Below are 263,959 nucleotides of genomic sequence, written 5' to 3'. Positions count from 1 at the left end.
TCTGAGAAAAGTAAAAAGGGTCACAGTATTCTTGTCAAAAAGCCTCATTTGTTGTAATAAAGAGATTTATTTGAACAAGGACTGCAGGAACTAAGCCAGGATAGGACAACTTTTCTTACCAGAGGTCACTGCAACTTACTTTTACTTTGTTCATTTATGTCAGTAAGAACACTTAGAATCATCTGGTGAAAAAAAAAAGAAATTTCCACTTCTAATACAGCTTCAGATACAGCTTTTAGTGACATATATCAGTTATTCATTTGTTGTAACACAGGAACAAGATCTGTCCTCTGCCAAGCTTCTGCAGAGACAGTCCTGCTACTGACAGTTTGACACAATGAAAGAAACACCAAAACATAGGGGGTAAGTCTCAGGAACTTAAGCAGGTATATGGGATACTTCTTTTTTCCATACTGGAAACTTCTGGTTCCTGTAAGCAATACATCCAGGGAGAGAGGGAAGAAGAGCAGGAGGGTGGCTGTCACAGTCATGACTGCTGCAACTGAGAGCGCTGTCCACAAGGGCTTCTCATCTGGCATTTTGATCATAGTGTCACAGTATGTCAGGAACTCTTTGCAAGACTCAGAGCTCTCTGGCTGTGCAACTTTGCATGGTTTTGACAAATATTTCTTGCTCTACGCCTGCATATGATCATCAGAGAAGTTGTTTACAACAGTAAGACATCCTCTTAGTCAGCCCCAATGACACAACATTGTCACTGATGTAATACCATCTTCACCTCTTATCTCTGAGAACAGAGGTGTGAAAAACATACCACCTGTTCTCCTTGCAGAGTGATTAATTGAGAAATGCTTTTGTGAACATGGCACCATGTACTCATCAGAGCTAAATGCTTCAATATTGATTTTGATTGTTTGAGATTCCTTAATCAGCAAGTGGGTTTGATGTTTGCGTTCATGTGTTATGGGAAGCAACAGAAAAATCCCAGCCTGCCTGAAGGTGAAAGTACACTAGAAGATGTGTGTTGCAGAATCAGCAGTTCTCCAAAAAGCCAGACCCACAGTGAAGATGTCCAGCTGCTTTGAGACTGAGCACAGGTCTCAAAATAAAAGCCCACAAATACAAGCCGACCTTGGCAGCAGTTTTTGAGAGTGAATAAAGGAAAATACAGCAGCTACTGCACTTCCAGGTTTCACTTTCTTTGGTCAGGTAAAACTGCCTAGATAGAGGAAAATGGGAAAAGTCTTTGGAGTGGTGCAACGCCTGGTCCCTGAAGGAAAGAAGCCTTTTGGGACAGACACCTTGTCCTCTGGACTGACAAATGGCAATTTGGAAAGTCTCAGATGACACAACTGTCAGCATCGGGACTCAAGGAAGATGGCAGGCTAAGTGACATTAACTTCTTTCATCTCACAGAAAACTGGAAACTGACCTTGAACAGCAGCTGCTGCCTTCAGGAGGAGCAGTGATGGGTTTGATGCAGAAGCAACTAAGGTGATAGTGATAAGACATGGTGATAGCTGCTGATGAACTGAAATACTTTGACTGTTGCAGGAGTCTTTTCAACCCTGATTTCCCCATCAGGTTTTTTCACCGTGCCATGTAGTCTGAGGAATTGTAACCCTGCAGAACAGTTATATTGTCCAGCTCCGTTCCCTCTACTTTTGACCCTTGTGTCAGTTTGCCAGCTGTGGTGGGTTGGTTCTGGCTGGACACCAGGTGCCCACTAAAGGTGCTCTATCTCTCCCCTCCTCAGCTGGGCAGTGGAAAGAAAACAGAACAAAAAGCTCATGGATCAAGAGAGGGCCAAGAAAGGATCATCGGCAATTACCATCACAGGCAAAACAGACTCAGTTTGGGGAAATCAGTTTAATTTAGTTAAGTACTTTTCCCAAAGTACTTTTCCCTTAGCTTCACTCCAAATTCTCCATCTCCTCCCCTGCAGTGGCACAGGGGGACAGGGAATGGGGTTATTGAATCATATGTCTCTGCTGCTCCCTCCACCCCAGCAAGATGAATTCTCACAGTCTTCTCCTGCTCCAGTTAGTGGTCCCACCCATGAGAGACAGTCCTCCATTAACTTGTCCTAAACAGATCCTTTCCACTGGCTGCAGCTCTGTGAGAGCTGCTCCTGTTGTATCCCTTCCAGAGGGTGCAGTGCTTCAGGAGCAGATTGCTTCGGTGTAGTCCCCCATGGGGCCAAATGTCCTGACAAGACCCTGCTTCTGCATGGGCTTTCCACAGAGTTACAGCATCCTTTGGGCTGCTCTAGCATGGGATCTTTCACAAGCTGCAGTCAACACCTGCTCCATTATGGACATCCTTTAGGGGACAGCCTGCCTTATCATATTCTTCGCCAGCGGCAGTAGGGCAGCAGTATCTCTGCTCTAATGCCTGCAGCATCTCATTCCCTTCCTTCTTTACTGACCCTGCTGTCTGCAGAGTTTTTTCACTCACATATTTTTATTCCTCTCTCCCAGCTGCTGTTGCACAGTGGAGTTTTTTTTACTCTTTCCAAATTATGCACCTAATTATGTCACGTAGTTGCTACCAGTGTTCCTGATGGACTCAGCTTTGGCCAGCAGTGGGTGCATCTGAGGGCCAGCTGGAACTGGCACTGTCTGTTGGGAGCAGCTTCTGGCATCACCTCACAGAAGCCATCCCTGCAGTTCTCCCTTCTATCAAAACCTTGCTGCATAAACGAAACAACCCCAATACACCCCTGTTATTAAGGTCTCCTTTATACCTGAGAGTTTCTTTGAAAAATATGGTGGGCTGACATTATCCGCTTTTGGACAAGGTGAACTGGTGAGTGCTAAGCTTCATTTTCTTCACAACATTGCATGGAACAGGCGGTGTAAGATGTCTGCTACCAAAATTCATATTAACAGGTGACCTACCTCTGAGAGTACGTATAAAGGTGATTTTAACTGGTGCACAACCTCAAGGTCCTTTGGCATACTGAAGTGGTGGGAGGCACCATGTAAGTCTCTGGAGTGCTGCTGCCCTTGGTCCTCTGCATGTCCCTCTGGAAGAAGGCACCGTGAACAGGTGAGAAGCACACTGACTTTGTTGGTATATAGGTTTCTCATTCCAAGAAAATAATAGAAACACATGGATCAAGACCAGGATAATAAAACCCTATATGCTTTTTTTCTGCCCCTTGACTTCACTTTCTTGCCATTGCAGAACACTCTGCAGATTCACAGAGACTTGTCTCACACAGGGCAACCCCATTTATCACTGAGCATGTGGTTGTCTGTCTTAAGACGGTCTAAATCCCTGAAAAATCATGTAAATTAAGAAAAAAAAAAACAGTGTGACATTATCCAGTAGATCCCAAACACTTGATAAGCTTTTGCTACAAATCAGCTTACAGTGGGTGGTTCAGCTGAGCTGTGTGAGACTGGGACTCCTGCCATGTGCCCGTCTGCAATGTGAGCCCCTCTTCCTCTGGGCTGTGCCTTTCAGCAGCGCAGGCAGAGTTTAGCACCCGCTATGATTAGCTTTGCAATGACATTCAGGGAACCCTCAGCTCAACAGAGAGGCAAAAAAGGCAACAAAGTTCCCTTCTAAAAGGTAGAACAGAGTTTCTTGTTTGACACAGTGCCGTGTGAACCGTATTGCTATCGGCTCTAATCTTTTGCTTCAGCTAAAGCTGAAAATCCTACCTGGCACTGCCAGTGGCTTTCTACTAGCAGTCCTATCTCCTGTTGCACTGTCTCTCTTTACTCTAGCTATGAGCCTTGCTCCCAGGCATTTTAGTACCAGTTCCACCCAGAGACTACCCATTTCACACCAGACACACTGAAAAGAAACATTTTACTGCCCTAATTTATTTCCCACCTCAGAAATACAAAAGCTTCTCTGCATGTCCCTTAAGACTGTCCCAAACCTCTGAGGATCAAACCAAAGAAATAACTAGTGACAATGCTTTTTCCTCCTTCCCCTACAGCAAGAGACAAATAAGTTCTAATAAATATGTGCATGACCAAGAAAAGTGTTACACATTTTCTGCTGCATTTGGCTCTCAGAAATAAGCCCTAGTTAGTACAAAAATGTGGATGAGGCAGAAGAAAATGCATTATTCAAACTATGATACTATGATTTTCCAACAAGACTGGCTGAATTCTTGATCTCTTGTCCCATCTTAAACCTGGCAAGCAGCTGACCTGGCAAACACTATTGAAACCATTGTTGGTTTTTGAAATCTTTCATCTCCATTACTTCCCTATAGATAAATGCAAAGAGCTGTTTGTGCAACCACCTTTATTCTGTCTAGGTGGAATAAAGGCAATTCTGAACTAGATAGGAAATACACTGTTTTTGAAACATGCTGTACAAGAGTGTACACAGGACAAAGCAGTACAGGCATAAGCATGCCTGGTTCTCAGGTCATGCTACAGCCTAGTATTGGCTTCCAAAGCTTCATTGGCTCTAAACTGCTTGTGAGAGCCGTGGCATAAGTTGTTACTAAGTAGTAAAAGAGCACAACTAGCCTTTGTGCCTCAACTCAGATCTTCCTACAGTGCTTTGTTCTCACATCCCACTCCATCTTTCCTGTTCCAAAGCTGATCTAGCAATGTAGGATATGCAGGACTAACGTGCATGAACAGCATAAAGCATAAGGAATGAGCCACACAGATAGCACATCATATCTGCAGTAATCCCAAGGGGCCTCATGCTGCTCCGATACTGCCATTTCCCTTGGGAAGGCTCCAGTCTCTCTCCACTAGGGAATGGCAGAGTGACTGAGTGTTCCCCACTCTGGGCCTCTAGATTTGCTGCGCCTTGAAATGATGCTCCATGAGGACAAGCTCGTTTCTAGCACCAGATGTAGAAGTTCCCTACCCACACCAGGAAAAGAAAGTTCCCCATCCTTCAGCCCTGGGAATATACGCTTTGTGCAACAGCAAAGGTCATAAGCATGCTTCTCCAAATTGTCACTTAGGATAAGAAACCAGCTCTGCAGACACATGAAGTATTTTGAGAGCAGATATCAAAGCTACCTAGGTGATCTACAGAGCATTGTTGCAACTCTTGATGAAGCCATTTACATTGAAGGTATTGTTCTGTTCAGCTACAAAGGGAATAGTTGCTCTGTGCTTCATGCAGCTCTGCTATCTTGGCTGTTTCCTGCACACTGAAAATGGTGGCAGCATGACTGCTGGGTACATTGCTCCAACAATTTACATAGCCCAATTTTCCCCTCGCTTCACTCCATTTGTCTGCACATCTTGGATTGTTAGAAGGTGTCAGATACATGTATCACACAGATAGGGCCTATCCTCCACGCAGTAAAGAAAAAGTAAAGTTAGCATTCTGTAATATAATAACCAGAGCAAGGTACGCTGCAAGTATAGGGCATGAAAATTGTCACACATGCACTTAATTTGCCTGTAGAACCCATTGTCTTGTGCCCATCTGTAGCATGAAAATCTTCAAGATATTTGTGCAGCAATTGCTTTCTCCCCCAGCCTTCTACTTGCTCCCAGACTCCTCATACACTGTACTTTTTTCACCCTCATGCTTTTCATGGTGATTCTCTGTTTGTTCTCTTTTTGCCCTATTTTATTCTGGTGTTGTTGCAGAACCTTGTGGTGTGTGTCTCTTTTTCTAGTTCCTCTATGCATGACCACAAAAGGACAGTGCAAAGCACAACGCTATTTTCTCAACCTTTGACATAGAAAAAAAAGAGGAAAAAAATTATCAGGGGAGAGGAGAAGATTAGTAAATGAGTATATGAACAACACATCTGGAACTACAATAACAGTACACTGTCCCATAAGTGTGATAAGCTACCAGCAACTACATACTCTAGCAACTCTTGAGCTCATATAATTAAGGTTCTTCATTATAGCAATGAAGCATTTGGCAAAAGCTGCTGTACAGAGAAATATTTCAACTACTAGAACACTTCAATCTTTGGTGAAATGTGTCTTCACCTCTGATGCTTTTGTTATTTCCACAAATCATTATCTCCTGTGAGTAAGCCTCTCTTGGGTCCCATCTACTGTAAGGGAGCATCCTCAGGCTGGCAGGTCTCAGGAAGTGGTGTATATTGGGGTGGAAACTTAAGGGTGCCTTGATTACCCATACTCAACCTATGAGCTTTTCCTGAGTAGTTAAGACATGGTTATACACTTGAGGAAAGATGCAAGGAAGTTTTAATGTTATGAGTTCCCAAGTCCATGGCAGAGCACAGGGCCTGACACAGCAATAGCACTGTAGATAGTGCGTTTGCACTTGTACGTCAAGTATGCTCTGCAAAGTATGGTGATTTCCTCAACTGCTGCTGACCTCTTCTGCAGGCAGTAGTGAAGGGAATGAGCCTGTTAGAAAACAGCCTCCTAAGTATACAGTCAATTCTTTCTTGTGTTTTCTTTTTGTGGTTTGATTCCTTAGGTAAGAGTTTTACTAGGGATGAGGAAACAGTGCCCCAGCAGCACATCTCATAAGAAGGAATAAATGAGGCACAATGTAGCAAGATCACGGGACAGGTGTGAGCTCAGCTGTGAGGCTGAGGGTTGTGTGGGGATAAGAGAAAATAGGGACTAAATGCAGCCTGTAGCTACTAACAACAAAAATTTCCAAACTTCACAATGAAAACCTATATGTAAGGACTCAAACAAAAGGAAGTAACAATGGGCAAATGCCATCAGGGATAGTCAGGTTTCTCTCATTTCTTTTCTGTCATTCATATATGGGTGAACTGTTTTGAAATAGTTTTGTCATGGCAAGCCAGGATTGAACAGCTTGGTGAAAAGTATATACTCATTGGCCAGTAGCTGATGAGACACACAAGGCACCTATATTTGGTATTCCTCCATTTGGGCTCTCTGTCTTTAAAAAAATATTCTCCCTTTGCATTTAAGTAGATCAAAATTAATCTGTCTATGTACAATATGCATATGTAGGCAAGCAATTGCTACCAAAAGGAACTTGGCTGCTGCAGTTTTGGAAAACATGCATTGGATGTTTTCCAATGGATCACCCATTCATTTCTTTTCCATGACTCATAGGAGTAAAGGCAGTAAGAAAGAAATGTGTGTGATCCACATACCCTCTCAGTTGTTGGTGCTCCCCTAAACAGTGAATCCTAATTACAGGCACTTCTGAAAGTGTTGCACGCCTTTTGTGATGTTTTTGCAAGAATATGCTGACAAAAAAGTTGAGCTATGTCAAAATAGGAGCCAGAGGGTCAGAAAAATAAGTGCCTCCCAAGAATGTGAAAAGTGTAATTTTGGTTTGCTTTTTCCTTTCCTTAGTAGCTGTTAGGTTTGGGGTTTTTTTTCATTTTCAGTACCAGGCTACATATCTGTTTTAACAAATATCTATAAAGATAGTTGTCATTCTTGCTAAATTAAGTAAATCACTACCATGTGCAAGTATGAATACTGTAATGTTGGCTTTAAATTAACAGCAGGTTGAGAAGGGACAGTTATTTTGAAATGAAACTTGGAGAGTGTTTCTTGTTGACATTTTTGGGGACTGTGGAGGAAGAAGTGTAGGACTAAGATTGAGAGGAACTGAGGTCAGGTCATTCTGACCTCTTCTGTGTTTTTCCACTCTTCCTTTCTACTTAGAAGCAAACCCAAAATACAAGAGCATAGTGTCCCCAGCTAATAATGGAGTTGGTACATTTCTGAAGTCTCTGCTCAACTATAAATCTTTATTAACTGCTCAAGCCAACTAAACATTCAAACAATGTCAGTAGGCTGATATCCTGACTTACAAGCATGAATAGTGCATGCATTCCCTCAAGGACAGGTAGCAACCAATGGGACAGAGAAGTGTATTAGCAGCAGTCTTCAGACTACATCTGCAATGTCATGCTTGCTAAATAGTTAATACACTTAAGATAACTCTCAAGGGACAACAAGGGCCTTAGGATATCAAATTCATTTATGTAGTGAATTTGGATTTTTTTTAAATATTTTTTAAATTAGAATCATGCGTAGAGGCTCCAGCTCTGCCTGAGAACACCATTTTCAATAGGCTCTGGATAGTCAGTTTAGTCAGTGTAAGCTCTCCAGGGAAATCTGAACCAACAAAACAAGAGATAAAACATCGTTTTTGGGAGCGAGATCAAAAATACAAGGAATTTCCCTTTTTCAGCCCCAAAAATTTAGTGCCTTTAGGTTGTGGCATAATTTCATTAAGGAGATAGCAGGCCAAATTGGGAAGTATTCATGCAGAAATAGTTTGTGATTTTCTTTCACCAGTCCTAAAAACATGTAAAATATAAAGCCTTTGTGCTCCTTTTCCATTCTATTAAAAAATATAACTGATGCCCACAGTGAACAATAATTGCTGGATTAATAACTTTAACATCACCATAGCTTTTTCTCTAGGTGATAGGTGTGCCAGTCCAAGCTTTGAACTGACGTTAATCTAGTGCTCTTTTTTCCATAAGCCAACTTACAGTAATGAAAGAAATACAAGCCAGATGGCTTAGTACATTGTAGGTGGCATCTGATGTAATTAAATGCTAGTTTAAAGGAAAACCACAATGGTTTCTCTATCATTTCTCCTAGAAATAGCTCTTGGGAATCCTTCCCAATGAAAAAACATTCCTTAGAAGAAAACTACTAAAAAAGTAGGAGTTAGATGAGGGAATGTTCATTCCAATGCACTTTCTCATCTGAAAATAATCTGCCTTCTTCAAAAGTGTGTTATCTGCTCATATCTGGTAGATCTGATGTACATTCCACTCATAATTTCCTTATGTTTTATTTCCTTATTTTACTACACAATGGTGTTGGAATAACCTCATAGCAAACAAGCCAAATCTATTTTTTCTTATTCCTTGTCCTCTTACATCAAGAGATCCAGTGTGTCACGTTTCTCTTGTTCAGAGGCATCAAAGCATTTCTGCCCTTCCAATCCCTTTGCTAAAGAAAAAAATGATTTTTGTCTAGCTCAGGCAGAGCCATCCATGCACAAATGGTATCAGTAAGGACTTTCTTCTAGAAGAAGACTTAATGAGGGAAAGTGATATTTCATGATCCCCAGTCCTAAGGCTGAAGAAAGGCTCAATAAACAGTCATATGTAGCTTTTACTCAAATAATGGAGTATATGTACAGAAAGGCAGAAAAACATTCACTTAGTAAAGGTATTATTTGTTTAGTACCTTAAGTCAGCTGTTCTGTTGGCTGGCAAGTTATTCACAGGCTGAAGCAAGCCTGCCTGATGCTAGACCTCTCAGTCAGCAAAAAAAAATGCTACCGCAAACAAGAGATTTAATTACTCTCATGCGTGCAAAGAGATATTTTTCATGCCTGTAAAAAATGCTAGATGAAAGCACACTTGTTGCTGCAACACAAGTTTCTCCATATTTTCAAATATGTGTCTGACAATACACAAATACGTGCAGAAATGTACTCATTTCAGATTTGTCAGGAAAATCTTCAGCAAATTCTCAAAGGAGAAAAGGTCATGAATGTCAAAATAATTTGTTCCAAAACATTATATTAGGTAATTCACAAGTGTTGCATATTCAGTATAGCTGTTTTCTTTCAAATCTGTAAGATTAGAAAAGAAAAAGCAAAAACAAACAAATAAAAGACCTTAAATGAAACCAAAACAAAACACCCCAAGCCAAACAATTTGTTCTCGAATTTTATTAGACAAAATTCAGAATCTATTGAAAAATGTGCATTTTATGAACACCAAGACAACAGTTATAAATCTGGAAATAAATTAGATCATGAGATTCATTGCATTCTTTGCAATTGACCCTGTGGCATTTGATGAAGAAAGAAAATTTGTTCCTATGTTGCAGTAAAATATTTAAAGGATACAGATCAGAGAATCCAAGCAATAAAGGAGTTGTTTATCTTGATGGACAAAGATATCAACATTCTGGGCTAAGATCATGCTCACAAGTGATGGAATAATGACATTGTCCCACCAAAATGTGTCCTTTCTTACTGTGAATTCCCAGCAGAACTGTTAAAAACTGTTCTGCTGGGAATTCACAGTAAGACTAAAAAACTAAATTTTAGCATGGAAGATTAAAATGGGGAAATTAAATGTTTCATCCAACAGCCATTCACTCTTGTTACCCACATTTATTGTCTTCCAAGAAATGAGATATGATTTTTGACAATAAATTTTTTAATTGCTCTGAGCAGAAATATCTGATAGTGAAGGCAGCAGATCCTTTTTTTTTCTCCATACACAGACCATATCCAAGGAAATCTTATACAACAGAATTAAATTTGTTTTCTTTTTTGCTAACCAAACATGACACATCTAAGAACTAGCAGTAGCTGATGACTTAACAGAGTATTGAGGAGGGGACAGGAAATTGGTTTACTCCAAACAGCCTAAAGCTACAGCAGGTGACAAGAACTACCTCTTCTATGTAGAGTTATTGGAAAATAAGGCACGTCACAGCATGGAACACATACTGGAAACAATTTCTCATGTAACTATTGCTCCAAAGCAGAGAAATTCTACAGACAGAAAATTGGGTAAGTCTCTGAAGGAAGGGTAAATGCAGATTATAAAAGCATCTGACTCAAAGTATCAGTTTGTCTTTGGATGGACCACAAGGGGTTCTTTTACTTCTTTGCATTTCTTGATTAAAGAATCTGGCCTGGTGTGAGGCAGGAAGCTCAGAAACAAAGAGGGGAACTTTTCATCTCAACATGAATACATTTAGTCCCTAAAAATTTATGGTATCTGCCTCAATATGGATTATTATTATCTGCCTCAATATGGATTATTAACTTTGGTTAATAATTATCATCCTCGTTTTGTATGGATTATTAACTTTGGTTAATAATCCATACAGAAGGAGGATGATAAATTTGAAGAAAAAGGCTTAAACTATATTCTCAGTTTTGAAAAAGAACATCCCGGAATCTTATAAAAGAAATCACAATATAATTCTTTAATGAAAGAGATAAGAAATTTTGAAAGCATTACTGTGTTCTGTGATGTATAGTAAAAGGACAAAATGTGGACTGGGTATTAGTCACACTGTCCTTTTTTTGCCTGAAGCTACCATCAAGAGGCTGCCTGGGCCATCATTATACATGCCTTCCTGAAAGCATACACATTTCAAACATTCCACTAGAGACTGAGACACTGACAGGGTGACAGGAAGGCTCTTGCCAAGCAACAGCTGGAAAAGATATGCCAGAAACAATGGGAGAGCTACAGGAGCAGCAAATCACTGTGCAGAAGGAGCATATTGCTTTGCATGGGAAAAGAGTAGCAGCCAGAGAAAGAAGCAGAATGAGATGTCTGCCTAAGGAAACCCCTTTATGTTCAGTTCCCTTTTTGACACAGACCACTCACTCTCATTTGGCTTCTGAACATCTCTACTACTCAAATACCCTCTCCTAAATCATTCTGAGGAAGTAAACCTCACAGAATTGCAGTTTGTCAGCCTCAGGCATCAGAGCAATAAAAGCTACAAAATATATTGTTACACTGTTTAGAATTATACAGTCACAAGCCCCAGGGGTTTTTGCATTAGAGGTTTCCTGCTGGCAGTAAATCTCAAAATACTGAATAGTAAGAGTGCTCTGCTGACACAGGAATTGAAAAAATTTGGGGATGCTTCTGTAAGGCCTTTGACTTACTGACCTCAACATACTTGTGTCTTACAAATACAAACCTGTGAGATGTTCCTCTAGTTTTCCTGGATTGTCAAACCAGTCACAAATTTCCAATTAACCTGCTGACCTAGCACTTGCAGATAGGTTTGAAATGCTGATCAGATAGAGGCTTTGTCCCAAAGAGTAAAGACTTCTCCTGGGGGACCACATATAGTGTTAGGGCTAACACATATAACACTCATTCCTTGTAGAGATAAATCAAAACTCTGGGCAGCGCTGTGAGTTAGGAAGGCCTGTTATCTAGCTATTGTATCTTAAACTGCACATCCTGGTTAATTTTTGTGGTACTTCCACATGACAAGATTCTTTCCTGCCCACAAATGTGAAGCACTATTCTATCCTAAATAGCCACCAGCAAAATAAATTGACAATATACTAACTTAGCCTGGCAATGGTTTGCTTAGCAGGTGTAAAATCCTCCTCTTCCCCTGACTCACCTGTAACCCATTTTTTGATAATTTAATGGTTAGCTGTTTTTAGGTGATGCAGAAATGGGATTTTTCTCATGAGTATTTGCATAGAACGTGGCACGTTCATCACCTATAAAATGTGAAGCAGCAATTTAAAAAGCCAATGTGTCTAGTTAACATATATGCAAAGTCAGGAATTGTCTGTGTTTATTCCTCAATTATATATAAGCACAATGTATTACGCCCTGCTCTGCAGGCCAGATAACAAGTCCCCAGGGAAAGAGCATCTCTCTGTAAAAGCACCTCAGCTTTGACATAACAGACAAACTTCACAGATACACAGGTTATAGGAATCTGGCAGAGGACAGTGTAGTTCTTTATTGACCAGGGCTCAAGGTCTCAGGAATAAAGTCAACTTTCTTAAGAAAATTAACAGTCATTCCATCATTACAACCAACTTCTAAAAATAAACGTGCTCTTTTTTCTCTCTTTTTTTTTTAAATTAGAATACAGTTACATGATTTTTCAGTGTGGTAGGGTTTTTTTCATCTATATATTTAGGTCAGTGCAGATTTACGTGCTGATGATGAAGAGTCTAACACTGAAATCCTAATGATGATGCTCAAATACACAGTTTCTGAATTTAATATTCTAGTTTAACACCTAGAAGGCTCTTGTGAATGGGGCTAGGAAGATTACCAAGGTATTCTGCAGAACAGCTGACTAGTGACACAAATTGCTATACACTGCTGGGACAGTTTATCCTTGAAACAAATTATGGAGTTCACATGCTGTCTAGACAGACATTATTAAACTGTATTTGCAGTAGGCTCAGCTGCAGGCACAGAAGACCTCCTGTTTCCACAATCAGCATTGTCCCTTGCTCTGCTGCTGGCTATGGTGACAGAGCTAAGTTTTGCTCTGTCACAGCTTTGCAAAGTTTTGCTTCCTGGCAAAAGTAAAGCCAACAGTTCCTGCCTCCCTGTCCCCCAGCATCTCCCCCCTGTCATGTCCTCCCTCAGTTTTGGTGGTTATGAGGTTGGTGAGACTGCTTCTAAAGCCACAATTGATAAAACCAAGGAACTGACTAAGGTTAAAATTAACTCTTAAACAAGCAAATTTTAAAAAGTAGCTTTGCTCTGCAGTCAGCTATCCATGGACCCATCACCTCTACAGTGAGGATGGCATACTCTTTACAGTCCTACCACTGCTTCCAGCCTGACATGTATAAACTGTTGATGACCTTAGTTTATATTATGAACTGAGGAGAATAGGGCAAAGATATATATGTTTGCACTGCATGCTCCTGCAGTGCTGGGGTCACCAATCTGTGGGGAAGGCTTGAGGAAGGAAGAGAAATCAACCACTGGTGTTGAAGTTCCTTGTGATGGTGAGTCAGCATTCTTGAGCTTCAAGTAGCAGTGTGCCTCTGGTTCCATTTCTTATGTGTTTATTTTTTCTTTTCAGAACTAGCAGTATTAAAATGAAATTTCAAATTCTGGAGTGCAGTTTTGTGGTAAGGGCTTGCCTAGAAGGCCAAGGAGAGTTGCTCAGAAAATTGAGTAGGAGTCTGTAGTTGGTTGTTTCTGCAAATATTTTATTTCCTATCACTTCAGAATAATTCTAACTTGGCACTGTGTAGTTTTTTCCAGACTTTTCCTTTAGAACAATGAGATCAAATTTATCCTAAGCCACTCAGTTGTGGTTCTATTCTAGTTTCAATACATTTAATAATAATCAAGTAATTATTCTTTCTCACTCTCATGACTAATCAGGAGGCTTTTTTTTTCTCATGATTACCTTTACATTAGAGACTTTGGTCACTTATACATTTTTCAGGCATCAGAAGTTCCTGTTACTGTCCACCATAGGTAAGTCAGCAGAATTCCCTTTTGGAGATACTATTATATTTTCTCTTGTTTCTGCAGGAGATGAAAACTTGAGAGAGAAAAGAAAGGAAAAAAAACATCTTTTTGCCCACAATATAACTTTCTATTAAGCACCAGAAGATTTTTCATTAAGTAATATACATCCCTTTCTATAAAACCTTTTAAAATATTAAAGCATAACTTTATTTTTTGTGAAGAACTGCTATCTACTTTTGGCACATGTAAAATACATAAAGAAGAAGGAAAAAAAAAATCCCAAATACTATATCACACTTCTATCAATAACTTAGTAGTTTGAATAACTTACAAAAGCAGATATAATTTTTATAGGAAGTCAAGTGATACCACTAATGAATTTAAGGTTCCAGATACTACTATTGGGAGTGCAGCTTAAAAACGAATATTTCTTAATGCATACTAAGCAATAACATCAGCTACTCATTTTCTGTAGTCATATAATTGAAAAGGAAGGCATTCACTGGCTAATTCTGGTATATTTATGACATTGAGCTGCTTTCACTTCTGTAAAACTGAATCTGCTTTGACAATGTCTCCAGATTTCCCTCTGCTGGGATAATGAGATCATTGCTTGCGACTAATAAACCATAGAAATAAACTACTGTGATCTGTTTGTGATACTTTTTGTAGGGAACACCCTTGGAAAACTTATAAATGTAGAAAGACAGTACAGCTTTCCTTACGTATATGCAGAGAACTGCAAATAATCAGACTGATCAGGTATCACAGTCCTGTCTCTGCTGACAGCTTAGATGGAATCAATCACTTTAGTCTTCCTGCATGTACATGGCTGTTTAGGAACTGAGAGCAGATGTAACAGATGAGGTGCTGGGAGAGACATCTTAATTCTGCTGCTTCTTTGAAAATTTTAGCTTTATATATTCATGCAGGTGTAGAGTTGGCTGCTACCCAGTAAAACATTAAATCCTTGCTGTCATGACCTTAGCCTCCAGCCTTCCCTATTTCCTGACCGCCCATGGGTAAACACTTGCTCTGAAGGCCTCTTATTCATATCTATGCCAGCAGAACTGGCATCAGCAGCTCTGTCTTTCCTCCCCATTAAAGAAATTCACTACTGGTACCAGAAGGTAACACTATGCATCAAAAGATTGATTGATCTGAAAAACAACCTTAACAGGCTAGGCCCTGTTCTGCTTACTGGGGTTAAAGAGAGTAGGGTAAAAAGACGTAGTGTACATCTTTGAAACATGCATTTGTTTTCTGTGTTGGCACACAGGGTGGTTGATGAATTCAGACAAGTGAGACTTTGAAACTTTTTCAGCTCAGCATGATAGTGGAGGGTCTCATGTTTGAGAATATAACTGCGTGGGATAAGGAGTAGCTAACAGAGTTCATTAAGGCTTGTTTGACAGCTCCCAGTGAGAAAAATTCTCACTTAAAATTCTTTGCGCTGTCATAAGAGATCAAAATGAGTATGCTTTAGACACAAGATAAGAAGCTGCTATTAAATTTAAATATTAAATTGGGACCTCTACATATATTCTTCAGGTTACAAAATATTTTTTCACAATAATTTGCAGGCTATTTCAGACACATTTTTTTTACACATACTCCAGCATTTTCTACAGGAAAACATGTAGATCACTGACAATTCCAAAGAAATCAGCATTTTTTAGCTTGACCTCACTCATGCACCAGCTGGAAAGTTCCTCTACAGCTCTAGGTCCCCAGTGCATACTGTGGTCCTAGTTTGCTGAATGCAGACTGCATTTGCATTTCTTGGGGACTATTTCAGTGTTCATGCATATGGACAGTATTAAGTTTGTACAGCTAGATAGTAATTTGGTCCAGATAGCACCACATTAAACAACATTTCTTTAGTTGCTCACCACAATAATTTTCCCATGTTCTTGGAGCTACTCTCAAACAAATAACAGAGCTCACTTGGTTACAGCGTGGTACATTTGACTCCAGGATATGGATCTACTCGTTCTTCCCTACACTTGCAGCCTGTTACAGAGTTATACTACTCCAAATAACATATGTAGAAAACACTATTTACAGCTAATTTCTCTCACCTTTAAGGGTGTATTCATTTTATAGGCTTACATAAATTTTTGGATTTTCTAGGAATCTAATTTGTCTGAACTGCCAGGGAGATTTACTCTTTCACAAGGCTACGAGAATGGAAACTGAACCAAAACTAGTTCAAGCAAAACTTCCACCACTGACTCACTGTGGTATCATGTCCAGCTTGTGTATTGGGCCTGTAGAGGGTAGACTTAATTTTCTCTGTAGCAGTCCTGATAATGCAGTACTTTTTATTTGGAGCTAGAAGTGTGTTGATGACATACCAGTGTTTTGACTACAGGGCTCCCACAGCAATCACGGATGCCCTTCACTCAAGGCTGCCCTTTGCTCAAGGATGTCCTTCAACAAGGACAGCTGAGACAATCTGACCCAGGAATAATCCATAAACTAATATATCTGTTCAGCAATAAGAGATAAGAGAAATAGGTGGGAAGCATTAGTTCTTTAGATGTTTGTCATTTGGACCAAGTGCTATGTGTTCTGAAGCCCTGCTTGACTGGACATAGCCTGCTGATGAGATGGAGAGAATATATATTTTGTTCTCCTATGCTACCATGCATAGCCTTTGCTCCATCTTTATTAAACTGCCTTTGTCTTGATCCACAAGGCTTTTTTCATCTGTTTTTCTGTCCCACCATCCTGCTGAGGAGGGGAAGTGATAGAGCAGATTCCTGGGCAACTTCCTGGGTTATCTTAATTTTCCTGACTTACTCATTCTTTCATCATTCTTCTTGGGTCATTCAGGAGATTTTACAGCTCAGGTGTCTTGCTCAGGAGAACTGAGTTTGCTCAACCTATTCAATTCATGTTGGTTGCAGGATTACCCAATATCACTGGTTACACAACATCAACACCTACCCACCATAAACTCAGCCAGATATATCCACAAAATCCTCAGAAGTGGCACTACATGGTCTGCTCTGGATTTTTTACACTGGTTCACAGTTCTGTGCTCAAGCAGACTAAGAAATATATTCCCTGTTTCCCAAAAACTCATTCTCTACAGACAAAGACTCACTATAGTCCAACAAAATGTCTTTCAAATTGTGTTGAAGTGTTTATTTAAAAGAATCCATACCACTGGAGTAGTCAATTAATTTCTGGTTGTAAGGCCTAAATGCATTCAAGAGAGTCTGAAGCTCTGTACTCCATCACACTAAGTGGATGTGCTTTGCCAAGAATGGAAATGTGCCACATTTTTTGTCATTGTATATCATATACAACATGAGATACAAAATCCCTGGTCTGATTCCCACCTATGTTGCTTAAATGTCACTACAGGTCTAAGGTGAACAGGATTTTTATGTATAGGAAACCCAATTTTCCCCATTTAAAATGTATGTACAAAGAACTACCTCTGCCATCATTCATGTGAGACTGCCTAGTTTGTATAAGTATGGCTTACAAGTGCTTGTAGTAACAAGTCACTCCTTGTAAAGAATCCTTTTGCCCCTGATCAGACTGAGGAACAGGGAAAGAGAGCTATTTTTTTACCCTGCAGTGCTAAGAGATTTCCTGTAGCACAACATCACCATGTGTGATCCTGAGAACTGAATCTGAAGAAAAAACATTTGGCCATGGCTATAAAAATTCAGCATTGTGTTGTAATTTTTTCTCCTTCATTATTTGAAAAATCCCAAATGGCAGTCTAATTCACTGGCATTAGAAAGGAAGTTTATAATATTAATTTAAAAATTACAACAAACCACTGTAAATGTCCAGCTTTTCATACAGATGCTTGCACCCAAGAGTTGCCTGGTATTTGATGGAAAATTAGTATTTTGAGAGAGAAGTGGGCGGGCTGGAGTTTGGGTTTTCTGGTTGTTTTTTTTTTGTTTTTTTTTTTTTTTTGTTTTTTTTTTTTTTTTTTTTTTGTTTTTGTTTTTTTTTGCAAATGCACCTGAAATATACAATTCTTCCTGCCTGTAGGGGGTGCATCAGGTTTAGCATAAGATTGGTACTCCACATAACATATAGCAGTGCATAGAAAATCTGTAGTGCTACACAAGCACTCTTTGAAGCTTTTAGACTGATACTAACAATCAACAAATCTCTTATCTGAGCATCAATGGGAATGGCATGGGGCAGGGACAGAGGAGGCCACCATTTCACACTGGGATTTTCTTGCCACCAATAGATTCAGAAAAAAGGCATTTCTTACCTACTGGTTTCATTATTTAGTTACTTTAAAATGGTTTTAGTTCAAGGGCTTCCTATTTGTTCTTCCCATTTTCTATTCCTCAGGCTTCTTTTTGGTCTTCCTTCTGTGCACCTGTGAGATGACTAAAGAATGCAAGTATTAGAGTGCTTTCCAAACTGGGCAATGCCAGGCTTCAGAACTTAATGTCCAGTAAGGGAAAGCTGGAGACAGTAAAGGACTCAGTAAAAATATGTAGTATCAAAGAATATTCTGAGTTGGAAGGGACTCACAAGTCCAACCTTTCCCTGATATCCAGCTTAAACCTCCCCTGGCACATCTTCAAGACATTTCCTCGAGCCCTGACACTGTTTCTCACAGAAAAGAGATCAGTGCCTGCCCCTCCACCTACCCACATGAGAATGTAGAAGACCACAATAAGGTCTCCCCTCAGTCTTCTCTTCTTCAGGCTGAACAAACCAGGTAACCTCAACCATTCCTCATATTGCTTCCCCTTGAAGCCCTTCACCATCCTTGTAGCCCACCTTTGCCCCTAATTACTTCTTTATGTTTTGGTACCCAAAACTGCCAAAATAGAAAGCCCCAGCACTTGAGGTGAGGCAGCCCCTGTGAAGTGCAGAACAGGACAATCCCCTCCATCACCCTGGCTGGCAATGCTATGGCTGATGCACCCCAGGACAGGACAGGGTTACCCCCCAAGGCTGCCAGGGCACTGCTTACTCTTGTTCAACTTGCCCTTGACCAGGGCCCCAATGTCCATTTCTGCAGTGTTGCTCTCCATCATGTCATTCCCCTTTCTGCCAGTTCATCCAGGGTTGCCCCCTCCCAGATGCAGAATCCAGAACTGGCCCTTGTTGAACTTCCAACAGCTGATCATTGTCAAGCCCTCTGATTTGTCAAGGCCTCTCTGCCTTCCACCTGCAGACTTACTTAGCATTCCTTCAAATCCACATGTATTTTATGTATTAAGAAGTATCTGAAGATAAGGAGCACACAATTGTAACCAACAGGTGTTATTGTCTTCATTTTCATTAAGAAAGAACATTTGTAGATTTTAACAGACACCTGTTCCTGGTTTATGTGACTAGTGGGGAAAAACACCACATGCTATGAATAATGAAGCAGGACATGAATGCAGCAACTAAAATTGCTCTGTGTAACACATTGTGAGCTACAGAGCTTGAGAAGACAGTAGAAATTGCCTAGATTTATTCTAGGAAAGCCAAAAGACGCTTGTAAAAAAAAGCACAGTGCTGTAAAAAAAAAAAAAAAAAAAAAAAAAAAAAAAAAAAAAAAAAAAAAAGTAAAATCAATGCACTTAAATCTGCTGCAAAACAGTGAAGACTGAAGAGCTGAGGGTGACAAGTTGCAGGACTCCCAGGCTTACATGTTGCAAAGCGGCCTTTGAGGGGAACAGCATGGCGGTTGGGAATGCCTTGATGCTCCAAGCACAGCAAATATACTGTAAAATGCAGCTTCAAGATGTACATAAAATACTGGGAGTATCTGCTCTAAACTAGACAGATACCTTGAAAGTCTATGTGAACATATGTGTGTTGATACCTTTCTTGCCAGGAAAGGAAGAAATATATAAATTTAAGGATCAATCATTTTTATCTGACCAAATAAAGTCCTTAAGTAAAATATCTTTTTGGAAGAAAGTAATTAGCATATTCTGTGATTAATTCTGTTGTCTTCCTGCATCAGGACATTGAGGTGCTGCAACTGAGGTAAAAAATGGGTCCTGTTACTTACCTCCTTTATATATTTGTACTAGGCAACTGAGTAAACTCTTCTCCTTGGACAAGAATTCTCTCATTTTCTCTTTCCACTTTCCAAAAATACTATAGTAAAAGGAATTAGTAAGCAGGCCAGATTCCAATCTATTAAAACATGGTTTACCTGGAATGGCTCCATTGCGGCTGACAAAATCCATCTGGGTTTGCACTTGTCACCAAGATCAGTAGCTGACTGTTGACCTCAGAGTTTTTGAGAAGATGGAGCCTGAAGTCAGTGGAGTGAGGTTTGCACACTGGCAGCTAAGTACGTGGTGTTTAGCTGAACAGAAACATCTTAGGAGACTGCCAAAACCAACCAAATAAAAAACCAGGGAGAAATCTAGAGAAGAAAAACAGTTGCATCACTTCTCTTGCCTTCTGCCTTCCTCTGCAATTTCTGGGCAATCTATGTGACGTTCTACAGCTATGTTTCAATTTAGGAAATTACTTCACCACCAAAGAACTGAGTCATTTTTGCTGAGACGAGTCTGTAACAAAATGGTGACATAATTTAGGGATATCTTGAGTCAGCATTTTAATCCATTCTTTTATGTGGTTTGCCTAGAATAAATAAGGTATAGAGAGGCAGCCTTGTTCCTTGCAGTACCTTGTGCTGTGGATTATGCATTAAACAGTACTTACAGTACTGTGCCTGGTGTGAAAGGACATGTGTAGTTTAGCCAATAATCCTGACTTCAGAAAAAGAGCTTGAGTCATCAGTAGAAGCTGAACACACAATGTGAGATGGTTATATTTTTTTTATCAGTTACTGCCTCTACAGGCTTACTAGTACCAAAGAGCTCCTCACAGATTGCTACCAAAATTGACAGTGATCTGATGGAGTATTTTGTCAGCTCAATTTAGCAATTACCTGTGAAAACTGAGATAGATAACAGACTTACTGACAGTTTTTAATCTCCATCTCAGAGGGACAAAGTTAATTAAATACTGCTGCAAGACAAAATTAAATTTCAGCCAAATACACTTTCAAAACCTGCTTAGGATGGAAGGCTGCCAAAAAACCCCACGTGTATTTGGAACTGAAGAAAGAAGATGGGCCTCCAGGTCTGCAATTCAATAAAATCATACTTTTGAAAATTTCTCAAAGGAGAAGACCAGAGGATGCAAGGATGATCCCATAGCTTTTTTCTGTAATAGCTGAAAAACTACTAAAAAGTAGGATTTCAACTAAAACTCTTCTCATTTCTTAGCTCCTCTGGAACAGATGAAGACTCTAGCATGTCTTCAAGCTTACTTTGTCCTTCATAGAACAATTTTACATTAAAATTTGATTTTTAACTAAATACTTCTAAAAGCAAAATTAAAAGCAAACAAATAAGCAAAAAAATACAAAATATACTCCCGCCCTGGCCCCAAAAACGAAACCAACAAACCAAGAAAAATCTCAGTCAAACCAAGTAAAAAAATTCCCAGAGGTTGGAAACTGGAGCCCTAATCCACAGCTTTTCACAATCAGGATTAGACAATCACCCATGATCGTTCTAGTGTTTTCTTATGGCAGTAGAACTTTCCTCCTTGCTTAGTGGCAGCACCAGACAAGGTGGAAGAAGAATGCCCTGAATTCAGTTTGTCATGATTATTTTGATCTTTCAGTATCTCCAGAAATTGATTTGGTCCTGTATCTCTTGCTTCTTGATGACAATATTCACCAGCCCCCATTACAAAAAGAGCAAGCAGCAACAACAACCCATACAGGTACACTGCTTTTGTGCTGGCAGAATCCTCTTCCCCACTGATGCCTGTGATGTATATACTGGTTTGGTGTGTATTTCAGGGTGTATTGCTATGCTGCACTTCACTCATTTGCTCTCTATGCTTATCAGAGGAGGTAAATAGGACTAAGAAGATTTTTTGGTACCATTCTAAAGTTCAGGACTTGGGAACAGTGGGGGGATGTGAAGGTGGACCTCCCTATCACAAAAAGTTTCAGAAGAACTGACCCTGTATTTTGCCATGATCCCCAAATACTTCATTCAACAGCCTTAACCAACCAGGCTTCCCAGTTCATTTCAACACACCAGCTGAGCCACTGGCACTCCAGTGTTCCTTGAATGCACATTCTACTTTCAAAGTATTTGTGAAAACATCCCGGTGAGGTCAGCTTTTCACTTACACAACATTCAGAATAAAGAAGGCACTGGATTTTCATGCTGATTACATATGTCTTATTTTAAATGCAATGAAAAGCTAAAGCATAGACCTGTGGGTTCTCCAAAGTGCTAAAACATTTGAGATCTCTGGTTAAAGTGAGCTCAATGGTAACAGAATAAGCATTTATCATCTCTTTCCTGGGTTTGCATAAAGAAATTATGATAATGAATTATTCACAATGCACAAATGTAAACCATTTCATTAGTAAAGGACATTTAAGCCCATGAGGACTTTTTAAATTTTTTTTTGTTTTTTTGTTTTTTTGTTTTGTTTTGTTGTTTTTTTTTGTTTTTTTTTTTTAATTTAGACGCCTAAGCACAAGTTTTTAGTGACTTTCCCACAACTACCCAAGTAGAGATTTGCCCTTCCTCCTCTTCCAGAAGAAGTCAACTGAGCAAGACAAAGCAGAACTGATTCTGTGACACAGATATTTTGAGAGGTGTCTAAACGAAGAAAATTTTTTTCAACTTCTGTTCTGGTTATGAATGAACCTCAAGAGGCAGAGAGTCTTTTATTTTATGCAATCACTTTCAGAAATCTAATGCATTTCTTCAAAAGCAGCATTGCACAATAACAACTATTGTAAATCATGTGTCTTTAACAAGTGATAAAAAGAACAGAATAGTTATATGGACAAATTAAACTGGAATAATTTGAAAGGAAGTTCAGAGTGCTTTTTAATTATGTTACTGGTTTAAAAATAACTATTCCACTATCTTCAAAGGAAAAAGACCTTCACATCTGAGTTTTTTATCTCTACATAAAGAACCAAATAACTTCAAAACTGTGCAACGGTTTAAGTCTAAGACACAGGGCAAAACAATGGTGTTGATTCTCTTTTCAGAAGAAAATGTATATAATTTAAACTTACATAAATAAGTTAATAAAAGCAAATAAACCATGAATTCAAAGAAGTGGGCTAGCAATGCAAAAAAAGATGACTGCTTGTAGTGGGAGAAAACACTACTTATTTATTTGAAATTTTCCCAGGACAGAAATATTTCAGAAATACTGCTGCTAATATTTGAAAACATTGTGAAAATATACTGGTATGTCCAATAAACAAAACTATAATTTTCTTTTTGTATGCTATGAATACTAAGAAACCTTGTAGGAAATATATTATGTGTGGGTCTTTTTCTTCTCACATTAATATAGAAGGCTTATTTCACATCCTTGAACATCTGCAAGGTAAAGAAAGTTAATGATCTTCTGCTAGCTCTTCTGTGCAAATATTAAAATTTTGCATTCAATATTAAATATTTTTTCTGCTTCTTTCGCCTGTGAGTACCTCAAAATTCCATGATGTATCATACTAGAGAAATAACATTTCTTGCACTTCTCTGAAAGCGAAGTAAGATTGAGACACTTAGAAATACTCATTTGTGCTGAGAATTCAACATCATTCTCCTGAGTTCCAGGCTAATGCTGCACAGTAATGAAAAGCAGTACCACATACACAACAAACCTTTTATCTAACATCAACCTAAGGTTTAAAAAAGTCATCAGCACTGTAAGAAGGTACTGCACTAAATAAACTTATTTACTATGCTTGAAGTCTGAAGGCCTTTAGAGAGGAGCAAAAATGGCTGGAATCCTTACTTAAGTTTCTGCTGGAGTCTTCCCTAGTTTAAGAAATGAACATACACAACAATCTTCAACCAGCTTAAATAATCTGCATAAATCTTATTAACTAAAATTTATCTACACCACTTTAATTTGAACATCTACAACATATTTATTTATTACACTCCAATATTTATATATCATTGCATTTCACTGCCAGTCTATCTTTGCAGTTTGGCACCTTAACACTAGAAATACATCAAGATGTCTTGGTTTGAATATTTAATATTAGCCACTGTTTGAAGGTACTCTTGACAAGCACTACTCCATGAAAAAAGAGTTATAATTTTTAAGTGCTGTTATTCAGAGGTTGTTTCACATACTCTCTCACATTGTGAAACCATATGTCCTTGAGAGAAGCGAAAAGTCAATGCTATGACATAGTCCTAGATATTTCTGGCACATAGAAAGCAGGGATTTATTAGAAAGAATCTGAAATACTTTGATACTGTTCTCAGTTGGAACTAGGTACTGGATGGTAGCTTTTGATTAATATTACAACATTTAAAATAGTCCCTGCTATTTTCCCCCTGAATCTCAAAGATCATTCTGGCACAGCAGGAGTTGGCACTACAGGAAGAAATCACACTTCCCTGCAATAAGGAGAAGCTTCTGACTAGTTACAGATCTATTTTTCAAAAATCTGTGGGAGTATGAGCTTGGCATTTCCATGCTAAACAGGAGGAATACTGTACTAAGGAGGATAAAAAAGTTGCATATGGAGTTGAAGGAAGAGATGTAAGAACTCCATCCAACTTCAAAACTTTGTGCGTAAGCTGGTCCACTCTCCATGATCCACTGCGTCTCAGTGCTTAATTTCACCCTATGCATCAACCTATTTGTCTAAGCTGTAAATTTGAATATCTAAATAGTCTACTAATCTAGCCTGAATTTTTTTTTTCAATTGATGGTAGAAGATATATTCTGACTTCTACCAGTCTTTAAAAAATTCCTGTACTCTGTCAGCGGAACTAAAATATAAGGCTTAGCATATTAGCTTCTGCAAAACTGCAAATATTGGGAAATTCAGTTGGACAGACTAAGGACGAAGTTGTGTTTTGCTTCATTTTTTTCCTATCTGTGATTGCCACGGCAATCTATATACAGTCACGAACGGAGACAGGGCAATCCGAACCAGGATCGTGAGCTGTTTATTTAGCACATCAGTCTCAGGACAATGGAAACAGGATGTTAACAGCTCTCTGATCCAAATGGAATGCCAAGGAGATGTTGCATTACAGCATAGCATAAAGCCATCTCAGCCTAGGTTTCAGCCAATCACACACAGAGCAAAACATATTGACAAAAATTCTATCCAATCATATGAAACACACGTAATGGTAGTTAACACAATGGCACAGAGACTCATTCATACTAACCTTCTAAAGATATACATTAAATAACCTTGTTGCAATCCATGGGGACAGATTACAGAAGTCTATTGTGCTATTTCTCACGTCTGCTCTACTGCTTAAAAAACTTTTCGCTGTATTAGCAATGTTCACAAATCTGCTGTCTGAGGCCTGCCTTTTTAACCACCTTCTCAAAACCCTCTAATTTTATGAATCCCAGCAATTCCCCCTCTCTGTTGACTCAGAAAGAAACTTTCATTTTCTTGTCCTTTACTACTTGCGTTTCATAGCTCTATTGTAAAATTTCTGCTTACTATCTGCTGGAGGCCTGTTGCTATGTTACAGCACAGCAACTTAATGCTGTGAAGGCCCAGTCCTTGAAAGAGATATGAGTCACGTTTGACAATAGTTACAAATCATTGTTCAAAAAACTCTGGTTGCTTCCAGGGTCTTAATTCAAAACCTTCCTCCATGTCTACACCTTCGTCTACTGCCTCCGTGAGATTTCGAACACTCTCTGTTCTTCTACTTCCTAATTCTCTCTCTTGCATGACAAAAACTTCTCAGACCATTTTGTTCATCATTCGCTGTACACACTGAAGTATGCAGGGTACTACTGTCAATATCAATACCAGAACACCCAATACATGAAGATCTGTCTTGCAAAGTTGCCTTAGCCAAGGTGCAAAGGTGATATGAAAAATCAGATTTTCCCATTGTGTTGATGGCAGTAAATAAAATTGCGATTATAAAACCACTGATCTGGGAACACTTCCTCTTGGTCCCACTTTCTTGTCATTAATGATAAAGTGGGGAAGAAATGGTAGTTGCACATACTGTAATTATAATTAAGCCCAGTAATACACTGCCTACTCAGCGCTATAAATCTGACTTCATTAGTGCCCGAAGAAATACTGCTTTGACTCACACCTAACACACTTTCCTACTGTGATAAGTATTTCAGGGCAACAGTTGCTTTCTGATCAGCTCGTTTCTGATGAGTTGGCTATGCTTAAGACCAACCTCTGCTTCCTTGTAGTTGGGCTGAATGCATGGCAACTAACCAAAGGGAAAATACTTAAACCATACCATGTACATCCTGTTGAGAGTCCTAGCATAGCTAAGTTGGATGTAGTAGCAGGCACAAATTCTGCTGAAGCTTCTCTCCTTACTTAATGTTTATAATAATGTAGCTGCCTTAAAGGAATATAAGCAGCCATGACCCAAGTTGCTGAGCTGGATTCTGCCAGCAGCTGTTGAGGTGTCCATTTCTTATCTCAGTGAACTCTAGGGGACATTGTCAAGGTGACATCAGCAAAAGTTATGGTTGTGGTGCTGGTTGTGGAATTCTCAGATCCTCATCATGGATGGAGAAATTACTAGACAAGGAGAGGGACATCTCCTACCATATTTGAGTCTCTAGGGAGATCTAGAGAAATAAACCACATGGAATGACAAAGGGAACATATTCTTTAATTATTTAGGAAGAAAGCAAATGAGACATTGCACATTATATGACAAGACTGAGCCATAGCTCATCATTCTCATATCTCCTTTCTGAAACACTGAAGAGAACTGGATTTCACTTCTTCTCTTTTACTCATAGGAACCTTCAACCCTGCTTAAATTATATTAGGTTTTCATTAAATGCTAGTATTTAAAAAACAATTACATAATTTCTATGTACAGCACAGCAGCCAAGAAGTTGTACCTGTTGGGGTAGTAGAGAGATATGTTTTCTGCTTCCCATCATCTTGTTCTCCAGTAGCAAGTAGATATCACAAAGGCAAAAATAGTGAGACTATAGTTGGGAGAACAAATTCAGTGCAGAAGCATTTTAGAATATCTGAGTAACATGAGATTTTATGGTTGAAGTTTTCTGAGGACATGCACTTGAATTTCTTTTCCTAGTCATGTTTTACACATCTCAGTTTAATTTGTTTTTCCACAGTCAGTTCACCCAAAACAGAGAACAAGCATATGGTAAAAATGTCCAAGAATATATTCATCAATTTTTTGAGTATAACAAGATTAAGTGAAATAAATGTTTCTCTAAATCCCCTCACAGAAGGGATCTGTCACATAACTCAGAGGTGATTAAAATTTAATTTGAAATTGTTGTGGTTCTTAACATTCAAGCCACACCTCACAAGAGATACACAACTGTTATATAGGCTAGATTTTCTGTACTTAGAACCTATAATGTAATCTTAAATGAGATCATGGGACACTTAAAACACTCTCTGCTTCTGATATAGGTATTTTTTTCAATTCTTTAGAGCTATAATACTGCCTTTTATGACCAGTACATGGATTCGAGTGGACAGGACACAACAAAGAAAATTGAGTAGAAGAAGAATTAACTGTTGAAGTTCTTCAAGCATCCTGCAGTCACAGGATATTGTATGTTTGGCTTCTAACTCAGCTTGCAAACTGCATGTGTAGAATATGTACTACCTAATATACCAGTATGTACTGCCAGAATAATGTATGGGATAAACCACTGTTGGCCCATGAATCTTGGTTGTCACACCGACCCTGTCAGTTTGTAAGCTTGTTCAGCAGCACTTTTTCTCCATGGTGTGCTAGTGAAGCAATAAAAACATCTTGAAGTGTTTAAAAATAAACATTGTTAAAAAAATATGTATCAAAATATATATCAAAATAGTATCTCTAAATATATACAAATTATATGTATTAAGTGTCCTCAGTTGAAGGATGCAACATGTGTAAGGGTATTTGCCTGACTATATATCTTAGGTTTACACCTATTTTATCAAAGAATTAGCACAACTACTGATTTTAACAAACTAAGAATTACCCCCTGAATATTACAGTTCTGTGACGTGTTTGGACACACAACAGGGTTTCTGAGCTTTTCCTCCTTTTGACAAGTCCTTGCTTCTTTCAGATGGTCAGAAAACAGAATGTGAAAGCCCTGCCCTGCCCCAGCACAGGTACTTTGCAATACCTCAATAGCAAAAAGGTACAAGTTGCTCCTAGATAAACCTTAATAGAAAGTCCAGATAAAGGAAAGGTGAGTTAAGAGAGTGAATAATTTAAGAATTAGACATAAACTAATTTGAGTTAATTATCTTCTATCAGTTCATACAACATCTACCAGGGTAGTATACTTGAAATACAGTATAATTCATGTTTTATTCCTTCCTGAATTTTAGGTTAATGTGAAGAGAATTGTAGAATTTTATTGAAGTGCTCAAACACATGCAACTTTAAACCACTATAGTTTCTGAGAGAAACAATTTATAATAATTAGTAAAGAATCTAAAGTAGCTTTCAGAAGAAGATATTAATATATGCATATTACCAAGTTCTATTCACAGGATGCTGTTCCCAGCCTTGACATCTCAGATGAGCGTGCATTACTCTTTACAGTGCAAATCTGCTCTCTAGTGGCCAAAATTACCACAACAATTTTATAGAAAAATTCTTAGTTAATCCTGAGGTAATTCAGTAAATTCATTGTTGTTTTGCAGAGTGGGTAAAAGAAAAAAAATTAATGAAATAGATATTTGAGTGATTGAACTTGAGAGTACGTAATTCTGATCAGATCTGATCATTCCAGTTAATTTTTCTATCAGTGTTAGATCAATCTCTTTTATTATAGCTTAAAATACAATTGAGGTATAGTGGAAAATCATAAGAAGAAATACAACAAATTAAAAAAAAAAAAAAGGGAAAGCTAATGTACTACTGGCATGAATGGTAATTGAGTTTAACAGATTTGAATCAGCAAGCTTAAAAGCTTGTAAGATAGGAATGTCAATTGCCAACGCGCATGGAGGTTATTACCTGTCAGTAACATTTCTTCCTCTTCAAACTATGAAGTAACCATAGAAATAGCAGATAACAATGTCATTAGATCGTTTCAATAATTTCCTAATTACATCTTTCCTTGCAGAAGTTTCCAAGGGAGACTTTTTGAAGAAAGACTGTGAATACAACTGAATTTAAAGTCTGCCCATTTCACTATGAAGACTCTTACACCTTGTTATTAGCTCCTGACATCATGACTGTGTTTAGATTAGACTGGGTAGCACAACCCTTTCCAGCTTGTCAGCTACTTCATTCTTCATTTTAGTAATTCACACATGGATGTGTGCTTACTTATGAACACTGGTAGATTAAACTGCAGCAGAGTAACTAAATTTACCACAATTTCCACAGGTGAGTACCTGGCTGAAATAGATACATGGGTGAGGAATGAACCACTAGTTTCCAGTCCAGAAAGTAAATGTTACCCAACACCGGCCATTTTAATATGCAGAAATTCAGCAGCAGCCAAGTGTGCATTTTGACTGGCAGAGAAAAGTAGGTGATGACCAATTCTGCCACTGCCATAGCCTCCAAGGCATCTGATATTTGAGAGCATATTGGCAGAATAAAATTGAGAATATTGGTAGGATAAAATGGAATTTTATAAACAGTTAAGAGGATTTAACTGTTCTAAGAAATATTTGGAGTTCTCCTTGTATCAATGAAGTTGTATTGATATTTGGGTTTCTCAGATGTTCAGTAAAAGGAAAATAAAAAAGAGTGAGAAAAAAGTGGGTGAATACAAAACATGAGGTTGTGCTTCATAACAATCAGAGATTTCATAGAGCATGCTGACTTTCTTAATTGCCAGCCCTTACATTTGGGAAGGAAGACCAACAGCTTTTTGAAGTTATCTTTTTAGGCACTGCAGTAAAAGGTTTATATAATCTGAAGTCCTGAGTCTTGTTTTGCAAAAGAGAAACTAATTTCTCATTTACATGTTTAAAGGCACACAGATGCCTAACCTGTGCAACTGTCTACCAAGAACAGCTATAAATAGCTGATCCTTTAGCCCCTTCCCCTTGATATATTCTGCACTGTAGTACTGCACATAGTCCTTTGCTGCACACTCCTTATAAAATAGTTAGAGAAGACCCCCAGATAAAGCCAGCTGATCCCTGTCCCAAACAGGTAGCAATCTAAGGCACCAAAGTGTCAATTGCTGAACATAATTACCAGGGTGAGAGAGACAGACAGAATGGTCCCTATAACCAAAATCGTAACAGAGCAGCAGCTGCCTAACTAGCAAAAACATGCTATGGTGGCACAGTGTAGAAGATGCTCTCCCTGGAGAGTTAAAGGGGGCAATAAAATTGCTTCATGCTTGCATAAAACTCTTTGCATTTTGCAGTACTTGCAGATTTCTGCTATGACAAGGCTGCTGTACAAAGCTAATCAAAGTCCTGTGTGAAGTAGACACAGGTATTTTGTTTTGTGTAATGAAAACAATGTAGTTACGGCAAACTAGCTCCTGGGGAAGCAAGCTGTTCAACTGTGTAAGAACCAGACATCTTGCTGTTATCTTCCAGATATATCTTAGATGGCCATTGTCCAAGTGTCTATTGCTATTTCCCACAATATTATATTCCAGTATGAAAAAAAAAAAAAACCCAGCAGCACTAAATTTAAACTTATCATGGCTCAAAGTTATACTGTAATATCAAAGAATACCAATGAAACTTAAATACACAAATATTTACATCAGGATGCATGTCAAATTCTAAGACAAAAACTTTTAATACAGTTTGAGACTTGAAATTTAAAAAAAAAATCTGGAGATTATTTCCTGTGGAATCACCGCTACAAAACAGTTCAGAAAAGTTACCTTAATTTTCTGATTGGACTACCCAGGACAGTTGAGTGGTAAGGAAACATATGTATCTGCAGTTCCCTGGCTGATCTGTGTATGTACACATGGTAAGTGTACAAGGAAACCTCATGCTCTGCATTCATAAGGTGACAGTGTACCTTAGATTTGAGTTATGCACATCACCTTTTGTAATTAATCAAGGATTTCCACTTCTACTCACACTCTCTGACAATGGGATATTACCACTTTGTAATTTTTCTTTTGCACAGTATTCTTTAAAAGCACTTGCACAACAATAAAAGATTTGCATTAAGTATAAAAGGCTGTCCATAGCTAGCCAGTTCAAAGCTAATACATTTGTAAGTCACTGCTTGCATATGTAATATCCTGTAACTGTAAGGTTAGTACTAATATAACTTGATGTTTTCAGGAAGCATTGGGTCAGACATACTTGTAGTGCTTCTAAAGGAATTGAAAAAATTGAGTCACAGCACTGTTCTCACAGCATAATTGAATACAGAAATTGCTATCATCCTGGGATAATGTTTTGCAGGAGATCAAAGAGAAGGAAGATGGAAGACATACATATATGCAAACTAAGATTTTCATGTGGGGATCAAGCTGTATTAAGACATTTTTTATTAAACCTGTGAGAGTGAGTGGTGATCACAAAAAATAAAAACATTGAACATCGAACAGTGGAGAAGCGAGGGAAGACCTCATGGTTCTTCACAGGAAGGACAGTCAGGAATAAGTGACTAGCCACAGAAAGAATTTAAGATCACAGAATCACAGAATCACAGAATTTCAAGACTGGAAGAGACCTATAAGATCATCTAGTCCAGCCGATGTTCTAACTGTTCAACTAGATCATGGCAGCAAGGGTCACATCCAGTCTTTTTTTGAATTCTTCAAGGGATGATGCCTCTACCACCTCACTGGGTAAATGATTCCAGTATCTGACCACTCTTTCTGTGAAGTATTTCCTTCTTACTTCTAACTTACATCTAGCTTGACGCAACTTGAGACTGTATCCTCTTGTTCTATCCATTGTCGCCCGGAGAAAGAGGCCGACCCCCAGCTCACCACAGCCACCCTTCAAGGAGTTGTAGAGAGCGATGAGGTCGCCCCTTAGTCTCCTTTTCTCCACTCTGAACAACCCCAGCTCCCTCAGTCGCTCTTCATATGGCTTGTGCTCCAAGCCCCTTATTAGTTTTGTTGCCCTCCTCTGGACACGCTCAAGTAACTCGATGTCCCTCCTAAAGTGAGGGGCCCAGAACTGGATGCAATACTCCAAGTGAGGCCTCACCAGTGCCAGTACAGGGGAAGAATGACCTCCCTGCTCCTGCTGGCCACTGCATTTCTGATACTGGCCAGGATTGGCCCTCTTGGCTACCTGGGCACACTGCTGGCTCATATTCAATCGACTGTCAACCAGCACCCCCAGGTCCCTTTCCACCTGGGCACTATCCAGCCACTCCGTCCCCAGCTTGTATCGGTACAGGGGATTATTATGGCCGAAGTGCAATACTCGGCACTTGGACTTATTGAACTTCATCCCGTTTGATTCTGTCCATACGTCCAGCCGTTCCAAGTCTCTCTGGAGAGCCCTACAGCCCTCTAGTAGATCTACACTCATTCCCAATTTAGTATCATCAGCGAATTTACTAATAAAAGACTCTAAGCCCTCATCCATGTCGTCAATAAAAATATTGAACAAAGCTGGTCCCAACACAGACCCCTGAGGGACACCCCTGGTGACTGGTCGCCAGCTGGATGTGACACCATTCACCAGCACTCTCTGGGCCCGGCCATCCAGCCAGTTCTGAACCCAGCAAAGGGTATTCCTATCCAGACCACGGCCAGCTAGCTTGTGTAGGAGTATGCTATGGGAAACAGTGTCGAAGGCCTTGCTGAAATCCAGAAAAACAACATCTACAGCCTTCCCTGCGTCCACTAGCCGGGTTACCTTGTCATAAAAGGTGATCAGGTTAGTTAGACATGATCTACCCCTCCTAAATCCGTGCTGGCTGGGTCTGATACCCTGGCCATCCTGCAAATTTTGCATGATGGCACATAATATAAACTGTTCCATTATTTTGCCAGGTATAGAGGTCAGACTGACTGGTCTATAATTGCCAGGATCATCCTTTGCATCCTTTTTTATGATAGTGTATGATATACAGGAATTATATTTTTTCCAGTGAAACCTTTCTGGTTTGATATTTTTCCACAAATTAGTTGATTTCTGTTTTTAAACTCTGATAGAAAAATTGCTCAACAGCATAATTTAATTGGCAGTTTGAGCAATAACAAGAGATAATCCTTTGAGGGATATTCATTGCTTTAGGACTTGCATGTTTACTGACTTATAATAAAATATAAAACATGTTTCATATGAATGGAAAACTGTCTAACAGCCCAAAATGGGGCCCAGAATTATATTTTGGTTTTCCTTCTGGTGTCCACTCAATATTAGAAATGAATTTTGACAACTGCAATCTTTTCCTCACCAGCTAAAATATTTACTAATCCCTTGACTTGAACATAGATCAATAACGCTAAAAGCAAAAACATCAAGCCTCTTCTGTTCCTGCAAAAACTCACAAACTTCTCCCTCAAAAGGCCCAGCAATGAAAACCAAGAAAAATGTTTCACTTGTATTAAATATAAGTGCATTAAATGGCTAATAAATGTTTGAGGGCCAACTGCTGTAACTTGAATAATAAAAACCAGGTAATGGATTATTCACCACATGTTAAGCTTCCCCTTCAACAGTCTATTTCCTTATAATCCTAGCAAAAATGTTTTCTGCAACATAAGTGTGTCTTTCCTTTCAGCACTTGCAATCTCCCTCAGAAATTACCTAAAGACCACTTTTCTACTGCTTGTGCGTTCTCACTCAGCACCTATTCCCATGCTGTCTGAGCTTCTGCTGGGGCTTAAAACAGCATGGCTAACATCAACCATATGTTGTTTGTACTTTCATCCTTCCCCCAGGGAGGCAATGTATGTAAAGAGCTCTGTTTTCAAGGTGGTTTGCTTTTATTGTTATTGTGTGTTTTTTGTGGCCCAGGTAAAAAATGTTTTTATCTGAGATTTGGTCCAAAACATGGAAATTTTTTCAGACTCATCCTGACAAACTGAGTCAGCAGTGTTCCCTTGGCGGGTGGCAGAGCACACTCAAGGGTGTTCCATGTGCAGCTACAGTATTACCTTCTGGGTGGGAGATGGTCTTACCCCAGTCACAGCAGTGTCAGGGTCAGAGATAAAGCTCCAATAGCCAGAGTTTCTGGTGGAAACCAGAGACAGAACTACTTATGAACTTGGTGCAAGGCACCAAGCAGGGAAATATTAAATTTCTGAGCACTATTAAGGCTAAGATCTATGTACAGTGAGTATGGTATCCTAAATCTGTGGTGTATGCATATTTTTTCTGTCATTAATACACTAAATCATAGATGTAGTCTAGAAAATAGGGGATGCATGCTATTCTGAGCCTTTTTCTGCACACCTTTGTGTTTTGTGGGTTTTCTGTAAGGTTGGTTGGTTTTTTTGTTGGTTTTTGTTTTGTTGGATTTCTTTAAACAGAGCCAGTCCATATAGTTCAGAGCTCTGATATGTTTTTCACATTTTTTTCTGATCTCCATGATTATTTTGATTTGTCTTCTCTGAAATTGCTCTAACTAGCTGAGCTTGAGCAGCTCCTGACTTCTACAATATTTTCATCAACAAAGCACATGAGATAATGTTTATAGTTGTTTCTAGTGAATGCACTGACAATGTCCTGCTCTTGGAAGTCAAAAAATATTTGAAAATCCCCTTATGACAGATATAAGCAACACAATTGTATTTAATATTTCAGTTTTGTCTTTACAATGCATTGTCTGTTTCTTAACTTTTAGGCTAAAGGGCCCAAATTATTAGAAATACTCTTACTGATCAGAAATGCATTTTATTAGTCTCCTAAAGAATAAAACACCATAAATACAGAGAAATATATGTTTGAAAGAAGCTTCAGCAGCTGTCTAATGTGTGCTACAGATTTTCCAAAAGGAAAACTAACATAGCAGTTTTTCATTAAAATTACACAACTAAAAATAGACACGATATCAAGAATAAATAGTACATTTTTTTCCAGTGAAACATCACTGTGCCCCAATCTAAAATTCCCCTAACAATTGCTCTGACACACTTTACATATTGAACAGATTTTAAAGAAGTATGTTAGTATTACTCTTGCCTTTTGTCCACTGATGTAGTTACTAGGTATTGGATCAAGTCTGCTAACCAATCCCACACAAGTTCCATATACTTTAAAAATAATTTAGTTGCAATGATTGATGACATCTGTAACTTTTACTTTCCTTCAACATTGTTGCATGAACTCAATGTTCAGTGCCTTCAGTGCACTGCCTCTTGCTGGCAGCAGATGTCCCTGTGTGCGCAACATTTTGCATTTGTAAAAAAGCCTATTTGCAAAATGGCATGTTTTCATCTGCTGAGCAACATAATGTTTTTACTTCACTGATTTCTACAAAGGTCTGAGAATAGGTAAAATGTGTTGGTTCTATGTTTGTGTAAATGTAAGACTGAAGGATCAGGAGAAAATACTACAATTCTGTAAATCTTAATTCAGTTTTCACTTTATGCTTTCAAACAAACATACAAAAAAACCAAAAAAGGAGGAGGATTATTCTTAGGTAACTTTTCCAATTTGCCACAAAAATAATGAGTCAATCTTCTTCCCTGGGATTCCTTGGTTGGTATATTTCATCTCTAACACAGAACCTGAATTTTTGTAGTTGATCCCCTAGAAACCCATCCTCACATCCTGGTTTTGGCAGTTTAAGGATCCAAATCAGCAAGCAAGTACAAAAATTGGAGAAGTTTGGATTTTATGTCTTTTACTTAACCCTGCATTTTTGAGAGTAGCTAAATTTCCAAGTGTGCACTACTTAAGTAAGGAAAGTTTTCCACTTTGGATACCAGGATGCTACCAGGCTCTTCTAAGATAGTGAGAGCAAGAGTAATCCTCCTGAGTCAGTGATTGCAGACAACTGACTGCTAGAGCTATTTCAGTGAGGTTATAGAAGTCTACAGCACTCATCAAGAATTGCTTTTTTGTTGAGACCTCAGGATCTACCCAACAATGATATTCTTTCAAACCCTGCTTATTCTTTCAAACTCTTAAACATTTGTGTGGTTAAGGGCAGGGAAGAGGGGCAGTGACTAGCCTTGTTTCTGTAGCTAGCTACATGTGTCCGATTTTGGTCAAAATATTTAACAGAAAAATCACTTGGAAAATGTACTGTAATTTTGCAAATGTTTTTAAGCATCTTTTTCTCCATATGGAATAAAGAAGTGTCTGGGAATGCTGGTGCCACAATTCCAAATTCTTATTGTCTCACTCACTTCCTGATGAGATCCATATACAAAAAGCCTTGAAATGTGAAATGACTATAAAAGCTCCTATTGTAAAAGCCACTCATTTCACGATAAGACTATTGACAATTAAACAATGTGTTATTCTTCTTCCACCAGCTGTGCTTGGAGCAGAAAGAAACATGGGCAATGTTACAGCATCACAAAACTGAACATGAAATCTTCAGGCACTACTTAAATGCCACAGAATTTACCAAGTGGCTTTCTTCTCTTTCTACATAACTACAAACATATTCCAATGAATAATGCCAAGACTTTTTACCTACCAGGGACAGAAGGAACTAAGATTTGCCTATAAGTACCTCTAAATGTTATCAATTGTTTTCTGACTTTGATGAAATGTGAATGTTTTATAATTGGAAAAATGTGGCAAGCTTAGGAAGACAGAAAGTGATTGAGTTACTTTACTTCCTGGTTTTGATAGCAATTAACAGAGCTGGTAGAGCTGATCAGCTTCTTTGTATGGAAATTCAGCAAAAAGTAAATTTTCCAAGGGCAAATAATTTACCAGACATTTCTCCAAATTTTTTGCCTCCCACAAAGGATCAACTATTTGCATTTGGATCAGTCAGTGATCCCTGTTACAGACACAAGCTGAAGAAAGTAATCTCTCATCTCACGCTCTTTTCCAGTTGTGAACAGCCCTGAGAGTGAACACGTTTGTCCTTTCCTGTCTTCTGGAAAAATCAATCATTATATCTGGAGTTGTTCCATTTACTATGTTTAAGCAAATACAAACTGCTTATAAGATGCTTTTTCATCTTACATATTAATTAAGACTACCGTTGTCTTTTTAAATAATAACTCAGAATCTAATTCAGCAGTATAGAAATAAAATTTGCAAAGAAGAATTAGCAACTGAAAATCAGCTTGCTTGTTTTCAAAACACGAGCTAGGTGAGCTCCAGCCCACTGTGTTCCTCAGAAACCTATTCTAAGACATCAGCGGTCCTATTTTTAATGTGAATATTTAAGTGAAAAAATGGTATAAATGGGAACTTACATTGAAAATATCCTACCATTAGAACAAAAAAATTGAAGCCATTTTATTCAAGAAAAGGGGGAAAAAATCTGTCAGGGTAATTCAGGAATAATTAGGAGAATATTCAGATGGAGCACAAGCTATGTTGTGACAATTTTTTCACTTGAAACTGTTTACTAGCTTCAGCTACTAGAGCTGAAGCAAACTGTTACAGCAAACTGTTTTCCAAATATCTTACAGAAGTGAAGCTGTAAACCCATTGTTTTGTGATACACTTTGAAATTCTGAAAAGCTTCAAAAACAAGTTATTCTTCTTTGATTTCAGCAGACTTAGGTTTTCAGAGGTGTCAGAAAGGTAAGATTCTGTCTTATAAGGGCAACAACCACCCATTTACAAGGACTTCATTGTTCTCTCAATACCCTGTTCAGGTCTCTCTGAAAGCTACATTTCAACAATTACCCTACGTTTTGAAAGTCTTTGGAGGGGTTCTCAGTCACTTTATTCCCCAACATTATCATTTTCTCTAGTTTTATTTTATCTTTTAGATGTTGACAGCTTACAATTACTTTGTTTTGTGAAATACCTGGGGTGACTATGGAGAACAGAGATTGTATTCCACAAATTTGCTATGAAACAGTAGTTGAATGCAGAACTGCGCTTTTACTCAGGCCTTGCTCAGGTAAAATCATATGATTTAAAAGCCAGGTAAAAATTTAAATGCTCGAAAGGGCATTGGTTTATCAATTAAAAAATGTTTTTAGCCACATCTGGTCTGAATTTGTAGATGTGGCAACTCTCTGAGTTACAAATATATGCAAGGTATTGCCTGTCAGACTAGACTAACTCTGCCAACACATGCACACACATTTTACCTATAACCACAAAGAATTTCAACTAGTGCTCTGGTATGCATTACACGGACCTGCAAACAATACAGTGCTTTTCTGTGCTTCAGTATATTGGCAAGAATGATGATCTGGCAAAGGAATACTTTGTATTTTTATGGATGAAATTTAGTTGCCTCTTCCACAGGCATTTTTACATATGTACCTTCAGGGAAGCAAACTCCATGGTGAACACTGTGCATTAAAAAGTTGAAGTTTCCATGACTTTTCAAACTTCTCTCTACTCTGATAACATCACCTGAATGCTGTTGTTTCTAAAATCAAGTATGCTAGTAAGACACACTGCAGACAGCAATTTCCCCATTAAAATACAGAGCCACCTAAACAGCAAAGGAGCTGAACTGAAGACGACACAAAGACAGAAGTCCCACCATTTGTAGAAGGTGTCAGGGGATGCATTAGTAATCAATGCTTGCTTTAATCAGCACAATGGTGTTACTAAGAACATGTTATTCTGCCTACCTCAGTGGCAAAACCCAGTCAATTATGGAGAAAAAGATTGTGTCATCACAGACAGCTTTATCTACTCTCAAAGCTCCTGGAAAGAGTTTGTGAAGATCTACAGTTTGCTTAAATTCTTAAGACAAACATTTAGACTGAGGTGGTTAAGAGAGAATAGGATTCTAAAATGCTTCAATGCCCTGCAGTGTTACATGGATGTAAGAATCTATCAGATATTGAGCCATGTGAGCCACAATGAAGGTAAGACCAAAAGCTGTTTTTGCTTTTAGCAAAATCTGCAACTATCTGCCATCTTTCTATTTTTTCCCATGGCAGACAAAAATAGTCACTGGACAAAGCACAATTTCATCCTGGTTTTAATCTGAGTTCTGCAATATTGGAGGCCTCAAGAAGTTCAATAGTTCTTTATCTATTTTTCATCACAAAGATTTCCTGTCAACTAACTGTGGCAGAATGAGACAGCTAAATCTGTTGTTAATATTCAAATATGATCAGCTTACTGAATGAATTTAACATTCATATCTGTGGCTCCTGAGCCAAACCAATTCACTAAGACTGGTTCTGGAAGATAGGAATCTATTGCATTTCTGTGTATCAAGAGGACAAAATCACCACTTTAATCTTAAAAATTCAGCTTTAAATCTACACATGGTTCCCATGAGATTTGCTACATCTGAACCACACTCAAAAGCTAATTTTAGGGAACACTTACAATCTTGCAATCACAGTCCAGTACAGGAAAGAGCTTGTCTTTGATATGGATACCACTTTCACAGACTCTGTAAGTCCTCTTGTAATTGTAGTAGGATGTAGCCACTACCTATAATAATATGATTGTGCGGTCGACTATTCATCTTCCTATTATTTGCAAACAAAATCTACAACAAACACTGCAGAATTTTTGAAAAAAAAAAATCTTGCTTCAAAAGACACCTGTATCTGACAACAACAACCAAATTCTCACTTCATCTCACCTTATTTTTAGTGTTTATTTATTTTTATCCTTCTCCAAGGCATCTAGCTGCAACTATGTGAAGACTGCATGCATCACATTTTCATGTTTCTGAGTACAGAGATTACAGGCCCTATGCCTCATAAAAACCTTCAAGTAAGGGTTCCAGTGTTTGTTGTTGCAGAAGAAGTCATTAGAGACCCCACTTTTATACAAGACAACAAGTGGATAGCAGTGCTGTAAAAGTAGAGGGGTTTGTACAAACCAGTGTGACCTTCATGTAAACACACAGAGGCTAAAGGTCTATTTGGGTTCCATTAGCACATGGCTTTTACCTAGTCAGAGCACCAGCAGATGAAATACTCCTTTGAAATTTCTACATCAAAACAGTAAGTATGGAAAACACTGACGGCAAGAGAGTTTCTAAGACACTTTGTATGAGGCTGGAGTCAAATTCTTCAGGTAAATAAATGTAATTGATGCAGGATTGATATCCCTTTGCTTCTCTTCCAGTTTCATTCTTACGAGAAGGGGCCTGCATGATAATGGCTAAAAGATATGTAGAATACGAACCTTTGGAGCCAAACCTCATGAACTTCTGTTGGACACCCTTCTGACAGAATTTATGCCAACTGTGGTTTCATTTCTCATCTTGGAGGTCTCAAGCTCTACCTTCCCTACAGTGCATCTTGCATGTGTTACCCAAAATTCCTATCTGATTAGTCCATTATACCACTTAGAAACAGCATATGAAAATTACTTTTCAGCCTAGAAAAACCCAGTCTCATGCAGACACATGATGTTATTACTTATCACTCTGCATATTGAATCTAATAATTTTGGACATTTTGTATGTGATGAGATTGACAGGATTTCAAAACATGCTGCATTACTTATTTTGGCTGAATTACTCTTCCTGTGGTGATCTTGACTTCATTATGGTCAATCTGTTTTAACTCCATCAAAATGATTTTGAGTACAAGTCTGCTTATAATGTCTGCTATGTTTCTAATTCAAATGTGCTAAGAAAAACAGCAATTAGTCAATTCACTATAAGCAAAAGTGGGACAAGAAGAAGAGAACACAAATTTCAAATGTTCTGTTAATGCAATGCTTATGTTGCTAAAATAGAAGAGATTAGACTGCACAATTTGGAGTAAAAAATGTGCTGTTTGGACTAAGGTTTTGAAGTAGAGAGTGGACAGCAGTTCAGTTGCATATTGAGATGAGAGAGAGAAACAAACGAGTCACACATCTAGTGTGTTCTGCAGCAGGGACAACCAACCCAGGTGGAAGTTCTGGCTGCAAATACCAATCTGAATAAATCTGAAGTTTTGAATGAGAGATATGTGAGATCTAACCACACAGGATACAAAATCTAATTCTGCAACAGAAATACTGCAACACCACATAAGGTAACTGGTTCTCTGCAAGGCAAACACTCTCATTTAAATTGCATGTGTTCTGTCAATGGTCCCCACAGCTCTTACAAATTCCTAATACAAGTTTTCTTTAGTTATCACAGAACTAGGCCTACCTAGTGTAAATTCCATTTTAAGATGGTTAGTTCAACCATGTACTGGAAATTTCAATGCTTAGTCCAGTGCTGCCAAGCCCACATGGAGAACAAGCATTGAGAAGACGTGTAGACAGGAGGCAGACTGCTATGCCTATATCCATCTCTCTGACAAGTGAACTTTTCATTGCAAAGGCCCACCTTTGGCTGAAAATACCTTAAAAGGAAGATTCTGGTCATTCTTACATGGTTCCAGTAGTCATTAAGTCCAAACAGTTGAGGCTAAGTTTGGTCCTTATGGTATGTCAGGAAAACATTACAGCAGTTCCACTTTATGCCACTTAGTCACTACAGTTGTTCAAGGTGCCATGAAAGACTTGAGAGCAGCTAAAATCCACCAGTGCTTTGACCATTATGTGCTCTTATTCTTACACAAATCTTGTGTTAAAGGTTGAGATCTCCAGATGTTTTCCATGCAGACCTGAGACAGGTTTCTGCTTTCTAATTTAATAATTAATTCAGAGCTAATTCACTATAGAACTTGGATTAAGCACATTTCCAAGATGCAATAGATTTAGATAACACAAAGTTTATCCTGTGCTCTGCTAGCCTTGTGCACAATTGCTCCTCCACATATTGGGTAAACGACAGAACCTGATATTCCAGTTTTTCTTGGCACTTGCACAGTACTCTTGCAACATCTTTGGGCTTCCCATTAGGAGTTGGGACACAGCTTCTGGCTTAACCAACAGCTTTCAACTGACTTAGAAAGTTTTCTGTGTGCTTGCTGCCAGCATCATCTCAGTGGAGCATCAAATTACAAAGACTAAAAAAGACTAACTAGTATTATCCTGCTATTCCCCTTGCCATTTTCAGATTGCTTTCCCAATACTTTCTTTTTATTGTTTTTTTATAATTTTTTCAGGGTAGTCACAAAGCCAACATGTTACAACTAAGCACACTAAAACCACAATAATCTAAACTAAGCTTTCATCACCTAGAATGTGTCAGAATAGCAGCAAACACTCCCTTTATATCCTTAATCTCTGACACCATCATCCGCCTTCTGTGTGTGTGGTTGGAGAAGGCAGGGGAGAAGTAAATGACCCTCAGGAACTTCTTCCACCTGTTCCCACATTTCTCTGCCTACCATACACATATCTCCGACACAGCAACACAATTAAGATGGCAGCAAGTACCACCATCCCTTCACAGTTATGTGCCACTTCCCAATGCCATTCTCCTCTTCTCAGTTGATACCAGACCAATAGAAGCTCTGACTGTGTATGTCATACTTGACAAAGCAAAAATGAAGAAGCCAGAGGAAGAACTATTAGAGCAAAGAGGACAGAAAAATAACTGGCACTGGCTACATCTGTGATCGGAAAAAAAAAATCCTTAGCCATACTAAGTCCTATTTTTCAGTTTCTGGAGTGACCAGAGGACTACAGCAGATAGCTGGAATTCCAGTGTTGACCCAGGGGAACTGAGCTGGGGATTCAAAGCAGCGTGTGAGAAATGAGTGGGTTGGTGAGGAAGATCCAGGATAAGAGTGGTTTAGAAATACTGTGCAAATGGACAATATGGAGGGGATACAGAATTTGAAACACACAGACTAGGAGTTCTTATGGGGCACTATCTCAATAGCTTTCATCAGGTCTTTAATTTCAGAGATATTTTTCCTCTCCCCTTTCTTTCTGTCATAAACTGCCATTGTGAAGGACTTATCCCTTTACCTCCCTCACTTTATTACTGTCAGAACTAAAGCAGCCTAAAGCAATTAGCAGCAGAGGCACTGTGTTGAAACAATGAAACTGCTGAGCAATAGGGATAGGCTCACTATTATGAGGGACCCAGCGCTATGATAATCCCGACCAGGACCTCTGAATCCACTGCCAGAAGAATTACTGGTTAGTATGTTACTAACATCACTGCATTTCATGCTGGAAACAATTTATCCAGTGTTTCACATACCAGTTTCTTAGTCTCCCAATGGTACATATATATGTCAAATACTGAAAGTCAGAATCTGATCAGAACAGAGATGTGACTCAATCTGCTGCCCACCAAGACAACTCATGCGGCCCACTCTTCTGGGGGCAATTTGGGACTGCATACCAGACATATTTTTTGAGGCTGGTAGCAGCAGCCATCTCCCAAGAGACCAAGACTCCAGCATGACACAATGGCCACAGAAGTATTAAACAGTGAAGGCAAGTCTTCATGCAGCTAAAAGCCAAAAGACATATTTATTGTCTCCCTTGAGTTTTCAGATAGATTTAAACCATTCTATTTCTCTTTATTGTGCAGAGATTGGAATTTGACAAGTATATAATTAAGTTCAGAAACTCAGGGAGATTAACTACTATGCATTTCAAGTAGTATGAAAGTGAAGCCCACTGATTTTAACTATCCACTACTGTAAAATCGAAAGCTACTGCTTGCCTGTACTTAGCAACAGCCACAAGGTTTTTGCTATCAACTGTTTCATTAACTGTTGCCCCAGGTTTCTCTCACCCAACCACGGTGAAGACTTGTGAGTGAAAATCCAAGGGGTGTGCTTCTATTGTGTTGTCCAAGATGACCATCAGAGACACTCCACAGTTGTATAGCTCCACAGAAACCATTCTCAAACATTGCCTTTAACAGCTACCTCACTTCCTAAGCAGTCTTTTTTCCAGTTGCCCCTCTTCTCCACTGACTTTTAGCCAGTTGCTCAGGTCCTGCACAGCTACGCACAGTGACTTACTCATCTTCCCACACCCAGGTGCATCTGTGGGGAGAGTTCAACACTACTCTTTTCTTCACATGGCATTTAACTCTCCCCAGCAGTCTTTGGCTTTTAGGGCCACTCACTTTGGCAAGACTCTTAATGCACTGATTTCTGCTCTTATTTGAACTTACCCATTATTTCCACTACACTCATGTTTTACTTTTGCTGCTCCTTTCATTAACCAAGTATCTGAGCAATTGTTCCTTCCAGCAATGAATTCACCAGTTACAGATATGGAGGTGTCAAGCGTAATATTTGTGGATGAGACACAAAAGCACAAGATGTGCCCCTTGCCCCATTGCAAGGCAGTGCCCCATTGCAAGCACCTAGGGCAGCGTGGGGCTGAGGAAGCCTGTGTGCGTGGAGGAAGCAGCACCAAGCTAACTCCAGCAAGTTCAACCAGGCTTGAAATGTGGTGAGGAAGTACATATTAATATATCCATGTTCATCTTCTTAGGCAAGTCCAATTTGTAGCTAATTTCGTTTAGTCAACACTGAAGGGTGCATCTATGTATATAAGTGTTTAAAGAGGGTGACGGAAAGGGAATGGAGTCAGGCTGTTCTCAGAGGCGCTGAGCAACAGGACAGGAGGCAATGGGTGGAAACTGTAACACAGGAATTTCCACCTGGACGTGAAAACTTCACTGTGCACTGGAACAGGCTGCACAAAGAAGTTGTGGAGCCGCCCTTATTGGAGAGATCCAAGACCTGTCTGGACACAATCCCACGCTCTGGGATGGCTCAGCTTGAACAGGGAGGTTGTTCCAGATGACCGGCTGTGGTCCCTTCCAATGTGACCGATTCTGAGAGCTAGTGATTCTCTGATGCAGCCTCGCTCCCTGACGAAGCTCTCCACAGGACACAGCAGGTTGGAGCGGTGTGGGGGCAATATCCCGCGGCCCGGGACGCGCAGGGGAAGGCCGCGCACGGAGCCCACAGGCGCCGCTCCCCTGAGGGCAGCGGGGGCCGCGCCGCCCGCAAGGGGGCGCTCTGCGCCTCGCCGGGCCCGCCCCGGCGCGCGTGGGCGCAGAGGCGGAAGCGGCGGCGCGGCCATGGCGGCGGCGGGCGTGGGGCAGCAGTGGGTGCTGGTGGAGATGGTCCAGGCTTTTTACGAGGTGCGGCCGGGCAGGCGCCCGGAGCGGGGCGGCCTGAGGATGGCTTGGGGCGCAGGGAGCGGGGGGGTGCCGCCGGAGCTGCCCCGGGAACGGCGGCGGTGGGCGGGAGCTGGGTGCGGGTCGGTGCTGCGGGGTCGGGCTGCGCTCGCTGAATCGTGGGTATGTGTGAGTGCGCCACGGCTGTATATTGGAAATATACACGCACGTCTTGTTTCTAGTTTTAGTTTCTAGTTTTATGAAACGACATTTAGGGCGTGTAGCAGAGCATGAAGCCTTAAGGTTCCCAGGATTTTACTGGGGTCAAGGTTTGTAACTTAGAAATGTCGTTTGCAAAGGAAGAAAGGGCGTTTAAATGTTTGGGCTTGAGTTCCCTCCTGGAAAACATCAGCTGTGCGTGTTTGTACCCAGGCTTTGTTTCGTGATGTTAAAAAGGATGTCCTGATGATAGGCGGTGTTTTTGTGTCCCTTCCTTTTTTTAAAGGGTGGTAACTTTTAAAGAATGTATGCAAGATTTGCAGTCCAAATATAGAAGTGCTTGGCTAATGGAGCAGGTAGCATGCTCTAGTGCACTGAATCTAGGATAATTGTAGGCACTGAAAAGCACAGAGACTTCAGTGGGAGTATAATGTGTGTTCTTTAGATGTCCTGTCATACGTGTTATGTACGTATTCTTAATATGTTTAGTAAACAGAAACGTACTCTGCAATAGGTAGCATTTGTTATTTGCTGTTTAATATGCCATAGGACTCTTTACTGGTTTTAAAAGCTTGCATCCAATTTACTTTAGTTTCTGGATGTATGGTGAGTTCTGCTTTGTTGGCAGGTCAGATACCTCCAAAAATGTTGATGTGTGGGAGCAATTCCCCTGACTTGAAGAATAAGTGTGCTCATTTGTGTGCACTTTTAGTGTCTTAAAAATAATAGACAGGAGCCTTTCTGAAATGGAATAACTAAACTCATCATTAATCTTCACATCTACTTCAAACTAGCTGTGCCGCTAGAGCACACTGGTTTTTGTCCCCCAAGCATTGAAAGAGGATAACTTTAACTTGCATCAACTCTGGTTTACTTTGTGTGTTCCCAGACTTTGTGTCCACACAAGAGAGTAAAGGACATAAGGACAAAACTGTTTGAGCTCAGTTGTTTTAAACCTGATCAAAGTGCCTGGAAAACTGACTGAAGCTGCCTATAAGAACAGAATTGTCTTTCCTTGTAAATACTGGCTGTCCCTGCTGATGGACTGTAGGTTACAGAAATGGAGATTTGTAGTGGCTTTGTATGGATCACACAGACTTTCAGGCTCTCAGGATACTTCTGCTTGTTTTGCAGGCTGCCTGTCTTCACAGGTGCTGGCTGGTGCAACCTGTATGATGTAATGGCCTTGAACAACAGACTAAATCCATTCAAACTTGAATTAATAGCTACAAGTAATAGCTGAAAAACATTCCACTTTCATATAGTTAAAATTTTTACTGATTTAGAAATATATCAGCTGATGATCAGCTTTGGGTTTTATCTGGGTCTGCTAGTAGGGTCAAAATGGTTGTATTGTGTCTGCTTCAAATAGAATTCTCTCTAGACTAATTTTTATACTTTTGTTTTCAGGCTCCAGCTTACCATCTCATTTTAGAAGGCATTCTAATACTATGGATAATCAGACTTCTTTTCTCCAAGACATATAAACTTCAAGAGCGATCTGATCTAACACTTAAGGTATGATGAAAAAGTATTTCTCTTTAGAGAAACAGTTTGTAGCAATTGATGTATTAGGTGTTGAACCAATGCTGCCTTATAAATGGTCCTGCTTTTTTTTCTTAACTTCCAAGGGTAAGCTTACTTTGGACTTGGGAACTGCTTGTTGCTTAAACATGTCAGTTTGTGCTTTTAAAGTAGCACTGTGTTTGAGAGTCCGAGAAATAGGAAAACTGATATGACAATGACTGTTAAGCTGTGAAAAGCTGTCATTAGCTCTACTGAATGGAGGGCTTTATTTTAAAAATGAAAGAGCTATGTTAAAGATACCCACCAAGCAAAATGAACTGTAAAATTGTAGATGGTAGGAAAATGCTCAAGCTGTATATGTGGTGTCTATGAGTAATAACTCTGAGAGTTTACAGTGGGTTCCACAAATTTTGTAGTTTAGCAGCAGTTTTCTTCTTTTGCAATGTCATCCTGAGAAAATAAAAAGGCCATTCTTGTGAAGACTGGAATTTCTTCTTGACTTCTGGCTGTAGACTATCACAAATGAATAAAGTTTGTTTTGAAGATGTCCCTGGACTAGTTTCAGAGTAGTGATATCCCTTATAAATAGGATAAAATACTGAAATTTCTTCATGATACTACAGAAAGTTTGTGAAAGATGTTTATGGATATATGCAATTCCTATCTATATCATGTGTTTGCATGCTTTTTGATCTTATTCTCACTAATGATGCACATTAAGGATTTGCAGGATGATGCAAGGACTGTAGGCACAAGTCTATAATTGTGAGCAAAACTGCAGGCAGCATCCTCATTTGGAGAGCACTTATTAAACAAGGTTAGAGTGTTCTGAAGAACACTTCACCAGGTATTTATTGAGACAGCCGGCATGGCTTCACCCAGGGCAAGTCCTGCCTGACCAACCTAGTAGCCTTTCTGTGATGGAGTGAGTCCATTGGTGAACAACGGAAGGTGGACAGGTGTCATTTACCTGGATTTGTGTAAAGCCTTTGACGTGGTCCCCCTTGACATCCTTCTCTCTAAATTGGAGAGAAATGGATGTGACGGCTGGTGGATATGAAAGGGTTCAACTGTCTCACCCAAAGGGTAGCGGCCGTTGTCTCTGAGTCCCAATGGACATCAGTGACAGGTGGTGTCCCTCAGGAATCTGTACTGGCATCACTGTTATTTAATATCTCAATTAATATCTTAATTAATGGCTTAGATGATGGGATCAAGTGCACTCTCAGCAATTTTGCACGTGACACCAAGCTGAGTGCTGTGGCTGACACACTCGCGGGAACAAGACAAAAAGTGGGTCCATGGGAGTTTCATGAGGTTTAATAAGGCAAAGTGCAAGGTGCTGCACCTGGGTCAGAGCAACCTCTGCTATCAGCACAGGCTGGGGATGAACAGATGCAGAGCAGCCCTGCCCAGAAGGGCTTGGGGGTGCTGGTGGGTGAGAGGCTGGACATGACCCAGCCATGGGCACTCCCAGCCCAGAGAGCCAAACGTGCCCTGGGCTGCATCCAGAGCAGCGTGGGCAGCAGGGGAGGGAGGGGATTCTGCCCCTCTGCTCTGCTCTGCTCTGGGGAGAGCCCACCTGGAACCTGCATCCAGCTCTGGGCTCCCAGCACAGGGAGGACATGGAACTGTGGGAGTTGGTCCAGAGGAGGCCACCAAGATGATGAGAGGGATGAAGCACCTCTATTACGAGAAAATGCTGAGAGAATTATTTGGGATTGATAGCCTGCAAAAGAGAAGGCTTAGGGATGACCTAAGTGCAGCCTTCCAGCTCCTGAAGGGACCTACAGGAAAGACAGATGGACACCATTTACAGGAGTATGTAGTGACAGTACAAGGGGGAATGACTTCAAAGTGGCAGGTTTAGATTAGATACTAGGAAGGAATTCTTTACTGTGGACATGGTGAGGCACTGGCACAGATTGCCCAAATAAGTGTTGGGTGCCCCCTATCCTTGGAAGGTGCTTAAAGCTGAATTGCATGGGGCTCTGAGCAACCTGGTCTAGTGGAAATTGTCCCTACCAATGGCAAGGATATTGGAATTAGATGGGCTTTATGACCTTTCCAACCCAAATGCTTCTACGATTGGAGGCAGGAAGTGAACTAAGCAGGAATCAACAATGGCTTGTTCAGTTTTGTGCATGGAAGAGTTTGAATTGATCATGGGATACTTGAAGTTTGCCATCTGTGATAAGAATACAGAGGAGGAATGAATGCAAAGAGAGCTCCAATGTGGTGAAACAGAGTGCTCATATCATCTAGGAAGACATGCTGCTGCCTTAATGTAGGCCCAGATTGTCTATCCAGAAACTAGTATAGTTCATCTACTAGAGTTTTTGGGCATCAGATAGTACTAATTTCTAGTATTTTGGAGGATACTTTTTTTTGGTTTTAAGAGTCCTTCTCTCTGCAGTAGAAGGCAGGAAAAGGCTCTTTGCAACTCTAGGATAATTGGTGACCCCAAAAAGATGAAACCTTTCTTTTTCTTACAAAGTAAGAAATTGGCTCATATATCTCTATATGCTTCTTGGATTTTATTATGCAGTTGCAGGTCATCATCTTAATTCATGACTGACCATTTTGCTGAAGCTGAGGAAAGAACGCAGACAAATCTCTAATAGTGCTGTGTGGGGAAGAAAATTTTTCTGTGTCTGTTTAACTGAGGGCAGTAAACAACTGGGAGACTGCACATGTAGCCAGTCTGCTACAGTGGAAGAAAGGGTTGAGAAAGGTGTTAGGAGGAAAAATGTGGAAATGGCTTAAGCTTAAATAACCTTACTTTTGCAGGATGACATTTATCCATAGTATTAGTATTAAAATTCTCTGTAGGGACAGCTGTTAACAGGCTTTCTGAAAAATAGAAGCATGCAAATATGTTACTGTTGTCATCATTTTGTTGAGATTTATAAGAACTTTTCTGAGGTTAAGGGGTGAAAAGGAATGTGAATACTAGTAAAATGCAACTGGGCATCAAGAATTACCTTGTATATAGTCTAGATACATTGATTCACACTGCAGATTACAGACGCAAAAAGTTACAGAGTGCTGTGACCCGTATTGGAGTGAAGGGTTTGACTGTTAGACACCACTGGCTCATTACCTTTATCTTGATGGCAAAAAAAAAAAATAGCATGGGTGAAATGCTCTTTGTTCTGATCCTGTGTTCAAGTTGGCTAGCCCTGAAGACAGTGCAAGTTAGAGTAGCAGACTCTATCACTGATCTTTGAAGATGGAAGTAGTGGTTGCTTTAGGAAGAACTGTATTTGGAAGGGAAAGTCCTGTCTACAGGTTCAGTGAAAGTAAGCATAAATGCAGTAGTGTGAATAGTGTGAATACATCTTCTACAGTTGAAGGAATTAAGCAAACTGATATATCAGAGTCACAGAATGATTCCATTTCTTCATCTACAGTGTTTGTGAAGAGAGCTCATGTATTTTGTGTAGGGGAATAGCTGTGAAGACAGAGAGAGACATGCCTTCTCCTTAAATGTAATGAAAAATCTGCACCTAATTGGCGCTAAATCTGCACTAGTCTGTGTTGTGGATTAACCCCAGTGGGCTTGAACGCTGCTCACAAAGCAAAGGAAGAGTAAAAGCAAGAAAATTTGTGAGTGAATGTAGAATTATTTAATAAGCAAAGGAAAGTGTAAGAAGACAGAAAACAAGACCAGTAATGTCGCACTCACCACCTCCAGTGGGTGGACCAATATCGGACAGTTCCCAAACAAAAGGTGACTAAATTCCTTAAAGCCTCTCTTCTCCTTTTTATTGCTGTGTGACATCATACAGTATGAAATCTTTTTTTTATTAGTACAAACCTGATTTTGTTCTTTCACAATCTCTCAGGCATGCACCACTCTGTTCACTGTGGGAAGAGAGTGTGGACTGTGCAAAGGCTGTTCAGCAAGAAATAGAACTTTAGTCTTTTACCAACATTGTTTTGGTAAAAGACATACCAACATAGCAGCACTGTGTGAGCTGGTATGAAGGAAATTCCCACCATCACAGCCAGACCCAGTCCAGTCTGGTTCATACAATACAGGATCCCATACAGCCAGACTTCTGTGTGTGTGTTCATCTACATGTAGAAGCATGCCATCTGTTCAGCAAGGAGACTGCTACTGGTTTGCTTTCTGTCTCCTTCTAGTATGAGTCATGCTGTGGTGTCCAGTCTTTACCACACTGGAAAGAAATACCAGCTTACTCAGGTATAGCCACTGGAGACAGGCCTGCTTAGGTGGTAGAGCACACACTACTTTTGTGCCAGCCACTCATGTAATGGTACTGGAAGTTTCTTTGTGAGTTATTTTTGGGAATGCTGCCAGAGCAGAGTTGGCTCCACGTAATAAATATTAAAGAATACAATTACTGCACAGCCGTCTTAGTGGTCTGTTAGGACAAGTCAGTCCTGGGGAGCAAGAAGGAAATTATATATTGTGCAACCTAGTGCACTTAGGAGTCATGCTTCTAAAATCATGAAGAAATCCACCCTGATGGTGGATTCTAGGCTCAGTTAAATGTGTAGCAAGAGTACTGTGAAATCCAGTGCAGAAATCACCTTTCAACTGGCCAACTCTTATGCTTTGGTAATAGAGTTTGTAAGTATTCCTACTGCTTCTTTTAGAAAACATTATCTCCCAAATCTTTAACTAAAAAGGTGGAGTGTTTCTTTGATACTGTAAGTTCCTGATAGTTCAGTTTTTAGGAAACATAAATAAGTCTATGGCTGTACAGGGTGCTAGACATAGATTCTTATGGGCTTTCACACAAAGTAAAATATGTAGAAAGTGACAAAGTGACAATGAGGACTGGAGTGGGCTGTAGAAGTTTGCATGGCAGCATTTAGCTATGTGTGAAAGGAAGGTTGCCCTACAGGTCTGTTTGTCTTTCACTCTGCAATAAATGGTGATATTACTGAGCTTTTCTCTCAAAATCTCTGAAGTACTAACTAAGAGTCACATCTTCCCATTTGCAAATGGGAGGAATAGTTTTTTTTCTTTGGTTTTAGAATTTCCACTAATAATTGCAGTAGTAGTGTGGGATGCATTTTATTTGAGTGATACTAGTCAGGAGGCTGGAAAATTGGAGACAAATGTTTAATGTGTGGCTGAGAAATACATTGACCTTGAGAGCTGTTTTGCAGGTACAGCATAGACTAATCAGATGTTGTTGTATAGGGAATAGCAGAAGTAGTCTGCTTTTGTTAAGGTTTTCAGTAATTCTGAGCTGAGACTCCCTAGGTAGGTACAATTTCTCTTATGTATGGGCATACATAAATACTTTGAAAGAAAGAAATTTCTAACTGGCACGCCCATTATTTGTGCCAGTTTATCCCATTAGGTAACATGAGTCTAGAAATACTGTGAAATTAAAGACTTATTTGAGGACCAGTAAATAAAAAGCTTTATTAATATTTTGATATTAATGTAGATTATGTATGTGTGATATCGTTTCAGAACACTAATGCTAGCTAAGAACTGTTTTCATAAACAGAATTGCTACCTTTTCTTAAGAACGTGGGTAAACAAGCCAACTTTTTTTAATAATTTGGGTTGAATGTGTTTACACCCTAATATTTTCCTTACCCAAGGTATATGGCAATTAAAAAGTAAAATCCACAGTAGAATGCAACCACCCAAAACCATTGTATATGTATGGGTGCGTATCTGCGTGTATTTAGAAAAGCAGATTCTAAATATTTTTATATGTAAATGTGCACAAATGAATTCAGGATTCTACTACATGTAGGATTAGGCTTCAGAGAGCCAGAAAGTTCAGAGTCCAAGGGATACTGGGGCTGGAAAAGCCATGCCTAGGAGATCACAGCAAGGTGCCAACACCCATGGAGGTGGGGACTTCAGCTTCTGCACCAAGCTTCCATTATGGTTAGGGTTCAGAGAGCCAGAAAGCCTAAAGCTAAATGTATAAAAAGGTATGTATATTGTAATTTATAAGATATAGTTATAAGCATTTTAGAGATTATATTTTCATGTTTGTTATGTATTAGCTATAAAATAAAATATATACAATTTATAATGTTATGTATATTTTATTTATTGCTTATACAAATTAAAAGTAATTATAAAAGGGCAAGAGGAAAAGTTGGGGGATGAGTTCACGTACACTGCAGTCCAAGAAAGTGGAAACAAAGTTTTGAGTTCGTTCTCTTCATCAGGTGAATGTTTTCAGTGCAACAAACTAAGGAGAAATATGCAAATCAAATACATATTGAGGACATTACAATGTGAATTTAAAAGATAGTGTCTCTCTATGTTTGAAAGTTAACTTTTATTTATGATATTGGTGTGAAATTTTATCTGTTTAGGAGGTAAAGGATAAAAGTACTCTGATGTTAGGTTGCTACATGAAAGTCTGCTTCTGCCCTGTCTTTTTGTTGAGAGGAAGATGGTCGTGTTTATTGTGAACAGTGAGAAGGGCAGGCCAGTGTAGTGAAGTATTTGGTGAATGGAAGGAGGAAAGGGTTTTCAGCGGCTAGTCAGCAGTGGTAGGTGGCTTGTTTAGATTGAGAGCAATGCTTATTTTAATCATCAATGTCTCCAGTCCCCATCTCTGCTAAGAGCTAGTGGAAACAGATGACATAAGATGTGAGTATGCAAATGTTTGTCTATGTCCATGAAAAAGCAAAATGCTGTGTAATGGATGAGGAGAACGAATGTGAGCTAGAATTAATGAAATGGTGTTGTTTGAAAGGACAATTACATTTCTCCTGTATATTCTAAGAGAATATACAGTAGAAGAGAAAAATTAGGATGTTGCTATATCTCATCTGTGGCTTGTAACCTGTGCTGTTCACTTTGTGTGCAGTAAAGATTTTAAAGGGAAGAGTAGAAACTTCTTAAAATGAATGTGAGTGGGGGATAGAAATACTAATTAGGAATTGCTTATTATCTTTATGTTCATAGATCTTAACTGTAATTGGAATGTGCTAATTTATTGTAGTTGCAGTGTCCATCTGTACATACTTTTTTTCTTTCTGCTAAACTCCTTGACAGAAGTATTTTAATTGAGCTTGTGTCCTCAACAGCTAAGCTGTTTGATGATATTTTGCACACTTAGCTCAAAAATTTGACTTTAATGAAAAAAGCTAAGTACATGCCTACACACTTTTAATTCTGCTTTCTTTGAAGAAAATTAATTTTATGTTGCCTGCTCTGCCTTAAAGCTGTTAAAATGTTCTGTGTTCAGGTCCCAAACAGAAGAAATACCACGTAGTCCTGAAAGACCTGAAGTCTTTCTAAGGCATTTGATGTCAAATAAAGCTCTTATTTATTCTTCCATAACTGACAGGCAGGCTGCACCCACTTCTCACCTGATTTATTCTGCTGCCTAATAAAAACAAAACCCAATAAATCTCCCCTGCTAAAACCCCAAACCAAAATGAAACACAACACCAGCCAACAACCCTGTGCTCCAAAATGAATGCAAAACTCTTGATTCTACAGACACTATACATTAGGGATTTGGGGCCTTTTGACAGCTACTGCAGGAGCAGAGTGAAGGCTGCATGAACATACGTCCTGCTTTTTGATTGTCAGGGGTATTTTTGAGCTCTTTTGGAAAGATATAAGATACTGCTGGGCAACTGCAACACAGGGTGTGTTTTCCCAATAGCATCCCAATAGTCCAGGTTGGGATTGAGACTCTTGTGGGTTCTAGTTTAGATGTATGTCCTGTCCTGCTTTTGCTGACTTAGTTTTCATCTGGATCTGAATGAGACTTTTGTCTGCTTTTTTTTAACTGCTTCTGCTAGCACAAGAAACAGGAAGGTTTGGATGGGAGAGGACTGCACAGTAGCAGCTGCTGGCTTGCAATGTGGTGGATTAGCACCCTTGGTGTAAAATTATGTCTTTGATTTTTTATTTTCCATCCAGACAGTAATATGGTACAGAGATGCCCACTAATGTTGTAAAGATGTAATTTTCTTTCTTGGGCTATGGTTATGGTTCCACTCTAAGATTAACCTGAATTTAGGTACTGCTTTGAAAATTAATGTGACCTCAGTATTCCTCCATGGTTAGGTGTAGAATATGTGATTTAGTAGTTGTTGTTGCCTTTTCTTGAGCATTTGACAGTTTTTCTCCAGTGTATCCTTCTCACATATTTGTTACTTTGCTAAATATTTTTATGCCATTATTCTTGAAACAGCACTGTTGAAGACTTGAGAATGTAAATTGAGGCAATCTATATAAAATTTTTATGTAATTCATATTCAGTTGCATAAACTGTAGAGGAGAATTTTCATATTTAACAGGTTGAATAGAACAGTATTGATTAAAATTTGGCAGGGATGTCATGTTAGTATCTCATCTCTTGGTTATAGTGTAAGATCTTTAATACACAGACACATCTGGTCTGTGTTTCTTTATATCTTATGCCCTTTCTGTTTTCATAATTGTGGGCCTCGCATTTAAAGATTCTGAGATAATACCAATTTTAAGTGTCTCAGAAAGATGGCATGTACTAGTATACATTATTTTGAATACAATTGTTATCAACTGCTTATTAATGCATAATGTATTTTCTAGGGGAATCCCTTCTCAAACAGTATTTCTTGTCTCCTGATCAGGAAAAAGAAGAGTTGATTGAGGAATGGCAGCCAGAGCCTCTTGTACCTCCTGTGCCAAAAGATCACCCGGCTCTCAATTACAACATTGTTTCAGGGTAAATATAACCAAAATAAATTCTCTTTACTTATTTCGACTCAAATACTTGATATCCGTATTCAGCAGCATATTGCTCATTAAGCATCTCCATATCCTTAAAACCTTTAATAAATGAATTGCACTTTGAGAGAGCAGGACTGAATTTGTCTCTGAAGACGTCTTGGGTTTGTAACATTATCAAGAGTATTTACTAAGAAAATCTTTCCTAGTTTAAATGTTGTCTTTGGTTTGGTTTTTTTTTCCAGTATTGGGGGTGAGAAAAGGAATGTTGTATCTTTGCCTTCATTGTGGTTCTCTATTGTTTTGTATTAATTTGTTTCATATTTCCTGAAAACATAGACTTAGACCTGCAAAGGTGGATACTACTTTTTTACATAATCACTAATCACTTTAAAGAACTTTGTGTGTAGCCACTTGGCACTTTTCTTTGGTTTAACCCCAGCTAACAGCCAAACCCCATGCAGCCACTCACTTCCCCATCAGTGGGACTCGGTAGAGAATTTGAAGGGTCACGAATTGAGATGAAGAGTTTTACAGGGAAAGCAAAAGCCATGCAAACAAGCAAAGCTAAACAAGGAATTCATCCAGTGTTTCCCATGGGCAGGCAGGTGTTAATCTCCAGGACAGCAGGGAGGCCCCATCACGTATAACAGTTACTTGGGAACACAAATGACATCACTCCAAACGTGCCCTCCTTCCTCCTTCTTTCCCCCACTTTATATACTGAGCATGTCGTGTGGATGGACCCTTTGGTCACTTTGTCCTGGCTGTGTCTCCTCCCACACTCCCATACACCTCTAACTTCCTTGCTAGCATGGCTGTATGAAAAGCAGAATAGGCCTTGGCTCTGTGTGTAAGCCCCTACTCAGCAATAACAAAGTCATCTCTATATTATCAACCCTGTGTTCAGCACAAATCCAAAACACAGCCCCATACCAGCAGTCATTGTTAAGAAAATTGACTCTACCCCAAGCCCTGCACACACTTAATGAAAAGCTGTTTTTCTTTGGACAATCAGAATAGGAAATGCTGTCTGGTAAAGCTGTTTTGTGAGGAAATTTATGGCTCAGTGTTGCTTTCATGTGTTACAAGGCTTTTAAAATGTCTGATGACTTAAGCAAGAGTCACATTATTTCAGAAATTGCTTTGAAGCTTCTTTTTACAATCTTCAGATTTGCTCATCACTAGCTTTTACTTCGTAAGAATTCGTAATATCCTTCTATTTACACTAATTATTTGAAATAATTTAGTGTCATAGTGAGGTCCATTTTGATTTCACTACCACAGAGAAGTGCCATGGAAAAGTGATGCCTGTTTTAATTAACTGTGATGTGAACAATTCTTCTGTTATTTTTCAGAATTTTGAAACAAGCTGTACCGTAGAGCTAAAGGAAGTGTTGACTGTTTAAAAAAATAGAACAAATATATCTTTTAGAGTGATTCAGGAAATGTTTAAATTATTAGAACTTTCTAGTGCTTATAGCTAGGAAATATATTGTGACAGAATGTTAATGTGTTGTGCCTATTAAACTCAACAGTGGCTATGGGGAAAACTTGACATTTGTCTTGTAATATTTAAGCTGCCAACTGACTACTTCCCCACAAGTTCTCAACAGCTGTAGACTGTAGCTTTGACTGTAAAGTTAAAACATGTTCCAGAGTTAATACAGGAAGAAAAATAATTCAGATTTCATCTCAAGATGATCAAGAGCATTTCTCCTTTTTTTTACTAGTATTTTAGGGAGACTCTATCTATTGAGGTAGTCTTCTTTCAATTCTTTTCATGTCTTAATGTCTATAATGAGTGATGATATACAAAAATCCTAATCATAAACCAGTTTATATTTGAAGGAGCCTTTAAAGGTTATCTCATTTCTACTGTTGCCATTTGGACACCTTCCACTAAACCAGGTTGCTCCAAGCCCCAACCGGTCTGGCCTTGAACACTTTCAGGGATGGAGCATCCGCAGCTTCTCTGGGCAGCCTGTTCTACTGCCTCACAGCTCTCATTTTTCTTTAAAATACTGTGTGTTTATGGTAATATTTGGGGATTATAAAAGCTCATAAGCACTACAAAAAAATGAAGTATTTCAGTAAAAATTTTGACTTGCTGTGTGTGTAAGGCAGATTTTCTCCTCCCTCAGCAGGCTGTGCATTTTGCACCCTGCATTCATATTCTCCTTTTGCATAGTCAAGTAATGTTGCCAAATGAAGAGGAAAGCCAAAACCTCAGACATGTCCTAATCATAAAAGCGATCCGTCTTGAACCAGTGCTGAAGAAGGCACCCACAACAGCTTTCAGCAGTTCGGAAATTACTTACTCCTTGTGGTAGCCTTTCTCAGAACTAATCCATGCAAAATAGCTTAGTTGTATGAGATCTCACTCAGAAAATGTAAATCTGTTTTGTAGAACAATACATCTGAAAAATTTTCATGCTAATTCTTCTGCTTTAAAGTAGAAGTCACATCATCAATACCTTCATAACTTTGTTTTCTTCTGTGACTGATTTTTTCAATATATGAAACACTTAAGTGACAGGCCCAAGAATAGTGGACATGCTCTCAGTCCTTAAAGATTTCTAAAGGAGTAGCTTGCATATTCTTTGAATATAGCTTGAAATGATATTTTAATTTACTGTTTAAGCTGGATCATTCAGTATCTCATAACTGTTGTTCCTAACTATGATACCTAATGCGCTGTTACACTAGGGGAAGGGAGATACATGCAAAGATAAAAAAAGAAATTATTCAGGGTTTTCCTTTTCCAAAGACTTACTCTTGTTGTAAGGCAGGGTTTATGATGCAGTCAATATCAATGCTTTATGTATCATTATATATTATATAAATAATTCACTGAAATACCCTTTTCCATTTATATTTTTGTTATTGTTTCTTTAGAAGTTAGGGTAAAATTCTGATAGAAAGGGGTGGCCAAATTTTCATGAGGGCTATGGCTTTGTAACAGCCAAGTTATTGGTGAATATTGGTGTGTTTTCTAGGTTTGAGAGATGGAGCTGTGAAGGAAATTGTTGTAAATTTACCAAATTTGATAGTATGCTGGGAATATACTGAATCTCATGTTAGTGACGAAATGTATATATATGTACAGGTCTGCTCTGGTGAACATCTGTGAAACGATTTCACTCATTAGGACATCCAGACTTTGGTACGGCTCATTGATGAGCTAGACAGAGGAACAGATCCAGGTATATTTTTAATGGCAGTCAGTTCCCCAAGACAGTTTGCTGCACATTTCTATCATGCTACTACTGTGCAGAAGATGCACTGCTGTAATGCAGGACAGCTCCTTTGTGAGGACACGTTCAGCATTCAAAAGATGAACGTGCACTGTGTTAGTAGAAAGCTTTGTAAAGCTGTGTAGTAAACTTTTGCAACTGTTTAGTTGAAGCAACATGTGCTGAATTTTGTCAAGTGAACAGATATAACACAAGATCATGGAGTTTTTAAAGTGAAGTTCAGGCAGTTCAGAGTTTTTCTTAATTTGCAGTGAATAGCTTGGACTTAAAGTTATTTGCTCTGCACACCAAATGTACCCATTGAAATATTGTCAGCCACCAGATTTGGAACAGCTGTGCACAGACATTTGAAATTAGAGTGGCCCTGTTTAATTTTGATGAAGAAAATTGCCCAATGCTAGTTTTCCACACGGGAAAAGCTTGTGGAAATTATTGTGTCTGAGGAATAGCATGGAATCTCATCTGTAATATTTGACAGCAGGTATAGAAGTGGGCAAACATAGGAGTTTGTATTTGGCTTAGATTTGAGACTTCTTAACACTTCAAGTGATTAATGGAAATTTTTTAACTTATTGTATTGATGTCTATAATTGCCAAAACAGGTTTGCTTATGGAACACAGTACACAGTTATGATGCTTGTATTTAAAGGGATTAATATTTTACTTATTCCAATTTTTTTGTTTGTTTTTGTTTACCCAAATCACAATTTTTTTAGGGCAGAAATTTTTTGCCCTTTGCTTCATGTATATTACACTCTTGTTCATTTGCTAGTAGTGTGTGTTTTCAGACTTTCTCTGTTTCCTGATTACATGATAGATAAAACCGAATTTGAAACTTGAGATGATATTTAATACAATAGTTTCACCTGCTTACAGCTATCGCCTATATTTCAATAGCCATATCAGTAGAAGATAGGTATTCTGGGGTTGCTTTATGACAAAACCACTGATTCTGAATTAATTTTTCATTTGGAAGTAAGAGCAATGAGATATCCTTTTCATTTTTAGTACTTCTTGAATATAGATACCGCTTTGCTTTTAGAAGAGAAGTTTTATGTATCTCTTCAGGGGTCATCTTTCTATGAATTAAGTTTTCAACAAGGAATCATTAAATATCTCAAGAAACTATTTACAGTTTTTTTATTAAATCACAGGAATATAGGTTTTGTTGAGTATATTTGTGTCTGGACATTGAACTTAAATACTGTTTGGCATCTGCAACAGAAGTCATAGAAAGAGGGAATCTTGAAAAACCTGTGTGCCTTCTATTGTTGAAAACAGAACTCCTGTATTAACCGTTTATGAAAATGACTACTCTTCATTCATAACAATAGGTCTGTAATTTTTTTTTTCAGTCCTCCCACCCACATAATCACTGTTAATGGCAAGGAATGCATAAACTTTGCATCATTTAACTTCCTTGGACTTTTGAATAATGAAAAAGTTAAGGTGAGTTCTTCCTTCCAGTTATTCTATTTGTGTGATTATTCCTCTTTTACTTCGTATGTTATTTCTGGATAAAGAATACTGAAAGCTTGAACTTCATCAATAACATGTACTGCTAAAGCAGGAAGTAAGATTATAAATCTCATAATGTTGTGCTAGTCAAGTTTTGTTTTTACTGAAGTTTAATCTGGTGTACTTACTGCTCACCTAGTTGATTTTCAAGTTAGATTAGTATTTAATGTCCTTAAATATTAGAATGAGTGGTGCTTAAACAGTCATCTAAAGTAGTTTTGAGGTGAAATTAGTTACAGAATTCAGTACATCATTATACTTTCTGTGAAGCGGGTCATCTTACATGATACAGAAAGTCATCTCTGTACATTAGTGTCAAATTGTCAGTGTAAAGTGTATAGGAAAACTAATGTAGAAACATTTCACGTAATTTTTTCCTATCAAAGAGTGCAGCTCAGGCTTCTCTGAAGAAATATGGTGTTGGCACTTGTGGACCCAGAGGATTCTATGGTACTTTTGGTGAGTAACTTTCTTTGATCTGCCTTTAAAGACGTTCAGACTAGTTTGGTAAGCCAGCCAAAATAGTCCAATATATAAGCAAAAAGTTATTCCTGTTGCTCTAAAGAACAGTTGTTCTCTAACACATATTTTGCTGTAGTTGAGGATTAGCAGCGTTTATTCTTTCTGGCTTTGTTTCTTATTATTTTATCTCTTTTCTTACTCTTTCTAATGCTGGTCTTTGAAAAGAATTGCAAAGTTTATAATCTGTTCTAGTTCTGGTAACCATAGTAGAAAGAGAAAATAAACCTGTTAGAATTTATTAATTCACAGTGACTGGAAGTGTAAATGTAAGCGCGAATTTAACTTTCTAGGGGCACCACAAGGGGGCAGTCTGATTTCTGCGATAACTACTGTGACCACTTCTCTGTAGCCAGGATGAAGTTTTCCTCTACTGATAACCTGTGCAGGTGTTACTAAGGAAAGGGTTTTTTTGGTTCTTTTTAAGAAGTTGCAAGTTCTTAAGTAATGGGTTCTGGACATAGTTCTTCACTGGCACCTATATTTTTAAATATTGCATATAAACCAAAGAGTTATACATTAATTGCTGCACAGTTACGAGCTTAAACCATCGGTGCATTTTGTGAACTTTCTAGTCTCTCCCCAGAGATGATGGAATTCAGAGGGGGTCTATACTCAAATTATTTAATAGAGTTAGCTTCCTGTAGCCTTGATTTGAATTCAAGACAAGCTTGAGCTTTTCTTGGTTAGTCAGACTAGTTCCATAAGTGATCAATTAGTTGCTATGCCTAATTTGATATGGTATAAGTCTATCTATCAGAACAGGGTTGAATCTTGATATCAATCTAAGAAATTGTTCATTAGCTTAGAACCACAATTTGTTTCTAATTAGTATACTGGTGGCCCACTGATTAGTACAGAAAGAGCTTATAGGAAACTAGATTCCCTCAGTGATCTCTGTTCAGCAGTGGTCTGTTGGAATTCACATAGGCCTTTCCCTTCCCTCCAAAACAGTGAAGTGCTCAAAAAACCTTGTGGAATAATAATCACCTTTTGAATCCAAGCTGATTTTAAATTTTATGAAGTCTTTCAGTTAGTTTGTTTCTATTAATTGTTTGAAGCAGACAGGTTAAATTCGATTTTTTTTCTGATAAGTGAGAGATTCTTCGGGTTGTTGCCTGCCTTTTTTGGAGGGCTAATCGTAAAACGTTAACTATAGCTTTTGCTATTCATTGGCTCCTGAATTTTTTCAGTAAGTGCTCCATTTCACAAAGCAAGGAATCTAATCTATGGCATTACTACTTCACATCAGTAGAGAAGAAGTGATATTATACTCGTCCATTTGAGTTATCATCTTTTACATAAAAAATCATGGAGGTTCCATTTTAAATGGTAGACAGACTCTTGCTCTGCTTGTTCAATCTGAAATTGTCTTCCTGTTTTCACCTAACTTTAAACATTTAGTGTGGCAGGATTATGAATCTATGAGAAGAAACATCATTGCGTCATTTTTTGTATCATTGTGTGCCTTAAACATTTCACACATTTTTTCATGTACTGGGACTTTGGTAAATGGGTCGTGTTCTGTGCAAAACTATACATAGTTTCCTCTTACATTCCTATATGGAAATTAACTGATGGTTGTTTGTTGTTACTGCTCAGATTTATCCCCTCTTTGGAGCTGATAGTTCATACAAATATTAGAGTTCTGTATTTGAAATGTAGATACTGTGTTGTAATTTATTTTGAATGGAGATTTGGTTCTTCATATCTATGCCACTTTGAAGGTAATAAACAGATTTAGTGAGTCCCTTGTAAGACATTTTGTATTTTGTCTTGTATCCCTGAAATATGTATCTGTGCCTTTATCCTGTAACGAGCATGAAATATTTGTATGTTTACATACACCTGCATATTTGTGGGTATTATCTCCCTAATTCTCATTTCTTTTCTTTTTGACTTCCACGTGAGCATGCACTAAACAGGCATTAAACAGGCATTTCATAACAGTTATTAACAATATTAGCTTTATTAACATTTCATTATTGCACAGAAAGCTGTTTCAGTGTTGTCTCCCTCGTGCAAATGTACTTCATGTGGTGTTCGCAGTTTCGTTTAGGCTAAGCCAATCAAAGCGGAGTAGTCAGACTAAAGCAAATCATTGCAATAAAGGACAATCAGATAGTATTTGTATTTTATCATGATGAAACCTTAATATTGTTTTAGCACTTTTCAACCTCATGGTTAAACAAAGCATTCATACCCTTATATAATGATAGGCCAAGTGCATGTCATTTTGAACTTACGTATTCTTGCCCTTGGCAAAAGTTACTTAGGTTTGCAAAACTCTTTTCTGTAGCACAAACCTGAATATATTCGTTAACTGCCCTTCCTGACAATACTTGTTTTGCCCACTGTTTTTTGCCTAGACCTTGCTTAGGGTAATGATGATTGTTCCTGAGTAAGGCTCAGTGAAAAGGATGCAAGTTCTGATTTTGAGCAGTGGTTGTCTTGTCATCTTTTTCACTTAAATTGTGTAAGTGGTCCCTCAAAATATTTTTCTTCATTAGGTATCAATAGCTGACCACTCAAAAATAGTAGTTCAGTTCTTATTTCCCCTAATTTTTTATTCTCTACTGATGAGGCTTCAAAAAGAAACACTTTGGATTGAATGTTGTTTATATTCCATATTTTAAATGCTTTGTGGCCAATGTGTTTTTTTCAAAATTTTGTTGTTGGTGATCTTTGTTGGACTTTTCTTTCAATAAATCAAAAGTCATCCCACCTGTTTGGAAGCCTGATTGAAGATTGTTTATTGATTCTGAAGTCCATGTAGAAATGACACAAGAAAAAGACGCAAATATTCTGGAAATGGACTATTTGCAATCTCAGTCAGAAAGAAGATGAGAATTCCAGTCAGTATCCTCCCTTCTGAAGTCTTTGGAGAGGAAAGGCTATTCTAGATATCCATGAACATTTGGTATATCTAGTGTATCAAAATAATAGAATGCAAAAGAAAAGTTCCAAATAATGAGTGGTTAACTGTTTTCATTTAAAAGCAGTGGGAAAAACAATTTCTTTCTGGTCCATTTTTTAATGCCCAGGTAAACATTAGGAAAGGATTGCTGAGAATCTATATTTTGCGTGCTATGGATAAAATTGTTTTTGCTGTGATTGGAGGCTGTTGTTTTTGAATAAATACCCTTTCCTTTAATTAATAAATGTGTCAGATGGCTGTGTCCTTTTGGGGAAAGATTATGCTAGATATGTTTAGTATGGCAAAATTTGGATTTATACGATATCCTTCCTTTCTGCACCCTTTCTGTTGGTGTCTGCTCAGAAAGAGCCAACACTGATAACTATGCCCCACAGTCTATTGGAAGAAACTGTACATATAACTGGTGTTGCTTTATTTGATTTTAGTTTCAGTAAACTTCCAGTAATTGCAAAAAGGAAACACTTGCCCACGAGTGGTCTTTCAAATCACACAGTAATGATCTCTGTTTGCATTTGATCTTATTTATTTCCAGTTGACAAAAGGCATAATTATCTGTCTATTGCTAGCAGAAGCAGATAGTAGCAATAGTTTTAGACAATGATAATAACAGTTTGCCTGATACAGGTTATTTTGCTTAGGCAGAATACTTAATGTTGTGGTTAACTTTCTGCTGCAATCCAATCACCATGTGGTATTACAATTTTTAATATTTTCATTTTTGATATGCGTCACTTTGACCAAATTGGTTTGGGAAATGGTGTGTGTTTGATTGGGTCAATGTATCTTAAGGCTGAATAATCTCTGGCTTGGAGGTGTGACCTTTTCAATGGGCTAGAGTGTGTTCAGGAAATTGTTTATGACTTGTAGTCTGACAAGAGCAGTATTCTGTTATAATGATAGCTGTGTTTATATAGGGGAAGCATCAGCTTGGAAGGACTGATGGTTTGCCAACAGGACCTCATCAATTGCTATAAATTACATAATTTGTTTCCTGATGGTACTAACTGCGCTCTCTAGTCGCAGTCTAAGAATGCTGCATCATTTTTGATGTAGTCACAATTTTAACATCTTTGGTGTAAGGACATTAGAGAAACATGTTGCATAAATATTTTCAGATCTGTCAAAACCTGTGATTAATAAGAAGTGACTTGTCAGTTTAAGTGAAGCTGGAATGGTTGCAACCAGGATTTGGGAAGTTACTTGTTTTAATACAATTCCTGCACATAAATGTTCTGTTTGCTTCAATTAGATGATTTCTAAAAGTAATGACAGATTTTTTTATGTGAAAACAAGCTAGCTATCTAATAGATTTTTGATTTTTCTCTCAAATAGATGTGCACTTAGAATTAGAAGAACGGCTAGCAAAATTCATGAGGACAGAGGAAGCTATTATATACTCATATGGATTTGCAACCATTGCCAGTGCTATCCCTGCATATTCAAAGAGAGGGGACATTGTGTTTGTGTAAGTATTGTTTTCTAATTGTTTTCTTCTTATTTTAATGATTACTAAACATATTGTTGAAAAATATAAAATGTTGCTGGTTTTGATCAAGTAGTACATTTTGTAGTACAAAGTTCAAATATTTTTTCTGTGCCAAATATTACAAATGAGTTAGTGCATTCATTGTGAAAGCTCAGATGTAGGCACTCAGCTGCAAAAGAAGCAAAATAACTTGTACATTCAAATACTAATGTAATTCTAGTAATTATTTTTCTTCTTAAATTATACAGTTACACTTGCTTTTCTCCTGTCTACTGCTGGCTTTTTACCTTTCTTCCAGAAGAGCTGGAGGTGAAAAGCCTCTCATGTCTATTTGCAACGGAGTAGTTGGATAAATATTGTTGCATAATAAAATAACAGAAGAATAGCTATGGAGAAGCAAATAAATGATTTGGCAGGTCCAGTATCTGGTACCTAAGAATAGCTAGTCATGATTTGTCTAGGGAAGATTCAATAGCTGAGAGAAACAATGTAACAATACTCAATTTACTGCACCGAAGAGGGTTTGGATTTAGTAAGAGTTGATGGATTTTTTGTGTCCTCTGATTCTTTCAGTGCCTTAGGTCTTTAATAGCCTCAGTGTTTCTATGACTTGCAAATGGTTAGCTTGAACATTTATCAAAAATATGAAGAAATGCCAGTTTCAAATATAATACCTACTAATTTCTATCAATGCATTTGGTTTTTAGACAGAGATTTCCCCCATGCATTTTTCCCCTGGAAGCAGGGAGTAAGTGTCAATGTGGGGCTCAGCTGCCTGCTGTGGTTAAATTACAGCACAATGGTACTTTTGTACTTGCTAAAATCTCTCTTTGGTGCTCTCTTTTCTAGGTGCAAGGCTTGAAGCCTATTTGACCTCTTTACAGAAGTTCTTTCATAATTCAATAATGTTTTTTGATTGTCTTTTATTATCTTCTGGATCAGTGATTTTGAGACAAATGCCCAGATTGTGCACACACTACTCAAGGATGCCACTGTATCCTGGATTTAGTTTTCTCATACTGTTTCAGCTTCTCGTTGACAAAAGATCTAACTGTATTTGAAAGCAGTTGAAATTACTGCATTTACAGGTTTGGTTTAGTTGCCACTTATACAAGATTAATTCACCTAAGCAGCTGTGAAATTGCATACCCCAGCATAGTTGGAAATTTGCTGTTTGAGCACTTTAAAATGTTCTTTGGATACAGAGATATTATTTCTCAAAGGACATTAAAATGGACATTTTGAGTATTTGGAGGACTACAGTAAATGTTACAGGCACATCTTTGCACTTTTTTCCTAAGACCCAGAGCAAAGAAGTGAGAGATTTCTGGGATGATTACTGGGATATTCTACATGGTCCATGGAATGCCATGCTTAAACTGCTGTCTCATGCAAGCAAAAGGATGAGTGTAGATTTAAAAAAAAAAAAAAAAACAAACAAAAAACCTGCTGGCTTGCTTTTAGTGTCTGTAATTCATATAAAATTGAGAAGCTTTGAAATGAGTTTTCAAAATGGCAATAAAATTACAGTGCTTTAAAATGTCTAGTTTTGTCTACACCTAAGTACAAATATCTGCTCAAAAGAAAGACAAGTCCTAAAACCAGCTTTCTTTGAATAATTGCACCGTGTTTAACAAACTTAGAAGGGTTTGCTATATTTACAGAGATGAAGCTGCCTGCTTTGCTATTCAGAAGGGATTACAAGCATCTCGTAGTAACATCAAGTTATTTAAGCATAATGATATGGCTGACCTTGAACGACTGTTGAAAGAACAAGAGACTGAAGATCAAAAGGTACCATTCCTTTGAAGAAATATTTGTACTCTTTTGTGCCACCTCCCCCACATTTTTTACTGAGTCGTGTAATTGAATGGATGTAGTGCTTAAAGGCAGTTACTTGGTTTTCCTATGTTCTATTGAGCAGTTAATGTTGCTTATTTAATTCAGATATATTTTTTAAGAAAAGTATTTATTTATTTGCATTTGTCTTCTTAACTCTTTGAACTGAGCTCACAGGCATTAGTAGCAGAGAAATATCTTTACAGGCAGATGACTGATGTGAGATAATGTTTTTCTTTTCTTTAAAAACTATTGAAGAGGTTTTTTTTTGTATCTCTGAGAAATTTATATAACTGTATTTACCTAGTATGTCATGCAAGTTAACTATCACTTTGAATGCCACACTGTAAGATCAGCACAAAAATGGCTAATCCTTTATAGAATCAATATGGTTCATTGTTTTCTCAGTCTTCCCCTATAATGCATTCAACTCTTAAGATGTTCTTTCTCATGAAAAATTTGACTCAGTTTGATAGCTTTCTTCTCATTCTGGTAGTAATGCAAGAGGATGTCCAAAAGCAATTACTAAGACCAGGATCGGAAAGTACAGATAACTTGATTAAAAGAGTTTGAAAAGGATTAACTGAGTTGCTATCATGATTGTTTGGTTTGTTCGCAGAATGCTGGCAAGTCACAGACAATTTAAAGAATGCTGATTTTGTGATAAGACCTAGAAAAAAAGTAGATAGACTGTCCATCAGTTTTACATCGGTGTAAATCACGAACTGATCTGATTAATAGCAGATCTATAGATAACATACTAGTTAATGTACCTTAATGGAAAATACATTTTGTCAGATAATCTTGACATGAGTTTTTAGATGTGGTTTTCAGACTAATTTGTGTAACACATTTGGTTTGTTAAAGCAGAGTGCTTTGAGTTAGCTGCATGGTTAAAGTTTCTTACTGTAATTAGCTGAATGTGAACATATAATTGGTAGGCATGAGCTTAATACAGACCATGTGTGTATAACTAAGACATACTGACTAGAAAAGGGTAGGTCATATCATTAGAGTTGGTAAAGCCTGTAGAGCCTACTGTGATTAGTTTGGTACCTACCACATAGAAAAGTTAAATAGATGTTTCTGAATCTTTTTACAAGAACTGAAAAATGAAAGAAGTATGACTAAATATCCTTGATCAGAAAATACTAATAAGATTCAAAGTAAATAACAGAGGAATCGCAATTTAAGACAGCAAAACTGAAATTATACCAATTGAAATTTAGCAGAAACAAGTGAGAGATATTTTAATGGTCTGTATTGTGTCCAGAGATCAGACAAGGACTTTGTAACATGAGTTTTATGAATACTTTTGCATTGTGTTTTACAAGGCAGTACTTGTAAGAGGTTTGTCCTGCATTGTGAATCCTGGTGCTCAAAACACTTGTTGAAATGTCTTCCAAATGCTTAGAATAATGATGAGTATAATAGGGACCAAGATTTGCGGTATTTGTTCTGTAGTTACAGTGGTTGAATTTTATTCCTAAAGTTCAAATGGATTGGTTATGATTTGTTGCAAAACAAGTCCTCTTAAATCATGTGTTGAAGTTAAAAGCTTTGAAATTATTACACAATAAATAAAAGGCAAAAGTTGTCCAGTGAGTAATTTCAACTTCTCTTACAGATGAAAAATACTAAGTATAAATTTAAAGTAACAGCTTATTTGAAAAAGTGGCCATTCCCTTCAGAAAAATCTTCCCTATAAAAAAATATTTAGAGATTTGCTTGTTTAGTAACCATTAATACAAACTAAAACCATATCTTTCCCTGAAGAATCCTCGCAAGGCCCGTGTAACTCGAAGGTTTATTGTAGTGGAAGGATTGTATATGAACACAGGAGACATTTGCCCTCTTCCAGAGTTGGTAAGTGGTTTTAGTTTGCCTTTTGAACCACATATAAAGTATGTGGCTAATGAAATAGTAGTGTTGCCTACATGGAAAAGTTCTGTGTCAATTTTTTTGTTTACCTTCCTGCTTTCTCACATGTTCATGAAATGGTGATTTCAAACTTTACCCTTGTTTTAAAACTTCTGATTAGGATACTGAAGCTATTGACGCTTAAAAATAATGTCTGCCTGTGGTCTTAATTTTTATACTGTAAAATATAGTGTGTTTTCAGCTACACTGTATGATACAAAGAAACCTTCACAGAAATGTCAGAAATAGTGACTTCAAGGAAAATATTTGCTATTCAGCATAAAATGGCTTTTTATGCAGGCTTTATTCTTGTAGATGACGGAAGAAATGGTGTAAGAATGCATTGTCTTGAAAGTACTTGAGAACCTATTAAAAACAAGAGGATTTTTAATATATGAACATTTATGAAATTTGTTTTAGTATTACATGGTGGAATAATTTTGAAGGCTTTTAAAATGTCATAATGACAGAACAGAATTCTAGAGCTGACTTTTATGCAGTATTCAGAATGCTGTCCTTGTCTTTCTTTACCTTATCTCCCCCATGCATTTTGTCACCAAATTCTGATTTGTATTCTATAAAAATTCCTTTGTTTTAGATAAAATTGAAGTATAAATACAAAGTTAGAATATTTTTGGAGGAGAGCCTTTCCTTTGGCGTCCTTGGAGCACATGGAAGAGGAATTACTGAGCACTTTGGAATAAATGTATGTACTTTTTGTCGTGAATAAGAGATTTGTACAGAAGCAAGTTGTGCAATTGTTGCCTAATATCTGTGCCATTAACAGATACTTTTGCAGTGTACAGTAAACATTTAAATATAGGGGGTTTTAAAATCTGTATATATTTAAATATATTATTTTTTTAACAGCCCAGAGCTTTCAGGTCATGGAAGTCTTTCATGTGTTTACTTGAAATAGTTTTACTTATCTGTAGTGACAAAGATAACGAAAGAATTTTTACAATGCATAATTCTATCCTTTTTTTGGACACTCCATGAGATAATGAATACTGTCTTTTCCAGCTACTTACACTTGAACGTGTCGCTCTGGTGCAGAAATATTTGAGGTCTTGGAGAAAAGAAGAAAAATCCTTGCAGTGCATAGCCATCCTATTTTGCTCTTTTGCCTTTTACTCCAATGGGGGAAAATAAGATAAAACTTCTGATGGTTCTTTGAAAGGTGTTATTATAGTACTTTACCAGCAGATTCAGCCAAACTATTTTTTCAAGGGTCTACTTTTCATGGTGTTTATGCAGCTGAGGACTACTTTGGAAATCCAAAATAGTATTCCTTGCAGCTCACTACCACAGTCCCCTGGGCTGGGGGGAAGGGAGAAATGCTTTTTGTTTGCCACTGTTTGAGTTGGAGCATCTTTCACTTCATTCTCAGTGTCTGTATTCAGCTTGGAAGTGAAACAACAAATTCAGAAAATTCATTCTGTCTTCCCCTTTGTCCTGTTATTTTCACTTAACACCAAACTTGGAAAAGAGAAACTTAATTTAGAAAATGAAACAGTGTTACTGTGATACATGCCAACTGCTATCTGATTATCTGATAGCAGCTGATTACCGATGTTAAATCCTTTCCATTTAATTGACTTTTACATTAAATTCATTTACAGACAAAATCTTTTGAAGCCTGGCAAAAGAAAATATTTGCAATTAACAAGTGAAATAACACAATTGGCTCTCTAATATTCAGACTATTTTAATTAGATTTATGCCTAATTTTTATCACATTCTACCTCCTAATGACTACATGGGGCTACTTATACTCTTGAAGGACACTGACACACTGACTGCATTGTGGAATTGTCACCAGCATCTAAATAATTTATTTTATCTGTTTGTGTACTTCACATTGCAATGCCTGGAAGAGAGAGATCGTATGCAATTTATTTACAGATCCATAAATCTCAATTTCTCAAATGTCCTTTCTGTATTGATTAAAGTGATTATTTCAGTTGTACTTTCATTTTATTATGTCATGGTTTGGTGGATCTTCTCTAATATTCATGGTAATATGAAACAAGATGTATCGTTAATAAATTAACTTACAGTCAATGCAATCAAAAGCATCTTTTAATAATTTGTTAATTTAACTCACAGATTGATGATATAGATCTTATTAGTGCAAACATGGAAAATTCATTGGCTTCTATTGGTGGATTTTGCTGTGGAAGATCTTTTATTATTGACCATCAGGTAAGACAGATCTCTTTATAAATAGTCTGGCACTATCATTTACTTATATGTGAGAGTTAATTATTAATACCCATTTGCAAGTAGGATATAGATGATTATGCTGTATTTCATTCTACACGGAAACTGGTTCCTATGAAATATTGTAGATAAATCGGGGACCTAGTTTTAAATCCTTACATGTGCCTGTAGGTGTGGAGGAGAGGTTTTTAATATGTACATGAATTAACTTTTAAAACATTGTCTAGCTTATTATCAATTTTTTTTTTCCTTTCCTCCCGCAGCGATTGTCTGGTCAAGGCTATTGCTTTTCTGCCTCCCTACCTCCTTTATTAGCTGCTGCTGCTATTGAAGCTCTGAATATTATGGAGGATAATCCAGGTACTTAATTCAGGAAAATGTTATCCTTCAGTCTTTCTTCACCCCAAACTAATATCTTGTCCTTCTCCCTACTTTTTATTCCCACCTTTTTACTCTGATATCCTCTCATTTTTTTGTTAATTAATTTTACCTGCATGTTTTTTCTTAATGTTATTTCCCACTCGCTTTTCTTCTTCAGTGTTTCCATCTCTTTCTGTCTTCTAGATGAAAATAAGCAAGTTATTTGACGCTAAGAGGGACACAGATGGTTTTTAAAAAGCAAATAAGACATTTTTATTCTACTGTTTAGATCAGTGATATGCCTCTTTGTCTCTTCCTTAAAAACATATTCCTTCCACACAAATGAAGGATGAGAAAGTTAAATAGAAGCAAATGATAATATATTTCCTCAGGACAGAGCAACCCTCTCCTTTCCACTTGCACTATATAATTAGGGTTTTTTTCCTTCTCTAGTTAAGCATTCAGGCAAGAATCTCAGGAAGGATCAGGGTGCAAACTGCCTTTCATTACGGGACCAGATACAGGGTATTTCTCTAAAGTTAGCAGACAGAAGATTCTTCTCTGGGAGTCAACTAGAAAAGCCCTTAAAGATCATCTAGTTCCAACACCCTTGCCATTGGCAGGGATACCTAGACCAGGAGCTCCATCCAACCTGGCCTCGAAAAACCTTTTTGCTGACCTGGAATTGAGGCCAGACCACAGCAGTGCCAAATCCCAGCCACTAGAACACCTAGTGGGAAAGAAGTTTTTTGGGTTTGGGGTTTTTTTTAAGGAATTGGAAAGAAGCACATGAGGACAAAATTGGCCAAATTATGAAATTGTGTGAATTTGGTTTTAACCTTCATTTGTATCAACAGATTGGAGGACATTTGCAGAGATAAACTATTTAATTTGTGACAAATAAATAAAATTTACTTGGTAGCCCATGTTCAGTTGTCTGAAGTGAAATAGAATGAAGAAAAAAATTAAGAGTAAGTTAAAGGACTGTTAGGTGTAGTGGAAGGTTAGCCTTCACCAAGGAAAAGAGCCACAGTTTGAAAATCCAGGAGTCAGTTTTCTCTTTAAGAATGGCCATGAATTGGGAAAAGCCTTAATGAGCAGAATCTGCGTGGCAATAGATATTTATGGATATTTATAAATTGGACCTGCCATTTCAATCCCATTACAAAGTGTTTGTGTCATCCCTTCCATGTAGTCATGAACAGCAGCAGCTCCATATGCAGCTGGAGTAATGAGATAAAGGGAAGTAGTGCATTTGTCAGGACTTAAAAGCTTGTCATTTCCTGGCAGAAATAGGAATCAGGAACATTAAGAAGAGTAGTAAAGAGACTTACTAAGTTCAGCGGATATACATACTTAGTTTGGTTCCAAATGCTATATTTGAAATCTTCGAGAAATGTAAAGTATTAACAGGAAATCTAAGCGTTTTCTTTTTCTGTTTTGTTTGGGTTTTTTGTGATTTGTTTGTTTGTTTGTTTTTTGTTTTGTTTTTTGTTGTTGTTGTTGTTTGTGTATAGACATTTTTCAGACTCTCCGGGCTAAATGTGAACGGATTCACAAAGCTTTACAGGGGTAAGTGTGGGGTTTGGGGCTTTTTGGCTTTTATTTGGCTATGCCTTTATAATGTGAGCTTTAAAGAAATACTCTTCTTGCCCAAATCTGTTTCTGGTTTTACAGATGCTTAGACTGGGATACACTCAATTGTATATGTATTAAAGGAGAAAAAATATTCTTTCCCAACTGTCCCTGTTGTGCTACTACAAAGAGTCCAATACCTTCCTCAATATCTTAAGGCTATTGAGGAAGGCTGCAGTCTCTTATACATTAAAATTGTTAGGAGAGTGTGATAGCTCTCAATGACACAAAGTATTGATAAGCATTTTGAAAATTAAATAAACAAATAAAAGCATTTGGGATGAAGCTAAGCAGATACTTTTTCAGAGAACTCAATGCACCTTTCAATCACTTTGAATACAATACTGTTCCTACATATTTGATTGAATGCTAAAATGTAATAAATTACCTATTGTTCTGGAGGTACAGAGAAAATGGCTAGAATTTATCTGAAAAATAAGGTTTAAAACTTCCTAATACTTTCATGTTTTAAATGATGGCTACACTCACTAAGCTTTTTTATCTGTCAGGTTTTGATACTAAAAAGATGGCAGAAATTTCTGTGATATTGAACGGCCATTTAACATGCAGTAATATTGCAATTGTGTTTTACAATTCTTCTTCCTCAACAATTTTGTGTTACATATTACAGAAAGTAATAACTTTCAAAAACACTCACACAAATCTCTAATGCACAATAAATTATATTAGCTTCTTTGGAATGATACTACCATAAAATAAGCCTGATCTTCTTAAAATATGTATTAGGCAAGCTTATCAAAGTCCAGAAATCAAAATGACACCTGATAGTTGATATGCATTTATGTGACCTGTTAATTTTGGGGACCAGAGGTCTTGCTTGGATATTGAATACAGATTTTTGGATGGGAATAGATCAATCCTAAATATGTGTGATGTGTCAGGACAATGACAATCAAATGTCTGTCATTCAGTCAAATTCTAGAAACCCAGTTAACAACTGTTCCTATGTACAGATAAGGGAACAATTATAGTCCTATAACTAAATTTAGAGAACCTTCTGACTGACAGATGATGCTGTAAAGAATTTCTACAAGAAATAATATAAAATCATAAATCGTGACAAATCTTGCAAAACCCTCAGAAGAACATTTGTTCTTCTTTATATCTGAAGTGATAAAAAGGTGTCTTGACCCAGCTAGCTGGGTTTTTATCAGCAAATTACAGACCTAACAGACATTTCTCTTACATCTTCATAAGTACTCTTAAAGAATTTCTGAGTTATTGATCCTTTTTGCAAAAGGATGAGTAACTATTGTTATACAAACTTACTGAAACTCCTTAGAAAAACATTTGCTTGATAACTTGATCTTTATGTAATGCAAGCTGAAATGCACATATGTTTTTTCTACATTAGTATCAGTAAAGTGAAATATCCATCTTTTATCAGCACCTAGAAAGGAGAAATGCTTATCTAGAATTTCAATATGTCTTCAAGTAGGATGCACATCAAAGACCTTTTATTTGTTTTAGGATTTCTGGCTTAAAAGTAGTGGGAGAATCTTTTTCTCCAGCATTGCACTTACAGTTGAAGGAGAGCTGTGGATCTCGAGAAAATGATGTGAAGTTACTCAAAAGAGTTGTGGATTATGTAAGTGTCACCGTAGTAATTAAAATATATCAATGCCTTTGAATGTTAATAATGAAGAAAGGGTAGGGAGGCTTGTTGGGTGATTTGTTGAAAGATCTTGCAGGAATGCTGCAAGAAACTTAGTTTCTGTGCTGATTATATGGCTCTGTTAAAGATCACCTTCTAACCATTTCTTGCCTGCCTACAATTAGGTCTCTAGCTCTGGATAAAATATATATATATCTTAGACTACTTACTTCAGGAAATAGTTATTTCCTGTTATCTATTTTAATGCTCAAATCTGCATATAAACTGCTGCATAAACTGTTGTATAAACTTTTATTTTAATAAGAGGAGTGTTCTGGAGGTGCATTTTAACCATTTAGGGTCAACTTTTGCTTCTTAGTCCATGAATTTGCTTTTTTTATGTGTGAACAATCTCATATTCTATATATAGTATTTTTCCCTTCCTCAATACACATTGGTTATTTTTGTCCCACATGAAGAAGTGAGGTGGATATATCTTTATATATCAGGTGGCAGGTAAACAAGGCTACACTACAAAAAGAAATTCTGAAGTTAACTTCCTTGAAAATATGCTTAAGTAGGATTTAAATGCCTGATAAATCTGGTATGTTTGCCTGATTACATGGATGTGAAAACTAAAGGCACTGCATCCTAAACTGTTTTATGTATTAAAGCTGTATTGAAATTAAGAGATGATTTTACACAACCTTCACAACCTCCATTTGGGAAATAACTTGCATTTATCTTGACACCAGATTAATAGAAGTTAGTTATATGTATTTAGTGATCAAAAGGATATGCTATCAGAAATTCCCAGGTTGACTTGCTTGACTTGCTGTATTTTTTTATTTGTAGTGCATGAATAGTGGTATTGCATTAACACAGGCTCGCTATTTGGAGAAAGAAGAAAAATGTCTTCCTCCACCCAGGTTAGCAGAAAAAAAATGTGTTACATGATTGGTTTTTTTTGGCTATGGCCATATCTTTTCCATACAACGATAGAGTTCTGTTCAATAGAGTGCATTGAATAGTTGGTTCTTGGAAAAATGGGAGAGGCTCCAGTCTTGAGGTATATTTTCAGTGACTGTTACAGGATGCTAGTACCATGAAATAACTGTGTCAAAACTACCTGTATCTTGGGGATCAGCATGTAGCCTGTTAGCAAGCACGTTTCCATGGGGAAAATTGCTCTTACTCTGTAGGTAAAAAAGATAACAGATCTCTGCAGTGTGTATGGTGGGGTGGCAGATGGGGGCAAAAAGTAGTCTGATCACATCTATTTAGTCATATGTCTTGTTCCTGGTTGAATTTGAATTCATAGTGATTTCCCTACAGATAGTGATCTTAATGTGTTGAAATTAGTACAATACAATTCTAAGCAGAAGACTAGGAATAAAGTTTACTCTCTGTGTTCTGGTTTTCTTTTTCTAGTATTCGAGTAGTGATAACAGTGGAACAAACAGAACAAGAACTGGACAAAGCTGCATCACTTCTTAAGGAAGCTGCACAGTCTGTGTTGAATTAGACTGCCATTTTTGGATTCCTCTTTCCCCACATTATCAGGATAAGTGTTTTACACTGTACAGTGACTTCCACATTCTTCCACTGATGGCATTGAAAGCTGACTAACAAAATTGTTCTAGAGTGATACAAATGCAGTGAGGGGAAGAATGCTGAATTTTGGAGTTAGTGAATGACAGTGTTGTTCCGGTTCAAACTCTACCATTTACTCACATTACCTAAAATGGGATATCACTACTGAATTCATGACTCTTTCATAAGTTAGTATAAAAAGTTTTAAATTTATTTCCTCAAAACCTTAAATGTTCTCAAAAATGTGTATAAATATTCAGTTTCACCCCAAACCATGTAAAATGTGTTTTCTCTCCATTTTCTCAGAATGTGGGAACTTCACATAAATTTCAATTATCCCTCCCCACCTTCCAAATGAAAATACACTGTTCCTAATATTACCAAAAGGATAACACATTAAGATATAATTTTGTGCTATATTATGTCATTTATTATTGAATTATAGGAGGGAGGACCTTCAATTCTTTTTGTTTATATATCTTTCGCTAACCATTTTTGGCAGCCAGGTTTTAAGAAAGCCTGGCCAGAGAGTAAATTAATATCAAATACTATTTAATTTTTGCATTCCATATGTAATTATATGCATGTTTGATATTATGGGTGAGGTTTTTCGTACTATTATCTTTAAAATATCTAAATTGAAATGTCTGAATTGTGAAACTGCTGTAATTCCATTATAGTATATTCAGATTAGGAAGCTTTGTACCAATCTTGAAAAGGAATAATAGGCAACATGGAAAATGAACCAAGATTTTGAAACAGCAACTAAATACTAGCTTAGTCAAACTACTTTTAAGCACAAAAATGATGTGTGCTCTGTTTTATCTGTAAACATCTATGTCTTAGAAGGGAAGACTCGCAGATAGCTACTAAGAGTTTAGATGGTACAAATACTACTTAAACACAGGTCAATCTGTGCACATACAATTCCCAAGTAACTTGAAAGTAATGTTTGGAGGTGCTGTCAGGATTTTAAGTAAGCACAGATGGACATTACATATATGGACACTTTACTTCAATAGGAAACTGGTAAGGAAGTACATATCTTTTTATAAAACAGAAAATACAGCTTTTTATTTCACAATTTTGCTTTAAGAACACCTGTCTGAAATTTTTGTATTCTGCCTAATATGTGTTGAGTTGTTTTGTACTTATGTGCCTTTTTGGTTGCTACTACAAGGATTATATAGGACTATTTTTGAGAAACATCATTGTTAAATATAATCATGTTTGATTCAGATTTTTACTTACAAAATTGGATTTTGTAGCATGGTCGACCCATATGTTGTTAAATATTCTACATTAGGTAAGCATAGTCTATGCTGCCTCCAGTTCACAGAGACTGTTTCTATGCTGGTTTTCAAAACTTTTCATCTGTGTATGTTCAGATAGAATACCTAGAGTTATGTTGGGGTGCTTCTGTGATTGTTGCTTGACATTGGAAATAGTCAAATCATTATCTGTGTAATGTAGTAAAAGAAATCCCAGTGTGAAAGAGAATCCCTCTTTCAATGACATTTATGTTTTCTCTCTTAACCATGAATAAAAGCCAGTGAGAAGCCAACAATTTAGAAGAGAAAAAATTACGCAGAATGAGACTGACTCCCATTTTACAGACTGGAACTGAAGGGCAGAATAGTCATCTTGAAGACCCTTAGAGACTGAAAGAAATGGAAATTAAATGTTATGGCTCTACTTTGAGCTTTAGAGCCATTTTTGGCTGGATAATTGAAACCTGCAAATTCGAGTGAAGTCAAGCCTTTGATGTATAAATTTAGAACAAATGAGGTGCTTTGATTCCAGTGTAGCATACTAAATGGTTTTGGAGTTAAGATAAGCTTGAGAAGGTAAGCAAATAACCATTGGCATTGAAATCCTAAGTTGCAGAATCTGTATTTAATTCTCTCATTTTATTTTAGGTTGTCTGCAAATGGCATAGAATTTTTGTTGTGCTTAGAGAACTAACAAAAATTTTAGATACATGGATTTGTGTTGTTATTTTTGTTCTTGGTTTGTTGGGTTTTTTTGCTTTAAATGAAGTGATGACAAGGTAGAAGCAGAGTGAAATTTCTAACAATTTCAAATCTGTAACTAAGTAGTTCTGATGAAAAAAAAGTTTAAAAATGTTGCTAAGAAATGCCATAATCTGATTCATTTGACAAACACATACCCACCATTAAAACATTGGTAAAAATACCTTTGTTCTTTTTTATTGTTTACCAGTATGTAGGAAAGAAGCATTTAGATCACAGTAAAGTGAATACCTTGTGGTTAATAGCAGCTGAAGTGCTCTTGTAATATATATTTTACTGACAGGTTATATGCATGGTCGCTGTAAGAAATTAAGACACTTATGAAATGTAACTGGTGGAGAGGGAAATCCCTGTTCAATTTAAGCATATCTGGCTCCTCTTCACTTTGACTTTTTTGATAAATATCTCTGTCATGGCAAGCAGATGAAGAAATGGATGGCTCTGGGGAAAAATGTTGATTGGGGTTAGGGAGACAGCAGGTGATTCTGATTAAACTTCTGACATTTGAAAAATCAGAAGCCTGTTAAGGTGCTTAACTGCCCAGTGCTCTTGGCTGATAAATATATTAACAAATCTGTGTTAGTTGCTTTGTAGTTACATTTGGATGAATTGGTATTTTTCCATCCATTTCTTCAGATGTGGGCATGAGACTGGAGTTCAGTGTAAACCTATTAAGTAGGATACTGTGAGATGAATCAAACAGGAGGACTTTATCCCAAACTTCAAAGTATCTTTTGAAAATAAATTTTGTTTCAATTAATTTATGTATTTCACTTTGCCACATACTTGGAACAGAGTTTCAGCTAAGCGGATAATAAATCCAGTATTTTAAATAGTGAAGAAAAAGAAATGTTGTTAATTTTTTTTAAATAGACTATTAATATCTGATAGTTGAGAAGGAGGGCATTTTAACTGTAAAACGTTGGTCATTTATTGAAATTGTCTTGATGAAACCAATTTTTACAATATATGAGGACTGGGGTGGACTGGAAAGAATTTATACTTTCAAAATATTTTATCTTGAAGAAACATGTCTACATGATATATATTCATATTTTAAAAAAAAGATTTATTTTCCTTAAATATTTGAAAATAATTGATTGCTATTTGTGTAGTTTCATGGTTTTTATAGAAAAAACTACAGATGCCTTTTCTGTTTATTATAGTAATCATTATTTTTGGATAGGAGGTGAAATGCATAAGGAGAGTATTAAGAAAGAAAGAGACATATGGCTGAATAACTTTGATTTTATTTTTTTTCACTTTTGTAATATGAACCCAGTCAATGCACAGAATGGTGTACTGTCTCCTTTCTGTCACTCCATCTGGACCTTATTATTTTAAACAGGCTTGTGGAGTGTTGGCATTCACTGATCTATGAAGTTGCTACCACAAAAGTGTCTTGCATCTTAAGATGACTAGAGAAGTGCACATGTAAATGTACAGAGCTGTAAATGCTGCTTAAGCAGAGGAAATATTTACAACTAACACAAAGCATTTGTACATTAAACTGTTTCAGTGTCCTAATAAAAGGAAATGTCTGGATAACATTTCTTCTAGTGTTTTTATGTTCTTTGGCAGTTTTCATGGTAATAAGGTAACAGGCTTACTCCGTCTCGCTGTTGATAGATTTTTCAGATTTTGGTTTCCTGTCCATTATGTACTAGGTAGTTGCAAAATATGCGTAGTAAGTCACAGAAGCCTCTCCATACTAAATCTGCTGAAGAGTACCTATCAGGGAAGGACAGTTTATACATGTCCAATTTGTAATACTTTGGTAGCACGCACTTGCTGAAAACTGCTATTGCAACCTAGACACTGGTTGCAATAAAGTTTTGTTGTGTCTCAGTATAGAATTTCTGGTGTATCAACAAACTTGAGTTAGGATGACATATGCCCCAACTTTGAGACACTTTCACAGAATAAAATACTGCCCTTTTGCCTACCATATTTTATGGATAACATTTCTCTATTTTCCTCTGCTATTAGAGGTGTTACCACTTAGCTCAGTATGCTGTTTGTATAATGGAGTTGTATTTTCTAGCAGAGGATTCTAAGCTGGCAGAAACCAGTATAAGTATTGGAGTCAAAGGAACAGCTTAAGTGGAATTGGAAATATGTAATCCACTGTTTAACTTACATTTTACGTAGGCCAGAAATAAGTGATTGTTTCACTCTAATCAGCATTTGTCAGACTGTGCTCCTGTTCTGGTATCCATAATTCAAGGAGGATAAGGACAGATTGGAGAAGGTCCAAAGGAGGACCATAAAGATGACCAGAGGACAGGGGAACATGCCCCGTGAAGAAAGAAAAGCTGGAGGACAATTTTCCAGTTCTTGCACAGTGTGTACAAAGATGGCAGAAGCTCTCTTCACAAAAAGCCACATGAAGAATGGAAGGGCAATAGAATCATAAAATGGGTTGGGTTGAAAAGGACCTTGAAGGTAATTTTAGTACTAACTGTCATAAACAGGGATGCCTTCAGCTAAACCAGGTTGCACTAGCCCCCATCCATCCTGGCACAGGAACAGTGCCAGGGATGGAGCATCCACAGATTACATGGGCAGTATAACAAAATAGAATCATTAAGGTTGGAAAAGGACTTCTGAGATCAAGTACATTCTTCGGCAAAACACCACCATGTCAGCTAGACCATGACATTAAGAGCCACGTCCAGTCATTTCTTGAACGCCTCCAGGGATGGTGACTCCACCACCTCCCTGAGCAGTCTGTTCCAATGTTTGGCAACCCTTTTCATGAAGAGGTTCTTGCTGATAGCCAACCTGAACCTCGTCTGCTGCAGCTCTTCACCAACTTGGCAAGCTAATGAGCAAAGAAAGATGCTTTTCCTCTTGTCTTACAGATGGACCCCATGAACCCCCAGCAGACCTGGTTTCTCAAGGTGAGTCACATGGAACCTGAAATGTACAAGTTGCATGGGGAAAGGTTTCATCTTTTATGGTGAGGAGAATAGTCAATTACTGGAAAACCACCTCCTCATGTGTTATGGGAGATTTTCAAGATGTGGGTGGACAGGATGCTGGATAATTTCATCTAGGCTTCCCTTCTCAGAAAAGGTTGGACCTGATGATCTTTTGAGGCCACTTCCAGCGTGGCCTGTTCTGGGATTCTGTACTATGACTGTAATTCTGATTCTGATTCCTGTTCTGTGACACTCAGAACAGGAAGTGGAAATAATTTTTCACACTTGGTCTAATTAAAATTGGATTTTGATTGGAGCAAGCCTTTTGTTGATTACCAGTGTCACAGTAGGTGTTGAGAGAGTGCATGAGCAAGACAGTAAGTACAAGTTAGGCTGGTGACTGAGAGGATAAAAAAAGGTAATGGAATACCAGCACTTCCTGATAATCTGAGTGGTGACTTTGAATTCCTCTCATAATTTTAATGGTTTGGACTCTTTCTGTTCTTTCATATGAGGCAAAGAAATAGCTGTTCTCAACAGATAATTGATGAAAGATCAAAGACTTTTTTTTTTGTTGTTTTAACTTTGTCCAGGATTTTATTTTTTAACAAATTAGCCTCAGTTCTGTGTATCATGTTTGTACTGAGTTAAGATTTGCCTTAGTGTCAATAGTGAATTCACATTCACTTTAGTTACAGATCTAAACAGGCAACAATACTCCTTTACCTTTGTATGCAACCTCTAGGCTTGAAGCATGGGAGTATTTAAGTGGCCTTTAAAGCAGCTGATAGTACGGAGTACTCAGTGATAATGAAATTCCTATCTATGATAGTTCTGATCAAATATTTTTTTGGTGAAAGACTATAGGTCTATTTTCTCCATCTTTAGATTTTCAAAGATAGGCTATATACAAAGAGTCACTGCTAAACAGTAATCAACATTTGCAAGAATAAATCTCCTGACTTCCTTGTGGATAAAAGAACTTGGCATGATAATTTTACTAAAATTTGCTTATTAAAATTCTTTAATAAACACATTTTAAATACATAGCCTACTCAACTTTAAAAACTGCTTAACCTTGATTGCTATTTTGAGAATAAAAAATTTAAAATGTTTAAGTATTTTAAAATATTAGAACTTTTAAACAGACTGCTTTCTTGTTTCTTTAAGCTTTTGCTATTTCCTTCATTTTTGTTTTCCAGTCATCTTCCTGCTTTTTTGCCTTCATTTTTCAGGACAGACTAAATGCATTGCTAGATGCTTGAAAATTACCCAAGTAGTGAGTGTTTGCTTTAATATAATTGTACAAATTAATTTGATTTATTTGATTATGCCAGTGAAATTATAGTGACCTGTTTCTATGGTGCTGGTGAATGCTAAGTGTAAGTTGAGGTCTGTGGAAACAAATACTCAAGGTGTCAATGATCACCTCTAGGTACAGAATATTTAAATATTTTTCCCATTTTTGAAAACACAGAGGTTAAGTGTGGGTAGAATATCACAGCTGCATTGTCAGTTATGCTGGAATTACAGGTCAAAAATGTAAACATTTTTTGAATACTGTGAGGTGAATATGGTGGAAGATAGTGTTTTCTACAAAGGTGGAATTTGCTAGTATTTGAGGAGCCTTCAATTTGAACACAAGGCACAAGTGCTCATTAGATGCTGGTTAAGAGAGTAGTAAGTTAACTGCAAGGTGCTGCATTAGAGCTGCGGCAGATTTTGTCTGCAGAATTGCAATTCTGCATCTAGTCCTTTCTCCAGAATTGTTGCTCACCCATTGTTGGTCCCTTCAAAGTGTAGGAAGTAACAATGTACATTGTAGAATGGTGAGCTTGTACTGCAAATTGTCACATAATCAGAAGCTGTTTGCAGGATAAAATAGTGTCTTACCTTACAGCAAAATTAGATGCAGCTGCATCACAAAGAAACCAGCAAATTAGTGAAGTTATATATATGTTTTGCAACCTGGGGGAAGAATTTGGTGTATGATATCAAGGGGAATTAAGTATTCATATATCTTTCTATAAATACATTTTCTATGCTGGGCTGATAAAAGAGACCACAGAATCACAGAATACCCTGAGTTGGACGATACCCACAAAGTCCAACTCCTTGACCTGCACAGGACAGCCCCAAGAATTACACCATATGTCTGAGAGCATTGCCCAAATATTTTTTGAGCTCTGGTCAGGCTGGTGTTGTGGCCACTTCCTTTTGGGTCCTGTTGACCAGCCACCCTCTCAGGGAAGACCCTTTTCCTAATACCTAGCCTAAACCTCCCCTGATACAATTTCAGGCCATTCAGGTCCTGTCACCACAGAGAAGAGATCAGTGCCTTCCCCAGCTCTTCCACTTACAGGTCTCCTCTCAGCCTCCCCTTCTCCAGGCTGAACAGACCAAGGGACTCAGCTGCTCTTTGTATGGCTTCTGATCTAGATTCTTCACCTTCTCCATTACTCTCCTGTGGACACTCTTTAATAGCTTTGTATTCTTTTTATATTGTGACCCCCAAAACTGCCTCCAGCACTCAAGGTGAGGCTGAGCAGAGCAGAGCAGGACAATCCCCTCCCTTGCCCAGCTGGTGATGCTGTGTCTGATGCTCCACAGGACACAACTGGCCCTCCTGGCTGCAAGTTGACTTACATTCAACTTGCCTTCAACAAGTACCCCTAGGTGCCTTTCTGTGGCACTATTTTCCAGCATCCTGTTCTCCAGTTTGTACATCAAGGGTTGACCTCTCCCTGGAGCAGAATCCAGGACCTTTTCTTGTTAAATGCCATACAGCTGATGATTGCTCAGTCCTCTGATTCGACAAGGTCTCTGCAGGGTCTCTCTGCCTTCATGGGAGTTGGCAGCTCCTCACAGTGGCAGAGTTGGTGTACCTTTGAATCCTGGATGGAGATATAGATGAGAGCTGGGCCTAAGGTGGAACCTTGAGAAACCCCAGAAGCAACCAGTCACCAGCCTGTGAAACCCCACAAAAGCCGGTGAAACGGCTAGACAAACAACCTCTCCATAACCTCCTAACAGTTCTGACGAGAGATAAAAGTTGGTATCAAATGGCAGGGTTTGAACAAGTTTCGGCCACTTCAAGCCTTAAAATGGAAAAACCCTAAAAGTTCAGTGCATGTGTACTGCTTTAGCCAAAGAGATTCTTTTTGCAGCCAGCAGGGCAGAAGAAATATTTAGCGACCTAACTCATGGATGAAGGAGTTTCTGTTGTAACAGGTGATAAAATGGCAGCAAAGCACTTGCCTTTGGTGTAGTTTACTGTGTGACTCTTCTTGAGCAGCACGAAATTTGCACAATGCCCAAGCTATTTAATATTTTAATATCTTACTTGGTGACTGAGGGGACCAACTGACACAGCCCTTTACTTTCTGTGAGCAAGAGTAGTCTCAGAAGAATCTTAGAAGTGTTGTGTGTTTGTCTATCACCTCTTAAAGGGAGTATAGATGGATTTGAGGAGACAACTGGAAGAAAAGGACATAATGTACCCATGAGGACAGGCTACGTGAAATCACACAGAAGTACTTAAATTAACAAGCTTGGTTTTTTGGCTGCTGAATGATTATGTTGATGGTGTTTCCCATTTGTTCACACTCAAATGTCTAAGCAATATACTTAGCAGCTAGTATAGATATTTTGGTCAGTTGAATTTATTTTTATAAATCCTGCCTCTACTTGAAATGTCTCAGCTACATAGAGGTGATTGGCATGGAAATATATATATTATTACTTTGAGGGGCAATTGTTTTCCTCTCTAAAGCACAGCCTATTAGGAAGAGCGCTCTGCAGCAGAAAGAGTATCATTTTTGTGTTAAAGGAAAATATTCCACTGCATGTGTTAAGTAAAAATAAATAGAAATGCATATTAATTTTCTTTGTGATATGAGAGAGAAAATTTACCTTTTTCCCCTCTTACTGCATCTCGGGATTTTTTATACCAGCAAAGATTTATCATGTGAATGACACCCCATGCAAATATATGTTTAGTATTGAAGCAAATGCAGTTAAACACCTGCAACTGCTTTTTTTGAAGACACACGTCTTCAAAAGACATATGTGTATTTTGTTTATGGATCTGCAGAAAGAAGCACATAGTCTTGTGTATTATCAACAGATAAAAGATGTGATATTTAATTTGTGACATTTGAACCTACATCAGGGATGTAAGTTTACCAGAGAAGTCTCTATCGAGTGGTTGCACTGATCTAGCAGGCTGTCAGTTCAGTCATATAGGGGAAGAGAAATTTTAAAGCTTGTAATGAGATCACATGTTATTTTCTTTGTATTTACAATCAGTTAAAATAATAGGTATTGTGTTTCAATTTTGAAAATATACATGTCTACTTAATATTAGCTTAAATTTTGTGTTAAAGCTTATTTTAAAGTACTAATATAGACCAAGTTTATCATTAGCATGGGAGAATCTTTAAAACAGAATATAAGGGAATATTCTAACATTCTGAAAGAGTTTGACTTTGCTGTTTTTTTATGTGTAAGTACATTATATTTGATAAATGAAATAATTTTACTCATGTTTGTGTCATTATCTTTAAAATTTAGATAGTGGATGGGTTTCTGTCTAACACAGGGGTACTGCTATCCAGAGTTTGTGAAGAGTCATATGATTCTTTGTGGCAGAACTTCATGAAACTAGTAATTTGCAGAATGATTTTTAATTAGACAGAAATATTTTGTTCATTTTCGGTGATAGCCAAGTAAATACTCTGGCACCAGTTCTATAGAGAGCAACTGAATTAGGAGTTATGCCAGGCAAGTTTGGTGCACTGTGTAATATGTAGAATCCCTGCTTCATGGAAGTGACAGTATTGGTTTCCAGTGAAGCCCCAGTTTCATTGGTTTTGTGCATTTATTACTGTTGATACTCACCCCATAAGGGAGGTAAACTGATGATCTCATTGTGTGCCTATTTACTATGTTTGATCTGTCTGTACACCCTTTAGGTAAACCACATACAAACTTAACACTGTAGGATTAGAGCATTTTTTAGTATTCTAATCCATAAACTGTAGCTAAGACTAATTGTGCTGAGCACTGATGTTGCATTTTACCACCAGAGTACAAGTGTGTCTAATTCTGACTGGGAGGTGTGAGCCCTCTTGGCCAACTGAACAATGCTGAATCTCTCAAAGTTTATCCAGCCTACTTGTTTCCTTTTCCTTGGATTTTGGTCCTTTATAATTATCATCCTCAGTTAGAATAGCTTTTCACTCCTGTAAACAAGACAAGACTTACTTTTATGACATTTGTCAAAAGATCCTGAGAGACTCAAAGGATAGGAACAAAATGGTGTTGAATATTTTGTGCAGTCCTGTTGTTATTAACTGCTGCAGCAGTTGGCTTGAAAACTGTAGTATGGGAGGCAACTGTAGTATAACAGCTAGATCAAGAAAGCAATTCTTTTACCCTCAGGCAGGTGGTTGTGTCTTTGACCCAATATAGCTTCTTTAATCATTGGGCTACACAGCAGATCTGAGAAGGCTCCAGATGGAGACTGAACCTACGACCCCCTGACATAAAAACATCTATGATACCAATTACACCATCTGTTGGTCATAAAACCACATTCTCTATCTTTTCTTGGCTCTTGTGTCATACAAAAGCTGAAGGGTGATATTTGGAGCTGTTTGAGTTTATCTATGCAATTTAATGCAGAACACATTTTTTCACAGAGAGGGAGAACAAAGCACAATAGCACTAAAGTTCAATTTACATTCTCAGTCAGTGAAAACAAAAATGAAAATAAAAAACAGTTGTTTGAGCCATTATTTATACCCAAACTATGGCTTCAATTGTAGTATTTTCACAGTTCTTGTGATTTAAAAAAACCTAAAGAATAACTTCTACCACCATTGTCCCAGCTTCTGAGGGCCCTGATTTGAAACAAGATCTGTAATTGTAAATAGGAAATTATGGCAGGATTGAGGAATATGCAGATCACACTATTAGCCAATATGTGCCTAATAGTATGCTTAGGGATTTGTGTTGGGTGGTAGTGTTTAGAAATGTGTATTATCTGAGTGTGGAGTACTGGAAAGTGGGAAATTTAACCAGTACCCACATACCACTTCACATACCCTCAGAATCCCGCTGGGGGATTCTCTGAACTTTATGCTCTGGCTCATCAAACTGTTATTCTGAAACACTTTAGGGACTTTGAAATGGCATTTCAATTTTTTTCCTTTTATTGATACAATAGTTAGCTCTGGGTGATTTATTGTAGCCATCAGAATAAGAAGTGAGGTACTGAAATACAAGGCGTCATGTATTAGGGGTAAAACTGATGTCATAGGTCCATCAAAGCAAGGAAACGAGAAGAAGTTTGTTACTGGTGCAAAATGGGTAACTGTGATGAGGTAGGATTAACATCTTTAGAAAGAATAGAAAGCTAATGCCAGAAATACATGGCCTATGCATTCTGGTACCATGTCTGACAGATGGTTCTGTGCTTTGTGGTCAGTGAAGTCCCTACAACATTGCTCTTTAAGAAACTTTGTGCTCTAATACCATCATTTATCTGTCTAACACAACAAGAAATGTTTGCTATATTACACCAGTAGTCTAGCTACACAGTAGGCAGGGAAAATAATTCTTAAAAGAAAGCCCAAAATCCCCACACCTGGCCAGTCCTTTTATGTTATGGAAGCTGGCTTCCGATGATGACAATGAAGCAGTGAATAAAGCTGTTGCTACATTGTTGTTTTCTTATTATTGCACCATCATTACTTTTTACTAAACCATTACTTTTTCTTTAAGAAATAATATAGAATACATATAAATGGAAGGGAAAGAGCTGAGAATTGGAACTAACAAGTTGTTGTAGAATCTTTGCCATTGGTTAAGCTGACAAAAATATTTGAGTTTTCTATTTGGAGGTATTCTTTTTGTGGATGTCTCCATAGGGATATATCACATCTTGGCAAATAGAATCGGCTGTGTTGAAGCCAAAAGGAAGAGGTGAAAAAGTGACAAAAGCACAATTCAGATATACTTTTCTTCTGCCATCAGAAAAATTTGGCATCCTGTCATCAGAACCTTTATCCTTGGTTAGAATTAACATGTCCCTTAAAAGTTATTTTCATGATTTGTGATAGAATCTGTACTTAATGGTGACATGTAATGATATGAAACAAAAATAATGATGATTGTCATTAGTTCAGACTCAACTTCATTGTATTCATCTTCATAAACAAACTTTGATTCTTCACTGTTTGTTTATGTCAGTGAAAAACACTTTTCTGGTATTTTACTGTTTGAATTTAGCATTTCAATGTGGTCACAGAGTGATTTTGTATTTTTTATATATATATTAACAATAAGATCCATCTTGCTGTTTTTATAAAAATTATCTTGGAAAGGATCTCAAGAGGCCCTGTAATCTGTTTTGAAGCTGAATCAAGTACATTGTCAGTAAAATTCAGTCTTAATCTGATACTAAAATACTTCTGCTGAACATAGTTAATTAAAGACTAATCATACTGGATCCAGGTCTATCTGCCTAGGAACTTATCAGTTTGTTGTCTACAGCAGATTAAGGAACACCTATAAGAAAGATGACTTTACCCTCATCTTAAGAATATCCTTTCTTCTTCCTAAAATAATATTCTTAAATAATCTTAATCTTAAATCTTTAATAATCTTAAATGTGCAAAACAACATTTTTATTAGTCAAATCCTCAGTGCTGGTCTCATTTCCTTTAATTAATATCGCTATAAATAATGCAAAATATGTTTTACTCTCTCAAATACCCTACTTGGAGTTTTGTGTGTAGATGAAGACCAGTCTTTTGAATCACAGATTGAATGTCAAAGTAGTATGCATTTTAATATCCTGATCAGAGATGCAGGAGTTTTTTCCTATTATTGTCACAATTTCTCTAAAATGTTGACCACTGTTCCCATGGATTCTTCATCTCTAAAAAGTCGTTAACACAGCTTCTTTTATTTTGTCTTGCACATAGTCATGTTTTCATAAGACTTTGAAAATCTCTCGACCAATAAGTTACATAGTATAAAATATTTATTATGACACAGATATCTATTTTCGAGTCCTGTGTCAGCTGCGTAATTTATAGTACTTCTTTAGATCTCTTTTGGAAACTGTTTCATCTGAACTCCTTCATAACTTCTGATAGAGCTGTCTAAATATCAAATTAGAGCAACATTGATAGTGAAACTTTAAATAAATTTCAATATTGCAGATTGTGGTGGTTATGCTTATCAGTGTATGTATTTTAGAGAGAAGAATTTCTCATAAGGTTTAAGAAGACCAAATAAAGGTAGATGGAATAAAGATGTTAGAATGATGTTGTGTGAATGTCAATGTAAATATAGATTTCACAGTGGAAAATACTGAAAAATGACCTGATAAACAGATAAATGTTGGAAACTATTTTGCTAATTGGCTGTGCATTTTTCTCTAAGTTTAGTGCTGTCAGATTGCACCAAGTATTCCTATATATGGTAGTTGTAAAAAATGTAAACTGCAGTATTTAATCCCTTTGTTGGAAGGTATGCATGTTTTTGTTTATATGAATTTGGTTGTATTACTTTTGTTAGGCATGTCTGATTAAAATTTGCTAAGAAGGTTGTAGAATAGTTCCCATGTGGATACTAAGTTTCTTTTTATAACATTTCAGATTTTATTGTTTCCATAAGTTTTCAACTTTATTCAAACATTTGTTTCAAGTCTTCCCAACAAATTTTAGTTATGATTGTTCAAATCTTCTTTGTAATATATTGCATCAGATTTTAAAGCAAATGCTGACAGCAGCAGTATTTATGCCCTGCATACCAAGCAGATACCACATGGTTTGAATAACGGGCACCCCTGCTGAGTGTGGATGAAATCAAAATCTTTCATAGTCATGTAAAATGCCCTGATAGAAATCTCTCTTTAAATGTGCCTTCTTATTTAAAGATTAATTCTTTTATCTTGACACTGATGCAAGTATGTGATTCCCACAAATGCTAATGAAACCTGAAAAAGTTGTAGGCTTCAAGTAATCCCAGAAGTCACCCCAACCTTATATATCACTAAATAAACAAAATAAACTCTATGGAGTTTATTGTAGGTAATAGGAAGGCTGACTTTAAGCCTTAAACATCACTGTTCTTTGGCTGTTATCAATGCTAAAGACAGGAGTTTTTTGGTTAGGTTTTGCCCCAGAATTCTTAACACCAGTTGCTTCTTTTGTTTTATTTAAAATATTGACATTGCAACTAAAAGTAAACAGAAAAAGTTAAATTTCAAAGAGTAGGAATAACTCAGTTGTAGATGAGGAAAATATTTGTGTTCCAACTATTTTTTATGGGAATTTTATTGCCTGGGAATACAATAGCAGAATTTTATAAAATTCCAAATGTAAACAGAAACTGGTTGTAGAACAAATATATGCAGAACTTTGTTTTAAGTTATCTTCTCTTTACTGCACTGTTAATGCTGTCTTCTTCCTTTTGATTTAATGGCATTGTTTCCTAAGAATTTCAACAAAAAGGGGAAAAATGTGGGTTTAGGATACTGGTGGTTAGTTGCATTAGAAGGTATTGTAAGATTCTTTATTGCAATAATATACACATCAGTATAAGAATATGTCTCTGATACACCATTAATAAATACCCAGTATATGGTCTGTGTGTTCTAGGACACATTCATCAATGAGGTTAATACAGGAAAGCTGTCAATTTCATACCCATCTCCACTGGCTGCAGTTTTGCTAAAAATACTGAAGCTACACACAAACGTACACACATTTCACAGTGTATGTATGTGTGGAGAAATATCGAGAAATTTTTTTTACAGTGGAAAAAATGTTTCTCATTATTCCTTCCACCAGATATATTTATTTAGTTGTTTTTATTTCAATTGCCATGTGTGGCTCAGAGGCCCTCAGCTCCATTGAGTTTCTTTTCAGTATGAGCAGCCCTGTAAGTCACAAAAGAACAAAACCTTCCACTTCCTCTCCTAGCCTTTCACAAGTGTATATATGTATATGCTGTCTTTCCCTACTTCCTGTTGAATTAAAAGCTGTGCAAGGGTAGAAATGAAGAGGTTAAGTAGATCACCTTCATATGTTTTATGTTACGTACTAGAGCAAACTTTCTGCCAAATCAGTCTACGCCTTCTTGCCTGATTTAGCTGCTATTAAATACCAAGTACTTCAGAACAAACCACACAGAGAACTAATATTACCCTCCATTGTCTTTTGCCTTTCCTATTATCCACAACTTGCAGACAACAGAAAAAATGCTGTTCAGATTCTTCACATTTATTTTTGACATTCTCAGAGGGCTTCAGTTCAGAGTTGGAAATTATCTGTCCTGTTTCTCTACTTGGTATTTTTCTTAGTGGAGTTGATTCCCACACTGCTGGGTAGCTGCTGAGAGCCTGACAGAAGATAGTGGTGCACAGGGTCTAATTTTTGCTGGGCCAGCATTGCCTAATGTTAGCTGTTGCACAAGGCAGAGAGACTGGCACATGCTGGGGACTTTTAGATGAACTCCTCTCCACAAAAATTACAGTGGAGTCTCAGAAATATCATCAAGTCTATGCAATAGCTCAGAGCATCTGAGTCTAATTTAACTGTGCTATTTAATATAATTACAGATTTGTTGCAAGAAGTTGGCTGCTGCTGCTATGGTTGGTTGGGAAAGAAAGATATTAAGAAGTGTTCATTTGAGAGGCTTTCTGATAGGCAGATAGACATTTGTGTAGCACAGCTGCTGATGTGGGGCAAGTCAGACAAGCCTCTATCAAAATCTATGATATAGGAATTTCTGAACAACATAGCAATTCAACTAAGTTTTCTCTCCTTCTTGATCTTGGTCAAATTACAGCTGTTGGGGACAGCTCAGTAGTGAGTGAACTGACAATTCATCCTTGCCTGTTTGCTTAAAGTGGGGATGTTGACTGATGCCAGATGAGAGGTACTGATCCCTGTAAGCAGAGCCTCAGATTAGGCAGAAACTCAGTTTCATAACTGGGACTTGAACCCCAAAATATATTCTCAAAAGTCCTGAAGTGAAATAGAACATGGTGTCATCAAAGTATCAGACCAGCTACAAAAATATCGATTCCCTAATAAAAGGTGAAAAATTTACTAAAATTTCTTTTCCTCTGCCTCTTGTATATGGAGATAAGACCTTTGCACTCAGGAGAGATCTGCCCTTAGGTTGAGGCAATTGCCTATCCCCCTTGGTAAGTCAGACTGAGTTTGCAACTAAATGTAAGACAAAACATGAATCATTTTTCTAACTATGACTTCTTGTGTCTTTTTTGTGAATGAAGGATACAGAATGTAAAAGAGATGATGATAAGATCATGAAGGAAAAATATATTTAGATAAAATATCTCTGCTTTCACACAGAAGAGTTGGGACAATTAGATATTAAAAATTCACTTCAAGGAAAACAAAGCAGTTCTAAAAGCAGGCCAGAAAAGGAACAAACTTCTTTTTGAAGCTGTTTAGCAACTAACTATTCAGATTGCTCCAATGCCAGTAAAAGGAATGAGAAGAGGTAGACAGCCTCTTTAAGTAAACAGAAATACCTCACTTTACTGTTTTGTTTTGATGGATTTTTTCTTGTAAAGTCTTATATATTTATGGGATTGGTGCACAGACGAAAAAGAAGAAAAGATACTATATAGAAGGTAGTAACACTGCAAAATCAAACTGATTTGAGAAAAAATTAAGACACAATTAAACCTTTCAATTAGATATAATGAAAAATGTGAATTTTAAAATACTTTTACTTCTTAGCACTATACTTCTTTTAACAGAAGTGGACCTCAACAATTCATGTAAGAGCTGGGAATGCAATGTTTGGTTTTGTTCCAGGTGATTTACTTTACAAATCTCTCTGAGGAGAAAAGTTGCCTTTAAAATGTTTTAAAAGTACAATCCAGTATAATCACATATGCTTTAGTGTACTTCAGTGCAAAGTCTTTACTGTCTATATTATTAACTAGTTGTGTATGTGTGAAGCAGTTTTATTCCAACTTGTAAATCTATTTGAGCCCAAGTCACTCATAGGTTCCTATTCTTTAGGCATAAGGTTCTGTGAACACTGTGGAATACATTATTAGCATATGGTATCCCAAATATTTTAATATTCATCAATATACTGAATGTTCTCTCCACATGTTTTGGAGTTCACACTGTCAGTAAAAGAAGGGGAAAATGTTGCAGACTTCTTCGTCAGGGTCGGTGGCCAAAGAGAAAAGCCTGGGCAACTCGTACTGAGAGCCAGCAGCACTCACCTGCTCTGTGCCACAGAACTCACAGCACAGAAGGGACTGTAGCTGTATGCGTGTTCCTGCTCCTGTTTGTGGGCTGCCTTCAAAGTTCTTCCTGCGGCTGCTCTTGCTCCCTTATGTGTGCATGCAGTTGGCACCCCCAAGTCTGGGGGAGAAGAGTGAAGGTTTCTGTTTTACCATATGGGTGATCCCTACTGCAATACTGTACTGTGTTTAGCTTGCCTCTGCTAGACTGCTTGTTGTCTATTTGGGGGCCTTTTCAGACTCCAAAGGCAGAGGACTTGCAAGAAACTTCATGTCTGTAATATAAGAAAAAATAAATTGCCATGACTGCTTCTGGTTTCCTTACAAATTTTAGCTCTTTCTCAAGTATATCCATCTGTCTATGGGCCTGAACCTCCATGTTCCAATCCTGAAGATTTACTGTTCCCTAGCTAAGACTGTTAGAATCCATAAAGTTAGAGTTAGACATAAAGTTAGACTACCTTTAAAAAGTAAAACAATAACAAAAAACCCAAAACCCAAACCAAAACAAAATGAAAAAACCCACAAACAAACAAGAAAAACCCTCACAAAAAACTCCAAGACCCAAAAAAAACCACCAAAAAACAAACAACAAAATGCCCCCAAAACCAGACCACACTGAATTAAAAAAACAAAACAAAACAAACAAACAAAAAAAATTCCTCATCTTTTATTATTTTCTCTCTACCAACTTCCTCCATAACTGTCTTTTAGAAACTGACAGGCACATCCAGGCTCTCCAAAGAATATTCTCCATAGTCAATGCCCCTTGGATGCTGACTTAAATTCTTGGTTCAATTCAGGTTTTTGACACCTTCACATCTGTCTGGATGATTTTTCAAAAAGAAATAATATAAGCTTTGTAATGACTTGCAAACATCTGATGCATTTTAAAATTGAACTCTATTTTTATCCTACAGGGTGTATAAATCTTTGGTGTAGGATCCACTGACATGGTTGTGTCTGTCTCACTGACACAATGATGTATTTTCGCTCTTGCCTTGTAAACTGCAGCACTTAGCATTTTGTCCCAGTACTTTGGGCTTGGGTGGTACATTTATAGTTCTTTATGAACTCTGGAAGTAACTAAGGGTGTCAAGGATGAATAGTCAGCCTTTTTTACTTTGCAGTCAGTCAAATGTCTGATGGTTGGTGTTCCAATCTGACAGCCAGGACTTGCCTTGGAGTTTACGTAAGTTAAATAGCTACAATTTTAATTGTTCCCATGCTATTTACAACACTGTAACATGCTAGTGACATGGGATGGCTGACATAAACGACTAAAATAAATACACACAAGTAATTCAGTACAACTAACAAGATGATAATGAAAACTGCATGGTAAAAGAACCTCGGTTTTATTTTTTTGAGCATAAGACTAAATGCCAAGATAACCCTTTACTGTAATCGTAACAATTTCAAGGAGTACTTGAATACTAAATTAAATCAAATCAGAAACTCATGTTCTTGTTTAATTTATATAATGAAAACCTAAGTCCCAGTTCCCTATTCAGACTTTTATCTTCAATAAGTTATTCTGTAATTGTTTCACGCGTCAGAATAATGGATACAGAAGAGAGATGCGGCTTTTTCCCCTTTCAGTTTTTATGACGAGAGAGATTTGAGGGTGCATGAGTCTGAATACACTGCAGGATGCTCAAACCATTGGGTGAGTGTGATTTTACAAGTTAGGGCAATTGGCTCTGTTTTTGAGAGTGTTGTCTGCATCCTGACTTATGAATCAAATGAAACACTTTGTTTATTGTTTCCTGTGGTTCTAGGCATGAGAAATATCCTTGGTGATCTTCTTTTAATAAGAGTGTTGATGGTATGAATGCTTGCAGATTTGTTTGTTCTGGTGGGTTGGCTCCTGTAGCAGTACTACTTGACATGTTTGTGTATGTTGACCTGGAAACAAAAGCAAAGACATGGTTCCTAAGAAATGGGTGAAATACCTTTCTCCTGGTAGAAATGGGTTTACCTTCTGTGGTAAAAATAATTCCTTCAAGTTTTTTATTCTCACCCTTTTAATACACACACATAAATCTCTCAAAATCATGTATATTGAAAGCATAAGAAGCAATGGTCTAAAAATGTAGATCAAAACCTGATTTTTTTTTTTTGGTAGGAAAAGATTTTCTAATGAGTGTTTTTAAATTGTGTTTTATTTTAATATTTACACTAATTTTGTTTTATTTAATATTTGAAATATTTAATTATTTTAACCTATTTAATAGGTTTGATTCATTAAAAAAAAAACCAAACAACAAACTACAGAAATAGGCAGGTAGACTCTAAACACACAGTTCTTTATTTGAATAGCTGCTCCAAACTATTTTCTTTTTGTTTCACTAACTGTAACATTTATTCGGCGACCAACAGTCTCATCGAATTCCTACATAATGCTCAGTGTCTGAACAATCCAGCTCAGCTTTCCCTTGTGCCTTCTCACTTCCATCCCAAACTCTCCAGTTTGTTTGTTTGCATACCATGACAGACTCCAGTAAGTGGAGTAGGATGTGTCCCACTCTTCTGCACAGTGTACTGTGACCAAGTCATTCCCTCAGGATCTAGACGTCAAGAAAGGTCAAGAACCCAGCTCTCCATAGGCTGGGTTGGTATTTGCAGGGCTGATACATAACACTGAGCACAATCACCTCAGTTCTCTTCCAAAATATGCTCTTCAGAAGACAGTGACCAAAATTGTATGTGTGGTCAGAATCAGGCACAGTTAGCCAAGAATCTCAAGTGCTGTAGCAAGAAAGTTTCTGGATCTCTGTGGAAGTGATCGCTCGATTGCTGCGGCTGGGGCAGTTCTGAACATGTATAACTGATCACACAAGGAATGTTTACACCTAACAGCATTCAGCTAAGAAGGAATATTCAAGACTAAACAGGTGCATTTTCGAATTACAAATTTGGACTTTAGTGTATGAATCCTGTGTTTTATGACCAAATCCTTTTTTCAGTTTTGGCCAATCTATGTAATGTATTTTAATATTGGAGAATAAAGCCCAAGAATTGATCCTGAAAATGTGAAACATGTAGGCAATGTTTTCTGTGCTGCTTTCATCACAGGAATAAAAGGATCAGGGGAGGAATTAATTTTTTTGCTAAAGATAGTGTACCAATTAAAGTTTATCAAAGCTTGCAGGATGACTATAGACACACTGAGACCTTCAAGTTAGAACAACATTTCTTTCTTTAAAGTCACTTTTTTTAATATCTGTCATGAAAGCAGACAAAAACAGCATAGGGAATCCACCCAAATTCTGTCAGGGATTCCCCAAGGAAGGTCGTGCTGAATTCCAGCTTTGCCCATTGCTTTTAACTGCTCCTCAGGCACGTACCATATGGTCATGCAAACAAATACGCGCACAGCTTTTTTTTCCTCAGCTAGTGACAAAACAGTTTGAGGCCATATGCTGCACAACACATGTGATCTCTCTAATGGCTTATGCGAATTGGGGGAACCAGCTCAGAACGTGCAGTTGTTCCACACGTCTGTCTTTGCTGTACATGTTTTTCTACAATACAGAGTGAGAATTTGTGCTGTGGTTTCTTCACTGTAATGACTTTACTTGCAATGTGAAATATGAATAGCAGTTTTTGTGGTTAGTGACAAAATAATTTGTGGGACTGAAGATGACTTAAATTCTCAGTAGCTAACATGGGCAAGTCATTTAATGTTCATGAAACAACCAGTTTCCCCTCCCAAGTCAGAAAAATTATTCACAACCAAAGTTTGTACCATATGCTAATTTATTCCCAAATGCAAAAAGTGGGTCTATATCCTATCTATATCCTAGTTATTTTGTGAGATCTTTCAGACCCTAAGAGAGAGAGAAAAAAATATTTATTGTAATGATTATGCAAAATGTAGACAAATTTATGCAGACATTTTTATTTCCTACTAGGAAGGCAAGTAACACAGCTGTACAATCATAAATTTTAGAGGAATATAGAGTTTGAATTTGTACTTTCCGCAAGTAATTGTTGCAGTTTTTTAACCACCTAAACTTTGTTTTAAAAGTCATAGCACTGTCTCTGCTTTAGTTTCTTGGGGACACTTCTTCACATTGATTTCATTTACCAATGTGCAACCAAATTTTTTTGTTAATGCAAAGCTAAGAGGTGTTTTTAATAAAAGAAGGTGCAGAAGGAACTGATATTGATGAATTGAGCTACAAAAAAGGGGGGGGTGGGGTGGATTAGTGAGGTCAGGATTTTGATGCAGGTCTTTGCTGTTAGTTATACACTGGAAAGTATAAAGAAAGAGGGAAGTAGATTTTCTAACACATCATAGTATACCTATAACTGGCCAGGCACTGTAAATCACTGGTATGCATCAATCTTTTCACCACAGAAAGGAAATTAAAAGTGCTGTAGTAGAAAAAGCATCTCCAGCACTGTGTCGACCTCAAGCCACTCATCATCAGAAAGATTAAATCAGACCCCCAAAATTTTTGAGGAGTGAGGGGATATTCAGTGTGGCAGGAAAAAGGATTAGGGTGATCAGGGAATACATAACTGATCATTTCAAAGGAAATTAAAAGATTTAGGTTCTTTAGTGTAACAACATAAAGGTTGAGGCGTGAATCTGTCATTTTATGTCATAGAGAGGGGAAGTGGGAAGGGTAGTAGTGGCACAAGAGAGAAGGAATATAAACTCATCTGAATATACACAGTCTGGAATCAAAGAAGCAAAGTCTGGAGCAGCCTTTAATCCAAGGAATGGAGTTTATAAAAAGGATCATCACTACTTTTCCCTTAGGTTTCATAAGTTTATGAAAGGGATTTTAAAATGTGGTGTTGTGATGGCAAGGGGCTGAATCAGTCAGTCCCTACATTCCTGCCAAAGAGGGATCAAGACCTCCCTTTGTCATTCTTAGGTGCCAGAAGAATTTTCAAGATGGAACTGGAAACTTGAGAGGAAAGAAGCTGAGTGCAAAAGAAGGAAGAAAGAATACGTTGTAAAGTTTGCCTTTGTTTGCATTAAGAAGCAAATGTAATGGAAAATAATTTCACTAAAATTATTGTGAATTTAGAGCTTGATTTGAAGAACTTCAAGGGATTTGTATGTATTCAGCATTACTCAGTATCAGATCTTTAGAAATGAAATCTAAAACAATAGAAATGTATTTGCAGTGAAGACATCTAATTAAATATGCTGTTAAATTATAACTTTTAAAACGCAGAAATTAATTGGCTGAACTGCATCCTTGGAGTTTATATGAGGAGTTAAAAGAAGCCTGCTGACAGTTCTGCATTATCTTTGAGTACCGATTTCTTTGAACTGCAGACGCAAACCAGGACAACTCCTTCTTCCCTCCTTCCCCCCGATCACTAAAACATCAGCTCGAAAAGCTTACTTAAATTGTGCTCAGAATGCTCTTATTTCTGGTAGTAAATAACCTGGAGACATTTTGAAACTTTTTGAGAATATTTGGAGATATTTTGAAACTATTTTGAAACTGTCAGCAGAATCTTTTCTGCCTGCTGAAGACAGAAAGCAAACTTTACTTCTGACACCCCATCATGAGAGAACCCGTAGAGCACAAAGAAGACCCCGGCCGGCCGCCCTGGTTCTTGCTTCTCCGAGTACGTGCGGCGGGGCTGACGCCCCTGAGCGCTCTGGGGGCAGGAGAAACCGTGTTCAATCCACTGTCTTTAACGCTGCAGGGGCGCAAAACCTCTTCACTTGCGCAGCGAGGAGGAAGAAGGCAAAGGAGAAAAGCCGTAGCGGTTTTGGCCGATGTGCCTTTCGCCCGCTCCTTTTTGTTTTACTGGGGATTTTTGCGAGGAAGGTTGCAGGCTCCTGAGGCCTCTGGGAGCAGGACTCGCCTTTCAGAGGGGGCCCAGCTCCTGCTGGCTCCTGGTGACCGTCGAGTGCGGAGGGAAAAGTGTGCGGGGACTCGCCCGGGGCCGGGCTGCCCCCGGCAGAGGGTGCCGGAGCGATGGGACTGTCCCGGGCCCGTCCGCCCCCCGGCGCCGCTCCCCTCCCCTGCGCCGAGTCCCGGGTGACGTTCGGATGCTGGGGAAGGAGGAGGCGGAGGAGGAGGAGGGGAAAGGAGCGCGGCTTCCTCCGCCCCCAGTCGGGTACGGTCCGTTAGCGGGAGCGCAGGGCCGCGGCGGCGGAGCCGGGACGAGTTTGCGGCATCGGCAGCGGACCCCAGAGCGCCCGGCGGCGCCGCTCCCGCGGCTCCGGCAGGATCTGTGCCGGGCGGGCAGCATGGACCCCGCGGCGGCGGCGGGACGGCGGGGGACGGCGGGCCGCCTCCTGCTCCTGCTGGCGGCCGCCTCGCTCCTGAGCCTCCGCGCCGCAGGTAAGGAGCGGCACCCTGGCTGCAGGGGAGGATGCTTCTGCTCTTCGAGTTGGGGTGTACGGGGAGAGGGGAGGCCGGGAAAGCTCCTCCTGTTCCTAGGAGAATTGCGCGTATCCATTTGGGACCAGCGGACCCGCCAGCATCCCCAGGTGGTGATTCATGTTGGCTACTTTCCTTCCTTTCTTACCTTTTTGCTTTTTCTTTTATTCCCCCCCCCACCCCTTATTTTATTGTCTTCCTTACTTTCTCGCTTTCTTCCGCCATCCTTTTTTTCCTCTTTTTTTTTTTTTCCCCCTTTTTTTTTTTTTTTTTTTTTTTTTTTTTTTTTTCCCTCAGTTCTTCTTGGCACAATGGAAACCTGATGTTGTGTTCTTTACGAGGGGGCGGGGGTTGGCAGGAGGCGAGGGCAGCTACAGTTTTTACCCCGAGCGCATCACCGCGCCCCTGCCCCGCTCGGGGGAAAGGCGCTCCGTGCCTCTTTTCGGCTGGCTCAGCGCTCCGAGGCTGGTTGGTCGCCACTGAGGGGGGGCAGGGGGGAGGGAGAAAGAAGGAGAAAACAAAGGAAAGTTCGGGGTTTTGTTATTGCCGAGAGTGGATAGCAATGAGCGGAGCTGCCTCCTTCACTCTGCCCGCCTTCCTGCCCTCTCCTCGGAGTGGTTATAATAATGCGTTATTATTTGGGACGTTGAGTGTTGCCAGAATCTCAGCGGGAACCAGGAGGGGATTAAAGTTGAGTGGGCGAGGGGGCAGCCGCCGCGCTTGCAGCTCATGGAGGCTCGGCGGGGTTTCTTTCTGTGTGTTTTTGGGCTTTAGAGGGTCCCATTTTCTCTGTGTACCTGGCCGACCCTCAGGGACTGAGGAGGTCAGACTCTGGGCTCAGGAAACACTAGGACGCGCGGTTCAGTGAGCTCCGCGGTAGTTTTTAGGGCTGAATAAGCTGTCCCTGTTAACATCTGACCTTGCGCCGTGGCAGCAGCGGTGCGGGTGCTGAGTAGATGCCAGTTTGTCCGGCATCTCCGAGGGTAGCGCCGTGATTTAGAGGCCTTAAGGGAACTTGTGGGGTTGGAGAGCCACGATGGTGTAAGACAGTTCCTGTAAAAGAAGCCGCATAAACTTTTTTTTTTTTCAAATTTTTCCCTCCTCCACTCGCGCCTAAGTTGTGTGGGGCTTTCAGAGCAGGAAAGGGGAGGCTTGACGTTTTCGTTTTCTCTGGGATGTGAAATGCACCGTCGAGGTAGCAGCTGCCGGATCCAGCTCTTTGATCTTTCACGAAGCCATTCTCTGGAAAATTGCCCTCTCCCCCTCTGCAGCAGATAAACTTTACTCTCAAAGTCCTTCCCGGGAGTCTCTGCCCACTGAGGCACTGAGGAAGCAGAGGACAAGGCTGCACCGTTTCCATGCCAGGTTTGCAGCCCTTCCCGCTCTGTCCTCGCCGGGCAGCGCGGAGCTCGGCGGGTCAGCAGTGCCTTCCTCCCCCGCCTTTCCTGGCTTTGACTGAATTGCACCGACGTGCTGGAGGAGACCGATGATGTCTTTAAGGAAAAACAGTGATGCTGCAGATTAGAGGGGACTTGTTAATCAATTGCACGTTTGAAAGAGCTTTTCTTCCCTTTGTTGCTTTCGCTAATCCATTTAACTCTCCCCGGGAGGTGACAGATGCCTATATTTCCTGTTATTCAGCTCCGGGGACCGAGGTCCTGCCATTTGTTGCTTTGCCATGAAGGGAGAGGGTCAGCAGAAAGCTAGAGGTCTGGGAGCTTTCCGGGGCGAGAGCAGGAGGCGGGCATGTTACAGCTCGCGGATTTGGGGTCAGTTCCCGTCGCCTTTATTTCTCCTAGAGCCTTTATTGCTCCCTTTGAAGAGGCTGCCCCGCTGCTGTGCCCCTTCTGCGGGCTCCGGGGCTCCGGGGGATCCCCCGGGGCCGCAGCGAGGATGGCCGTCATCCTCCGGCGGCTGTGAGAGCACATGCCGGACTGTCTGTCCCCGTCCCCGCTCCGTCCCCTTCTCCCCGAGCAGCTCGCTCTGTTTCCCGAATGCAGCGGCAGGGAGGTGTGCACAAACGTCCCGTGAGTTTCTTTCCTTCCTTCCTTCCTGCTCTTGCCCGCCGCTGCCCCTCCAGAACACGGTACGGCTGCCGCTTCGCGGCCGGGCTCTCCCCGCTCTCCCGGAGCCTGCCCAGGGCTCCCCGGCGGCGGAGGGGCTCCCGGGAGGAGCGGGGCAGCGCACCTTCGTCCTTCCTTGTGCGCGATGGGCTGCCCCGTGCCGTGAGTGTGCTGCCATGCGCTCAGGAGACGTGTCCGGTTTCAGCCTTCTCGGAGGCAATATGAAATCATAAATTACCATTAAAAGAGTATTTGGGATTTATAATTTTCTTTTGAGCGCTACCTCACAAACAGGCGTGTGATAATCGTCTCAGCCGCCTGTGGAAAGTGTGGATTCACTCTACTCGATGGGCATGAAGTTTGAGACTCCATTTTCTTTGAATAAGCAGCGCATGGGTTGAGAGCCCATAATCACAGCAATAAATTCTTGTGTACTTCTATTGTTGAGGGGTATTCTTCTGTTTAATTAGATTTGCTTAATGGTAAACAGAGTATTTGTTAATCTACATTTCACTTAAAGGTTTATTTTTGACAATGTTATTTCAGCCTTTTCATGCTCACTTTTAGAATATGGCCAGGTGAGAGGCAATGTTTAAAATGGTGACGCACAATGGACCCGGCTTACAGACTTTTGCCCCCTTGCCATTGAATAGGAAAGGATGTTTAATCAACTGGAAGTTAATGCTCATGTGACTTGAGAAATATGCAGAATGGAGCGTTTTAAAAAAAACCAACCAAAACACCAAAACTCTGTCAGCAGAATGTCTAGGAATGAAAACGTAATGGTAACTCATGCCTATGATTTTGAGAGCCCTGAAGTTTGTAAACTTCTACCTAACTTCATAAAGGAGAAAAACCCTCTAATTTCAAACATTTGTACAATGTTTATGGAGAAATTAATCCAAGTATGGATTACTTCTGAATGCCTTTAAATGCTGAAGTGGAAAAATGTTGTAAAATACTTAAATCTTGAAAGTTGCGTAAGATTCAGCCATAGCTCCATCCCGACTTTAATGCAAGAGATTCAGCTCTGGAAACTGTGCACAAATCATCTGATAAAAGTCAGTCCATCTTTGAGTACAAGGAGTTCACAGGTAGCTTTTAATGAATTATATTGACCACATTAACTATTTTTAGGTAAAATCTCAATCAAACTTTTCTAGCATTAATTAAGTTGTTAGTTTAGTGATGAAGTTTATCTCTGAGTCAAGAGTTGGCACTGATTTTTTTTCCCCCACCGAGTGTCTCAATTAAATTAAGCATTTGTACTGGAACTGCACTTTTCCCCTTAATGTCTTTGTTGCTGTAAACAGCACATAAAAGCAAGATGCTGGAAGAAAAGGACAAGATGAGAGACAAGGCAAATTAATCCTATTTACTGAGTTTTGAGTTGTTTGCAGAAAAGCTGATCTTTTTTCTAAACTCACTGCACTTTGTCTAAGGTGTGAATAGCTTGCAGGCATTGGCATGGAAATATGTTTGATCACTAATTAGGAAACTGACAGTCTTAGTCCACCAGTCAGTGAGAAGGAAGAGTAAAAGGAAGGAATGGTAAGAAATACTGGGTTTTGTTTGATAGCTGTGAGAATCTTCTGTATAGAAGACTTGTGGAGCTCTTTTCATAGCTTATTCTCAGAGTCTTAAATTCACATTTTAGATTCAATAAAAATATCTTTTAGTGGCACTCAGCATCTCAAGCTTTTAATCATACTTCTGATTGAGATAATTTATTTTAAAGGTCTCTTTGTGTTTATTTTTTTAACATTGCAGACGAAGAAAAAATATTAAGCAAACTTTTTTTCATTTTTTCAAAAATGGTTCTTTCTATAGATGTTCTCTGTTGCCTTGTGTGGTTGAAGGAAGAAGGAAGAAATGCTACTTACAGTATTCCATCTAATTTATAGCATCTGTCACTATGTTCTCTGTGCAAAGAATGGTTTGCTATTTAAGTTTGTTTATTCATTGTGAGGCTGTTGCTTTATAAAGGAAGTTGTCATTAGGCTCAGCATGTCTGGAAAGCATGCAAGCACTCAAGTCTTCTAATCCAGTGACTACAAAGTAGTTAACGCTTCAAAGAGAAGGAACGACAGGATTTTGTTGCACTGAAAGAAGATGCATTGTTTGTTAATCCTACTTTTAGTTGTTACTCTACTAAAGACTGCTACAGCCTCACTAGTAATCATTTGAGACAAACATGGATTTTACTTGAATTACTGTCTTTTCTCTTGGTTTCGTCTAAATGTAAGTAGTGACATGTCCCGTACCAGCTTTTTGCATTTACTTTTTCTGGGCCTTTGCCATACACCAATATTCACGTGCAGCATCCTGCTAGATAGTTTTGCTGATGTTTTCCACAGACTTGACTCACAAACAAGCTTTTTCTCCTGACATCTGTTTGTCCTCCTTGGCCAGCTTGGGAAAGGACTTGCTCTTCCAAGTGATGCCAGCTGGTGATCTTTTTTTAAAAACTAAAAATGTCTGTACGTGACTTTCCAGGCCATAAAGTGTATACTTTTCAAAAAGTCAAAAGGTGATCTCTTAGCTATGAATTGTGACGTTGTCTTCTGGATGGCAATGGGCAAAAGCTTTCATTTAAGAACACTAACAAATCTGCATTGTACTGAGAACAAGAAATCACACTAGAAATACATTTCACTAAGTAGTGCACTGATACTGTGATGGGCATAAGTAAATTAATTCCACCAGCGTTGAAGACCCTGGTGAGTATCCTACAGACAGTTCCATCCTTCTGAGCAGGTGTTAAATCAGTCTGTGTGTATCTCCTGGAGCCATTGGGCACATGCATCGGTGGTAGTGTGTGCTGTTCATGAAGCACAGAGAACATACTCCTCTGTGCTGATGGAATTAGCTCTCATTATATTGGTGCCTTCTGGTTTTCTGCAATGTGTGCCTGTGTTTGATGGTGAAGAAGGGTGCTATAGTAGCTGAGGGAGAGGAAGGGTATCACAGTATTACTGTTCTGTAGAAAGTTTTTAAAGAATGAGTGTGGCTGTCCCTCTGAGTCTAGAGCAGAGTTCACTAACATCTCCTAAAGAGAAGGCTGTGTGGTTGGTGAGGGTACAGTTTCATGGACACCCGAAGCTCTTGGTTTATTTAGCTAAATCAGCAAGCTGGCTCCACTGCAAAGTAGCCATAAAGAAGTGGAAGAACACATGGACAGAGAATTAGCACAAGAGATAAGGCACTTCCTTCTTCCACTGTAATTATTTTTGTTGAAGCAATCGAAAGATGTTTTGTCTGGGTACAGCTTGCAGAAACAGCAAAATGAAATTATTGGGGAACTGTTGAGGGTCACAGTTTGCCAGAGTTTGGTTTGCAAGTGTGAGTAACTGAATCAGGAAATTAGATTGGATCCCTGATTTGCCTTTTTTTTCCCTGAGTAATCCATCAATATCTCGTGGGAGACACATCTAATGGACCTTTTGGATTTGAAATTTCTACTCAAGGTGTGATTTTAAGACAACAACAAATAGAATCAGTAATCTTTCTTGACCAAAAAGCACCATGTGTATATTGCAATACCTATGAAACCTTTACTGAACTTAAATTTCTGTCTTGTACTTTCTTTGTTAGACTTCTATTTGTATGAATGGCATAAACATTTAATTCTGTAACTTCAGGTTATTTGTCTTCATCCCTTGCCACTTGTCTTCATCAGAACTGCTCTAGGGTGTTCATTTAACAGTTCATCTGGTAAGTATATTTTCAAGTAGCTTCTATAAATTATTTTCCTTGATTTTCACACTTTAACACCTTAACATTATTTTTTTTCCCTGTGGTATTGTCTGTGAAAGAAGAATGGCTTGACTGGTAGTATAAAGAAGAGGTAAATTTTGTAACAGTTCTAAAATTCTGAAGGCTTACTTTTCAAAACAATCTACAAAATTGTCTAGTTGAATCATTCATGAAACTAACAATGGATTGTTCTTACCAGAGCAGTAACACAGTCACATATTCAGTTATTGTGTAGATAGAGAATAGAAAATGTACCACAAAAGACAGGAGGAATTTTATTAATGCATCTTTAAGTATAAAAATTATGGTTTGAAAATAGTAAACTTGATTTCTACTGGTCAGAAAGACTCTCCTAAGTCAAATGAATAAAGAAGAAGCCAAAAATCACAGAGCTCTACTAAAGGCAGGCTAGTGAGAGTGGCAGGCTGCTGCACAGGTGGGGGAGATTGGTTTCTTCCATGTCTACAACAGAATAGATGGATGTCATATCTTTAATTTGGTTGTAGAGGAGACACAAAAGATTTTTTTGAAGAACAGAGTTCAGGGACAGAGATAAGCAGCCTAGGGAAATACTAGAAGCAGGCTAACTCAAAGCACATGCACCTCAGGTGCTGGAGCCATATTTCACAGGAACACCTTAACATTGCACATTGAGGGACAGGAGGTCTGAGATGCAGCAGTGCCACCTCAGATTGGATGAAGATGTTGTGGGACCTTGCTTGTCTGTTCTTCTCTTTGGAAGCAGAAAAAAGGTCTGATTGTATAAGAATAAAATGTCTCTGGAGGAAAAAAGCCAAGAAGAGCTGTCCTAGAAACATTAATTCAATTTGCTTGGATATGAATGAGAAATTATTCATATGAGTGTATCAAAAGTATTGTTGACTAGAGCAAGGTCTGAAAATGAGAAAATGGAAAAAAAAATAAATATGGTATTACTTGGCAGTTTTGGACTGCAGCAGCTAAGTAACTTTAAAGTAAGTTCTGTCAATCTCTTGTATGAACCAATAATAAATAAAACTGCTTGAAAGCTTAAGATGCCCTAACAATGTATAAAATTTTCTGTGTCATTCATCATGTGAAAGTTTAGGAAGAAATTACTGGATGTAAAGAGAACGAGATTTTTTTATATTTAAAGCAAGAGAACACATATTCTGGATGATAAGTAAACAGATGGTTTTGCTGTGCTTGTTTCTAGTTTGGAAAAGTGACACAGCAGAGCTGTGTTATAGAAAAAACCCAATAACACTAGACCTACTAATGTTGCAGCAGTGTTTCCATATATAATAAAATTTATCCCTTCTTAAAAATCCAAAAGTATAAATAGGCAAGTGAAGGCTGTAGACGGAGAACCCAAATATAATATCATATGTACTCTTTTATTTCAGGCAAGAACAGTTCTATTCTGGTTCTAAATATGTGTTGGTTTCCACATTTTACTCACAAAGTAGAGAAGCATTTTAAAAATAAAATATCCTTTTGACATGTGCTGCCCTGATGCATATTTGTCAAATAATACAAAACCTTGGAAACTGCATATCGGAGAGCTGACTGGACAAAAATTTGCCCTGCAGGATCCAACCCAGTTCTGGCCAGGCTCCCTGAATTGGCTTCCCCCCAGTCCCATGCATCCCATATCCACCAGCACTGGTTTGGAGAAGAGATGATGGATGGCTGGGAGGCAGAGCACATGGCAGCCCTGGCAGAGCAGCTTAAATTGCCGTGGAACTTCATTCTCGGAGACAGAAATTGGATATGCAAAAGTATCAACATTACTGTGGGAGCTAGAAATTTTAGAGACAGTTCCACAATATTATTGTAATTGATGGCTGCCTAAGATATGGATTGTGCAGAGTGAAGCTGAACCGGTGGGGTTGAAGTTAGAGAATTCTCACCTATCTCAAAAATCTAGTCTGCAAACAGGTGTTTGATTAGTTGTCAGATTCTCACCACAAACCGCCTTGGCCGTTTGTCTTTGTGTTAGAACTCCTGAATCTTCAGCAGTTGTTGCTTAAGCTGCATTTTAGGAGTCCACTGAGTTTTTCATTGCATTATAGATAAGAATAGATGAGCTTTGAAATTAAAAGTCATAATAAAACAATAGAGTATTTTCAGTACAAGAAAGAAGGAAATGGACAGACTCTAAGTTTTGTGAAAATTTAAAAGACCTATTAAATCTTCTTGAATATTCTGTAAGTTGAAAATGCCAAGAATCTTGTAGCATCTATCTGTAATTGGTTCTTTAATTCTTACAACTCCTGTACAGAAATACAGATCATGCTTCTTTTGAGTAGATGTGAAACATTTCTTTCAGCAAGATGAAAAGAAAAAACGGGGAGGAGTCTATGGCAGAAAAAACAGAGAATTCCATTCATATAAGAATTTTCTTTACTGAGGCGTGGGAAATTAAAATTATTTATGATACTCTAGGAACTTGATAGTTGAAGGATGAGCTTAAACATAAAAAAATGTTCTAAAAATTGTAGTTACAGTAGTGGTTAATGATGACTCCTTCCATGGTAGACCAGAATACCTTACAAAGGGAAAAGTGGTAGTAGTAGATAAAATTGCAAGCTTGAATAGGAACTGAACCAAACCTACATGAGAAAAATGTATCTGCTGTTGTTTAAATTTTAAAAATAACAGGGCTTCATAGCTCTGCCTGGAAACAATTTAATACAACAAATTGGGGTTTTTTTAAAAGTATTTCCAGCCTGACCAGAAGCAGTACTTAATAAATACTTTGGAAGGGTGAGTCTGTTCTTTGGACTTGGTTTTGCAAACTCAGTGAATTTGGATGTTTATATCTGAAATTACAGATAGTAATCCAACCCATTTTTTCTAAAGCTGATCTCCCATTTATCTTTTTCTCTCTGAGTCAGTGTAGAAATAGGATTCAGAAATCCATTCTTTAATGGAGGTAGTATAGAAACTGTTACAAAGTTCATGATACTGCGGTTTTCAAAGCAACAGAAAAAAACACCACCGTGGTTCTTTCAAAGTTTATGTGTGAGAATTTTTGGATAATGCTGCTCTTGAGAAAAACACACTTATTTTGCTAGTGTTTTATTTAAGAACATATCACATGTAGAAAATGTTTTGAAGAGGATCATGCTAGTCAAATGCAAGGGCATACAGAATTAGGAAAGACAGGTTTCAGAAGTTACACTGGTCTGTAATCCAAAAGCCAAATTTAAAGTCAGGGTCAACTTTGATTCTGGAACTTGAGGATGATGTGTTTACGCAGGAAAGAACTGCAGAAACAAAGGTGTTGATTTATAGCATATTTTCAGAATTACAAAACCCGGGAAATGTTATCTCACATTTACTGAATACTTACTATGTTCACAGAGGCAATTATTAGAAAATCTTAGTTCAATGTGAAACCGAAGAGTAAACAAGATGCAGTTTTCTTCCTGCAGTCAAGGCCTTATTGATCAGTGCAATACTTGTAATGTCATCTTTACTGGTACTAAATCATATTGGTGTGGGATTTATCATTTCTAGAAGTAGAGAAAAATCAAAACTCAATACTGTGGCATTAGGGTCTGTGGAAATTTTTGTAGTGCCTTTACATCTGTTATATTTTCTAGGAAGATCAATGTCTTCTGTAACCACAGTATGAAATAGGGGGAAATAGGATCTAGAAGGACTTTGAGAGGTTGGATTATTTATTCTTCAAGACAGAGTCAACTGTAGCTGGCATGACCTGTTCTCCAGAGGTGACAAGAGCAGAGATTCAGTGACTTCCACAGGCAGGCATGCAGGCTTGTGATTACTGACACTTGTTTGCAATCCAAGTGCATTACTTCCTGTAACAATTTATTCCTCTCCTTTTTGCAATTGCAGTTGATTTTATTTTTCTGATTTCTGAAATAGTTCCTCAAACTTTTACAGAAATTCTTCCCAAAAATTATCTTGTCTCCTTGTAGATATCTCTCTCAATATTCTCTTCACCACTACTGTGTTCTCAGCCTTTCCTCTTGCATCATATTTTCTGAATCTTATGGTTGTGCTCATTCTTCTCTATTGGACCTTCTCCAAAATGTCTTTCTTGAAGTGTGCTAACCAAAACTGGTATGTTCTAGCTCATGCTGTACCAAGACCAGCAGAAGGAAGATGATTGTTTCCTATATTTACTGGATGACGTTTTATTTCCCAGATTGAAGCATGACTGTTTTGTGGCAGGGTGGCCTTGCTCAAGCTCTGATCCACTCCAGATCTTTCACAAAGAATTGTTGCCAAGTCCCTGTTTGGTACCAGTGAAATGGTTTAAGCAGGAAACTTTCTGCCTGTCTTCGCTCTACTGCCTGTCTTTAGTCCCACACTCTCCATACCATTTTTTTTTGCTGGTGTTTGATTCCATTTACTAAGACCAGAATGTTGGCAGCACATAACAGCTTGGTGTTGCCTATGGGATTCAGTAAGGCAGATATCCATAGCACTGATTTGCAACTCTCCATTGTTTCATTAACCACAGAGACTTAACTCCAATGGTTTTCTAAGGAGCTGTCATTTGCCTTTGTATAAAATTTCATGTTTCACCTGTGAGAATGCCATAGGTAACAGCTTCCTCCCCACTAGCACCTTCAGGCTATCATTCCATAGAGGATAATAGATGTCATATTATGGTCTTCAGGAGCTAAACTTCCAGCAGCAGAAGCTCTTGTAACATGTGTAAGTCTTCTTCTGTGGTTTCTTCTTAAATAACTTGGCTTTTTGTAACTTTCATTTCTATAACTCTGGTAATGTACGTTTTCATGTTGTACCAGATTAATCAATTTGAAAGGCAGAGAGTTCATACCTGCCTATTTTGAGAAACTGATTTTTTTTTCAAAGTTCATGTAAAGCCCATAGAAAATTTTGCAAATGACAGTTTTCTCTCTCTCACTCTTAAAATCATGCCTGCATCAATGTAATGGACTAAAATTGTACCCCTTAATGTCATACAGGGTCATGTATTCCTACTTCTTTTACTCTTCAAAGCCCCCTGTTAAGTGAGTAGTTGCATGTTGCAAGACCAAGGCAATTAACTAAAACTACTCTAGCTTTGAAAACATATGATATAAATTCATTTTTAAGCATTAATACTTACATGAAATAAGTTATGGGTTTAAAATTCTAGAACTGATGTAAGAATAAATAGATGTAGTTGTCATTGTCTCTACAGGGTTCTCCTCATTTCCTCTGCATCATCCAGTCCTCTTCCTTCATCTTATTTTTCTGTTCCTTGATTTAATAATTTTCTCTATAGCATGTTTCCTTCTGACATTTGGGTGTTTTGTTGTTTGACTGTTTTCTTTCTGACTCCCATTAAATAACACTTTAGATCTTAGGAATTCACAGATGTGCTATGGTTGCCTATTAAGTGCTTCAGTCATCCACAGTGGCTGTTCCTGGCTGTCTGGGAAAAAAAGTCCCCGGTCAGCAGGTAGGAAAAATGCCTCCAAAGAGATGATTTTCTGTGACTGAACGATTAGCATGCTCCTTTGTAACTCTTGTTGCTTGAGAAGCTGCTGGTATCAGCACCTGTACTTAATTTAACATGAAATAGAAGACTAAAGTTAGGAAAGAGTGGTATGGGAACAGGTGGTGTGGATGGACATGTCTGAGCAGAGTGTCTGGACTGTGATCCAGTTTATGAGGAAAATAAGTGTGTGTGGGGTATAGAAATGGAGTTAGGGTTGTAAGAATGTGTGCCAGCAAATTTAGGGGAGTTTAATGTGCTCCTGAGTGTGGAGTGGCAGGGAATTGGAAACTTTAGCTGTGGCACCACCACCATGGCTGCAGTGCCGTCTTTGGGAAAGTCCTACCTTATACTGTGGTTACTTTTTTCTTTTTCAGGACATACAGTGCAACAATGGCTATGTCTTTCACCCTGCTTGTATAGCAAGCTTTGCTTAGGAAAAAGAAGGGAAGTGAAATTGGGCTGGCTGTGATGGCCAGGCTGTATTTCAAGTACCATCTTGAATTTGAAACAAAGTGAAGAGAGGTGTGAAGGAATATTTTCTCATCAGGTTCTGGCCCTTTGGGAACCTTAATAGTGTAGAAAAAACAATGGACTCTGTCTATTTAGGAAAAAAACATGCTTTGTTTTTCTGCATGTCAAAACCATAGTTTTGAAATAGTGGAAATCATGACATACTTTATTGTTGTACATGTCTAATGTATAAAACTGTTTGTGGTTCCCCCCCCCTTGCTGCTTTTCCTAGTTCAGATTTGATTTCCCTTTACCCTTGTATTTTTTTTCTGCCCCCTTCCTTTATTTTCCCCCTTTTCCTTTATTCCCTCCTCCTTTCTTTTCTTTCCTCCCCTTTCCTTTTTTCCCATTTTGTTTTTCTTTCTTTCTTTCTTTCTTTCTTTCTTTCTTTCTTTCTTTCTTTCTTTCTTTCTTTCTTTCTTTCTTTCTTTCTTTCTTTCTTTCTTTCTTTCTTTCTTTCTTTCTTTCTTTCTTTCTTTCTTTCTTTCTTTCTTTCTTTCTTTCTTTCTTTCTTTCTTTCTTTCTTTCTTTCTTTCTTTCTTTCTTTCTTTCTTTCTTTCTTTCTTTCTTTCTTTCTTTCTTTCTTTCTTTCTTTCTTTCTTTCTTTCCTTTCTTTCTTTCTTTCTTTCTTCCTTTCTTTCTTCCTTTCTTTCTTCCTTCCTTTCTTCCTTCCTTTCTTCCTTCCTTTCTTCCTTTCTTCTTTTCTTTTCTTTTCTTTTCTTTTCTTTTCTTTTCTTTTCTTTTCTTTTCTTTTCTTTTCTTTTCTTTTCTTTTCTTTTCTTTTCTTTTCTTTTCTTTTCTTTTCTTTTCTTTTCTTTTCTTTTCTTTTCTTTTCTTTTCTTTTCTTTTCTTTTCTTTTCTTTTCTTTTCTTTTCTTTTCTTATGAAACCACTCTCTGGTAATTCTGAGTCAGTTGGGTCAGTTCTGGGCTTTTCTGTGCAGAGACTGCCAAGATTTTAGAAAATATGTAGTGGTTTAGGGATTTAGTTATATGTCCAAAAGGGACAAGATTTGAGACCTCCAAATGTCTTTAATTTAAAACCATAATTTGGAAAGGATCTTTCCTGAGTCCCAAGAGAAAAAAGCCAATACTTTCATTTATACAATTAGTCATCATTCTCTTCACCATTAAGGTTATCCTCCCTCCTGAAAAGGCTACAGTTTGTTTTGCTGCCTTAACAAAAATGAGTTCAGTTGATTTAATGTTCTGTTTCATGATGAAGTGTCTTATCTAGGTCATAGTTTAGCTGTTAACAAGATATTTATGAAGTGGTAAGAATTCTCTGCTCTGTGGTGAATTTAGTCTCTAGAGTGGGGCAAAATGCTATTTAACTAGCAAATAAAGCAGTTCAACTTCAAATTATGTCAAAGTTGACTGCAACAATTTTAATCTTTTAGTAACCTCCTAAATATGTAGAATGTCTGGAACTGCTCAAAACTTCAGTAATTTGACCTCTGCTGTAGAAAAAGCATTTCATATGAATTAATATTGTAAGTAGCTATCCAAGGCAGGGATTTTTTTTGATTTAGAAACCAAGTTAATACTTTTATAGTATGTGCAGACTAAAACACAGCTAAAGACTAAGAACATATTCCTGAGCTCACTTTTTTTGGTACCCAAGACTTATTTTACTGGCTTATCAATTACTGGGCTAAATCCTTGTAAGTATTTGAAGCTGGTATTTGTGAAACTTGCTTGGGATTGTTTTGTCTGCCATGTAGCAATGTTGTCAGCAGATATTTCTCTAATTTCTGCATAGTTTTTATTGGTGTTTAACATAATTACAGCCATAGTGGTGAAGGCAGTAGAAGTATGAGTTTTCTATGTTTCCCAGACATACAGTGTAAACAGGGACTTTTTAAAAGGAATTCTGTATGAACCACTGCTTCACCATAAAACGTTTTGAGAGCAACATTGTTTGATATTTCATTTATGTCTATTGAAGCAGCAGTGGCATGTTTCTGTGTCTCTTATGTTTACTAATATAATTGTATGTGAGCCCTTCTCTCTTCAGCTGTGTATCAGCAGTTTTTGAAATACATATAGACTAGCACTTATGTGATAAGTGAATAATTAGTGACTTACATCACTAATTCATTGACAATGTTTCATTAGCTCTAGAGTGCCACCTCAACTCTGTGGAAATAGTTCTGATTGAATTCCCAGAAACTTAATTTTCCTTTTATTTAATTTACCTGAACAGCCATTTCTATGGAGTCCCTATTTCTGGCTTCATCTAGACAGGCAGATTTGGTAGAGTGTAACATGGAATAGAATAGTTGCTTTAATCTCCTTTCTTTATGTTTTCATTTGTATAATTATACATATGAATGAAAATAAGTCTTCATGAAGATTTGATTTCCTGACTAATGTGTATTTTTGCATTAAGATGGTTTATAGTTCAGTGTAAGTTTATGTTGAACTGGACAACAGTGGGTGAACCTGAACCATCTAAAGACAAACTTGACTATGACTCCATGAGACTGCTCAGTTAAGGAAGAATGTGAGCCATGAGTTGTTCATACCTAAGATCCCACAAAAATGTTTGTGCAAAAATCTATAGACTGTTCTTCCATTTCTCCTCCAAGCAGCTGTCTGCTGGGATGAAAGATCTTTAAAAGATTTGGTTTCATGAGCATATTTTCCATTTTGTTTTACTTCTAAAGCAGTTGTCTTCCAGAAGGATGAAGACATTCATTTGTCTCTCAGGTAGTGGCATTATAAATTGCATAAGGAGCAGTGCTGTTCTAGAAGCAGTCTCTAACTTTTCTATAAGATGGATAATTAAACTTTATTAATTAAGGTAGCATTTTTACCTTTTTGAAAAAGGTAATAATGAGTTTGTAGGAGTAAGTTTGTAAATTTGTAAGTTTCTTTCTCTGTAAGAAACCATATTCTCTTGTGAACATGAAGTGGGTTTTTTTTAACCTGAATAAAAGATTTAAAAAAATAAAAGGTCATACCTGAATTATCATAGTATACCTTTAAAAAATTTGAACTGAAAAACATTTCACTTGCCAGATATGCATTTTTGTGTTACTTCTGCACCCATTAGTGTTCAGCATCTAAAACGGAACGAGGAGTCTGATTTCACTGACAGAGTCATAGCTGTTGGTGGTGTCTTGTTTTGTAGAGTCAGTAACACCTTCTGAAACTCCTGTTGCCACAGCCAACAAAATAATGAATGCTATTTAGTTTTAAAATTATAGGAGAAACTGAGATAGTCTTGTTTATGAGAAAAATAGGGCAGAAGGAAGTGTGAGGTGTGCTGAGAGCAGATAAGTTTCAGTGAAAGCAGGAGTTTCTGTACAGCATGTCCATGCACATGTGGCACCAGACGTGATTGTGCATTTGCCAGTAGTATGGTGTTTAATGGAGAACTTGCAAAAGTTTGTGAAGAGAAAATGAAAGATCAAAATGCTAAAATAAAAGCAGTATGTCAGACTAGTTGGTTTGGATTCAAGTAGTTGAGTAACTAGCTTGCTTACATTTTTATCCAAGGAAATATAAAATTTAAGCTCTTACTGAATTTACATATCCTGGAATACCCTACTGCATTTAAGTAAGTTTGATTAATTTCTGTGGTTCATTCAAAATGATTACTTGTTCAAAGGAGGGAACAGATAACACAGCATAAAATGGCAAAAACCTAGCAGCATTTTATGAACAAGTAGGGTCATGAACAAGTTATTACCAATCAGAAGTGTAAAGAGACATATAAGTATGTTTCTAAAACAGAAAGTATACAAAACCTAATATTGAAACTAAAATTTCATAATTGGATGGAATGTTCTAAAGTGACTGAATCTCGCATCATCTCTTACTAAAAAGGGTTTATTAAAAGATGGGAAAATGTACATGAACAGTTGAATAATTGACTTATGGAATCATTGTGACTTATGTTTTTAGTATATGTTCAGAGTAAATTAGTATTTTTCTAATTTATATCAGTGAATAGAAAGTTAAAATATTATAAAATAAAAGATTTTGTCTACTAGGTTTCCATTAGTAATTATTTTTTATGCCATCATTCACTCAAGCAGGTAGCAAGCTTTTAAAGTTTTTGTGAAGGACAGACTTCCAGGCTTCAGAAGACAGACATTTTTGTAGACAGAGGAGAGGGGATAATTGAAATAGTGAAATAGTGAGAGTTTTATTGGGACCAGAAAGCTGAAACCTCATCCAGACGCTGCTGCTGTAGAAAGAACTTACCATAACTGTGTATAGGGTTTTTTGGGTTTGTTCATGGTAAATTTTTTTTCAGGGGGGGTGTCGGTTTATTTTTTGTTTTTGTTTTGTTTGTTCATTTGGGTGTTTTTTGGTTTTGTTTTGTTTTTTGTTTTTTTTTGTTTGTTTTTTTTGTTTTTTTGTTTTTTTGTTTTTTTTTTTGTGGTTTTTTGTTTTTTGTTTTAGTTAGGTTTAGTTTGGGTTTTTTTTTCCATTTTATTTTACAGGAGAAACTGCGCATCTTTAATGGCAGTGGTGGAACAGTTCATTTTCTCAAAGTGAATTTTAAGATACTGCTGACCACAGGAGTACCAAACACTGCCACGGCACTTTGTCCACTTTTCCCCCCCTCATCCTTTATCCTTTTTTATGAGATTGTAGAACGCAAAGGCTGATGCTGGCTATAAGGCTACACTTTACAAAAAGTGTCGTGCTCATCCTCAGGTCTTATAAAATGGCAGGATTCTTTTGCAGTGAAGCTACATGAGGGTATTATTAAATAATTTAGACTATCTTAGACTTGACTGGGGATGTTTCTGTGTCTTGAAGATATTTTAGCTTAGAAAGTCTGTGTTCAGGCAAATTTGCCTTCCCTTGAAACATAGTTGTTGTAAATAGCAACATTCCTCCATTCCTCTTGCTTCTTGTCAAAATACAGGAAAGTGTTTAGTCTTGCACTTTTGCATGTCTTTGCAATTGCTTCTTGTTGGATTTCAAGATATCTGTTGGTTTTGGTTTCTTTTGTTTTTCCCTTTTTATTTAGTTAAATGATGACTGAATGATATTGTTTGGATTGCTTGACTATAGTTTATAGCCATTCACTTTTTTTTCCCTCCAAGGACAAATCAGAAATGTGGGATATTTTAGACCACTAGTAAGCTAGGGATTCTTTCTGAAGGCAAACTGGTTAAAATGAAAGAAAATTAAAAAATTTTGCTTTGTGTGTCTTAATTTGTAGTACCTTGATAGATATTTTAATGGGTGTGTATGTTTTTATGTAAGTAGAAGTGTATATAAATGAAGTGTAGTCTTCTCTGAAGTTTGAAAATTTTCATTTGCCTAAATGTTTTTTTTCTGGCTTTGTTTCGTAGTGTATTGTCCTATCCTATTTATAGAACCTGATTTTGCTTTTAATTTCACTGGATCGAGTGTCCTTGGAAATTTTGCTCATAAATCTGCTTTAATTTACAGCAGTTTGCTTATCTTCTGGTAGATCTTGGTATTTTTACTGAGGGAAGGCTTTCTGAGAGTGCTGGAGCAGTCAAATACGCAGCTCAGCCAATGTCATTTGTGCAGTTTTGCCTGAAAGACTGGATGGCAGTGTGGTCATCCTGAAGAGACTGATGTTCAGCTGTGAGATGGATAATAGGGCAAGGAATGAAATGAAAAGAATTGAACATTAGTTAGGCTAGACACTGAATAGGAAAACGAAGTGGAAATATACAACATTTGAGGAAAATTAGGGTTGGAAGGGACCTCAATTCCTTGTGGGATCCAGGCCTCAAAGCAGGGTTAACATTTCTGTGGCTATTCTGCCTTTTAAGTTACCTCACGAAAGAAAAACGATATCACTAAGGCATTTTTCATTTCTTTTGGCAGTCATGTTTTACACTGTCTTTCACATCTCCTTTTTTCTGACTCTGCAAGAATTGTGTCTTGAATTAAAAGAAGTATGAGTCAGATTTCAACCTGTAATGCTTGACTGCATGAGGACTGATCTGACAGCCTGACGTTGCCATCAGCATTTTATTTCACTCTATGCATAATAGGAACGATACTCTGAGTCAGTGGGGAGTGGAGATCTTAATTGTTTAGTGCTTTGAAGATGAGGTTATATAGCTGTAATTGCTGATAATAACCGACCCAAGCCCTTTCCCTTTAGCAGGCAAGACATCATTTTGTAGTTTCTTTAATTTGCATTGTATACTTTACATTTGAAAAGGAATTGTTTCAAAGTGTTGTCTGGCCTCAAGAACTCTTGTTCTGTTTAAACAAGTGCATTTTCTGATTGCCCTTGACCAGTAGAATCTGAGCTGTCATTATAATTGCCTAATATAATTTAGGTAGATTCCCTAGCTCCTAGCTCCTGTGTGTCTCTGACAAATTTGAAAATGATTCCAGGTTTGTTACTCTACTCTTCAGCCTTTCAGAAGAGTTTTCTTCTCCCCTTTTTCTGTGATCAGCAGACAGTCTGTAAAGTTGTGCAGTTCAGAGTGTAAGAACAAAAGGGAATAATGACTTCTTTGCATTTCTTTAAATGTGTGGTGTTGTGATTTGTGTTGCATTTTGCAACAATTTGGGAAGCAACATTTGCAAATTTGTGAAACATTTGCATTGTATGCAAATTTGCTGAAATTTGGCCAAAATTTTCCAACTTGGATGTTTGAAGTTGCTTGTAAATTTTAAGTAACTCCAGAAATACAGAGTATCTGCAGATTTCTTCAGTAAAAAAACACATGCTTTTTAAATTTTATAGTATTTTTCATGGCTTTTAGTCCAATTGTGACATACCATGTACAAGAAGAATATTTCTGGTAGAGGACTGTACTCTGCATAGGAGTCAGCATTCATATTCTCTCTTCAGAAAGATGGCTCAGTTCCAATATACTGTTGTAACTGTGACAAGCATGTAAATTAAACACAAAATATTCTTTTTTCTTGTGTATTTACAGTGTCATTGTTTTTATATTGAGTTTTCACCTATCTTTTGCAGCGAGGCCCTGGATTTTAGCCTTGAGTATTCGGGCTCACTTGGAAACCTGTCTTGTGGATTCTTGGCCAGTTAATGGTTCCAAGTGGATGCAATTTAATAACCCTTGTGCTGTTTTGATTTGCCTCCCACACCATCTGGTCTATGTCTTTCTCCTGCTCTTTTTTTTTTTTTTTTCCCCCTGTCTTAAAGGATAGTATTTTTTTCAATAATTCAAACTTTCAGGCATGTCATCTGAAAGTGTAGCTTGCTCTTAAACTTCCCTGTGCAATGTGTATTCCCAGAAAGAGGGCTTTCTGTATATACAGGAAAAAGAACATGAACAGGAACCTGTGGACAGGTTGGAATGGCAGGAATGTAGTGCACACTAAAGATGTCTGTTTCTTCACACTGAAATATTGTTTGAACACATTTCAAGAGTTAAATTATTTCATTGCTCCAAGGTCTCCTGGATGGCTCTCTGTATTTCTCTCTAGTGGCCTCCACATTTAATTATTGGAGAGTGGCAAGAGATGTCTTCAAAATACAGAATCACTCAGCCTTTGCTGAGCTGAAAGTTAAGTGTTGTCATGAAGCTTGTAGTCTACTCCCTGAGCTTATTAGTACTTGATTTAGTAAAGATAACTTAGAGTAGTGCTAATTAAGCTTAGCTCTGTTTTGCCATAATTTGAAAGTACTGGGTGAAAAATTAGTTCATGTAGTGAGAGGGTGTAAATTCTTGACAACATTTTTTCAAATTTTGGGTGATCATTTGTCTGCCTAGCCTGGATGCTTGTCCTTTAGCCTTTATGTTTAAAAGAGTTCCTTTAGCCAATGTTCAGTTTGTTTCTGATTTATGCTTTTTTTTGTTGATCTGATGTCTGTGCGGTGTAAACTGGAAAGACTGAAGGGGTGGGGTGGGTTTTGCTCTGCCCCACGTTGTGGGAGTTGGCTGGGAGCAGTACAGGAGAAGCGCCGGGTGGCCAAGCAGTGGCACCAGCTGAGGGCTGAAGGTGTCCATCTCGGGTTTGGTTGGGTTTGGGTTGCTGTCTTCACAGCAATTCAAGTTCAAATTGCACCCTTCCTCAAGCAGGGGACGGTGTTGTCTGGCTCTGGGGTGGGGGGCAGCCCACAGCCCTGTGCCCAACTGTGCCTGCTTGGTCTGTGCCTGATTCAGGTGCCTGTTCCCCTGGCAGAGAAAGTGAGCTAGGTGGGTGCAGGTGGCCTGTGAGGGATTGACTCCTGCTACCTCAAGGATTTCTCTAACCTGTTGCCAACATGTTTCACTAACGCATGCCAACTTTTGGCACTTCTTTACCTTATCATCAGGTCTGTATTTCACTACTGTGACACAAACTCTTACCTTACACTTTCCAGCCTTGCTCCCCTTCTCTCAGAGGAGGAACTGGCTGTTCTGCAGTAAGATGCCCAGCAATCCCTTGTCATAGATGCTGATATTCGTGAGATAAATTTTCAAGCATTGCTTAATATTTTCTTCTTTCCTAATCCTGGGTGCTGTACATATTTCAGAGTTCTATGTGAAGATGTTGTTCCTTCTTCCAGAGCTGCCCCTGTGATGATGGATGGTGATCTTGGGGCAGGAAGCCAATGTATTTACAATCTCCATTTTGCCTAGCAGAATGACACTGATGCAGTCCCTTCTACCTTTTCCCACCTTCTTCTTCTCCAGCAGCCTGGTCACCAAAAGTCAGTTTTTTGGTTTGCCAGAGTAGTGTGTCTGTCTCTTCAATCGCCTTGTGCAAGATAAAGGCTTGGCTACCCACTTCAGCTTTGATGAAGTTAGTTTATCCCAAAATCAGATCTATAGATGCCAAAAACTGCATCTGAGCATGTGCCATTTCTGTAACTTCACTGAGACTTAGTACAAATTGTTTTGCCATTAGAATAAGTTAAGTATTTTATTTAACCTTTTGTATAGTTCATGAGTTTTTGGTATGATACTGTTATTAAAAACAATTAATATACAAGCTTACATATATGTATGTTTTACATTTTATCAGTTCTATTTTATGTGCAATCTCTAGTAGATACCACACTTATTTCCAAAAGAATAAACAACCCCCAAACCTACATAAGTAATGGAATTTTTGAAAGTTTGTGCTATGTATTGTTTCTAACAATTTTCTGCTGCACTGAGTATTATAATTTCAGCTTGTCTGGGTAAAAAACCCTAGTAAATATTCCCAAAAAGAGGTCTGCTAATTGATTTGTCTTGATAGATTTCAAGAATTACTCAGTCTTAAGGAAAATGAGTGTTTGGTTTTCATTTTAGAGAGAGAGTGAGTTAGGATCTTGCTGGTTTTTTTCTGGTGATTTTTACACTCCTGGTTGTCAAAACCAGTGTTTTGATTGGTTTGATTGACATTTAGTCCATATATGTGACCTTTGGAAAGAATTTTGTTTCATTTCTCTCAGTTGTGTAGTAAATGTTTAACTTAAAGTATATGGGAACAGTGTGTTTTTGCAAAATAGCATTTCAGGAGAATCTCTGTTCCAGAAAGCTTTATAGTCTCACCTTAAACTTTGACGTGCCGTTTTCCATAAGTAGAAATAGACCACAGCCTAGTTAAGATTATCTGAATTTTCAGCAGTGCAAATGATTTTGTTGCCTTTTCCTTTTGCATTGCTGCCTTCAATGGTTGTTTATTGTACCTGGCAGCAAGCACATTGCAGGACATCTGTGTTCCTTCTGGTGTCCTGATGTGCCTCTCAGGGTACTTTGATTCAATGTCACGATCAGACTAGATATGCACTGCTCGTGTGTATTTTCTTTCCTTTTGGAAAGGTTGTTGGGCAGGGGAGAAATGAAGATGTAGATGAAATTTTGTGCTCTGCTGACTCGAGGTGCTCACAGCTGCAGAGGGTTGTGCCGAGCATTCATTGCCCATGATGCAGAGAGATCACGCCTCCCTCCTGTGAATTGGGGCTGGGGCGTTTGTGCTGCCACAGTGAGCTACATAAACATTTCAGGGTCCAGCTAAAATAAAGACATACTGGATATCCATGTGTGACTGTGGCACTATGTTTCTCGTAATTTCTGTGGATGAAGCTCTTGCAGCAGTGGTCTGTCTTCAGAGCTGGAAAGGAAAGGGGTGCAAGTGAGCAAAGGAACCCTTGACATTGGATGTTGACTTTAAAATCAGCTGTTTTTCTTGTTCCACGAACTTCATTAGAAAAAGTGTGTCTGACCATTTATTAATGCTCCATTTTCTACCATCTTCCCCGTGACAGAGTTTCTGTCAGGTTTTTATCACCATGATAATCAGATTTCTTTTCTCCTAATGAACTTCTAGCTACAACTTGTAGTTTCAGTGGAGTGTATTACATAGCAATAGATCAAGTTGTCCATCACCATAATATTGAGACAATTTGAAAAGAAGATTCATTTTGTGCATTCTGAAGAACTTGGCTTACTGGAGCATGCAGTACTCTGCAGAAAACTAAATATGTTGCTGTGGTGTTTTTGTGGTGGAGGGCTGATTCTACTCCCCAGAGACTGTCAGGCTCTCCTGTTAGTAGTGCAGGAGATGGAAGAGTGCCCTTCTCTCTTGTTTGACAGGCCGTCATTTGAGGCTGGGAGTTTTGCCAGCTAGTGACATAGTGTGTCCAGTTTCTAATTTGGGTGAACTGTTATTGAGAAGGTGGTGGCCTGACAACTCTGGCATTTCCTGGGGTTCTCATGTTACTGTGACACCATGTGATTGGTTTTTCAGGCTGAGTCTTACTTGAGTTGAACCATTTTTACTGCTTGTTCTGCTAGGAGTTTACCTGTGACCTGCAGACTGAATTACTTTTCTTTAGTTGTTACTTACCGCTTTTTAGTTTTGTTGTTGAAGTTTTTGGGAACTCAAGAGTCTTTACGTGTAGATGCCTACTACCTTACATGCTAAAGAGAGCCTTAGAGGAAGATATTTAGCACTGCTTGCCTTCTGGGAGCTCAGACTTTTCTTCCACTGTTTTTTGGTTTGAGCAGTACATATGGTGCGCTAGATGCTTTTGAAGCATGATATTCTTCCACCACCTTTTGGAACAATGTTGATGAGTTATAGGGTCATGATGGAATGAAATAGATTAATGAGGGTCATGATGGAATGAAATAGATTAATGTTTCTCTAAGATCAGGTCTAAATTAATCCAGTTGTTGTGTTTTGTTTTACTTTTCCTGAGGACCACTTGAAAATGGAAAAAGTTTGTAGGTGGCCATGCAAACTTACTGCAAGGATGTTTCATGGTATTCCTGTGGCATCTTCTCTGGTTCTACCTAAACCTTCAGCTGATGAGCATCACTCTCCCTTCAAAGCAGTCTACAAAGTAAGGAAAATGCTTGTTGTCAAACATCTGGAAGCAAAGTTCTTTTTTCAAGAGAGGTGTTTGGAATTGGTGATGATTCATGCTGAGGCCAGACGCTCTCCCTGGGATTTAAACATGTTACAGGGAAGATGATCTTGGGTTCATAACCTGCTTATTGCATTCTTCACTGTAGTACAGAAAATATTTAACAGAACAACAAAACATTTTTTTGCTTATTGTAACATTTTTTAGCTTAATGTAGGTAGCTTTTCTCATTTTTTTAATCCACGATCATTACCTATTGTATTGCAAACTCTAGTTTCTTTTATATTTCACATTCTTATGTGTTAAAAGTTTTCTTGTTCTGCCTTGAAGGTGTTTTCAGCAGAATTCTTATCAAGTTTCATTGAGTTTAGGCAAATATAATGGAACTTTTATTCTTGTCTTTATTTACGTTTGCTTTTATATAAATCTTGTAGCAAAAATTAGCGTAAATTGACTCAATAAAGTTATATATCTAAGTTGCTTGGCTGGTCCTACTGATTAGGCTCAAACATCAGGCTTGGAATTCTGATAATTTATCTGAACAAGAGCCATAAGGTTTATCTTTAACTTGAGTGAAAAAATGTTATCTTTGTCAACAAAGCAAACAAAATATTAAAGATTTTCCTAAACAAAAAGAATTGATGTGTGCGTTGATCTGTTTATGCAATCAAACGAAAATAAATTAATCTCCATTTTCTTATGTTCCTAAGTATTTACAGTTGCTTAACAGTATTAGAAGTAGGTTTGTTTTTATTGACTTGTCAAGGCAAAGAGCAGTTTTCTTATTCTTTTTGTTTTCTTAAGGACAGCCTATGATGTGGAAAGGCTGTGATCAAAAGAGATTTCCATTCGGCACCAGACTAAAGTTTGGCTTGCCAAATATCGAAGTTGCTTTGTCTTGGAAAGCGTTGCAAGTAATGCTGCACATGTAAGGAATGGTGGGTGAGCTATGTCTTCTGTTCTTTACTTGGATACAAAAACTGTATGAGGAAATGCATGAGTCCCAACCTGAGCAGTCTGTATGACACGACTCAACGTTGCCCTGTTTGTTCAGCTAGCTGCTCTGTCCAGTGTGCAAACGAGGCACCACCTGTGCAGGACATGTGTGGCTTACCATCCTTTATCCAGGAGGAGGAAAACCTTTGGAAGGGACGCTGTGCAACTCAAAACCAGGAGCTCCTTGTTTCCATCCCTGCTGTCTGCAGGGGGTTTCTGGCTCTGCTGTGTGTAGTGTCGGTTTTATCTGTTGCATTATTCATAAGATGTGCATGCTTCTTCCTGTTGCTGATGCATTTCACCTTTTGTTGCTGAGGCAACATACAGCCCTAAGCATATTAGCCACATGCTTTAAGGACTTCAGGCTCTAGAGCCTTAGAAAAAGGATTTCGTTTTCTCTAATGATTCCCATATATTTTGTTGGAAAGACACTTCTCAAAATACAGTAGTATAAGAGACATTCAACTTATTGATTTGTACAAATTCTTAGGCAATTATTAAGTTTCTTCCTCTCGCCCTGAATCACAGGAGGGGAAAGCGTTGTATGAGTGTTAGCATCAGTAGACTTTAAACCTACTTTTTTCTAAGCACAAAAATACTTAATGAGAATTACTTCTGAGATGGATCAAGAATTTATAAATATTTCAAATTGATATTTTAAAAATTATTGTTATGCAGAAATAGAATTATGGATGCTTTGTTTGTGAAAATCAGAGCTCCTGTGTAAATCTTGTGTTTAATATACTCATCAAACATTCTGGTGTGGAGCAAAAAAAGGATTTGTAACACAATGTGTATTCATGACTGTGAGCATCCTTTGCATTTTCAGCATGTGACCTGCTGAAGGTATGGATTGTTTATGTGCTCCAGACTGGTGCACTATTGTGGAATAATGTGAAGGATTCGTATAAAGGCAGGGTCACATCATAGTCTGCTCCTGTACAAGTTTAATTCTCAGTTCCATTGTGTTTGGTTTGTTGTGATTTGGTGTTTTAGGTTTATTTTTTGGGGTTTTTTTGGTTGTTGATTTTTTTTCCAGCCACCAAGGCAGTTGTTTAAGGCTGTTCTGACTTTGACGAGGTATCTTCAAAATTTCTTCCTTAGAGTCTTTCTCTGAGTCTTGTAGCTATTGTAATGTATTTTTATCGATGTGTCTTGGTCATATCTGAGCTGAAACAACACAATATCGTTATATTAGAGCTAATGGATGCTATCTTATCTCCAGTGGAACAGCTTTCCAGATAGACAGGAGGAGATGGCAGAAGAGGACATTTCTGTTACTTCTGAAAACTCTGTGTACAAAACAGATGTATCAGTTTTCTTCAGTATTCTTCTCCAGAACAGTGAGCATGTTCAAGTTTCAAGTTCAGGGTTTCAGCTTGGAGGATGAAAAACAGAGCTCAAAAATTTCACATAATTTAATATGTTGCTGCGACTAGTGGCACTTCATTTAAAGTCAGAAGAAGAGTGACTCCTTTTAATGGATTTTGGTTCAAACCCATTGGTGTCGGAAAGTTATACATAGGTTTAAGTGTCCCTATTCTCTGAAATGGAATTTTTTAAATTTTTTTTCTTCTCTTTTTTTTTTCCTTCAGTGTTAAAAGACTTGCTTTCTGAAAGGATGTACTTCTGCACAGTGATTCACCATCCTTGGGAGTATTTAAAAGACATGTAGATGTGGCACTTAGGGACATAGTTTAGAGGTGGACTTCAAAGTGCTGGGTTAACAGTTAGACTCAATGACCTTGAAGATGTCTTCCTACTTTAGTGATTCAGTGATTCCATGATATATTAGCATTAATAGAAAAATATATGTGAATCTTTTGATTTTCCAGTGGTTTGGTACTGGAAAATTACCTATGTTTCCTACTGGTGGTGTTGAGCTGAAATCTCAAATAGTCATATTTTTTTCAGAAGTAATGTTTAGACTAGTATTTATCTATTTGTTTTGTAATATTTTTTGTTAAAAACCACATAAGAGTTGATGATCCTGAAAAATAATTGATCATGGAACATACTCTTGAGTTTAGGTATTTTAAAAAACAACAAAGATTTCAGGCTATAGCAACTGATTAGTCAGACTAAAGCTTGGTTTTGCAGCTGGTTTGGCCCAAATTCAGATTGAATGAGAGCAGTATTTCTGAATGAAACCAGAGTTCTGCTTATGCATTAGTTACCCAACCTCTAATTTAAGCCTTACGGAATAGTGAAGGTTTGAAATTAAGTATGTTACCCAAAGGAAAACAGGTTATGGAGAGAAATGATGTGTAGTAGAGCACAACTGCGTTTGCTGGGGCTGGGCCAATCAAAAAGTAGATGCATGTCAGGACTGATTAAAGAATTCCATATTGTAAGAGTATGGTATTTTAGGATGATAATGGAAGGATGAGAAAATAATGAAAAGAATGCAGTTGGACAGAGCATTTATTTTGTTTTAATCAGTTCTAAGTCTAAAGAAAAACAGAATTGCAGCAGGATTAAAATAACTTTTTTTTTTCTTTTTGTAAAAGACATTCTTTCAAGTTAGTATAATTTAAACTCAAACTATTTTAAATTATATGGTGTAGTATTTATTTGCCTCTTACACGAAAATAGCATGGTAGTGGAGATGATGGGAATGGATGGGGGAAATCTGGGGACCATCTGAAAGCAAATACTAATTTTTTTTTGTAATTATGCGTTCTCTGTAATAATAAAAGACTTTAATATTCCTGTATGTAAAATGAAAGCAGCTGTCAGAAACAAATTCTCTTTAAAAGAAGCCATGAGTAGTATTATTCAAAACATACTTTTCATAGGAAAATTAGAAGAACTAGACCTGTGATTACAATGGAGGTGTTACCTTTGATTTGACATCTGCATTCAATTTTTTAACCATCCTGGGGAATTTTTTTCCTAGCAAATTACTCCTTTTTTAATATTTGTTCCTTCAATACAGGTAAAAGCTAACATAAAGCAAAACAAAACAACAAAAATAACCAAAACCAAATAATACAAAAAGGAAGCATATTTATTTATTACTTAAAAGGCCGTGTTTACCGCCAGTCATTCCAAAGGGTCGCAGCCAAACTTCAGTCTAAGTTCAGAATTAAAAGTTTTTACAGGTGTTTTTTGCTGAATAGGGATGCATAGTTAACCATCCTAGGAAGAGCATGTATTTCTGTGTAAATTAGAATACTGTGGAAAACAGCAAACCAGAAAAGAAATCCATTTCTATTAAATGTATTTTTGAATATTTTCTTATTAGCTAAGACAGCACTCAATTCTGTCAGGTTTAATGCTTTCAGAATGTCAGTGCATATAATTTTTTCTTCCTTTTTTGTATGCTTTGAAGAGTTTGGTCTGTATCTGTTCCTCTGTAACAGAGCAGCTTCTTACATTCACTCATTTGCTGCGCTGTTTTTCTTACTATCAGTAGTACCTCAGTGAATCCAATATGTAAATGCATCTTTCTGCTCATGATCACTTGGAAAAAAGGTTTTCCAAATACGACCCATTTTATGTTCCTTCTCACTGTAAGTTTTGAGAGTTTCAGAAGGAAATTGTATCGGTAACAAAAGGACACAGGATTTTCTTTCCTTGCTGTATAGATCCACGTGTTTTTTCGTTTTCTGAGGTCAGGAGTCTCCAGCCTGTTGAAGGGTGGCAGTGTCCATCCGCTGAGCTCTGTGCCTGCCTTGTTGTGTGCTGAGAAAGTGCTGTCAGTTTCAGAAGCTGCTGCTGGGAGCTGCGTGCCGGGCACAGGTACTGCTCCCTGCTGATGTGCAGCTGACAGCTCCCTCTCTTTGCACATGGAATGCTTGCGTTTCCAAGAACACAGCTGCTGCTGGAGGAGGATGGCTAACACGTCTTCCCAGTCGATGGATACCTTGAGATATCTTCTTTGTCGAGCGATGCTGCTGAAATACAGTTTTCAGTCGTTCTCTGAGCTGCTTCTTTAATGCACCACACAAACCAGGCAGACTGATGCACTGTGGTGTTGTTGCTACACGTTGTGAATTACAGCGCTACTCAAATACAGCTGTGTCCAAAGTCTGCAGAAACAGTGTTTTAAAGGTGGTTTCTTCAAAACTTGTTTCACTCCAGATATTAGAGGGGCAGAGCAATGGGAAGAAAACAGCGTTGGGAACATTTGTCCTTTATTTCATTAACAACCTTTTATGTAAAATCAAAAACAAGTCTGTAGGGGCTGAAATGCTGTAAGCATTACTTCTTAAACCCACTTGAATATCACAGTCTGTGTTTCTTTAATAGAAAGTCCGTGTTTCTTTAATAGAAGTTTCTTTAATAGAAGTCTGTGTTTCTTTAATAGAGAATTTCGCATCTAACTTTTAAATTAGTATGACTTCTTCTGTGATTTTGGAAACCATCAGTAAACTTTCCATCGTACACTAATGTCCTGCATTCTGCTTTGAAATATTCCTTTGGCAGGATTTTAAATACAACAGGAAATGGAGTTAGAAGGTACATTCCTGGATAACTCTATTACAGTTTGCAAGCTATTTCAGAAAGTTAACTGGGTCTGGGAAAAAGGATTTATAAAACTCCTGCGGCTTGCAGGCAGTTGTCAGTATCAACTGAAAAGTGAACAACTCAGTATTCTTGGGTTATAGGAGTTGAAGTATGGTCTAGGAAACTTGATAGTATACAATAAGTATACATGATAGTATATTTCATATATATGTATATATGATATTCGAATGTATATATGATAGTGTACAAACATCTGTGTCTTTGTTTTAAATGCTATCTGAGGTGGAGGTGAAAACATTTATGATCCTCCATGTCTACAGTAATTTTAAAATATGTTGAAAATTTTAATTGAAGCTGAAGTGCCATGGACTTCATTATATACTCATGAAAAATCATCTATATTAACTTATTTTTTTAAATGAAATTATCAACCTGGTGTTGAACCCATTTTGTGAAAACAATGCGTATTGTTCTTTCATACAGTGCAAATTTGCATAATTTTCTTTTTGGTGGTTTAAAACTAATTAGGTATGTTTGGTTTAGGTAGTTGACAAAAATAGTTTTCTTTCATGATGTAACTTTTTGTTTTGAGTAGAGATTCTGTCCGTGTAAAATCTTCAATAAGATTTTTGCACAGAGAGTATTTACTGTTTTAGAATTTTAAAATTTTTCTTAATTTTGCGGATTCTTCTTTTCAACGTATCAAACTGCTTTGTTCTAAGCATGTCTACTTATCATATTTTTCCATGTAAGCGTGGAAGACCATAAGAATATTTTTACCTCTGCATTGTTCATAGTTAGGCAGACATTTCAACATGATACAAGTATTTAATCATATATTTAATGAAATCAATATGTAAGAAAATCCCCTCCAACCCCTCTTCTATTTTTTATATGAACACCTCCTTCTGATTACCTATGGACTGGGAAGCATAAATACCAAAAGCTTGCTTGTCTGAGTTGATTGCCATAGAGTTGATCATTCCTGGACCTAGTAAAAATCATACAAATTTTTGCCATTTTGTTTGTGGTGTGTGGTTTGTGGGTATTAGCTTTTTAAATTTTTTTTGTTCTTTTCCCCCAACCCAGAAAACCAGCTTAGTCTTGAAGTACTAAGAGCTCTGGAGAATTGAAACCTATAGCATATACTTCTAACTCATTTTCTTTTCAGTTTGAGAGAAACCTTAAATTGCAGTTTTGAAATGCTGAATGGGTTAAGTTTGATCAAGAATTAACTGTACATGTCTGAAGGTAGAGAAGACATTTTTAGAAGTGGGTTATGGGGGATGGTGACTTTCTGTTTTCTCAGTCCCGTCACTTTCTATTCCATGAACATGGGCACTTCTGTTGGATGATGGTGTCCTAGTAAAATTGTAAACATTACTTTTGTCTGCAGGATTTGCAGGAGAAAGAGAGTATCTGTGTGGGTAAGTTAGAAGTTGTGTAGCTCAGTATATGCAGCTGCCACGTGCAGGATATTGATAAGCTCACAGAGATAAAAAAATTGCTGCCCCCAGCCTGTATCTCTTGGGTGTTTTTTCTTAGATAGCCGCTTGAACTCTCTATTTCACATCTTTGCACACCTTTTGTAAACGGTGGGAAATTGACTTGGTTCATGGTGGTTTAACCACGTGGGCTTGCAGGCAGCAGTTCTAAACTTTTAAAGACTAACTGTTATTGCAGCTGTGAATTTGGGGTGCAAGTACTGCATTTGTTTTTTTGTAATACTACCTTTGCAACCATAAGGCTGAAATGCAGAAGATGAACAGAGAAGGAACAGGCAATATACTTTACAATGAAAGTACAAAATTTTCAGGCAAAAAAGAAATACGATGGGGCACCCTCCCCTTCCCCCACAACAAATGCCCCAAACCCACAAAACCTCCCAGCCATATTTTCTAGACTTAGATAGGATGTTGGTTAGTCTTCATTCATAATCGATGTAAAGAATTTCTAAAAAAGAAGATAATGTGATTCCCTCTTTAAAGGAAGTGGAGCTTGTTCGGGTCTTTTTCCTTTAGTTGATTTTTTTCTCAGTGCATTTATCTTTTCCATTATTGCTCTAGAAGTGGGTTTTTTGGGCCAGTCACAGATTTCTAAGTGCGTTCCTCATTGCCAACTTTCAAGGCTTCTTTCTTCTGCTAAATGAAACATTAAGGTAGTAAAAAACCCCCAACCAACCTTTCTTTGCTTCTAATCCAACAATTTCTCAACAAATAAAGGTAATAACATTCAAATGTAATTGTAATATTTCTTTCCCAGTTCACTAAGGATTTTAAAAGGCAACAGACAGAAAATTATAATAAGAAATAGCAAACCAGGTTGTTAATACTGGACAGTTCTTTTTTCAGAAACAGTTATGGTAATATGTAAGAAGTAGGATGGGAGAATTAAAAACAATAGGGGTGTTCAAGACCATTTCTGTCCTGATTATTTTTGAGAATAAATTGTCAGCAACTTTTCGTTCAGACTTGCCAGTTTTAGTTAGCCCTTGGTCCCTTTTGCTTTAAATCCAGCATTTCATCTGTCTATTGAAAACAGTATGTTTTATGCATCTGGTCTGGTGTGGCGATGTTTCAAGTGCAAACACCCATTTGATGGTTGTTGATACATCTGGTCAGCCTTTAAGCAAAACTGAGAGGTAAAGTAAGGCAGTGAAATTGTGGAGATAATGGTCACTCTCACTTTGTAGCTCTCTTAATTTCTGTAGTGTTTCTGCTAAATGATTTTTAGAGCATTCCCATAAAAGATAAAATTGTATATGTATGCAATAGTTTCTACTCATGGGTGAGGGAGGGCTGAGTTTTCCATATCTTTGGTGTGTTAATCTGCTAATGCTTTGTTCGCCTAGTGAGTTATCAAAGATTGCTCATTGGCATCTCCTCACTTTTTTTAACTTTACACTTCTGGACTGTGTAATATCACTTCTATGATATCACTGCATAAGAATCCTTTTTCTACTGACAGACTCTGATATTAAAGGAGACTAAAGAGCAGAAGGTGTAAGTTGGTGCTTTGTGTTTTGGACCTAGCATGTACTGAACAGAGTGTGCTCTGCCACATAATAAATGATGAAAAAGATTAATGGAATTCTGCTCAGCAGCAAAACCTTCATTATGATCCCGTAATACAAATTCACTGGACAGGGGAGGATAAAACAGTTCTACTTCTCACTGTGTTGTCCAGCCCTGCACCTCCTTCATCTTGAAAACTATCAATTGGTGAAGCATTGTCACTCTGGAAAAAAGAATCAATATTTCAAGTGTCCACTTTGTCTTATTTTAGGCTTTTATAAATCACTGTGGCTGTATAAAATGGATAAAATACTTTGAGATAGATTGGTCTGAAAGAATTTTCATAAATTTAATAGTGCTTACAAATTTTTGTACATTAGAACTGAAATTTGAAAGAAATATTCTTGCTTAGAATTTTCTACTCTCAATATGCAGTGTTAATTTCTGGAACTAAAGATGTGTTTCAGTTAACAGCGTAGATGGTAGAGTTAAAAAAGGTTTCCATTCTTGACATTGCATGTTCCGGAAAATTATATTTGTTTGGATGATTTCAGAATAGACCTGCTGCTGCACCAAGTTTCCTCAGAGTAATTATGACTTTCATTTTTGTGTTTGTCCCCTAAAACTTTTGTATGTTTTTGGTGGGCTTTTGTGATGGTTTTCACAGCAGAAATGTTGTTGACCCACCTTTTCAAGTGCCCATTGCAATTTTCTTCTGTATCAGGTTGAGTTACCTGTGGATGTAAAGTAAATTGCATGTCAGAAAGTAGGAAAAGATGGCTTGTATACTGCATTTGGCATAGTCCAGGCAATGTGGTCCCTGGGGAAGAAGAAATAATCTCTTTAATGTAATTTTAAGTGGCATCTCTGGTCTTATTACTTTAGGAGACAAAATGAAAGTCAGTTTGTCAGAGGTGATTTATAGCCTGAGCTCTTCCCGAAAGCAATTACTCCGAGGAGCATGTAGCTAAAGAGCAGTGCAGTACTTATGATGTGCTGAGGATGCTTTTTGACGTGGCTTGAGGCAGCTGTGCTCTAGTGCATAAACTGTGGTTCTGTTGGCAATTCCACTTTTGCTCTTGTTGAGAAGAAGTACTTCTGTTTGATTGGGAAAAAAGTCCTGTGAATGTCAATGGAAACTTTGTAGATGCAGTTGAGAATGCAGAGAGGATTTCCCCAAGAAACTGTTTACAGACTTAATACTTTATTACCTTTGCAGATTTTAATTATCTCAGGATTAGGAAGGTAACTAAATGCACTTGTGCAACAGACACTTACTTAAGTAGAGTTCTTTTACAAAGAGAGCTCTTTCAACGTGTAGGGGGAGGGACGACTTAAATTGTAATTTAGCTCTGGATGTATTTGAAATGGTGGTCATGTTTTATTTTACTCCAGGAAAAAAAATAGATGGTGAACTGTACTTGAAATAGTTCAGATTAAGTTGGTATTAACTGAAACTTCCCCACTGCCTCAAATAATGTAATAGTTAGGGGCAGGAGCACACTAATATGAACAGGGAGAAGGGACTGCATGGAAGCATAGGAATGTATGTTAGTTTATATATTAATCTTTCCGTATAAACAAAGAATGTTGGTATTTTAAAGTGTCTGCTTTCCTGATAAGGAAGCATGCTGATTCTGTTCTTGATTCTGTACAACATCACACAACCAAAAAAGTCCAGTACTTGGATGTTGAGTTATTGCAAAGCTTGTGTGCTTTATCATGAATGCTTGCACTAGAAAAAAAACCCACTGGTATGCTTGAGTAAGTCTGTATAAGACTTTTAAAAAGAGTAGATTTATACTAAGATACGAAAACCCTAAATATGTGTTCGCATTTTTAAAGGTACTAAATGCTTAATAAGGTAAAACTAATTACGTATGTGATGTTTGTAAACCTAAATTGTGATTGTAAAATTCATACTGAAAATGCCTGCTATAAGAGTGACTGTGTAGCAAATTTGATTGCATTTTGTGATATCCTAAGTGTTAGTTCAATGTGATTTTTCTTTTGCTACTTTTTGTTCCTGTATTTCAAAGGTAAGAAACCTGCTTGAATGCAACAGGCACCTGTTGGTGTGTTCAAAGATTCCATTGAAAATAATACAAGTGAGTCCTCAACAAGTTTGGTGGCCCCAGATCTGGCTGTTGCTTGGATGAATACTTTTCCCCAGGTGCACCAAATATTATGCAGACCAACACCAGCTTTCATTTAAAATCTACTCTGTAATTATAGCCAGAGGCAGTTCCATGGTGCCTGAATAATGCACTCCAGACTGGTCAGGGGAAAAAACCCCAAACCGACCAACCAAGCCCCAAAACGCAACCAACCAAAAAAACCCACCACCGCATAAAAACCACCAAACAAATAAAAACCCCAAATAAACAAACAAAGTAACCCCTTAAAACCCACCCATGCCCAACCAAAGGGTTTATCCAATCTAGTTTGAATCTGGAATGTTTCATTCAGAAATGTTTTTAACTCAATAACTAAACCTATTTTTTTATTGTGCGATTGAAATCTCAAGCTGTCTCTCTGCTAATTAAGCAAAGAAGCTACTAGCTACAAGCCAGACATGATTAGAGAAACTCAGAATGAAATCTCAGTGTGATGATTGTGGATGTTCATTGTTGGCAACAGTGACTGCTACCTACAGGAGGAATGAAGCACTTGTGTGTTTTGCAGTCTACCCAGTGTCCTTGGTGCATAAATCTTACTCTGTCCACCAAGGCCTTTGTGTCTGATCCTACCATTCCGCCGTATTTAGGGAACTCCCTGTGCTCTTAGATTATCCTTAGTGATGAGTTTTTGTCCCTGTTTTCTTTCTCTAGCATCAACCACCTTAGAACAGCAGCTTGAGCTGCATTCTTACCATGAACTACTGAGGATCTGTTTGAATCTTGGACACCAGTCTGCAGTTTACTGGGGAGATTTCTGCCATGGTTCTGGCCTGTGGGTCTAACTGTGGTGCTGCAGTCGCATGATGGGGAGGAGGAACATGCGGCAAAGTGTGTTTCCAGGCTCAGCTTTGATGTGGCCAGCCCCTTTGGGGGTGAGAAGAGAGGTTGCAGAAACATAGACATGACATCACTGCTGTTTTATTTGTCCTCAGGGCCAACAAACTGTCTCTCTTTTCTGCCTAGAAAGATCCAACCTCTGTTCAGTTAGAATACATTTGGTACACCCTATTTGTGTTTTCCAGTGGCTTCCAAATTTCAGCTCTTAAATTTCTTTCCGGCTCTGTCTCCTCTTTGTGTATAACAACACCTTGTGCCTTTCTCCTGAAAATGTCCTAACTCCCTAGTTTGTGTCACTATCACTCCATGTCTTTCTAATACCTCCTGTTCACCTGTCTCTACTTCCAGGCTTCCTTGTACACCAAGTCTGATGGTGTATCCTCCCACTTTGTTCTGCTAAAACCACGTTCTCCCTTTTCCACCATGTTCAGAATCCTAATAGGTGAGTGATTTGAGTTATTGCAATATTTAGTTCCTCGAGAACATGGGTGGAGGTGAGCTCCTGCTTCAACCTGCTTCATTGTCATGGGTTAAAATACAGGCAGCCTGTTCATAACTTGAAAAGTAGCTGTGTCAGTAGAGAACAGTCCTGCTGTTCTCTACTGCAGTTTAGCTGTGTTTTTTCCTTTCAACAAGGCTGGAACTTTGCTTCCAAGTTAAGGCTGCACTTGACTGTGGCAGTTCTTTCACTTGGTAATGGGTGACAGTACAGACTGTACTCTGAGGATGCTGATCCTAGTCTTCACATGCATCTGTATTACGTGTGTCAGACGAGGAATGAAGGCAGTATCTTTCCCTCCTGGTATCAGTCCCAGCATCTTAATCTGTAACCAACTTATGTGGCATATTGAGATGCTGATCCTCCAGAGTTTCTGAAATAGCATATTAAAATGAAAATGTTTTCTTTGGGAGCAACTGTGTATATAGTTATGCTATTGGAGTAAAAGTCAAGATAATTTAAAAACTGAATAGCTATATTGTAGGCAGTCCTGGTAAACCAAATAGCATGATTGTGGGTTTCTTTAATTAATTTCTCTAGTGATATTAGTAGAAATCTTAGGAAAAAACAAATTTTCATTTGTCAGTGCTTTAGTGGTTTATTATCTACAGTTGTAATTGAGAAGTCACATGTCTAGCGTTTTGCCTCCAAAGTTAACCCCTTTATTTTCATGTGTTTGCTTGAACAGGATTTATGCCTGATTAAGTTACTGTCTTTTATCATAATTAAAGAAAAATGTTGTGGAGGGAGAACTAAAACCTCTGTTCAATGGAAAACAGATTGTTGTGCCTGCAGTGAAACAAAAGGGACCCTGTCACACAAAGTGGCTTTTTTCCCCCCGTCAGAATAATCAGCAGTCAGAAAGATTTATCTGCTGTGAGAATGATTCAACTGTCCAGACTAAGGGTGTGTGGGGGGAGGAAACATGTTTAAGCTTTTCAGAAAGGAAGCAACATGGTTCAGAGTTTGCCTGAGATCACAAGAATGGCAGCTTTAGCAACAGTGCTTATAATCTGTATTTGTAAACTATATCGCCTGTTTGCAGTTCATGCCAAAAATGGGTTAGTAGATTTTAACAATCTCTCTCTTCAGGACTGTAAGTGAATTAATGTATACAGTGTGCCCTTGATTTATAAAAGGTTTCTTCTTGTGGTGCCGTAGAGTCTCATTTTAAACAGCATCGTGTGCTTGCAGAATTTTTTATTTTTTAATATATACTCCTGGCAGAGAAAACTCCACTGTTACTGTCAGCTTTCACCTATTTGAAGTTACTTTCAGGCAGTAACACACCAGATAAAAATTTTTAAGAGAACATTAAAAACGGAAGAGAAAATGTAAGCCGATAATGGCTAGATTATTCTGTCCTTCTAGCAAAATGGTGTATTCTGACAAACTGTAATAGAACTTCCGTGGTTGATCACTCTTTTTGGTAATTCAGAAAAATCATGTGTTCTGCTGATTTTAAAAGTTTGAAATAAGTTTCTAACTTAAAGTTTGATACAATTTCTATCAAAGAAAATCTGTCTCCAATTATCAAGTCAAGGAAGAGCTGGGGAAATAACAGATTCTAAAGTCTTTTTGTATGCAGCTTTGGCTTCATTCTTTGTACTTACACTGCCTGGAAATTTAAATAGAAATAAATACATCTCTTACACATTTTCTCTCTTTATATATATCAGCAGTGTTTGATAGAGATGCAGTATGGCCCAGAGCATGGAGGATGGTTAGTCTCTGTCAGGGCTTTATCAGCTCCTAACGCTGTGAAGACAACTACACAGTATTTCTCAACACAGTGTGAGCTAATTTACCATTAGATATTAGAAATTGAGTCTAATTGAGCAACAATATTATCTTAAAATTCCTCTAAGAAATAATAACCTCTGTTTCTACTCGTGAATGTGCAAATCTGTATTGCCATGTGTGCATTTTTGAAACTCTGAAGTATGAATAGTACAAGGCTAATTGTGAGAACCAATGTTGATACTTTTTTGTGGTTATTCCCCTTTCTACTCTGTCATAGGTGTTTGGTTCATATCTGACAGCAGGATATTCCTGTTCATAATTCATTTACAGATCAGAAAGTTTTTCCAAAAAAGCACATGTGAGACAGATTAGATAATGTTTTTTCAGTATTTTTGAGGATTTATCTTTGGCTTCAGAGGAAAGATTTTGGTTCCTTCAGTCTTTTCTTCCTGTATCAAGAGTAGCAAATTATTAGTAGTTTATATTCAATTTGTTCCTGAGAGTTTGTATGGATGAATGTTTTTTGGTTGCAAGATGGATTGAACTGGTAGAACATGTAATGATTTAGCTCATCTGCTCTCTTATCTCCTGGAAGTTTAACATCAGAGATGGTTCTTTCTTCCTCGAGCAGTGACACCCTACACTTGCAATTCTGTCATTCACCTGAGCTGATTTTATCTTCTTTTCACCTGGCTTCCTGGCAGCAAATACAATATCTGTTATGCTGATGGTGCTGATAGGTTTTCTGTCACTATTTTGCTCATCTTCATTCTTGATTTTTATACATGGATGAAGTATGTCAGTTTTATGATTGGGTTCCAATTCAAGTTTACAGAGGAGGAAAGTAAACTGAACAGATTGCTTTGGAAATCCTTTAGACAATAACCCTGGAATGAAGTCATGCCTCTTACGAAGTTGCCCAGAATGGAACCATAATTAGTATCAAAATGAGAAGATTTAAACCACCTGTTCTTATGTTCCAATATTATAAAAAGTTGTTGCATTTATTGTTTTTCTTGTTAACTTGCTCTTTAAGGATTTACAAATCGGAATTTTCATTAGATTTTTGTAGGAGTTCCATCATTAAAAATATTTCTTTCTCCATCATATGCACAATTTTAATATCCGTACTCAGCTTTCATTAATGGAGAATGACAGGTGATAGGTCAACATTAGTTCTCAATTTGACTGAAAGACTTAATGATATTGATAGTATTCAATGATAACAATAACATTCTTTTACAGCTCATCTGTTTTGCATTTACCAGAGAGTGTATGTACTATTTATGAGATATTAAAGTGGGAGTTGCAATGGAAATATATGTGCTCCTCTTCTTATGAATTAATTGAAAAGCAGATCTCCACCAACATCAAAGGAGCTCTGAGCCATAGAGGGCTACTCTGATCATATTGGAATATAACTGGTAGTAATTGTTCAGCAATGAAAGATAATATTCTGCTGGTGATGTTTATCATGATGTTTGAATTAAGGGTGTTCAGGATTTCTTTTTAATTGTGTATTCTCAGTCTCTGTTATGATCCAATGCAATAAAATAAGTCAGTTTTGGGAGAAGAAACATTTTCTGGCTTATCTTTGGCTCAATGTGTAAACACAGAAATTGCATTAATAAAAAGAGAGAAAAAAAAAGAAAGAATGAGGGACCCTGATTTTGTTCTGGCATGGGTAGGAAGATAACTGACCTCTTACCCCTGCAGTTCAGGAGTATTTGACTTAGAAATGAGGTATTTGGAATTTCATTTGGACTTGCTGTAATAAGCATGAAAAAATTGGTATCCTATTAAACCTTTGGCTTGGAGGTGAATGAGTTTCTGGAAGGAGGTGGGTAGAAAATTAAGTCTTATTTCTTCTTTTCCTCCTCCTGTATCCCTTGTTAACTGGTTCCCAGTCCCAAGCAGATTGATTCCCTTGTGAACAAAGGGAAAAAGGTTGTCTTCTTCCCCAAGATGCCCTGCTAGTGACTTTGGGGTATGTTTTCTCTCCCACGGGCTGTGGAATACTACAGCTCATTATTAACCTAAGCTTCAGCTGCTCATCACCAGAAGTGCACAATGGCTTACTCAGCTGCACAGTGTCTTCACTGGTCTTTGCTGCAGAGAGGGAAATTGCTCTGGCAAGACATAATTAGCTTCAGCCCCTGCCCAGCTTTGAGGGGCTGCAGAAGCCAAGGCCAGACAAGCCTGAGTAGTTGAGGTGAGGCACAACTTCAGCATTGGTGGCCATGCACAGCAGCATCGCTGCTTGACAGCAATGGTGATGTGGTTGTGCACGGTTCTGGAATTGGACAGAGTTTGGCTGAAGAATGTGGGGGTTTAAGGTTGGATTTCTTTTGTGTGTTCTTAGACTGGCATCGTTCTTTTGTGGCATAGCTACTGTAATGGTAGTAGCTTAGTAACCTTCATCTTCACCACATTAGAAGATGAGACATCTCCATGCGTATGGGCACCAAATATAGAAATAACTTTAAAAACCCCCAAGTTCACTTATTTTTGCAATGCATAGCGTGTCTGCGGAGTTAATCTTTTGATTAAGAAGGGAATTGTTCTTTTAAACTGCCTAGCACAGACTGTGGTTTGGAGATTTGTAGTTTGAATTACATGGTGCTATCAGATGTTAGCAGACAAAATGATAAGTAATGGATTCATCTTGGGGGAGGAAAGAGAGTATGTCATCATTTCAGGGTTACCTACTCTGCAGAAAGCAATTATTCTAATGTTTATTAAGTGATTATGACAGTGAGATAATTAGCCACTTTGACAAATTAGATGGCTAGAAAATCTGGGCTAAAAGCCAGTAACTTGAAACAAAGGAAAGCATAATGATTACTACCATGTAACACCCACACATTTATGGACACCCCTTCCTTCTGGGTCAATAGTAGAATTTTCCCACTGAAAATTTTCTTAGTGATGAATTAGATATGTACTGAAAGTCTTCTACTGGCAGTAATTTTAAAGTGGATTAATGTGGGTAGCTCATCATATGAGAATAATAAGTTTTTTGAGGGGGGACAGGTTTCCTGTCCTCAGATTTGTGGAAGGTTTGTATTTCAGTCTGCGTGTCTTAGAAATAGACATGCTTCAGTGATGTGTTTTTAGATTGAGATCCATGTTCTTTTAAAAAATCTCACTGGTTTCCAAAGAAAACTCTTGGAAAACATTATAAGAGATATGTCAGCAACTGAGAGAAATTAACTGTATAAAAAACAGCGAATGGTAGGTGTCAGGTCATGTGTTTCCTATTCTGTCTGTCCACCAGACTGTTGTGGAATGTGCCATCATGTAGCTAGACCACCCATTGATCAATTAGACATGAAGAAAGTGTGCTTGGGAGTACAAAAAGCGTATGTGTTTCTTCATGTTTGGATCACTTGGAAGAAGTTTCCTAAGGTTAAGTAGTAGCATAGCAGAAATACCTTTTTTTTTTACCTTTTTTTCTTTTTTTTTTTTTTTTTTTTTTTTTTGCAACTGCAGCTTATTTTGTTAGTATGGAAAATATAGAAGTATTAACTAGGTTGTGGAGGAATCTGATGTACCAACCAGGTAGTTTTGATAGACTAGTGCTGTTGAAGGAGAACTTCTGTTAACAGGAAGATATGACAGAACCTAAATAGACTCAGGTTTAACTTATTTTCTTTGGGGATAGTACCTCTGTAATAATCATAGAATCTTTGCTACGGTCCTGAAAGTAAATTTTTTCAAGGTTTTTAAGGTTTTTGGAGAGGCAACCAAAATACCAGAGTGATGTTTATTGATGTAAGTGGAGGTTAAGTACCTTTAGATATGATTATTTCCCTATCTAATTATATAATTCAATTTTGCAAATTTATAACCACTTATATAGAAGCCAATCACAGTTAGTTAATTTCTGTTTTACTACTGTTGGTTGTATTATCTTGGTGTATAATTTTATTTGTGAAGAAATTCTGCATTGAGGACACTAATATTCCACCTTCACATTTTCAGATAAGAGACTTAGTGTCTTTTCACTCCTCCCTAGTCTGTGCAAGCCTGCAGTTTAATACTGAATGCTTTTTCTGAAAATTGATTCCTGTGCTTAAACATTTTTTTTTCAGTATATTCACCCATCTTCTTCCAGCTTCACCTCTTTTCTGCTGCAAAGATGAACAGAGAAAACTAAGTTCTGAAATTAACATGCTCATTTAGCTCTGCTCTCTTCTCCCAGATTAAATCAGCCTCTGGACTGTGACCAGAATTTACTTTCATCTCCTGCCAGTAAGACTTCAGGCCTAATCTGGGCTCAGTGGGTGTCTACAGGCGACAAATGCATATTAGTTTTGCTCTTTTAGGTAGGGATAGGGAATGAAAGAGACAACAGATTATTGCTTATTGAAAAAGACACCTCTTGACAGCACCTCTTTAACAGCTATTAAAGCTGAATTCAAGCATGGTAAATCAAGAAAGTCTATACAAGAAGGTCACTGTCTTCAAACATAAGAAGGAGACATTCCAGGTTGTTGCTTTTGTTTTAAACTGCTTCATGTCTCTTCAGGCAGCACAAAGACCCTTTTACTGATTGCTTTGCTTATGTCCTTTGAATGAAAGTGATCTATCAGAGTGCTTTTCTTCAGGACCTGGGGAATGGTACCTCAGACCTGTCAGTTCCACAGGTCCCTCAAATTATCCATAGCTGAGCCCTACTCTTTCTGTTACCTTCCTTTTCCTGCTTTTTCCCTTGCCCATGAGATGGCTACTTTGTGTCCAGCAATTTTTGCCTGTATCTTTTCTCTGCCTTCCTTCAGTTTCAAGAAAAACATAAGTAGCTGTTTAATTCTTTCAAGCTTTTTCCTGGAGAGAGAAGGTTGAATAAGTATTAGGTTAATAATAATTAGCTAGGAAAGAACTTTAAAAGTATTAGGAACTTAAACACCTTATTGTAAAATGAATTTTTAAAAGTATTGTCTGTTCTTCACAGAAATTTCAGTTGCAGGATAAAAACTACAAAGAAGTAATTAAAGGTTTAGAAAAAATGAAAGTTTAAAACAGACAAGAGGTGATGCTGTTCAGGCTTATCATATGTTCAGTCTTTGTGTACTTCAAAAGCAAGCCCTCACAATCTACAGAGAAGAAACTGTGTGTTCCTTTGCTCACCTGTCCTCAGAATAGCATATCCTCTCCTGGTTTCTAACCCAAATCCTCTTGGCTGCAAATTGCCTTGATTTCACTTTCTTGTTCATATAGCAGAAATTAAAATAGATAGTCTCTTGGATTCTTTACAGTAACCTTTTGTACATTGGACAAATGCTTACCTGTGTCTTTTTTATGCTTAAACCTAGTCATGCATTTTTTTAAAGATTCATGTTCCCCGTTTCTTTTGGAGCTGTATGGTGATCATAGCTTCTTCACTGATGCCCAGAGTTGGACAAGGACCTTGGCACTTAATCAGGGGAATAACTATTTCCAGTTGTCATAAGCATCTAGTAGAACAAAGTAATCTACCTAGACACCTCAGTGTGATACCTTAGTACAATTTGTTGTGTATTTAGATCTTAAGCATTTACAGCCTACCTTTCTAATTCTGCAGAAGCCAGTGTTACTCTTTGGGCAAACAGTTTTTCAATTTGCTGTGAGTCTCCCTAACTTACCTTCTTGGTTGTGTTTCTGTTCCCTGTTTTGAAGAGGAGGCCAGAAGCTGTGCTACTAAAGATGTATTGCGTGACTGCAATTCAAACATCCTTCTGTATTCTGACATCCCCATAACCCTGTAAAGGTGAGGTCATGTCCATTGTATGAGGTGGGAACCTGGAGACACTGCCATCATCTGATGGGCCCTTAAGAAAGAATCTGGTGGGATGGGACATGACAGATCAGATAGAGATAATGACTTGACAGTAACTTCAGTTTGTATAGCATTTGCTTATTCAAGCTTTTGATCATATTCCTTAGTTCAAAACACAGCTCACAATCAGTTTTTAAAAACTGATTAAGAAATCTGCTGTTTGAGAAAGCAACTTCTGCCTCTTTATTCTTATGTTTGTTTTCTTTCCCACTTAATTAAGGACCTTAATTTTTATGTTTTCTTTAAACATACAGCTTATAGAGAACATGTTTTTACTGTCTTTTTGTATCCATGCAACTCTAACTCATTGTGTGCTTTGGCGTTTCTGATTCTACCCATATGTGTTTATGTAATTCTTCTATACTATGACTAATCATTCATCACAGGCCCTTATTTTTGAACTTTAAAAAGAATATTCCTTTTATATTTCCTTGTTATAAAGAGGTCCTTACATAGCTGCATTGGTCCCATACTGTGCTTCTTGTTTCTTCTATTTTGGGACAAATTCTGTCTTCTTTTTGTTCAAGATTTTCATCACCAGGCACTTACAGTGTCCTTAGAATGCTGTTCTATGTGTTTCTGAATATAACATTCCTTATTGTATTGTATTCCTCAGTTTTGGAGGTTGTTTTGGGGTTTGGGTTATTTAATTTTTTTTAATTTTTAAGAAAAGTTTAATATATCTGTCCATCTTGGTGTTTTCTTGTCTCCACAGAATAAGGAATTTGTCATTTTATGACCACTAGTTTGACTTCAGTTTCTTGACTCATCTCTTTTTTACTCAGATTTAAGTCAATCTCATGTAAGAAATCTCCTCAAATATAATATTGGATTATCTGTATATTCTTTTTAATCTGTTTTCCTCATCCATGGATTTCTCAGTGAAGACCTCTCACTATCATCCGTTTTATTCTGGATCCTGCTTCTAGTTACTTAAGGGATAAGCATAATGCATTCCTGTCTCTGATTAGTGATATATAGCAGATTTTCAAGAACATGTGATTGACCTCACTCTTTTCACACTCTGTATTTGTTCAGAGATAGTCAGTAATCTGCTTCACAACTCCTTCTGAACTTCAGAGCAAGTGTATGTGTTCTTGATTAACAATATAAGACCACCTCTGTTTTTCTTCAACCTCATACCAGCAAGTTCATTTCACCCTTCCTCAGTAACTCCAGCTTTGTGCTTTATCCTCAGTCTTTGTGAGGTGGATTAAGTGGCAATTTCTGTTGATTCTAAAGAGTTTAATGTTATTCCTCTTTATTCTCCTTATTTCTCATGTTTCTGTATAAACATCTCAAGTGTTTAACATGTTGCCCTGTTAGTCTCCTAGTTGTCCCTCCTATGATTCGCAGACAATATTTTGTCTGAAGAATCTAGTTATTTTTGATACTTGGCAGGGATACTTCATAGGAACCCATTTTCATGATGTAGCTTTTACAAAACTCAGCTTTCCTTAGAATATGTCCGATTGATTATTCAAATGTGGAGGTGTGCATCATTAGTGTTGAAATTAACATTTACAAATCTGAAGTGAACTCTAGTTAATTTTTTAAATGTTAGCTTTGTTTTCTGAAAAGCATTATAGTTCAGGAATCCAATGGCTTAATTTAATGTAAGTCAGCAAAGAAGCAGAAGCTGGAGCTTTGATAGTAATTTATTTTGATGATTATTGGCTCTTGAATGTCTTCTGTGGTTCAGAGTGTATGATTTGTGTTCTATGATGAGTTTTCAGTTACAGTATTATGATTAACAGTTTTCTGGGGTATGATTTTGAATGTTCCCATGAAATGCTTATGGTGACTTGCCAGCCAAGGAGACTCAGCTAAGCCAGAGCAGCATAGGTGGGGCTCCAGTGGGTGCAGCTTCCCTTCTGGGTAGAAGATAGAACTCTTCCAGGGGATAAACAGCAATACGCCTACTGTTTTCTGCTGACTTAAATGTTCTTTTGTGGCTTGTTTGTTACAGATTATTGAAAGCAGAGTTAATTGGTTTGTTTTTTTACCACTTTTTTCTCTCCCCTGATGTACTCTCTGCAGGGAAGTTGCTTGGCAGTGCAAGTTAAAGGTCCAGTAAGCAAGTAGGGATGGGTGGAAGAATGAAAGCCAGCAAAGGGAAGTGGTAGAAATCCAAAAGATTTAACTACATGAAAATAATACTTCTGCCAAAGGGCAGTTTTATCCTTTTTGTTCATAATAGCAGACTTTAAGTCTTACTCATGTGGATGGATCTGTATGGAACCTGGAAGTGATTACTTAAATGGGAACATAAAAGGACTATATTTGTGCTTTTTTTTTAAATAGAAAGAAATGGAAACTTTGCAATATTTGTAGTAGCTCTTGCCAAGTGGTCTTGTCATCAGCCTAAACCTTTTAGCTTTTTTCTTTTCTTTATTTTTTTTAACTAAAGAAGATCTTTGAAAATATGGATTTTAGGATAAATATCTATATGGAATAGCTGTACAAACACAGTTGTCTCTCTAGCCTGTGTATTAATTCCTTTATAATAAATACAAGTTTTAAGTTTTTTTCCCTTTTTGATTTTTTTTTTGATGGTAGCAGTTATTTTTCAAAATGTTATTTACTAACACCTTACATCATTTTCCATATGAGTGATTCTGTCATAGTGTCATGATTCATAGGGATATATCTTTGTGGCTGTCAAAGACAACTCAGGATGTCTGACTTGATTTTCAAACACGCGATACCAAAATTTGGTTGTATATGGATTTCCTGTTCCAACTATACTTTCATGAGGATTGTGCATGCCTGTATTTCTGTGCTCAGAAATGCCTTCTGAAATATGATTGCCTTCTCTTAAACACCATCATGTGCCATTTTGGGACAAATTCTGGGATGAAAAAGCCCCAGATTTTATCTGCTGACCAGACTTGTACAGGAATCAGTGATACATAATTTTTTTTTTCTCTGTTCTTTGCATCTCCAGTGAAAAATATTCCCACATCTCTTTGTTGATCTCCAAACTGTATCACTTTACTTTTTTTTAGGGCAGTTTTATGAGCAGTTTCAGGGATTTTACAAAGAGGAAATTAATACAGAGTAATAGAAAGAATGTAACGAGAAAATAAAAATGTGAATGTGAAGCTTTATTAAAGGCATATAGCTGCAATAAGCAGTGTGTGGGGTAGATTGAAGCCTCAGTTTACAGAAAAGGTTCTTGGCTCTTGCAATGCAGTTGGGAAAGTTTGCTGTAAATATGTTATGCTTGTGGTTCCTTGTTCAACCAGTGGCGCCAGGAATCAGACCAAAGGCGGGGGGCGGGAGTTGTTTTTTTGTTTTGTTTTGTATTTTTCACTAAAAATTGCTTGATATTTTATTACATTCAAGTTTTCAGTGTTGCTGTTCCATATTTGCATCATTTTGGGCTTTGAGATAAGCCTTGCTTGTGAGGAGTATGGATACCAGCACAGTGTGATTTCTGTATCTGTATGTTAATGTATTTCTTGATTCTTTGCCAGTGATTTAGTTACAAGGTTTTCCTCTCATACTGAAACAGAAGTTAATCTAGTTTCCACTTCAGATCCCACAAAGATACCTCAGCTCCTGTAGTTTTAGTGAAGTGCTGTAAAGGATATAGCAGTAGTTGAGTGGTTTTCATTTACACGCACTTCTTTTGTTTGAGAACATTATATCTGTGAATATTTCATTTGCAAAAGCAATTTACAGATATGGCGTCTGTATTTGTACTATCAAAATTGCATTGATTGTATATCCACTTCTTGGATTTTGTGGTGTTTTTCTATCTGAAATGTAATTTTTGTTCTACATTTCACACTTAAAGGAATGTGAAGTTGTGTTGTTCATTCTAGGCTCAGAATATCTGAGGCATCAAATAAAGCTGTTAGGAACCATCTCCTACCAAGCAGGAGATGTGCTGTCACACATCTGGCAGTAGAGGTTGGAACCTCTGTTGAAAACTGTCACCAAAGGATGTTGAGAATGTTATTTGCCAAAATGTAGTTTCAAGTGAAGCTTTGGTCCAGGTTATGGATGAGAAATCCCTTGAGGGTTACTGAGAATGCATCCACCTCAGGAAGTTTCTGAGACTGAAAAGAGTTTGAAGGTGGAAGACTTAAGGAAAAGTATCATATATGAACATATGAACCTGATTTTGCCTATTTGTAGACACAGACATGTTCATTTGATCTAACTTAATGTGGCCAGTTATATGCTTTCATTCTTTGTTAGGGATTTTGTTTCATAGATATAAACTGGAATAAGTTTTACCTTTTGTTCCAGGTCTGTACATTAAGGGCTCCCCAGAATTTCCAGAAGCTCTTAAACAAGAAACCATATTTAGCTCAGAAGCTTTTCAGCTGTAGACAGCTAATCGATGTGAGAGTGTTACTGGAGATGTCATTATAAACTGTCTTTTATTTTTTAATACTCCTTCCAAAATAACTGCTGTAGACTACTGAGGGAGAGAGGGTATTCTAAGATTTGGATCCTTTGTCTGACATGGCCTGGCCTTTAATGTACCGGAGTGTGCCTGGGCAGTGCCTCAGTGCCTCAGTAGTGATAATTGTGTGGGTTTCAAGCAGGTTCAGCAATGCCTCTTCTTTGTAGTCCATAGTACAAAAATATGTTTGGTTTTTTTTTTTTTTAATGATTGAAGAGCATCTTCAGACAGGTTTTAGAATCTTCTGCAAAAAAGATCAGCATGTCAGAAACTGCATGTTGTGTACCAAAGTGATAAGGTGCAAAATTTGATGGAGTAAATGCTTTCAGAAAGAGAGCAGTTTATGTTGCGTTTTAAGAATCCATGTCTTACATTGGATTAATTGTCACTTTCTGATGAAAAAAATTCTGTGCATGTGCAGCTACCACCTGCCTTCCATGTGAAAGAAGCTGCGCTATTTATCTAGTGATACTCTTTCTGTAGTGGTGAATCTGTTACTCTTCACTGTAAATAATTTATCTGTTAACACCAATCATGAATGCTCATGCATGGGCTGAAGGAGAAGAGCATTCTAGCAAGAAGAAAAAGCATTTATTTGTATTCCTGGTGAAAGTACTGCTTCTTTCCCTGAAACATGGAGACCCACCTCACAACCAACCTCAAAAACGGTTGTGTAGGGAAAAAACAGTTGCAAAAGGGAGAAGTGATGTTTTCCTGCCCTTTTCATCTTTCTTATTGAGTAACAGGGTCTGGAATGTTATTAACTTCTTATCTATCTCTGTCTTTTTTCCCTTTTTTTCTCCCCCCCCCAATTGCTTTATGGTTCTTTCATTGCTTCATTCCTTGTTCAGCATCAAAAAAACCCTTCTGAATGTTCTGAATATTAAGTCTTTGCTCATAGTCAGGATATAAGAGCCATGACCCTCGATATGAGGCAAAATATAGTAAGAAAACACCATTAACACCATTAACTTTGCAATACTTGCTGCAACTCAGTAGTGAGAAAATCAGCAACACAGGAAGAGAAGAATGGCTTCTGAGTATCTCTTATTTCTAACCTGTCTGAAGCAGTGTCCCATTCCCTTGTCTTTATGAGAGAGCTGTTGGAGTTGGTATCGTGTTTCTCAGCACTGCACTGCTGGCAGAGGAGTTCTTTGTGTCCCTTGAGTTCCTGGCGGTAATGATGTGAAGTAACCCTAGTTGGAGCACTGACATGTGTTCTGGGGTAAACATCCTGTCCTTGTCCTTAATGCTTAACAGGAACTGCCTGACAGCTGAAAGTAGGATAGAGTGAATTTTCTGCTATGTCACTCAGGTCAATAATTCCTTGCACAATTTGGTTCAGATGTGTATGTTTTCATAGTTACCAAAGCAATGCAAGTAGAATTAGCTGCTGTATAGTGCAGTTCCTATGCTCACCTCTTATGCCACACTGAGGGATTTACATCTGTATTTCCAGAAATGGATCTCCAGTTTCAGATCCTATGATTTTTTCTCCTTTGAAAATACTGGCCCTGGGAGCAGTGCCTTGTTGTCTTCACCTTTTCAAAATTTTTCAAAGTTTTTCAAAATTTTATTTAATTTCATTTTTGAATATACAGATAAGCTCTTTTATTTAAAACCCTGCTGTCATGCAGTTATTTACTTTCTGTGCTGAAAACACTATATTTTCTTACTGAACAGGGAGGGCTTTTAGGGTGATTTTGGTGTTTTTAAATACGATACATTTGAAGCCTAGAAATTAAGTTCTATCATCATGTGAATTCGAAACCAGATACTGCTTTTCATGTAATCAGGTTTGGGTTGGGAGGAACCTTAAAGATCATCTAATTACAACCTCCCTGCTATTGACAGGGGCATATTCTGTTAAAGTGCATGACTTGAAGCCCCATCCAACCTGACCTTGAACACTTACAGGGAAGAGGCATCCACAAATGGGCAACCTGTTCCAGTATCTCATCATCCCCATAGTGAAGAATTTGTTCCTAATACATGGTCTAAACTTACTGTCTTACAGTGTAGTGCATAATATAGACGATAAAATCTTCAGCTTGTTTATGGTAAGTTCTTAGTTACATCATAGATGGCAGTCTGATAAATCAACTTACAGCTTCTCAGAAGACAGTCCTCACTTAAATGTGGCGGTACATTATAAAATTCTGTGTTATAAAATGACATTGTGCTGAAAAATACAGAGACTCTCCTTTCTGGATAAATCCAAGGCTAATACAAGGCACTAAACTAAACAAGGCATCAGGAATATGAAGACTCTCAAAAGAATTGACTGCTGACAGTTTCCATGTGTAATCATATAAATCAGTGTAATGGAATAATCTCTGAATACCCAGACGTGTGTACTCATTGTTTCTCCAAATGTATACTCAATTCTTTAGTTGTGATAAAAGTCACAGAAACTACAGTAAACTCTTAAATTAGCCCTAAGTATAAGTCATTACAAGATAGTATTAAGTTCTGTCCAAAATGTTTCTTTAAAAATGTACTTGTCTTATGTTGTGTGTGCACTTGCACACATATGCCCACACCTCTGCCATCTTCCTGCCTGCGGACACAGCAGCACAGAGCCCCTGTTGCTCTCCCATCTGCAGACACACCTTTGCACCTCCCTGCGATGCCCACACCTATGCACGCACACTTAATTCCTAGGCGCTGCACCACACACCCCTAGCTGGACACAGGCCTCTGTGCATCCCCCCTGTACTCACTGCACGTACATGCTGCTACATATCTTGTAGCACCAATCTCTCCACACACTCACACAAATAATTCCACAGTCTCACGCACACACACGTAGCTCTACATCCCTCCACTGACACTTGAACCTCCACACAGTGTTACAGTCATGTACACCCCTATACCCACACATACTTGCACACAGTCACACCTGCAAATACCCACCCATCTTTACTCTCTCCTACACTTAAACCCCTAGCTCCCCAGCTGTGTGAATTCAAAAACACCCCAACCAAAACACATGTGAGCATCCCACCACACACATATGTGTATGTGCACGTGCAAAGACGCCAATCATCTACGAGTTCTGTGGGCTGGGCTTGGATTTAGACTGAAGCACAGGCTTTACATTTCATATGCTGTTGAGAACAGTGTGTTATGCTACAGCTGTGTCTATATATCTCCACTGCCTTTAATGTTTGGTGCAGCTTTTACTTATAACCAGGTACTCAGTAAATATTTGGTGGGCATTGAGGAAAATATCCATCTTCTGTCTTGGTGTTTTGGGGGACAACTTGAGCTCAAAACGAGAGCTTTTGTGTTCTTCACCAGTATGAGGGGACAAGTCTGTGATTACATGCCTAGAAAACACTGCCTGAGGTGATGCCATACAGAAACACCTCAGGCTGCCCTGATGTCCATGGGCTGCAGAAGCCTTTCCCTGCCCTCTGCCAGAGTGAGTGATGCAGTGCCAGGCTGTGTGATTTTTATACTGGCCACTGTGTTGTGTTATCTCATAGGTATGTCTTGGATCTCCCAGTGAACTAAACTGCTGAATTGAAATGTCCTCTGTGCTGTGGGGGAAATCACAGATGCTTTTCTGTTAAGGTTAGAGCAGAGCCATGCTTAAATCCTTTCTGAGAAGAGACTGTAATCAAGACTGTTCATCATCATACATAAAGAGCCAGACAGAAAATTTACAATCAACATTGGAAAAAAGAGAACAGGATACAGGGAAATTACCTAGCTAAGGAATTTCAGTAAAATTTTAATGGCTATCCTTGAATAACTTATTTTTTTCTTACATTACAGACAAATATAGTTCAGCTTTCCAGAGGACTGTGTAATTTAAAAGATAAGTATTTATATCTTGAACATAAGTCCAGAAATTTTCCCTGCTCCTTCACAAGTGCAAATGAAGACTGGAAAGCAGAGGAATAAGTCCATGTATTCTGAAAATCCTGAATGCTGTGGCTTCTTCCCCCCAGTTCTCTGTAGTACAGCTGCCTATTTTAGGGGAGAAAGAGGAATTAAAATGTTTTTTCAGTTCTTAGTGGTGTTTTGTAGATGGTAGTTGCTTTTGAGAGGAGAGAAGCCCATAACACACTATAAGTTTTTCAATAAGTAAATGAAAAGAACTTGGAAAACTCCAGAAATATCCAAGGTGTGTTCACATAAGGAGTTCACATAAGTAATGTTAGGAGGATGAAGGGAATTTTCAATTAAGAATGCTACATTTTTCTTCAAGCAAAGAAATGTTCTTTATAAAAAGATATCACTCAAAAGGCAGCCCTTCTTCAGTACTTTCTGCTCAGTTATGCATGCCTTTTGCCAGTAACACAATAGCTTTCTTCAGGATTGCTTATGCTTTTAATTTTTGCTGGGTAGTTGGAAGTTATCAATATACTGTTAAATTTAGCATCTCTTGTTGGCACAGTATGCAAAAATGGCTAATTTGTTTGCATTTGTTCTCTTTTACTGCTGTTTTTGTCTTGCTGCTAGATTCTGACCTTCTTCATGATATAAAGACATAAACTTGAATGCAACTAAAAGTACAAAAATTTATTGGGAGAATTTAGGTCCCAATTCTTCAAACAATTGCTTTTGTTAGCTTTGCATTGTAAATAGATATTGGAGAAGAAAGGCCTTGTTATGGAGGGCACACTGGAAATTAAAATAAGCAATTTTAAAAAGAAGTACTTTAAATCCAGTTCTAAATTTATTCTTCCTTTCAGTTCCCAGCCTCTTCTGCCACCAAAATAAGAAGAAAATTGCTTATGAATATGAGCTTTATTTCCAAAGCCAAAGTGTGACTGAAATTTTTGTGGCAGAATTTTGCTTTTCTTTCAAAAAATATTTTTCCTGGTCCCAAATTATGATGTTGATGATTTCCAAAGAAAGAAAAAAGAAGTGGGATTAGGAAAGACTACTTGTATTCTTTTTCACTCTGATTTGCTTGAAGTTATATATATTTATTTAGAGAAATTACTTTCTAAATTTTTGTGGGATTTTTTTTGGAGACCTGATTATATAGGGACTATCTAGCTCAGGGACCAGGAAAAACTGTAGAACAGATATTGGGGGAAGACTAAACAATTCAGATGGAAAAAAAAGTCATACTTCTGTGTTAAATTTTCCCTGTAAGTTTGTTTATTGTGGAATAGTTGAAAGACATACAAATTGAAACAATTTAAATGATTTGAATGTTCAAAGGGTTTACTATTGTTAGGAACTAACCTTGAGTTGGTTCTCATTTTAAATTTGTGAAATGATATGCTTTGCAAACATAAGTCCCAAGGAGAATTTTACGTTTCTTTCTCTAGACATCAGCCCTTCAGAACTCTGCAGAAAGAATTCAGCTGCTGTAGTACAAATACAGTCTTGTGTAGGAAGATCTCTTTTCCATGAAGTTCCTTATCTGTTGTGTCACCTGGGATTTAAGAAATCTGTTTCTGTAAGAAAGGCAAAAATAATCTTTTCTTTCAGTGCTTCTTTATTGTGTGTTCAGTGGATTAATTGGTGATTCCATCTGCTGTGAAATTGTCTTCAACATCACCCAGTGTCACAGTTTAGCAGTGAGACTCTTTGGCTGGAAAGATTATTGAGGAGGGCCAGGTTATATGAATTTGGCATAAGCCTTTGCTGAAGTCAGTAGTCAAGTGTCAATACACACTATCCAAAATGTGGAAGGCATCTCTGTGTCTTTTGCTTCCACAGAAGTTCACTGATACAAATGCACTTCACCATATGAAAAAGCCAGCTGGCATTGACAATGTATTTACTAGATGCCCAAAAGATGCCCTGCACCTTTTGTTGTAGACCTACAGGTAAAGTTGAGTTGTGCCAAGTGGTGTGCATGGTCCTTCCTTCATCATTCTTTGCTGTCTCCATCCTTCTTACTTTTTCTCTTTTTCTTTTTATGGTAAGATGCCATTATAAAGGAAGATTCTAAGAAAGAGTATTTACATCTGAACATGATGTAACTGGATGATCTGCCGGGATACAGAGTTTTAGAAGTAGCATTTAATGTTTGACTAAAGATCTGATGAATTTTTGTTGTGTGTGTTGAGCTGTCTATTGAGAGTGGTGTAAGTTAGAACTTTAAATTCCTCCCAAAATGAATAAGCAGGCAATGAATCTGAAGCTGCTTTGATCTCATAGGCATCCTTGCTGATTAATGAATGTGGTTGATGAGTTTCACTGGTATGTATCCTCAGCTGAACAAAATTAAATAGTACATAATAGAAATGAAATGTAAGGTAATTTTAAAGACAGTTTCTTAATTTCAGAACCCAGGTAATTTTTTTCCCTGTCAGAAAAGAAAAAGAAAATGTACCTTTGCTCTGTGTGTGTGCTGTATAGCAAGACTTAACAAGAGCTTAATCAGAGAATCATAGATTCATTTAGGTTGGAAAAACCCTTTAAGGTCATTGAGTACAATTTTGAACCTAACCAAAATAAATCCACCATGGTGCTGCATCTACTACATGTCTTTTAAATACCTCCATGGATGGTGACCCCTGTGCAGCCTGTTCCAGTGCCTGTCAATCTTTTTAGTGAGGAAATTTGCTCTAATATCCAATCTAAACCTCCTCTGGTGTAATTTAAGGCCCTTTGCTCTCATCCTGTCACTTGTTACCTGGGAGGAGAGACCAGCTCCCTCCTGTCTACACCCTCCTTTCAGGCAGTTGTGGAGACCCACAAAGTCACCCCTCAGTCTCCTTTTCTCCAGGCTTTACAACCCCAGCTCCTCAGGTGCCCTTCATAGGATTTGTGCTCCAGATCCTTCACCAGTTTTGTTGCTTTTTGGACACACTCCAGCACCTCTCAAATGAACAAGCACTACCTTCGTAAATTTATTGAGTATTTTTCCTTCCAAGCAAGTATTTTTCTACTGTCTTTCCTAGGTTTTGAGTAGCTGCCCTTAGGCTAATATTTATGGACTCTGTGACATAGACTGTTTATAATGGATACTGGGTTGATGACTGAATTATAGACCTGAACGTCATCTGGATATTCCTCATACCAAGCACATTAATCACAGAAATGATAAACCGCTGTCATAAAGTGATACATTTGAGCAACCTTCAGCTGGGAGGAATATATGAATGTGATGACTCCCCTGTGTAATACAGACATTAAAACAAAATATTTATATCTATGTTGTTACAGGAGTTAGTTTTGTTACAAAAATTGTTGTTCCATCCACTTGGGAAGTCTTTTAGGTGTACAGCAATATCCTGACACAATTGCTTCCTGCAGGAATCAGATCAGAGCTTTGTAGCTGGGAATGTCAGTTCTTGACTGGAACAACCAGCAAGCTCTTACAATATATCAGTAAGAAGTTGAGATTAAAAACACAGGATGCCTATAACCACAGATTTCTGTAGTGACTCTGACTTTACTAAAGTGGCCTGAAGAGCAACTGAGGAGTGAGAAGATCTGGAGTAGTATTGTCCAGATTTTCAACAGCAAACATAGCGGCATTAATGTCAATAGCATCTAATAAAAATAAACTAAAAATCCTCATGCTTCCCAAGGCTCTGTTCAAATACTTTTGAAACATTTGATTATTTCCCTAGTTAATTTCTAAATATTTTTATTTGGCAGTACTGTTAGTATCGTCATCAGATTAGGTTACCACTGTTTCCTGAATGGAGCTTCTGACATCTCTTATGGCTAATCTGCTGCTCTTTACAGTGGTCTAAGAAAGGGCCTTATTTTCTTCCTTAAATCCTTGTCATTTGTCTTCACAGCCCTCATTCTCTTCCCTGTCTCTTTGGTTTTGTCTTTGTTTCCTGATCCTCCTCTGCATCACATTCCAGATCCATTGTTACATTATCTCTTTACAAGGTGCTGAATTTTAAGATTATAATGTTTTAACCTTTTTACTGAGTTCATTAAGAGTCTTTAAAAATAGATTGATTATTCTCTTTACCTTAAAAGCTCTTCATACACTACAGATACCCTATTTTTTCTGTCTTTATTGTCATGTCTTGGAAATTTGTTATATTACTGCTGTGGTGGTTTTCTTTCGCCCACAAGTATATTTTTTGATCTATTTTTGTCCCTATGCTTGAAAAAGTCTCATTTCACTTTGCTTAGTTATTCTGTATGTAAACCTTTAGAAACACAAGGTTAATATATTAATTCCTTTGACAGTTGAGTCTTCTTTTGGTCTCTACATCTTCCTTTCTGAGAAGATACTTGTGTCTTCTGCTTTTAAATCCTAAATTCCTTAGGTTAAGACTATAATATGTCTTTCTTCTACAAACAGTCTTTTTACTCAAGGCTAATTCTTCCCTGTTCTTCATTTGCAATAAAATGTTGCAAACAAAAAATTCTAGTGGCAACTGAGGCAAGATATTGTCAGATGTGTGCCCAAGCAAGGTTTGATTTAAAGAAAGTCCTTTTTCTGTATAAGAGTGGCTTTCCAGGGGTAGTCTGCATTACCAAGTTGAATAATGCAGAAGGGCTTGTAAGCAAGCAGTTTAAGCCTGCTTGCTTACAAATGAATGCCTCCGAGTATCAGTTCAAGAAGGCTGGTATCTGCCTGTTAGACACGTCTCTCAAATGTCTGTTATGTCTTTGTTTTACTTCAAGAATCTGGTGGTTTTTGGTTTGTTTTTTTTTGGTGGTTTTTTTTGGTTTTTTTTTTTTTTGGTGGTTTTTTTTGTTGTTGTTGTTTTTTTGGTTTTGTTTTGTTTTTTTTGGTTTTACTGGTGCTATGTCCTTGTAAACACAGTTTTTATAAATCAAGGTCAATTCTGTAATTTGACACAGATTTGGCATAAAGATATTCTGATTCTTTTTGATTTAATGCATCTCTGGACTACTTCTAATAGTGTTCTCAGTTCTGAATAAATTGTTAATGAGGAGTACTTTCACATGTCTTCCTGCAGCTGTAATAAATTGTAGGAAGTATTTCTTTCCAGGGATGGACTTCCACATCTGCTTCGTTTGTGGGCAGTCAGAACCAGAGACCTGAAGAGCTGTGACTGTGGAAAGCTCACTTTCCTGCTTTCCCTGCTGAAGCTACTGAAATTGCTGAAAGATCTCTAATTGTGCTGGTTTGCTTGGGGTTTTTTGGTCAGACTATGAAGGTAAGCCTCGCTACCCTGGAATTATTGTAGAAGTTGATTCTGATATATAAAAGTCTCAATGATAACTCGTTTTTCTGATAGTTATTGACACGTTTAGATTCATATGTCCAAATCTTGTTTTTCTTTGTAGAAGTTAATTTGAGATGTTTCCCTCTCCCTCTTCTCTACTTAGAGGAGTTGCTTAGACATTTCAGTGTATATTTTTGAAGCTGTATTTTGTGATGATTCTTTCTGTTATCCATCACTCTTGCAACTGTTCTGGCAGTTCTGCCCAAATAATTCTGCTCCAAAAAGTATCTAATAAAAGCATGTTCAGACTCTTAGGATGTTGACTCCTGTTACCAAGAATTGAGGATGTTCTTGACAGTGATGGGGGTGGTAGGTTGGACACAAATGTGTCACAGCCAGAAATAGGAGGGGGCAGAAGTGGTGCCATATCACTGCTGAGGGGCCCATGGGTGGGCCACATGGAGCAGGACCCCCCAAAATACTGCAGCCCACAACCAGACCAGAACAACCCATGATGAGGCAGGAGCACTGAGGAACAGAAGGGTAGAAACAATAATAGGAAGGTGAAACAAACTATTTAGCATCTGGCAGCAGAAATTCTAAGAGCAAAGAAGCAAACTAAATCTGTCATGTGCAGCCCTTCAACCTCTTAAACTGCTTTTTGCTTCACTAGTTCCATGTGAATGGGTTGAACTTAATCTCTGGTGAAAGTCAGGTAAGTTGGTACTGGGGAAGGAAGAAGTTATTTCTTTACGTAAATGTAGTAGTTTATGTTCTTTTTATCTGAGTTCAAGTCAGTGAACAGAGATTTGTGTTGCATGGCAATAAATTAATTAAAGTACAATTCCTCAACTGCAGACAGTTTTGCCTGTAACATAATTTTGTTCTGAAAAAACCTACTGTTGCATAGTTTAAATTTAGTATTCGCTCCCTTTGTTGGGGTGTGGGGAATAGTGGCAGCGTGTTCCACCACACGTCTGTGCCACGGGTGCTGCGTACTGTTTGCAGCAGTGCTGCTTCACTAACTCCCTTTGGGGAGGAGCAGATCTCCCTCTCCTCATTACAGTGCCATGGCACCGTGCAGTATTTTTGCCAGTTGCAGTGGTGGTTTTGCATTGCAGGAGGAATCAGGAAGAATCTTCTGCAGTAAGGTACAAGGATTTTACTTACAAGAAATAAGTGACTTTGACTGAAAAAAAAGGTGCTGGTGTTAACGCAGTATAGGAGAATCAAATCTGCTAGTGGTTTCATTTGTGTTGTAGATCTGATTTTGATTTGTGTGGAGATGTACTGAAGTAAGTGTAAGAAGAAAAGAAAAACAGAAGGATAGTGAACTATGCTGTATGTTACTGTAACTTTCTTGTTTGTCTGCACGTCCTTCCAAATCAGCATATTAGGTATGGTAAAATATAGGACCAAATCTTAATCATAGCCCCATTAGCTGAAGCCTAAACTTAGTCTTTGAATCCTCCTTTTTTAGCCCACCCATAAACAGAGAAGTTGTGCCAGCAGACATAAGGCAGAGCAGCATTCTTGGGTTGAACTGGAAAAGCAATCATTTCCTGGCAGAGAACAAACTTGGTCAAGTTATAAAGTGGTTTCGCTTGAACAGAGCCCGTGCTATCAACTTTTATTAGGGTACTGTTTATCTTGGGCCTTGTGGGAGTAAAGAGAAATGGAAATTTTAGGTAAACGCTTGTGCTGCATCTAAAGGTTTTGCCTTTATGAAGTATGGGACTGGGGAGAAATGTTTCATTTCATTTTGAAATCTCTTTCTTGTCAATTCAGAAATTGCCTGTTGACAAAAAAATGTGTTAAAAATATAGAAAATGAAGAAGAGTAAATCCATTCAGAAGCCCACTGCTGCTTTGATAGATGAGCTTAAGAATTACGTGATGCATTTCTCTGAAAGTTAAGCTGCCCACACTTGGAAAGAGAAAGGGTCTGTGTACAGATTTAATTACAACACTAAAACCCATGACCTGTGTGCTCTACAGCAGTGCTTGCTCTGGCCTAGCTGAGGAAAGCATTGGTGCTTGGGATTCACAGAATCACCTCTTTCTTTAGCCTCTTCCCTCCCAGGCCCAAAAGTCATTACATCCAGCCAAGGCTTTTCATGCTCAGATGTGCTGCATAGATCTGCCCTAGGAGTGCTGAAATCAGCTAGTAACCTCAGCCAGACTGAGCTGTGACTTTCCAGAGAAGTGTTTGGTTGTCTCCAGGTGACATACCCCAGAGCACCAGTTCTATAAGCATGGAGCAGAGCCACCCAAGCTGATGGTGCCCTGAATTAGCCCACATTCAGCACATGTTTAGATTTGATGTTACAGTTGATCTAATATTGCTGCTGCTAGAAGGGGCAATCGCATTCCCTCTGACCCCAGCTGTTTTGCTCTGGTGCTGTTTTCAGAGCAGCATTTTTCCAGAGTCTCATATGAAACAGGACCCTGTGGCTGGGGTGACACACTCGTCACCTTCTCAGTCAGGAAAGATCTATCTGGGGAATATCCTGCGTGGGTCAGTCCACATCTGCAGGATGAAGTGTGAACGTACTGCTGGCTTCTTATTTCCTCCTCGTTCTGGCATTAATCATTCTGGTTCTTGGTGGTCAAACTCTGTACTGTCTCAGGAACTCCTTTTTCACAGCCAATAAGTTGTAACAGGGATCAGCTGGAAAGGAAAGAGCAGAAGTCCAAATTCTTTATGAGCTGTTGAACCCAAGGGGAAAAATGCAAGTTTCCTAGCACTACAAGGAACCTTTTGCATCACTGAGCCGTTTTCTGCGTTGAAGGCACTGTGCCATATATTTCCTTCCTTAAACTTATCAAAGTCAGTATGAAAACCAGCTAGTGTTTTCTTGCCTCTGCTACTCCCATTGTAAAGGCTGTCCTAGGATTTGATTGCTTTAACAGACAGGAACCTTCACTTTTGAGCAGAAGTTTATCCACTCCTCAGTTTATCTGTTTATTTTTGTGCAAGCAGTTACTTTTCATCCTGTGCTTACCTTCCCTGAACTTCCCATGAAGAGAAGATATGAGTTCTCTTTGGTTTTGTTTTGCTGTGGGAAACAAGCAAATCTGGTTTTTATGTACTCAGTAAGTTCTGTCTCTCAATTCCTTTTTCTCCATCGTTCTATTTTCTGTTTAATTCTTTAATGTATGTGACATAAATTCAAGAATCTATACAGAACTTATACTTGTTCTGCAGTGTTTCACCTGATATGTTTAAGAATTTTATTTTTCTGTTTTACGTAAGTATTACTAGAGCATTTAGGCCAGTCCTTAATTAGATTAAATTATGAGCTCTCAATAAATTGTGAAATTTTATGTTATTTCCTAATTCATTGATCTCATTATTTTGATACTGATTCATTCAGTTCTTCTGATCCAGATCTCAAGGCCATTCCTCTTAGGCATTTTGTGGATCCATCACTGTGCACTGTGATTAAGTTACTTCACATCAAAGTTATGATATTTCTTCTAGCTTTATCGTTAAAAATATTAAGCAAGGTTGGACCAAGCACTAGTGAGTGTTGGATCTCTCTAATGATTTCCTGCCAGTCATTTGACCTATTACTTATTGCATCTATTTTTCATCTTACTCTTGTAGTACCTATCATTCATCTGACACTGAATATAAATTTCCATTTGTCAAATGTTTTACTTAAGCAAAACAAGGATATTCTCTATAAAATAGTGCTTTTATTAGAAAAGGCTACCCAGTAAAACAGATAGAATGATTATAGATCCTGTTATGATTTGTTTTGCTTGCAATTGATCTGCATATTAATTATTCTTTCCTTGAAATTCTTTTCTGAAGTCTTGCCTATTAATGAAACTCAGGTCTGAAAATTCCTTGATCGTATTTTGTTACTTCTTATTGTTTACACCCTAAATCCTAGTTATAATATCAGACACAGCACTCTGAATCACTTCTTATGCATACCTGATTGCTTTTCTCATCTATATTAGGACTTCCTTTCTCTTCTCTACTTACTATTTTTATTTATTATTACTGTACTCTTATCTGCCAGATTTAACATTTATTGTGTAATAGGTGTAGAAATCACAGAGATATATCTCAACCTTTTGTTTAGTGTAAAGCTCCTCATGTCAGTCATGTCAGCCTTCCTTAGAGAAGGCTGTATCCCCAGGCTGAGCTGAGCCTCTTCTCCTGGCCGTGTTTATGTAATGCCTAGCTTTCCAAGGCTGGCTTCCTGCAAACACAAAGGTAATCCAAATTGTACAAAAAAATGTAACTTCCTATAGTATTCAAGCCTCTATAATGGGAGAATTGCAGAGCCTCTCTGCTGTTCAGCCTGCTCAGAAAAGAAAGGATAGGAGATCCAAAATACATTTGATCAGAGCAAGGGTTTTGTTGTACTATGGCATTGTCTGCGTTTTGTCTTTTGAAACAGTCTTTTGAAGACTCAGCCTGCTATTTCTGGAATTGCTTCTTTTCCTTTCCCCCTGTCCTTTAGGAAGGGAATGAGGGTGCCTGGAATGGAGGTAATGCTGTGAAAACTGCAGAGCAGATTTTCACTTTCTGTGTTAAGATAAATGTAATAATAGGGGAGGCAGAATTTTATAGTGCATAAATAAGAAGCCGCATACAATGAGAATTTCAGGTTTTCCAAAGAATATTGTCAAAACATGGAACAAGGAGCATAAAGGGAAATGAAGAAGCTACCTCTGCAGGATCAGCAGTGATGCCTTTGCAGTATTTTTTAAGTCCAGATTTGTCAGCGGTAGGATGTGTTAGATTTTTACTAGAGGATTCCTCCTGCTCGTCATTAGGTTCATAGCTTTTGCTTTCCACATAATACAGCTGAAGGTTTGCAGCAAGAACAGGCATATATTTATGGCATAGTCTACTTTGTACCCGATAATCATGAAGCCCTTTCCATAATATTCTGTCATCTTTGGGTGGGTGAGGATATGTCATGCCTCTACTACCTGTCAGGTAAGATATTGCTGTGTGCTGTGCTTGGATCAAAACTGAAGGTTGTTTCAGCTGGTGCAGAACAGAGTTCTTTAATTCTTGGATATCAGTCTTTCATTTATGTTTGATCAAGTTGATAATTTTTTTTTGTACAGGCTGTGAGTTCCTGTAGTGCTGTCCTTTATTTTTTAACTTTTTAATCTCTGATTTTGATATAATTGGATTGCACATCTGGCTAAAGCAAGGCTTTTGATCCCACTGCAGATTTAAAATCAGTGTTTGTTCAAATTTACTTGTAATTATATACTTAAATTGCTTGAAATTCTCTTCTTATAAATATATTTTTTTTCAAAGATCCTGTCAAGGAAGTTAGATGTTTGTGAATGAATGTGTAATTAAGTTCCCTTAGTCACAGTAGAATTTTGGTAGTTCTCAACTGCAGAAAGTAAAATGCTTTGTCACAGTAGTGAAATGAATATAAAAACTCATAGTAGCAGAACTAAAACTCAGCCACTAACTTTTGGGGGTCTGAAGCGGAGAGATGAAATTGTCCTTCTCTAAGTGAAAAGATGCTTAACAGTAATATTCTGTTAAAAATAAAATTGCTAATATGCACGGTGTGGAGTTAAAAAATATTCAACTTTCTACTTAAAGATGATACTTTGTATCTTGGTCATGTTTTCTGGTGAGAGGGACAGTTAATAAGTTCAATTACACTGAGAATTTGGGTGGTTAAGTAGTCTCTGACATTGACCTTCATTTGGAAAGCTGTGGAGGAAGGGCCATAGCAGGAATTCTCATGAGGGCCCTGTAGTGAAAGTTTATGAGAATACAGAACAATATGTTGTTAAGAGTGAAATGAAAGCAGAAAGAAACTCAAAAACTGTGATGTAAATGGAGAACATAGTGTCTAGAGACCTCTGAAAAGAGGAGAGGAATCTGGCGTAAGGAATGAGAGGCATGGCAGGAAGTGTGTACAGAGTAGCTGCCTTCCTGCCAGATGAGGGCATGAGGTAGAAAGGGCACTGGCAACTGGCCACTTCCTGAAAGACAGTGTGTGCAGGTGACTTTTCCTTCTGATAGTAAATTTGTGCTTTGTGTAACTTCAGGCTACATTTCTAACCTTAAGGCAGTGAGAGCAATGTGAAGACCTCTAGGTTTTCGGGTCTTTCTCAGATCAGATTCTGTTTTATTTACTGAAATTAATTGATCCAGTGTGAATTATTATAGCTTTGGTGTCCTGTCACTGGAAGAGCAATCTCTGCCAAAGTTTTGCTGTATCCAGTACAGTCCACAGACCCTTGGACCACAAATTACATATAAATATATTAACTATTTTAATGATTCCTTGGGAAATAGTGGAGGGGGTTTTTTTGTTTGTTTTTGATTTTTTTTCTCAAGGTTTTTGTTTTGTTTTGAAGGTCATAGTTATTCAAAGATGAAGTTTTAAGTGAACAATGTCTTTTCTCAAAGTTGGGATATTTCTAAGCCATTGTATCAGTGATCCGGCTTGCACGAGCATAGCTGAAATGCCTGGAAAATATTCTGTGGAGAGGAAGCATAGAAATTCTTACACTAACTTCACTGGCGGTGAAAATACACTGCCTTATTCTACTTTTAAAGATATACATTGCTTTATTTGGAATGGAGAATAAAAATAGCCCTGATTTAGCCAGTATCTCACTAACACCAATGAGTGTTTCCTCGCACTTCATCACAGCACAGGACTCGCTGGGCAGGCGATGATGTGCAGCTCCAGGCACTCCCTGCCTGGCAAGAGATTCTTCACGGGAAGACTGTATAGTTTCATAGCTATATCCTTTTCTGGCAGTGCTGCTCTGCACTACAGCCACTGCTTTCCACTGCTTATTCCAGTCCCTAGAGATCACATCATCAACTGGCACAACAGGGTGTGCAGCCGTGCAGTGAACTGGACTGGAAGACTGATTTGCATTAAAAATAACTTTTTAATCTTTTGCTGTGTTATTTTTAGCCCGGTTAGTTGCTTGACCTAAGTCACAGCATGGCTGGATAAACTGATACACTGCTGCCAGAGTCCTACTGGGAAAAAGGAGTTGGGATAGGGGAGATAAAGACTCCCCTGAGAGGGCTGGGCTGGCAAGCAGACTGTGCAGGAGTGTTGTAGGTTGTTGCAGATGGGAATGTGCCATTAATAGAGAGATCTTAGTGTGAATTGAAAGAAGCTTGAAGAAAAGCAGCAAAAATAATCAGATCTGTGTATTTGTGTACAAGTGCACAAAGGGGATTGGTCTAGTGTAAGCAGCCAGAGGAAGTGAGGGTGGCATAGGAAGGTGCAAGTGCAGAAATACTGGAATGGTGTAAGCATCACCGATGAAAAGGGCTATAGTAAAATTATAGAAAATAACAATAAACTTAGCTGGGTTTGGGTGTGGTTGGTCTGGTTTTGTTTTTGGTTTTTTGGTGTTTTTACTATCAATGCAATGTGTCATAGCATTGAAGGTCTCTGTTTCTGTCAGAAATTGTTTCTTAAAAGAGATTCAATTTCTTGGAACTCATGAAGCTGAGTTGGATAAAAACTAGAAAACATACTGTATGAAGTAATTCTCCATTGGCAGAGAGATGAATGACTGTGATCTGTTACACATTTACACCTCGGCAACTGTGAATCAAAGGTGGCAAATGCTGTTGAGGACCACAACTGCATTTCAAATGGGAAATTCAAGATGCAGAGTATGCTGTGCAATCATGTTTTTGGCCATACCTACTACCTTTTATCTGCTTGCTTGCTTTTACTCCTTCATATTTCAAGCATTCCTTTGCAACAATCAACTATGAATGAGATGCTGGGCTGGATTCCAGTGAGGGTTGAATTCACTTCAGAGGTCAGAGTGTTATAGTGAAGCTACACTGTCTGTTTATAAAGCAATCCTCCTTGTGTAGACAGAGTTGCTGGTAATTGGAATATTCTGAGACAAGAATTTTCAACTAGTTTCCTGCACAATGGTGAAATGGTTTCTAGCTTTTATAAAAGAGTGGACATTCCTGGATTGAACCAGGAATGAAGATTTTCTCTTCACTGTGGAGTACTTTCAGTCTTGGTAGTCTAGGACTGTAAATGTCTGGTAGGTATTGACTGATCTTTTTGTGCATGAGGGACATACTTTGATTTTATCTTTTTTTCCCCCTTCATTATGTAATTAAAGCATTTTTTAAAAAATCGCAGCTGTGAATACTACTAAAAATTCAGTTCCATGCAATGTCCTTATATTTCCAATCAGGTTTATTCCTGTCATGTGCTTAATAATATAAATATTGGAGAAGAAATTGAAGGGCCAAATGGAATGATACTTCACCTATGGTCTAGTCTCTAACAAGCCCAAATCCTGATTTTGGTTGTGCCTGGCTTTAATTACGCTGAATTCCTGGAAGCTGCTATCAAACTATTTCATTCCCCAATGGTAAAAGCATCTTGAAACCAAAACATCTCATAAGGTTATGTCTGTATTTGAGTTGGTACTGGAAAAATTAGATTGTTTTTGGTTTCTGGATGAAACTCTTATTTCCTTCCTGGCACTGAAAAGGACTAGGTGGTAGGCTTGCTTTTTAACAATACATCTGTATTAAATATATAATATGGAGATATGCTTTAAATGTAATTGGTTATGGTTTATGTGTAGCTATGGAATTTGAGAATCGTCTAATGATTTTCTCTTTAAACAGGCTTTTTTACTGTACCAGTGGGGTATGCTTGAGTATTTAATTGTTTTAGAGTCCTCCCTTTTGTCCAGCCTATTTCTCATCCTTCTTGTGTGTTAGCTAATTCTGACATTTTCTTAATTTGAAACCTAATCCATGACGTAAGTTTTAAGTAGTCATGTGAGTAATTCTACTGATTGTAACTCAATGTGAAGGACCTTTTCAGAGTCAACTCTTTTGACTCTGTTCTCTCACGATCATTTTCTTTAAAATGGATATGTATCAGTGGTGCTGTACAAGAACAACCTGTTTTCTTCTTCTTGTGGTTACTTGTTTCTGGCCTAGCTTGTAAGCATGAGTATGAAAGGAGAAACGTGTTAGACTTGTCCTGATTTGATAGCTCCACCAGCACGGGTATCCCTAGTCTCATATATTTTAAATTCCTTCTGATTTCTGTAAAAACTGAAAATTGTGGGGCTTATTACATGTTTAAATAGTTCCTGTAAGAGACAAAACCACATGAGTTAATTCTGCTACTACTGACTGTGTATCTTGTGCTCATTTTTGACTCAGTTGTCTTTCTTTGTGCTGCAGTGAAGAGGCAGACTCTAATAATTGAGTGATGTGGACAAGAAATAATGGTTTATATTGGCTGTTAAATTAGGTATATTCTAATTCTCTTTGGATGCTCTTAGCCATTGCAGGACTGTACTCTCTGATATGAGAGAATCAGTCACATGGTTAGGTTAGATTAAGAAACCAATTATTTTATGCTACATCTTCAGTTCTTACTGTACTGAATTTGTGAGCCACATAGGCTGCAAAGGGTGGTTTGAATAGTAAATCAGTAATCCCATAAGACCTTTCTCTTAGACTGTAGCCCTTTACTCTGCAGTTTGTTTATTTTTACCTTTTGTATCCAAGGGTTTTAAAGTAAGCACTATGGTTTTAATTTCACTGAGGAACAGAATCAGCCTGCTGAAATGCAAGATTGTTTACAAAGGTATTTAATCTTGTTATATTTCTTTATTCAGTGCTAGTTCTGAATCCAACATATTCCCTAGTGTTGTAGTGATGTATTATGAATAGTCCTGAATACTGTATGTGGTTCAGGGTATTTTCTATGTGTTACTCCACTGTTGTTCATAAAAGAAGCAATTTATGAGACACAGGTTGATAGATAAGTTAACATCTAATGTAGAACAATAATCATTATTTTCATGTATGTGTGGTTTGTCATGCCATGTGTTTCTGAATGCTGTGTTGATTTACTCCAGGAGGATGTAGGCTGCACTGCTGTCAGGCACAAAAGAATGTTTTTCTGAGATGTCACTTCGAATGCATCATTAACTGGACTAATACATGTCTTGGAGGGTGTTAAGACAAATACATGTCTTAAATAACTAAATTTCTTAATGAAACAATTAATGCAATGAAATTTCAGATCAGCAGGGGTCAAGTCCTTCCCCCTGTTCAGTGCCCTCAAAACACTATGGCAGCTCAAACCATGTTTCAGAAATCTTCCTTCCTCTTTGTGAGGCTTCCATTCCTTTTCACAGGTTGCTAAAATCTTCACAATTGCATTCTGCAGCCCTCTGGATCTAAAGCACATCCAGTTTGCAAGGGAAGGCAGATAAACTCTTTCATTTAAGGGGTTTTTTGATATATATGTACAGGAGCCTACTGTTTGGCTGGGTTGTTATTAAACATGCTAAGATTTAGTTTTAGTTGTACAGACCTGGAAAAGAGAAACAAGCCACTTCTGGAAAACAGCCTTCAATAACCTTTGCTGCCAGAATAGCCCACTAACTAATTGCAAACACATGGAAATATTTATAAAGAGCAGGGCATGGACTCAAAAATGACTGATCTGCTGCTCCAGTTTAGCATATATGAATGACAGCCCTTAGTAACCCTGCTCTCTGTCAAAGCAGGTCTGCTTTATCACACTGTGACAAAGTGCAGCTGCTCTGCAGGCAGTGGGCACCCCAAAATATTTCAATAAAAATAGCTCATGCTAAGAGGAAAAAGGTTTTGAAAAGCAGTTGCCTTGCTAAGAATTTAAAAAGGACAGTTTACTTCTGCTTTCTACCAGTGCATTGTCTGTGTTTGAGGAAATTTGAGGAGAATTCAAAAATCTTGCGTATTTCTGTTATCTTTTCAGTGTTACTTGATGCTTAGCAAGAATAAGTAATGGCTGTAATACAAATGTTGGCCTATGCACAGCAGGGCCCTGACATCACAGCCTTAAAGCACTGAACACATAGTTAATTTTCTCTTCCCCTGTGAACTGTTCTCCTGCAGAAGGGTCATGTTTGTATAAACAGAACATGGGAAAAAAAAAGGGACTGTTAAGTTTCTAGTAATTTTCATGTAAACATCAGTTTATTCACTGTTGAGTGGCTGGGGGGTTTGCTGTTTGTTTCTTTGTCATGAGCAGCCAGCCAGCCCCCTTTTGGTGTCTATGGAACCAGTTTTGAAATCTCCAGAGGATTGGAGATTTTGAAAGAACTCTTACTGGTATTTGGCATTTGTTCAGCTACCTCTCTCATCACCAGAAAGTACAAAGTTCCTTACTCATGCTTAACAGAAAAAAGGGGTTGGAGAGTTTCAAGCTGTCATTTTAGTGAGGGTAATTTTATTTTATGCTTGATGAAAAATCTTGACTATTTGGGCTGAATTTCCATACAGTTAAAAGGCAAGTGGTATGTCTCCTGTTTTACATAAGATGTGAGTGTATGCTTTCAATCAGAAATATGAGTGACTTATGAATCAGCTTGTGTTTTGGGTATTGCTTTCTTCCTTGCTGTTATTTTTCATCATGTGTGATGCATATGAAGAAGCAAAGCCCACATTTCCTTCAGGTCTGAGGTACTGACAGAAACATGGCATGCAAGAGCTTGGGAAGAAGGGAGTATAACTGTCTCTTATCCGAGTCCCAGAAATTCTGGCTTTGTGCTGCCTGTTTTCCTGAGAGTTGGATGTTAAAGTTTCCCTGTTGTGAGTATGGATCGAGTTCTATCTGACTTCAGGCTTAGTACTTCCATTATAATAAAATGGCTTCTGTTTTCAGGGTATGCTACTTATGTTTCTAGAAAGTACAGAATTTTAATGCAAATCTGACACTGAGGACTTAATTTAATCACTATCTGCCCAATCTTTGTAGTGTATACTTATTTTTCTTTTAGCGTTGGAAGTAGCCCTACAATATCAGGAACTTTGGTGTCCCATATACTGCCAAGTCTGTAGTGATTATTTTAATTTATTTTAATTTATTTCATAATATTGTTGATTTAATTATTAATATTAATTATTTTATTAAGTATTCTCTACATACAACCAGGAAGTTCCTCACTGTCTTCAATGCCTTGCTTTCTGATCTGATGCATTAAAGAAAGCTGGAAGTTGTGGTAGTGTTACAGACCTTCAGAGCATTTATTGGTGTGCTGGACTACGTAGCATTCAGAAAACCACAATTTACTCTCAATTTACTGAGAGTCTGATAATTTTTCTGTTTATTTTGACTTTTGCTGTTGGATATACAGTGACTAAATAAATCAAGCATATAGGCAGAGAAAGAGAAATAAATGCTCTTTACTCTTTGACCTTGCAGAAGAGAAAAAATACTTCATTTGTTGGAGGAGAAGCTTGGGACACAAAATCAATTCCCAACACACAGCAAACTGATTAAGGGAGATGAAAGCGTAGTTTCTAGACAAATTAATAAAGGAAAATAACAAACAATAAATTTCATTCCATTAATGTTTTGGAATTAATTAAAAATAAATCTGTCTGAAAAGGATTGACCATTACACAGAGTAGAAGAAGAGTTCCTGTTTGTTTTCCAGCTTGGGTACCTTTGCTGTGTTAGAACAAAAGTGTTGTGGTGGCTCCAGCTCTGTGCATGGGTGGGATCTGCATTGGGAATCCCGACTTACATGAGGGTCCTCACCAACACAGAATGGGAATTATTTAATGCTATTTTAATTTTGATTGTTTTAAAAATACAACTTCAGAATATTTAACTGATTTATCTGTTTTTTTTCCTACATTGCGGTCCCATTCACCACCTTTAAATAACTACTATTAGTTTACTAAAGGTTGTTTCTGTAGTGAACACTTTCAACATGCATGTAAATATGAGGCCCTGCCTAGCAAGATTTTTTTATCACATCATTCATAATTTATCAGTGTTGCTTTCATTTACCACCTGCCTCCCATTATTCCTGTTAAAATGGGCTAATGTTTTTCAGGATTAACTTTCTTATATGTAAAAGGCATAAGGTTGGAGGCGAGAAAGCAAAACATGGAAAATGCCATCAATGTGTAATGTACATACATCTTTCATATTTATTTTGAATTTCTTCTCTTCTAACTTGTATCACTCGTCTAGTTCAGCAAATGTATAACTATTGCAATAAATAAGAAACTTCTCCCATAACAAGGGTCTCTGAGGTACACTGTGACTTTAGAAATAACAGTATTCAGATTTTTAAACATTTTAAACATACTTAACATTTTTAAGTTCTGGTTTTTAAAAATATTTTATAGCTCTTCAGGAGTGAAAGAGATATTTCATTTGGGAGTCCACTTTTCTGAATCATTTTTACTTCATTTAGGGACTATACTTAAAGGAAGAGGAAGGTCTATCAAACACCCGTGTCGTCAGAAAACTGGATCAGTGTTTGGAAATATGATCAACTTTTAAATTATTCATTAAGAAAAATACTCCCAAATGCAGATGAATAAAGTTTTAAAATATTATTCTGTACTCTTAAGTGACATTTGAATTTCAGAATGGGCAGCTGTATTAGCATTGCTTGATATTATCTTTAGCAAATTAAAATAATCAGCCAACCCAACCCTGTTAAAAACCCTGAGCAATAAATCAAAACAAACCATCCAACAAACAAACAAACAAAAAAATCCCCCTAAAAAATAAAGACATTTCCAAATTATTAAGTAAAATTAATTTATCTAGATATGTAAGTTTTAAGAATTGTAAAAATAAGTTACTGTTGTAACAGTGTTTGTTACACACCTGAATACTTAAGAATTCATTGTTGAGGGAGAGAAATTCATATACATTTTTGGTGGCATTCTTGGAAAAAACCTCAGACTTCAAGTATGACTGAGGAAACTATGATTTTTTTATTTTTTTTTAAAGGGGCTTTCAAAGACTGGATTCATTTAGTTTGGCTACAAAATTAATATGTATTTAAAAAAGCAGAGACTTAAGTGATTGCAGCTTTTGGCTCTTACAGAGAAGGAAATGCCTTTAAAAATTCCATATTGCGCCAAAGTTCATTCTCTGCCTCCCCGCTCTTTCAAGCCTCTGTTTAATGTTGTGTGGAACATCTGTTTGGGGAAAGTAAGGCTAGCAACAGATTTGTTAACCCTTCATGTCATAGATGTCCAGGTTTATTGTGAGTGGGTTATTTTCTTACCAGACTACTGTGTTTTAGGTACTTTTTACTACATTTATTTTTTTCTGCCTTTTTCTCACCACCTTGTTGTTTGTTGTTTGTTTTTGTTTACTATAGGAAACAAAACAAATAAGAGCAGAAAAGCAAACATGGCATAGTTTTTCATTGCTTGTAAGAAAACAGAACAGACCATAAAACTAGTGAGAAGTAGGTGCATTGATAGCTATCCTGGACCTTATTGTCTTCATTTGGTTATAAAGGTCTAAAGAAACTTTTCTGTGTCTCTGAATGACATTTTTGTGAAGAGGTGCCTTGTGCCTGCATTTCAAGCATGCTCTGGATTTCAGTGAACGTGTAAGGGCAGAGACAGCAGGGAACTGAAAAATGAGGCTGTGACTTTTTGCAGAAGCAAATTCGTTATAGGAGCACATCAAATCCAGTGGATAAGCATGAGGCAACTCTTGAGTCCTGTAGGTTGTTTAGCAAATTAAAGAGGTGATCTGGATCTGCAGTCTCAATCTGTTCTTCTGAGCCTGGTGTCTCCACAGCCCTTGCACATTTTCAGTTACACAATTGTTTTTAACCCTGGTTCTTTTGTAGAAGAGCTGGCTCCAGTATTTCTTCCATCAGTTTCTGATGCCTGGCACTTGGCTGCCTTTTGCTGGGTGTCCATGCTATGTCTTTTGCTGCTGCTCAGGAGATAAGCCTGAGCTGGCCAGGGCCTCCCCTGCCTCAGACACAGGGTTTTCTTCTGGATCCCTATAGATGTTAGCAACTGAGTGCTGCTGTTCTTCTCTCACTCAGGGACTGAGGTCCTCTCATCAAATATTCCCAGCTGAATTCAGGGGAGCAGAGGTGTCTCTGAGGTACCTGAGTCACCAAAGATGTCACTTTCCCAGAAGGCTTTTCTTAAAGCACTTTCTCTTTATTCACCCAAAACAGCTGAAATCCTCACCTACTTGCTGTGCAGTGCTCCAGGTTTTGTTTGTTTCAGGTGAGTCTGCTGACAGAGTTGTGGAACAGAATAGAAAGCCTTCAATATCAAGATAGATGCTTTAAGTTTTCTTTAACTCAAGGTCACTTTTCCACCCTAGTTTATAGCTATTGTTGATTGACACTGAAGATTTAATTAAGTTGATCTTTCTGAGACATAACTAATGACATAAGGAGAAAAAGATGGATAAATGGCACGAAAACTCTCTCTTTCCTCATATTAGTCTAGGGTCCTGCCTTTGGCTTGTGAAGAACATTTCTAATGTATATTTAGGATGGGTTCTCTCAAAATGTCTGCCTAGTAGCGTAAGAGTTAGCTGGTTTGTTTCCTTCATTTCACAGAGGTAGTGTAGATTCATAGTGTTTTGTTAGGTCTTTTAAAAATAGATGAGCAGAAATATGTTTAAATTCTCATTAAAAATACAAAGTAACAGAATCAGTATTTAATAATGATGTTCCCAATTAGCCTGGTCAATAATTTTAAGAATCTATTTATCTAATAAATGATGAGATCTTTTTAGAGAGATCTCTAATAAATTTTCTAAAATTGTTGAGTATCAGTGAAAACACATTTCAACCACCAAAACTCTGTTTCTGTCTATTGAGATTTCTTGAGGTGGTAGAGTGTTAAAGATTCCAAAGATTCCAAAGATTCCAAACTACTACATATCTATGCTAAAGACAGCATTCAAGAATTTTGAAGAAGCTTTGCTCAGAATATAGAAACATAAATCAAAGGTATAAATGAGAACAAAACCAGAGGCACTGTTGTGTACCAAATCTCCGAGAAACTTGGTTTAGCATCATTTTGAGCCATAAATCCGTATTGCACAGCATCATTAGATCCTCCAGCTTTTATTCTGAACACAGATGCAGATGCAGTGCATAATTTTACATGGAAATAAAAGCCCTGTGGTAAGATTGCCATATTCTCAATTCTGAGCAGCTGCGAAAATGGAGTTTAGTGTAGCTGACTTATTTTTTAGCTTCTGCAGTGTTTACCAAGGATCAAGTTTTCATTTTTGTGTTTTAAAACATTCTTTTTAAATAGAGAAAGAGAAAATAAGTCTGCTTAACCAGATAGTCTGAAATCTGTAGTAAATACAGTGAACCAAGTATATTTAAAGTGAGTTCTAGTCAGGTCTTCTGGATTGCTATGGCATGTTCTGCTTGAATGACAGAAGATAAGATACTGCGTGATCCAACATTTACATTGTTGGATCCTGTATTTACCATTTTGTTACATAATGATGGTGCTTTGCCATTTCTTTTCTTCCCCAGAACTGCCCCTGCTTGGTTAGTGCAATTATAATTATATTGTTGCTACTGCATAATTACAGTGCTGCAGGGTTTGTATGCTTAGAACCTACATGCTTGGCAAAACACTGAAAATGGAAGTGTGATGGTTCACTGACTGTTAGACCAGTGTGATATCATTGTGGGCCCTGTCCATATGTTAAGTCACAGGCAGTGGTCACTGCGAGAAAGTACCACATTTAAAAAAAAAACATATGAATAAAGACATTGGTTGGTGGAATGTGTCACAGACATTTCTATTTCAGCTCAAGTGTGGCATGTTTTTTTTTTTTATGTGAAGAAGGCGGAAGAATGCATACTGCCTCAAATGCAGGCCATGTAAGCACAGTAACCTGCCTTTAGCCGTATGTGTCTGAGCTATGTAGGGTCTGGGATTAGGCAAATATTGCTATCACTTCTGATTTGTGCTTAAAAAACATGGCTGTATTTCTGAACTGAGTGTGTAGGGTTTATTTAATTTGTACCCAGCTGGAGATGACTTTAACCCTCCCATCCCAAACAGCTTTCGGTTGTTGCAGGATCGATGTTTCCAGATATTTCTGCCCCTTGTCTCCTTTTTTCAGTCCAACAGAAGACCGTTTCTGTTGTTAATGTTCTGTGCTGGTTACTGGAGAAAAAGGATGTGTCTCTGGGTACCAGAAAGAGGGCTGTTCTCCCTTGCATCTGGCTCCAACCAGTTGTAGCCATGTTCAGTTTTAGGTCAGATGCTGTGTCACCACTTCTCAGTGCTGTGACCGTCACGATTTTCCCAGGAAAGACTGGGCAAAACCTCTTCCCTAGCAAGCTGAGTAGGTGCCCAACTCACTGCAATATGTTCCTATCAGCCTCTGGAACCCAGAGGTGCAGGTAGCCACCTTGCACGATACTGAAGGTGAATGGGAGAGTGAGGCTCCTATGTTGTCTAATGTTATTGCTGCATGAGCTTTAGTAAGCCAGAGTTTCCTGAGTTTGATGTTTCATCTGCTCAGCCTTGAGTCCGAGGAAGGCCAATGCATAGGTCTCTGTAAAGGAAGATGAAGGGAAAGATGATGATGAGTGGAAAGCAAGCTTGGAGGCAGAGGAAAAGGTGAACAGGTGGAGTTCACAGAGAGCATCACTCAGGGCTTTGCTAAGCTCTTCTGTTCCTGCATCCTCTGCCCCAAAACACCAGCTCTAGTGCTGAGCCATCTCCTGCCCTAGTGGAGGTTCATACCTGGTATTGTGCAGTGTCTGCCAAGTGCTTATTGCTGGGAGCAGCCAGACTTCTTTGAGGTCAGCTCAATTCATTAGAGGATGGTGCTAACAATGCCAAGGTCACAGACTCAATCTGTGTATGAGTCATTGACTTAAGAGCTGGACTCAGTGACCCTTGTGGGTCCTGTCTAACTCGGACTATTCTGTGGTTATTGTTTTTCTGTGATTTTAGTACGTACTTGGGTCTCATGGTAGAGCAGAGAGAAAAAGCTTAGAAAGCCAAAAAAAGAACTTTTGGTGCTGTCATACTGCATTTATCTTTGGTACAGTTTCATATGTCCTCAGTTTCCTCTTTTGCTGATCCTGTGAGCAAATAGCTGGAAGACAGGGATATCTGTCAGGGCCACTGGTACCTGAGGAGGTTGAGGCTACAAATGTCTTTATAACAGTACACTCTTATCCATTTTGCAACTTTTTTACTACCTAATATGGTATCAGAGCTCAGGCAACTGAAGCTAATTGTATCAGCATAACCAAACAGGATCAGCTTCATACCTTTCAGGTAGCTCATTCTGGTTTGTGAGCAAATTAGGCTTTATAAGTTTTTTGCTTCTCCCTGATAACTTAGAATTGTTAAAATTTATTCATACATGATTGTAATAAGCAATTGTATATGATACATACCTATATTTACGGCTCAACAACATATCTAGAGAGTATATTTACAGTACATACAGCTTTGGTGTTTTTATTCTGCCTTACCAGGTGGCTGTCTGTATGGACATTCTTCATTTGAATAGAAACACCTTTATCTTAAGAAAATACTGAAAAATTTCAGTGGAGCTGATGGAAATGTACATAAACTGTATGATAGATATGACATGCTATCACAGATCAAAACTGTGAGGAAAACCTCTTGTTAAATAAGTGCCAATAAACAGTGCAACAGAATAATATGTTCAGATTTTATACCAATCAGTATTAACATGGAAGTGAATTTTGGCAGGGGAAGGCTTGATTGAACTGGGAAAGTAGCTGGGGAAAAGCTAGTACCTTTATCTTTATACTGTGGTTTTGGTCAAGAACACCTACATTGTATCACAACATGCTACTTCCATTCTTAAGCAACTTACATTTTGCTTAAGTGATGTAACTGCCTGATTAAAATATAGACCTTCAGACTGGGATCAGGCGTGCATCAAATTAACTGAGCCAGTGATACAGGTTTTCAGGTAGTTACAAAGGTGGCTAAGCTAGTTCTGTTTCTGCTGATAAACACAGCCATAGTAGTTAGATGTTTGTACAAAAAATGGAAAAGAAAAAGGAAAAGAAAACATTAGTTTCTGTCATTATTTTACATTAAATGGTTCTCCTAACATGTTTTCTAACATTGATTGACGTCAGACTCTTGAATCCAAGTGCCAGCCAGGCACTTGGCCCATACTATCAATTTGAAGTGTTCTGACTTCACCTGGACGACTTGACTGCTGCAGAAAACTTCTCTTTGTAGCCTAAATCAACCCTTTCAACTCCCTCCTCATTTTTCTTAGGGAAAGAGAAGATCAATTCCTAACAGTAAATGACTTAATTGAGAGCAACTTGATGAAGTCTTTTCACTATCCAATCTGCGTAGTTTTGGAGGAGTTGTTTTATATCAAAGCAGTTATCATGCTCCTACCCCAAGGCTTTAAAGCAAGTGAAGTCTGTGGCCTCAGATGTAGTAGGTAGGCTGGTGCCTCTCTTGTCACTTTTAGTGATGTATTTCAGTTTTGGGGAAACTCCCTCTATTGTCCTGCCTGTACTATGCCTTGCTGTTAAAAGATAAAGTGAAAATACTTCTCCTACACCATGAGAAAGGGAACAAATGTGTCTTAAACCAGAAATGAGCTCTTTTTATTTTTTCAAGTTGAGATAATGGGGAGAGTGGTGCAAACTTGCAAATTGCACTGTCAGCTCCATGCTGCCATATTTTATTAAAAGAAGAAAATGAAATCTTGTGCCATTCAGTCTCCAAGCAGTGTAACACATTCCCTTTTCCTCCAGGTTCTAGGTAATGAAAAACAGGGTGGAAAAAAATTAATATAAGTGCTTCTGACTATAATTGAAATTGGAAAATTGGAAAAGTGTTACTTTCAATCTTCTTTTGTATTGGTTTGTTTTTGTTACGGTAATATTTGTTGTCTTTGGTAATTAAAACAGTTTAAAAGTTCATGAGTATTTTACTAGTATCCCTTTTTTTCTGATGGGACAAGGCACTTCATAAGTAGTATGGTTTAATATACATTTATTATGTTTTCTCATTTCCCAAGATTTAAACTATGTTAGTATAAGCATTTATTATCCATGGTTGTGCTATTTGTATATAAAACAAGGTTTGGAAAAAAACAGAGTAAAATAAAATCTCTTTAACATTCATATGGAAGAGAAAATTACTTTCCTAAAATATGTTTTTAATTTGAAACATATTGACTTTGTAAATGCAGTTTTATCTGTAGTAGTGAATTGAACTGATTGTTTCTTGTTACCATGGACTTTGAGATTTTAAATCTGGATCTCAGCCGCTCACCTCATTTTTATTCATGGATTGTAAGAGAAAAAATAAGGTTTCCTGGCTTTTAAAATCCCAATTGGTTTTTCAGCTTTGAATCAAGTAGTTGAAATTTGGAATGAAGCAAAAACACACAACACACCTGTGGAATAGTCTGTTTCTGTCAAAAGCTGGTTTAGCATTTCAGCTTATTCTAGCTCCAGTTCCTTTGTCTTTGGTGTCTGTTTCTTCAGAGATCTGTTTTTTCTTGAACAATTAAATACTACTGAATATTTTTGTAGCTTAAATTAATTGTTTTTACTAGGTTACTGCTTTGCACAGACTAAAATATTTTAATATTTATATAGAAATAGAGTATTTGAAAACAAAATGTTTTTAAATAAAGATCAGAAAAACAGCTGTTTAAAAAAAAAAATCTACCCATCCCAGACCACTCAGGGATGTAAAATAGTGTCATTTTGTAGGAAATCAATTGATTAGAAAGGAATGATAAATTTTTTCTGCTTCAGTAAACATAGTTCTGCTAATCACTTTGAAAACAGACAGATGCAAGATGGAATGTAGTTTTATTCTGTCAAAGTGCCATTTATACAAAAGAATTGTTTTGTATGAAAGATAAAATAGATGTTCTAGTTGAGATTATTTTGTGAATGACTCCTTCACTTAAAAGCATAGAGCACTAAACACACCATGTTTTTGCTCCAGATACATGTTTAAAATGGCCATGTTTCATCAGAGAGTATGTGATCTTGGCTTTGTACACAAATAAACAAGCTTTTCCATGTACTGCAGGTGGTACTGTTTCCCTGCCAAACATTTAGGGAGCTTACCATTGGCAAGGCAGGTCTTATCCCAAATACCATGCAGAACTCTTACCTCTTGTGGGTGAGGCACTGGTTTTAGTGTTAGGCATCTTTACAGCCTGTTAGAACAGGATGACAGGCTACATTTTCTTCTGCAAAATAATTCCAGCTTCATATAATCTTTCTTCCTTCCTTCACAGTGTATTTATGAAAGTATTTTTATCCTTTGATCCAGAGTATAGAAAACTCTTTCAAGATCTACATTGCTAGGTAGGGTCTTTGTATGTTTATGACTTTTATCACATAATTTTTCTTTTAAACTCTGTGCTTACATAAAGGCAAGCTGGAAAATTGAGTGTTTCTAGAAGGCTGTCTGACAATCAAGGCAATGTCATATTTTCCAGCAAGAATATCAGAGCTATGTCCTGTGTGATTTAACCAGCAGTTTCTGCGTGAAGAACAGTGTTCACTTTGTTTACTGGAAGATGACTGAAAATCTTATAATTTATCAGTAGTCCATCAGAAACAAGCTTTGGCTGATTAAGTGCCTCATTTGGAATTGAAATGTACATATTTTATCTTAAATGGTGATTGTTCTGTTTCTAGTCCTACATTCTAGCTTTGTGTAGAACACAAATAGCTTTAGTATATGTTTTTGTAAAATGACAAACTGTATTAATGAAAGAAGATGCTTTGAGGCACACTGCTATGGATTTAAAATATTCTGTTTACTTATTATAAAGTTGTTTTTCAAAAGAAAACAACTGGAGTGTGAGGTTATTATGATGGATGGTGAAGGTTTGTAGTCCTTTTTCACACATAAACTAGGAGTTAATGACATGACTCATGGCATTTAATGGCACTTTACAGCTGCAACAAATGAATTTCAGTTAGTACCTTTTCACAGATAGTAAGAAATTGAAAAGCTTCAGGAAGAGGATTAGCCATTCAACCTTTAATTGTTTTTGTAGTTAAAAAGTATTTTACCTGAACATCTCTCATTCTCATCTATAAATTAGACTATTAGTGTATTCTTCTAGAAACCATCTCAATGTTAGTGTTCATGCACGTTCAATCTTTCCAGCCTGTGCTTAAAAGTAAAACAATGTACACTTCAAATTATGAATGTCTTTGTGCAAAGAAGTTGTACACTTCATCTATGTCTTATACATCAAGAGCTTTCTATTTGTGACTCCAGATTATGTTTCAAATGCCACAGTTTATTTTTTCCCTTTAACCCTTGGTTTCATGTACTTTCTAAAATGCTTTCCAAGACTTGGGTTACTCTTAGCCTTCATGTCTCTAATATGTGAGAAATGGAGGCTCAGGTGGTATGGTTAAAGGAGTTTATGTTATACTAGGCATGTGAATAGGTGTTGTGCTTAGAAGTCTGTTTATCAGCTGACTTCCTGTTTTTCCCTGATGGAACTTTTCCTCCCTCCTCCCATATATCACTACATCTGACCTGTTCTTCTTGAGTCCTGCAGTCCCTCCATCCTGCCTGTCTTTTAATTCATCTCCATATGGACTTCCTGCCCTTGCTCTGTTTGGCTTGCCAGAGTGAAGCTGCAGTACATGCTGCTGGACAAGGAGTGTGGCTGCTCAGCCAGATGTGGACTGTACAGCTGGCATATATGCTCTTCCTCACTCAGCGACCAAGCTCCACTATCCCATCAGATTTACCTGCTTTGTGATCCTTTGGCTAAACACCACATTCAGCCTCTCAGTGGGGAAAGGCAGAGCTTTAACTTTTCCCACACATGTTATAGGTTTGATACGTGTCTGTTGACTTTGTGAAGAAGCAAGTGAATAAACAAGATGCCTTTAAATACTGCAGATGATTTCTGTATAGTTGGCATCTGGTTTCACTGTCTTTGCCGGTATTAAATGTTTTGACAGGGAAGGTGAGGCAACATGTATGTGCCATCCCACCAAACTCAAAACCCAAACAGCTCTGAAAAATACACTGAAATACTCTGTAAAAAAATACTCTGAAAAAGTCCTATGTGCCTTTGAGAGGCATTGTTCCAGAGAGAGCAAATTGGAAAAGAGTATGTTGCAGTGATCAGAACTATTGACGGTGTCAGCCTCTGCAGCAAAAATGCATGCAGTGCTACCCAGGGGTGCCACCATCAACTCCCAGTGCAAAACTTCACAGTTGTACTTTCTTCCTCTTCTTTCTGGCCCAAAGATCAGCTAAGCTACAGATGCCATCTCTGTCTTGGTTTAGTTACACAGGTCCCAGTCCTCATCTCCCCTCCTCCCCCCTTCTCCACACCTCCTTTCCTGTGCTTCCGCAGAAACAGACGTATTGTCCCAGGGGCAGGTTCTGTGTTTGCGTGAGTTAAGAGTGCAAGTCTGATGTCTTGGCTCATTAAAGGAAATGGAAATCCCATCTCACCAAGGTCGTAAACACTCACCTTTGTGCGAGGTACATGGTCACTACCAGTGTTTTATCATGAAACCCTTAACTTCTTGTTAAGTGCATGTAAGGTCTGAAATGTGGAATCCAGAATGCTGTCTTATTAATTTTTTGAGCTAGTTTTCAGAAAACTGCTCAGATTTCTATATTGTTGAATATCTCTTAAAATGTGCATGCTTAAAAGATGCTGGAGGAGTGGGACTGCAGAGAAAAAAACTCTGAATTAATATTTACTGTGTGCATATTTATGCACGTGCAGGTTGTTCCTACCTATGTTAATGCTGTCTTTGCAAAGTAATACTGACTTTCATTCACACATTCTTCATGTTTCCAGTTGCCTACAAATAATGACCAATTCTCTTGATGCTGTCAGTTTTGAAAGGAAACATGCATTGAAAATCTTGGAGATAAGAGATGTAAGAGTTTCTACTTCTGTGGACTCTTGAATTATCAAGATCAAAAGGCTCCCTATTTGAAAAGGTTCACCCATTTCTACTTTTGAAGGTCTGCAGAGCACCAGTCTCGGTTTTAAGTTCAGTTAGGAGATTGTTTAGTGTGTAGGTAATAACTCTTCCATAACACGTCTCCGGAGCTGTTTATACATGAGCAAAGTTACACATTTCTAAAAATGAAAGGAGAGTTGAAAATGTAGCAGTGTCTGTTTATAGATTTAAAAATGTTAAATCCTAGAGTCAAAAAACATGACTAGTAGATGTGAGAAGTACATTTTTTCCTCGCAAAAACTGTTGCAAAAGATTTTATGGAAAAATATTTCACTCTTGTGATTGCACAATTTTAGTTCTACTTTCTTTGTCGAGGAATCTTGATTTCCTTCAGACACATAAAATGCACAGCCCATCTCTGCATAAATGCACAGTTCCTAAAACAACCCAGTTACTGTTTAAACAGCTAGTATAAATAATGAACCACTCCATTACCAAGAATATAAATAAATGTAGGCAAGTAAGGGTTCTCTAGAGCTGAAAGTTTAGGTTATGCAAAAACTTCGACAGCTGTAATTTGTAGGTCCTTGTGGACTGAAGGGTGTGAGTGATGTAAACTCTAGAAAGCTGACATTTAATGTATGTCTATTTTGTCATTTTGCCAAAAGGCAGGTCTTGACTGTTATGTTTCTTTTGCTGTGTACAAATTTTGAATAGGGCAACATCTGGCAGAAGAAATTCCACAAAATGCCTTAAGCTTTGCAGTAGTGTAAACATAGCCCAGTGTTCTACTTCTTGATGAGTAACAAGTCAACATTTTAGAGAAGTCTGGTCATAAACATATTTTCCCTGGATAAAATAGGAGGGGAAAAATATTATTTGAAATTAATTTCTTGGCATGTTAATATTTAAAATTAATTCTAAAAACTAGGGGAGTCAGACCTATGCATCTAATTAAATAATAATTTAATTATTTAATTAATTAAATAATTTGTTTGTTGTTCCTTATGCTTTGAAAATGATCTGAGTCTTTAATACCCCATATCTAAGGATGTAAAAGGAGGCAGGCCAGTCCTATCCTCTACCCTAAAATAATCACATACATACCTGTTGCCCAAGGGAAGCACAATGGAAAATGGCTTAACCATACCTTAGAATTTTGTTGATTATAGTGAGAATAAAACTTTCTATGTCAGTAAATATATATATATTTTTCTCTATGGTTAATGCAATTCCTTAAATTGGTGAAGTGAAAGTGTGAGGAAGATCAAGAACATTCCTTGGGTGGGAGGAAAAAGGGAGAAAGAAGGGGAGAAAAAGTGGGAAAGATGGACAGAAAGGGAGAGAGGACTGACTGACCATGAGCCTACCAAGGTGAAATGTATCCTTACCCTTGGGAATTTTGTAAATACACACAGAATGGTCCATTTTTTATGGCTCTTGTCCAGAATATTTACAGAAACACAGGTGTCTATAGAAAGAATTATAGAATCATTAAACTTGGAAAAGACCTTCAAAATTGAGTCTAACCCATAAGTGAACTTCACCTTGTCAAGTACACCATGCACTGAGTGCCATGTCCAGTCATTTCTTGAACACCTCCAGTATAGATACAGACTCAACCACCTCCTTGAACAACACATTCCAATAGTTTGACAGTCCCCAGAGAGTGAAGAATTTCTTCGTGATGTCCAACCTGAAGCTCCCCTTGAATTTCTTCCTGATGTCCAACCTGAAGCTCCCCTCGTGCAGCTTGAAGCTATGTTGTCTTGCTCTGTTGTATCTTGCCTTGGAGAAGAGGCCAACCCTCACCTGGCTACAGCCTTTACTGCTGGTTAATCTGAAAATGGCCGTACAAGCAAGCGTGAACTACCAAGGTGCTGTGCTGTGCTACTGAGAGAAGGTACAGAATTAAAGCAGGCTGGTCACAGGTGGCCACAAAGCTGATCTTCTCTTACAGTGGGAGGGACTTCTGGTTCCCCAGTACTGTCTTGTGTACTGTGGCCTCGAGAGTTGTGGGAAGAAAGGTTGCCAGTGAACACTGAGGCAAAACATTTGTTAAGTTACTTAGCCTTCTCTTCCTCCACTGTTACCACTTTATCAGCCTTGCTTACCAGCGTTGGGGAAGGGCAGGGGGAATGTATTTTCTCTGACCTTCCTTTTCTGGCTCACAGGCTTGTAGAGACTCCTCATTTTATTCTTTCCATACCTTGCAAAGTTTAGGTCCAGCTTTGCCTTGGTCATCCTGACTCTGTCTTTATGCAACTGGACTGCATCCCTATACTCTTCTCCAGAAACCTGCCCATGCTTCCATTGCCTGTGCATTCACTTCCTGCCCTTTAGTTTGACCAGAAGTTGCTCCCCTACTCATCCATGCCGGTCTCCTGCCTTCCTGACATGATTTCCTACTTCTGGGAGTCGACAGGTCTTGCACTCTATGGAAGACATTCTTAAAGATTTGTGAGCTCTCTTCTGCTCCCTTGCTCCTCACGGCAGTTCCCCAGGGGTCCTGTTGACTATCTCCTTGAAAAGATGGAAGCTTGCTTATTTTAACTTGAGGGTCCTGTCTTTATTTTTTGTCTGATCTTTGCCATATCTCTTGGGCTGGCAAACTCCACCAGTGTGTCCATCACTGCAGCCCAGGCTGCCTTCAGTCTTAATGATAGCTGGCTTGTGTTGGTGATGAGTGGGTCCAGTATCTCACCCCCTGTGACAGGGCTTTTTATTACCTGGCTCCATAAGTTATCCAGGAGGCTCATGGATTACCTGAAGCTTGCTTTGCTGCTTTCCCAGTGAATGTCACGGTGGTTGAAGTCTCCTTGCAGGACAAGAGCGTAGTGCTTCCCATACCCTGAACAAGAAGGCTTCATCCACAAAATGCCCTGGATCAGACTGCCTGTAGTAGCTCCCACAAGTTTCCTTTTGCTGCCTTGGACTCTGATGCTTACCTTCAGGCTTCCAGCCTGCTCATGGCTGTTCTTCTGAGATGTCTCTTCACGCTCAATCCACCTCCTGACACGGAGAGCAAGCCCTCCAGCCCTCCTTCCTCTCCTGTCCCTTCGGAACAGCCTGTAGCCATCGATAGGTGCGCTCAGGAGCCACGCATGGCATTCGTCCCACCAAGCTGCAGTGATGGCAAATAGGTGAGAGCGTTGGAGCACCGCAGTGGCTTCTAGCTCATCCTGTTTGCTGCTCATGCTTCATGCCCTGGTGTGGAGACACTTTAGCAGGGCAGTTGGCCATGTCAGCTTTGTAGAGAAACACCCCTTTAAAATTTTGGAGGTATTTTGCTGCAACATTTTGGTTGTGACCCTAGTCACAGACTCTTTTCAGTCTCTTCACATCTCTCTCTTCAGTGTTTGTTTCTCCCAGTGCTGGAAGGTAAAGGCTTCACCTTATGTCATTAATCTGTGTTAAATGCTCCTAAGCACTTACTTTTGAAAGTTTAGTCACTGGAATGTGGGAAAGCTAAAGGTATTTTAATAATATTTGAATTCTGTAATAAAAGATTTTGATGAATATACCTCCTTAGATGCACTTGCACTTGCAGTGAACTGACATAACTGGACCTTATGATGATGTGACTGATACAATGATTGCAGCTGATATGCTAGCATTTTGAGGTTAGTGTTGAGTGCTGTGTTCATTATTTGGAAAGCAAAGTGTGTATGAAACTGTTTGGTTATTGGTTTGCTTGTTGCTATTCAACTGAAGTTCTATTAATAACTTTCTTATAGATCTCTTTCAAAAATAAATTGAAAGGCATTGGAATGCAATAAATCAGAATGTGCTATAGACTTTTTTACTAACTACAGCAGCAAGGGGCTGTTGCTCATGTCAGATTTCTCCATGAATTTTAAGTCCACTAAGGATTACCGTTTTATGACTTGGGCCAATAAGGTCACTTAAAATCTGCTTAGAAGCCTTGTTACAGTAACATAATACTGCCTGTATCCTACTTCTTTTGTGTATGAAGTAATTTCACAAACTCCTGCCAAGCCAAATGCTTGAAAGTTTGTGGTAGCCTTTGTCTCATGGTAATTGGTGGGTGGGAAAGTGGATTATGGTAAATTAATTCAGTCCTTCTGTGACTACCAAAAGTTGAGAGCAGTGCTGTGGCCAGGATATGTGTTCTTCAAAGCTGAATTTTACAGTCTGTGAATGTCCTTCTTCATAATTGTAACTTAATCTTACTTTTACCATTTGGTAGACCTTTCCCAGGAAACCCAGAAAAGTGTTTCATGCCAGTTAAGAACTTCATCTGTTATTGCTCTTTTCTCAAACTCCTGTTAGCAGTTATAAACACGCATGAATTGCAGAGCCAAATATGCAATTCTGACTTACTTTCCAATTTCTGCATCCGGTATGAAATTTAGATTTTTTCACAGGTTTTTCAGGGAAGGCTGAGGCTTTGTTGTGTACTTATTTTCATGAAGAAGAAGAGAAAAACAGGAGGAAGAAACATATATGCAATGCAGTCCATTTTGTTTCTTCCATATGCATGAGTTTTTTTCATTATATTCATTATATTTAGGTTGCCATGTTAAGTTTGCATGTTCAAGATCACTACTGTGTTAGAGAGGCAAACACAAAAAGAAGTGGAGTTCATTTACCTTGTTTTATAAATAAGATTTCCTTCAGCTTGACTAGCATTTAGTATTATTCAAGATAGTTATGCTTATAAATATATAGAGAATTTTCTTTTTTGATTAATAAATTAATTCACCATACATTTTTCCCAGTAGGAGAAAATAGAAATAATATATAATTTCATTGAAGCAATATACAAAATTAAAAGAAATAATCTGAGAATATGTTTTAGGTATTGTTTTCATTATCATGCAAGGAATTGTAATAGGCTTTTCTAATTATATTTTTCTTCTGAATAGTGATGCTAACAAAATGTCTTTGCTGTATTGCATTGCCAAGAGATACCTTTTTAGACAACCAAGTAACTGAGCAGAACACTTAGTGACCAGTTATCCCTACAGTGCTTACTTTATCAAACAAGAGAGGTTAGATATTTCAGATTAATATATACAAAGCAGGATACAGAGACAGAGCAGAGCAAAACAGACTAGCCAAGAATGACAAGGTCGAGTGTAATATATCAGTCGTTTGGCTCTCTGGGTCACAGTAGTTTTAAATATTTGAGAATCCATTCCAAGAGTAATACAGAGTTCTTTGTTTTGTTTTAGATCTTTGACCAGATCTTATCTACATTCATGGAGCTGGACTGTAAATCACCCTGTCTCTTTCAAGTTGGCTGCTTTGTAGAAAGTCTGAGAGGCAGTAGGTAGTGGACATAGTAGAGGATTTGCAGGAGATTTTCTTTGCACTGTGTTCTTAATTTTCATATCTACCAACAGAAAGTGTAGCACATGCAAATACCCACACCACACTTTTCAAAGATTATTTTCTTCAGTGCCACAGCAGACAGCTAATGGTTAGGTTGTGGTTAGCATCTCACTTCCTGCTTTGAACAAAATTTCCTAAATGTTTTCCCAAAGCATGAGAACATGCATATGTACCAGGAAAAATAACCCTCCATAAAATTAGTTAACACAGTAACTGCTACCTAATGCACATACACCATCAAGATTTAAAATATTAGCTGTAGTTGAATTTTTTTGTAGGAGGATATATATTCTCACAAATCACAGAGTAAGGGAGAGAAAGTATATGTTCACAAAAGAAAAAAATGCTGAAAATATCAAAACATTTTTAGGAGGTAAGTGATGAGAAATGAATGCCTGATAATATTAGAGAAGAAAAAGCTTTGTTTTCATTAAACTGATGAACATGTAATAAAGTCTCCTTGTCTTAGACAACATGACAGATCACTCTGACCACTTAAATAATGGCATCATTGGTCTGCTAGCAAAGATACCTAGTGCTTGCTAATTGTTATGGTAGTCTTTTGTCATGTAAAGGTTATTTACCACAAATGAAGCAGAGTGCCCCAGGCAACAATTAGATAACTATTTCCATTGCTGTGACCCTTTGCCAGGTTAAACTCAGGCGACTGGTCTTATTTCATATCAGGCAGTCTTATATTTTGATAGGAAACAACTGTTCCCCTTGTATGAATTTTGACTTGTGTGGGCAGCAGAATGGTCAGATGAACGAGAAGAAATGCACTCTGCCTTCGAGTCATTGTGCCAGCCAGCTGTCTTGTACTGTGGTTTCTCTATTCCATCCTGCTTGACTGGGCATGCCACTGACTCTCCTGCAGCTTATCTCCTCCCAGTCTTGACTGAGCCCCTCAGTTGCCCATGGTGAGCTCAAATTGCTGTCCTCTCCATCTGTGGCAGTTCCCTCTCTGAATCTGCTGCTCTGCCAAATACCACAGATCACAGCCTGCACAGGAGTGCAGAACAAGCTGGTGATTATCTGACGGGCTCTGTACCAGCCAGACCTGGGAAATTCCCAGAGCACAGACAAAGTGGGTTTTCCTGTATGTGCTAGGAATGATGGAAATAGTTAATTCTACTTTTTTTTTAAACCAGAGAAAATCCACTTGGTATTTAACAAAATATCCAGTATTGAGAATAAAGAAGAGCCATTAAGAACTTGCCTGTTAGGCTTAGAAGTTTCCTGTCTTTAAAGTACAGTAAGTGCCTGCTATGCAAATGTTAATTCCATTTACATCACAGAAAATGGGATGCTTTCACTGAAGCTTCATTATCAACAAATTCTCAGATTCCTGTAAGTACCTGAATCATGTCATTTCTTAATGCTACTCTCCATTATAATTGCTGATCTGATTGTTGTGAACTCAGATATATTCTGCTTCTAGCAGCCTTTCCTTCTTACTAGAATTATCATTATGGCTCAGAAGCGTTAGAAATTAAGACCATCATATTTGGCAGTTGCATGCAGTTGCTGTTGTCTTCTGTGCACTTTGCACTTTAGGGGTGGATCCAACCAATTTTCCAGTGGTGGCTGCTGCTGCTGCTTCCACGAAGCTTGTTCCACTCCCATCTATGATCATGTTTGCATGATCAGACATGTGAGCTTTTTGTTGCATTTATTCCAAAAAAAAGGCTATAATTTCAAGTGAGTGCGTTTCTGAAAACATACCTAATGATACCTCAGCCGTGGTTGTATGTGACTTTCTGACAAGTTTTTTCAATATGTAGGCATGAATTTGAGGTCATGGCATTGGGCCACGAGTTAACCTTACAATGTAAAATTGCTTCTCACTTGCATGTTACGAAAACACGTGTTTTACAGCCAGAGTATTTTTTATGACATAGAAACAAGGCTGACCGTGTGATGAACAAAAAAAAATGTCAGTCCTGCTGTCAGAGTAACAAAAAGGTGGCAAACATAGTAGGTTGCAAAATAAGAGTTTATAGAGGTAAGATTTAGAGCTCTTTGATGATAGAGCTCTATAGAGCCCTATAGATAGATAGAAGATAAAACCTTGAAAGTGCACTGCACTTGTACCCAAGTGTTCCTTTCAGAACGTTAAAATGGCAGCATGGCAGCCTTGGGTGTTGCAGCTGAAACAAAATACTAATACAATGGTTAAATCAGATCTTGTGACCAGTTACAGTTATTAAACTGGGTAATGAGCATGATAGTGGGAGCTCAGGAAATTCCTTACTGGTGTAGGGAAATAGGTGAGTTGGGTAGAAACTGCTACGTGCTTTGAGCTTGCTTGCTCATGGGTACATGCCTGGGCTGTGTGCACTGCAGGGTTAATGTAGCTGTTCCTTGCTTTGCTTTCAGGCAGGCACAGCAGAAAGGGGTGCTTGTGCATCCTTGTGACTGTGCTAACTATTGTCAGTGGGACTTTGAAAACCCAAGTTTTCATTGAGTTCTTTCACTGTCCGCTCACTGACAACAGTGTATATCCACATCTGGAAGCATTCTGAACACACTCTTTTTCACTTCAGGGCTCTACTCTTGTAAGCAAATAATATGCTATCTCTTTTTGTCCAGAAGACCGTTGCTTAGCTCTGTTAATTAAATAACAAAGAGGAACCAAATCAAAATCCACCTAGCATCTGAGCTTTTTTCACTCCTCTGTAGAAGAAAAGGTAGTTTAAACAAAAGCAGGAAGAGAAATGGGAGTTTGTTTCAGAGCAGACAACTATTATGACTTCACTGTAGGCATTCAGTTGTAATCCAAGAAGTCAGACCAATACAGTAGGAAGAAGATATTTCCAATGTAGACTGGACAAAACCTGTCAACAGAAATAATCTGTGGTTTGGATATCTACTTTCAAATGAAGACCTTATAAGTATTAGTTAAACTTTACTAGTAGTGTTATTTAAATAAATAACCCCATACTGGGAAATGTAGCAAAGCCTACTAAGCAAATGAATAGCATATCTTAAAACTTCCAAAGAGAATAACTGTTTTGCATTTTTCAATGGCTAAAGTATAGATCAGGTGCTTGTTTATTTTTACAGCGTGCCAGGCACACTTTCTTATCTTTTTCTTCCCTTTTCTATCGCAGAGGCAAATATTCACACGTGCGCACGCACAAGTGCACACAGTAATGCTGAACCACAGCAATACTTGATGTGGTCAGAAGTGCTGGGAGTGCTCACTTGTGACCTCCCTGGCCACACCAGCTGCACGTCAACTTTCTCTCTCCGTACTTGCTCCATGGCCATCAGAGCTGTACTGTTTATTGGGGGAGAGGAGTTAGTATTTTCTGTGTATACAGACTATAGCTAATTACTCATTATGAAGAGAACTTCCAGTGGAAAATTGTGAATTTTAAACTCAAAAACTAAAATGCTTTCTGAGGAAGAGAAGTTTGCCCTCTCTAACAATTGAATCTGGTATAATTAACTTTTTTTTACTGGTCATGATCCAAACCAATAGTAAGAAATAAACTTTACTTGTGATCACCTCCTTCTCTCTGAAAACAGTATTTGATGTTTATTCTAGCAGTGTAATTTTGTAAAATTCCACTCTGCTCTGACTTAGGGCAGACAAACCCCAAGTAATTAGGTAAAACTTTAGATAGCCAGTACAGTGTTCTATTTGGGTCTTTAAAAAATAATTGATGCTTTGTGGTAGGAAAGACCATGGACATCTATTTGTGATAGTTGGTGGTAGAAGAGAGCATGACCATCTATTTAATGATTTTATTGAAGGATGAATAAGGCCCTATCATTGGTTCACTTGTGAGCCTTGGTTTCTTGAAGTATTGATAACCCAAATGTCATGCTCTGGTGCCCAGGTTTCTCAAATTAGTCAGCTCCTAGTGTTTGAGAATTAATTACTCTTTGATTTTCATGGTATCCTTTTGGTCAGGGAGGTGTTTATAATGCTTACCATAAATAATATAAAAAGTGCTCTGATTAATATGAGCAGGCTATTTACTCGCAGTATTTTCCAGAGAGGAGAGTAGCTAGCTGTAACCTCCCTACCATCAGAGACTGGTGCTGCAATTCCTGCTTTTGAAGTACAATTACAGAATGGAAACTAAATAACCTGTAGTAAGGTGTTTTTGCACTTATGACAGTTCCTCTGCTGTTGTCAACCCAGTCAGATTAATTATTAGACTAGGTGGTAAGTTCTACTATACTCTGTTACACTTCATTGTGATCTGCGCTATTTTTATTTTGCCTCTTAGGCTGAGGGAGATTATTATTGTTGCTTTGTTTCAAACATAGGAAAGAATTTAAGAGGGTGAGTATGCCCATTTTCAAGTGTTTTTCTGACTTGGGGTGTTTTCCTGAACAGAAGTGTTAAATATTTCAGCCTAAGGCTGCAGACAGGACTGGCATTTTTGGATTCTACTCCTTTTTTTTTTCTTTTAGAAAAAAGAGCACTGTGAAAATCATTGTTTATCCCAGTTGATGGAGTGTTATACTCATAAATCATGATTATTTTCAACCTTTTGGTTGAGATTATTTTGTTTTCACAGCCAGAAGCAGTAAAATAATCAATCATGTAATAATGCCATGGATAATTATCATGTTGCTTGGTGTTCTTTGAGCTACTGCAGGTGTGTTCAGAGCCTCTCCTGGTTGTGTTTAAACTGTGACTTTACAACTGAGGTGGTGAAGAACTTTGGAATGTACTCACAATTGCTTTTTTTTTGCCTTTTTTTTTTTCCCCCAAAGCATAATGCACTAGCAACAAATACTACTCATTATGAAATCCATGATTACTTTTGGGGTTCTTCTCCTTTGATTCAAAGCTTTTATATGCTCCCTGGTATATTGTCTCTGAGTGTTCAGCATGTAATTATACAGAAAAGCTATGTTTGTGATAGCTAGTAGACTTAGTTACACTTCTGCTAAATTAGAAATCACTGTGAAATCCATTTGTGGCTTCAAAAAAACTCAAGTGTTTTTCAGTGTAAATATCATAGAGCTAATACTTACTTATTAAATGCTCAGAACAGTTTTATTATTTTAATTTGTTTCCAAACAGTGCTTTATGTTTTGCTTTTCTTGCAAAACCAGGGTTCTGGGAGACTGTGGAGTTCCTCTCTCACAGATTTGTCTGAAATTCTGTGGTGAGTTGTAGTGATATAAATCACAACAGTCCTCCAAAAAACTCTCTTCTTCCTTTCCTCTGTCTTAGTTTCTTGCTTCCATGCTTCTCCGTTTTTTGTGCTGAGTGGAACACTCGTGCAGCTGCTCTGGGAACCACATCAGGGAGCTAACCTTTTCCCCCCTCAGCCTCTGGGCAACTGAGGTACAAAAGATTAACGGATATTTACTGCAGACATGAGATTCAGGTGCCCACATGCTTTTGAAAACCGTGGTAGACATCTGTCTGCATCTTTTGGCATCAAATTCTTTACTAATCTGGCCTAAGGTGACTTGGCCAGGACTTTGCAGGAAGTGCTAAGAATTGAAAATAGGATTTGGATATTCCTTCATCATGTAAGCTGTTTTCTGTTAAATGTTCTCCACTTTACATTGTAAAATAAGAGGACCTGGACTTCATTGTAACTTTATCAGAGTGTTTTGTCTGTGAATTAAGAGAATAATTTGTAATCCAAAGTTTAACATCTTCAAAACTTAGCTGCACACTGAAAATACTGACTTGAAATGAGTATCTTCTTTTCCATGGGTTCTGTCTGTTTCACTGTAATGTTTTGACAGCTATTAATGAGGCTTCTTCTGTGACTGAAATCAGAACAAATCTTTATCTCTGGTTTGTCTCACTAGCATTTTTGAACTCTCATTTTAAGTGGCAAATAGTAGCTGCAGGAGGAAGAATCTAAGTTATTTAATAGCTAAGCTCTAGGATGAAAGTTGTGCAATGAAAGGATAAAGATTGACAGTGCAGTTGAAAATGCAGCTGTGTGGTTAATGTAAAATATGCTTTAACAGTATGAGGTGTTGAAATAAATCAAGGTATTCACTGAAGTCTGCTTTTGAATCCCTGTTAATAACATTTTAAATGACTTATCTGATTTCTTTCTTCTTACACTGACTTCATTGTACTTTCTAAGGCGCCTGGCTGATGATTAAGAAGATAAACTGCATCTTCAGTATACTTTTTTCTGTTTTGAGGGTTTGTTGCAGCTCCGTGTGAAAATCAAGAAGCAGTCCTTCTCTATAGTTCTGTGCTGATGATCGACTGTTCTTTTTAATGGTGTTTTAGAGTGGTTTGATGGTAGAATTAAATGAAGAAGTTCCTGCAGGAACATTGTGAAATTTATAAAGTGGTTTTTTTTCATTATGCACTTAAGAACAAGTGTTCTGAAACAGACTACTAGTCTGTCTTGGATAAATCTGTGAACAAACATTCACAGCAACAGAGATTAGTGCAATATGCAGGTTCCTTCTTTATGCCTTAAGTGACAAAATACAAAATTTTGAGTATCTCTTAACATGTGTTTGAGAAATGAATCTTCACCATCCAGAATGAAAGTGATTTAAGGTCTATGAGTTTTTTAATATTTTATTCAAAATAGATGTATTTTCCATCCAAATACTGATACTCTTTTTATTGCTACAGATCATAAACCTTGTGTCTGCATTTTGTCCTGTAGTGTAGTTCCCACACTTTGCAGTAGAATGTTTTTCCTCATACTTACTGAAATGAAAACATTTCAATATAACTATTAGGTAAAATAGAAAACAGCTTATAGAGGGAAAAATCCAAGCTAATGAAACAAGATGTTTTCTTTAACAGGGAATGCTTATGAATTGTGGGAATGTATTCTGTATAAGTCAACCCTGGCTTTTTTAAAAGGTTTCTTGTCTGTGTTATATACCAGCTTTCTGAAGGTTCTCTGACTTTTAGGCTGCTATTTCTTTTACTTTAAATATACTTTTTAAATGTTATTTTGATATTATAACAGAGCAGGCTTAGAAGAACTTACTCCCTTTCTAATGGTCTCATGGTGAGAACGTTTTATTACTATGAATTTAGCTGAAAGTAATTTGGAAGAGTTTTGGATGGCCAAAGCACACATTTAATAAGTTAACATGCTAACCTATGAACAGTATGCTTTGTGAGCTGATAACCAGCTAAGAAGTGACTGTTTTGCAGACTTCACTGTTGTCTCAGTAGAGCAACTACAAGAGAAAGTGAAGGCTATTTTCCCCACCTTCAGCTTTTTTTATGTGAAGCTGCAGCAGTTAAGAAACGTGTGCTGTGAAGGTTCTAATCTGCCATCACTATGAAAGGGGTGCACTGATTTTATGCTACAAACTGCATCTTTTGTAGCCTATTCACCACCCTTTACAGGTCTGCCAAGCCCACTCTGCAATTGGTTGCCAGGGGCTGCAGATGTTGGAAAAGAGAAATTTCAATGAAAGACCCTGATTCAGCAACCCAAGCAGCCTGCCTCCCCCAGCCAAAGTAATCAGATTGGCAGCTGAATCAAAGGGTACAGTGGGCCCTTTGTTTGGGAACTCCAGAGGCTAGTAATTGACAGAAGGTCAACAAAGTTTTATGAAGAAAAGAACAGAATATTAGAGGGCATTAGGCTGAAAAGAGAGAGTTTGGGAGTTTTGCGTTATTGGAAGAAAGTTAGAACTTGACTAAAAGGTTACAGCCGCAGGAAGCAAAGGTTGCATATTGATGTTTAAATCTGAAAGTAGTTTCAGCTACAGAAACAGGATTATTGATGAGTGAAAGAAACGTCAGAACAAAAATCTGCAGCTTTGCTAATTGTAGGGCTGTGCAATTTTTAGTGTTGAAGGATTTATTTGTAGGCTTTGGGATTTAAAATACAGTGGTAGAGGGATGGTTCATTCATAGAATCATAAGATTGGAAGAGATCCTAAGAAGTCCTCTTTCATCTGGGAGAAGAAGCTTCTATTACCTGTGCAGTATCATATGCATTAGACTGTTGCCAAATCTGCCACACTAGAAAATTTAATTTACTGAGACCTCTGTGTTTGAAGAATACTTGTTATCAGTCCATAGCTTAATCTTCTTCAGACCAAGGCTTAGTAATCATTATGTTTTTGATTTTCTTAATCTTGTTTTGTAGACTATCTTCATGGTGCTAGTAATTGTATTTTACTTTTACTCTCATCTGTCTTGAAATGGAACTCAGAAAATTGAAGAAAGTAGTCTAGGGCCTTACTAGCTTTGAGTAAAGGGGGAAGATTACTGCTTTTTTTTTTTTAAGTTTGCCTTGTTTGCAGTACCTTGCAATTGTTGACTTATGTCTGATTCTAATCAGTGTCAGCCAAGTCAATGTTGGCTTCTATTTTAGTTATTACTCATCTCTCTGCTTTATCGTAAATGCTTAAAAATAACTCCTTTGTTCCATTATTTTTCCAGGAATTGAAGTTAAGCTGATAGCTCTATAATTCTCTGGCACACCTTTTTTTACCCTTTTAAATAAATAATAGGAAACACTCGTGCAATTTCTCATATTTTAAGATCTCATCTGTGCTCTGCAAATAATGAAAGACAGTTAATAACGTTGCACGGTATTGCATCAGCCCGCCCTTAGCTGCTCTGAGTCAATCAGGCCCACTCTGTTTGAAAATACCTGAGTACTCTTTTTCTCTTTCTGTGTGAGACTGAGGCCTTGTTTTGTTCCTGGTATCAATTATGGTAACCCCCTCCTTGTGACTGGCTTTCTGATGAAGATTAATGTGTTGTTTTGATGTCTGCTTATGGCCATGAGCATTTTGGAATCCATTTATTGCACTTAGTGTTCAGGTAATGAATGATCTGCGAAGTCATAACCATTTCAGAGGAAAAAATCAGTTATTTTATGATGAGTGGTGTGTGCCCTGTGAGTTGATACTGTGATCAGCTGGGCAATTTAGTTTTCAAAAGTGTAAAAGAGCCTTCCTGCCCCAATAACTCTGGATATTTGCTTCTGTATTTCATTGGTCATTGGTGCATAAGATGGAGCGGTGAGCCTACCTGTGTTGAATCTTGTCAGTAAGAAAGCTGTCCTCATGTTTTCAGGAGAAGCGAAAAGAAAAATAAGTGATAATTATTTATATACAAGTAGGAAAAGAATTTTCTGTAGCACCTGTTTCCTTGCTACAGTTCACTATGTGAATCAAAGGAACTGAATGTATTTTTTACATCAAAAATATAGATTATTATATTATTTTAAATATGGTTTTTCTTTTGGAGTGGGATTTTCCATAAGTTGAAATGGCTTGCTTTAGTGCCTTCAAAAGTTAAGAAATCATTTTTGTGTGGGTGAGCAGTTTAAAAGAGTCACTGTTTACAGCATCTGCATTTTACTTGATTGTGTGTTCCACGAAAAGAGGATTAATAAGGTATTCCTTAGTATCTGGCAAGTGGCACATCTGGCCATTGGCATTCAGGCTGAGTTCTGGTTCTGTTGAAGTCATGTCTGGTCATGCAATGTGGAAGGAGAAGAGGGCACTCATGATCTCTTCTACCTTCCGCTCCCACAGCAAACATAAATTAAAGACGTGAGTCTTTAGAAATTAACTGTGATACACTTAATGTCTGTGGAGAGAAAATATGCTAGTGAAAAGTTTGAGAATCACTATACAGGAGCAGATGAGAGATCTGGGCAGTGCTGAGTCTTGGCTCTGATGGCAGCAAAAAAGGTAATGCTGAAGTAAAAGTGTAAGAAGAGATCTAAATAAATAGTACTCCTTTGTGCTGGGTATTTACCCAGCCTCCAGCCATTTTTAACTCAGGGACTTTAATATGACCACACGGGATTTCTGTGAGAGAGGTCTCACTGAACTTGTCCAGTCTTACCTGTGGGTCATCTGAACTCTGCACTCAGTCCAATTACATCTCTTCTGAGAAAACATTGCCTTGTTCTATCTTTGTTTTAAAGTTGATTGTTAGTGTTTTTTCTAGCGCTGCCATTTTTAGCAAGAGAGTCCATCCACTCTGTAGACTCTCATGACTCCGTAGAGCTTTATAGTAATTGAACTCAGACATCTCCTTCTCAGAGCAACAAATCCTAGTAGCAGTACAAAAACTGGTTTATGAATAAATATTCTCACTTCTCTGAAACTCTTCCAACTCTTCTGTACCCCTTTTGAAGCAAGAGAGCCTCAATAGCACACAAGAAGAGCATACTTACTCCCAGAGTGAGTTGGTAAGACCACATGTAAGGTTCAATTATTGAGCATTTATTTTCTTACCAGTTTTAAATAACAACTGTATAGTGGATTGCTGCTGTTCTTTCAGTTTTGTGTTTTGCAAGTCTACCTCTTTTCTTAGTGTTGTATGACAATGCTGCATTTGTTATAGAGATAAAAAACAATGTGACTATCTGGTATCTTTGTGACATCTAAAACCGGTTTAGTGAACAATTATGTTTTTATTAGTACTAGTTTTTTACTGATGAAAACTGACAGTGAAAATTGGGCACCTTAAATTACTTCATGGACTTTTTTTCCCTTCAGGGAGTGCAAGAGCACATAAATATTCTTCTAGGAGAAGATACTGGAAGCAGGAAGAAAAAAGTAAAATGGGATACCTGTATGGAAATATTGATTAAACAAAGTGAGAAAAGGGAGTTAAAAATCAGGAGTGGACAGGAGCGTAGTTGTGTAGGCAACTTCAAACAAGAGTAAGACTGCAGAGAGTTGATGATGGGACATGATCAGGGTCCATGTGTACTATAGTGAGGAAAATTGGGAAAAAAAAAAAAAAAACCAAAAAATTGGTAGGTAAAAATGGTTGAGGTAAACACCATGGATTCACTCCTGGCAGAAAAAACATACTAGTTATGTTTTATGTGTTATTAGTGCAAAATCAGAAAGCACTGAAAATAATAAAAAGAAAATAATATTCAAAAGGGGTACACAGCTCTAAGTTCTTGATTTCAGAATATTTAAATTCTGTCAATACAAGAGAAAAAAAGATTTTGTTATAGTGACTTGCTGGTTGCCTTTATAGTGTTAAAAACTTTATTTTTCAAATTGATAATAAATTTTTTGTGTTTTAAGTTGTGATAGAGAAAGTTTAGGATTAAAGCTTGGAATGCGTCATAAATATGGTTGAAGTGGAATTTTGCAGTTTACAGAAAATATACATGTTTCTTTCATAAAAGCAAGTTTAAGTGACAGATCTGATTTGTATTTATGATTTGCAAAGGATGCAAAGGATTTTAATTTTAACTTTGCTTAGTACTGGAGATTTTGATGACAAGTGGCATCTATAGTTGGTAATTGTTCCCTGGTCAAGCACATATGAAGATTGATGTTTTTTCCAGACAGAAGCATATCAAGTACAAGAGTGAATCACATACAACTATTTTTGGAATTTTTCAAAACAGCAAATGCTTTTGTTTCTTTCCACCTTTGTTCTGAAAAACTTAAAAAGATAAAGAGATATGGGCCTGGGAAGCAGAAATGAGAGAGGAAAACATTTCTGTGCTCATCTATCTGAACTTCTAATGTCTTTTTCTGTTGTAAATCCCATGAGATTACTGAAGAAATGGAAACAATTATTTTAAAGTTGAAGATGTGGTATTAAACCAAAAGTGCCGCACAGATCTCAGGCAAGTCTGGATAGCTGAGTGTTAAGCAATCAAATAACCTTAAGGACAGTTTTGTAATAATGTTCCACCCTGTGAATGGTGGTGGATTATGACCACCAGAATAAGATATGAGAGGTATTTATGGACTAAAAAACTGGTCAGTTTTCCTCCTCTTCTTTCTGCTCTGGCTGTCTCACCTTGGATTTGTCTGTCTTGTGGCCAGTAAATGCTGCTGCCCCTTCTAAACCTTGTATGACGCAGAAGTTCAAGCAAGAGCAAGGGATAGAGGTGAGCTTGTCTTGCTGCCCCTTGGTAAGAAGAAGATGTGATGTATCTGCTGAAATTTGACAGAATATACCTGGTAGTGGTCATGCATTCACCTCTTCACCCTGAATCAAAAAGATCAGCAAAGGTTCTCTACAGCTAAAAGTCTGGTGCCAAGTCTGTACCAAGCCTGCAGGAGTATGAAGGTGCACCATGTTGGGATTTGCAGTGGCAAGGTTGGCAATAGCCAGCTTGGCCCCCCATCTCCATTTCTCCCTCCAGTCTGCTGGGGGATATTATCTATGATTTCTACTGGCCAGTGCTGGGAGTGGCAGAAAATGCAGAATGTCTGCCCAAGCCTTAGCTGTTCTGAAGTGAAGGAGTGTGTCACCAAGGGTACAACACCATCTTCACCATCACTCTGTTTGTGGTGTCTGAGAATGAGCACACAATTCAACTGGAATCTGTACTGTTGCCAGGCAAAGAATCTCGAGCAATGGGAGATAAAGATAGGGATGAAGTAGTGACAAGTGACAGTACTGTGATGAAAGAAATACTTTCAGATCCAGCCTGCTGTAGAGAATGTCTCTGGTTTCTGTGTTTTACCTGATAAAGGCAAGTTAGCTGAATCTCTTATCAAATAATGGTTGAAAGAATAAATAAACAAACAAACAAAAAAGTGTCTCAAATTATTTTCTTCGTTCATAATATGGTGTAAGGTAGGGATAAGGTTACTTGTATTTTACTTGCATTCAGAGTTGTATTGTAGTTTGAAGAAAGGGTAATGGGGACAAAATGGGGAAGAAGGAGAGTGTTTTCTCTAGCTTCATTTTGCCTAAAACAATACCATGAACACCCCTGACAGACCTGCAATGAATCCCAGATCTTTCACTTCAGATCTTAATGACCTTAGATTTACATATCTTTGTGATATGCTAAGGATGTAAGGAATTTGGATGACTGAATATAGATTAGAAAATATAAAAAAATAGGTGGTGTCATTTTAGAAGCTGTTCTAGTTAAATCACACCTATACTGTTATCTGAGTTAGAACTTCAGTTCTGTTCCTTACCTAAATTTTTTAAAGGGAGAGCAAACAGGTGATGTATAATGGTTGGAGTTTTGCAAGACCTACAAATGTGAAGGAACTTCAAAGTACTGTCGGCAGTGTGCTAGCTTGTACTGATATATTAGACAGAAAAAAAGGAGTGCATACAGAAGATGTCTATCCATTTCCTCACACTTTGAGATCCTTGGTAAACAGTTGTTATAGTTTCATTTCTAAAGATGTCTTTTAGGGATGCGGCTGAGAGTAGGATGAGAAAGTCAGTAGTGACAATGAGTCTGACCTCTGGAGATGGAATCTGAATTACCATAGTGTAAGTTTAAAAGCAAGTTTATGCCATTTTGTAACTGAGGCTATCAGTAAAGCTCAGGTACTGTTTAATTTTCTAAGCCACCATTGCTTCCAGGAAATGTTTGCATTCTTTGTAAAAATGTGTGGACTTTATTCTACTAAGAACTGGAATGTAGATTTTAATGCTTTCTATTTTGTCAAACACCAAGTAATCCACAAAGTAGTTATTGTAGCATGTTCTAATCCACAGTGGATAAATCCTGACCTTGTCATTATGTTTTTCCTGTGTGCTGTGTTTCCCATGTGCAACTCTGGAGGCAGAGAGAATGTGCTGAACTCACTGTTATAATGCTGTTTAACAGAAAGATTAGCTTCAATTCCACTTTAACAAAATCTTCTTTTCTTTGTAGGTGAAATGGAAATTCCAGATTCAAACGACCCCTTAGGTCATATGGATGGAGTTGAGAGACCAGTTCCAACACCTAAAGGTAAAATGAATTGTAATTTCATCACCCTGCTTAAGTATAAACATTCTTCAGAAAGGACCAACAAAATCCTTTTATAGTATGTTCCCTGTATTTGTCTATTAATACAAGACTGTAAGGAAGGCAACCTTCCTTTTGTGAATTAGCACTTCTGATTCCAGGCAGTGCTAGCAAGGCTAAAGGAGTCTATAAAAATTAGTTTCGAAGCATGTTGAGTTCCCCCACATGGAGAGAGTTAGATGTTTTAATCCAAACACAGTGTGCTATTATTACCTTCCTTGCATGTTTTATTTCACATTGTTTCCATGAAATTGATTTGATTTTGTACAGTGCCACACTTAGCATCTCCAGGTAAATGTTAAGTACTGGTATCTTTAGTCTGAGGTAGTTAAATCTAGCCCATTACAACACAAGAATATGTACTTTTAAAGTAGCTCTGAGCATTAATGCTTTGTTTTTTTAAACTGATTGTAGTGTCAGGATTTCTAGTTATTTATTAGTTAACATAAATTTTGTGACACTTTGCCACTTAAAACTCTAGATCCAAATGCTATTCCTGGATCAGAAGATGCACATATTTACTGCAAATTGTGCTTCCAATTCCTACTAAAGCAGGAAATTTTCAGTATTCTACCTGAAGAACAATATTTTTTTCAGTTGTGTACTAATTTTATATTTTATGGATGCATTGCTGTCGTAATGTCAACTCTTAGGCTAAAGAAAAGAGTCAGATAATAATGTCAGCTTCATTAATGAGGACATGTTGCAATCTGCGGAGCTGTGGTGTTGACAAGATCTTCTTGCAGTTTATCTTAGAGGAACATGAATTTTGGGGGTGCTTTGGAATATAGTTTCTCTTCTTATAGATATCCAAGGTTATCTAATCCTTATTGTCTTCCTGAATTAGTTAGATTTCTTACCCTGAATGTGCATATTGGGAGGTTTTTTATGGAATCTTCCTTTAAATTTGGTCTGTAAATCAGTAAAACAAAGATGTGTTCCTGTTTGCTTGTGTAACCACCTTGCTACTGATTATCAGCATGGGACTAAGTCCCTCCTATTTGGAAAGAAGACCTGGTACACTCCATTTCTCAACTCTTCACTACTTTTTGAAACTGCTGAAATATTTTAGAAGTTTAGAATTTGACATTTATTCTGGAAAAAAAAATTTGTAGTAGTATTCCTGTCAGTAGCACTGTATTACTACCAGTTGTTTTATTCACACTGATGTACACACTACTTTTGATGAAAAGGGGCCATGTTTAATTTTTAACTGCATCTGATAGGCTTGATGCCTGGCAAGTTGGACCCACTTCTCTCTTTTGTTATGTTTGAGCCTTTAAGAGGGGATTTTTAGTTGTTGGTTTTTTTTTTTTTGTTTGTTTGTTTTTTTTTTGTTTTTTATTTTTTTTCATGTGACTTGCTTGGTTAATTTCTTGCTGAAAAAGGAGTTCCAGTTACTTCCTTCCTTTGCAGAGCCACAGGCAGTATCTGTCTGAGGAAGTAATTAATCACATCTCAAACATTTCTACACAGTAAGAACTGTATATTGTCTCAGAAAAAAAAAAAAAAAAAAAAGGAAGAATAAAAAGAGACCCATGTTCTTAAGTTATTCACTGGTATACAATCAATTGTTAGTTTCCAGCATACCTAGCTAGGAAATGGCCTCATTTGCTCCCATTTATTTATTTTATTTTAATGTCGGCACAAAATTCTCCATAGAAGCAAAACTAGTTGGAATGTTAGCTCAGGTGTTTCTGTGTCTTTCTCTTTTTTCACAAACATTCTAACATACTCTCACTGGGTCTTAAAAACCCACTGATTTCAGAGGAGAGGACAATGTGCACAAAGCTAATACTGCTTCATCCCTGGACTGGGAGTTGTTCATTCCTTGTTCCTAAGGGAATTTCAAGAGAATGTGAACCAAATCAACTTTTTTTACATGTTTCTGGACGAATTTTTCTACATTGAGAAAAAAAATAGGATGAAGGATGAGATGCAAATTGGATTAAATTAGACTGTAAAGGTATCATTTAATCTGGAGATATTATGTGGCATATATAATATTATAGTTTCCTTAGCTACTCATGTGTATTTTGGGAGATCTGCCAACATCCCTTTCATTTTCTAATGTGACTCAAATAAACTGTAAATCACTCATCTTTGTATCAGGATTAAATAAAACAGAGGATGAAGAATTGGGGAGACTGTTTTTTATTTAGGAAAATGTTCTGTGCAAGTAATTGTGAGTGTTAGGCTTCAGTCTACCCTCCTTAGTAGGATGATATTTCTCAGTTTATTTGGAATTCTGATTTATTTGTGGAAGGAGTCACTTTACTGGACTCCCACCACCTGCCAAGTGTGACACTGCCATTGATGTCCCCTAAGCTCAGTGTTGTCATACACACCTTTAGAAAGGCATAATTTGCATTTCAGCAACTTACACAGGCATTTTCTGTTACTACAGTCTTCAGTTCTTTTATAAACCTAGCAAACTCTGTATCTCATGGATATTCTTTATAGATTACCTGTCAATTTCATGAACACTTTCTGCTTAGTACCCTAAATTTTACCATAAACCAGTAAATTTTGGAACAATGATGTCATCCTCAGCATTCCATAAGGCAAAGTATGTATCCTAGGTGAAAAATTATGTCTTCATTGTGGGAAAATGTGACTTTGCTTATGGTGGAAATATCATTAGTTTAATTACTCAGAATATTGCCGCTAAACCCTTTTGTGTTGGATATAAGTTTATATTAGTCTAAAAATGCCAGCGCAGAAATTTGCCATAGTAAAGAGTTGTGGTGAGAAAGATCATGCTCTTCTTCCTGAGGATTCTTCCATGCTCATCTTATACCTAAGAAAAAAAGTTTATTTGAAGACAAAAATGAAAAAAGCTGGGAAGGCATTAAAAAAGAAAAATAAGATAGCTTAGGGAAAAAATCACACAATGCTTTTTACACAAAATCATAGTATACATATTTTCATAGGGGTTTTGAACACTGGAAGTGTTTTATTCCATGAATCTGAAAATGGTCTAAATTTATGTAGTTATGCAGAAAAAAAGGTATTTGCCCTTTTTTTTTTTTAAACAGGTGATTTTACATTCTGAGTATCTCAAACTGTGACTCTTGTAAACTGTGATGTGTTCGGTTGGCTTTATGGGCTTTTTTGACTATTGCATAAAGTCAATTAAATAATTATTTATATCTTGTGGAGGAATAAGTATTCTAAAAAGTGATTAAACATATGTACAATTATTACTACTTGGTCTGAAAGTACTGTTGTATCTTCAGTTATGTAGCCATTTATGAATCAAATTTTCCATTCTTTTTCTCAAAAACTGGCTATTCAGTGTTGGTGTTTCTTGTGGAGTGCAGAAAGAAAGGTGAATCCACCTGGATAGGAGCCAAAGTGGATGATTATCTTAGAGAGTCATTGTCTCAGGAATACAGAAAGATGTGAATCTTGGTGTAGTATCATCGATACCGACACTTAATCTGTGTGTAAATCGTCAAATCACTTAAGACTCCCCTTGCTCTACTTTCTGCTTCTGGGAAATAAGCCTGATGGTATCATCCCATCTCAAGAGACTTCAATATTCATAAATGATTTGGAAGTTCCGAGATAAAAAGGGTTAAAAAGTTGTTACTAAGTACAATTCATGGTTGCCATATTGAAGCTTATTTTAAAATTACGAATGCATAAATATTTTTAAAATCACATAGAAAAAAAAGAGTACAAGCAATAAAAAATGAACAGGAAGTAAAACTTGAATTGAAAACAATTAATCCAGAATTTACGTAATCTGAAGTAACTAAGGAATCTTAAAATATTTTTTTAGAATGAACTTCAAAATCACAGCTAAGATCTTAAAATAGCAAAAGCAGAACAATAATTTTATATTGTGTTTATGCCAAGAATAACACATATGGTTTGAGCCAATAACTTGGACATGTAAGTGCCAGAAAAATGTAAATAAATAAAACTAAGAAATATAATACACATATGAGGTCTTAGTGATAGTTGCACCCTTTAGGTTTTCGGTTTAGTATCTATTCTTGTGCATATCTTGACAATGATTTGACACACTCTGGAAAAGCTTATTTTTATATTCTTGCCAAAACATGAATAATAGACCTGTCATCTTAATGTTGATTTGCTTTGGGTTTCTATTTGATATATTTATATCAAATTTATTCAGTTAAAAATTATGAAGTACTGGCAACCTAACAAAGGTTTTCCAAATATGAAAGAGTTCTGCTGGAATTCATGTCAACGATTTCCCTAAGCTATGTTATTCATAGAGTACATAGAATATGATAGCAAAACATAATATATAGATTAAGTTGCATTGTCCTCTCATAGCTTCTTGACAGAACAGTTTTTAATCTGTTCAAGCAAAATAAATACTAGTATTGGTTGTAGACTATGTTGGAAACCATAATGAAAGAGAAATTTAATTTACAGCATTTTTGCCTACAGCAAATGCAGAAATATCTACTGGATAGATTTTCCTTTTGACATAGTTGAATCATGCCAAAGATCACTGAAGGCAAAGGAAGCATTTTCCTTCATTTCAATGACCTTTGGAAGCAAGCCAGAGTATAAAAACCATTATATAATAATATTAATGTCACAACACAGGAAATTTCTGGACATTTTACTTTATTTAAAGAAATTATCTTTTTATCCATCTCCCAAGTAAAATATAAATCTTTGTAATATGACAGTTACAATAGGACATTCACAGATTTGGCAACATGTTACAGAAACAAAATATTTTATATAGAGTATTTATTCTCTGTTTCAAAATTACGTTAGTATTAAAACAGATTAACGATTCTGTTCCAGTTTTAAAAAATTCTACTTGACTACTGCTTAACACTAAATACAGGACACAAGTTAAATACAAGTTCTAGCATTTTCACATTTCATTTTCCCTTGTACCTGTCCAAATTAAGATTTACTAAGACAGAAGGGGAACTACATTGGGAAAAAAAAATGCTTTGAACATTGTTGAGGTCCTAATTTATCCTGGGAAAATTTGTGTCTCTCCCCAAAGCATTCTGTCAAACTGGGATCTACACTGTGTTTGTGGTGTGACGTACATTACCAAAAAAGTAACTGCTGATTATCACCACGGAAATTAAATAAAGAAAACATTCTTTAGAACATGGTTGGTTAAATTTTCCACTTTGTTTGAAAGAATTGCAATTGTGGGTTATCTAAAGTGGACACCAAATAACAGAGCAGCTCAACAAATGGCTGCCTGCTCTGTCATAGAAATACTTCAGAACCAGTGAGGACATAAACATCGCTTCTCAAAGAGGAAATTAAACCAGCAAACAGAGAGTGTGCAGTTCAGGGTGGACAGAGGCAGAGAAGAGGCCCTGAGCTGACCCGCTGCTCTTAGGCTGCTATGGAGAACTTTGGAAAACACAAATGCTTCGAAGTTCATTAGGTTAAAATATTTATTACTTGGTTTGTAATAACAAGGTAGTATAAAACACTGCAGAAAATACCTGTAAAATTGGCAAGAGTAATGATGAACTAAAGCTGAATTTTGACCTGCAGGAAATAGATGCAGTGTCGCTGACTTCTGGCAAAGCCTATCTAATTGCACTGGGACTGAATTAACCCATAAATCTTTGGCATTGCTTTCCATGGTAATAGCTTTGCTCTTGCTGTTATTAGGATCAGATTCACAGATTCATATGAAATATTTTGGGTGGCTTAAAGATATGGATCTAATTACTTCCTGCAGTAGTTCTATTTTAATTAGTAAAACAGGAAGTTCTAACATGGATTTAATCCTGAGTTATTAAGTCCTAATGAGTAAATTTACTATCTGTTTTCATCCAAATGTATTTGAATTTAATATCCATGACTATCCCAAAAAGAGGACTCCACCCAGCTCATTTTAAATCAGAAAAAGTGAAATAATGACAAGGGTTTGAGCAAGGTATAAGCTGATCAGTGTCACAAGAACAATGTAGCCCTCTCATGTACTTGTGTGTGAAGAGCAAAAAATATATCAGAGAGCCAGACAAACCACAATCCCTGTCTGTCATCTTACAGGACTTGAATTGGCCTCGCCTTTTAGACAGATCTCTTCTTCTTTCATTTCTTGGGTGTCAGAAGCATCTCTGAGCCAGATGAACATAACTCTGTGCTGGTTCCATGCTCAAAGGGGCCCAGCTTCTTTGCAAAAAAGGTCTTTAAACTATTTTGCCTCCCTTGTATGAGCACATTTGGCTTGTCCCCATGATTGTTGAACCAGAGGCCCACAGAACTACAGAACATTCTAGCCTGGGGGGCACCTCAAAAGATCACCCAATCCAACAGTTCTGGGGAAAGAACGCTTAGACAAGACAATCTAGTACTCTGTCCAATCATTTCTTGAAAACCTCCAGCGATGAGGACCCTACCCCATCTCTAGGCAGTTCATTTTAAGGGGAATGATTGTTCTCACTGCAAAAAATGTCTCTATTCTATTGAAATGAAACATTTCCTGGCTACTTTCACTTGCTGCCCTTTGTCTTCTCCATATAGCTCCTTGTGATGACTGTCTCTGTTCTTTTTGTCAGTGCCTTTTAGGTACTGAAAAACTGTGATGATGCTCCCTTGGTGTTCTCTTTTCCAGGGAGAAGAGACATAACTACTTGAAATCTTTCCTCATAGGACTTGTTGTCTACCCCTTTGATGATATTGGTACCCCTACTTTGATCCCTTTCCTGTCTTTCTGTGTTATTTTTGAATTCTGGGGATCTGAACTGGACATAGGACTCCAAGTGTGGCCTGATAGGCCCTGAGTAGGTTGGGATTGTGGTATCTCTGTTTCTGCTAGGTAACACTCCTGTGGATGCTGCCAAGTATCTCAGTGGTGCTCATGAGAATAAACTACATGCAGACTATGAAAAAATAGTGAAATAACAAGCTATGAGGGAATAGCCATAGAAAATCCTTTTCTAACATGTGGTAGGACTGATTATGCTTTCTTTCATGTTGCTAGACATGATTATGTGTGTAAGATGTTGGCTTAAAGGGAGTTTTGATCAATTGCTTCAGTTGACTATATCAGGAAGTAAATTTACTGGTCTGGTTTTGTTTTCCCTGCCAGAATGTCAACATAGTATTTCTATTTTTTCAGCTATGAAATGTAGCTAAAAACATAATAAATTACATTGTTAAGGTATGACATTGCTGAAAGCATTAATGTACTTTTTCCTTTTTCTCCCTTTTATATAAGTTATTTGAAAACAAATATTGTTTGTGTTCTGTCAGAATATTCTGAAGTCTGCTAAAGATTTTAAATTAAAAATAGGGACAACTAATATAAAATTAAATAAACAATAATTCATTATTTCATGACAAACAAGAATAAAATAATTGTCCTGTAAATTTTCAATATTGTGTGGAGATTTTATATACTTGGATTTATTTAATTTTCTGTTTAGACTTATTCTAATAATTTTCTATTTAATGACAAACTAAATTTGCACTTGCCTACATTGTATGTTCATATTATTCATTATAACAGGATTTCTTTTGAAAGGCCAGTGGTAGAGAACAATGTAACACACAGAAAAACACAGTTTTCCAGCAATATCTGGCTTGTGCATTTATTATATTCTGATATTTCTACTACTCCCTTCTCCAGTGTTACACTTAACTGTTATAGAGGAGCTGATTTTCACAGCCCTGTCAAATATAAATCAAAGCAGAACATCAATTTTCTTAAGGTATTTCAGCAATTGGACTGTCAGTGTAGACCATTTCTTTACTAGTGTTGGATTTGTGTACAATAATATGCTATTACTTAATTAAACAGACGCAAAATAATCTGAGTGATAGGAAAGGTCTACATGTGAGCATCCATCAAAATTATTTGATATTTGTATCCAGCTGCCATAAAAATATAATGTAATTTGAATTCCTGAAGCTTTATGTCTAGAAGGTCTAAATTCACTGGTACAAACACATGAGTGTGACACCTAGATACTTTTCTTACCTGTTTTGTAAGGTAATATAATAACTTTATTGTTTCAATGGAATTACATATTGCCAGACTTTCAGTATGTGATGTGTATCAGTTGCAGGACTCCTAACACCAAAATAAATTTATAAATAATAACCAACAAAAGATTTGATTGTCAGGTTTTGACAGTGTTCTTCATAAATTCTTTCTTTTTTGTCGTCCCTAGAGATCACAAATACAGCCTTGACAAGCCCTTTGCTTTTAACAAACCACTAATTGGGACTTGTAGTTTTCACTTACAAAATATCTACAAAATGTTATTACACACTATCCATACAGATGTTTCCTTGGCCATATATTTTGACTTGATGTAAAAATGGCAGTCTATAATCAGCTTATGCGTCCCCTCTCTATCACAGTTTATTTCTGCAATTGAGACGTTATTTCTATAAATTGAATGTGAGACATATAATCTTGAAAACCTATTATAATATAGGCCTGACCAAATCAACCTAATTTTAAGATTTTGTTGAGTAACTAACAAGTCAATTAATATCTAAAAGTAATTTTTCCAATTGTAGTTCTTTTTGAGACAAATCTGTGATCATGTAAGAAGATTATGTGGTAAAATGACCATGATATTCCAATATGGTAACAACTGGGATTATTCATTTTTGGAGCAAGGGTTTTTTTGCTGTTGGAACAGAACAGCACTATATGTATGTTAGGATGTTAGTATTTTAGCATGTCAGATGTAGAAAAAGTCACTGCTGCTTCAAATAGACATTAGGAGTGTAATAGTATCAATTCATGATTGACCTTTGAATCTGCATACCTACCTATAGACAAGCATGAAGTCAGCAAGGAAACATAAATTGGAGTGTGATGCTGTGGTGTTCTTAGGACAGTGAATTGCATTTTTTTTAATCTTGAAAGAAAACTGAAATTGTTTCCAGGGTTCTCTCTTAGAAAAGTACCTTTGAGCAGGCTTTTACCTCAACCCAAGTAAAGTTTGATCTTTTATGAACTTTTATCTTCTTAGGTTATTTCCTGACTTTCTTGGAACCAGTAAACAATATCACTGTAGTCCAGGGGCAAACGGCAATCCTCCACTGCAAGGTAGCAGGAAATCCATCCCCAAATGTCAGATGGCTGAAAAATGATGCTCCAGTGGTTCAGGAGCCAAGACGGATCATCATCAGAAAAACAGATTATGGTTCACGTCTAAGAATCCAGGATCTGGATACCACAGACACAGGATACTACCAGTGCGTGGCTTCAAATGGGATGAAGACAATAACTGCAACAGGAGTTTTGTTTGTCAGGCTTGGTGAGTTCCTGGCTTTTATGACTGCTCAGACTGCTTTATAGACTAGGAATTAGTTTTAACCATAGCATAATGAGAAATGAATTTACTGTTTTAAGAAAAATTCTCGACACAAAAGAAAATAAAGTCAGTGCCTGGGGCCTCTCTCCCAGCACAGAACTTCTCAGTTGAACTTGATACCCCTTTAGTGGTAATAAAAGAAAGTAAATACAGATGTAGAGGTCTGTAAATATACAGAAGAAAAAAAATTAAAGGAGTGCTGGTAAAAAGTACAAAAAGGTACAAAACTCAGTCTGTAAAAAAACCCAAAAACTGCTGAGAAGAATGACAAGCGGTTTTCTGTGTGATGTCCATAGTTCTGGGCCTATCCTTGTGAATATCAGTTCTGTATTGCTATGTGGAGCGTGGCCTCAAATTCTGTCTTCTGACACGTGAAGGTATATCACACCTTTGAACAAGTGCTTATATTACATTTTGGAGACTTAATAGGCCAATCTGGAAGCTAACCTTTTATTTAGCTTGCCTGTGGAGCAATGGGAGAAAAAATTCAAGATGCATTTTTCTAAATTTTTTTCTTATTTTGTAATGTAAATAATGGATTCCACAGTTCAATTTGTAGTTATTGAGTATTGAAGCGCTGAGTATTGACCCTTGCTCCTGCTGTTGCAAAAATTGATCATCCCCTTGCCACATCCTAATTTCTGATAGTAAGGCACAGTTGGGGCTTATTAAAAGATAAGTGATGTGTTAAAATAACCCCTTGACTAACTACCTTTGTCTTTATGGTGGAAAATATATTATGAAAAACACTAAGTCCATTCAGGTTGCTGCTGGAACAGACAGTAGATTCATGTGATTTTTATTTGTGGCTTTGAAAATAACAATATATAATTATGTTCAGGAATGCAGAGGGTTTTGTTTGGAGCTTGAGATAAACCTTCCTTAAAGAGACAATTTCCTTTGGATTGCTATTGACTTTTTTTATTATGTTGTCCTTGCGCTAAACTTGTCAGCAATACTTGTTTGTTTTATGTTTGCAGGTCCAACAAACAGCCCAAATTACAATCTTCAGTAAGTACTCTTTGGAAAATTACTTAACGTGCTCTGACTACTTTTGTTCTGTCGGAATTTAGTTCATAAACTCAGTAAACACTGCCTGCAACTACAGTGTTCTTGCTAAAAGTATCTAATTTGACCAAAAACTCTCAGAATAGATGCAACTTTTTTAGACAGAGGCTACAATGGGTTTCGATTTGATTGACTGTTCTTGAGCAATTTCTGCTTGCTTATTTCATGTTTTGAACAAACAAATTACCACAAAGTCATGTTGGAACAGTAATTGTTTACAGGGCAAGTACGGGCTAGAAGAGTGGTTAAAAATGAATGGTAAAATGCTTAGCTTGCTGTGGTTGCAAATTTACCCATGTTATATGATTATAACTTGAAGAGCCAGGTAAAACAAGACTAAAATCCTGTCGTTAAGTAGCTGTTAGTGTGATTTTTGACTTGAGTGGTGGTTTGGTGATTTCCGCAAGATGCCTGGGTTTACCTGCTGATTCAGTTGTAAGGATGAAAAGAGAATCATAGAATGGTCTGGATTGGAAGGGACCTTAACGTCACCCAGTTCCAACTCTTCTGCCATGGGCAGGAGCTCCTTCCACTTTATCAGGTTGCTCCGAGTCCCATCTAGCCTGGCCTTGAATACTTCCAGGATTGAAGTATCCACAGCTTCTCAGAGCAACCTGTTCCAGCTCTTCACCACCCTCTGAGTAAAGAATTTCTTTTTAACATCTAATCTAAACCTGCCCTTTTCCAGTTTAAAGCCATTGCCCCTAGTCCTGCACTATCTCCCAGTATAAAAATCCCCCTGCATCCTTTATATGAGAACCTTTTAAGGCTGCAGTGAGATCACTCCAAAGCCTTCTCTTTCTCCAGGCTTAACAAACCCAGTTCTCTCAGCCTGTCTTCACAGAGAGGTGCTCCAGCCCTCTGATCATCTACATGGCATCCTCTGGACCCACTCTAAGAGGCCCACATCTTTTTTGTGCTGAGGACAACAGAGCTGGACCTAGGATTCCAGATGGGCTCTCATGAGGGCCACATGGAGTGGTAGAACCCCCTGCCTCACCCTGATAGACACACTTCTTTGCATGCAGCCCAGGGTACAAGTGTCCTTCTGGGCTGAGAGCTACATTCTTGGGTTACTTCCAGCTTTTCATCCACAGGAAACCCCTACAAAGGGTTGCTCTCAGTGACTTGATCTCCCTGTTCATGTCTGGGATTTCCCCAACCCTGGTGCAGCATTTGGCACTTGATCTTGTAGAACTTTTTGAGGTAGTTGCAATTTGCCCTTATTAAAGGATGTCTTGGGAACCCTAATTTATTTCCACTTGAGAAAGTCATGAAGTAATTATTTTTTCACTGTATCAGTCAAAATGTTTTATTTATGTTAGTATATAACATAATGTGTTATATACCAGCTGTCCTGGCTGCCTTGGGTCAGTTTGTTGTCTTTTATATGCTGTGGGATAACTTCTAGGAGGATCTGCTGCATGATTTTTCCAGGCACACAGGTGAGGCTCACCAGTCTGTGGTTGCTCACATCTTCCTTTCTCCTCTTTTTAGAAACAAAAACGATGTTTCCTTTTTTTCAGCCACCCGGGAGTTTGCCTGACTGCCTTGACTTTTCAAATATGATGAGATTGTTTTGGCAACAACATCAGCCAGTTCCCTCAGGATTCTGGAACATAGTTCATCAGGTCCCATAGACTTGGCACTACTCAGCTTCATCAAGTGATCCCAAACCTGCTCTTCACTTAGTGGGAGAGACTTCCCCATACCCACACGGGAGATCATGGGCTTTAATGGAAAGGCTGACTGCCAGAGAAGTCATTGAATAACTCATTTTTCTCCCTATCAGTCACCATTTCTCCTTGGCCTTTCTTTTCTTGCCTATGTCATACCAATAAGCCTGGGAAACAAGTTTTGCATTGATTCACTTATGTTATAGAAAAAGTAATTAATTTTATTTCTTTTGGCTTCCCTAGTATTTTCCAAGTGCTTCTCCTGTACTGAGAATGAACTTGTTAATATTTCACAAATACCAACATAAATAGAACATTTTGACTGATACAGTGAAAAAAAGAATTACTTCATGATTTCTTCAAGTAGAAATAAATTAGGGTTCTCAAGATGTCCTTTATCCTGGGTTTTCCTAGGCTTCCTTATCCTATTTTCCTATGTTTTTAATGCTTTGCTATGCAACCTTTGCTGGTTTGGAACACTAAGTTAAAATAAAGAAATAATTAGGAAAAAAAAATTAAAAATCCTTTCATTTGGCTTTTGACACTTCACAATGAGTCTTGTACCATTGCTATTGGAAGCAGCAGTGTGCCATCATTATTCTGGACCTGCCATTAAAAGGTGAACTGAAGAGTGCGCTGCTGGTAGATTATTTTCTTTTTAATATCCACTAGATTGGACAGAAACCTGAAACTTTAGAAAAATGAGGTCAGGTCAAAGGTCTAGTAAGAAGTCATGAGGGTCTTATCATATGAGGCCCAGGAGCTTTCAGGGATTAGGGATCTTTGCCTCATTGCATGCTTACTTCTGTTTCAATTTTTAAAAAAATCAGTCCTTCAAATAAAATGCCATATTTTGGTGGTAGATTTATTTTGTTTTCAGAAACTGACCCTGATTTTAAAAAAATCTAATATTTTGCATAAAATCATGCGGGTCAGTTTGTAAGCCAGAAAAGAGGAAGGGTGGAAAAAGGCAAAGGAGTACCTAAGTGCTTGGAAGGAGGTCTCATGGAACAAAGGACTCCTTCCATTCACTGTCTGCACAGTGCAGCCTCACACTGAGCCACGCGAGAGCCATTGCTGCTGGTATTAATGCTTCAAAAAAGACATGCTTCAGTGGAAACTTGAAACATAAAACCATTGTAACTTGGTTTAAGATTATACCTATTGAATATTAAGGGATAAGAAACATTATCTATGTAGATACCATCTAGCAAGGTATTTTTATGCAGTTCATGCTGTGGATTCCTAGAATTAATTAGCAATTAAAGATTGCCAGAGAGAAAGTGTGTGTAATGCAGTCAGACTTGCCAGTGCAAAAAAGCATCTTGACCTTCAGGTAATAAAGTTGAGGCGTTTTCATAAAAATCTAAATGTAAAATCTTTCCACCAAATACATAGTCTTAAATTGCTGTGGATTATTTGGAGACATCTTTATTTTCTGTCAAGATCCACATGTCTAAAAATTTCCGGGGATTTTTCTGGAGAAATTGAGAATTAAAATCTATCATGCTTATCAAAAGTATTAAAATTACCAAAAATAGTAATAGATAATCCAGATTAATTTACAAAGGAAATAAATTCAAAACATGGTCAAAAAATAGTTTCTGAATTGCCTTTGCTGTCCAGAGGACTGTGCTATTAAAGGGTTGTTTTACTAGAGTACAACCCTTTAGCAATCCTTTCTCTCACTACATTATGCTTTTACTTTTTGCATCATTAGTATTTTTAGTTTTGCCTCTCAAAAGAGAGACATCCTATCTGTTCAGAAAGGTACAAGTGTGTGGATATAAAATAAATGTTTAACAAATACCAGAGAATGGGTTTTTGACCATTATTTAAAACAGTAATGGGCATTAATATCTTGGAGTCTAAGAGCAGAAGGGCAGAAACAGTTGTCTTTCCTTCTAGAAGTGATGTTCTTAGAAGATAACATTATTCTAAAAGACTGCATGTTCTCTAGTCTAATATAATTTTCTTTTGAATTGAATGATTAGATTAAATTTTACCCATTGGGCAAATTCTGGTTTTGAAGCAGTTAAACTATGGTAGTACCATCTTGAAGGGAGCTTGGGATGGAAGATATCTAATATTCAAATATTCTGTTTGTTGGCTCTTATGGGCTTCTGGAAAATTGATGAGGCCTCTGTGAAGTGAGGAAGGCACACAGAATGCAGGCAGAAAGGAATTCCCCTAAGCTCAGCCAAGTGTATGGGAAACAGCTCTGTTGTCACTGCTGCACTTTTCCCTATGTGACCTTTCTGAAATCTGCTTAGGATGCCAGGAGCTGAGCCCTGTGTGGAAGAACTGGGTTTTAAAAAAACTTTGAGAAGTCCCTGTTTTATTGAACTCTGACTAAGATCTGTTATGGGTTTGCAACTTTCGGTGCCTGTATATTGCATGCTAAGGAAAAATAGGTGAGAAGAAACACTGCCAACAAATAGAAGCAATCATTACTTTGTGGAGGAATTTTTGAGATATTAATTATTCAGAATGAATTTGCCTGTTCTTATGTCTGATTTTCAAGTAGTTTGGGACAACAGTAATTTTTTTTAAGATTTGGGCCAATGAAGAAAATTAATGATGCAACTGTAGTTAGGAAAAAACCAGTTCTTTCAAACAGTGAAAAACAGAATGTATAAAACCAGTAAGGTGGCTCTGTGAAAACTCCAGTGAGGAGGTTGGGTTTATGAGCAATTTATTCTCCATGGTCTACATATCCCAAAGCACACCTTTTCTGTGACCTCAAAAGGAAATTTCTGCATGATATGAGGGGCACTCATATATCTTTATGATGGAAACAAACTCATTTTCATTATGTGATGAATCTTCATGAATCCCAAAGCTCTTTGGCAAGCCAAAGGTATCTAACAACATACTAAGAAGAAAATATGCTTCCCTTGCAGTCAAATAACAGCACCACTTATATCTTCTTCCTTTCCTTAGGTGGTGTGGCAAATTTCTTTGGTCTCAACATAGTTTAGCCGCAGAAAACATTGTTAATCTTGGAAATTATACAAGATTATCTTAAAATTCACATAAACAGATGTTTTTTTGAAACAATACAAGGTTGTTTCACCTCAGAAGTTACAGTGTTTATTCAGGCCCTTAAGGACCAGGTGTTTGATGATGTGCTTCCTCCAGAATGACATGCTCGCCTTTTGTTTCATCAAGATATTCATGTGGCTGAGACAACCATATTTGAACTATGTATGTTTTTTTAAGATGCTTGTGGTAATATGTTGAAGTTACAGAATAAGCTCATACTTGTGTTTTCATTTCCTGTTTTAATCAAGGAAAAAAAAAGAATTTTGTGATTAAAACACAGGACTGTAATTTCAGAGGTCTGGATTTAATTTCTGACTGTACTCCTGTCTTTGTGTGTGATTGCAGCAAGTTGTTTAACCTTTGCCTCTCCATGTTATGTACATCAAATGGAGATGGCGGATCTTGGGAATTTTTTGTCTTCTTCTGCTATGGGATCAGATTATTTCAAAGTGTTTTAGGTACGTTCTTCTCCCCATAAAGTTTGGAATGTTATCCTGTTTTATGAGTGAGGAACTGAGGCGCAGATTATCTTGGGCTGGTCTACATTAAACAGCATGTGTTTGTCTTGGCAGGTTTCCTGACTCCCTGACAATCCAATTTGGGGATCTGGCAGAAACATGCTGCAATTCCCTCCTAGCCCCCGTGTGTCAGTTTCCTTTTTTTCTTTCAAGGCTGAGGGGGAGGCCGTATTTCACCCTCCTGTGGGTTTGGGGCTCCTTTCAGGGGATTTTGATCCACAATCTCCGATCTACTTTTGACTACATCATTTTAAATGTCCTTTGACAGTCCTTCAGGCCAAGACAGGAAATTTGGAGGAAGGACAGAACTAAAACCAAGGTTACACTAAATTTTTTCTCTTTTATCTATTTTAGAATGCAATTTTTCCATTTTCCCTCTAATTATGTTGGATACAGCCTAGAAAGGCTCAGATGTTGATGACATCACAAATTAACATGTAACTAAAATTTATACTCTATTCTGCCCAGAGATGTAGGGTGTGCTCAGAGGAAGCTGACAGTCTATCTTGTTATAAAACCTGATTTTTTAATCTCATGTTACTCATGCATTTCAAAGATTACTTCCCCCCCTTCCCCCCACTCTTTTTAAACCCCAGAACACGTGTAATTCAAGGCAGAGTTAAAGAGCAGTGGAAATACTGTTTTGGGTTGTTCTGCACCACACCAAATCACAGCTTCTTGCCACATGACATTGCTTCTTCAGCTTGAATCTTCCACTTAAATGCTTTCTAATCACAAGTAAATAAATGATGAACAATCTAATGCATTTTATATTATTTAGTGGTTAGTAGTAGAAATTCAGTGTGCTTACAAAGTTGATGAATTTTAAAAGCCAGATGTGTATTTAAACTAATATACATACCATCTCGGAGTAGACACAAGTGTCTGTGTTTCTGCCAGTTTTTGTCTGGGGAAACTATTACAAGTGGTAGGTTTTCTTCCTTTCTGTGAAAGGGATGGAAGAAATGAAAAAAGATGTTTACAGGGAATATATAGGCAGAAAAAATTATAATAGTTTGCTTCAATCTGTTATGCTCACTAACCCATGTTGCTCAGAACTCCCCAAAACCAAAAGAAGCCAAGCATATGCACAGGTGATTGAAAATAAATCTTCATGAAAGCTCGACCCTCTTTTTTGCTATTGTATAAATCAAATGCCCTTGTGCGAATTAAACTGTAATGCAGATGCACTGCTTTACTGAGAAAGACTGGCGTCAAAGACAAAAAAGCAACCCTGCAGGACTTGACCTGTATTTGGGCAAGGTTTCTAAATACCTTAGGAAGAAGTAGTATTTAGTTACATCTCTTACAGTTAAGCTAACTTAGGGTTAAATGTCAGAAGTGCTTGCCCACTTGTTATTAGCAGTACTGTCAAGATACTTTTAAATACTTTTAAATGGGTTGGCTCAAGTAACGAATGTAATTCATTATATGTGGGCTACAACCGTGCCTTATATGTGGGCTACACCAAACAACGCAAACACTTCCTTTCCTGAGGGTTCTTTTTCAAAAATGTAGGCCTTTAGCTTGTATATGAATATTTAAGGGAGTGGATGTTTTCTGTGGGTGAGAATTCTGTTTATTTGGAGAACCTGCTTCCTACTTTGCAGAATAGTGGCTAGGTTTTTGGTAGCCAAAAAAGCCCAGGCTGTCATACCAGGCGAGCTGTAAGGTGTGACTCATAAGCTGTGCAATACATGGCAAAGAGCCAGTTTACAGCTCTTTGCAAATGTGTGACCCCAACACGCCCTCTTCCAGCAAATTCCAGATCAGCAGCAGGTGCTTAGGTTTTAGCAGCTCAGAAAAACAGTTTATATTAAACAACCAAAGAAGTTGCAAGCAAAGTTAAACACTTGTTATTCCCTTTAAGGGTATATGTAAATTGATATTCAAAGTAGTAATGGCCCTTGGGGTTTTGGCAAGTAGCTACTGCAGCTGTTGGACATCCCTGATATAACCAGCAATCTTTAGTGTGTTTAGATTTTACTTCTTTCCCTCTATCCCTCTCCTACTCTCATTTGTTCAGTAGCTTAAATGGCTTTCAAAGTATTTATTGTATGTCTTACAAAAGGACAGTTATATGTCCCTGAGACTTCCTGTAGGCATTTGATGCCACATTGAGTTTAATTAGAGTTCCTTAGGATGCTGAATAGCCTTTAAGTGCATATAAGGAAAGGGTGAATGTGTAGTTAGGCACAAAGATAAAGGAACACTATTCTAATGAAAAGTAGGTAATTTAACAAAATGAGATAATGCTGGAACATCACACCATAAATCATCCTTTCAATTTTTATGGCTTTATGGTTAGATTTTTCCCCACTTTTGTATTATTATGTTCTCTATTTCAGTTTGAAAGAGCCAAAAAACCTAGATGCAGCTAATGTAGTGTATTGAGAGAAAGTCAAACAGATGGTACAAACCAATAATATTTGAACAATTCAACTCAAAACTAAATAGCATTAACAGTGATGGAGGGAATTATTTTTGGAGAAGGTGAAAGAAAATTCATTAAGAAAAATCTGTTCTTTTAAATTGGTATTGCTTTGTTAAGTCTAAAGTCTGAAGTATTTGAGGTATTACTACTCTAAAAGTAGGGCTGCAAGAAGCATTTGTCATCATCAGTTTCTCATACTCCTCAGAAAGCTTAATCTTTACTAGTAGAGGAGTAAACACACAGACTAAAAAATAATAAAATACAATACAATAAAGTATAATAGAGAGCAATACAGCACAATAAAATACAGTAGCTCCAGTTGGCTGGTACCTACAATGATCGTTTGTTCCAGCTTCCTGATCACTCCATTGACGAAAGTTAAAGCCCATTATTAAGACCATTGTTCAAATGCCTCCTTTTAAGGCACTAGCAGGCACAGGGCATTGACCACCTCTTTTAGAGACCCTGTTTAAGTTTGGCCACCCTCTTGGTAAGGAAATGTTTCCTGTTGTCCATTCAGAACCTCCCCTGATGCAGCTTTGAGCCATTCTCATGCGCACTGTAGCTGGAACCCAGGGAGAAGAGACCAGCACTCCCCCCTCCTCCCCTTCTCAGGAAGCCATAGAGAGCAGTGAGGTCACCCACCAGCCTCCTCTCCAAAAGCAGCCAAATCCAAAATCCTTAGCCACTTTTCAGGTACATAGCTTCCAGCCCTTCCACCAGCTCTGTTGTCCTGCTCCGGACCATTCCAGGACCTCCTTCCCACCCTTGTCAGAGCGTGGGGCCCAGCCCTGCACACAGGACTCAGGGTGAGGGCACCAGGGCTGAATCCAGCAGGATAATCCCAATCCCAGCTGGTGATGCTGTGTCTGCTGCCCCCCGGGATGGGGTTTGCCCTCCTGGCTGCCCGGGCACACGCTGCTGGCTCACCCTGAGCTGCTGCCCACCAGCACCCCCAGAGCCCTTTGGCAGGCCTGGGAGTCCTGCTGCATCCCTTTTTCTATGGCTTTCCCAGCCACAGAGTCATTTAAGTAGGAAAAGATCCTTAAGTTCATTGAGTCCAACTGTAAAATGCTACATTACATAAAGGTGTACTCTCAGCTCAAATATCTGTTAAATTATGCAGGAATTTGTAGCATGACGCATCTACAAGCATGCCTTAGTAGCTAAGGCATGCTTGTAGATGTGCCATGTTACAGAGCTGAAGCTGTAGTCACTTTTCAGGTTGGAGCTGCCATGGATTTCTACTCACTTGTAGATAGCTGCAAAGTAGCATTTTTACACTGCCACTTGGTAATTATTGTAGAAAAGATAAGCTCAGTGTCAGAAGTTTAGCTGCATATTTTTTTACAGGGTTGGGGGTGAGAGAGAAAAGTGATAATGTAACACAACATCAGTAGTTTCAAGATTCGGATACTCCATCAAGAATATGCTGTGAGTGATCATTGTAGCTTTATATACTCTATGGCTCAGACTGACAGGTGTGTCAGTATATACAGGATCTCACTTTTTAAGCATTAAGAACTAAATGCTGAAATACGAAACTTGGGGAAGCATTTGTTCTCCTAATTGAGTATGCCACATGTTTTGATTTGGGAACAGTTTATTAATGTTAAACCCAATTATATTAATTTACAGAGCTGTGGTTTTGGCACAGTTGCTACTCACAGAGTATCAAGCTAATGATGTTTGCATAGCATCATGGGTGTGGCATCTGAAAGTAAGTTAATTCTGACTTCAGAATATGAGCTATTTTGCCTGTGGAACAATGCAGCCAGTATCCACTATTATAATGCAGAAAGATTTAAGTGCAGAAAGATTTAAATGGAAAAATGTGACAGTCAGGATTAATTGTTTGTACACAGAAAAAAAAATAAAAGAAAAAGAGGAAAGAGGTCTTTAAAATACAGTCTGATAAACATTCAGTAAGTAATTTCAATTCCAAAGGAAGAAATGTTAGGCGGAAGTTACCTTTGGCATTATGTCAAGGCTGGATGAGCACTCCAGCCTCCCAGCGTTTTTGGGTGATTCAGGGCACTCTTACCCCAGCTCCAGAAAAGGCAAGCTACAGACCCAAAGTTTGTTCATTTTCACTCTCTTCTAGTGGCTGAAGCAGATGTGTGTCTATTTTTAATTTTTGAGAACTCTACAGGCCTTGCTTGAAACTGTCATATAATTTCCTGTGGAGAAAAAGCTAATTTTCCTAATTTGGAGAAAACCAACAAACTTATTATGAAAATATGACGACACACAAAAATTATTTGATGAGTTCTGGATTCCTTAGCCATGCTAGCCAGACCTCGGCCGCTGGAACAGATGACAAGTGGATAACACTAATAATAGACTGCTGTCTCCAGTACAGACCAGCCCAGAGGTGGAGACGCATCCTTAGTCATCCATCGACAGACAGAAATGGCGAGACACAAAAATTGTTCGGTTTTGCTCTCGATTTGAGGGAGACGTCAAATGGTGCATACCTGGTGGTAGCCATGGTACGCATCCCTGCCCTGACTCTTCATCCTGCTTCCACAGTCCCTGTCCTCCAGGGCCCAACGCAAACTCCTCATGCAGCGCCTCAGTTTACCTTAGGAGATCCCCGTGGGTGCCAAGCAGTTTTCCTGTGTCACACACAAAGGGTGCAAAGCCTGCTGTAGGCACAGTGTTTGGAGAATAGCAGGAGCACTCATAGACTGGGCTTAGAATGCATTTAGGTGGAAATTACATAAAGGCTGGACAAATTCAGACTGTGTTTCATGGGAAGAGACAAAGCCTGTTCCATGTCTCATGTGTCTGCTCAATAGCAAGACAATGTGACAGCATCACAACCAAGTGGCTGCTCCTTCTACTAGTAGTGGTTGTGTTTGGGGCTTTAATTTATTTTTTGTCTAAAGAGAAATAAAATATAAAAAAAAAATTCCATGCCCTTATTTTGTGAAACATCTAACAATTTCCCTAAAAGTAACCAAAATTAAAAAAGGCAAAAATTACCTTTTGACTGTGGAAAATTTAATCTCAAATAAGCCATATCGAAGGGAAGGTATGATAATTGTTTGTAATGTTGGGAAGTATTCACAAACTCTAACTTTCTGCAGCATTGCCTAGAATTATCTTGTATTACATCCATAAAAAGTAGCAGAGAAACTAACAAATATTTCTTATTGTCACTTAGATGTTTTTAAGAACATAATTTAAAAGATGTCAACTTTTTCAAGTAGATAGAATTTTTTCCTTAAGACTGGAAAACTGACACTTCAGTATTATATGTTCTTAAATACTTGATGTTTCTGTAGTTTGAATGAAAGTGTTCTGCAAAAGACTTTGAGGATGCACACTTCTACATACAATTATATAGCAAATTTATAGCTGATGCTGTGATCATTTCTAGCTATTTTACAAAGCTCTCTGTTATCAGATGTATAATCTCTGTGGTAACTGGGTAGAAAATCCATCTATGTTCTGTTTTAAAAAAAAAAACAGAAGAAAGAAGAAAAAAAATTATGACAGTACAGTTATTTTCACTTTTTCATGTGCTCATATTCTTCCAGAAATGATCACATTTTTAATGGCATGGACATGGACACTTAAAACATTTAATAATGAATTTTGACTTTTTAACTTTTTACAAAAATGTTCTAACTTTTTAACCTCTTATAAAAAGGCAGAAAGTACTTTGTAGAAAGCTTATATTCCCCATAATTAAAAAAAAAAAGAGAGAAAAAAAAAAGCCAACCGAAATGAAAAGCTTTAAGATATTTCCACAGGATTTCATTTTTATGTTTTAAATTATTCCTTTGTCCTCCTTTTAACCTTCCCTCCTCTTTGGATTTTTATAACTTGCAATTTTCAGCCATGCTTGCACAGTCTTTTCTTTCAAGACTTCCTACTTCCTGCCTGTCTTCCTGGCATATATATATGTAGGTCTATCAGTAGATTTAAATCAACCGAACTATAGTAAAAAATTCCTGTTTGTGATCTCTTAGTGATGTGATCCCTTAGTCACATCCCTCCTTTGCTGAAGCCCAGCCAGCCGGGGGGAGCTGCCACGTCCCCTGCACTGGCCCCAAGGCATGAGCAGCCCCACTGCTGGAGCCCCCTCTGAGCTGCCCAGGATGGCCTTGATGGCGTTTTTTTGCTGTCTGATACAGCAGCAGTTTGGAGATTTTCAGCTGGTGGACTTTTCTGAGACCTTTTTGGAGTACCTATGTGTACTCACTCACTCAGGGTGGCATGGCGGGATGAGGATGGAAAACAGCTAAGAATTTTGCTTTCCTCTGTCAGCAGAGGGAAGAGGGAGCTGCTTGTTAGAGGCTCTTCAGAGAGGGTCTGTTGGCCCTGCTCACTTTTCTTGGAGATGTCAGAGAAAGACAATTTATTAGACAGTCATAACACATTGAGGGGCATAGCATGCCTTGAAAAAAAAGGGTGGGGAAGAAGGCTCATAATGGCTTCTTTGGTGAGTGAGAAGGTGGAATGCTGCATGGCCAGGTTCGTGTTCCCATGTGTTGAAATTAGTTTTCTGAAGGTTTTTCTTTTCAAATTTTTACTAACCATGGTTGTAACAGAAATGTTTCTGTTAAAAGTACCTGACATTCAGCAAAACAGATCTGCAGCCTTCCCTGGACTGCCAGCTGACTCATGTGATTTCAAGATTTCATCCCAACGTGCTAACACCTATGAAAGCAGAGGGAGAATTTACAAAAATGTCCTTTCAGTAAACTGAAAGAGAGAGTTTGTAGGCAGAAGGTAGAATGTTGTTGGCAGAATATTAGATCATCTGTTTGAAGTTACATGTGTTAATCAAGAGGATTGTGGCTGGTTATACAGCTAGGGACTATCCTCTATTTCTTACAGAAATTCAGAACATTGATGTCCTTGTTTAGTTTTGCTTCCTCGACTGTTTTACCCAGGTCATTGTAGTAAAAGCAACCCTGCCACCTATGTCTGTACTTCTGTATGTGCTGTACTTGGGAACTACAACATTTTTTGGTACACTGAAAACTCTTCTAAAGATGTAAAACAGTAATAAATACCTGCAGATATGATTCCAAGAAACCATAGCAGCGTGCAGAGTTACCTGATGAGCAACCTGCCACCGTTTCATGTGTTTCTTTCTCTTGTATTTGTTTGCCTGTGAGGGCTGTTTTTCATGTTACAGGAAAAATAGTGGATGAGTGTGTGAAAGAAAGGAAGGCAACACCATTTTCCTTTGGTTTAATCCACTTAAATTATTGATCGTGATATCTTTTATCAAGGACCCAGCTCAGCTAGGAGTGCTGACACCCACTTAAGGCAATGCCCACTGAGGAGACCAATTTGGGTCATGAGTCAGTCAGAAGGCCTATGATTAAACCCTATTGATGTTCTCTCCCTTTCTTGTCTTCAAATGATTTTTAAATATTTAGCAGCAAAAGACTCCTCCTTCCACAATAACATTAGAAAATATGTTTAAAATATTATTTAGACTATGTTTTAGAGACAGACTTTGGAGCCTGAGTTTCGTATTTAAAAATACTGATTTCATAATCCAATTTGGCAATATTTTCAACAGCCTACATATTAGGTTGTTTTTAAAGTTTACAAGTTGGTCTTTGACAAATGTCTTCTCTTTGGTTTGTCTCAAACAATAGTTTCATTTGTAGCTGTTTTTCTACTGATGACATTTCAATGTTCCTTTATGTATAAGCTGGTTTAAAATGCTCTCTCAGGTCCTATGATTAATGTGAACAAATACATCATCTAATAGAAACAGTAGAATAAAGATCAACAGTTATTTTTTTACTGGTTTTAGGCATTGAATATGGAGTTTCAGTTCACACTGTATTTTTTAGTAACTAGTAGATAAATATCTAAATCAAATGCAACACAATTATTCTGTTCAGTAATTGGAAATTTCAGTAAATTCTTTAAGGGATTCTGTGATGTACTACTTTCAGATAACAAGCACAAAATGTTTGTCCATGTTGTGTGCTAAATGTAAAGGGAATCTTTCTTTTTGAGTTGTTACACTCAATAAGCATTTGGTAACAGAAGTCACGGGCCATATCCATTGTGAGTGTAAATTGTCATAGGCCCATTAGCTTCAACTGAGCTATGACTATTTATACAAATTCCCCTGCCTGTTAGGTTTTTGTTTTTAACACTAGGCTCCCCTTCTTTTCTGATAGTATTTCTTAGGTTCCTTTAGTGCAAAGGAAAAGTTTTACTGTATTCCAGATATTTCATGTTCTAAGTCTTTCTTTGAGGAGTTAAGTACATCAGTATGGATTTCCTAATATCCCAGGGGCGCGGATCTTTAGGCGCAGGTGAAGATGTGCAAACAATGATTTTAAGTGCCGGAAAGGTGGGTTATTTGCAGAAGCCTTTGGTCAGAGGATGAAACTGTTTGTTCAGAGAATGGATACAGGTAGGGCAGGAAGCCTGTGCTCTTCTCCCATGATGTGGGTGCAGGGTGGCCTTCATTCAGGCAAGGGCCCAATACAGCAGTCAAGTTGTCCCTGCCACCCATTAGTTTCTTGGCTTCAGCAGGAAGGGTACAAATGGGCATGTGTGGAGTTTTGGGTGTTTTATGGTTTGTGGGTTTGGGATTTTTTTTTGAGGTTTTCCTGTACACCTGGGTTTTCAAAACTACACTAAAAGCAAATACCTATTTGTGTGTGTTACTGAATTTCTGCCCTGTGTTATGGCTGATGTCAGAAGCACCTGGCATTAGCCCAGCCCTTCGATGGATAATAATATTTCAAACCATACTTTCTAAAAAAATTATATTCTTTTTCTCCCTCAAATATTTACACCTCAGTGCTATTGCCTTGAAAGTCAGTAGTAAAACTTACATTGATATCCTGTGACAACGGGAGGCCTATGAGAATGAGCAATTTTAAAGCCCGTTGTTTAAAAGACAGCATTTCTTGAAAAATTTTTCTTCATGGTGAAACAAGAAATTGTGTGCTATATTTGATATTTTCTCGAAGGCAAATATACAAACCTGGCCAGAAGGTACCTAGTATTTTTCTATGATAACATTAATGTATATTCACTGTTTTTGAAAGGAGGCAAATCCTATAGATGCAATCAATATGGCATATGACAAGGGTAGTATGTTTTTTTTCTCTCAACTCTCATCTGTGGACTATTGGGGGAGGAAATATTTGGGGATGTAAAATAATTTTAACCATTGAAAAGTGATCCTCTTGTGAATAGGCTTTACTTCTCAGCACTATGATGTGATATGATACGCATCAAGAGTAGGGGTAACAAATTACAAAAACTGTAGTTCAACATTGTAAGATGTCCTGATTTTGAGATTCAGTATAAACAAACCGTATAAATAAATAAATATGTATGTGTATATATATATATGTAAAAACCCTGAAATAACTTTTTTTTTTACTGCAGTTGTTTATAATGCTCTTCTCCATCAGAGAGATTTGCCTCTCTTTGATTAAACATAGACTCTTTATTCCTTTATTCCTTTATTCTTTTTAGTGTTGCAGGTCAAGAAATTTCTGTGATATATATTTATGAAGTAGCCACACACTAGGCTAAGTAAACTCATAATCTGAAATATGATGCCTATCCTTTTTCCTCTGATCTTGCTGTCTGTCATGATAATTCTCTTTACACAGCTTCTGACATTAGTTATCAAGTTGTAACTATCAGAAATCCTAAGACATCCTGATAAGATGAGCAAATGCATACCAAATGTTGTATTTCTCTAAGAATAGCAAATAGGCTGACATATATAATTTGTCTTTTCCTTCATCTATCATAATCTGTGGTTTTCAGTGCATTTGTCCTTGCTTTGCCATTCTGTTTATAATGAAACATTAGTGGGAGGTCTGAGTATTTAACAATTCTTGATTAAAAGCTGCTCTAATCCCTGGACAGCATGGAAGACGGTCAAAGTTTCAGGTTTATTTGTTGTGGGAAAATTTATAGGAAATTTTAATTGCATTTAGTGTGCTTGTAGGAAGCTTCTATAACAAAGTTTCTACTACTTTTTGATAGCTAACCTTTGGAATATACTATTATAATCTATGAACTGGCTTATGTTTTACTTTGGTAAAGCATAGGTTGAGAATATGTCTGTCCATATAACTGCTATGGTAGGTTGGTAGGGTGTTATTAAATGAGATTTTTTCCAATGTATTAAATTGAAAAACTTACTCTTTTTGAATTTTCTTGAGAACTTCTGAGTTTCTTCCTATGGCTGGTGCATGGTGTTTTGTCTTTTCTATTTTCAGGAAAATAGTTTTGACTATAAGTTTCTGCTGTCTTTGTAACTAAAACTTGTGGTATGCAATCAGAATAAAGGTGTCTCACTAGCAAATTAATATCTGGTACCTCTCAGTTCTGCTTTCATAATTCACTTTGTGAATCCTTGCTAAAAATAGAGCTTCATGTGTTTTCCCTATTTCTAAGGAAAACCACAAGTCTGCATTTACTGTGTTTTCAGGGGCACTAAATACATACTGAAAATGTGCCTCAAATTCAGGTGCTTCAGTAGGTGATTTTAGTACTGAACAGAGTTTCCATGGTTGCCTTTTTTTTTTTTTTAAACTGTGATTATTTTGTTTCTTATGCCCTCTAGTCTGTTCAGCTGTGACAGTGGCAAACAATAGGTGGTGTTACAGAGATAGCATATAGTGTATTGTGCCCAGACATATGCTTTCCACATTTCAAATTTTCCATGAAGAAAAGCATCTTTGTTGTCAGTGTGTTTCCTTCTGTAGTATTTTGTTTGGTGTGCTTTCTGTGTCATATGCAAAATTAAAGTAATGCTTAATGAGAGGGTGGGGTAGTGATGTTTTTTTTTCAAGGACATCTAAAAATCCCTTTATGTATTTCTAGAGCAGATAGCTATCTTACGGAAGAGTTGCATAACCTCCATCTAGAGAGTTTTCTCTTCATCATGCTAGGTTTTATTCCTCTTCAGAGGCACTGATTCATCCAGTTCTTCCTTTATAGACCCAGATGTTCCTGGAAGTTGTGATTTCTAACAATGGGAGGAGTAGCACTGTATGATTGAATCTGCATCTTTCTTCTACACTTCTTGCTTGGTTAATTCTCCATTTCATATGGACTTCTACCCACAAACCTGAAGCCAAGCTGTATTTTATGAGGTGTTGCAGTGCATGTGTGATGAGGAACTTGTAAATGCTGATCAGTGCTTGGTTTGTCAAGATGTTTTCAGACCTTGTACAAGTTCCATGTTGTACATAAAAATAGTATCAATATTTTGGTTTTATTTTTGAGTGACTGAAGTAGTAGGTTCTTCTACTTTTGCTTTTGATTAGAAACCCTAGTTCTTAATGGAATTGTTCTGGCAGAAGGTTACCTTTTGAGTCTGGAAAACTGATAACACTGAATCTGAAGTATGGAAATTGGGGTTTTATGAATAAGGGTCTGTTTAGTCATATTCTTTACAATTTTATTTTTAAATCCAAACTCTGGTCAAACATCTGTTGTGTAATTGGGAGGAGAGTTCACTCAGTAAGAGAATACCTTACCTCCATTCTGAGTGCTGAGAAAATTCAGTTTCCAGGTGCAATGTAGTTGATTCAGCCTTCCAGCAAAGGTGCAAAAAAGACCAACATGTAGCATGTGTCTGACTCTGTTTTGTAAGAAAAAAACACAAAAAAATCTTTAAAAATGGAAGAAAATCACTGGAGAGAAAAGTTAATGCTACCTTGACATATGTGCAAACTAAAGAACAAAGGTAAAAAAGTACCTGTGGTGGATAGCTTGTAAGATTTCTGCAAGTGGAACAAATTGAACTATTCTGGGTTCCTTTTGTGGAGTCAGATTTCTCTTTCATGAGGGTTCTTGGTCAGAGCAGACATTATAGTTCAAGCAACAGGAAATTGAAGAGTCAGTATTTCTGTCTGTTTTCAGCAGCTTTTAATTAATGCTCTGATCAGCAACTAAATTGCTGGCATGTTGTTCAGAGCATGATTCAAAGCCACACATGGTTCCAAGGGCTCCCGTTTAAACTGCACATTGTACCACTCCTATGTTATTCTGTCAGACTCTCCCCGGGTTGCTTTTTGTTGCAAATTTTTTGCCATGTCCCAAGGGCACATATAGGTGAGGGACAGAATAATCTGTCAGGGAACTCTCACTGCTGCCACTTCGGCAGCTGAAATTAGTTTTTTTCCTAAGAGGACTAATCAAATTTTGTTCTCTCAGTACCACTACTAGTCAAACAGGATTCACTGAGTTTTCTGACCTGACAAAGATGCATGTAGAATAACAGCCACACTTCTGTCAGAGTTAACTGACATCAGGTTACTGTTTACTTTTGCTTGTGTCCATGGTAATGGTCATATCTAGTTTAGTACAATCAGCAGTTGACTATAACATGGGAGAGGGGAGCATATGTGTGTATTTATAATATCTAAGCTGTGTTTTAAAGTTCTTGACAAAAATAAATAAACAGAGCTAAGTAAGAGGTCACACTGCTTTTGTCCCCAAACCCATGCTGTTTGGAGTGTGCTTTTTTTTTTCTTTTTCGGTATTGGCGAGAGAGCCCTGAACTGAGACCTGAAGTGTGAGATACAGTTTCAGTAAGATACATTGCAGACTTTGTTCTGCAGGATAGGGGTATGAATTTACTCTTTCGAAAGAGGTCAAAAAGAGGTTTCATATTCATTCAGCTCCTTTTGGGAATTGCTGACTTCCTACTGAGGTGGTCAAGGATCATAAAACAGGCACAGACAAAATGCTTTGATATTTTCGTCCCTTCAGGCATGATGCAATTGTTGCAAAATTACAGGTTTTGTTGTAAGAATGAAGGAATGTCACTGCAGGGAGTAGTTGATCCTATGACTCGTCCTTTACTTCATCCACCCTAATCAAAAACTTACACATCTTTGAGGAAGTAGAACTTGTGTCAGGGTTTGTAGAAAAAAATGTGCTTTATAAATATTTTAAAATAATAGTGTGATAGGAAATAAAGGCCATATCTGGATAACAACTGCATGATATGCTTTATATCCATGACTTCTCAAGAGTCCTGGTAAATCATTGTGTTTTTGGGAGGCAAAGAGGAAATGCAGCTCAAGTGGTGATTGCTAGTTCCACCTTTTGGCTACCTGTACAGACAGTCCTGCCCAACTTTCCATGGCCAAAGAGTAAGAAATATTGGTACCATTCCCCTGAAGTGGTCGGCTTTATCAGGGAGACACAGCATAGGAAAAATGAGAAGATTCCTAAGATAGAGTAAGGTATCAGTGTGAGGGGCTGAAGTAGGCACAGGCAATGTTGGCTAGCTGTTGTCAGAGAGAGGGTTTTCATGCTGATTTATCACAGCTAAAGTTATGAAATTTTACATGTAGTCACTGACAGCTTTTTCCTGCTCATGAGATATCCAAAGAAAGGGTGGAAGTATTTGTAAGGGAATGGGGAACCCACATGACCAAAACAGGTGTTAATATCCAAAGATAATAAAGTAAAAAGTGCAGAGGAGCATTGAAGTAATACTTCAATGTTGGTATTGGAGAGGTATCTCAGACTTTTGAACCATTTATTTACAAAAGCTAATTAAGTTTTTAGATGCCCTATTCTAGAGACACATTTTTTTTAGATTTTTTAAAATCTATTTCTGGTCCATCATGCAGTATATGGCATGATGTAAATAACCATTGGGTTAGTGAATCCTAGCACAGAGGCAATGCCATGCTGGAGGAAACACATGACATACTGGATATTTATTCTTAAGAGAGTGCTCTCTCTCTTAAGTCCCCTTTCAGTGTTCTGACAGTTATGATCTGCAGATTGGCTCTGTATTATTTACAGGGGTTTTGGGGATGAAGTGTTGAACCACTGAGCCTTTAGGCTAGGGCTTTTTGTGCCAAAATATTTATGTTGGTGTAAGGGAGTGAAAGGCCCAAAGCTTCATTGAATTGAAAACTATATTGAAATACATGTTGAAAGAGAAATTTGGCACTGACTTTCACTAGAGAGAAGAGGAAAAGAGGTTATAGCCTTGATTACTCTTATTCCATGTTTTAATTCAAGCTTGGCAAGAACTCTTCTACTATCCACTACAGGAAATGAAGAGCGGGAGAGAGAAGTGGGAGAAGAGCACAAACTGCCTAATTTTATGGAGTACAGCTGGATGCCAAAAATGCATGGGGACATGTAACTAGATCTATGTTGCTGTCTCATTCTAAAGGCTTTTTAAGAGATCCATCTGTCAAATTCCATTATTAGTTTATTATTTTCAAATTAATGTTGGGGTTTGTTTTTTTCTTTCTGTAATGAGCTGTATACAGGATCCCTCATTAAGACTTCCAAGGTAAGAGAGAATTGGATGAAAAAGCTGCATCTTAGGAATGGGACAGTTTCAGGTTTACAGTATTTTGAGTTTTTTCCACTTTTATAAGAATATGTTTTGTAAAAATCCATTGGCAGCAGAGAGACATCTGCATATGAAATCCTAACATGTCTTTTGCAGAGACGAATACCATGAAGATGGGTTCTGTCAGCCATATAGGGGAATTGCGTGTGCACGGATCATTGGAAACAGAACCATTTATGTGGACTCCCTCCAGATGCAAGGGGAAATTGAAAACCGAATTACTGGTAAGCTTACACATCTCTTTAGCGGGGAGAAAGAAACATTCATAAAAGTATCCAGTTCAGGTAAAAACAGTGCTATCATCCTTTTCGTTTTGTCAGCCAATGATGAAGACATCTTTATATTAAGGTTTTGAGGGGTGAGCCTGTTTCCCACTTGAGCAGCTAGTAAAATTTGGAGCAAGGAAGATGAGTATCTGTGGTAATATGTAAAGCTTATTCCATGTCCTTAAGTGAAATGTCAGAGTACTGAATTTTTAACAGCTTCTAGTTTATACTGGAGCTTTTTGCATGATGGATTCAAAAAGAAGATTGTGATTTTTAAAATGGATTTGTGATAGAGTGAAAAAGCACTGATCTTTTATTTTCTTGCAAAAGCGTATGGTGGCCTTTCCCTTGGGCTTCTTTCCTTTTTGCATAATTCTGTCAGAGTCTGGATTTCACATTGATTTATATAAAACAAGAGTTGACCTTCCTGTGCTCTGCCTATGTTTAATCTTTCTCTGAACATACTTTTTGTACAGAGTTGGATGCAAACATGCATCCAAAACCTTAATGATTTTTAATGGGCTGTACGTCAACATGGGTTTTCTTCACTGGATATCAGTTAGCTGATTTTAGCAGCTGTGACTCTGATGTACACAAAGTAGAGCAAGCAAAATGAACCCATGGAATAGAGCAAACTGTTTGTCATAGTGTGTAGCAAATTAGGTCAGTCCGGCAGGAGCTGATTTGCATCTGGCCAGATACAGCTCACTAATGGACTCTCCAACTTCAACATAACTAGTTGCCAAAAAGAGTTTAACTTCACTTGTCAGCTCTAACTCCCTAAAGACATTACCTTGAAGATTCATTGTTAATCCAGGAATCCAAAACCTTTTTTTTTTCCTGTTCTTGAAATGGTGACCAGGTTCCGGGACTGGCAAAATCCAGGTGCTGACCTTTACTTACACTATTACAACACATTCTACTCCCGCCCTTCTCCTGAACTGCATTGCAACTCCAGCCTCTTTAAACATTATGCTATTAATTAATACATATTGATACTTTTTTCTTTTCACCAGCTACATAATCTCTGTCCTGCTTGGAAGTTTTTCAGCAATATGGAAGTGTTTAACTATCTGGAATTACTAAATCTGTAATTCTGTGAATTAGGTTCATAATGTTCTCTTCAAAAACCAAAACCAAACTTAACAACAAAAAACTGTGATATTACCCAGAAAATGGTTATTGATTGAGCTGTACTTGTTTCTGGGATATGGAACATGGGCACTGATGACCTGGCTGCTGGTTTGCTAATATTACCAATTATCTGTTAGATTTCCAAAGCTAGGGTGTTGGAACTCTCTGTTTTGCAGTTGAGGAGAACTCCTGATGGAATTCCTGATGTTCTCTTTCAGGAAGATGCTGAGAACACCATATAGAGCTGCCCACTGCCTAGCTAGGCAGTTATGACAGTCTTTAATAATATAGCATTTTATTAATAATAATAAAATGTTGTAATATAGCATTTTAATAATTAATAATGTAGAGTTTATTATTATTATTATTATTATTATTATTATTATTATTATTATTATTATTATTATTATTATTATTATTATTATTATCATCATCATCATCATCATTACTACTACTACTGCTACTACTACTACTACTACTACTACTACGATTACTATTACTATTGCTATTATTACTATTATTATTATTATAGCATTTAATAATAATATAGCATTTTCAAACTGAATGCTTTTGAAGGTTGTACTAGACATCTTATGCAAAAGTACCCTGAGGATTTCATAGCATTATTGGTTCTTGTAAGCCATATTATATGTCAAGCAGATATTGTGAGACTGGGTGTTCTATACCCATATGACAGGGTACTTTTGAAATTGCAGTAACTTGTCAGGTAAAGGAAATAGTTGAAAAAAGCTGAATAGTTGCTGCTGAGATTTTGCTGATAGTTTTGCTCATACCTTCTAACTGCCGTTTTTGATGGTGTGTTGCAATGTGCATGGGAAGTGGGGACACCTACTGTCCAACTCAAGGAGCATTTAGCCAGGTTACATCTGTGGGGAATTTTCATTCTGGAGTTTCATTTCCCTGCTGTACTCTTGTGAGAAATATATATTCTTTGTCTCCATGGCCCCTTGTGCTTTTTGGTCCTGGCCATGTGATTGGGTGAGAGTAGCAACCTTTGGTTAAAAAAATGATTACATTTCTGGAGAAAATCTTTAGATGTGGCTCGAAAGACTGGAAGGCCAAGAATGAATAGCACACAGAACTGATGCCTGACCCGTGTATATGTGTTTGGCTGCTGAGGTCTCAGCTGTGCTGTTTAACATCTGTTTAATAAATAAAATATAAACCCCTTAGATGCTACCACACGGTACTGCTGACTTTTGCACCTTCCATCAAAATAAAAATATAATTGTAAATTGTGCACTTTTCTCTCACGATGATCTAAATTCTGTAATGCAATGCCTTCACAAAACTTAGTGTGGAGTTTCAAACAACTGACAGTGACTACTTCAGTCCTTCAGTTTTATTTTTTCCATTTTAGTCTTTGCGACAAGCATACGTTACAACTGTCCTTTGAGGCCTGATGGTCTGCTTGCATGCAGTGTTCCCAGTATGATTGATAAGTGGTTGTATTCCTGCATTACTATTTTTCAATTAAAATAAGCAAAGGTGTAAACAGTCTAAAAAGCTAGATTTGCAGCTGCTTGTTGCATGTTTGGTGTTCAGGAAGAGATTCTGTGGTACCATGTGTCCACAGGAAATAGCTGATTGAAAGGAGAGAGCTGGACAAGAGAGAAAGACTTTATGTGTAGGTTGTAAATAGACTGCTGAATAGCACTTCCTCTCTTTTTACAGTGTGAGTTGGTGGAACATGCAGTCTAGCAACTCTCACTCATGAATGATGCTTTACTGGGGGAGTGAATGTTCCTACATTTAAAGGTTGATTCAGCACCAGATACATGATGCACACAGACATTTGTCTTTCCTTTGCAATGTGCAAGAAAATTTTGAGCTAAATGTTAGCATGTAGGTGCTGAGAGCTGAAGGGAAGAATTACATTCCTAACTCATTATGACATTCCTCTTAATGTGATCAGCATGCTGAGACTGATTACATTAATTTTCCACAAAGCTGCTGCCTGTTAGGCTTCTCATGACGATTTAAAGCCATGTCTTCCCAAATATCAATGATACACTTCTTTTTGCCTGACAAGCTTTGAAAAACACTTACTTATTTATCAAAATGTCTACAGGAAGAAGAAGTTAGGAAGAATCCTTGTTCAGATTTTTATGTAATTAGGAACTTTGGAAATACGTACCAGTATTCTGGCAGGTGTATCTTGCCTTTCTTTGCTTTTGATCCTTATAAGTTAAAATTAGCCAGTAGTCTGAGCAACGGTAATCATGTGGGTTAATTTCTGGGAGCTGAGGCCTACAAGCTCTGTGCAGATGTCAGAGGAACACTGGGATGTTGGGTTTTCTTCCTGCATTTGTCAACCCTCCTTTACAGCTGAAATCACCTCATTTACCAGTAGGCTTTCAGACCCTTAAGGAAAGATTAAGGATGTTCAAGGTAAATGATGTGAAAGTGAAGTTTTTTCTCACGCTAGCAATCAATACTAATCTGTATTTTTGTTGCCCTGCAGCTGCGTTTACCATGATTGGCACTTCGACGCATTTGTCTGACCAGTGCTCGCAGTTCGCCATACCTTCCTTCTGCCACTTCGTGTTTCCCCTGTGTGATGAGCGTTCCCGCACCCCTAAGCCACGGGAGCTGTGCCGGGATGAATGCGAAGTTCTGGAGAATGATCTCTGCAGGCAGGAGTACAACATTGCTAGGTCAAACCCCCTCATTTTGATGCAGCTACAGTTGCCTAAGTGTGAGGACCTCCCGCGACCAGACACCTTGGAAGCGGCCAACTGCATAAGAATTGGGATCCCTGTGGAGAGACTGAGCCGATGTAAGTCCATGTGTTTCATCACTGGGAAAAAGTACAGCTTGATGTTTCTTTTCATTGTGTCTGAGAGACAATATTTTATAAGCCATTCTTTTTGTAAAGAAAGTGCTGAAGTACTCATTTTTATCTTTTTAATACTGACCATAATCTTGCAGTGTTATAAAGCAGAGTTAGGATGGCAAGGAAGCCTAAAGGATGCTGCTTGTACAGCAGAATGTGTTATATCAACCAGCCAGGGCTATATAACTTCCTGTTCACCTGGCTGATTTGATGCAGATTTTCAGAGTGTTGCCTCCCACCTGGCTCAGTCCTTGCCTTTTTGGGTGAGCCTCCCCATATATCTATTTAAGAGTTTTGTTTACCTATTGATTAACTTCATATAGTTTGTTGAAGCATCACTGGAAGATCTGTCAGGGAACTAACCACCTAGTGTTCATTCTTTCTGTATGGGAACCCACAGGAATATTAATCCTGTAAATTGAACATGGGGTGCAATTATCTTCCCTTACCCAAACGGGATGGGTGAAAACATTGATCTTGAATTTGTATTTACATCCAAAAGTAGAAGGGCTGTTCTGTTGTCACTAATTGCATGCAGTCTTCCTGACTGCTCCATTTCGTAGCAATTAATCACAACCCCCTACATTGTTCAATAAGAAAACTCAGACCAAAGATGTTTAAAGTACAATGTATAATAAGATTATTCTGACTATCTGTGGATTCTGTCTGTATCCACAGTTAGGAGCAGGAGCCATGGCATAATGGTGGACATAAAAGACTAGTTCTGTGCTTTTATATAAATAATGTAGTGTAGTTGAGAAACAGAAGTAACTGAGAATACAATGAGAGAGACAAATCAGACAGGGAAGAGATATCAAGCAAAAGGCATGAGAACAAAATCAGTAAAACATCTGGTGAAAGTTGTCCGTGATTCTCAGAGCCAGTAGTGCTACCACTGATGGAACATCTGCACTTGAGTATTTGTGGGGTTTGAGAGAGCTGGATTCCTGAGTGTTGGAGAGGGGAGAACAGAAAAATGGAGGAGATAATATTGCAAAAATGCATGATTCAGCTCGGATGATGCATATAGAAGACAAGTATGAAAGTATGAAGAGAGGATAGCAGCAAAACAAAGAATAAAGGTGTGGTCCCAACAAATATGAAAGTGATGCTTCTCAAAAGAGGAAGATCCTGAATCCTTTCTTTCTAAAGATGAAAATAAGGAAACAGAGGCATGAGGCTTTAACTGATTTCTATAGCAAGTGATCAGTGTGAAGAAAATGGGAAGATTATGAGAAGCAAAAGTTTTCATTTTTGATATCTGGAGACTTTTACTGAAGGGAAACTCATATCTCTGATTTACTTTAACTTATCATGTTCTGTATCTAAACGTCCATACATGCTTCTTAGTCTCCATTTGAATTCAGAATTGAGAGTACTCATGTGTGTACCATAGAGCTGAGACATTTCAGGACATAATCCAGAAATAACTGGGTGTAAAAGTACAGATACATACAGAACTGAAATTTCAAAGTGAACAGATTTAATGAAATCTCAAGGTACCTAAATTTAAGTACTTGTTTGCATACATGTTCTGTAGACTTCACCTGTTTTTGTCATGGTGTCCCTTGATTGTTTTGATTTTTCTAACATTTTCCCAAACCCTGTATTTTAGATCATCAGTGCTACAATGGCTCTGGAGCTGACTACAGAGGGACCGTCAGTGTTACCAAGTCAGGCCACACTTGCCAACTCTGGGACTCACAGAGTCCCCACAACCATGATCTGACAAGCACACAGTTTCCAGAGCTAGGTGGAGGACATGCGTATTGTCGAAATCCTGGAGGTCAAATGGATGGTCCGTGGTGTTTTACAAAGAATAAAAACGTACGCATGGAACTGTGTGACATACCTTCTTGTAGTATGTATTCTCTTTCTTTTTTCTCCTACTACTGTTCTGAATCCTGTGTAATTTTGAATGTTCCTGGTTATTATAAGTACAATTCATTTAGAAGGGTTATGCTTCTTTATGTTTAACCTGCAGCAACTTTGTTTTGTGTTGCAATTGTTTAATGTTTTCCGGAGAACGAGTTTGTAAGATATTCTGACTATTTTTTATTATATACTGGGGGCTTGTCTGAACTAAGCCTCAGTTTGATGCTGCAGTTTTTATTTTGACTTGTCAAATGACAGATTGCACATGCAAATCACCCGTATGTGCTTGGTTTGCTCACGCTGCTCCGAGTGTACATTCTCTTGCTCTGTATTGACATCTTGCAGGCAGCAAAGATTTTCAAATCCTATAGAGGGAGATATAGCACCATGCCTGGTTGGAAAGAAACTGTTTCAAGTGCAGAAACAACGCCATTTGAAGTGCATAAAGCAGATGATCTTATCAGAAAGTCCTACACTAGCTGCTAGTGGCTCTGTACAGCACAACTGTTAGCAAAAATAAAAAGTACTGCTCTCATAGATTGTTCTGCTCATTTTCCCAGTGTTGGTGTACACACATAGTGGACTTCACACATTTGTAATTGTGTTTGGATATGACAGTGTCTTCGGATATGACAGCTAATACTGTAAGTCATTAGGAAGAAAAGCATGCTTCCTGCAGCAAGATATAGATCTGTCATGGAAGCCATAAAAGTGGATTACGTGGATTTCTAAAACTGCTCAGAACTAATACAAAAATTTTTAGTTACTTCACTTTTTTTTCAGTAATGTGATTTGACATTTATAATAAATTTCTACATTGCATGTACCATAGGGTAAAGATAACACTGGGATGTAGTTGTGGTGAAAGCAGTTGCCACAAATAGCAAAACCACAGGTTACAGAAAACATCCCAGGCAGTTCCAGTGAACATTTTTGACATCACTAGGCTTTCCTAAAGTCTCTAAGTATTAAGTGAAAAAATCTTTTAGGAAGGTTCCAGACCTAAATGTATTGGTGGCTGTTTCATGTCTTTCTCACTCTAACATAAAAGCTCTGAAATTCTATTAAGTACAGAACAAATCATATCTCTACCAATGAGAAGTGCAACTTATTTTATTCTGGGCAGAAGTAGCACCAATAGAGGTAAAGAATGGGCCAAGTGTTGATGAAATGACTGAATCTATGGGTCAGACTGTGTTGTTTTCTGGGTCACATTGAACTCACTGGTTTATATATTGTGATAGAGATTTTTCACTTGTTCTTTATGCCCTGAGCAGGATAATGCAGTGATACCTCGTCTGTATTCTATGGTTTCCTCAACTGGAAACCTCAAAAATAAAGTAAAATTAATCACATACTGTTATGGCCCACTCATTAAATATGGGGCTCCTAGTTTATCTTCAAACTGCCAATTGCTATGTCCATTCAAGCTTTTTTGAAATATATAATGGAAAATTATGAAGAAAGGGGAGAAGGTAATGTGACTTCTGTTTTCAGGGCATAGTTTACTTTTGATTTAAAATATAGTATTAATAATCATTTTTGTTACTATCAAATAGCTTAAAAATACTTACTGTATACATTTCTGTGCTTGACAGGTCCACGTGACAACAGCAAAATGGGAATCCTCTACATCCTTGTTCCCAGCATAGCCATCCCTCTGGTGATAGCCTGCCTTTTCTTCCTGGTCTGCATGTGCAGAAACAAGCAGAAGGCATCTGCTGCTACACCACAGCGCCGCCAGCTGATGGCATCTCCCAGCCAAGACATGGAAATGCCACTCATTAATCAACATAAACAGGTATTTCTTACACAGTTTGCTCAGGCCCAGGCATTTTCAAAGTGTAGTGATTTTCAGCATCTCATGTTGTCTGTGTTCAAATTGAGCCATGTTTTTGGGGGCCTAATTTTCATAGTGTTGAGGCCATCTACTTCAGGGAAAACCAGGTCTTGCACTTTGTAGGTGTCTCTAGAAATCCTGATCTTGGACAACAACTTTCAGTACACAGTATTTAATGGCACTTGTCCTTACCCATCAATTGCCATTCTGCCTGTTTCTAAGTGACTGGAAAAGTGGTCATTTCTGATCCAGTCTTCAGCCTGCAGCTCATTTTTGCTCCTGGTAATGACGTGGCCTGTTTGCCTGTTTAAAGCATGAGGCACCCTAGGGTTTCTTGTTCTAATCCTTCAGCCCAAGACTCTGGTGTTCTTATCCATAAGTGAGTTGAGAGCTGAGATGGCATGCAACATGTTTCCAAGGCTGTGAAATCACAAAGGACGGTGAAAGGAAAATGGCTTCGAAGTCATGTCTACGTATGTCAGCTCCTGCATAGGATTTTCTAGGTCAGCTAATTGATCTCTGAACTAAAATCCTGTTCAGAGCTAATATTGAATTTTTAATCACAGCATTTACAAGATGCAAGCTCTAAAAAACAATGCTTACTTTGGAAGTTGGCAACATCTGTTCAGGAAACTGTAGAGTATTTGATGAATATTACCAATTGCAACTAATTGCGATGATTTTGTGAGTTAATCTGAACATTTGAAGGAAATTTTACAGCCCAGTCTATAGGCTGTTGGACACTAAAATCAGAAGTTGTCCCCAAATCACCTGCTAAAACATCTTCCCAGCCTACCCTGCTCCCTCATGCTGTGGTGCCCTGTATGTGAAGCTGTGCCAACTGCACCTCATTTGGTCAGGGACTCCTCCATCCCATGCTGATCAGGACAGACACATTACATCACCATCACAAACTGCCTTGCTTTCCCTTCCAGCTGCAGAGGGAGGGCTCTGGGGATTTCCCACTCTTAGATTTGCAACCTTTTACTCCAAGTACCAAAGAGAAATTCTTTCTCCTTTCTTCTCCAATTCCACCCCCATCTTTATCGAAGCTTACTCAAGGTTCCTCAGCAGTGGTACTGTACACTGCTGCCCATGGGCAGGGGCCATTCCCATAGTGAAACAAAGAAAGAAAGGGCATTATCTGGTACTGCAGAACTGAAAGAGAGAGATTTTGTTCCTTCTTCTGCTGGAAAGGATGTTTCAGTTCACTCTGAGACTGCCACCTCCTCAGCCTCCTTGCTTTTCTGACAGACATCCCCTGGGCAGCTCAGGGCTGGTCTGCAGGCAAAGTACTGCTGCAGTTAATAGATGTCATTGCTTGCCAGATTTACTCTGAACCCAATATTCATTTAGCTTTCAGGAAGTGTGGCCACTCCTTTATAAAAAGAATTCTATCCATTATCCTGCAGTATAATGCAATTTATACTTCTGATAACAGTGTAACTCATTTCAAGGTTAATTGTGAAGTCAATATACTGATATGAATACACAAAAAAACAGAAAACTTCTTTTGGCCCAGTTTTTGTTCCATTTGGAGATCTAACCTGGGGATCTTTAATAAGAGATCCTGATGTTCAAAAAAAGTTGCGATATTTTTTACTGACTATCTTTTCTTCATTTCAGGCTAAGCTTAAAGAAATTAATCTGTCCACTGTGAGATTTATGGAGGAACTAGGAGAGGAGAGATTTGGAAAAGTCTACAAGGGGCATCTCTTTGGTACAGCACCAGGTGAACAGACACAAGCTGTTGCCATTAAGACACTTAAAGACAAAGCAGAACTGGCTCTTCGGGAAGAATTTAAACATGAGGCAATGATGAGATCACGATTACAGCACCCAAACATAGTTTGTTTGCTGGGAATAGTGACAAAGGAACAACCTGTAAGTATGATATTTAGTTATTGTTCCCACAGTGATCTCCATGAGTTCCTGGTGATGAGATCTCCCCACTCGGATGTTGGCAGCACTGATGATGACAAGACAGTAAAATCCACTCTGGAACCGGCAGACTTTTTTCACATTGTGACTCAGATAGCTGCAGGAATGGAATATCTTTCTAGCCACCATGTTGTCCACAAGGACTTGGCGACTAGAAATATACTGGTGTTCGATAAACTGAATGTGAAAATATCTGATTTGGGCCTTTTCAGGGAAGTTTATGCTGCTGATTACTACAAACTGATGGGAAATTCCCTTCTTCCTATCCGGTGGATGTCCCCTGAGGCTATTATGTATGGCAAGTTTTCTATTGATTCGGATATATGGTCATACGGAGTTGTGTTGTGGGAAGTTTTCAGCTATGGCCTGCAGCCTTACTGTGGTTATTCCAACCAGGATGTCATTGAGATGATCAGGAACCGACAAGTTTTGCCGTGTCCCGATGACTGCCCCACATGGATATACACTTTGATGTTGGAGTGTTGGAATGAATTTCCCAACAGAAGACCAAGATTTAAAGATATACATAACAGACTAAGAACATGGGGGAACCTTTCTAATTACAACAGCTCAGCGCAAACTTCTGGGGCAAGCAACACCACACAAACAAGTTCTCTCAGCACCAGCCCTGTTAGCAATGTCAGCAATGCTAGATACATTGGACCAAAGCAGAAAGCTCCAGCCTTCCCTCAACCTCAGTTCATACAAATGAAAGGCCAGATGAGACCAATGGTCCCACCTCCTCAGCTCTACATTCCAGTCAATGGTTACCAGCCAATGCCTGCCTATGGTGCTTACTTGCCAAATTTTTATCCTGTCCAAATTCCAATGCAAATGGCTCCTCAGCAGATACCTCCCCAGATCATTCCCAAGCCAGGCTCCCACCACAGCGGGAGCGGATCCACCAGCACAGGCTATGTAACAACAGCACCTTCCAATGCGTCGGTGGCCGACAGGGCTGCTCTGCTGTCGGAAGGCACAGATGACACACACAATGGAACAGAAGATATTGCCCAGAACCCTGTCCAGGAGGAGGAGGAGGAAGAGGGCTCGGTGCCTGAAACAGAATTGCTGGGTGATAATGACACACTTCAGATGGATGAAGCAGAAATTCAATCAGAAGCCTAAGGAATCTGGCCTATTGCTAAGGATTCTACATCGCTTCCATGCACGGAGACAGTATATCCTTAGGCTTAGTAGAGTGATTTTGGTCTGACTCAAAGAAACAAAACTAAAAAAAAGCAACATCCATTTAAAAGTGCAGCAGTAATGACATACCAGGTCTAGTGACCATTGCCACCAGCAGATTTTTCAAATATGGTGGTATAGACTTGCTGGGTTTAATCTTTTTAACTGTCCTAGAGTTCTTGAGAGGAGCTGCTTTTTAAATATGTACTGTTGCTGTGCAACATGTTGCAGAGTAGCATTGCACGTCATGTATATCATGATATATGAGTGTAATGTTAGTGAATTATGCTTAAGCCAATAACACAAAAAGGAATCCAGCTATGGTTGCAGAATTGCTCTAAGCATAAAGAAGTGCCCTGGATGTGATGGACAGCTTAGTTTGTAGTATTTATCTTTTCAACATAATGAACACAAGATTGTTGTTTGCTTTTTGAGTCTGAAGATCTAAGTTGAGAATAATGATCTGTGTTTGTATTACAATAAGAAGGAAAGGAGGAAACTGAACATAAAATTCCCTGTGGTGAGTAAGACCACGGGTCCAGCCCAGTAGCATGTCTTGAAAGATCATCGATAATGCCTGCCAAGGGATAGACTGCAAGGGCAATTTCACTCGCAGAAATTTCCCAGGGTATTGCCCCAGCCTCCAGCAATTCATGGCTAAGGGCCTTCCCAAGACAGAAGTGGAATTTTTTTTTTGTTAAATAGCCTTTGATGGAATTTTCTACCGTGAATTTATCCAAATGATTTTGAACTCACATAGAGCTAGAATATCCACAACAGCTTGTGGAGTAACATGAGAAGAGAAAGGATGGTTTTCTTTCATCAGTTTGGGTGAATGACTGACAGAATCTTCCAAATGAGATCATCTGACTGCATTTGTGGATGAAAGTATTCCTTCTCTGCTGTGTATTTTCAACAGCAAACAGCCTTAATACACTGTTAACCAAAAATGGGGATATTGTAGGGGATATTATAGGTGTGCACTAACTTAATAAATCCAACTTTAATTGGTTATCAAGTATAGAAAAGGACTCCACATGTGTGTTCCTACATTGTAAAAGTGTTGGTTTTTGTGCGGGGTTACAGATTTACTTGATTTACCGCAGTTACTGCTGGATTGCATGTGATACCTTGTTTTTTTCCCGACTTTTTAGTAAAAATGATCTTTGAACTTTAGAAGACCAAAATAAGCAGTAATATACAAGGTGCTGTTTTTGTGCTTCTATTTGCAGGATGAATCGTGTACAGACCTTTAAATGTAATTTATGTTCTACTACATTTTATATACATTTTTTTCATTGAAATATTTGGACTTTTTGAATGAATGACTGTATAACTTAACCTTTCACCAATATTCACATGTGGTGCAGTTTTATGGTATTGCTGTTCCATTTTGTTAAACATGAAGACAGGTCTGTTCATTTCACGACCCCTTTCTGTAATACAAGCGGTACACATTCTCATTGTAGCATTGTAGCCAACACACACTATAGCTGTAAGTTCTACATCCGACATGGAGTATTCAATAAAGTGATGCAAAAGGTATGATGAAGTATGTTATCCTACAGGCACTGTTTTTGTTATGGTACTTTGTGGAAATAGAAATGGCCCCAATTGCTTAAGTTACAGGCTTCACACTTTAAACTGCAAGTTTTTGTTTTATGACATTGGGATTCACTTGTAAGTCATGTATCATTGTGATCTACACCCTGTGTTCAAGGTATGGCAGCATTACTTATTTCCGGCATTTCACCTGGACTTGGAAATGCACTGGTAGGAATAAAATATGAAAGCTTTATTACTTGTGTTAATATAATGCAGCTTTGGGTGCTTTTACTAAATAAAGGACAAATAAAAAAGAAAAAAAGTGACATTTATTTACATGACGTTCTTTGTTTTTTTCTAGATTTCCTTATCTCAGATAAATGAACTTGATTAATCAACTACACTGTCTTTCTTTGTTCCTTTGCTAACTTTCTTCAGGGTAAATGGAGAGAAAAGTTATACCACAGATTTGTCAGTGAGAGAAAAGATAAGTAAGCAAATGAGTAGTAGTCACTGGAAGCTTCTGTAGACCACTGTCTGAAGTTCAGCCTATTTCTAGTAGTCAGCATTATGACTTTGTGTGATTTAGATATTGTTTGGGAAACACCTAATTCTCTTCTTTAAGCCTCATAAATTCACTACAGACAGAAAAAAAGGTCAGATTTCTATACTGATTTTCCCATCCCTCTTAATGTGGTTGTGCTCTCAAAGAGATGGTCGAGGAGCAATACATAATTTCCTAGGCCAGCCTTGGCAATACACACAGTACTGGAGAGGGATACTCCCCCTCTGGTGATGTGGGTGGGGTCATCTGAGCCGCCAAGATCAGAGCCGTGATGGCACACAAACGCCTTCTGTGCGCTTCAGGCAGGCGCCTCTGCACCAGCACCCGCCACCAGCGTGTTAGTGGCTACTCCTAAGTCATATGGATTGGCACTCACTTCTTGTTCTGCAGCTTCCCAGACTAGTCTTGCCTGTGGTATCTGCTGCACAGTCCCAGCCAGTGTCAGAGTCTGCCTTTCCTCCCCAAGACTTGGAAGCAAGGCCAAGGGAGATCAGGGAAGGGATGAGGAGGTAAGTGGATGGGACAAGATGGTAAGGTGGCAATAAGTGAGGAAAGGGTTAGGGCTGGGTCCAAGAAAACCAGCACAATACTGCCCACTTGGACTTGCAAAGGTACTTCCTGGCAGGTCTAGCAAAGCTGGCATTTTTCTTGAGGGCAGAATGGTTTTTCTAGCAGCAAATACATGTCTGGAGGATGAGTAAAGGGCAAGGTGTTTTTGAGAAGACTGTGAGGTTGGTTCAGAAGTTTTCTCTTGCTTCTAGTACCCTACTCTGTCTACATGATTTTCATAAGAAGACTGATTCTGACATTAGAAAAAGTGGATTGGGTGTTGATACTGTGCACAGCAGTCCACTGGTGAGGCAGGAAGGTCCCTGTTAGGAAAAACATACAGGGCAGATGTAGAATCGATTTGCAATCACAGGGCAGGAAAACTGAGTAATGGTTCCTAGTCTGAGTGGGGAAACTGACTATAGATGTGTCACTAGCTCCAGTTTGACTTCTGTTCTGATACTGTCCAAGATCTACACTATCGCAGGGTTTTCTTCTGTTTTACCCATTGAGACTATAGGGAAGACAAAGCTATAAAGGGTGCAGTAAAGGTAGCTGTATGAAATCTGAGGATTCACCCACAATTCTAACTACAAACAGACATTACTACAAACTTTGATAGGCAGGTTCATTCCTTCATCTAAATGTCACTACTCTTGGTTTCATCCAGTGATTTCCCTAAAGACTCATACAGAGGAACAAGCTCCCTGCTGACATACTAATCCTTTGCTTTTGTATTTTTCATGGCTATGAACATCACAGTGAGTCATAGGGAATTTTCTTCATGGCAACAGTACCTCAAACTTTTATGAGAGAGATGAATTTGATTTTTTTCTCACTTACTATCTAAGGAGTTCATCAGATGTCACTCACTGGGTTTGTGTTCAGAGGAATCATTTCACTTCACTTATGCGGGAGTAAAGGGAAAAGGTCTGACACTTTCTGGAAGAGAGGTCAAGAATATTTCCTGAGTTGGACAATCTCAAAAGATGTCAGACCTTGAGATGTTTGACGAAACAGATGGAAGGAGAGAAACATCCAGCTGCATGAAGAGTAGTATCTTCAAATAAACCCTAAGTCGTAGTTTCACCATGGGTAGAAAGTAATTCTGTTTCTAGTCAGGCAAATGCTGCTGCAAGCTGTACTCCAAACCAGCATTTCAGTTACCCAACATATGAAGAAAAAAATCAACTGTTAAAACCATCTTCTTTTTGAGGAAGAGGACTAAATTCATATCATAGGGGACAGCAATATATGTTCCTTTTCTATGAATAAATCTATAAATATTAGTGGAATCCATGACTATAATAAAATTTGGGGATTTGCTCAAACAATGGAAAACTGAATAGAAACATACAAATAGTAGTAGCATATGGCACAAGCAATGGCATGACTCAGTGTATGAGTTTTAGTTCCACCTTACCAGAAAACTGAATTTTGTTTCTAGCTTTTCAACAGGGACCTTGTATAGTCTTCGTTTTGCACAGCTTCCAGATATAACAAGTATGGGCTCCTTCAATCACCAATATGAATTCTAAACAATCTTAAAGACTGTTAAGAAATACTAAACGTGTTCCCTTGCAAGATAAACCAAGATTGTATTATCTGGGTCCGTCAGATCTTTCTCTAGACCAAAATGTACTGTGTCCGCTGTGATAAAATACAGAAAAATTGGTTCAGCAGGATTTCCTTTCCAGAAAAATGCTGTAAAAACATTTTCACCTACTGTTCCTGGCTTGTGCTATGATTGATGTTATAAAGTTGTAGTGTCTGGACTCTAACAATTTCTCCTTCTTAAACCCCCACACAGTGGGAGTTCCTAGCACTAGGTTGCCACTGCAGAAGGCTGGCCACCTGGTTTGTTTTGTGACCTCAAATAAAAGGCGACCCCTGGATGTGTTTGTGCGCACACATACCCGATTTTGCAAGAAAAAATATCTGGAATATAGGGTCATAGCTCTGTGTTCAGCATCAAATGAACAAACATATTTGCACGTGATGTGCTGTTGTCCCAGGGCTGTGTCAGATCATGGGCAGCTCTGAATCCAAATCCAGTTTCTCCACTCAGTCACACTCCTTGAGGCTGTGGCGAGAGCAGGACAAACTCTAGTGAGGAATCCTGTAGCAGCACCCATGGAGCACTGCCTCCGTGTAGAACTGCCGAGAGGGTTTCCACTGTCACTGTGTCCCTCTTGTCCTATCCAGGCCCCATTTTTGATTAAAATTAAAAAAGAAAATGGTTCTAAATCTTAGTTGAATACCTCAAGATTGCACAAGCAGGGGGAAATAATGTAACAGGTTATGGCAGGAGCTGGAAATAGTATGGGGTTCTGAGGGCTGTAAATCTCCAGGAGAGTCGGAATCTAAAATAATAAAATACTGAGGGAACACAGAATCCCATGTAGCTACTTCTCATTTCTATTGATCTAAAAGAGGAACTTTACTTTATCTCGATTACAGTGTACCTGATGGTTTAACTGTCCTTTTTAAAACCTCTGTCTAAAACTGAAATAATCCCTCTGTTCAGTAGGTTGTTAACTTTAAAAACAGTGGAATTAGAGGGGGGAATTTAAATTAAAATTACTACCTTAATTTAATTGAATGCTTATTCCATACAACAAACAATAAAAAACCATCATGTAGAATTACAGAAAGTGTTCTTGTTGCTCCATATTTTATATCTGTTACTGAAGAATAATTTTTTTTGTAGGAACCACCCTCCACATAGACTTCTTGCATATTTCTTTTCAAACTAATAAACTAGTCACTGGAGATGTTTGGTGCTGTTGTAGTTTTGATTCATAACAATCAGTTTTTAAAATCTCATCAAGAAGTTTAATTCTTAGTCTGCTTTTGAAGTAGCTATTTGATAACCACCAGCACTATGAAACAAAAGAAATTCATTCCAGAATGAAAAAATAATTAACAGACAAGGTGGTGGATAGGAAAACAGCAAACTAAAGAAGTGAATATCTAAGTAACTTAAACCAGAAACATTTAAGGTACAATAATTTAATTTAGATATAATATTACTTCAGCTGAGGCTGATTATTCTCAAATGTAGTCTGAGGCTTTACAGTTATGATAAAGATCATTGCCTTGCTCTGTTGTTAATCCTACAGATACATTTTCATAACTTGATGTGGTTTTCCTTTTAATTACTTTCATATCAGATTTCAATATTTTTATGAGAGTTAACCTGAGGTGGTGGGAGAAATGTCTTGCAAACTGCTAGCAGCCATGTGCTTTTCTTACCAAGGAAGGGATGCTGTGGTCCATTTTTGTTCCATCATCTTGTGTCCACACCAAATGCATGTCTCCTCAGTGAATTCTTCTCTTCCCAGCTCAGCTGATAATTTTACAACAAAATACTGAGGAAACCTTTCAAATTGTTTACTGCTAACACTGTAGTGAGAGCACTAGGAATAAAAAATTTGTTTCTTTGTGAAGGGAAGGTATGTGTTTGAAGATGTTTGTTTCTTTATGAAGGGAAACATATGTCTTTGCTTCCTCTGTTCCTTATGCCTTTATTATATCCCTCTCCCTTGTCCTCTCTTAGATATTTCTCAGAGAACAACCACAGCACTATTCACTATTACATCTCCTCTACTTAGAAATACTGTTTTCTTAAGGCAGACTAAAAGACAAAATTTATATATTTATAAATAGATATGCTTGTGAATGGACTCTGTCCTGACATTTTGAAAAGCCAGTGAAGTAAGAATTTTGTTGTTCACTAACTTGTGGACTCAAACATTCCCAATTGAATGAGTGTGTGGATCTGTGGTTTTCAGCACAAGTTTGCTCCTGACTTTGCCATGGCCTGCAATTTTGCATCCTATTAAATGTAAGTGCTGGATGTTCATTGATGTTTTTTCATGTCTTTCCTTATAATTAGTGATTATTTTTGTGATTTTTTTTTTACCTGTTCTTTTATCCAGGTATCTGCTGTAGCAGTCCTCTGCTGTTGGTGTCTGCTACTTTTGTGGAGACAGCTTCCCCAGTTTAAAAGAGGCAAATCCAACAAAACTAATGACGAATTAATCTCCAAAACAGATGGAATGCTTTGATATCAGGGCTCCTCCAGCTCTGGGACATCCAGCAAAAGCCCCAGCAGGGAATGGTGTGAATACTCCTTACTCTCCTCAGCCTCAAACCAGTCGTTTTGACTGACTGTGTTGGAGGTGCTGAGACACTGAGACAGTGCTGCATGAGGGCAGGGGGCTGGGGCTGCGTATTTTTCCTAATCATTTTTGTTTGAGGAACGGGGTTAATTCTGGACTGAATGCCCACATCTGTCACTTGGCACTGCGTGGGACCCCATGTAAGTTGTTTAGGTTTCTGTTGTTTCTCCTGTAAACAGAAAAATTGTGCGTGCTTCTACAGGCATTGTGAAGGAAAACACATGGGATACAAGGGAATTCTTACTGCAGGCAAGATCTGCACCATGATGGTGGGTGAGCCTTCATGCAAGACATGGCACAAAGGCATTATGAAAAGCATCCTCTGTTCCCCAGGAGATCAGTGGATTAAGAGGCTGCTGGCATCCCTGGGCTTGGTGCAGGCTGCCTGGCTGTGGGTGCATCGTGTGTAGGTGTAGCACTTCCTCAGGGGTGGGCTGGTCTGAAATGTGTGGTTGCATCTTATAATGACAAATGGTTTTGAGGCCTGAACCAAAGCCAGTTGAAGTCATTGGGAAAAACTCTGCAGCTTCAAAAGGATTTGGATTAAAGCCATAAGAAATTTTCACTTTGTTTTTTTTTTTAAATAAACACTCTCCAACTTGTAATTGACATTGTGCTTAAAACATGCTTTTAAAAATGTTATTTTGCTTTTGAAGCTTCTATATCAGGTGGTAAAGAGAGTAGAATTTTCTGAATAAATTAAAAAGTCCGGGGTTTTGGGGGGTTTTTTGATTTTTTTTTTTTTTTTAGTTTTTTTTTCATGTGGCAGTGTGACATTATAATGCCTTAAATTGTTCTGTGCATACCAAAAAGTACTCATGGTACATACTGTAATTTCTTGTAATCATTTTGTTCACTAGCCCATGCCCATGGGGAAAATATTTGCCAAAATAACATTCATGAAAACCTCTTTTTTTTCTGACTTTGCTTGGAAACCCACAAACCCACATACATATTTGCAATTATCTGATTTTAATAAGTGGGAGTTAATATACCTGCTTTGTTCATGCATATTAAAATGTGCTAACATAAGAGGGTCTTTTGGAGAAGGGGGAGGGAGAGTTGGAATTCTGCCTCTTTGGAAGAAGTCCACCTCCAGTCTGAGGTGCAGCTCTGACAGATTATGCCCAAGCAATGGAGATAGTAAGGTTTTGCTTTGTCCCATGGCAGCATTTACTGAAAACCGACAACATCACAGGAGAGTCTGTGGGCCAGGGAGCCCGAGGGATAAAACAGTGGCCACATCCCACCCACCCACCCACCCAAGTATCTCCTGCTGGAGGGGGGAGTCTCTGGAGCCTTTATACCTTCCTTCCAAGGGCCTGATGCCTGATCCCCTGGCACTGAGAGCTGAGCCCTGCGAGGGCACCGTGTTTGTGTGGCTCCAGGGAAGGCGGTGGGGGACGCTGACGCTGCCCAGCACTGCAGCAAGGCGTCCTGTTGGGTGGGGATACAGGCCCCATCTCTGAGGCTCCTGACATTTCACCCGGCCTGCTCCAGAAAATGAACCCACAGTAAGGAGACATTTGTCTTCATCCTGTCAGGAATCTGCTCTGCCAGCAAGCTTCAGGCAGGGTTTTTGGTGCTTCCTCTCTCCAGGACAGAAGCACAGCCCTGCAAACCCACTCCTGCTGCTCCAGCACTTCTGCTTCTGGAAGGCTCCTGAAAGCAGGGAAACATGCCACAGTGAGGGGGGGAGACACTTTCTGGGTTCCCAGAAGACATTTTGTGCAAGTAAAGTGCAGGGTTTGGATGAATTGATGATTTTTTAAATAAAAATCTGTTTATATGATCTTTTTGTGGGTTTAATACACAAGGTTCTTTGGCTAGTGCTTAATGTAGACCTTACATGTGCCTAGGTTATTATCCTTGACTTACAGTTTTCCAAGACTGTAACCAACGTGTGGGCACACATTCACTTAGTGTTTCTTCTAGATTGGTTTTGCTGTCAATACTGAGTTGCAAGTCAAGATTTTATATTTCTGGTAAGCCTTTGAGGAAATGCTAAACCTCTTCAATATTTTTTCACCAAAGTGTTGCTAAAGCCAGGATAATTTTAAGCATGACCTTGAAAAGAATTGCCCATTAAATTCTTACTTATTTAGATTCCTGCCTTACACATATGCATGCATATAACTGTGTACTCTCACAGGGCTGAGCAGATTATTGAATGAATGCATACTTGCAAAACTAGCCAATATTTTTAACTGTTTTAGAAGCCGTATTAAAAAACTGAATGTAATTCTCACAAAATGCAGTCCAATACAATTCTGTTTTGGTAAAGTGTGCACTTTCAGCACTTTTTAAAAGGGATTCTAAAACAAATGCTTTTAAAATTTATATAAAAATTAAACAATGTCCCTGGAAAAGTTGCAAGGAAAAGAGTGAGCTGTAAGTTTCAAGAAAGAAATCCAGTGAGCTATTGACAAAGAATTTCTTGTGTTTCGAGCAGTATATTGACATTTCACCTGCCATTATAAATTCGTATGAATTATGGAAATTGTAAACTTTTAACTTGGCCTTTTGCTTTTATATATCCTAACCTCTCTTTTCAGTGTAGTTTTCTGCACTGATATTGAGTAGAAGATAAAAAAGTCATATTTAGGAACCAACTTCCAGAATAATTTAGGAACCAGCCTCAAGAATTATTTTCTTTCGTATTGCATGTTTTTGCTTATGCCATGGTCTCATCCCTGCAAGGAGATGCCAGTCCCATTAGACAAAGCATGTGAGAAGCAGCAGTGAACTGCGCTGATAAACTTTGCCAGAACTGTTCTGGTTTTGTTGAATTCAGGGAGATATGCTCTACCACCAGTTCTTTAGAGTGAATCCTGACTGTCACGAAGTTTGGCATTTCTGGTCAATAAGATATCATTTGAAAATCTTCCAATTCTGACAGCTGAATTTCCTTTATAAGAAAACAGTAGAAAGAAGCTATGCTGGTTAATTTTATTGCAGTTCAATTTCTAGCTGGCAGTGAAAATCAAGTAAAGGAAAATCAGTGTAAAACTTGGTTTGGTCTTGGACTCTGACCTTGTGCCCTTCCTTGTCTTGGCTTCAGCAGTACTTCAAAATACATCTTTTGTAAAGGCCCGCAGTTGTTAAGACATCATACATTTCAACCCTACAGATGTCCACGTCCTATAAAGGTCTTGTTAAGTAAGAGAAGTGAGATTTTCAGTTTATGCTAAACAGAAAATAAATTGGCATATCAGACCTAAAGTAACACTAAAAGATGTGATAAAAGACTCTTTAAAGACTTAACCTTGGTGCTCCACCAAAACCATGTGTAGGTCTCATTTTCCAAGAAAATGGATTAGGATGAAGGAGATTCCTTGTTTTTTTTTGACATTTACTCTTTGCTATTCTTTTCTATATGAGCCTGCATTTGGTAAGACTTGTAAGTATATGTTTAACATCAGACAAAAAATTAGATATTGGAACCAATTCTTGCCACGAATTCTAAACAGAGTCTTCAAAATTGAGACCTGTGATGAAATGAGAGGGGATAATGTCCTAAGCGTCCTGTTTAAAAAATTAATTTTCTCCATTACCTTGGAATGTTACTGAGCATTACTGAATATTGCTGCCAGTGCAGAAATTGCATCTACTAAAGGTAATGGCCATGCTTTCTTGGCTTTCCTGTTTACCGTGTCATAGGTGGCAGCATGGGCCATTGGTCACATAAACAAGCAGAGGGTAAAAGATGTGCTAGCTAGTGACAGTAACAGCCTTTGTAGCAACATTTTATTTTTCTGCTGGCATCACTCGAGGATGTGATTGCAATCATTAGTGCAACTTTGACCTGTGATTTTTTTGGCTGGAGAGGATAAGCATTTTTTGCTTATCAAATGAAGTAGGAATGTGGGTGTCTCTAAGTAATTGCTTTTGAAACATGAATATGCAGTTGTAGCAACAAGCAAGAAAAGTTTCACTGAAACTATTTTTCATGGAAATACAGATAGGTTTTGAACATTGTTATATGTCTGCAGGGGCAGACTTTTGCAAGTGTGGTTGCAAAAGGACTGTTTGGGTAACTGTAGAAGCAATGAAGAAGATGTGATTCTCGAAACCATAAATCACAGAAACTCTTCTAAGCAATATACCAGCTCTTTTTCCAAGTGTGAGATACGATTAGCAAGATACATTGTGAGATGTTTCATGGTTGTACTTTTGAAATTCAGTTGGCACAGATACTTCCATATAATTGAGAACTTAAAATACCATGTTCCATAATGGGATAAAACCACTTATACAATTGTGCATCATTATGCCTTGATCCACCAGCAAATTCTTGGTAAATTTTCTAACAGACCAAAGTTCATGCAGTTTTCTCAGAGGCTTAAGCCTATTATCAGTAATCTTGAAAGTAGACACTGTTGGTACAAACAATTAAATAAATGTTTATACGTTGTCAATTGATTTCACAGTCTTTATAAAAAAGAACACTTGGAACCTCTAGGATTTAATAAAATGAAGGGCACTGAACAAGGCAGATGCTTTTTGGAATATCCCAGAGTTGTGATAGTAAGACAGATTTGCCCATATGTTTCATTTCACACTTTCTCAATGATTTTTATTGATTTGGTTAAAGTGTTGTATGAGCATAGCATTGCCAACAGCGGAGTATTAAGATGTGTTACCCATGATGGCACTGTAACTATGAGTTTATTTGGAATCCTTTGTTATGTAACAAAACATCTTGTGTTGACAATTGTATGACAACCTTATGGAAAACTAGGTAATTGTGTTGATCGTTTACTGCCTAGTTTGTCTCCTCTATAATGAAGCTCTTTTCTTGGGTAATACAGTTGCTTGAGCAGTAATTCTGATTTACCTGTACACCAGTCTTCCACCTGTGCACCTTGTCTCTCATGCTAGTGGCAGTGGTGTGTTATTGCAGATGACACTTTGGTATATGTTCACCTTTATTGCTAGTCCCATAAATTTCATTACCATCCTATGTATGCATTTTACAATTTACATATAATCTCTTATACCTGATTTTTCTTCTGCAGTTTTCCTTGTATCTCAATTAGGTTTACTAATAAAGCATTTTTTTACCATTTACTTCTGTTTAATTAAAGAAGTTGTGTTTCTGCATCTTGATGATACACTTTCTCAGGTGACAAAGGAACATTCTATTAAGCAGTTTCAGTACCCATAGCATATATAACTAAATTGCTAAACTAAACTCAACTAAATAACTAAAATGTAATCCAAAAGAACACATAGAGATATCAATACCCATATACCTAAACAGCTGGTATCTGTGGTTTTTATTTTTTATAAATTGAAGTACACTTGCAGCAGCATCATATTCACTTGTAACTCTTGGTTTAGATCTGCCTTCTTGCTGAAATGCTGTGAAATAAGTGGAATATGTTGCTTCTTCTTTATATTCATGTCCTTTTTAGTTTTAGAAAAGGTCACATTTACATTCACATCAGAGATAAGTGTGCGATGCTCCGTTTTTTCAACATAGTCATTAAATACCATATAATGACCTTGGTGACACTATTGCACAGGAACATTCCCCTTCAGCATTATCACGGTCAGAAATAGCAAAGGTGCAGTGTTTGTCAGCTTCCACAGATGGAAGCTTTAATTAAAGTACTTATCTGTTACACTAAATAAATCTTCCAAATAAACAGATATTGACTCATCAATGTTTTCTGCAAGTATAAGAATTTTTCATGCCTACATTCACAAAGCTTTTATTTTTCCCATTATCCATAAATGGGTCTTGCATTTAAATGAGGTAATTCTCTAGAGACGGACAAAATAACTTAACAAACTTTTATGCTCCATTAAGTCAATGTTTTCCTTCCCTCCTCCCTCCCTCCTTTAAAAAGCAAGTAAATGTTTATTTTGGAGCAAAATGAAGGCAGCCCCTCTACCACACTCTTTTTTCTTTTTTACTTCTATTTTTCTGGTGCATAGGGTCAGGGGCAGCAAAGTTGCCTTTTGATTTTTGGTCTGGGGTCGTAAAATATTCATTTTGTCGACCTTTGCCTCATCAAGTAGGCATAAACCAGCTAAGAAAAACAAACCTTTTAAGAGTATGCTGTCTGGACCCTGTGCATTAGTATTTTGTGCTTTCAGCTCTTGACCATGAAATGTCTGCTCCTGTGTAGAAAAATAAGGGCGCAGAAGAATTACCTCCACTCTCCCCAAGACTTCTTAAAATGAGAATACTTCAGGGAGTTCACTCAGACTGAGGAAACTTTTTGGCTTTTCATGGAAAGTCTGTCAGTAATTCCACAACTTCCCAAAACTTTGAAATTTCAAAAACAAGCTGGATAAAAATTTTAACTCTATGGAGTTTAAAACCTTATTGAAGTCTAAGAATTATCTTGCATATTAAATTTAAATCTAGTTTGTGTGGATCTAGATAATTTTTGTTCTGCATTCTGTTTTCTATATGTTCAATAGATCCCCTTTGGTTAGCCTTAGCATATCTTTTACAATTAAGACACTGAAGCTCCATGCAAAAAAAAAGCTTAAATTTGCGGTTGCAGGTTTGAATCTGTGTACTATATATCAGTTTCTTTAAAATAATTCTGAAGAGCTGAGAAGTATCTGAAATTTAATTTGCATTGTATTCCAACATTTCACTGTAGCATTTCATTCTCAGCAACTGTTTGTTGTTCTGACAAAATTTTACAAAATTTTTACAAACTTAGCTTTTCAGGCTTATATTTTTCTTTCATATTCTGTGTGGTAAAATAGAAAAAAACCAGCCTAGCAGGTGCTAGAAAAAATAGATGTGTCGAGCAGAGGCAAGTTCCTAAACTAATCATAATAGAGGTCTCCAGAGTTTAGTGTAGGCCAATGGAGAGTACCTCTAGGTAGTTGAGCATTTAGCAGAAAGACTAACACAAGAAGCCTCCTACTCAAGTTCAAATCCTCTGAACTTAGCTTAAAAGTAATTTAAAACTGTACTTGAAAAAAGAAAGTTATGTTTTCATAATTTGCAATTTCCTGTTTCAGTTTGAATATTCTGCATAGCTGCCCAGATGAATAGCTTGGATATTTAGCCTGTTGCCTTTGCTTTTTGACATTGCACTTAAGACTTGCAAATGTCTATATGGTTATAAAAATCAGCAGTCTCATATTCAGAAGTAGTTTATTCCTTTTTCTTTCTCATTTCAAAGGATTGGATTTTATCAGAAAAGCAAAGTATAGTTACAAACTGTAACTTGTGATATGTGTTTCATATTTTATCTTCGAAGGTCTCTTTAAACATTTTGTATGCTTTTTACAAGTTTAATAACTATATTTTCTGTATTTGGTGTTTTTCTTTTCAATATGAAGATGTCTTGGCTTTTATAGAAAGTGCACCATATTTGCTTTTATTCATGCATGACTGGCTTTTTGTCTTCTTAAACATAATTACTGGAAATTTTACAGTGGTATAAGACTGAGACTGTAGGTCACTGCACAGATCTATAATGCTTTAAAAACTTTTTTTATAATATCAGCTTAATGCATAAGTTTAAATTTTAGAGGTGTTACAAACTTGTATGCTCTCACTATGTATAAACTTGGGTTTTACATAACTTTGATAGAGGAGTTCCACACAATTCCACAATTTTAATACATACCTATTGTTTTCTCAATTCTAAAATGCATTTTCTGTTTAAATGAATCCTGCTTTTATGCATTAATTTCTTCCAGTGCCTGATTTTGAGAGTCATATAAGGATGATGATTTATAATGAAGTTCATTTAATGTGATTATTTTCTTAGTAGTCTCAGAGCGCTTTATAGTTCGAGAATTATACTTCAAATTAATTTAAAAATTAAACAGTAAAGTAGTGACAATCATCTGCTATTCATCAAGTATAAAAAGCTCTCATCTAAGAAATAATTTATAACTGTCTGAGAAAGGATCACCAAAACACTGAGTAAATAGGCATTACTGTCCTGTCATTGCATAGGCTTATAATAACAAGAATGTTTAACTTTGAAGCTGACACCATTTCCACTGCAACAGATAAGGGCATTGTGGCCAATGTCATATCCATGGGAACATAGGTGGTCATATCCTCTTCTTTATTCACACAGGTTAGACACCAAAGTGAGTTGTGGACTCCTTGTGGAAGGAGCTATAGAGGAGCTATATGTCACCTCCATGTCCTCTCTGTGGCAAGTGATGACATTTTGCATGCCACCGTAGCCTTATTTACAAAGAGATTAAATAGAAGAAACAAAGCATGTCAAGGAGAAGTGCAATAATAAATTGAAAAGGAAATGCCTAACAGCAAGTAAGAGAATAGTGAGGAAGAGTGAGGCATTGTCTATAAAAGAAGTGCGAATATGGAAAATTGGCAGGCTTTCCAAGGCAAAATTAAATTTGTAGTACTTTCCGCTCTGTTAACCTTATACAACCGACACACTAATTTAAAATATTTTACTGTAAGCTGGGAGGGTGGAATCCAGCTCTCCTCCCTTTCTTCCCTATCAACAAAACAATTTGGCAATTTCCATCCAGGTCTGTGTGTGTGCTCCCTCTGACGACATTGCAGTTGCACAGCCACTACTAATGACGTAATCTGAATACCATGGTTCTATTTACATGTTATTAACCATCTAATTTGTCTTGCAGAATTGTTATTACTGCTGATTATGTACTTGAGTTCCTTGAATATGGGTCCATTAACATAGCTACCAAATTGTCCTTTGACTCAAGCTGACCTCAGTAATCTTCATTGATTTCACTGTGTTAAGGGTACTTAGATTTAATTTTTAATGGGTTGTGGGAGCTACCATTTTAACAAGTCTCACACATAATATCTGGCAGAATTCTGAAACCTGAAGAAAAGAAACTGTACCTGAAGAAAAGGTACTTAATCCTTCAAAGACAGCTTGGAAGACAAGATTTAACAGGATTTTCAAACTCAGACCCAAGAAAATTCCCCTGAATCAACTTCATTTTTTCAACTCCTGTTTTCAGTGGTTAGTGTTTCTGTATGCTTAGGGCTATCAACACAAGAAACTCCAGGTAGTCAGTTCTCTTACCTGATCCATAAGTCATCTGAGTCCATGTGGTCAAGAGATGGATCCAATGTCTGGAAATTATGCTGTGTTGTAGGAATCCTCAGCATGGATAGATCTGGGGCCACATCTGGGGCAGGGAAGAAAAGTTTATTCAGAAGATATCAGAAATACCGTTTTGACAGCAGGTTTTACTGTAGTAATCGAATAATGGGTGAGTGATTTTGACCAGAAAATGATGCTATTTGCAATGGATGTACAGTAGCAGCAAAATATACAAATAGGAAAGCATGCTTGTGTGAACCCTTGCTACAAAGGAACATACATGACACATTCTGAAAGGAAGAGAGCATAATCTTTTGTACTTTGTCAGCACTTAATTTTATAGTGTCATTAATTTTTATGTGACTGGAATAAGACTTCACTTCTCCTATTAGGAAAGAAGTCAACAATAACCGCCTACAACAGGTCCAATTTTGATAGTGACGTTAAAGATGGTACTGGAGCAAATATTCCCATAGGCTTATGGTATGGAGAACACTATGTAAGCTGTGACCCGTGTTAAGAAGCAAATGATTTGTGTCAGAGTAAAACTGCCCCATGTCAGCCCTTGAATTATTGTGACTTGGACTAGGCCTGTACAGACAGTTTGTAATTCAACATTTTGTTGTTTGCAACCTTGTGATTGAGGTCACAAACTCTGGAAACAGCAGCATGCAATAAAGGTGGTGAGAGCGCTTGGGTAGGAGCTTAGGGCTGTACGGTCTCCTAATGCACCACATGCCTGAGACCAGGACAACAGGGGCTGAGACACCCCCTTGTTTCTTGTCTGAGACACTCCCAGCAGTGGGTTAACTGTTGATGCTTCTGTGTTTATTCCTATTGTGACTGACCTACGTTAAATTAGAGCTTAACACAATCAGAAAAACTGCTCTCTTCCACAAGTACTCTTCCAAAATCCCACTGAAGAGTCCACTGTGCTTTATAGCACAGGTATTGCAGCAGCATCAAAGCCCAAAACAGCATTTAAGAGGCCAGAGGAATTTAAATAGTACAGTTTGAAGGAGGTCTGTGCAGCAATATCTTAGCAGTAGCTTGCACGTCAAGTGGCTTTTATTTAGATAAACACTCAATTCGTTGGTCTTGACATTGTCTGTAGAGGATTCTTGACCAATTGAAATATAATGCAGAAGTGTAAGAGAGCAATATCTACTCTAGAAAGAATCAGAAATGTAACAAAATTGCCTGTTGCTTCTGAGAGTGGGATCGAGCAGTTACTGAAATGTTTGCTGGTTTAGATTGCCCCCAGGCAATTCTATTTCATTTCTTTTGCAATGAGTAAATGGTGCTGACCTCCAATTTTTTGCTAGCATTCACATGCTGAATGATATCAAAGGATAACCGTAAAAAAAGGGAAATAATTCAAACCCTTGCACACATATTTTCAAAGTGGAATATAGAGATTTACTTTATTGACTCACATTAATGCTAAAAAGAGCTGCATGGTTAAATCCTCAAGTATTACTGTAATTCCACCACACACACACACTGGGGTTTCCTGGAGCTTATCACCTGTATTCTTCTGTGAATGTAGTTTAGCAAGTGGTTATAGATCAAAGATATGGAATCTAGAAAACTGTTTCAGTTTCCTACAGCCGAAATATTATAGCTGGAGGGAAGAGGACAGAAAGAAGATTCAGCCTGTGTTTCCAACTCTCATGGACTGCAAGTGGACTTAGAACCCAAATGTATCCAAACCCCCTAGCAGAATAACACCCTATCAGCTTCTTCTGAGCTATGTATGAGGTGACTCATTCCTGGTAAAGTTACTGTGGCAAAAGCCGTTTTCAGATTTCTTTTGTGCTTTCTCATTTTCCAATTATACTTAATTGACATTGTATTGGATAATGGAAAAAGTTAAATCTGATCTTTCATCATTGTGGTAATGTGTTCTTTTTTAATTATTGCCATTAGTTTGGGATTTTAATTTGCATTTTAATAAGTTTAATTAAGCAATCAGTGAATATTTATTTTCAGAACAATCATTTAGTGATTTTCAAAAAATTACTGGGGAAAAAAATCAGATTCCCGCCAGTAGTCCAGGTGAAAATAAATGCTTCTGTTGTGCAATGAATTTTAAAAGAAGCACAGTATCTTTGTGTATAAATGTGAGCATGAAGGAAGGTCTAAAAATAGTTTTAGATCTATTTTAGATCTAGATTTTTAGGTACAGTCCACACAGCATACAGAAAGAGCAGCCACTGAGTTTAGATCGACTAATTTAATATATTTGACTATAAGACATTACCGAACCAGATTACTACTTCATAAGCAGCAGACTTTTTGGTGTAGGAAAGAAAACTGCCTTGAGCCACATTCCTCAAGTTTCTTCATATACAGAACTGTGAGAAGTATTTAAGATTGTCTTGCAATTAATAACATTTCCACGAGATGGCGGAAGAAATCAATATTTCTCTACCCATACTAGGAGAGTTAATTCCTGTATTTTGATTCTGACAGACTGGTGTGCCCTAATAGCCTACCAAGCAATTACAATATAATGTTCCCAGCTGAGAGCTTGGAATTTGTTATTGTACATTAATAACTGAGAGATAAGCATGTGGTAAGGGGAGCACTTCTTATTTGTTGATGAGGGAACACAGAATAGTATTGCTGTAGCTGAATTGTTTTTAACTAATATACATAAATATTCATGGAACTTACATGAATTAAAACATAAAGGCATCTGTTACACCATGAGGGACTTAGTGCTACAATGGGCACTTAATGGTCAATTAGAAAATGACATCTAAAAAAACCCTCTCAAACCAATCCCTCTTCATGTGGCTGAGACACTAAAATTTCTAATAAATCCCTAGTGGAGTCTCTGAAATATTAAGCATAATAAGTTTATACATCATGAATTTATGAGGGAATAAAAAAATTAAGGCATAGGTAGTACTGGTTTCAATCCAAATTCTTTGTAAGTTCCACTGAAAGATACTTTCTTGGCTGCCTACGATGAAATTTGTTGGTTTTCCTTGTCAGATAAGGTTCGAAGGAATAATAAAGAATATGGTAAGAGTACAATTTACAACTGACAAACTGCAAGCATGGCCTAAATGACAACTATGAGAAATCACAGTGAGTTGTGGTCAAGCTTTGTCCAATCTTTCTGAAGTGGACAGTCTGAGCCTTCTCTTCAGAGACAGATAATCACTGGGCTATTTGCTGCATTGCAGGCTGGTTTTCACCTCTGCATATTCCAGGTTGTGAAAGGACTTTTTTTTTTTTTTTTACAGGAAACACTAGAGCACCAAAATTTTTTTGTAACTGTTCTAACTAAAAAAAAAAATAAAAGTCATATTGGCAAGGGAACAAATCTACCTCCCTTTTGTTCTGTGATCCAGGAGCAAGCTATTTTATTCTTTTCCAGTCCTCCTGGTTTTGCTGGTCTGTTTACAGAGTCTGAATGGGCTGCCCATGCCATTCCAGTGCGCACTAAAAATGCATATTTCTCTAGAAATTAATTTTTTCATGGCTTATAGCCGGCACTATGGTGTCATATTTTGAGGTGCATGAGTAAAATTTAAAAGCTTCATCCTCTAAAGTGCAATAATTCACTTACTATTCCTGTTTTGAAATAAGAAAATTTAGGCTTTAGTCTCCTAGTGAGAAGCACTACCATGTGTATTATTACAAATATGCTCAATTATGCTAGTTTTAGGTAAATTGCCAGTCTAAAGAGGATTTATGAGAAAGTAAATGCAGGACATGCCTCAACAAAAGCAAATGTAGTGAAGTGTTTCAGTTTATTAAAATCTCTAGATCTTTTGAATTCCTGAATTACATTACATTAATTGCAGAGTCATTAGAGAAGTTTTTGTTTTATTACAAATCCTGAAATTCTTTCAGTTCTTTAGACATAGTCTTTTTGTTGTGATAAATTTACAGTAAGTAAATATCAGCACTGGACAAAAAACCAAGACAAAACCATCTTGCCACAAGAATGGCATTCAGTGCTTAAATTTGTTTTAAATTATCATTGTGGTGAAATATATTTTCACTGCAGTTTTATACTATTGTAGTTCTTTGGACTTGGGTGCCTTACCCTATCTCCTGGGATCTCAAAGAACTTTACAATTAAACCTTGGGGTTGGGAAGTGAAGTGTCAAGAGTCACAATAAATGTAGATGGATTCATTTATCTTGCTATAAATGAAAACACCTCTGTGTGCCTTCCCATAATATTTGCTGTCTCCTCCTGTGAAGGTGATGACTTGAAAAATACCTTTTTTTTTAGCCATACTCTACAGATTCATAGTTAGCTGTGTTACTCTTCCTTCCAGTGCTGTGAAGATTTATTTTAATTTCTAAGTACAATTTATAACTTTTTTTAATCAGGATTTTTATAACCTATCAAACAGATAATGTTTATTGCATACTTAAGTGACTGACAGAATTTTCTAATACTTCAGAGCCTATAGACACCCAAATAATATGGTCTTAGTGAACCATAGTTCTCAGAACATACCAATTGTGTTTAAAAATACAGACTGCTTAAGTTATACAGTTAAACTGCTTAAGTGGTTGACTACAGGTCAGGCCCACCCCAGGTCTCATTCTTTCACCAAATTGCTTTTTGCTATGCTTTCTCAGATTGTTTAGATTTTTCTGCCTTTTACCAACTCTATTCTTTAGTATGGAGGGCATGTCACTGCCCCTCAGACCTTCCCCACTACCTTTATTACACTGAAAGCTGGCTTTCTCCAGCCACCAGCTTCTGACTCCTTTCAGTTTGAAGATGTCTGGGGCACGGGGGGTGGTGGTGGGGTGTTTTTTCCCCTCTTTGTTCACTCTAATAGGGAGTTGCTGTGGCGGCTGAGCTTGGGTGCATTCATGCTGAACTCTACTTATAAGGGGTTTGTTTACGAAAGAATGTAGTTAGACTATAGATGTGAGATCCTTTAATGGTGAAGACTGGCCCAGGCTTATGGAAGGATTTCACCACATCTTGGGACATTTTTCTTTGCTGGAACCTGACCAAATTTTATCCAAATCCTTCCTTCCCCACAGATTTTGCCAATTTTTGACAATGATGAAACACAAAACCTGACACTTCGTTTATTGTGACAGATCTTTTTTTCCTCTTCACTAAAGAGAAATAAGATAGAGAGAGAAATGAATTTTGAGGAAATGATGTGAAGTGAAAGCAGCAGGTTTTGCATAGTTAGGGTAGGAGCTATGTTTGTCGGGCAAAAATCAAAAAAGAGGAACTCAAAGTGAGACAGAGCAAGCCCACTGGAGTGGTAAGTTACACTTTCTGAGAATAAAAATATCCTCAAATTAACCAGTTTGGCTTACATGAATAAGGGTCTGTGTGTGTGTGTGCGTGTGTGTGTGTGTGTATAAACCCACATTCATTTCTTCCTCTTTGTATTTGGAATGTGTAACCAAATATACCTTTTCAGTGTGTTCCAGAGATAAGGGGTTTTTCTAGGACCTGCTTTCAGGGACACAATAGAGCACAAGGGTACTTCAGAAGTCTCCAAATATTTGAAGACTTTACCCAAGATTGAACTAGACTGTCTGGAATATGTCCACGACCAGTTAAAGCTTTAGTGAAAGAGATTAGAAAAGACATGTCTGTGTTCTTTGTGTTTTCAAATGAAAATACTCTCCGGTTTTCCTTTGTGCAGGAGTGTTTGGCCAGAATCCTTAGGGGATAACTGAGCAGCCAAACCACATGCTAGTTTACTGAGGTACTACTAGGAGAATGAATAAATAATGGGTAGATAAATAATTGAGTCATATGTTTTTGGGGTTTTTTTTTGGCGATGTTGTAAACAAAGATAGAAGGTAGTCATTGGGGAAATCTTATCTTGTACTTGGGATTCATTCCATTAAAAGTATTTTCTTTTGAAGTGACTATATGAATAAGAACATACAAGCTTTGTTAATTCCATCTGTATTTCACAGGTGTAGATCATGCAAGCTGGGTGTTGTTCGGGCTGGGCACAGAATATGCTGGCTCAGGGCAGCTGTGAGCATTAACCTTTCATCCGGTCTTCCTATATGCCCTTTTTAAAAGTTTATAAAAAGTAAATGAGACTAACATCCTACTATGCTCCAATACAGATTAATATGAAATTGGTTAGTTGTGTTACATTCCAAAGTCTGAGAGCAGAACTGGCAGGAAGGAAGAGCTGTGTGTTAGTGCATGCACTGATGTGAATGACCTTAGCAGGGTGAAAGGAAGCAAGGGTTTGCCCTTCTCTGGCCTTTCCCCTCTGCATTATGACAAAACTGAATTCTTTTGTGCTCCTTCCCTTTCCACTATAAAGGACAGGAATAATGAGACCTGCTCCACCTAGGATCAAGTTGCTCCCCTGCTTGTTGTGATCTATAGACTGACCTTCATCTCCCACAGCCCAGTGGGGAGCTCTCACCTGAAGTCTACTCTGAAGTGATTTTTTTCTCCAGATGCTGCAGGAAGGGTACCAATCAATAGTTAAATGTTCTTGGGCACTTTGTGTTAAAACACATTTAAGATCTGTTAGGCAAATTTCTTCACACTTTTAATTTTATCAGCTGGCAGAATGAAGATTAGATCTTTGGTAACAGCTTTGGTGGGAGTGTTGGCCCATCCTATGAGAAGGGGACCATAATTGCAGTGATGACAAGCTGTGGTCTGACCTGGTTACTGCCCAGGTGACTCTCCAGCACTGCTTGTTTGTAATCTCTATGTCACATCACAAGACCCAGGTAAACCCATAGCCCTGGGCATTGTGTGGGAAGAGATTTTACAAGCACATTAGCTCATGATCTCTGGCACCCATGATACAACTTTGACACCCTGAGCATTGTCCAAGCGCTTTTGCTGCTCCTGAGCCCTGCAAAATGTTGCAATGCCCTGGGAGGATGTACAACAGGGCTTGCATGTTGTACTGCCATGAGATCTTCCCTCAGTGAGGTATGTGCACTTCCATTCTAATGTGCTGCTCCCCTTTACAGAAATGCTCCAAGGGAAGAGCATTTGAAAGTGAGGAAGCGCACTGATACCCAGGGTCTATGTAGCTAGTAGGCAGTGTCATAATTTCCTAGTCCTTTAATTAATGACAGGTCATTTAATGATGGCAAGCGGAAACATATTCTTGAGTTTCAGAGTCTGCAGTGTACTCTGTGCTCAAAGACCATGGCTTCTGTTTCTTAAATGAAAATGTAGAAGTAAGAGTGAAAATAAAAAATTGTGAAGCACTAAACTGTTCATGCATTCAGTGGGAAGCAGTTAAATATACACTGATACATGATACATACATGTGTTTATGTCTGTTAACATGTATACATATAAATACACACTGGTATAGTGTGTGTTTCAAGCTGGCCAATTGGTCACCCAGAAGATATAGTACGTCCTTTTTAGACAAAACATTCTGAAGCAGAACATTGCTCTTTTTAACTAGAAAGAAAACACAATTCTATTTTGGAACAAATTTGACTTCTTTTATCAATCACTTCAGAGTCATTGCTCTCTTTTCTATGTAGTATTTGCTATTCCTATTTCCATCAAGCATTCCTCATCACAACACAACTTGGAAAACTTGGAGGAAAGCCACCAAACAGAAACACACTTTGAGGCAAAAAAGAACACTAAAAGTGTTACAGTTTCATCCTCTTTGAATAAAATGCTTATAACAATGTGTTTGGAAAAGCTATTGGACTTTCAGCACTCACTTTCAGGAAAGAGACAATGTCTCTTCTGTTACTCACATTTATCTGCCAAGAATCTTTTATGAAAGATGACAGGAGACTTTTTTTCCAAGGCTGTAGATTACACAAATAGATTGTTTTATGTAATTTTACAGGTGAACTAGATGGGAGCT

At 37.8% G+C, this 263,959-nt stretch overlaps 2 protein-coding genes across 2 annotated transcripts; both read left to right on the top strand.

The window, feature by feature from the left end:
- Positions 1-44,771: 44,771 nt before the first annotated feature.
- Positions 44,772-79,741, top strand: SPTLC1 (serine palmitoyltransferase long chain base subunit 1). Its single transcript, XM_063179652.1, has 15 exons — positions 44,772-44,847; positions 46,453-46,560; positions 55,159-55,253; positions 59,868-59,961; positions 60,417-60,489; positions 64,820-64,952; positions 66,638-66,767; positions 68,589-68,678; positions 69,331-69,438; positions 70,842-70,937; positions 71,219-71,315; positions 72,833-72,887; positions 74,442-74,559; positions 75,421-75,494; positions 75,997-79,741. Exons 1-15 carry the CDS (start codon positions 44,785-44,787, stop codon positions 76,088-76,090), a joined length of 1,428 nt encoding a protein of 475 aa, XP_063035722.1. The 5' UTR covers positions 44,772-44,784; the 3' UTR covers positions 76,091-79,741.
- A 19,982-nt stretch (positions 79,742-99,723) lies between these two features.
- ROR2 (receptor tyrosine kinase like orphan receptor 2) lies at positions 99,724-241,185 on the top strand. The gene is made up of 9 exons (XM_063180390.1): positions 99,724-99,751; positions 198,590-198,667; positions 207,691-207,978; positions 209,016-209,046; positions 229,231-229,358; positions 233,020-233,334; positions 235,007-235,252; positions 236,865-237,067; positions 238,733-241,185. Exons 2-9 carry the CDS (start codon positions 198,595-198,597, stop codon positions 240,173-240,175), a joined length of 2,727 nt encoding a protein of 908 aa, XP_063036460.1. The 5' UTR covers positions 99,724-99,751; positions 198,590-198,594; the 3' UTR covers positions 240,176-241,185.
- The last annotated feature ends 22,774 nt before the right edge of the window (positions 241,186-263,959 follow it).

This window comes from Melospiza melodia, chromosome Z (genome assembly GCF_035770615.1).
Source record: "Melospiza melodia melodia isolate bMelMel2 chromosome Z, bMelMel2.pri, whole genome shotgun sequence".
In the NCBI taxonomy this organism is placed as follows: domain Eukaryota; kingdom Metazoa; phylum Chordata; class Aves; order Passeriformes; family Passerellidae; genus Melospiza; species Melospiza melodia.
Note: the sequence above shows the minus strand (reverse complement) of the source record. Positions and strands in the feature narration are given on the sequence as shown.

Bases quoted from the DNA above. Each gene is read 5' to 3' on its own strand.
- ROR2 (XM_063180390.1), top strand. From the start codon at position 198,595: ATGGAAATTCCAGATTCAAACGACCCCTTAGGTCATATGGATGGAGTT. The intron at 207,979-209,015 runs GTGAGTTCCTGG...TTATGTTTGCAG, and splicing joins AGTTTTGTTTGTCAGGCTTG to GTCCAACAAACAGCCCAAAT. The intron at 209,047-229,230 runs GTAAGTACTCTT...TGTCTTTTGCAG, and splicing joins AGCCCAAATTACAATCTTCA to AGACGAATACCATGAAGATG.
- SPTLC1 (XM_063179652.1), top strand. From the start codon at position 44,785: ATGGCGGCGGCGGGCGTGGGGCAGCAGTGGGTGCTGGTGGAGATGGTC. The intron at 69,439-70,841 runs GTATGTACTTTT...TTTAACTCACAG, and splicing joins CTGAGCACTTTGGAATAAAT to ATTGATGATATAGATCTTAT. The intron at 75,495-75,996 runs GTTAGCAGAAAA...TTCTTTTTCTAG, and splicing joins AAATGTCTTCCTCCACCCAG to TATTCGAGTAGTGATAACAG.